This window comes from Podarcis pityusensis, assembly GCF_964106645.2.
Source record: "Podarcis pityusensis genome assembly, chromosome: 4".
NCBI classification, from domain to species: domain Eukaryota; kingdom Metazoa; phylum Chordata; class Lepidosauria; order Squamata; family Lacertidae; genus Podarcis; species Podarcis pityusensis.
The window spans coordinates 1775881-2056737 of NC_138027.1; the positions used below are offsets into that span (position 1 = coordinate 1775881).

A 280857-nucleotide genomic window follows, 5' to 3' on the forward strand; every position below is an offset into this window, starting at 1 on the left:
GCCTTCCTTGCGCCCTCAGGCCATTCGCTGGCCCAGAAAGCTGCCTGCCTCCTTCAGCAAAGGATTTCAAACTGTCCCCGAACAGCCCTGGCCAACTCCCGTGGGGAGGGCGGGGAACAGCTTTGAATGGAGACACAATTGGCAAGCGAAGAGGCACACGCCCCCATGGAAGAGATCCTGACTTCTGATGCAGGAGAAAAGCATCTCTTTGGAAAGATGCTGATTTCTGCTTTGCTTGAACGGGGCAAGCAGGGGAGGGAATCTTTTAAGTTATGGGGCTTTTTCGGGATCTGCGTCATGTCCCTTCCCCTGAAGCAAGGAATGCAAAGATTTCGGGAGGAGCGGACTTTAAATTTGCCTCTTTGCGATGGATTAGTTTTAGAAGTCAGGACTTTGCCTGAAAGAAGATGGAGAGCAACAACCTTGAGGGACTTTTGAGGGATTTTGACTCCCCCTTGGGACTTCCTTATGAGAAATAAAAGCAGTGAAGAAGAAAAGAGGGGTGACAACTGGATCGACTGTCTGCTAGGCAGGAAGATTTATGAGTTTAGGGGGGAGGAAGGAGAGGAGACCAGGATTTTGTGGAGATTAATGTATTTGTTGCTCTATAAGACTCACTTTTTCCCTCCTAAAAAGTAAGGGGAAATGTGTGTGCGTCTTATGGAGTGAATGCAGGCTGCGCAGCTAGCCCAGAAGCCAGAACAGCAAGAGGGATTTCTGCTTTCACTGCGCAGCGATCCCTCTTGCTGTTCTGGCTTCTGAGATTCAGATTTTTTTTTCTTGTTTTCCTCTTCCAAACACTAGGTGCATCTGGTGGTCTGGTGCGTCTTATAGAGCGAAAAATACGGTAATAATAATACTTCCCACATATCTTTGACAATGTCCAAAAGACCTCTTATGTTGCAGCCATAAAGTCATTAGAAAGGACTGAACCCAGGGCGTCTTGTAGTCTGGTGCGTCTTATAGAGCGAAAAATACGGTACATCAGCCCACCTCCTTGGAGCCTGAAGGTGGAAACAAGAACAGCGATAGGGACAGGAGGGACCACATTGTGCAGCATCTTGACGGCTTTTGAGACGCAAAAGAAGAGAAATGGATTCTGCATATTTCTTAATGAGCTGGCTGTATGTAGAATTGAGGATTAAATTTGCTGGAATGTGAAGGGTGGGTGGCACTAGAAGATTGGCAGTGTTACAGGAGGGGATGTATATTACATATTTATACAAAACACCCCTGGGGGTTTCATGTTCACCCTCTGCAGTCCGCGCTAGTGAGGCTGAATTGCTGGTTATGGGGGCCGGAGGTCGGACAGCCGTGTTCAAGGCCAGGTAAGGGAGGAAGGTGTGAATGTTGTCTGGGAGGAAGCAGGGCCTTTCTTAAGCATTGCAAACAGAGTTTCAATCGCTTGGCTCTTGAGGATAATTGAGGCCACTGAGGATAATTAATTGCACTTTCAGATGATGATGAGCTACGGTAGATCTGAAGACTTCTAAAGTGTCCCAAAGTCATACAGCCAGAAAGGTTAAGGTCCCAGGCAGGCATTTATCAGATGATTCTGCGTCCCTTGAAATGTCACCTGAATCAGTCTGGGCAAATACACACAACCAAGTTTTATTGGCATGAGAATAGTTTAACAAACGATTGCAGAATTCTGGGGACTTGAAGTTCTGTAATGTCTGCTGAAAGTTTTTTGGGAAATTCCTAGTGCTCCCTCACAGAACTCCATTTCCCAGAGTTCCTTAAGATTGGGAATGACAAAAGTCAGAGCCTTCTTGGTCAGGCCAAAGGGGACCATTGAGTCCAGGATCCTCTTCTCCCAATGGCCAACTATGGACCCCAATGGGCAAGCAGGATTGGAGCCCCAGAGCCTCTCCCTTGACGCCGTTTCCTGCAAGTGGCATTCAGAAGCATCGCTGCCTCTGATGGTGGAGGGAGAGCAGAGCCAGCCGGACTAGGAGCCATTATAGTTTCTCCTCCATGAATCTGTCTAGTCCGTCTTTCAGGCCTCCCAGGTTGACATCTCATGTCTTTCCACAGGGCGGGAGCCACTGCCAAGAAGGCCCTTTGCCTGGTACACTGTAGCTGAACCGCTGGAGGAGGACATCACTGCCCACGCTGAGTTATGGGGTGGAGATGCTCCTTTGGGGCTTCCAGGTTGGGCAGGAGCTCCTCTTCCCACCTGGATAATAACCATCTGTGCCTCTACCTTTCTCCTTCCTTCCTTCCTTCCTGCCTTCCTTCCTTCCTTCCTTCTCTCCAGCCTGATGATCATCTTCCCCTGGAGCTGGCCTTTATTCCCTCGCTTTGGGAACCTCTCCAGAACCTCCGCCATCAATGGACTTCGATAAGGTCGAGGAGACCTTTTCCGAGCTGCGTGAACTGCTCTGCAACAAGCTCCACATGGACCCCGTCAGCTTCAGGGGGAGGCTGCTCCCCCGCCCCAAGGGGCTGCCTGGGGGGGACTGGGGGGGCTGGAGGGTGCTGTGTGTGTGTGTGTGTGTGTGTGTGTGTGTGTGTCACTCTGGGTGGCTTACAGACATAAAACATGGTAGAACATTAGACATTAGACATTTCCTGTTACAGGGTTGCCTTCAGATTTCAGTTAGTTGTTTATTTCCTTGACATCTGGTGGGAGGGCATTCCACAGGGCGGGTGCCACAACCAAGAAGGCCCTCTGCCTGGTTCCCTGTAGCCTCACCTCTCACACTGAGGGAACTGCCAGAAGGCCCTGGGAGCTGGACTTCAGGGTCTGGGCTAAACAATGGGGGTGGAGACGCTCCTTCAGGTATACTGGACCGAGGCCCTTTAGTGCTTTCAAGGTCAGCACCAACACTTTGAATTGTGCCCGGAAACGTACTGGGAGCCAATGTAGGTCTTTCAGGACCGGTGTTATGTGGTCTTGGCGGCTACTCCCAGTCCCCAGTCTAGCTGCCGCATTCTGGATTAATTGTAGTTTTCGGGTCACCTTCCAATTTAGCCCCACATAGAGTGCATTGCAGTAGTCCAAGCGAGAGATATCCAGAGCATGCACCACTCTGGCAAGACAGTTTGTGGGTAGTGAGGGTTTCATCCTGCAAAGCAAATGGAGCTGGTAGATAGCCGCCCTGGACACAGAATTGACCTGTGCCTCCATGAACAGTTGTGAGTCCAGAATGACTCCCAGCCTGTGCACCTGGTCCTTCAGGGGCACAGTTACCCCGTTTAGGACCAGGGAGTCCTCCACACCTGCCCACCCCCTGTCAGCCCAAAACAGTACTTCTGTCTTGTCAGGATTCAATCTCAATCTGTTGAATCCGTTGTGGGATTTGTTGTGGGGAGAGGGTGACCCACACATGGGCCCCCTGGCAGAAGGTGTCACTCTCTCTTTTCTCTTCCAGCTCCTGGGCGAGGTCCTCATCACCCTCCTGCCCCCCTCCCGCTTGTTTTCTCCTGCTCTGGAGGGCAGGACTCGAACCAATGGCCTTAAGTTACAACAATTAGAGTTCTTCCTGTGGAACAGACTCCCTTGGGAAGTTGTGGACTCTCCTACATTGGAGGTTGGATGGGGAGCTGCCATCCTACGTGCCAACTCCCTGGGGACCTAGTTGCCCAAGCACTCAAAAATCCCCCTTGAATGGGCTGAGCACCCACACATTTCGATGCCAGGGCTATGCACGCTGCAGGGCACTCACAGCCCCAGCCAGCAATAGTGGCGGGACTAAGCTGGCACTCCTGTCTGCCGTGGATGCTTTAGTTGAGATTCCTGCACTGCAGGGGGTTGGACTAGATGGCCCTGGGTGTCCCTTTCAGCTCTTCAATTCCCTGATTCACTTCTTCCATGCTGTGCATCATTTTATAAACTTCCATCATCTTCCTCGCCTTGTCCCTAAACGAAAAAAGTCCCAAAGGCTGCAACTATTTTTAAGAGAGGTGTCACTCCATCTCCTTGGATTGTTTGGGCTGCCCTTTTCAGTGTTGGGATGTGTCCAGGGAGGCGGGGGCATTTGCCAGGCCCCCAGCTGGCTCCAGCCACCAGCCGGCAGCCCGGCGAACTCCGGTTCTCGTAACAGCATCAACCAGCGACTCAAGCCTCAGAAGCCTTTAGAGACTGAGCACGCTCTAATCAGCAGAGTGAATAAATCTTCACAACGGAAGTGGCAGATAGAGACATATGTAAGCATATTTACAGCATTTTATTCAGCAGTAGGACAAAGGAAAAAATATGTCTGCTTCCCTTCGTGTCCAAGCAAACAGCAGTATAGCAAAAGCAATATACAGTGGTACCTCGGGTTAAGAACTTTATTCGTTCCAGAGGTCCGTTCTTAACCTGAAACAGTTCTTAACCTGAAGCACCACTTCAGCTAATGGGGCCTCCCGCTGCTGCCGCCATGCAATTTCTGTTCTCATCCTGAAGCAAAGTTCTTAACCCGAGGTACTATTTCTGGGTTAGCGGAGGCTGTAACCTGAAGCATCTGTAACCCGAGGTAGCACTGTACAACGGAAGTAAAGTAAAGAGACATGTGACATACAACAATCCACACATCTGTTCTAAAGGTGGAATGGAAATATGTCCTAACATTCGGAAACTTTTCCAACTCTGCGATATTCGCCAGACCACCCCTGGGCTTCCCTTTGTTAACGGAGAAATCTGAGGCTCCCTTGGACAAAAAACAAGGACACCCGCCAGGAATAGCAGAGCAAAACAGCAGCCAGTCGGCTTGGTCTTGATTGAAGACTGTCACGACAGGACTCCCACCTGCCACAAGGTGGAACAAGATGGAAGCCCCGAACAAAAGAACCCCCAAACTTTTGTTAGCTGCTAATCCCCATGTTACACCCCCCCCAAACTACATCACTCATACATCACAGTTACATCATGAAAGGTCTGGTGGCAGTAATCTGAGCATCCTGGACCCTGCTCCATGGTTCCCCTTGCCCTCCACCAAACACCCATCAAGTGGAACAAAAGAGATTGTTACATTTCCCTGTTTCCCAGCCAAGTTCATCGCACCCTTTTGTCTTCATCTGGGTTTGTTATTTCTGGAATGGCTACCTCTCTGGCACTCAGGTATCAGGATGCCAGGGATTATCGCTCAGGCAGAGGGGCTGCTGAGTAGCTGAGCTCACATGTCTATATGAATTTCTGAAGTTTTCCCAGTGAGCCAGTAAAGGTAAAGGTAAAGGGACCCCTGACCATTAGGTCCAGTCGTGGCTGACTCTGGGGTTGCAGCGCTCATCTCTCTTTATTGGGCGAGGGAGCCGGCGTACAGCTTCCGGGTCATGTGGCCAGCATGGCTAAGCCACTTCTGGCAAACCAGAGCAGCACATGGAAACGCTGTTTACCTTCCCACCGGAGTGATACCTATTTATCTACGTGCACTTTGACGTATTTTCGTGGGGGATGTAAACACAGGAGCAGTCAATGACAACATTCCTAGAGTGTACATGTTAGAACATGGGGAGGGATGTCTGTCCAGCAAGCAGGTAAACTTCCTGGGGATTTAAATACCTTTAAATACCCGTTTTAAATACCCGTTCCTGGGGACGGACTTCCTCCGCATGTGACCAGAGGTGGGTGTGGCCTCACCTGTGCAGGTAAATGATAAAAGCACAGGGCAGACAGCCATTCTCTCTCTTGCCTCTCTCTGCCATTTTCCTTCGAAGAGGAAACATCTAAGATGCCCTCTTGGCTCTCAGCCAAGAGAGGAGGAAAGGACTATCTTGCTACAAGATAGATTCTGAGTGTATGTTACCTTTTTAAGCCTGTCTGCCTTCTGGGATCACATTGTGAACAGAACGTGAGTGAACTCTTTTATACTTTTATAAAGACTGTGTCGTGTCTTGCATTTTAAGAGGGAACAAAGGGGAAATTACAGCTGCTGTGATGCACCACCCTGAGCGCCTTTCCTCCTCCTCCCTGTTATCTCTGCCCCCAGCGAGGGTGGGGTGGGCATCCTATCAGGTCTCCCAGGGCTTTGGGCGTGGGTGGCTGCCTTCAGCTGCTTCACCCAGATAGGGCCAGGGCCGGGAGGAGAAGGCCTGTGCCACGGCCTTCGAGAAAGCAGTGGCTCAGCCCAGTCACCAAGGCCAAGGAAAGGGGACGCTGCAGGCAGAAGTCCACCCGGTCAGTCCATTGCCAGGATCAGGGAAGGGAAGAGTCACAAAAGTGGATTGAGAGGAAAAAGGGTCGTGGAGTTCGGCCATCGCCTCTGACCATTGGTCATGCTGGCTGCAGCGTTGTCTGCTGGGCCCCAGTCTGGCCTGGTCTGGTCGAGGCTTTAACATATAGAACCACAGAATGGGCAGCCAGAATTTTAGTAGCACGAAAAGCACAACAATACCCAAAACGGAAGATTGGCACATCCTACTGGTAGAATATCTGCAGCTAGCGAAAGGGACAGGAAGAGTAAGAGTCCAACCAAAACAAAAAGTCTATAAGGATCAGAGAATCTTTAAAGAATATTTAGAAAACTATGGAATAAAAGGAAACATCTTGGCAGAGTTAGACTGATCCCTGTATTGTATAAATATAAGTTTGTAGGGAGATAAAAAGAAATTATATAAGAAATATGTAACTGTGTGGTATAAAGGAATGGATAGATAAAGTACAGTGAGATTAATTGGAAGTCAGTTTTAAATTTCTTTTCTGTAAATTTTATAATTGTGTTCAATGCCAGGAGTATATATGATGATAATTATATTAATTTTCTTGTGTCTTATAGTGTGGTGGTTTGTTTGATTTTTCTGTTATTTGTTTGTTTGATTGTATGTTTGTTTACTTGTATGTACGTCTGTTTTTCATAAGTGTATTTATTTTAAATTAATAAAGATATATTAAAAACAACAACTGTAGAATGGCAGTTGGAAGGGACCCCAAGGGTCATCCAGCCCAGCCCGGCCCCCTGAGACAGGAAGTGCAGGAATGTCAGCCTTGGAAGAAGGCACCATCCCAGCAGCAAAGCGGCCTCAGTACGCCAGGCAGCAGCTCAACAGGTGCAGCAGAGAGGCCTGCAGGGTCATTGTGGCCACCCATCCTTTCCTGGTGCCCAGAGGTTGTGGCAGTGCCTCTGCCCACCTGGGCAAGCCATTCCTGGTCGGTCATATGGTCTGCTGCTGAGAGGCCCTGCAGAACCAACACTCCCATTACCTGGCTCACAGCCAGCCTAGGTCACCCAGCAAGGTTCTTTCAGTCCCCCATCCAGATCTGAACCCAGATGGAAAAGGACCCAAATACTCCTCTTGGTCTATATACCCCTTGCCCAGATCTTTATTTGTGAATATTTATTCAGAACCATAGCATTGTAGAATTGGACGGGACCCCAAGGATCATCTATTCCAACCCCCTTGCAAGGCAGGAATCACAGATAAGGAAACCCCATCAGGTGGCCACACGACCTCTGCTTTAAGACCTCCGTTTTCTATTACTGCATTTATAGCCCAGATTTTCCTCCAGGGAGCTCCAGGTGGTGTACAAGGGGGTTCTCCCAGCACCTCATTTAATCCCCTCAACAACCCTGCGAGGCAGGCTAAGCTGAGAGGCAGTGGCTGGCCCCCAGATTCATGGCTGAGCGTGGGATTCAAACTCTGGCCTCTCCCAGGTCATAGTCTGACACTGACCACTATAACACGGCGACATTTCTGCTGTGATATTTGCTGGTTCCACTCAAGCCCCGTCTGAACTGCATGTGTGCAGCACTATCATAGCACTTTGAGCAGTCATGGCACCCCAACCCCCAAAGTATTCAGGGAACTATAGTTTGTACTGGGTGCTGAAAGGATAGACCCCCCATTCCCCTCACAGAGCTACAGTACGCAGAGTGGTTTAACCATCGAGCCCTCTTGACAGGGGGCTCTGGGAACTGTAGCCCTGGGAGGGGGAACTCTCAGCACCCTTAACAAACTACAGTTCCCAAGAGTTTGTGGTGGTGGCTGGGAAGCCACGGCTGTTGAAAGTGGCATGCTACAGCTTCTTTTGAGAAAAGCAATGACAAACCTAGACAGCATCCTAAAAAGCAGAGACATCACCTTGCCAACAAAGGACCGTATAGTAAAAGCTATGGTTTTCCCAGTAGTGATGTATGGAAGTGAGAGCTGGACCATAAAGAGTCATGGAAGGAAGCTTACATTACACTTATATCAAAAACAGAGACTGAAAAGACACAGTTCAAGAACTACCGCCCCATATCACTGCTAAATGTGGATTATAAAATTTTTGCAGATATTCTGGCTAAAAGATTAAAAAAGGTGTTAGTAGAAGAAATTCATAAAGATCAAGCAGGTTTTCTCCCGGGCAGACATTTCTCTGACAATATGAGGAATATAATTAATATTCTAGAAAAACTTCAAGTGAATATCAATACTAAGGCTGTATTGATATTTGTGGACACGGAGAAAGCTTTTGACAACATCTCCTGGAGCTTTATGAAGAAGAATCTACAGGGGATGGGGGTAGGTCAAGGTTTTGAAAATGGTATAGGTGCAATTTATTCAGAACAAAAGGCAAAATTAATTGTGAACAATGTAGTGACAGAAGAGTTTAAGATTGAGAAAGGGACACGACAAGGTTGCCCGATTTCTCCACTGCTCTTTATATCAGTCCTTGAGGTTTTGTTAAACATGATAAGAAAGGACCAAGAGGTCAAAGGTATACAAGTGGGAGCTAAACAGTATAAACTGAAAGCATTTGCTGATGATTTAGTATTGACCTTACAGGAGCCAGAATCCAGTACAAAAAGAGTATTGAAACTGATTCAAGAATTTGGACAAGTAGCAGGTTTTAAGCTGAACAAGACGAAAACTAAGGTCTAGAAAAATTTAACTGTGAACGAGAGAGAGAAGTTTCAGGAAGAGACAGGACTAACACTGGTTAAGAAAGTGAAATATTTAGGGGTTAACATGACTGCCAAAAATGTGAATCTATTTAAGGATAATTATGAAAAATGTTGGATTGAAGTGAAAAAGGATTTAGAAATATGGTCAAATTTGAAGTTATCACTGTTAGGCCGAATTGCTGTGATAAAAATGAATGTGCTAACAAGGATGTTGTTTTTGTTTCAAACATTACAAATTTTGGATAAGATGGATTGTTTCAAGAAGTGGCAGAAAGATATTTCCAGATTTGTTTGGCAGGGCAAGAAGCCTCAAATAAAATTTAAGATATTAACTGGTGCTAAAGAAAGAGGTGGATTTGCCCTGCCAGACTTCAAACTTTATTATGAATCAGCGGCTTTTTGCTGGCTGAGAGAATGGCTGCTTCTTGAAAACACTGACGTGCTGGATTTAGAAGGTTTCAATAATGCATTTGGTTGGCATGCATATTTGTGGTACGATAAGGTAAAAGTACATAAAGCGTTTAAAAATCATATTGTTAGAAAAGCAATGTTTAATGTTTGGATAAGATATAAAGATTTGTTAGAAAAGAAAACCCCAAGATGGTTGTCACCAATGGAAGCGAAGGCACAGAAAAAACTCAATATGGAGGCCAAATGGCCGAAATATTGGGAAATTCTGGATCAAGATGGAGACAGAATAAAATTGCAGAGCTTTGAAAAATTGAAAAACAAAGTGCGAGATTGGCTCCATTATTATCAAATAATGGAGGCATACAATTTGGACAAAAAAGTTGGTTTCCAGGTGGAAAAATCAAAATTGGAAATAGAATTGTTAGATTCCAAAATTAAGAATTTGTCAAAAATGTATAACTTGCTGTTGAAATGGAATACTCAGGATGAAACGGTGAAATCAGCTATGATTAAATGGGCACAAGATGTTGGACATAACATAATGATGGCTGACTGGGAACAGTTATGGACCACAGGTATGAAATTTACGGCATGTAATGCCCTAAGAGAAAACTTAATGAAAATGATTTATAGGTGGTACATGACACCAGTCAAGCTTGCAAAAATTTACCATTTGCCCGACAATAAATGTTGGAAATGTAATGAGACTGAAGGTACATTCTTTCACCTTTGGTGGACATGCCCAAGGATTAAGACATTCTGGGAAATGATTTATAATGAAATGAAAAAGGTATTTAAATATACCTTTCTGAAGAACCAAAGGCCTTTCTCCTGGGCATAGTCGGCCAATTGATGTCAAAGAAGGATAGAACTTTCTTTATGTATGCAACAACTGCAGCAAGGATACTCATCGCAAAATATTGGAAGACACAAGATTTACCCACCTGGGAAGAATGGCAGATGAAGTTGATGGACTATATGGAACTGGCGGAAATGACTGGCAGAATCCGAGACCAGGGAGAAGAGTCGGTGGAAGAAGACTGGAAAAAATTTAAAGACTATTTACAGAAATACTGTAAAATTAATGAATGTTAGAAAAATGTTGGAATGAAGTTATATGCCTTTAGTAGAAACGTTATAAGGAATTAAGTATAAATAGAGTAATAGAGTATTAAAGGAAAAAATAAGGTTAGAATGAGTTAAGATAATTACAGGATAGAAAACAGAGGAAGATGGAAAGGAATTGCTGAAATAATTAACAGAAGTGGAATACGAAAAGGGAGGTGTGAGGAGGTCGTGGAAATAAGTGAATGAAAGATGGGATAATGAAATTGTTTGATTTAGTTTATTGTTTTTGTTTTGTTTTGTTAGTTTAATGTATTGCATTGTATTGTCTTTTTAGTGTTTAAATTTTTGGAAAAGTAATAAATATTATTAAAACAAAACAAAACAAAGGTCCGTATAGTAAGAGCTATGGTTTTCCCAGTAGTCATGTATGGAAGTGAGAGCTGGACCATAAAGAAGGCTGATCGCCGAAGAATGGATGCTTTTGAATTCTGGTGCTGGAGGAGACTCTTGAGAGTCCCATGGACTGCAAGAAGATTAAACCTCTCCATTCTGAAGGAAATCAGCCCTGAGTGCTCACTGGAAGGACAGATCGTGAAGCTGAGGCTCCAATACTTTGGCCACCTCATGAGAAGAGAAGACTCCCTGGAAAAGACCCTGATGTTGGGAAAGACTGAGGGCAGAAGGAGAAGGGGACGACAGAGGACAAGATGGTTGGACAGTGTTCTCGAAGCTACCAGCATGAGTTTGACCAAACTGCGGGAGGCAGTGGAAGACAGGAGGGCTTGGCGTGCTCTGGTCCATGGGGTCACGAAGAGGCGGACACCACTAAATGACTAAACAACAACAACTGCTTTAAATGCCAAGTGCCGGTGGGGGTCTCAGAGAGCCATAGCTGAAGCAGCAACATTTTTTAGCAGTGAGCTGCCAGTCCAGGCCCACCCCAGGAGATGGAGACTGGTGGCTCATACCTAGCTGGAGAGACTGGGGGCTACCATGAGATCATAAGGAGAGGCTGTTAGATCAGGCCAACGGCGGCTCATGTAGTCCAGCACCTGTTCTCACAGAGACCAAATACTCACGAGGAATCGAGGTAGACTGCCTCTAGACTTGAAGGTTCCATAAGAGCATTGGAAAAGCATTGCTGGATCAATGGCTCACCTAGCCCATTCTGGTCTCGCCATGGCTGACCAGGTGCTCATGATGGGGAACCCAAAGTGAGGCCTGAAAACGGGACCCAAGCTGGGAGCGCTCTCCCCGCTTATCTGAGCCCCTGTTGACCGAACGCCCAAAGTCCCCACAATCTGCAGGGCGGTATCTCCCCTCTCGCATCCTCAGCTTGCAGGAGGGCAGAGCCATTATCTTCCTCGCGCACATAAGGAGGCCCAGAGAGGCCAGCTGCCAGGGAGATGGGCTGGGCAGGCAGCCATGGGGAGCTGGGGAGGTGTCCATGCCTATCCGACTTTGAAAAGCTGTCACCACTGGATCAAACCCATCCACTTTGTTGCATTAATTAAACTAGATAGTTTTCGCTGGGTTTTGAATAGACGTGCATTTAATTGTTGCAGTTTTGAACTTCATTGGGTCCTTATCTTCCTGAGTGGGCTGTGCACTCTGCTTTTCTGAATCATGGTTTTGGTAGGGGAGGGGGCACTGGGGAGGGGCTTATCAAGAGGATAGTCTTCTCCCAGCCCCCAAAATATTCCATCAACTTCCCCCAAATTCCTCTTCTGGTACTTTAGGTGTTTACTTCCCTCGCTTGTATTTTCCTACCTTGATATTGCACTCTTTAAATTAAACATTGTTATATCCTTAACATTTTTGTACCATACTTATTTTCAAATTACCTCTTGCACTTTGCTATTTTCCAGTTCTTACGTCTTAATTTCTATGTTTGTTAATTGCAAGTGTTTACTCAAACCCTGCTAGTGAGTCCACTTCTTTACAAGGTTTCTGTAAGTACGACATAAACGGTTCCCAGTCCTTTTTAAAGTCTCTTAAGTTTTCCAGTTAACTTTGCCATTTCAGCACATTCCATGAGTTTTTCTTGCCATTCTTCTTTCGTGGGTACCTTGTCGTCTTTCCATCTTTGGGCTAGTGATATTCTAGTCACTATTGTCACATACACAAATAACTTCTTCTGCTCTTTTGGGAAGTCTTGGCCTGTAATGCCTAGCAAGAAAGCCTCTCGTCTTTTAACAAACGTTATCTTAAACATTTTTTCATTTCATTATAAATCATTTCCCCAAAACTTTTGGTTATTTTACAGTTCCACCACATATGGAAAAATGTCCCTCCACTGTCTTTACACTTCCAATGTAATGGTATCCCTCTGTTTCCAGCAGAAGTCCCAGAGCAAGGCTGGAAGGGGGGGGGGGGCGAACAGGCCGCCCTGATGTGGCCCCTCACCTGGGAGTCCCAGGCTGTTGTAAAAGGTTCAGAAAAGGGTCCCCAAAATGGATCAAGGGGGTGAAGCAACTCCCCTGTGAGGAAAGCTTGCAACGTTTGGTGTTTTCTTTTTTTCTTTTTTATTAAATTCTATTTAACATAATTATTACAAAATACAAGCAAAATACTGCAAATACATACATACATATATATTTCAGATAAGCACACAAATGTAAAAAAAGAACAAAAAAGAAAAAAGGAAGAAAAGAAAAAAGAAAAAATAAGGAGAAGAAGAAGAAGAAGAAAAATTGGAAGAATTTCTTCCAAATTTATTCTACAAATATTTCAGTAATAATTACCAGGACACGGGCTTGCCGATCAGAAGGCCGGCGGTTTGAATCCCTGCGAAGGGGTGAGCTTCCATTGCTCAGTCCCAGCTCCTGCCCACCTAGCAGTTTGAAAACACGTCAAGTGCAAGTAGATAAATAGGTACCGCTCTGGTGGCAAGGTAAATGGCATTTCCGTGCGCTGCTCTGGTTCACCAGAAGCGGCTTAGTCCTGCTGGCCACATGACCCAGCCAATAAAGCGAGACGAGCGCCGCAACCCCAGAGTCGGTCACAACTGGACCTAATGGTCAGGGGTACCTTTACCTTTTATCTCAATAATAAAATTTCATTGACTGACTTCCATCGCTTACACTGCACTTCCTATATACATTTTAAGCAAAGTTGTATCTGTTATTCCGTATTTCCCCCATACAATCTCATACAAATCTTCTAATCAACAAGTTTTCTAGTTTGGGGTTTTCTAGCTCAGAGGCAAGGCGGGCAAGGAGTTTGCGCAGTTCTGCATGGCCTTGGGAAAAGCGAGAGAGGAAAGCCTTCGTCCATCTCTCCCAACGCCAGAACTCAGGGGCCTCCAGTGAAGCTGAGGGTTGGAAGATTCCGGACAGGCGAAAGGAAGGACTCCTTCACAAGACACAGAGTTAATCTGTGGAACTCCCCCCCACAGGAGGCAGTGGTGGCCTCCAACCTGGGTGGCTTTGAAAGAGGATTGGGCAAATTCATGGCGGAGGAGAGAGCTGCCCATGGCTGTGATCTGGGATGGCTGTGCGCTGCCTCCACAGGATGCGGTAGCAATGCTTCTGAAGACCAGCTGCTGGCAGGAGGGGAGAGGGTTGCTCTGGTGCTCAGGTCCCAAGAGAGGCATCTGCCTGTGAGAACAGGATGCTGGACTAGGCGGCCCATTGGCCTGATCCAGCAACCTCTTCTGATGTCCTTGTGTTAGGTAGATAAGACGTAGATAGTCTCTGATTAAAGAGGAGGAAGGGTCTGTAGCCCCAATCTCTCCACTGCTGACACCCCCCTGCTTTGCCCAGAACAGGGGTTGGACTAGACGACCTGGAGAGGTCAAGTTGTATGCAACCTCTCCCAGTGGTGCCAGCCCTCAGCCCTGACCTCCGAGACTCCCAAGGGCTGGGATGAACCTCACCCCACGGAGAGGACCATGGGAGGCCTCCTGTAAGAACTAAGAAGAGCTTGCTGGATCCATCTGGTCCAGGACCCTCTTCTCACAGGGGCCAGCAAGATGCCCATTGTGCAGTCAGAGCAGAGCCATCCTGGCTAGGAGCCACTGATAGCCTGAATCTTGCCCAGTCCTCTGTCAAAGCAATCCAGGTTGGTGGTTGCCTCTCGTGGGAGGGAGTTCTGCAGTTTAACTCTGTGTTGTGCGAAGAAGGACTTTCTTCACCTCTGTCCTGAATCTTCCAACTCTCAGAGGCAGAGAGAGGGAGAGGGAGAGGGAGAGGGAGAGAGGGCAGCTATCTGGGGCCTCCTGCCTGGCCTATGTAGCCCCACCCCAGGGCTGGCTGCCACCCTGCTTTGGCTCGGCCCCACTGAGCCAGACCACCCAACCTCTGGCCAAGTATGGCCCCGCCCATACAAGGAGGAGGAGCCGCAGCTTTGGCCCAGGGTATAAAAGGCTCCAGCCGTGGAAGAGGCTTCAGCTTCGCCCAGAAGGTTTCGCCCAGCAGCCAAGCAAAGTACCTAACCCTCAGCCAGCCACCATGGTGCATTGGGCCACAGAAGAGAGGGAGATCATCACCCAGATCTGGAGCAAAAGCGACGTGGCCGTGATTGGGGCCGAGGCCCTTGGCTGGTAAACCTGCACCCCTCCCCTCCACTCTCCCACTTGGGACAGGGCAGGCGTGTGTTCTTCAGCCAAGATGACCACCTCTCTCTCTCTCTCTCTCTCTCTCTCTCTCTCTCTCTCTCTCTCTTGTTCTCTCTCCTTCTTTCCAGCTTGCTGGTGGTGTACCCCTGGTGCCAGAGGCTCTTTGCTCAGTTTGGCAACCTCTCCAGCCCTGCCGCCATCATGGGCAACCCCAGGGTCAAGGCGCACGGCAAGGTGGTCATGGCCTCCTTCGGAGAAGCCATCAAGAACCTCGATAACATCAAGTCCACTTTTGCCAATCTGAGTGAGCTGCACTGCAACAAGCTCCACGTGGACCCTGAGAACTTCAAGGTGAGGCCCCCATCTCCCCAAAGGGCTGCCCAGAGTGGCGTCTCCGCACAGGGTGGGTGGCAGGGAAGAGGGTGCCTGAGTTCCCCTCTGTGGAGACCAGGAGAAGGGAGCAGGAGGCATGTGGGTGAGGAGATAAGCACCCATCCAGACCACTTGCCGGTATTTCCTGGCCAAGAAGCCGGAGGCCCTCAGGCCACTCCTTAACGTTCAGCAGAGCAGCAAGGAGAATCATAGAACTGCAGAGTTGGGAGGGAAATTGTCTTTGTCAACAAAACTTTTCTGAACTGTCTTTTTCTTTGCAAACTGGCTGCAAAATGTGGAGCCACAGAGCAGAGTGCTTTAGGTGTCGGGTGGAATGACTCTTGGCTTTCCTTCCAACTCTGCAATCCAATGATTCTATCATTCACAGGAGGTCTTTAATCAGAGGGTTGGACGGCTTCTGCCAGGGCTTCTTTAGCAGCAATCCCTGCATTTTGGGTGTGGACTAGATGACCCTTGGAGGCGGCCTTCCAGCTCTACAATTCTAAAGTTCTATGGGTGTTATGCTGGAGATGTAAGAGGGAGGTGGGAACCTTTTATCATACATGGTGGGGATGTAAAATTGTAAGGAAATTTTGGAATGAGGTAGATGTGGAGCTGAAAAAAAATATTCAAGATTTCATTTGCCAAAAAGCCAGAGGCTTTTTCGTTAGGCCTAATATCAAATGATATTCCAAGAGATAAGAAAAAATGTATTCCTTTATGCAACAGCAGCGGCCAGTATACTGATTGCAAAGAACTGGAAGGGGGAGAAAATACCATCATTATTAGAATGGCAAAATAAACTCTATGAGTTTGTGGAAATGGCAAAATTGACGGCAACTATTAGAGGCCATTCAAATCAGAGAATAATTAAAGAGTGGGAGGGAGTGAAGGAATACATGAAAAAATATGGTTCCGGAACTGGAATATTAATGTGCAAAACATGCAGGGGTAAGCAAGGAAATAATAAAAGAATTAATTGAACAATGATTAAATTATAACAACACAACAAGACGGAAGAAGTGAAAATAAAAATAAAAAATTGAGATCACACATGGGTGAAGGGGAACTGGGGGGGGCGCATAGGGGAATTTGAAATATTATTTATAATATGAAAGCTTTAACCTAAAATTTCTAACTGTGTCATATTTGTATACAGCAAAGAGAAGTTTAGAGTAATTAGGTATACTTTAATTTAGTTAATGATGTAATGGGTTTATGTTAGAAAATGAATATGGGTGTTGAATTTGGAAAAGAAAGAAAGAAATCTAAAGTTCTATGGGGGGCTGGTTGTGACTCGGCCCTGCTCAAGCCTGGAACCCTCTGGGCTTCGAGACCCCCACCTCCAGCACCCACGCCCTTTCCAAACCCCGTGGCAGAGCCTGCCCGGCGAAATCCACGCGTGGCACCGTCATGGCAGCCTCTGAGGAATGGTGGGGGGCAGAAGGGGGCGCCCCGCCCGAATCCCGACCCTTTGCCCCCCGGCTGCCTGGCTGTGCCCCCCCCCCCGCTCGGCTCCCTTCCCCTTCGCGGTCTCCACTGAGCGCCTCTCTTCTCTTGCAGCTCTTGATCAACATGCTCCTGATCGTCTTGGCCTCCCACTTCGGGAAGGAGTTCACTCCGACCGCCCACGCCGCCTTCCAGAAGCTCGGCAACGTGGTGTCACACGCTCTGAGCCGCCACTACCACTGAGCGACCCTCGACCAGGGCCAGCTGCCTCGCGGCCGCCCGGTCGCCGACGCCACCAGCACCGCCAGCGCCTTCCCTCGCGGGGAAGCCCCCTGCCAGACCCCCCACGCGGGGCCACTAGCTAATAAACGTCACTCCCTGCAAGACGAGCCGGCTCCTGTGTGTCTTTGTGGGGTGGGGGGGCTTTGTGGGGTGGGGGTGGGAGGACGGGAGAGGTGACCCTTGCAGGACGTAAGAGCCTGCTCTCTCAGTGACCAAACCCAGGAATCTAGGTATCTTTGGACTTGGAGGTTCCATGAGATGCTGCCTGTCATTGAATCCTTGCCAAAAGGCCCCCAAAGGGTTGGAGAGGGGGCTTGTCTTATTGGCTGCTTGCAAGAATCCCCCCCCCCCCCAAAAAATCTGGTTGCACAAGGGAGCTTGATGGAATATAAGCCAGCGTTCTTCGAAGCCCCCCCCCCCCTTAATCCCAAAGTCCCGCACTGCACACTCAACACAATTACACGGGGCGGTGGCATTCCTGAATGGCAGGTCCCACCTCCAGGGAGTTGAGGTTTAAGGACACCCCCCCCCCTATACATTGCAGAGAGAGTTGTAGCCTGGCCAAGTTGAGCTGCCCCATCAGGTGGCCGAGTTCTCCTTCTGGGGTCTCTGCGTGTTTTCCAGCCCTTTGCAGCATCCTTGGGGGGGGGGGGGTGCCCCTCCAGGAAGCCCCAGGATCTACTTGTTGTGCTGTGAGGCCCAGTCCTGGCGTGTGAGGAAGACTACGCAAAGAGAGTCATTAAGAGACAGAGTGGTGTAGTGATTAGGGTGTCGGACTAGTAATAATAATAATAATAATTTATTATTTATACCCCGCCCATCTGTCTGGGTTTCCCCAGCCACTCTGGGCGGCTCCCAATAGAACACTAAAAACAGAATAAAACATTAAAAGCTTCCCTAAACAGGGCTGCCTTCAGATGTCTTCTAAAAGTCAGACAGTTATTTATTTCCTTGACATCTGGTGGGAGGGCGTTCCACAGGGCGGGTGCCACCACCGAGAAGGCCCTCTGCCTGGTTCCCTGTAACTTGGCTTCTTGCAGTGAGGGAACCGCCAGAAGGCCCTCGGAGCTGGACCTCAGTGTCCGGGCAGAACGATGGAGGTGGAGACGCTCCTTCAGGTCTACTGGACTAGGAGCTGGCTTTGAATGCCCACTAGCACAAAGCTCCCTGGATGTGATCTCTGCTGGGGGGGGGGGGGCACAGCCATTGCCTTTCAGCCTCATCTACATCACAGGGCTGTTGTTGTGAGGAGGAGAAGCATCTACACCAGCTTGAGCTGCTTGGAGAGAAAGCTGGGATATATATAAATGTATCAAATGAACTTCTACTCATCCAAGAGGACCAGGTCTCTGGGGGTCTCCCAGCCATGCACCCTCCTCCTCAGTGACGTGGCTGCATTCTCTTGCCCCCCTCACTGGGTGAGACATGTGAACAGCTTTGTGAAATGCTGAGTGTCTGCCGTGCAAACCATAATTCATTGCTAGAGTCTCCTATCCAAAGGACTGAGAGCTAGAGTTCCCCTGAGCATGTGCAGAGTAACTGAGCAGCCGGCTGTGGGTGGAAAGGCTGGGCACCTGTTGCCCTTTTGCAGGACTAAGAGATCTTGTGGGGTGGGGGCCTTGATTCCCTCTCCCATTGCCCCAGAGAAGACCACAAGGAAGAGCAGCAAATACGAAACATTCTTTATTATCAATATTACTATACTGCCCTTCACCAACCCATCTCGGGGAGGTTCACAACATACAAACATGAAGTGCATGATAGAAACAAGAAAAACACGCGCAAACCAATAACCCCCGCTCCCCCACCCCCACCCCCACCCCCATGTTCCACTTGGGGTGGGGCAGCAGGGAGAGAACCAAGCAGGCTGTTTCAGAGATAAAGACCCTTGCGGGCGGATATCTGGCAACATCTGCACCTCACACTCCTCCTGCGTGATTATGATGACCTTGACACAAGGCAATGTGCCTCTCGTGCATGTGCAAGCAGCTCCTGGCTGTGCCAAGGGCTCTCTCACAGAACTGTAGAATGGTAGAGTCACAGCTAAAGAATGCAGGATTCACAGCCAACGAATCCAACCTCTGCTTAAAAACCCCCAGCTCTTTCAACTGCTCCCCTTAGTCTTGGTTTCCAGACTCTCGATCGTCTTGGTCCCCCTCCTCTGCACACCTTCCAACTGGTCAACATCCTTCTTAAATTGTAGTGCCCAGAACTGGATGCAGCATTCCAGGTGTGGTCTGACTGAGGCAGAAGAGAGTGGGACTATGACTTCCCTTCATCTGGATGCTAGACTTCTGTGGATGCAGCCAAGAATAGCATTCCCTTTTTTTGCTGCTGCATCACACTGTTGACTCATGTTGAGCTTGTGCTCCACCAAGACTCCTAGATCCTTTTCACATGTACTGCAGCAATAATAATAATAATAATAATAATAATTTATTATTTATACCCTGCCCACATGGCTGGGTTTCCCCAGCCACTCTGGGAAGCTTTCAACAAAATATTAAAATACAGTAATGCATCAAACATTAAAAGCTTCCCTGAACAGGGCTGCCTTCAGATGTCTTCTAAAAGTTGTTGTTCTCTTTGACATCTGGTGGGAGGGCGTTCCACAGGGCGGGTGCCACTACAGAGAAGGCCCTCTGCCTGGTTCCCTGTAACTTGGCTTCTCGCAGCGAGGCCCTCGGCACTGGACCTCAGTGTCCGGGTAGAATGGTGGGGGTGGAGACGCTCCTTCAGGTATACTGGGCGGAGGCTGTTTAGGGCTTTAAAGGTCAGCACCAACACTTTGAATTGTGCTCGGAAACGTACTGGGAGTAAGCCAGTTCTCCCCCATCCTATATCCGTGCATCTGGTTCTTTCTGCTGAAGTGCAGAACCTGACATTTGATGACGACAAAGCAGACCAGACTCCTTTGACTGGGTGCACTAACGTGGATCTATGCATGGAATCGAAATGTGAGAATTGCCACCCCTGCATTTCTAAGCTTAGGACCAGGTGTCAGTTCTCATACAGCTGCTTCAAAGAAAACTCTGCAGCACTGGGGCTAGAGATCCCTGCCCGTAGGTGTGGTTGTTGTTTTAAAAAGAATCCTGCAAGTTTATTCTTAGCACCCTCTAAACTCTGGGCTCCAGGGTGGTCCCATGTGGGGCAGCAGCAGCAGCAGCAGCAGCCCCAGAGCCCCTGGAGCACCGCCAGGTGAGCCTGTGCATAAGAGCTTCCTCACAGCTGCCCCTTTGGTCTCTCCTGCAGCAGACAAAGAAGGAAGGGCTCAGGACAGGCAGCAGAGACTTTCCCGGCAAAGGTGGAGTGGGGTGCTCAACCTTCCAGGTATGGGAGCGGATGCTGAAGGATAGGATCCTAGAATTGTAGAGTTGGAAGGGAGCCCAAGAGTCATCTAGTCCAACCCCTGCAGTGAGGGAATGAGGAACCCACCACCACCAGACCTGCAGCTGAGTTCCTCCTCTGCCACAATGGGTCTGGCCAGGCCCATGTTCATAGAATCCTAGAGTTGGAAGAGACCACAAGGGCCATCGAGTCCAACCCCCTGCCAAGCAGGAAACACCATCAGAGCACTCCTGACATATGGTTGTCAAGCCTCTGCTTAAAGACCTCCAAAGAAGGAGACTCCACCACACTCCTTGGCAGCAAATTCCACTGTCGAACAGCTCTTACTGTCAGGAAGTTCTTCCTAATGTTTAGGTGGAATCTTCTTTCTTGTAGTTTGGATCCATTGCTCCGTGTCCGCTTCTCTGGAGCAGCAGAAAACAACCTTTCTCCCTCCTCTATGTGACATCATTTTATATATTTGAACATGGCTATCATATCACCCCTTAACCTCCTCTTCTCCAGGCTAAACGTGCCCAGCTCCATGTTGTCGCCAGGGATTCAAATGATGAGAAAGGAGGATCTGAATAAACATCGACTTTCTGGGGATAAGAACCAGAAGGGGTGGGCTCTCCTTCCTTGGAGGTTTCTAAGCAGAGGCTGATGGCTATCCATCCCTTCTATGCTGGGAAAAGAAGAGGCATCTGCCCAAATGATCTCTTCCAAAGATGGTTGCTAGCTGTCCAGTCCCTCAGCTCATCTCTGCTCAGCATCTGGAGGCAGCTGGTGGGTTTCACCCTTGGAAGGGAGCTTCAGTTAAGCTGCTCTTGCAGATTTAGCTGTGCCCCCCCAAAAACCCACGTCTCTCACCTCCAAGAGCCAAGAGAAGGCCGCCTCCTGCCTTTGCTCTCCCTGAGCACTGGCCGACCCAAGCTCTGCTGCTTCTCAAGCCGTGGGGTGGGCTCCCCTCTGGGCTGTGGAGGGAAAGTCCTATGTGGCACAATGGGCCAGAGATCCTGGGTGTTAACCAGAAGGTTGGTGGTTCAAGCCCACCCAGAGACCGCTGTGGGTAGGATTCATGCATTGCAGGGGGTAGGACTAGATGTCCTCTGGAGCCCCCTCCATATGAGGCTGAGGATTCAGAAACAGGCGGTGCCTTTTCCCCTCCTCCCTCCAACCAAGGCTACTGTGCAGATCAGGGTGAGCTGCCCCCCAACCCAGAAATGTGGGTGTGACTGACTGTGCCCCTTTACGGAGCCCCCACAGATGCTGAGAGATGCTGTCTTAGCCTTTGGACAATTTGTGCCTTCAAGGGATGGGGCGTTGCAGTCCTCAGTCAGCTGTGGGTCCTGCATTGCAGGGTCTATATGACTCTTTGCTTCCCTTCCAGCTCTGAAATTCTACCGTTCTAGAATTTCTTCTCCAGCTGTCAGGAGGGCGGGGTGTGTGTGTCGCTGGGTTCTACACTTATCACCTGCAAGCAGCTGCCTGAAGTTCATTGCCCTAATATTTTTATTATTATCAATTCCAAACCAAACCCCTCAACTGCCTCCTGAGGGTGGAATAATCATTTTCTCCTTCCTGAACTGTAGGGAACAGTAGAGGAAGGTGAGTTGTTTGCTTCTCCTTTTTTTTTTTTTTTTTTTGGAATATTTTTTATTAGGAATTTCAACATAGCAATTTATCATCCTCATCCCCCCTCATTTTTCCCTCCCCCTCCCCAAAAAAGAAAAACCCACCCCCCAGACTTCCCTCAGCTCCTCTCTCTGGTTTTCAGCACATGTTATTCTCTGCATATTATAAAATTGTAAAGATTCTTAATTTATCTATCTCTATATTACCAATAAAAAGTTTGTGTATGTTTATTCAAAACCTGCCAAGGAGCCCAGTTCGTTTTGTTGTTTAAGTACAGTGGTACTTTGGGCTACATACACTTCAGGTTACAGACTCCGCTAACCCAGAAAAATTACCTTAGGTTAAGAACTTTGCTTCAGGATGAGAACAGAAATTGTGCTCTGGTGGCACGGCAGCAGCAGGAGGCCCCATTAGCTAGAGTGGTGCTTCAGGTTAAGAACAGACCTCCGGAATGAACTACCGTATTTTTCGCCCTATTACAAATGTTAATTGGAACATTTTCTTCAACTGATTGTATATCATTTAGTTGTTTGCTTCTCCTGACCTGTGGCTAGAATGATCTACGACAGATCAGTAATCAACTCCTCTCCGGCAATGGTGATAGGATTATAGAACAGTAGGGTTGGAAGGGACACCAAGGGTCATTTAGTCTGACCCACTGAGATGCAGGAATCTCAGCTAAAGCATCCATGCTTGATGGCCGTGCAATCTCTGCTCTGCTCAAAACCCTCACCACTGAGCTGTAGTGGCACCCCCACCCCCACCTGTCCACCAGCACCCAGACTTGCCTATTCCCTCCCACTAAATCCACTTTTAAGAAAAAGCAGATCTGTTCGGCTGAGTGGATGTGGCTGGATTTGTCTTCAACCGCCTGCTATCTACTGCCACCTCCTGGCTGATGGACAGAAAAATGCAGGTTTCCAGGTTCACAAGCGCTAGCAGCCCTCTTCAGTTCCACGTCTACCTTTTTGGCGTGAAAACCACTGGGAAATGCTCTGGCTATGTGGTTCAGCTTTACGGTCAAGTCCTAAACACCTTATGCTGTGCTTGGCCAGTGGCCCGTGGAGGCCAGTGTTGTGCTACTTTGGCTAACGGGGTCCCACCTCCCTCTCACACAGAGAGAGAGCACTCTGATAGTAAGAGCCTCTGGACAGTGGAATGGACCTCTGAGGAAGGTCATGGACCAGAGCTGGATTTAGGTTTGATGAGGCCCTAAGCTCCTGAAGGTAATGGGGCCCTTTATATGTCCAGCTGTCCTTTGTCAACAACAAATAGTCACTGTTTTTTGTGTTGAATTTTGAAATTGAAATATTGAAATACTTGATTGTCACTTGTACAACTTGTATACAGTGAGATTACATGAGCACCCCCCACTCAGCTCTCTTAGTCTTAATTGCCCTCATTTACTGACACCCACCCACCAAACCCAAAAGTCAGTTGCCCTGTTGTTATCTTTTCATTCAGCAGCCTAACAGCCCGTGGATAAAAGCTGTTCTTTACCCTGTTGGTGCAACTAACCATGCTTCTATATCTTCTGCCTGAGGGCAGGCGATCAAGAAAGTGCCAGCCAGGGTGTGAATCATCCCTGAGAATTTTCCTCACTCTCCTGAGGCAACGTTCTCCCGCTATTTCATCCAGCGGATTCACGGGACAGCCCATAATATCTTGTGCTGTATTCACCATCCTCTGTAGGCACTTCCTATCAGTTGGTGTCAAACCAGTGTACCACACCGTGATGCAGTATGAAAGGACACTTTATATTGTGGACCAGTAGAAGGAGATCATCAAATGTTGATTGACATCGTTCTTTCGAAATACTCGTATATGCTATATGGTAATCTATGGACCTAATAGTTATCTAAAGCCATTTGCACATGTTGCCCTGCAACCAGCCCATGCAGAATTTAGGCACCCTATATATAGAAAGGAGCAAACCAGTGATATTTGAGGGAGCAGGCTAGCAGGCGGGGGCCATTGCTAACATCAGAGGAGCCTACACAACACAAAACACGGTTGCTGTATGTAGGTTTCATTTTATTTGTTTTTTATCTTATATTTTGGAAATGTACATCCAGTTGTTTTTTTCTTTAATTTTTTTGGGGTCCCTCAAGAGAGTGGGGCTATAGCTATAGCTTGTTTCACTTATATGTAAATCCCACACTGTCGTTCGGTGGAAGTTCTAAAGCAGAGGTTGGGTGGCCGTCCCTCACAGCTTTGGCTGTGATTCCTACATTGCAGTGGGTTGAGTGAGGTGACTCTTGGGAACCTTTCCAACCCTACAATTCTGTGATTCTTTGTCCCTAGTCTATGGTTTTCAATACACTGTCTTTATCTGCTGTAAAAAATTCTTTCCTGTAGCACCTTAAAGACCAACTAAGTTAGTTCTTGGTATAAGCTTTCGTGTGCATGCACACTTCTTCAGATACACTTTCGTGTGCATGCACACGAAAGCTTATACCAAGAACTAACTTAGTTGGTCTTTAAGGTGCTACAGGAAAGAATTTTTTACTTCGACTATGGCAGACCAACACGGCTACCCATCTTTATCTGCTGTGAGAGCTTCTGGTCATTTTCATGCCCCATCTCTAGATTTGGAGCAGAGGAGCATCAGTGTAGCAAACCCCACTGGCGCCTGGGGTGGAGAGATTGCCCACAGTTGTTGAGCTTTTTGGGGGGAGATTGCACAGTGGCTCCAGGGCCCTGTATCCCCCCAGTGCCACCCCTACCACTCAGTGCACCTTCCTTCCTTCCTTCCTTCCTTCCTTCCTTCCTTCCTTCCTTCCTTCCTTCCATCCCTGGATTTCCACTCTGATTTTCTCTTGACTTCCCTTGTCTTTACATTTTAGACCCTTGCAGCAGTTACTCCAGTGTTTCCCACTTGACCTTCTTCTCAGCAGCTCACTGATGGAGTCTTCCCTCTCTCTCCTCTCCTCTCCTGCCATGTGCTTCCCTCTCCCTTGTCCTGTGGCCAGAAGCCTCCTGGTCCTTCTTGTTTCCTTTCCAGGGAAATCCAAAGCCCACGAAGGGGCGCATGGAAGAGCTCAACCTCACCCGCTTCCAGCCTGCCACCTTCCACCTCACCGGCTTCCCAGGCCTGGAGCAGTTCCACATGTGGATTGCCATCCCCTTCTGCTTGCTGTACGCCGCCTCCATCGCTGGCAACTGCACCATCCTCGCCATCGTCAGGAGGGACCAGCGGCTCCACGAGCCCATGTATTTCTTTCTGTGCATGCTATCCTTCAACGATTTGGGGGTTTCCCTCTCCACCCTCCCAACGGTCCTGGCCATCTTCTGCTTTGGCCTCAGTGACGTCCTCTTCGATGCTTGCCTGGCCCAGATGTTCTTCCTCCACTCCTTCTCCTTCATGGAGTCAGGGATCCTGCTAGCCATGTCCTTCGACCGCTTCGTCGCCATCTGCAACCCTCTCCGCTACTCGTCCACCTTGACCAACCCCCGGATTGCCCGGATCGGCTTGGCCATCGTCCTGAAGAGCACCGTCATGCTCTTCCCCTTCCCGTTCCTCATCAAGCGTCTGCCCATTTGCAAGTCCAACGTCCTGTCCCACTCCTACTGCCTCCACCCGGACATGATGCGCCTGGCGTGTGCCGACATCACCGTCAACAACATCTACGGCTTCTTCGCCGTCCTCTTCACCTACGGCCTGGACTCCACCTTCATTGTTCTATCCTACGCCATGATCCTGAAGACCGTCTTGAGCATCGCGTCCCGGGAGCAGCGGCGCAAGGCCCTCAACACCTGCGTCTCGCACATCTGCGCGGTCCTCTCATTCTACGTCCCCATCATCGCCGTCTCCGTCCTGCACAGATTTGGGAAGGGCGCCCCTCCCGTGGTCCACATCATGATGTCCAACGTCTACCTCTTCGTCCCCCCGCTGCTCAACCCCATCATCTACAGCGTCAAAACCAAAGAGATCCGGAAGGGAATTGTCAAGATATTTTCATGAGCGGCAAACGCAAATCGAACAGGCGTGGTGTGGCAAGTCTTAGCGCATCTGTCTAGGACCTGGGAGGGACCAGGGTTCAAATCTCCCCCACTTGGCCACAAAGCTGACCTTTGGGGGTTGGTCACTGCCTCTCTCTCTCTCTCTCTCTCTCTCTCTCTCTCTCTCTCTCTCTCTCTCTTTCTCTCCCTCTCTCCCTTGTTTTAAAATACAATCATACAACAAAGGTAAGTATAACAAAGTTAAGTACAAAAAAAGAAAAAGAAAGAATTTAAGGAGGTGAATAAAAAAGAAAAAGAAATTATAAAGAAAGAACCAAATTTTTATACAACATCATGTCTTATCCAATAAAGTTTTCTGTAAGAAACTTCCAATCGTTCTCATTATACTTTTTCTGTTGCCATGATTTTATCACACAGTTTTGTTTTATATCTTTTTTCATACATTCCGCTAAGATGATTAATCCATTTATTTATTGTACACAAGTATCATTCCAGTTCTGCTAGGATGATATCATTTTTACAGTATAATCTTATATATTCCTTGAATATTTTCCATTCTCCCTATGCTTTCTGGTTTGAGGCCCCCCTGACTTTTCCGGTCAGCTTTGCTAATTGGAGATATTCTATCATAAGCGCTTGCCAATCTGTTACTGTTGGTGCTGTTTCACATTTCCAGCTTCTTGCTACAAGTATTCTTGCTGCCGTGATTGCGTACATGAACAGTGGTCTTGTGTTTTATTATTATTATTAGGAATATTACCAATAGAAATTAAAAAAACAGTCACTGCCTCTCTCAGCCTAACCTCCCTCGCCGGGTTGTTGTGAGAATAAAATAGAATCATAGAATCATAGAATCATAGAGTTGGAAGAGACCACAAGGGCCATCGAGTCCAACCGCCTGCCAAGCAGGAAACACCATCAGAGCACTCCTGACATATGGTTGTCAAGCCTCTGCTTAAAGACCTCAAAAATGGGGAGGGGGAAAACCATGCACACTTCTTTGATCTCCTCGGAGGAAAAGATAGCACATTAATGTAATAAAAAAACAAAATGAATGAATAAATGAATGAGTGTTCACATACTGAGACATAATTGTGAATATTTTTTGGAAGGCTGGATGCTCTCTGGGTGTCCCTGCATCCCTTCCTCTGGCCTCCAGCTCTGTGGCGGAGCATTACAGAAGGTCTTGGGTTCTAATCTTGGCACCTCCAGGCTAGGCTGGAAAGGTGTCTTGGCTGAAACCCCGTAAAGCTTCTCCAGCACTGTGCATGATGGGGCAAAGGTTTTTCTTCCTACACGCCTGGTCTTTAGAGGTATGGCCTCTAAACACAAAGGCTCTGTTTACCTGTGATGCATATTCATTTAGGCAATTTCTATATAGTACTTAATTACAATTGTTTCTTAAGCCAGTCAAGGCTCAGTGCCAGTGGGTGTGATGGTTGGGTCTCTCCCAAAGAAGCGAGACAACTCCAGCAGCAATTACCGTATTTTTCGCTCCATAGGACGCACTTTTTCCCCTCCAAAAATGAAGGGGAAATGTGTGTGCGTCCTATGGGGCGAATGCAGGCTTTCGCTGAAGCCTGGAGAGCGAGAGGCATCGGTGCGCACCGACCCCTCTCGCTCTCCAGGCTTCAGGAAACTATCCGCAAGCCTTGCAAGCCCGGTTGGAGTTCCCGCGGGCTCACAAGGCTTGCAGGCAGCAGCCTGCAGCCCCGGCGAGTGTCCGCAAGCCTTGCGCGCCCGGCAGGAGGTCCCACCGAGCGCGCGAGGCTTGGGTCGGCAGCCTGACGCCCGAAGCACGGGGAGCTCCTGACTTTGAGTGGGGTTCATGACTTTTAGTAGTTCTTTGCAAGAACTGATCACCTGAGCTCAAAAAATGCTGCTGAATTTATCTCTTTGATCCAAAGAAAGAGGATCCAGTTCATACTTAAAGGTGATTTTACATAATCCACATTTCCTGAAACCATACATGGATCAAAACAAAGCTGAAATTTGCAGTTCTCCGGATCTTGAAGTGCAGTTCTCCCCCGCAGTAATAGTCACAAAGATGCGAATTACCGGTAATGAGTAAAGGAATGTAAGAGTATATTATGTTAGTGAAAGCTGCTTTGGAAAAAAAGTGTGTGGATTAGGCAAAGAACATGTGTGTGAGACAAGGTTCACACTGAAGTGCTCATGAACTTTCATTATGATTTTTTAAAAAGGAAACTAATATGGAAATGTGGAGAAGTGAATGTAAGATCGGAAAAAGGAGAAGCAGAGAGAGAGAGAGTAAAATGGGCAGATTTGCCCCTGGCTAATTGTCGCTCCCCCGGAGAGCAGGAGTGTGATGGTCCCCCAGGTCTCATCTGCTGTGAGCTCCCCCAGGGTGAGGCTAAGCAGAGCAACTGCAAAGGGTGGGGCTGCCTCACTGGTCAGAGGCTGGTCTCTCTCAGTCTGTAGAGGCTCCTCCCAGGAAAGGGAGAAAACAGGCCCCATATAAGTGGCTTCTGCCTGGGAGCCTGGCCTTTGCCACCCGCAGACCTGCTGTGTGAAGGAGAGGCTTCTGCAGATTTGGAACAGCAAGGAGCAAAGGGCAGGATCCATGGAGCCCTGCACTGAATGAAGGCCAGAGGTGAGTGGGTGGGAGAGGAGATTTCTGCGAGAGCCAGTGTGGTGTAGTGGTTAAGAGCGGTAGTCTCGTAATCTGGTGAACTGGGTTCGCTTCCCCGCTCCTCCACATGCAGCTGCTGGGTGACCTTGGGCCAGTCACACTTCTTTGAAGTCTCTCAGCCCCACTCACCTCACAGAGTGTTTGTTGTGGGGAAGGAAGGGAAAGGAGATTGTTAGCCGCTTTGAGACTCCTGAAGGGGAGTGAAAGGCGGGATATCAAATCCAAACTCCTCTTCTTCTTCTTCATTGTAGAAGAAGATTTATGCTGTTCCATAACAAAACAAAACAAAAAAGAAATTAGGACTGAAACGATAGGATGACGCATTTTGTGAACATTTTTGCCCCCTTCCATCTTGGCATTTTTATATCTTTCCACTCATTTGTGAAAGGTTGCATAACTGGCAGCACAAGAGTAGAGATTTTCACCTTCCACTCAGCAGAGGTTGCAGTGAGGCATCTGATCAAGGCCTGTATTTTAAAATGAGCTTAAAGATATATTTGCAAATGTTTGTATGTTTCATGTCAGGCAGAAACCAGCTGGCTAAGTACTTTGGCAGTTGTTTATCTTCCTGCTCTCCTGAACAAGCCCCCCCCCCCCCTGATTTATAGCAGTAGCAGGAGACAAGTTTCTCAAAGTTGTAAAAGGGAATTACAGGCTGGGAGCAAATGTTACACTGACCCTAGATATTTCAGAATACAATCAAGCTGCAAAAACACTAATTAAGAGTTGGTAAATAGTAAGATTTACTGTTTAACAGAAAATAGTACCATGTGCCTCCCATCAGACTCTAGCCATATTAAGGGCAATAAATTTTGGGAAGAGCTAATGGGAAAAGCAGCTGGCTGGGAAAGGAGGGTGTAAACTGAAGAGGCTTCTTTTGAAGCTGTTTTTACTGAGTTCCTTTTTTACTTTGCAAAGGCCTTTTCTTCTAAAAAGCTATGTTATGTATGAGATTTGTTGGCTTAATGTAATTATGCAAAGGATTTAGAAAGTAAGAAATGTTAGATTCTTATGTTAAATTCTTATTTCATTGATGGTGTGTGAGAATGTGAACCCAAGATCTCTGTTTAGAAAGAATTTAATACCATGAGCCATTTGTTTTGGAATGCAGGGGCAACAGGGGCAAAAGGTGATCTGGTAATTAAGGTGCCTTGTCGAGGCAAATGTAAGATATATGGCTACTTGTCTGCCATTTATGGATAGAAGGAAATATAGCTCTTTGTCTCCCATAAAAGGTAATAGGAAATGGGTGTATCTTTTATGATTGGTTCTAGCAAACAGCCAATAGGAATTTCAACCAGGCTGATTGGACAGAGGCAGCCAAAGGAGGAGCAAGGGGGCTGGGCTGAGGAAATATAAGTGCTGGCCATCAGGGCTGGAGGGGGCAGAGCTTTGGTAACCATATACCACTGTGCCTATCATTTATTTGTCTGATAAATAAATTATTATTTTAATTTCTCTATTGCTGCGTTGAATATTTCATTCCAGCTAAGCGTTAACCACAAGCAGGGTGCTACAGCGGCAGGGTGGGGGTGGGGCGAGGCGTGAGTCTTTATAGCCATGTATAAAAAATGTCAAAGAGTGGGATTTAAATATTTTTTCACTTGCCCTTTTGTAGTGAAAGTGGAACCTCCCCAAAGTTCTGCACAGCCATAAAGTAAGATCTGATTTGCGGATTCTGAAAGAATAGATCTGTCAACTCCATCAAGATATAAGACCCCAAATCCAAGGTGGTTGGCTGCCATCTGCAGAAAAGTCCCTCCTGCATTCACACACACAAACAAAACAGAACCCAAGAAGTTACAGGACGAAGGAGAAAAGATTGACATTTGTTCCTGTGCCTTCTTTTGTTTTGGGTTCCTTGCTTTGAAACGCAGGCTGGGATATCACACCATGGATTTTAGATACTGACTAGCTGCTCCATAAAAAGGCTGAAATCAGGAAATCCAGCTGCTGTATTAACCATTGCATTTACGTACATGCAGGTTGTGGGAATATTCTTGTTCATGGAACCACTCAGTAACCAAAGCTTCCTCCACCCCATGGTCCACCTTGCTGGCATCCCAGGAGTGTCGGCCAGAAATATTGGTGTCTCCATCTCTTTCTGCTTCATCTATGTTGCTGCTCTTTTGGGGAATAGCGTTGTTCTCCTAGTGATCATGAAGGATCGGAGCCTCCACAAGCCCATGTACCTCTTCCTCTGCATGCTGGCTGTGAGTGAGCTGGGGGTCTCCCTGTCTACCCTTCCTACAGTGCTGAGCACCTTCCTGTTTGATGCTAAAGAGATTGGGCTGGATGCGTGTCTTGGCCAGATGTTCTTCATCCACTGCTTCTCCAGCATGGAGTCAGGGGTCCTCTGGGCGATGGCCCTGGACCGCTTCATAGCCGTTTACAACCCACTGCAATACAACACTGAAATATACTCAGAGTCACAAAGTGATTTCATGCTCTTTATTCAGCTCATAGTGGTGAGGAGGAATGAATGAATGTCCCCTCACAGTATCTGCTTTATATACATTATTTACACAATGGGCTGCACATGCTTGGCTAATTCTGGAATTCTACTGTAAGCCAATCAGGTTGTGGATTCACTTATATCTGGAGCATGATTGGGTGGTTCCTGCCAACCAATCATACTGCTGCATTGTTCTAGGACCAATCAGACTGCTGCAATTTGGATCCTATTGTTCTAGGACCAATCAGACTGCTGCAGTTTGGATCCTATTCAACTCAGTGCATAACAAACACCATCCTGACAAACTTTAGGATTATGTGGATAGGATTAGGGATTGCCATGAGAAGTGGTCTCCTGATGGCCCCACTGCCTGTTCTGCTAAGGAGGCTGCCATTCTGCAGGTCCAATCTGCTCGCTCACCCTTACTGCATGCACCCCGATTTAACCCGGCTTCCATGCGCAGACACAACAGTCAACAGCCAGACTGGCCTGTTTTATGTCATTTCCACATTTGGCCTTGATTCCTTGTGTATCCTCTTGTCCTATGTGATGATTCTCAAGACCGTGCTGAACATAACCTCCCAGAAAGGGCATCTGAAAGCCTTGAACACCTGCGTCTCCCACATCTGTGCTGTTGTGCTCTATTACACTCCCGTGATTGGTTTGGCTATTGCACACAGGTTTGGCAAGCACGATTCTCCAATGCTGCCCTCGGTGATGGCCAACATCTACCTCCTGGTTCCTCCGATTCTGAACCCCATCATCTACAGCATCAAAACCAAAGACATCCGCAAAGCCCTGGGCAGATTTTTGTCTCTACGGAAGTTCTGATCTGGAATGGCAAAGAGCTCAATGTCATCCCCAATAGGGTTTATGGCTTCTCCAGTTCAGTACAGTGGTACCTCGGGTTACATACACTTCAGGTTACATACGCTTCAGGTTACAGACTCCACTAACCCAGAAATAGTGCTTCAGGTTAAGAACTTTGCTTCAGGATGAGAACAGAAATCATGCTCCAGCGGCACGGCAGCAGCAGGAGGCCCCATTAGCTAAAGTGGTGCTTCAGGTTAAGAACAGTTTCAGGTTAAGTATGGACCTCCGGAACGAATTAAGTACTTAACCAGAGGTACCACTGTAGATGAATGAACATTTTGTTGTGCACATTTGCAGAATCTATTGGTATTTCTGGAACACACAAGCACAAGCACACACAGAAGGAGTATCTTCCTTTATCTATGTTTGTACAGGTTTGTTGTCACAGTTTAGTTCTGCATTTTGTTCCTCAGGGGCTGCTGCCTCTAGGAGATTGGATACAGTGTGATGACCATTTGTTGGACTGGAGCTTGGGGGTTTGGGCTCCAGCTCCTGCCCCACACCGTGTTTCCCCTCCCTCCCTCCCTTCTCTTTCCTGGCATTCACCTTCTGGACTGCAAGGTAGGGCAACTGTGTCCCAAGCTTGGTTTCTCTTGGTGCTGCAACCACAACCAAGGGAGAAGAGGTGGAGGAGTTCTCTGTGGGACCCCACTCCCCACTCCACAATCATCCCCACACTGGCCAGCTTGCTCTGCGACATCACAGGCATTTCACATGTAGACAAGATAATAATAATAACAATAATAATTTAATTATTTGCACCCCACCCATCTGACTGGGTTCTTTGCCAATAAATGATAAAGCAGTTTGCAGTCCTTCTTGTTTTAATTGTAACCAAACTCTCAGTTCCCCACAGTTTAAGGCCATATAAGGTTTTACTTGTGAAGTGTTCCTAGGTGGGTGTCCAAATATTCACTGCATGGATTTTGGCCAAAATTCCATCAAGAGAATATTGCTCTGGATGCTTTTGTAATAAGAAGTGGGTTCATTTAGGAGAAGGAGAAGGAGAAGGAGAAGGAGAAGGAGAAGGAGAAGGAGAAGGAGAAGGAGAAGGAGAAGGAGAAGGAGAAGGAGAAGGAGAAGGAGAAGGAGAAGGAGGAGAAGAGGAGTTTGGACTTGACATCCCACCTTTCACTCCCCTTAAGGAGTCTCAAAGCGGCTCACATTCTCCTTTCCCTTCCTCCCCCACAACAAACACTTTGTGAGGTGAGTGGGGCTGAGAGACTTCAGAGAAGTGTGACTGGCCCAAGGTCACCCAGCAGCTGCATGTGGAGGAGCGGGGAAGCGAACCCAGTTGACCAGATTACGAGACTACCGCTCTTAACCACTACACCACACTGGGTCTCTTTAGGGGCTCACTTTAGGGGCTAAGAAATAACAGTTTGGGTAAGCAGACCCTAGAATAAGGCATATCAGTTACTCATCATTACATCAGGGTTGAAGGAATTGGATCTGGTCAGTGGGCTGGATGCTTATCACCCCTCCCAGCTCTGTGGGCCAAGGTTGACAGGTGGGGGCACTAACTGTTACTCACTTGCTGTCCCAATAATATCCGATGACCTATGACACCTACTTTTGCTCACTTATTTTTTTGTTCTTGTTTTATTTCTTTATATCCCACCTTTTCCCCAGACTGAGACTCAAGGCGGCTTACGCAAATTCAGTTGGTAGAGCGCAAGACTCTTAATCTCAGGGACAGGGGTTCAAGCCCCACAGTGGGCAAAATATAGCTGCACATGCTGTAGAGGGAAGAGAAGGGCAGGCAGGGTTCACCCACCTGGGAAGGCAGCGCATCTAGGAGAAGGAAAACTCTGTTCTTAAACCTCTGCTGCCTTGAGGGACATCTTCAGGAGAGGAAAAGGCTCAAGAGTAAACCTCACACGAATCTGGAGTCCCTAAGACAGTTGGGTGGCACCTTGTACTCCTTTTTCCGACAACTCCTGCAGCCAAGCTGGTGCCATCATTTTGCTCTGCTTTCCTTTGGACCACATTAGCAAGTCCGAGGAAGTGAGAGCTGGACCATAAAGAAGGCTGATCGCCAAATAATTGATGCTTTTGAATTATGCTGCTGGAGGAGACTCTTGAGAGTCCCATGGACTGCAAGAAGATCAAACCGATCCATTCTGAAGGAAATCAGCCCTGAGTGCTCACTGGAAGGACAGATCCTGAAGCTGAGGCTCCAAGACTTTGGCCACCTCATGAGAAGAGAAGACTCCCTGGAAAAGACCCTGATGTTGGGAAAGATGGAGGGCGCAAGGAGAAGGGGACGACGGAGGACGAGATGGTTGGACAGTGTTGTCGAAGCTACCAGCATGAGTTAGACTGCGGGAGGCAGTGGAAGACAGGAGTGCCTGGCGTGCTCTGGTCCAGGGGGGCACGAAGAGGCAGACACGACTAAATGACTAAACAACAACAACAACAAGCAAGTCTGAAAAGGTGTTGTCGTCTGGGTAGCTCAGGACCTCCGTACACACTGTCCAGGCTTGCACCCCGAGGAGGTCATTTTGGTGCTGCTAACACAGTGGCTTGCCTTCACCCCATAGGCGCACTCCATTGTCTCTCAAGACAGATGGATGCCAGCAAGTGTATTTCTGGTAATTAATCACCTCACATTACCTCACATTTTTAATTACGAACAGATTATAAATACCTAGAATCCCACTGTTATTCTCTTCTCTTCTTGTCATTCTCCTCCTCTATCGTTTTCTCCCTTGCCACACACAAACACAAAATTGGTCCACACCCTTGGCTGCTGTTTTTGCTGCTGCAGCTGCTGCAACCTGCTCTGTTGAGGAAGGAAGGTGCTCAGCATCAGAAGAGTCTCCTTTGGGTTGGTGCCCCTTGGGGTCTCTGCAAGCTGCTGACAAAGAGTCTCATCTCCTCCTCCTCTAGGGATTCCCAATAAAGCAGCATAAATCTTTCTGCCGCAGAGTCTCTGGCAGAACTGGATCTCTCTCCTAACCACCAGCAGAGACCAAGGAGATTCCATTCAGGTGGGTCTTTTTATTTTCCAGTTTGAAACTTGCTCTTCATCAGAGAAGGTTGCCACAAACTTCCTTCTGGCTTTGGGGATATTGCTCCAAGATTCAATTCCTATAATGGACAGCCTTGTATAGAGTATGCCATAATTGTCAAAGATGGCCATTCTGAAGCAGGTGGAAGATCAAATGTGCCCAAAGTCCTCCATCTCTTAAAAGACATTCTGAAATGTAGAAAATTAGTATGTTGGGGAGAAGGTGTCCTTATAAACCTCCCATGAAGGAGAGTCCACCACCTTTGAGGTCATCCATTCCACAGCTGAACAGCTCTTACCACCAGAAAGTTCTTCTGAAGTATTAGTTTGAATCTCCTTCGTTGTCATTTGAATCCATTGATTCAGGTCCTCCCTTCTGGAGCAGCAGAAACCAAGCTTGCCCCACCTTCCATGTGATGGCTCTTTGGTCTATGGTATTCAACCATAGATGAAAACCCGCTCCTTAATCTCAGGAACCATCCTGCAAGGTTTGGTTAAAATATGTTAAGAGGTGTCCAAATGTAGTGCAAACAAACAAGCATCTTTCCCCCCAAAAGTGCTAGATTTATTGAGTTTTTAAAAAGACAGTTCTTTGTGATGCTTCAATATGAATTGCTGTCACTGTGTGGGTTCTTTAATTATTATTATTTGGGGGGGGGGGTTGTGTGTGTGTGTGACCAAAAGGTGAGCTACCAAATAAATAAGATCAAAATAAATATAGCTCATGAACGGTATGGACATGCCAAAAATGCAGAACCAAAGCACCGAAGGCTCCCATGTAGATCCTGGTGTATTTTTCTTTCCTTATGTCCATCCAGGTGCGGCTGGATGGGAGAACTTGATCACTCACCATGGAGCTGCTCAGTAACCAAAGCTTCCTCCACCCCACAGTCCTTCTCACTGGCATCCCAGGGCTGCAGGCCAGAAATATTGGGGTCTCCATCCCTTTCTGCTTTGCCTATGCGGTTGCTGTCTTGGGGAATGGCGTTGTTCTCCTAGTGATTGTGAAGGATCAGAGCCTCCACAAGCCCATGTATCTCTTCCTCTGCATGCTGGCTGTGAGTGAGCTGGGGGTCTCCCTCTCTACCCTCCCCACAGTGCTGGGCGTCTTCCTGTTTGATGCCAGGGAGATTGGGCTGGATGCGTGCCTCAGCCAGATGTTCTTCATCCACTGCTTCTCCATCATGGATTCAGGGGTCCTCTGGGCGATGGCCCTGGACCGCTTCATAGCCATTTACAACCCTCTGCAATACACCACCATCCTGACAAACCTTAGGATCATTTTGTTGGGATCAGGGATTGCCTTGAGGAGCATTCTCCTGATGACCCCACTGCCTCTACTCCTGAGGAGGTTGCCGTTTTGCAGGTCCAATGTGCTTGCTCATCCTTACTGTCTGCACCCCAATTTAATCCAGCTCCCCTGTGCAGACACAACCATCAATAACCAAACTGGTCTGTTTGTTGTGCTCTCCACATTTGGCCTTGATTCCTTGTGCATCGTCTTGTCCTACGTGATGATCCTCAAGACCGTGCTGAGCATGGCCTCCAAGGAAGGCCGTTTCAAGGCCCTGAACACCTGCGTTTCCCACATCTGTGCTGTCGTGCTCTATTACACCCCAATGATCGGTGTTTCCATGGCGCACAGGTTTGGCAGGCATAATTCTCCAATGCTGCACTCTCTAATGGCCAACATCTATCTCCTGGTTCCTCCCATTCTGAACCCCATCATCTACAGCATCAAAACCAAAGAGATCCGCAAGGCCTTTGGCAGGTTTTTGTCTCAACAGAGACTGATCTGAAGTGTTAAAGTGTGTTGCGATATCCTCAAGAGCATTTATGGCTTCTCAAGCTCAGCAGAGTGAAGTTGAGTGACCATTTTGTTTTCCCTCTTTTCCAAAGTTACTGGCGTTTTTTAAAGCACATCCACACACAGAGTAGATTCGTTACAAGCTCGTATTTCTATTCTTTACTTGTTGTGCATCATGTCATTGTGAAATGGTACTAGAAAGGAGTGTTCTGCGGAGGGTCTGTGCATTGGATCACATGGCCTGACTCTGTGGAAGCATCAGCTTCTGAACATCTACTGAGACCTGCGAGTGTAGGGTGGTATATAAATTTAATAATAATACTTCCCACATATCTTCGACAATGTCCAAAAGACCTCATATGTTGCTGAAACAATTAATAGAAGTGGAATACAAAAAGGGAGGTGAGAGGAGGTCGTGGAAATTAGTGAAAGAAAGATAAGATATTGAAATTGGATTGTGTTTTAAATGGTTTTTGTTTTGTTTTATTAGATGTATGTTAGTGTTTTGCAGTGTGTGTGTTTTTTGTGTGTGTGTGTATTGTATTGTATTGTCGTATGTTTTTTTCTTTTTTGGTTTTTTGTAGTGTTGTGTTTAATTTGTTGGAAAACTAATAAATATTATTATATATAAAAAAAGACCTCTTATGTTGCAGCCATAAAGTCATTAGAAAGGACTGAAGCCAGGGCTCTCTTGGCCTTCCTCTCTGTGGGCAGATAGGAGGTGCTGCAGGTTCTGGTCCCAATCATTGAGATGTGTTGCTAGGTACATCTTCAGAATTTGTTTTTAATTCCCAAAAAATAATCTCTGGGCGAGATGCGATGCTTGTCAATTTCTTCACAGGCCTTGCATTGTCTCTGCATTAAATTAAACTGAGATCTGGGGTAATTATACACTCAGCATCAGGGATTTTAAAATCAAAATTCAAAACTGAGGAGAAGGGCTTCAATATTATCTCCCTTCTTGAACCCGGGCGATGTCTTTGCATCAACAACAAGGCCTCCTTGCACCCCTCTTGCCTGTCCCAAATCTGCCACCCATCTCAGCTCCTCCAGCTTAAGTTTCTGGTGCTCAGTTCCATTTTGGGCTTCTTCCTGCCTTAGCTCGAACTCCCTGGCTTCTCCTTTTCCCTTTCATGAGCCACACACACCAATCCCAGCACTGCTGCTTTTACTTCCAAGAAACCCGTCTCAGAGCCACTTTCCCTTTCTCCCACATCTACTCTGCTCCATCCCACCCAGATGTCTCACCGTTGATACCAGGCGTCCTGCTTCTGCCCAAATATTGTGAACTCAGACTGTGCAGGCAAAGGCAAAAGAACTGGAGGTGGTGGTTGTTGTTATTTGGTTTTAGGAACAAGAATGATGTTCTACAAATAAGTGTATACCAAGTTTTCTCATGTCGTTTGTATATCACAAAAATAGCATAATAAGTGTGAAATTGAAGGTTGTTTTAATTTATTTTTGAAATATTGTGTTTCAATGTTGTAACCTATCCTGGGACCTTAGGAAGAAGGGAGGGTAAACTAATAGACGTAATAAGTTTGTGAGCGCTGACAAGAGGCTCTGTGGGGCTTTGCACAGGAGGTCTGTCAGCAGGGTCTGTCAAGCCTCCTTTTGGCATAGCTGCATCTTTACCTGCCCTGCACCTGATGTCAAACATGGACAGGTGGCTTATTCAGCCTCATGGCCCAACAGGGAGTCTTGGCAAACCCATTTAGGCCCGTGGACCAGAGAATGGCATGAAGTTTTTTGCATGTAACTAAATGTAAAGTGTTGCTGTCAGTTAAGCACTCCACATAACCACTCCTTAAAATGTTTGTAAACCAGGCAATAAAAGGCTGGAATTCCACTGCTTCACTTCTTTTATGGCTTTTCTGCCTGCTTCCCTCTCCTCCAGTCTTGCCACACACAGAAACACACAGAGTTGGTTCGCAGCCTTGACTACTGTTGTTGAGGCCGCAGCTGCTGGCACCTCGTTTGTTGGGGGAAGATGGTGCTCAGCACCCACCCTGCCCACTGCAGAAGATTCTCCTTTGGGTGTCCTCTGGAGTCCCAGAGAGCTGCAGGAGGAAAGTCTCCTCTCCTCCCTCTCCAGGGATTCCCAAGAAAGCAGCATAAATCTTCCTCCAGCTGAACCTCTGGCAGGATTGGATCCGTCTCCTGGACACCAGCAGAGACTCACCAGGTGAGTCCTTTTATATTCCACTTCGGAACTTGGTTCTTCATCAGAGAAGCTTGTCGCAGGTTCCCTTCTGGCTTTAGGGGTAATATCCAGGATGCTGTAATGGAGAGTGTTGCTAAAGTATGGCTATGCTAGAGTAGGCAAGGATTGCTGCCCCAAAGCATTTGAGAGGGCAGGTGGAGGATCAAATGAGTCAGAGGTTCCCTGATATGTGGAAATCTAGCAAGTTGTGGTGAAGGTGCCCTTATCCCTGGCATGCTAGCTTTCCATGGGCAGGTGGTTCTGTTCACCTGCACCAGTGGCCTTAGATGTTCACCTGCTGCCACGGAAAGAGTTCAGGTGGAACCAGGCAAGAAGAGAGGTGAGATGGAGCCAGGTACTCGCTGGATGAATTGGGAAACATGGGAGCCATTGCAAGGCCTGACCAGATCACCCCACTGCTTCCTCTCAAAACTGCAAGGATATTATTATGACGACTTATTTCATATCCACACCGCTTTATACTTTCAGGAAAAGAAAATCTCAAAGTGGTTTACAACCTACATTAAAAGATCAAGTAAAACAACTCAGAATAAAAAGTTACTGAAGAAAGTCAAGAATACATTCAAAGCAACATACTTAACTGGAAACAAAAGTTTTATCTTAAAAAATTCAAAATAGAATGTTGCTAAAGGAAGTAAGACATAGAATGCACATTTAAAAGAGCATCATTAAAGAATATAAAACTGTGTGAAGAAAATAACGACAGTATAAACAGTACAATGAGAATGATTGGAAGACTCTTTTTGTCAGAAGTCTTTTCTATTTGAGTGTTTATTTGGGTATTGGTTGGGAAGATTGGGTTTTTTTGTGCACGTAGATCTGCTTTTTCTTCTTTCTTTTTTCTGTGTTTTCTTCTTTTTCTTCTTCTTGATTGTTTGGTTTTCTTTTTGTGGTGTGAGATTGTAGATTCTTTGTAGATTCTTTGCATGTGTGTGTGATTTAAATTAATAAAGATTATTTTTAAAAAAATAGAAAAGCATAATTAGCAAAAGAATGAAATATTACCATAAGCAAAGGACATACCTGCTGTTGTTGCTGCCCTTCATGCCCAAGGTGGGTGTTGGCTGTGAAAGCTCAGGCTCACTGATATGGATGAACCAAAATGCATTGTTTGGGCATTTTTCTTCTTCACTTTTGTATCAATTGAAGGCATAGCTGTCAACGTTTCCCTTTTTAAAAGGGAAATTCCCTTATACTGAATATGATTCCTCACAAGAAAAGGGAAAGGTTGACAGCTATGATTGAAGGTATTCATCTGTGGATGAACATGCACAAAATCACATGGGGAAAATCGATCTTATGCTCCACCATGCACATTAACACTCTGGTGTATACACAGACTCTGTTAGCTGTCTATTTATTTCCTTGCTTCACTATCATTCTATTTGCATAGAACAGTTTCCCCCGAATCTGGTCCCCCCCCCCAAGATGTTCTGCGCCATCAGTTTCATCAAGGTTGGCAGGGAGATGTCCTTCTTGATGCAGATTCTGTTCCAGATAGCAGAACATGATTCACTGTGGCTGATGGGAGATGTAGTCCAAAGTATCCGGAAGGTGCTGTGGTTTGGAAAGGGTTGCTGGGAATGGTAACACTGCGAGGGCCCAGAATTCTTTGAGGGGAAGAATGTCCTTAAGAGCTATAGTGTTTGTCACAGTTGGGTGCAGCGTGAAGACATTCTCTGTGCAATGTCCCTGATGTCCAGAGCAAGTCCAGAAGGGGATATATAACAGAGCAGTGGATAAATCAGGGCAGTTTTGGAAGGTTTAGTCAATCATTTTGATTTAAAATGGCATCTCTTTGTGACCAAAAGTAGATGAAAACCTCTTCCTTGATCTCAGAAAGCATCCTGCCAACTTTGGTTAGAATAGACAAAGAGCTTTCCAAACAACTTCCCCAAAAATATGGCAGTTTATTGATTGCTTTATATATATAAAAAAGACAGCACATTGTGATTTTTCAGTATTCAAAGGTGTCACCTTGAGGGATCTTTCACCTTTTTGCTCACCAAAAGCTATGCTGCATAATTTAATGAACACAAGCAGATTATAAGTATAGCCTGGGCCGCCAATATAGATGGCATTTGGGAATGCAGAACCAAAACAATTGAAGCTCCCATGTTGATGATGGTGCCTTTTTCTTTACTGATTATGTTGATCCAGGTGCTACTGAATGGGGGAGCCTGACCACTCACCATGGGACCCCAAAATAACCAAAGTGTCTTCCATCCCACATTCGTCCTTACTGGCATCCCAGGATTAGAGAACAGAAATAACTGGGTCTCCTTCTCTTTCTGCTTTGCCTACGTCATTGCTGTCTTGGGGAATGGTGCTGTTCTCCTAGTGATTGTGAAGGATCAGAGCCTCCACAAGCCCATGTACCTCTTCCTCTGCATGCTGGCTGTGAGTGAGCTGGGGGTCTCCCTCTCTACCCTTCCCACAGTGCTGAGCACCTTCCTGTTTGATGCTAAAGAGATTGGGCTGGATGCGTGTCTTGGCCAGATGTTCTTCATCCACTGCTTCTCCTGTATGGACTCAGGGGTCCTCTGGGCGATGGCCCTGGACCGCTTCATAGCCATTTACAACCCTCTGCAATACACCAGCATCCTGACAAGCCTTAGGATCATTTTGTTGGGATCAGGGATTGCCCTGAGGAGTGTTCTCCTAATGGTCCCAATGCCTCTCCTCCTAAGAAGGCTGCCATTTTGCAAGTCTACCACCCTTGCTCACCCTTACTGTCTGCACCCCAATTTGATCCATCTCCCTTGTGCGGACATCATGGTCAACAACCTCTATGGCCTCTTTTTTGTCGTTTCCACATTTGGCCTTGATTCCTTGTGCATCGTCTTGTCCTACATGATGATCCTCAAGACCGTGCTGAGCATGGCCTCCAGGGAAGGCCGTCTCAAGGCCCTGAACACCTGCGTCTCCCACATTTGTGCTGTCGTGCTCTATTACTCTCCGATGATTGGTGTGTCCATGGCACACAGGTTTGGGAAGCACAATTCCCCTATGCTGCCCTCACTGATGGCCAACATCTATCTCCTGGTTCCTCCCATTCTGAACCCCATCATCTACAGCATCAAAACCAAAGAGATCCGCAAAGCCCTGGGCAGGCTTTTTTCTCAGAAGTTCTGATCTGAATTGGCAAAGAGTGTAGCAATGTCCCCAGAGTGTTTGTGGTTTCTCAAGCTCAGCAGAGGAAAATTGAGTGACCATTTGGTTTTATGCATTTACGGAAACCATGGTCATCGTTTAAACCCACAAACAGATGTATATACGGAGACAGGGTAGCTTTTTCATGAGTACCCTATTCTGCCATACATTATAATGCATCATATGATCATGGAATAGCACCATAGGGGAGGAAACTGTGTAGCTCAGGGGTAGAGAATGTTCCAGGTTGAATCCTTGGTATCTCCAGGTGGGGATGGGAGAAACTACTGCCTAGGACTCTTGAGAAATACTGGCAGCCTGGGAGGTGGACCAATAGTCTGACTTTGTATAATGCCATTTCCAATTATCCTATGGACAATGTTTATTAAAAAGAAAAAGAAAATGCCAGGAACGGCCTCCATATCTCATTGAAAATGGAGCATTCCCTCATTTTTTTGTTTAGTCGTGTCCGCCTCTTCGTGACCCCATGGACCAGAGCACGCCAGGCACTCCTGTATTCCACTGCCTCCCGCAGTTTGGTCAAACTCATGTTAGTCGCTTCGAGAACACTGTCCAACCATCTCGCCCTCTGTCGTCCCCTTCTCCTTGTGCCCTCCATCTTTCCCAACATCAGGGTCTTTTCCAGGGAGTCTTCTCTTCTCATGAGGTGGCCAAAGTATTGGAGCCTCAGCTTCAGGATCTGTCCTTCCAGTGCGCACCCAGGGCTGATTTCCTTCAGAATGGATAAGTTTGATCTTCTTGCAGTCCTTTTAACACTATGCTATTTCATGAAATGAGGACGCTTGGTTTCATAACTTGCATTTCTAAACTTCTGTTAAACTGTTAAACTGAGTTATCTCTCCTCAGCTCTGAAAACATATCCAAATGTTTGCTTTCCCCAAATCCAAGAATGTCCCCAACCTGCATCCCTCCCACTCAGGTGTGTTCAATAAACTGTTCTTGGTGTTTGGTTCTTGACTTGGCATCTCCCCAGTCTCTGCAGAAACCGCCAATGATAGAGAATACAGAACACAACAAAGCAGAGAATTCAACAAACATGTTTAGAAAGTTGAGGCGAGTTTTAAGCTGTTTTCGCTTCATTGCTATTTTAACTCTTCAAAAGCCTTACATTATCTATGTTCTTCCTCCGCTATCAGAGAGTGCTGTTGTGGTCCTGCCCTCCTTGTGGGCTTCTCCCAAGAGACACCTGCTTGGCCGGGGTTCAAGACCAGGACTATGAGGCATCTCCTTGGGGGGATTCAGCAGCCAAGCTCCCCTTATGTTCTTATGGGACATCACCCACCAACATGCACAACATGCAAACATTCTTATTTATTTCATTTCATAAAATCTGTAACCACTTGATTGTCAAAAACAACAACCACACCATTTCAGCGTGACTTCCAAAAAGGATTAAACAATAAAATGATCAATAAGAAGAGTGAACAACCATATTGTGGCTAGTAGCCATTATAAACACACATTTATAATGATCTGTGTTGTTGGAGAGATGGTGGCAGCGTTACCCATGTGCTCCTGCCAATTTTCAGCGCTGTGAGCATATTGAAGCCCAAGTCAAACTGGTCTTCAGGCCCATTTCCAGGGGACACCCTACGGACTGTGCATGAACACCGAAGGTTTTTCTCCCTGTCTTGTAAGAGGCAGAACTCTACTGAACAGCAGAGGCTGGGAGTTGCAGGTGGGGGGATGGTTGTTGTGTTGCTCGAATCCTGCTTGCAGGCTTCCCTTTGAGGCCTCTCGGTGGCCACTGGGAGAACAGGAAGCTGGGCTTGATGGGCCCCTGGCCAGATCCAGCATGGGGCATTCTTATGCTCAGATCTCACAGGGCTAACTTCAAAGAGCTGGGAGTCGTACACAAACCCTAGACAGCTTGGGACCAGGACACCTTGCAGCAGGAGCACATTGCTTTATGAGAGAAAACAAAAACCAGGAAACAAAACACAGATGATTTGTGTGTGTGTGTGTGACACTGTCCACAAATTGGCATACCTCTTTGGCATGGGTCTTTCATTTTCTGGAATCTTTGCATACGTGATAAAGTTCCGCCTTTCTCCAGGGAAAGTTTCCTTGGGTTTTACTACCTTTCCTAATTTCAGTTTTGGTGTTAGTTTTTCCATCACAGGTATTTGGCACACTATCTTGTGCTGGGACCCTAGACTGGCTTCCTTGAGGTCCTTCCCAAGGCAGATCTGCATTTTAATTCAAGGTCCAAAAATTCTTTCAAAAGTAGTCATCTGTAGGAAGGGCACCCAGATCATATTTATTGGTCAATGAACCATAAAGTGATGTGCAGTGCCTCTTTATTTATTGCAGTGAGAACACCCAAGTGTGTTCTCTGTTAATGGGACTCCACTGCACCATTTGGTGCCAGAGTGCTATAATATATAAAAGGTAAAGGGATCCCTGACCATTAGGTCCAGTCGTGGCCGACTCTGGGGTTGCGGCGCTCATCTCACTTTATTGGCCGAGGGAGCCAGCGTACAGCTTCCGGGTCATGTGGCCAGCATGACTAAGCCGCTTCTGGTGAACCAGAGCAGTGCACGGAAACACCATTTATCTTCCCACCGGAGTGGTACCTATTTATCTACTTGCACTTTGATGTGCTTTCGAACTGCTAGGTTGGCAGGAGCTGAGACTGAGCAACGGGAGCTCACCCCGTAGCGGGGATTCGAACCGCCGACCTTCTGATCAGCAAGTCCTAGGCTCTGTGGTTTAACCCACAGCGCCACCCAGCTATAATGCATATAAAGCGCTTTATCTTTACAAATGTAGCTGAGTCCAGTTGGGTGTGCATGGGAGCCTAAAGGGTGGCTTTCAACTACATTTTGCACTAGCACTGGTGTAAAGGTATCTCCCCTCTCTACATGCACCCTGGGCTCCCCTCAGATCTGCTCTGGAGGCTTAGGGAGAGACCCAGAACAGATTTAGGGGGTGCACAGGGGGACTTGAGAGGGGCCTCATTCCTTTGCACAAGGTGAACTAGAACTAGAGACAGAAGAGAAATTATGTAATGGAGAAAATACAACCAAAGGATTGCTGCCACTTCACACAGCCTGTGCTTAAAATAGATAGATCAGATGGTAGAACTCTGTGATCTCAACAGTTGCAGCTTCTGGGACCTAGTCTGTCAAGGGAGGCTGGTGCTGAGTTCTGCCCACTGCAGAGCAGCTTCCTTTGAGCTGATGCCCCTGGGGTCCCTGAGAACTGCAGGAGGAAAGCCTTGCATCCTCCCTCATCAGGAAGAGACACAAATATTTCTGCAACTGAGCCTCTGGCAGGTCCCTCTCCTGTCCGCCAGCAGAGAACAAAGTGTTTTTCTCCAGGTGGGTCTTTTAATATTTTTATATAGGTTTTGCTTTTCTGCATCAAGGGCATCATACAAACCATTGTGGTCCAACAACTGAATGATTGGACTTTGATGACGCTTTTGCTTGCCTTTGGTATTCTGCATTAAGCATAATTAAATTTAACTTGGTTGATGTATGGCAATTAAAGGGTGGATATCTGAAGGCTTCTTCTCCTGTGACCTTTAGTCGTTCATCTCCTTCTTGTGGGACATTGGTGCCTTTCACCAGGGCTGCTTCTCGTTCCCTCTCTTCCAAGCTCATCTCCCTTGGTTGCTTGTCTCCCTCTCACCTTCCTTTCTCTCATTCTCCTTGGAACTGCTCTATTATTCTCCTATCTTCTGCAGCTCATGACCCTTTTCCTCTGCTGCTTTTACATGTCCCTTCTTCTTCTCTTGCTCGTCCAACCTTTTCTTCTGCTTCTGAAGAGTTGCTGTGAGGTTTGTTGTCCTCTTTCAGTCCTTCCTGTTGTCATCCTGACCTGGTTCCCTTCTGTCTTCTGGCTACATATGGTTGCTCCTCTTATTGCTTCTCTGCTTTACATATCATTAGCAAGCCTCTTCTGGCTTGTTTGCAAGAGCATCTAAACATGCCACAGTTTCTCCTATTCCCAGGAATGCCATCCCTTGATCCTTCTTCTCCTTCTAATGGTCCAATCTCTGCTGCCTTTTGGTTCTAAACTTCTGGAGCATGTTATCTCTTCTCACTGTTTTTATCCCTTCTGTTTTTGTTCCTTCTGGTTCAGCCAGGGATCACCTACAAGGTGGCTTTTCTCCTTTGCATTCCTCTGATATGGCTTTTGTGGAGATCACTAAGGACCTTCTTCTTGCCAAATCAAAGGACCCATATTCCATCCTTCCTCAAGAATTTGCACACACTGAAAAATCAGTTTTGAAAAATTCAGTCGACCATCTTGGTTTACAATGGCATCCAATTGCATCTTAACTTATAGAAAAACCTGCTCCCTGATCTCAGGAACCATCATGCAAAATATGGTTGAAATCTTCATGTCCAGAGCAGAGCACACAAAGGGATTTTGAAAATATATGCCGGATTATTTATTGAGTTTTTTAAAAAAATATGCTTTGTTATAATGACAGGAATCACCTTGTGGGTTTGCTGACATGTTTCGTGCCCAAAAGGTAGAATACAGAATTTAGAAATAACGACTACCTTCTTGGTAGTTGTGCCTTCCCTGTGTAACGCCCTCCCTGCAGATAACAAGGTGATAAAGAACTACAAAACTTTTAGAAGACATCTGAAGGCAGCCCAGTATCAGGAAGTTTTTAAAGTTTCATATTTTACTATGTTTTATGTATGCTGTAAATTGCCCAGAGTGGCTGCGAAAACCCAGCCAGATGGTTGGGGTCTAAATATTAAAATTATTATGATTTCTATTATTACTACAGATAGGCCAATAATCTGATGTAATTAGTTAACCTTAGAACCAAAGTAGGGAATGGTGTTCATGATAGTGCTTTTTTTCTTTCCTTATGTTCATCCAGGTGCTACTGAATGGGGGAGCCTGATGCCTCACCATGGGACCACAAAATAACCAAAGCATCATCCATCCCACATTCCTCTTCACTGGCATCCCAGGACTGCAGGCCATAAATATTGGGGTCTCGTTTTCCTTCTGCGTCATGTATGCCATTGCTGTCTTGGGGAATGGTGTTGTTCTCCTAGTGATTGTGAAGGATCAGACCTTGCAGAAGCCCATGTATCTCTTCCTCTGCATGCTGGCTGTGAGTGAGCTGGGGGTCTCCCTGTCTACCCTCCCCACAGTGTTGGGCGTCTTCCTGTTTGATGCCAGGGAGATTGGGCTGGATGCGTGCCTCAGCCAGATGTACTTCATCCATTGCTTCTCAGGAATGGACTCAGGGGTCCTCTTGGCGATGGCCCTGGACCGCTTCATAGCCATTTACAACCCTCTGCAATACACCGCCATCCTGACAAACTTTAGGATTATGTTGATAGGCTTAGGGATTGCCATGAGAAGCGTTCTCCTAATGGTCCCAATGCTTCTCCTCCTAAGGAGGCTGCCATTTTGCAAGTCCACCACCCTTGCTCATCCTTACTGTCTGCACCCCAATCTGATCCGGCTCCCTTGTGCAGACACCACCGTCAACAGCTTCTATGGCCTTTTATGTGTACTTTCCACATTTGGCCTTGATTCCTTGTGCATCGTCTTGTCCTATGTGATGATTCTCAAGACCGTGCTGAGCATGGCCTCCAAGGAAGGCCGTCTCAAGGCCCTGAACACCTGCGTCTCCCACATTTGTGCTGTCGTGCTCTATTACACTCCAATGATTGGTTTGTCTATGTCACACAGGTTTGGCAGGCATAATTCTCCAATGCTGAACTCAATGATGGCCAATATCTATCTCCTGGTTCCTCCGATTCTCAACCCCATCATCTACAGCATCAAAACTAAAGAGATCCGCAAAGCCCTGGGCAGGCTTTTTTCTCAGAAGAAGTTCTGATCTGACATGAAGGATCTTGGTGAGGTTTCCAACTATCTTTCTCTGCAGGTCGAGAAGGACCAAGCAGGTAATTTTCTGGTACACCAGACACTGAAAATTGCTGATGTATTAACCAGGTTGAATTTGGTTGATGCAAACCCAGCAGACACACCGATGGTGACAGGTCACCAGGTAGATAGTACTGCTGAAGCGTTTTCTGACACTACACTGTACAGATGCATTCTAGGCAAGCTGAATTTCATTGCTAAATGTTCAAGACCTGACATAGCTGTAAGCACTAACCTGCTCAGCAGACATGCCAACAATCCTACTGTTCAGGATTGGAAAGCTCTGAAGCGCATAGCCCGCTATTTGAAAGGGACTTTGCACTACAGGCTGAGGTTCACTAGTCAGAAGACTGGAGGTCTTGAAATTTTTGCACATGCTAGTTTTGGAAGTGACACCACGGATGGTACAAGCACTTCTGGAGTATGCTACATGTACAACCACTGTCTGTTTGACTGGCTGTGCAAGAAACAGACGACAGTAAGCCTAAGTTCCTGTGAAGCAGAACTCAGTGCTCTGTCATTTTCACTCATGGATTGTGAATGGTTGGTGCAACTGTTTAAGGACATCAGAGTTTCTGTGAAATGTCCTATACAAGTGTATCAAGACAATAGATCCTGTTTGGCTTTGCTGTTGGTTCTTTGCTGAGAGTTGCAAGCAAAGAACCAACTACTTGCAGATAAAGCTACATAGTGCAAGAGAGTGTATTCAGAAAGGACTCATTCAGGTGTCCTACATGCCAGGAAACGAAATTCCTGTAGATCTGTTGTCTAAGGTTGTTAACAGAGAACAACTTAAGGTTTATGTACAGAGGTTGCAATTGGGTTGAACCACAGGTACTACAGGTTACACGAAAAGGGGGAGGATGTTAGGATATAGTTCTGTTCCACCTTAAAAGGGAACAGGCTGTTGTGTGTCACATGCCTGTTTACTTCCAGCTGTCTGCTGGGAACTTCCGTTTTGTATATAGCTTTTGTTCCGGCTGTTTTCCTGGACACAGAGGCAAGCAGTCATGTTTTTCCTTTGTTCTGAACTACATTGAATAAAGCTGTAAATATGCTCTCCTGTCTGCATCTTTCGTTATGGAGACTCTGCTGAAAGGGTGTGCATGGGTCTTGGAATGTCTCTGAGGCTCGTGTCACTAATTGACTGATGCTGTTCCATGGGAGACCAGTGGTCGTCTGGAGACAACTGGGGGCCTGCCTGATGCCTCCGTCTCCCTGGCAGCATCCCAACAGGCAAAGAGTGTTGCAATGTCCCCAGAGTGCTAATGACTTCTCAAGTTCAGAAGAGAGAAATAGGGCGACCATCTGGTTGTACATTTGTACTTTTTAAACACACAAACAGATGCAGACACAGACAGAGTAGGTTCTTCATGAGCTCTCCGTCCTGTCTTCAGTTACGATGCATCAAGTAATGGCAGAATGGTACCATAGAGGAAGATGGTCTGTAGTTTTGGAGGAATTTCAAAGGGGTTTCTGGACTGGAGGTATCCCTCCTAGAAACTCAAGGGGAAAAATATGCAGGCACCAAGAGAAAATACAAATGCACACAGGGAGAGGCAGAAATATAAGGAGGCTTCAGAGAACCACATGTAAACCAATGTTTCTTGTACATTTCCAGATCAAGCACATGATTTCTATTCACTACTTAAAGGATCACAGCAATCTTAGCAGTTGCAACTCAGCGCCATCACCCCAAACCATTCAGAATCATTTAGCTCTTCAGATCAGCTCTCAATGATTATATATAATCTTTTTTCAATGTGGTCTTTTTATTCAGCTGACTAATCTTCCTATTCATTAAATGTCTCCCAATATCCTCTTTCATCTATCTACAAAAAATTCAAGGTGTATCGCAATCACCATGCCTAGCCGGTTCTCTTTTCATGCATACAAAGGGCACCATAGATTCTAAAAGTTTGTTGTTTTCAGTGTTCTGGGAAGAGCTTTCATCACATACAGTACCTGAAGGCAACTGGTTCTGTGTTGTAAAAGGTAGCCAGGTACAGACTTACTCAGTTTAGCTAGGCTCAAAAGAAAATGAAATCATCAAAATGATGCAATTTATGAATTTCTTCTTCTTCTTCTAATTCTCAGTCCAGTGAGCACAGTGAAGTCTCCAGGCCCATTTCCACTGAACACCCTGCTACCTGTTTTCTCACACCTGAATCATGAGGGCTACTGTATGCCCTTAATGCTCTGTCAGAGGCCGTATACTCCTGAATACCTGAGGCTAGGAATTGCAGGTGTGGAGAGTGCAGTTGTTGTGCTCTCTTGGGGGCATCCGCTTGGCCACCATGAGAACAGGAGGACTACTGGCCTGATGCAATGGAGATGTTCTTCTGTTCTTTTCTTACCAGGCAAACTTACCAGGCATTGGTAGTGCTGTACAAACCCTGCACAGCTTGGGACCAGTATACCTAAAAGATTATTTCATCCCATCACAGCACTCTGTAGCTGGAGATACCTTTTCTGTTCCATTTAAAGTCTGAATCGGGCCTTCATTTTGGTGGCCTCTGCTCATTGGAGTGCCTCTTGAGACACACATAACATCTTTATTGTGTGTGTGTGTGTGTGTGTGTGTGTGTGTGTATGTGTGTGTTTGCACCTGTTGAAGACTTTCTTCTTCCAACAAGCCTTCAAGATAGAGATTTTGCTCCCACTCGGTATCTGCATAAGATTTGAAAATCTTTTGGTATATGGAATTATTTTAATTTTATTTAAATACATGTGTGAAATTATTTCAAGATTCTTCATAGGAAGCAATTCATAAACAAAACAGACAAATAAATAAATAAAATCCACATTCCTATTTCTCTTAGTGCTACCATGAATACATCCCAGAGTGCTGCATCTAACTAGACACCTCATGTAAATGATGCTTAAAATATAGAGAGAGATGCTTAAAATATATAGAGTGCAACTTTGTAATCTCATTGTTGCAGCTGCTGTGGCCTAGTTTGTCCATGGGGGAAGGTGCTCACAAACAGATGCAGAGACGAGAGTAGCTTCTCCCTGAGTAGCCCACTTAAATTGTCTTAAATTGTGATGCACCATGTAATGACAGAATAATACCGAAGAGGAGCTCACTCTGTAGCTCACGCTGCTTCCGACCATGGAGGGAAACATTGTTATCAAGGTTATTTGTCATAGCTAGCTCAATAGCACCACACATTCATTCCAATCTATGTTACCAGAGAGAAGATGGTGGCATCGGTCATGCTCCTCTTCCGGTTTTCAGTCTAGCAAGCACAATGAAATCTATGTCCAAGTAGTCTTCAGGTTCATCTTCATCGGAAACCAATCAGTCTGTGCATTCATAGAATCATAGAATTTGGAATTGGAAGGGACCCTGAGGGTCATCAGAACTGGTTATGCTGAATCATGGTGGTTATGCTGTATGGGACGCTGGTGGCGCTGTGGTCTAAACCACTGAGTCTCTTGGGCTCGTCGACTGGAAGGTCAGCATTTCGAATCCACTCAATGGTGGTGAGGTCCTGTTGCTCTGTCCCAGCTCCTGCCAACCTAGCTGTTCGAAAGCACACCAGCACAAGTAGATAAATAGGTACCACTGTGGCAGGAAGGGAAATGGTGTTTCCGGGTGCTCTGGTTTCTGTCACGGTGTCCCGTTGCACCAGAAGCGGTTTAGTTCTGCTGGCCACATGACCTGGAAAGCTGACCACATGACCTGGAAATCTCCCTCGGGCTGAAAGCGAGATGAGTGCCACAACCCCATAGTGACCTTTGACTGGACTTAACTGTCCAGGGGTCCTTTACCTTTACCTTTTACCTCCTATGTCCATTGTCAGAGGCAGTGTGCATCTGAACACCAAAGGCTGGACATTACAGGTGGGGAGAGTGGCTCTTGTGCTCAGGTCCTGCTCATTGGGACATCTGGTTCGGCCCCTGTGAGAGCAGGACGTTGGTCTAGTTGGGCCACTGGCCTGATCCAGTACGGGTTTTCTTATAAACAAACAAACAAAATCAATATTCATATTTCTCTTGATGCAGCCACCAATATAGTATTGCAGCTAATTAGCCACTTCACATAGCCAATGCTTAAAATGTACAGATAAGACAGTGGAACTCAGTAATTGCACCGTTGCAGCTGCTGTGACCTAGTTTGCTGTGGGAGGATGGTGCTCAGCACTAGTTCTGCGCCCTGCAGAAATGTCTCCCTTGGCTTAGTGCCCCTAGGTGTCCCTGCAACCTGCAGGAGGGACATCTCATCTCCTTCTTCTCCAGGGATTCCCAAGAAATCAGCATAAATCTTTACACAGCTGAGCCTCTGACATGACTGGGTCTTTCTCCTGGCCGCCAGTAGAGACTAAAACGCTTCTATCCAGATGGGTCTTTTTATGCTCCAGGTGGAACTTGTTCTTCATCAGAGAAGGTTGCCACAAACTGCCTTCCGGTGTCGGGGATATTGATCCAGGATTCAGGGCTCATCCACTCTGACCAGTGCTTTCTAGACACGGGACAAGCAGAAGTCTAGACGAGCCCAGAATCGCCATAATAGAGAAGCTTGCCGAGGTATGGAATGGGCCTGAATATTCAAGGGCTGTGGCTCTGGAGTGCTTCAAGTGGCTGGTAGGGGGTCAAATGGGCCAGGTGCGCCCACTTTCTTTTAAACAAACTGAATCCTGTGTACCTGCTGCCCCAGCTAGAAATGCTTCTCTCTGGCTTCTCCCAAGATGATGGAGTTCAGGGACAAAGTTCCTCCAAATTCCTCCAGAGCAGAGCAGCTCTTCTGCCTCCTCTTCCAGAGTGGCTTCTGGAATGTCTGTTGGTACCCACTACTTATTGGGATTTTTAAAAGAGGGTGTAATAATAATAATAATAATAATAATAATAATAATAATAATAATTTATTTATACCCCGCCCATCTGGCTGGGTTTCCCCAGCCACTCTGGGCAGCTTCTAACAAACTATTAAAATACATAGTTGGTCTTAAAGGTGCTACTGGAAGGATTTTTTTTATTTTGACTATGGCAGACCAACACGGCTACCTATCTGTAACTTAAAATACATAGTCTGTTAAAACATTAAAGGGCTGCCTTCAGATGTCTTCTAAAAGTCTGGTAGTTGTTTTCCTCTTTGACATCTGGTGGGAGGGTGTTCCACAGGGCAGACGCCACTACAGAGAAGGCCCTCTGCCTGGTTCCCTGTAACTTGGCTTCTCGCGACGAGGGAACCGCCAGAAGGCCCTCGGCGCTGGACCTCAGTGTCCAGGCTGAACGATGGGGGTGGAGATGCTCCTTCAGGTCTACTGGACCGAGGCCATTTAGGGCTTTCAAGGTCAGCACCAACACTTTGAATTGTGCTCGGAAATGTACTGAGTATTGAGATGCTTCAGTATTAGGGCTTACCCAGATTTTATCCAGGCCCAGGTTTTAAAGCTCCATGTCTGAGCAAGGTTTTTTCTTGTGTGTCCTGGCCTCCCCCCCCCCCCAAGAAACACTTGTGTTTCACTGCTGAATCAGAGCAAATGGTTTGCTGTGGGTTTTCCCATTGAAAGCACCAGGACAAAAAACAGCCGCCACCACTTAGAGATGGAGCTTGGAAGATTTGTGCCTGGGAAGCTCAGCACAAAAGGAAGCCAGGATGAGGCCTTAATGCATGCCACCTTGTGGCTTCATTACCTTTTTTGGTTGAACCAAAGGTGGGCTATGGAATTTTAAAAAGAAAACAAATCAATGCAGTGAATGAATGATATAGACATGCCACAAATCTGGCAAAATAAGGAGCTGCAGAATAATAATAATAATAATAATAATAATAATAATAATAATTTATTATTTATACCCCGCCCATCTCACTGGGCTTCCCCAGCCACTCTGGGCACCTTCCAGAAAAATATTAAAATACTGTAATACATCAGAACCTAAGCAACTGAGGCAGTACATGGGAAAAGAATCTAGGAGGTTTAGCAAAACACCAACGTAAAAACGAGTCCACAGTGTGATGCAGCAGCAAAAAAGCGAATGCTATTCTAGGCTGCATCCACAGAAGTCTAGTGTCCAGATCAAGTGAAGTCATAGTCCTGCTCTCTTCTGCCTTGGTCAGACCGCACCTGGAATACTAGGTCCAGTTCTGGGCACCACAATTTAAGAAGGATGTGGGCAGGCTGGAAAGTGAGCAGAGGAGGGTGACCAAGGTGTTCAAGGGTCTGGAGACCAAGTCTTAGGAACAATGGTTGAGGGAGCTGGGTATGTTTAACCTGGGTAAGAAAAGACAGAGGGGTGATATGAGAGACATCTTCAAATACCTGAAGGGCTGCCACATGGAAGATGGAGTTGTTCGAATTCCTGATCTATGATTGAGGTCATGGGATTTTTGTCTATCACATGACGGTGTATCTTTTGACTCCACTGAGTGGGAAGCGACGGAGACAGGATGTTTGTGTTACTGTGTTCCGTGAAGTGGCACTATTGTCCTTTGTTCTTTTTTTCTTTGCTGTCTGATGCTAGAGACAGAGGGAGCCATGTTGCAGTGCTCTGCGTGTGTTTATATGTAAATAAAGTAGATTAGCCAAAATGCTGAGTTGCTGAGGTCTGTCACGTGCATGATGCGCAAACTCTGCGGATCCCTAAGTGTGCCGGTGTCGGTTGGCATTGGTCGCTGTGATGTTCGGGCAGAAAAAGCTTTTGAAGCTCCCAAACAAAAGACCAGGAGAGAGAGAACATGCCAGTCGGGCATGTGTTTCTGCCAGGGTCCTACTCGAGTGTAGGCTGAACTCCTGACAGGAGTAAGCTAGATTTCTGCTGCTCCAGAGAGCACGACCAAAACAAATGGATTCAAATTGCATGGAAGGAGATGCTGAGTAAACAGTGAGAGCTGTTCAGCAGTGGAATGGACTCCCTTGGAAGGTGATGGACTGTTCTTCATTGGAAAGAGAATTTGGATGGCCATCTGTCAGAGATGCCCTAGCTCTGGTGCCTGCTTACAGGGGTTTGGACTAGATGACCCTTGGGGTCCCTTACAACTCTACATATCTATGATTCTATGAAGCTCCCATGTTGCTGATGAGGCCTTTTCCTCCCTTATGTCCATCCAGGTGCTGCTGAATGGGAGAACTTGATCGCTCACGATGGAGCTGCACAGAAACCAAAGCTCCCTCCATTCTACGTTCCTCCTTACGGGCATCCCAGAACTGCAGGCCAGAAATATTGGGGTCTCCATCCCTTTCTGCTTTGCCTATGCGGTTGCTGTCTTGGGGAATAGTGCTGTATTCCTTGTGATCGTGAAGGATCAGACCTTGCATAAGCCCATGTATCTCTTCCTCTGCATGCTGGCTGTGAGTGAGCTGGGGGTCTCCCTCTCTACCCTCCCCACAGTGCTGGGCGTCTTCCTGTTTGATGCCAGGGAGATTGGGCTGGATGCGTGCCTCAGCCAGATGTTCTTCATCCACTGCTTCTCCATCATGGATTCAGGGGTCCTCTGGGCGATGGCCCTGGACCGCTTCATAGCCATTTACAACCCTCTCCAATACACCACCATCCTGACCAACTTCAGGATTGCCATGATAGGCTCAGGGATTGCAGCAAAGAGCATTATCCTGCTGGCCCCACTGCCTCTTCTCCTGAGGAGGCTGCCATTCTGTAGGTCCAATGTGCTTGCTCACCCCTACTGTCTGCACCCCAATTTAATCCGGCTCCCTTGTGCAGACACGGCCGTCAACAGCTTCTATGGGCTCTTTGTCTTGCTCTGTACATTCGGCCTCGATTCCCTGTTCATTGTCCTGTCCTACACAATGATCCTCAAGACCGTGCTGAGCATGGCCTCCAAGGAAGGGCGCCTCAAGGCCCTGAATACCTGCGTCTCCCACATCTGTGCCGTTGTGATCTATTACACCCCAATGATTGGCCTGTCTATGGTGTACCGGTTTGGCAAGCATGCTCCACCTCTGGTTCACTCCCTGATGGCCAACATCTATCTCCTGGTCCCTCCTCTGCTGAACCCCATCATCTACAGCATCAAGACCAAGGAGATCCTCAAGGCATTTGGAAGGGTTCTCCATCGGAAGAAGTTCTGACATGGAATGGCAATGACCTGAACCATGATTTTTATATTTTCTGAGAATCCTCCGGAAAAACAATCTCTCAAAGGACCTGTTGATGGCATTTGACCATTGTACTGTTGAGAGTGTATTAACTTATGTTCTGTGTGTTTGTTTGGGAGCTGCACGGTCAGGGAAAAAGCAATGCTATCCAGGGTTGTAAAGACTGTGGAGAGAATAATTGGGTGCACTCTTCCCACCTTGGATCAAATCTATGCTTCCAGGTGCCACAAGAAAGCTGCAGAGACAGTGCAGTATAGTGCACACCCTGGAAATGATCTCTTTCAGCTTCCGCCTTCTGGAAGAAGGTACAGGGTTATAAAGACTAGGAATAGCCGCCTGAGAAACAGTTTCTACCCAAATGAGATTTTGGTTTTAAATGCATTGTAAGGAGTCTCTGTGGGAGTGTATTGTATTTAAAAATGGGGTATCAGAGTTTTTAGGGGGCTAACCAGGTTGGGATAGCTGGGATAGCAGGCTTATTGGTTTTGAATGTCTTATGTAGATTTCTTTCTTTCTTTCAGTTCCGTTGTTCTGTATGGGACAATGGCAGTAAAGATTATCATATAGTATCGTATCGTATGATGCAGTCACATCCCAGCTTTTTCTCCAGGGAGCTCAAGGTGGTAAACAGGGTTCCCCCTTCCCTTCCTTGCTCATCCATCTTTTCATTGACTACAGAATGCACTCACCTTAGCATGGTGGGACTGATCCATGTGGCAAGTTCATTCATATGCTCCAGCCCTAGTTGGGGGTGGAGTAGTTTGAGACCAGAAATGACAGCCCCAGTTCGTAGAGAAAACTCTGTGGGTGTTTAGTGACTCTTAAATGTTCCTGAGAGACAGCTTTTGGCTATGCTCAGTGCTTTCCCCCCTAAAAACATGTTTAGGGGTACTCTCATTTTCCTACTCTTGTTGAAATTCTGCCCCTCAATGAGGCCAAACATAGATTCACAAAATGTTTAGGGGTATGTGTCCCCCTGAGTCCCCCCAGAAAAAAAGCACTGGCTATGCTTATTAAGATGGGACACGGGTGGTGCTGTGGTCTAAACCACAGAGCCTAGGACTTGCCGATCAGAAGGTCAGCGGTTCGAATCCCCGTGATGGGGTGAGCTCCCGTTGCTCGGTCCCTGCTCCTGCCAACCTAGCAGTTCAAAAGCATGTCAAAGTGCAAGTAGATAAATAGGTACCGCTCTGGCAGAAAGGTAAACGGCTTTTCCGTGTGCTGCTCTGGTTCGCCAGAAGCGGCTTAGTCATGCTGCCCATATGACCCGGAAGCTGTACGCCGGCTCCCTCGGCCAATAAAGCGAGATGAGCGCCGCAACCCCAGAGTCGGTCATGACTGGACCTAATGGGGTCCCTTTACCTTTACCTTCTTTATGCTTATTAAGAAATGACCATGGACTCCATAGGACTGTGCACCCTTTGACATAAGTCATTTTGTTTTGCAAATCAATGCACACATGTATTTTCATTTATTGTTGCAGGGGTGTGTGTTTTTTTGGGGGGGGCAGTCCAGTCTGCATGATACTCTGAGTCCTGTATTCTTCCACATGGGAGCAAATGATCAAGGCTGCTTGTCAAAAGAAAAGGAAAAAATACCCACATCGGTGTGCATCATCATTAATTATAATTAAAATCATTTTATTTATATGCTGCTTATATGCATGATTGCCTTCTTGCATTTCTAGTTCCTATCGCTTTCAGTTAGGTGAAGCCTGCCTGTCTTCCTTCGCTGTCATTCTGCTTAGGTCTCCTTTCAACTCCCCTCCCCACTCCCTCCAGAAGCCTCTTGCCATCTCTCGGAGCCAAGGGTTAGGGGTCCAGTGCAGTCGTCAACCTTTCACCCATCCAGGTGTTCTATTCTTTTCTAAACTGCCAAGACCAGTGGTTGCCAACTGGTGGTCCACGTAACCCACCCGGGGGGGTCTTTGGCACCATTCACATAACAAGAACTACCACCAAGATGTCTACGCTTTCAAAAGCAGGGAGTCCATGGCTTGGCTTTCGAAAGACAGGGGGTCCGCGGTGCTTAGCTAATTGGGAAGTTCATCAGTTTTGTTGATTAATTCAATGAAATGGTTTCAACTGGATTTCGAATAAATGTGCAATTAATTGTCACTGTCCTGAATTTCATTGTGCTTTTGTCTTCCTTGGTGGGTCTTGCAAGCCACTGTTGTGAATGACGCTTTTTACAGGGCAGGGGGCACTGGGGGTGAGTTCATGGAACCAAGGGGATGGCGGCCTGAAAAAGTTTGGGAACTGCTGGTCCAAGAATTTTATTGGCGGGTGGCATATAATGACTAACAGCAACAATGAGGTCATATGAGTACTTCCTTTTCAGACAAATGCTACTTTGAAGTCAGTCAGCTCTTGTTGCACCCAACAGGTGGTACAAGTCCCAGGTGATGGTCCTTTCTTTGTGTGGGTGACTAGACTCTCTCCACCTGAGGCAGGTGTGGATGGTGACCTTTGAAGTGATGTTTTCTTTTCTTTTTTAATGTAATTTTTATTTATTTTCCATTTAATATTATACATTCACATCATCTTTATCCACTATACCACCTTGGCTCTAAGAGCCTATCTACTTCCTTCCCACCCACCTCATGGCTTTCAAAATTAACCTTTATATCATTGCAATTTAAACATTTTCCAATTCTAATTACACTCATTACAGAATATCTCTAAAATTTAAATGAATAGAGAAAGATAGAAATTTCTCATTACAAGTCTTCAGACAACCCTGCTAGTGATCTTAATTGCTTACAATGATCTTTCAAATATCGTATAAATTTAGTCCAATCTTTTTGGAATACTTGGTCGTGCTGGTTTCAGATTTTTCCCATCAGCTTCGCCAGTTCTGCAAAGTCCATCATCTTCCTCTGCCACTCTTCTTTCGTTGGCACTTCTTGTTGTTTCCATTTACGGGCTAAAATAATTCTTGCCACAGTTGTTGCATACATGAATAGTCTTTTATCTTCCCTTGGTGTCTCTTCACCTACTAGACCCAATAGAAAGCTTCTGGTTTTTGAACAAAGTATTTTTAAACATTTTCTTTAACTCATTTTATACCATTTCCAAGAAAGCCTTTACCTCTTTGCAAGTCCACCGCATCTGGTAAAAGATACCTTCCCTTTCTTTACATTTCCAACACTTATTAGTTCTTCTCTTGTACATTTTAGCAAGTTTGGTTGGTGTTAAATATCATCTATACATCATTTTCATAACATTTTCTTTAAGTGCACTGCATGCCTTCCTTCCACAACCTTTCCCAAGATTCTAACTGAATATTATATCCAAAATCTTTAGCCCATTGTGTCATCACCCCTTTGACCTCCTCATCCTTAGCGTGCCATTCCAATAGTAATTTCTACATTTTTGATAATATTTTCCTCTTATCATCCAATAATTCTATCTTGAACTTAGATCTTACTGTATCAAAACCCTTTTTCTTTTTATCCTCCTTAAACACGTCATTTATCTGGTGATGTGGCAACCAATCTCTCAATAGGTCTTTTATTTCTTCGAATGTTTTTAATCTTAACTGACAACCAATCTCGGTCAATAATCCTAATGTTTTCTTCTCCCCCTGGAGCTAGGAGGCCAGATCTCACATAGTAGAGGGAACAACCTCCTGCAAGGTGGCTTCCCCTAGACGAGTGTATCCCAAACTTGGGTCTCCAGCTGTTTTTGGACTACAACTCCCATAATCCCTAGCTAGCAGGACCAGTGGTTGCGGATAATGGGAACTGTAGTCCAAAACAGCTGGAGACCCAGGTTTGGGGAACCCTAGATGTTTGAGAAGACAATTCCCATTATCCCCAGTCAGCACAGCTGCACACTCAGCTTCACACAACATCCTTCAAAACCATCCCATGAGCTGTATGTAAATAAACTATACAAGGCAGAGAGCAAACATTTTATTTATTTAGTTATTAAATTTATAGACCGCCCTTCATCTGAAGATTTCAGTCCGGTTCACCAGACGAAAATATAGGATAAAACCACAAATAAATAGTTGGAACAAAAGGAACACAAGTCAATAACCCCCCTCCCACAATACATTTAAAAGAGCATCAGATGTCAATCAGCCAAAGGCCTGGTTGAAGAGGAACGTTTTTGCCTGGTGCCTAAAGGTGTATAATGAAGGCGCCAGGCGAACCTCCCTGGAGAGACCATTCCATAGATGGGGGGCCACTGCAGAGAAGGCCCCATTCTCATGTTGCCATCCTCTGGACCTCTTGAGGAGGAGCCACACAAAGAAGGGCCTCAGAAGATGATTTCAGGGTCCAGATAGGTTCATATGGAAAGAGGCGGTCCTTGAGGTATTGCAGTCCTGAGCCATTTAAGGATCTATAGGTCAAAACTAGCACTCTGAATTGGGCCCAGTAACTATTTGGAAGCCAGTGCAGTCGGACAAGGATCGGTTTAATATTCTCAAACCGTCCTGCTTGGTGAGCAAACTGGCTGCTGAATTCTGCACCAGCTGAAGTTTCCGAACCATCTTCAGAGGCAGTCCAACACAGAACACATTGCAGTAATCTAACCTTGAGGGTACCAGAGCATAGAACAAACTTAGTTGGTCTTTAAGGTGCTACTGGACATTTTTTTATTTATATAGACTACAGTAATTAGGCTATTCCTGTTCAGATAGGGGTATAGCTGGGCCACCAGCTGAAGCTGATGGAAGGCACTCCAGGCCACTGAGGCCACCTGAGCCTCAAGCAACAGCAAAGGATCCAGGAGGACCACAAAGCTACAAAGCTGCTCCTTCAGGGGCAGCGTAACCCCATCCAGAGCAGGCAACCTCCTGTCAGGAGCTCGTCCTACACTCGAGTAGGACCCTGGCAGAGACACATGCCCGACTGGCATGTTCTCTCCCTCCTGGTCGATCGTTCGGGAGCTTCAAAAGCTTTATTCAGCCTGAACATCACAGCGACCGATGCCAACAGACACCGGCACACTTAGGGCTTTGCAGAGTCTTCACAGCTTGTGTAACAGACCTCAGCAACTCAGCATTTTGGCTAATCTACTTTATTTACACATAAACACACACGGAGCACTGCAACACAGCTCCCTCTCTCTCTAGCATCAGACAGCAAAGAGAGAGAACAAAGGAGAGAGAACAATAATCCCACTTCAGGAAACACAGTAACACAAACATCCTGTCTCCGTCACTTCCCACTCTGTGGAGTCAAAACATATACCGTCATGTAATAGACAACAATCCCATGATTGCAGTCATGGAGCAGGAATTCTAACACCTCCCACCCATCTAGTCTAAGGAAGCACAAACTAACAGTTGCCTTAGTCTTATCTGGATTGAGCTTCAGTTTGTTGGCTCTCATCCAGTCCATTACCGAGGCAAGACAACGGCCCAGCACTTCCACTGCCTCACCTGCAGATGTAAAGGAGAAACAGAGCTGAGTGTCATCACCACGCTGCTGACAATGTACTCCAAACCCCACCCAGCGGTTTCATGTAGATGTTAAATAACATGGGGGATAGGACTGAGCCCTGTGGAACCCCACGTTGACACACAGTCATCAGGGCAGGAAGCAGTTGTTCCCAGAGCCAGGGAATGTGCAGAGAAGCCTCCTCATCAGGCTGTCACAATTCACCACTCAGAGGCAGCAATAAACAGTGACAGCAATACATACAGAGAGCCCCTTCCTGCTATGCCCCATTGGTCAGGGGTGGGGCCCCAGTTTTGGGACTGAGAAACGCCCCCACCCCTTGCAAGAGGAGGCGCCTGGCCGCTTCCCGAATCTGCTTCATTTTAACCCCGTAGACAATGGGGTTGAGCATGGGGGGCACGATGACGTAGAGGTTGGCCAGCAGGATGTGGACGTGGCGAGGGATGTTGTGCCCAAAGCGGTGGGTGAGGAAGGAGAAGAAGGCCGGTGTGTAGAACATCAGGATGACGCAGAGGTGGGAGCCACAGGTGTCCAGGGCTTTGTGGCGAGCATCCTTGGACGGGAGCCGAAAGACGGTCCTGAGGATCAGCGAGTAGGAGATGGCGATGAGGACGGAGTCAACCCCCAGGGTGGACAGAGCTGCTGTCAAGCCATATACCACATTGGGGGTGATGTCTCCACAGGCCAGGCGAGCGACACCCATGTGTTCACAGTAGGTGTGCGGGATGACGTTGTGGCCACAATAGGGCAGCCGGAGCAGGAGGAACACAAGGATGACCACGGCGAAGAAGCCCCGGAGGACACAGACCACCCCGATCCTCCCGATCACCATGCGGGTCAAAATGGCCGCATGCCTCAAGGGGTTGCAGATGGCCACGTAGCGGTCAAAGGCCATGGTCATCAAGATGGCCGACTCCACAGCAGAGGTGAAGTGGATGAAGAAGACCTGGGTGAGGCAGGCGCCAGAGGAGATGGCCCCAGCACCGAACCAGAAGATGCCCATCGCTCTGGGGATGGTGGTGCTGGAGAGGACCACATCGGAGGCAGCCAGCAAGGAAAGGAAGAAATACATGGGCTGGTGGAGAGCAGGCTCTGAGGCGATGGTGGCCACCAGCATGAGGTTGCCCAGCAAGGCCACCAGGTACATCCAGCAGAATGGGATGGAAATCCACACATGGAAGTCCTCCAGTCCTGGGATGCCGGCAAGGAAGAACCAGGGAGGGACGAAGCTGCTGCTGTAGTTGGGGGCAGACATGGCCAAGTGAAGCTCCCTGAGCACTTCATTCATTTGTTTGTTGTGGGTTCGAGCCCCATATTGGGCAAAAGGTTCCTGCATTGCAGGAGCTTGGACCAGGATACCCTCCCGGTCCCTTCCAATGCTACAAGTCAATGGTTCTATGCTTTCAGCATTTTTTACTTATAAACCTCAGTAGGAAGATGGTCCCTGCTGCCTACAATCTGAGAGGCATGGCATGAAAGGCAAACGGATTGGGAAGGAGGAGGCAGAAAGCAAACTATCCACTGTTTGCTCTGCTGCTTTTTGCAGGCGCAAAAGATATCCAAGCTGAAAAGATCTGTGTCTGGGTGCTTTTGTTTCTTTGTATTTTGCTCCAAGCTTTCAGGATGAAAATCTGCTCTTTAGTGCTCAGACAGAGCAAACATCAATTTGCGGATTGCCGTTTGCTCTGATTGAGCTTTAAAGAGCGGGTTTTCATGGGGAAAGCACTGGAGCCAAGACAAAAAAAGGGTGTGTGCTCAGATACAGAGTTTTAAAGTGAGGACCGTGCCTGGAAAGAGCGGAGGAAAGGTAATCGTGGACAAACCCTTAGTTTTGTGGTCCAGTTGGTGGCAATTCAACAGGCCTTGAGGCTGGATCCAAGCACAATGGAAGGACTGTGGCTGCCTTCCCTTCTGCTGGGTGACAGAGGTTGGGAAGAAGGCAGGCTCTCAGCTGGACCTCTATCCAGGTGCGACCTGTTGCTTTCTCTCCCTTGGGTGACTTCAGAAACGGCAGCTGGTAGCTGGAGAGATGGGGGGGGTTCAGGTGCAGGCGTTGGTGTTGACCCTTTTTCACACCTCAAAGGGTGTGAAAGGGACTCTTGTTGCTGCTCCCCTCTTATCAGAACAACTGGACTTTTCGTAGAGATGGAAGGTACCCCCAAGGGTCATCTAGCTCAACCCCCTGCAGTGTAGGAATCTCAACTAAAACATCCAGGACAGATGGCCATCCAACCTCTGCTGACTGAGCTTCTAGAGATGATCCATTCTGGTGATGGTCACTGCCTTGGTGCCCTTGGGGAGGATAAGGAATGTATATAAATGGATGGGTGGAAAAAATGAACAAGGTGGGATGATACAACAACAACAACAACAACAACAACAACAGGAAGCACAGCAAGATTTTTGAATGCTCCACTTGGCCAGGCCAGCAAACAAATGATCTGCCAAGCTGTATGCAACCAACCTAGTCTGGAAATCAAGCTTTATGGTAATGGTTTGGGGGAGTTGGGGGCATTTAGTCTGGAGAAGAGGAGACTGAGATATGTGAACCATCTGAAGGGCTTGTTTTCTCCTGCTCTGGAGGGTAGGACTCAAACCAACTGGCTTCAAGTTACAAGAAAGGAGATTCTGACTAAATACACGGAAGAACTTTCTGATGGTAAGAGCTGTTTGACAGTGGAACGCTCTCCCTCAGGAGGTTGTGGACTCTCCTTCCTTGGAGGTTTTTAAGCATGGCCGTCTGTCATGGATGCTGTAGCTGAGATTTCTAAATTGGAAGGGGTTGCGTTGCAGGTACCTGTGGGAAACCCGCAAACAGGATCTGAGCACAAGAGCCCTCTGTCTAATCCTCTTCTAAGGCCACTCAATTGCTGGCCGTCACGGTTTCCACAGTTTAAGTATTCACAGTTTGAAGACATATCCCCTTCTCTTTTTTGGTCAGCCATAAGAACGTGAGAAGAGCTTGCTGCTGGGTCAGGTCAACAGCCCATCTCATCCATCACCCTGTTCTCACAGTAGCCAACCAGATGCCTGCAAGCAGGATCCAAGCACAACAGTCGTCTCTTCTCTTGTGGCTTCCAGCTACTGGTACCCAGAAGCATCACTGCATCTGAAAGTGGAGAAAAAGGAGGCGCTACAAGCCCTCTGTCCTGCACGGTTGCCACTGCAATAGCTGGCAAGGTCCCTCTCCTTCTCAGAAAGCCAGTGTGGATTTCTGCTTTGGTTGTAACATTTCCCAGTGATCTTTCCTTCCCCGAGAACCACACTAAGATCCCTCCCTACTTCAAAGAAAGCATTCCGCTCTTACTCAGAGGGGCACAGCCCATTTTCTCTCATGTCCTGAAATCCATCTTCATTGCAGGCAACCCCTGATTTTGGGACGGAAAAGTATTTCAGTGAAGGGACAGAACTGCAGCCTGAAGTGGAGTAACATGGGGGAGGAAGCCCAGGTGAAAAGATGCCAAATGAAACTGTAGTATCCTGGGATGAGGGCTGCATTTTCAATATCATTGGGGAGGTGGCCAGGCACCGTCCTCCAGTGCCCCCTGCCAAAAAACCTCGAAGAGGCAATTGTTTGGCTTCTTCAGAATTCTCTTTAGAATTACAGGGTAGGAAGGGACCCCCAAAGACCATCTAATCCCTGCAGTGCAGGAATCACAGCCCAAGAACCCCTGACCATCTAAGGTCGCCCAACCTCTGCTTAAAGATCTCCAAAGAAGGAGAGACTGCCACCTTCTGAGGGAGTGCATTTCTCTTTCAAGCAGCTCTTATCCCCAGAAAGTTCTTCCGTGTGTTTAGTCAGAATCTCCTTTCTTGGCTTGGGCCCTCCCCTCTGGAGCAGCTTGCTCCATCTTCCCTAGGTTAGCCATTCAGTGATTTGAAGATGGTCATCATCTCTCCTCTCAGTCTCCTCTTTCCCCGGCTAAACATACCCAGCTCCTTCAACGATTCCTCACATGGCTTGGTCTTCAGACTCTTGACCATCTTGGTCGCCCTCTTCTGCACATCTTCCAACATGTCCATGTCCTTCCTAAACTGGGGGGGGGGGGTGCCCAGAAGAACTGGACGCAGGACTCCAGGTGGAATCTGACTGGGGATGGGAGATGGTGATATATTTTTTAAAAGTTCTTCCCAGTGTATAAAAAGACTCACCAAGCTCTTTTCTGTATGGAAATACAGAATGTTGTTGGTGAATCAGGAGAGGACTCTGCAGTGTCTCCAGCAGTCTGGCCGTGGCAATTTATGCAGTTTCCTCAGGAATCCCAGGAGGAGGGACAGAGGAGGGTTCAGGTGAGTGGAGATCCCAGGAGGTGCAGCGAATGAATCCCAGGTGTGATGAAGCAGCAGAAGCTGGTGTTGACTCCCCCAACACAGAGACTCTCTCTCTCTCTCTCTCTCTCTCTCTCTCTCTCTCTCTCTCTCTCTGTATGTGTATGTGTGCTGTACTTTTGAAGATCTGATTCTGTTAACAGCAGCAAACTGGAGATGTAAAACCACTACAGGTGTCATTATGGAACTGAGAGCTGTATAACAGCTGGTGCTCTTTATGCTCTGGGGCAGCTAAAGCTTGATTTCCAGACTAGGTTGGTTGCATACAGCTTGGCAGATCATTTGTTTGCTGGCCTGGCCAAGTGGAGCATTCAAAAATCTTGCTGTGCTTCCAGTTGTTGTTGTATCATCCCACCTTTTTCATTTTTCCACCCATCCATTCATATACATTCCTTATCCTCCCCAAGTGCACCAAGGCAGTGGCCATCACCAGAATGGATCATCTCTGGAAGCTCCCCCCCCCCCGTTAGGCAAGGCCTCTGAATCACAAGAACTTAAGAAGGGCCCGCTGGATCAGGCCAATGGCCCATTGAGTCCAGCATCCTGTTCTCATAGTGGCCGACCAGATGCCTGTGGGAAACCCCCCAACAGACATACTCTGCCTCCGAAGGCAATGTTTGTCTGTTACAGGGGTGGTCCTTCAATCTGGCTAACTGGCACACAGTCTGGACAGGTGAGAAGCTGTGACTGTGTTGGGTTGTGGGCATCCCTTAATCCCTGTTGTCAGGCGTGGCCTGCGGGTGTTGGTGTTAGAATTCCTGCTCTATGATTGCAGTCATGGGATTTTTGTCTATCACATGACGATGTATGTTTTGACTCCACAGAGTGGGAAGTGACGGAAACAGGATGTTTGTGTTACTGTGTTCTGTGAAGTGGGACTATTGTCCTTTGTTCTTTTCTCTTTGCTGTATGACGCTAGAGAGAGAGGGAGCCATGGTGCAGTGCTCGTGTGTGTTTATATGTAAATAAAGTAGATTAGCCAAAATGCTGAGTTGCTGAGGTCTGTTACACAAGCTGTGAAGACTCTGGGGATCCCTAAGTGTGCCTGTGTCTGTTAGCATCGGTCTCTGTGATGTTCGGGCAGAAGAAAGCTTTTGAAGCTCCTGAACGAATGACCAGGAGGGAGAGAACATGCCAGTCGGGCATGTGTCTCTGCCAGGGTCCTGCTCGAGTGTAGGATGGGCTCCTAACTGTTGGTGGGTGCCCCTTTGACTTGACGGATTCATCAGGGTGAACATTGGCCAATGGGGTGCCTGGCCAATGCAGCAGGAAGAGAGGAGTCTTAGGAAAACTTGTAGTGTGAACACAGCGTTCAGCTGTTAACTTGGGCAGGCGATGGAGATAGAAATTATCCCCATCTGTTAACGAACTCCTGCCCAACTTAATTTGATTTGGTTACATTGGTTAGTTTTGCAGATCCCAGACCCTATTTTCCAGGGACATCCCTGATTTACAGAAGCCATCCCAGTTTCTGATTTGATCCCAGAATGTCCTGCTTTTCCTTAGGGGCCCCTATTTTCATTGGAGAAATGTTTGAGGGTATGGAGTTATGTGACCTCCAAGCTGTCTAAAGGCACTCCTGTAATAGGGAAGGTTATTTTTTAATGCTTACTGTTTTATTATGTTTTTAGATATGTTGGAAGCTGCCCAGAGTGCTGGGGCAAACCAATAAGATGTGCTGGGTATAAATATTAAAATTATCATTATGGAATGGGCACATGAAGAGTTGTTACAGTTCCACAGAATCCTTTCACAGAGTCTCATATGTAATATTACAGGATAGTGGATCTTATAGCATAGTAATTATAACATAGTTATAGCAAAAGATCCACTATCCTGTAATATTACATGTGAGCCTGTTCTACTGATGAAGCCTAGGATGGGGAAACAAGGCTAATATTCCGGAAATCCTTGTCTTAGACTCTGTGAAAGGATCTGTGGAACTGTAACAACTCTCCATGTGGATTATTGGACTCTATGAACAGACAGGTGGAATGGACACTTATACATGTATGGACCTTATGCATGAACTGACTAGAGAATGAACTGATCCACTGGGTCTTCTGCTTTTTTTGTTGAACTTTATGAAACGTCCGTTGAAATCTACAATTTGATACAACGAATAGTATACCTTATTTATTCAAAAGTACCACTGGTTACATCTTTTTTGTTTATTAAGAGGATATGGAGACCACATTGGCACCTGGGCTTGTTGCAGGGTCTGTCCCCCCATGTTTGTATCTTTGTTATGTGGGCTGCTGTTTCTGGGAAGCAGTTTCGGGGTGGAGGGGCTGCCTGCAGGCAAGCAGGGATAGGACCACCGCACAAGGCATGTGTGTGAGACCCACCATTGCCCAGGATGAACTGCAGAGCAATGGTTGTGACGCTGGAGTGGCTGCAGTTGGCAGGCATCAGGGATAGATGCTTAACATAGCAAACATGGGCATCCAATAAAGAAGATGTGTTTGGATTTGATATCCCACTTTATCACTACCCGAAGGAGTCTCAAAGCGGCTCACAATCTCCTTTCCCTTCCTTCCCCACAACAAACACTCTGTGAGGTGAGTGAGGCTGAGAGACTTCAGAGAAGTGTGACTAACCCAAGGTCACCCAGCAGCTGCATGTGGAGGAGCGGGGACACAAACCCAGTTCACCAGATTACGAGTCCACCACTCTTAACCACTGCACCACACTGGCTAAAGTGGGATGCTGGGAGATTCAGGACAAAATAAAGGTCTTCTTCATGCTGAACTATGGAGCTTGCTGCCACAGGAGGCAGAGATGGGCACCAACCTAGTTGCTTTTCAAATTCATGGAGCAGAGGGCTGTCAATAACTCTGAGTTGGAGGCAACAATTCTCCTGGATGCCAGTTGCTGGAAACCCCAGGCAAGGAGAGGGCTCTTGTGGTCGACTCCTGTTTGTGGGTTTCTTGCAGGTATCTGGCTGGCCACTGTGAGAACAGGATGCTGGACTAGATGGGCCATTGACCTGATCCATAGGGATATAGGAAGTTACTTTATACTGACCCAAACCAGTGGGTCCCTCTAGCTCATTATTGTCTAGAGTGGTGCCTCAGGTTACATATGCTTCAGGTTACATACACTTCAGGTTACAGACTCCGCTAACCCAGAAATAGTACCTCGGGTTAAGAACTTTGCTTCAGGATGAGAACAGAAATCGTGCTCCGGCGGTGCAGCAGCAGCAGGAGGCCCCATTAGCTAAAGTGGTGCTTCAGGTTAAGAACATTTTCAGGTTAAGAATGGACCTCTGGAACGAATTAATTACTTAACCCAAGGTACCACTGTACACCGACTGGCAGCGACTCTCTCCGATTTCATACAGGAGTCTCTCCCAAGCCTACCTGAAGGTGCCGGGCACTGAACCTTGGACCGTCTGCTGGGGCAGATGTTCTATCACTGAGCTACAAACCTTCCCCATAAGCAGAGTTGCCAATAGCTCATCTGGACCAGCATCCTTTTCTCATCCTTTTCTGTGGAAAATAAGCACCACTTTACTGCCTGTGGCACACTCACGTGTGCTCTGACCTGTTGTGCAACTTGAGGATTGACGCCACATGGTTGCCTACAGTCCAAAGTGAAAAAGCAGATTAAGAAGACCAATCTGGTACCCAGGAATTATTTACCCCAAGAGAAAGCGGTGGTGCTCCAAGGAAAGGCCACTCCAGTTTATCAAAAGCCTCTTTCAAGCATAGCTTGGGTCTGCTGGTTCTGCCTTTGATGGAGCATCACAGGAGCCCAGATGGGGGCCCAGACACCTACCTGCGAATCATTGGGGGCTTTTCTTTCTGTGCAGAGGTGCCAACATGAGCGGAACTTGCCCACAGGATATGCCCACCCCCCTTTCATGGGAAGATGTTCAAAGCGCAGACCCTGGTTGGCCTGAGCTCCCCACCCAGTCCTGAGACCCCGCAGAGTGTCTGCACAAGCAGGAAGTTTTGCAGTGTGGAAAAGGCACCAGCAAATTAAGACATCTGAGGGAGCTAAGCTGCTCACTTCAGCAGCTTTGTGTGCCCACCCACACGGCCCCCCAGAGGGATGTGGGCGAGAGGAACTGAAGCCCTTGCCCACTAGGCCCACTGAAACTCTTGGCTCTGGGTATCTTAATGCTCTGTACCAGAAAGATATAAGCCAACCAGAAGGAGAGAGAAAGAGAAGGCCAGGGGCAGCTCCAGAGCTCTGGCTGAGACCAGCACAACAGCTTCCCAGCTGGAGTCCTGAAGTGCTGGAGGACATCCTGGGTCAAGGCAACTCCTCTGCCAAAAATCCCTCCAGCATTGTCAACGAAGTTCCAGCAGGCCAGCAGGAAACCAAGAGGGGCTAAGGGCTCTCTGGACAGCTAGGGAGGACCCAGCTAGGGTGGACTCCTCTGTTCCCCCTTAGGCCAAGGGAGCCAGAAAGGGCCCTGAAGGTGATGACGCAACACACACCTACTTCCTCGGTGGCTTTCAGGCATCTGCTGAGGATGGTTTTTAATGTAAGGTCTTCCTTCCCCGACTCTTATAAGCACCCCTAAGAAAACCCAGCCTGAGTAAAGGAGCACTGAGGCAAGGCCATTGTAATATCCACCATGCTGACTTTAGTGTATCAGGTGACCCTACAAGAGGCAAAGGTAAATCTGTTGCTAGGATGCACGAGAGTTCGTAAGCTTTTCAACCGCTGCACCAATATCTCCATCTGTGTCAATTAAAGCTTGCAGGTTCAGTTCCTGGTTCTGGAAGCCCATCATCTGGAGCTGCTGCAGCTGCATCTGATAGAGGACCACTGGAGCTTGCTGATCCATTTCTTCGTCTTCCTCCTCCTCCTCCTCCTCTCTTCCTCCTCTTCTTCTTCTTCTTCGTCGTCCCCGTCTTCTTTCTTCTGCTTTGGATTCACTGCTTTCTAACTCCAGGCTTTCGTCAGCCGAGATGAGGCTCCCAGCTTCCGAGGACGGGCTCTCTCCCTCGTCAGAGTCTTCCATGCTCTCGGGCTCAACGTCCGGGTCCGTCAAGGCTTGGAGGAAATCTGGCACTTCTCTTGTCAGGATCAGCAGGCTCATCTGCAGCTGGAGGAGAGCCTGGACCGCTCTGGGGTTGGTCAGCAGTGCAGCGGCCTCTGACCTCTCCAGTTTTGCAGGGAGCTGCTGCACCCACCCTTGAGGCAGAGAAGCATCGTTACTCTCGGGGGAGTTGCAATGGCTGAGGAATAACTGGGTAGGCCCATCGGGTTTCGAGAGGGCATTGGACATGTTCTGCATGAACTCCAGGTTCTCTGTGAGTTGGTGAACCATGTTCTGGATGCTTTCGGACTTGCTCAGCTCAGGCCGGACTCCCGGGCCTAAAGCAAGCAGGATGTAGCCCTGACCAGGATCATTATTGGTACCATTGAGGTCACCGTTGCAGAAATTGTCGCCACCACTGTTGTTGGACTGAGGAGCCCAGGGATTGGGCAGGGGCTCTCTATTTTCTGTCCGGGCCAGAGGGCTGATCCCCCCAGAAGGGGGCTTGTTCTCTGATGGGGCAAACGTGTTGCCCTGGAACTGGGCTTGGACTGCGTTCAGCATGGGGGCCTCTATGTCGTTGTAGAGCTGCTGCAAGGCACTGTACCCACCTGGGATGCTTTCGAGGTTGCTCAGGGCTCGGTCGTGGTTCCTGATGATCTCGTCCATCACCGCCGGGCTGGTGGCCACGTCGATCATCTCCCGCAGGAACTCGGAGTTGTTGAGGATATGGTTGATCTCAGGGTTCTGCTCAGCCAGCTGCTGCATCTGCGGGACGGACATGATCATCTGCCTGACCTGCTCAGTGTCACCAAAGAGGTTCTGCACAAAAGGGTGCTGCATCACCTCGCTGATGAGCTCCTGCCGGGTCATGTCCTGTTCGTGGGCCTCGCCCACAATGTCAGACACGTCCATGGAGCTCAGGCCCAGAACGTTCATGCCGGTGACGCCAACGAGGAAGCCCAAGAGAAGCGGGTTGTTGTTCAAGGTGGAGGCATCCAGGTTCAGAGTGACCATCTGAAGCAAGAGGTTCTCCATGGTCTGCGCCACCAGCTTGTGGCATGAAGCCATCAGCTCTTCCGGCTGGTTGCTCCACTCGGACAGGTCAAGGCTGTGCTCCGAGGAGGCCTCGCTGGAGAGCAACATGCTTGTGGGTGGCACGGGCAGGAAGGCAGTGGGACCGGTGTTTCCCGGGGAGGGCACAGGGTTCCCCGACAGCCTCCTCTGCGACTTGATGAAGAGGTGCACCTTGGACCCACTGACAATCTTGTGCTGTGCCAGAGTGTCCTGGTCCTTGAGGATCTCGCCGGCAAAGATCAGCGACAGCTGCTCCAGGGGCATCTTGAAGCGCTCAGAGATGAGCTTTTTGAAGTCCTGCACCAGGGTGCTCTCAGCCACCTCAAAGTGCTCCTTGCGCTTGAGGGTCTTGACGGTCACCTTGATGACGCGGGTGCCGGCGGCAGCCCCGTGGGGCTTCTTGCTCTCGGACATGGCTGCTGAGGAGCAGAGGTTCAGGGAGAAGGAGGAAAGCGGGACGTCGTCTTTTCCTTCCGGTGTGGCGGCGATGCTGCTGCTGCTGCTGCCGCCGCCACTTGTTCCCGTAGAGGACACGAGAGGTGGGAAGGGGCCAGTGGTCTGCTGCTGCCCCCCTTTGTCTCAACACTAGCCAAGGCCAGAGCGCACATAACAGCGAGATGTTGCCTTCCTTTTCCGCTTGCTCACAACCTGGCAGGCACCTTCATTTTCCTCTTCTCCCCTCTGCTGCTGCCAGAAGACATGGCCTCTCTGTGAAGCTGCCTGGACTGTGAGGTCACCGCTGACCTCACAGAGAACCAGGAGGGGAGGCCCTGGTGGGCAAGGCCTCCATGGGGGCCCCCCTCCCCAATAAAGGGGAGTGCAGTGGTGCACTTAACTGGAGTGACTCGGGGGAAGAGTGTGCTTTCGTTGCTAAATTCTTTCTTTTAAAAAAAATATTGGGAATTTTATTTACAACATAACATAGACCCCCCACCCCCCAATACAGAAATCCACCCTCATTAAACGTGAACATAACATACAATAAGCATAACATACAACAATACAAAGAACCAAATAAAATACTTCCTTTATACTGTATCTGGCCTCTTTATTCTTATAAGCTGTTTCCTTTATGAATAATTATTAAGATTTTTCTAATTATAACTTAAATCTTCACAAAGTCTTCTGCAGAAACAAGTCCAGGTATGTATTTTAGGGCACTGCTCTGTGAAGTGTTCTCTGCATTTCCCCCATGCTTTTTGAAACCCTTGTCTAGTGTGATCTCTAAGTGCCTCTGTTAATCTAGCCAGTTCAATATACTCGTAACAGTTTGTCTTGCCATTCCTTCCGTTGCTAAATTCAACCTGGATGTTGGAAGATTCAGGACAGATAAAGAAAGTCCTTCTTCACGCAGCACAGATTTAAACTGTGGAACTCATTGCCACAGGTGGCAGTGCCAGCCACCAACCTGGATGGCTTTAAAAGAGGATTAAATGAATTCATGGAGGAGTTGAGGGCTATCAGTAGTGACCAGCCAAGATGGCTGTGCTCTGTCCTCCACATTTGAAGGCAGAAGTGTTTCTGGATCCCAGTTGCTGGAAGCCACAGAAGGGGAGAGTGTTGCTGCTCTTGTGCTGGAGTTTTGCTTGCAGGTTTTCCATGGGGCTCTGGGCGGTCACTGTGAGAATGGGATGCTTTGAGGACGCTGTGAGAAGAGCAGCCCTCCTCTTCTGTTCTTGGGAATTTGCTTATTAGGCCAGGCAACCTCTGCTAGGCTTGTTGGATTGCTTGCTTTTACTTACATTCCGCCTGGGCTTTGGCTTGGAATCAATTTGATTCCGTCCCCCTCTTTCTTTTTTACTTTCTCCTCTGTTTTGGAACTCCTATTTGGGGACTTCCCTGGCTTTTTTCTGGCCCATGTAGGACCAGTCTGGATAGTTAGCCTTGGTGAAGACTCGACGTTTTTATCCCCCCAAAAGTTTTTGATTGAGTTTCCACTGAAATGAGGCTTCATTTTAATGTTTTAATGTTGTATTTTAATCTTGTTTTTTAAGCTGTATTTCATTCGATTGTTTTTATATTTGGTGTTAACCACCCTGAGCCCAGTCTTGGCTGGGGAGGGCGGGGTATAAATAAAATTTATTGTTATTATTATTACATGCCGCTTTCCCACGATGTGTTGTGCCCAAAGGGGCTGAAAGAAAGCACCCCTAACATCAAAATAGAGAACACTGGGAATACAAACGTACGAAATGCAGAACATGCCAGTAAGTTCAAAATAACAAAAGTCAACCATTTAGCAAACACAGAATAAATTCAATTAAAACAAAAAAAAACCCTAACCCATTAGGCTTAAGGACACAAATACAAAGTGAAAATGTAAATGAACCAACAATAAAGTTTCTGGTATTGGCCTTGCTGCTCTGCAAGGAGCCTGGCTTAAATGCAGTTCAGAGGGGAGGGCATGCAGCTGGCTCCCATGTCTTTACTCCAGAGGAGGCTGGCAGCAGCAAAAGGTCAATGTGGGGGAGGACAACGATGGTCCGTGTCTGCTTCAGCCTCCTCAAAGTACCAGCTGCTGGTGCAGGTTTAATTGCACTTCCCTCCTCCTCGTTCTGTTGAAGGGGGGGCACTGGATATCTGCCCCCAAAGTCCCACCCTATTGGCACCAAGTGGCTGATGATTTAATACATTTACACACAACTTTTCAATAAGAAGCCTTCCCAAAGAGGTTAGCAAGCTACACACCAGCAATGGTCTCTGCAGATCTTGCATTTCAGAGATACCACAATGTCACATTCAGGGATCCCCTTCTTTCTTTGATTTCCAGGAAGGAGAGCCAGCATAGTGTGGTGGTTAAGAGCAATGGACTCGTAATCTGGTGAACTGGGTTTGCTTCCCCGCTCCTCCACATGCAGCTGCTGGGTGACCTTGGGCTAGTCACACTTCTTGGGCTTTCCAACGGGGGCATTGGGTTGGCCAGTGTGAAAACAGAACACCAAGCTAGATGAACCCTCTTTGGCCTGATCCAGCAAGCTTTGGCCTCTTGCATGATCAACAGCAGTGGGATTTACACCTAGGAAAGGTCAAGACTCCCAATAGTTTGGAAGTCAGTTCTAATGGAAGTGTCAGGGTTGGTTAGCACCAGGAGCCAACTGTCCGCAAGAAGTCCTGGAGAAGATAGGCATTTATTTATTTATTTATTCATTCATACATACATTACATACATACATACATACATACACACATACATACATACATACCCCGCCCATCTGGCTGGGTTTCCCCAGCCACTCTGGGCAGCTTTCAACAGAACTTTAAAAACAGAATACAAGCTCAAAAGCATGTCAAAGTGCAAGTAGATAAATAGGTACTGCTCTGGCAGGAAGGTAAACAGCGTTTCCGTGCGCTGCTCTGTTTCACCAGAAGCGGCTTAGTCCTGCTGGCCACATGACCCGGAAGCTGTACGCTGGCTCCCTCAGCCAATAAAGCGAGATGAGCGTCGCAACCCCAGAGTTGGCCACGACTGGACCTAACAGTCAGGGGCACCTTTACCTTCTCCACAGCAGCCTTGCAGAGCAGGCCTGGAACACAGGGAAACCCACAAGCGATGATGTGAGGATGAGTGGGTGGTTTGGCTCCAATGTGGACCTGGTTCTAGCATAAGGTTGTCTAGGCAGCAGCCAACTTCATCTGAAGCACAGAACACCTGGATGTCCAGAAGGAAGATGGGAACCATGTTGAAATAAACCAGCCAGGCTGCTTCCACAGACAGCACATTTATTGTAGCATAGCCACCCCTTTGCTTGTTTGCTTTTTCTGTGGCATCTGCACAGCATCAGGAACAAAACATCCTCCTCTTAGGTTTTCCCTTTTTGGCTTCCATTCCCTCTATAACTCAGAAGATCCACCTTTTAAAGGTGCAATGTTTCAGAGAGTGGATGGCCCATGGCATTGCTTTTTAGCCTGTTAATAACTATATAGTCATTTCCCAAATTGGTCTCTGTGTTTCCCTCTTCATGGCCTGCCTCTCCTCTGTAGGAATTGGCTCTGTCACCCCAACTCTTCCCTTTCCAAATATCATTGTGACCATATCACTCCTTCCTCCTTTGCTCCCTCACTCCTAAATTGTCGGCAAGTGGGGGCACAGCCATGACCGAGAGTGCAATGGCGAGGGAGGGTGTGCTTAACCCTTTCTCCTCTCAGGAGAACCAGGGTGGTGCAGTGGTTAGAGTGCTGGTCTAGGACCTGGGAGAGCAGCGTTCAAATCCCCCCACTCTGCCACGAACTTCACCGGGAGGTGAGAGCCGCTGCCTCTCAGCCTAACCTACCTCACAAGCTTGTTGTGGGGATTAAATGAAGAAGAAGAAGAAGAAGAAGAAGAAGAAGAAGAAGAAGAAGAAGAAGAAGAAGAAGAAGAATAGAATCATAGAGTTGGAAGAGACCACAAGGGCCATCGAATCCAACCCCCTGCCAAGCAGGAAACACCATCAGAGCACTCCTGACATATGGTTGTCAAGCCTCTGCTTAAAGACCTCCAAAGAAGGAGACTCCACCACACTCCTTGGCAGCAAATTCCACTGAAGAAGAAGAAGAAGAGGAGGAGGAGGAGGAGGAGGAGGTTTGGATTTGATATCCCGCTTTATCACTACCCGAAGGTGTTTCTGTGCACTGCTCTGGTTCCCCGGAAGCGGTTTAGTCATGCCGGCCACATGACCCAGAAGCTGTCTGTGGACAAATGCTGGCTCCCTCGGCTTATAGAGTCAGATGAGCGCGCAACCCCAGAGTCGTCCACGACTGGACCTCATGGTCAGGGGTACCTTTACCTTTAAGGAGTCTCAAAACGGCTCACAATCATAACATAATGATGGCTGACTGGGAACAGTTATGGACCACAGGTATGAAGTTTACGGCATGCAATGCCTTAAGAGAGAATATTATGAAAATGATATACAGGTGGTACATGACCCCAGTCAAGCTTGCAAAAATCTATCACTTGCCCGACAATAAATGTTGGAAATGTAAAGAAACTGAAGGTACCTTCTTTCACCTTTGGTGGACGTGCCCAAGAATTAAGGCTTTCTGGGAAATGATCTATAATGAAATGAAAAAGGTATTTAAATATACCTTCCTGAAGAAACCAGAGGCCTTTCTTCTGGGCATTGTCGGCCAATTGGTGCCAAAGAAGGACAGAACTTTTTTTATGTATGCTACAACAGCAGCAAGAATACTCATTGCAAAGTATTGGAAGACGCAAGATCTACCCACCTTGGAAGAATGGCAGATGAAGGTGATGGACTATATGGAATTGGCAGAAATGACTGGCAGAATCCAAGACCAGGGAGAAGAGTCGGTGGAAGAAGATTGGAAGAAATTCAAAGACTATCTACAGAAATACTGCAAAATTAATGAATGTTAGAATGATGTTGGATAGAAATTAAGTGGTTTCCAGCTGTAATGCTTTAAGGGAATATGAAAAAAGGGTTATTAATAGGTAAAAATCTAACGTTATTACTTTTAAGACCAAAGATTAGGATAAATAAAGAGGGTAAGGATTGGCTGAACCAACAAATTGAAGTGGAATACAAAAAAGGGAGGTATGAGGAGGTCCGGGAAACAAGCTAAAGAAAAATAAGCAATGGAAAATTTGTGTGTTTTTAACCATTTTTATTTTGTATTCTTTTTTTTTCTTCACTTTTATTGTAATACTTTAAAAAATCTTAATAAATATCTTATAAAAAAAACAACAAAGCAGCTCACAATCTCCTTTCCCTTCCTCCCCCACCACAAACACTCTGTGAAGTGAGTGAGGCTGAGAGACTTCAGAGAAGTGTGACTGGCCCAAGGTCACCCAGCAGCTGCATGTGGAGGAGCGGGGAAGCGAACCTGGTTCCCCAGATTACGAGTCCACCACTCTTAACTGGGAGAACCATGTGCACCACCTTGAATTCTGCAGAGAAAAAAGATGGGATGCAAATGCAGCAAATTAATTGATTAATGGTTCCAAATAAAATAAAAAAATAGGAGAGCAGTGAGACTGTTGGCTTTTGTTTATTACATTGCGTGGACATTAAAGTCAACCCATTTCAGAAGCCCCAGCCTACCAGAGGAGACCTTTTCATCGCCCTCACAGTCAGAACAGCCTCCGGTGGCCCCTCAACTGTTCAGCAAGAAGGCGACCCCTTCCCTCCAAGCCTCCTGCTCTTGTCCGTGGGCAAAGGGTCTGTCTGGGCTTTGTGGTGGCGCAGCAAGTTTATTATTGGGAGGGAGAAGATTTGAAGCTTGTCCAGGAGTTGGGTGGTCTTATTCAGAAGCGGCCGACCCCGGGCAGGGGTAGCCATTGACCCAGGGGCTCACCCCCGTGGAGTAGCCTCTCAAGCGCAGCATGAACCAGGGAACCAGCACAGGCGCCTCGGCCATCAGCGCCTGGAGCCCTTGTTCCATCTGCACCCAGGCCTGGATGGCTTTGGGGTTGGACATGGCGGCCACCATCTCTGGGCTCTGCATCTGCTGGGAGAAGTGGAGGACCTGCTGCTGCGCCTGCTCCTGTTGGGCCACCGGAGGCCCTTCTGCGGCCCGCAGGGCACTCTGCATGAGGGAGAAGATCATGCGCTTGGTGTAAGCGTTGCAGAGGTTGACAATCAGCTTCGGGATCTCGCTGGCGTCTGGTGGTGGGAGGCTGCCCAGGCCAAACGCCCCAGCCCCGGACGTGGGCGGCAGGTTAGGCATGGAGGAGCTTTGCCCTGGAGGGGGAGCCAGGCTGCTGAAGGCACTGCTCTCCTCACTGCAGGTGCTGTGGGTGCTGTGGGAGCTGTGGCAAAGGGGCAGAGAGCCCACACGCTCCAGGCTCTCCAGCTGGGACCCCTGGCTCCTCCCCAGGGTGGAGGCGAAGAGCTCCTGGATGGCGTTCAGCCCTGGTTCTGGTAGCTCACTGTTCAGCTGCCTCAGGGGGTTGTCCCCTCCAGGGATGCCGTGGAGGCTGATCAAGGCTTGGTCTGGAGCCTTCAGGTCCTGGAACATCTCTGGGTTCTTTGCCAGGTCCACAATCTCCCTCATCTTGTCCAGGATCACCCTCATGATGTCCATATTGTTGAGTATGTGTCTGATGGCTGGGACTTGCTGAGCCAGCTGCTGGATCTCTGGATTGGCCAGGATCATTTGCCGGACCTTCTCGATGATCATCTCTGAGGTGGGCACCAGCTGCCACTCGGAGCTGGAGGGGGCTGCCTCAGGGGACCCCCAGGAGCCCTGCAGGCTACCCCCAGATGGTGTCAGGGCAGGTGGCATAGTCCCGGGAACATAGGGAGACTGAGGAGGGTCTTCCAGGTCCCTTTTGAGAGTCCTGATCACCAGGTGTACAGTCATCCCATCCGTGATCCCGCAGTGGCGGAGCGTGTCCTTGTCCTTCAGGATCCTCCCAAAGTAGACCAGCACCAGCTGGCTGGTGTCGCAGGAGAAGTGCTTGGCAAGCTCCTCCTTGAACTGCTGGATGGTGCTGAGCTCTGGGAGCAGGAACTGGGCGCTGCTCTTGGGGGACTTTGCCGTGATGCAGATGAAGTTGGGGTTGGAGGCGAGGATGGGGCAGGCCTCTGGGGGCCCTTCCGGGTCTTTGTCCATGGTTTCCATGATGCACGGAGGAGGAAGAGGAGGAGGAAGAGGGGCTTGCATGGGAGAAGAGGGGCAGAGGCGTCTCGCTAGGCAGAGAAGGTGCCAGGGGAAGGACGGCGCTGCTTAAGTCACCTGGAGGACTGCGCTATGACAGCCGCTGCGGTTGTGGTCCTTTAGGAGAGCAGCTGGCTGCCCCATACACTGGCGCTGGGGTATGGCAAGCCTGATGGCGCTCCCTCCCTGGACCTTCTTCTCTCCCCTCCCTCCCTCCCTCCCTCCCTCCTCCTGAGCGAAGGAGCTGCTCTCCACAAGGCAGGCACATCAAGGAGTGGGGGGGGGGTCACTGTGACATCGCCAGTGATGTCAGCAATGATGTCGCCGCCACCCGCAAAGCTCTTGGTAGCTGGCAGAAGGAGCCTCCAGGAGGAATTGCAGCCCTCAGGTCCCCTCTGGAAGGGACAGGGCTTCTGCTCTGAGGCAAGGCCACCCGAGGCCAGGTCCTAGAGTTACCACTTCATAGAATTGAAGAGTTGGAAGGGATCCCCCAAGGTCCTCTATTCTGACCCCCTGCAATGCAGGAATCACAGCTAAGGAATCTCTGACAGATGGCCATCCAACCTCTGCTTATAGACCTCTAAGGAAGGAGAGTCTGCCGCCTTCTGGATGAGTCTGTTCCATAGCTGTCAACTTTTTCCTTTTTTTAAGGGAAATTCCCTTATTCCGAATAGGATTCCTCGCAAGAAAAGGGAAAAGTTGACAGCTATGGTCTGTTCCACCGTCCAGCGGTTCAAGTAACCTGGTGGGGAGCTTTTATCCTCCTAGGCTTTTCAGAAACTCATTTTTTTCATGCATTTCAGCTTAAAAAACAGCAGCCCTCTTTTACTCTCCCCTTTGGATTTTAAAGCTTTTCATACTGATTTCTTTTTTTAAAAAAAGAAGAATACTTTATTTAGAATTCAACAATAATAAAGGGAAAAACCACAGTAGTTGTTACATCAATTCATTACAATTAACCTGATTTTAACAATATACAAATAGTAATAGAAAAATTACACAACATCACTTTTAACTTACTGAAGTTTTCATATTACACTTTTTTCTCTTTTTCTCTTTCTTAACAAATCAAAAAGAGAAAGGCTAAAAAAGGAGGCACAAAAAAAGAAAAGAGAAAAGGAAGAAGAAAAGGGGAAGGGGGGAAGGGAAAAAAGAAGAAGGAAACAAAACAAAACAAAATAAATATATTTGACTTCCGAGTAGACTCATTGTATTATTATTTCTACTATTTTTTCACACACAGTTCCAATATGATAGAATACTTTATAGTGATTTTATGCTGCTCTATGATAGCATTATATCGGTCATGCTTGGTGTGGATTGTTTTAGGGTTAGAATTTGAATATTGCATTTCTATTGATTCCCCCCCCCCCCCCAGACAATGGGTGGTGATAACATTCCAAAGACGGAGGGATAGTGAGCTAGATAAACAGAATACATTTCTCTCCTTTTCCAAACCGTTTCCTGTGCCTGAGGAGCCGCAGAAAAGATTCCTGCATTGCAGGGGGTTGGAATAGACAACGCTTGTGGTCCCTTCCAACTCTACAATTCTATGGTTCCATGAGTTCCCTCATCCTAAACAATCCTTACCTTTCCATCCTCTGGACAAGACCTTCCTCACTGCACTGCACCAAATATATTACTGGCACAAAATAAATGTTACATCTCTCTCTCTCTCTCTCTCCCTCTCTCTCTCTCTCTCTCTCTCTCTATATATATATATAACACACACACACCCCACTTCTTCTTCTTCTTCTTCTTCTTCTTCTTCTTCCTCTTCCTCTTCCTCTTCCTCTTCCTCTTCCTCTTCTTCTTTGGCGGCCCCTCGTAGCCAAGTTAAAACATGGTTTTAACAATGAGTCTGTAAGTGTCTGTGGAGGCCAATTCTGGATCCACATGTCCTTCCACAGGGGGGACATTGGTTTCTGGGTGGGAGTTGATCCCGGTGAGGGTTTGGCAAGCGTGCCTTCCTCTTAGCCAGTGTGGTGTCGTGGTTAAGAGCGGTAGTCTCATAATCTGGGGAACCAGGTTCGCGTCTCCGCTCCTCCACATGCAGCTGCTGGGTGACCTTGGGCCAGTCACACTTCTCTGAAGTCTCTCAGCCCCACTCACCTCACAGACTGTTTGTTGTGGGGGAGGAAGGGAAAGGAGAATGTTAGCCGCTTTGAGACTCCCGAAGGGGAGTGAAAGGCGGGATATCAAATCCAAACTCTTCTTCGTCTTCTTAGCACATTTCTCCCTTGTGTCCTGTGTTTGAGCATCTTCAAAGTCCATGGCACCTTTGGTCAAGGCTGTTTTCCAACTGGAGCGCTCACAGGCCCGTGTTTCCCAGTTGTCAGTGTTTATATTACATTTTTTTTAGATTTGCCTTGAGGCAGTCTTTAAACCTCTTTTGTTGACCACCAGCATTACGCTTTCTGCTTTTAAGTTCGGAATAGAGTAGCTGCTTTGGAAGACGATCATCAGGCATCTGCACTTGCTGGATCATCACCTTGTCGTGGTGAGTGGGCTTGCATGTTCCTATGACCCTTGTGAGCGAAGCCATTGGGAATCTCGTACTCCTAGCAGGGTCACCCAAGGTGGTAAGGTCAAAGAGAAGGAGCTAGACAAAGAATGATCCAAGAAGTCCTCAAAGGCAGAACAGGTGGATGATAACAAGTGGTATGTTACAATGGCTGTGAAGGCGGATGAAGGCTGCAGCAGATAGGAATCTACTGGTTTGTCGTGACTACTTCATACCATCGGAAAAGAGCCCTACTGTGAAGACTGTGCGTTGGTCAGCGTGCACTGATCTACACACATAAAACAAATTCACGCACAGGCGTCTTCCAAAACACACACACACCTAGCAGCTCATCTGTACAATTCTTGATGCATTCTGCAGAAGGCACATGCAGAAGACGACGGTAGGGGCAATCTTTTCTGGAAGATATTTGTATTTCGAGGAGTTTAGTGATCTGACATGGTCGTCTCTTCCTGCCTCTCTTTACCTCCCCTCTCTGTCTCTTGTTCTGCTCTTTGATGGCTGAGAATAGCCTTTTAATGCCCTGGTTTGTGGAAGGAAGTAATAGTGTTGGGCACCTTCCTTCTTTGAAGTGAGACATTGGAGAGGTGGCTAGTTAAGGAATCATCTGCGCTAGCTAGTCGGGCAAGGCACGTAGGCTAACAAGTTAGCTATCTGTAAATCAAATGGTTTGGGGGCATAGCTCTCAGAAGCTCATGCAACCTGAGGCCACCTGGGGTCCCTTCATCACTTCTTGAGGGCTTCCCAGTGGCAGATTGAAGTGCTTCCTTGGTAATGTATATAATGCTTATTGTTTAGAATAAAATCTTTAATCTTCTCACTTGTGCTTGTATTGCTTCTGAATCTCATCAAAAGAACCATCTGCATTTGGCAAGACAACAGCCTAGCTCAGGGTGCTGAACTCAGCACTGCTATGGTTACTCTTGGTATATTAAAAAATGTAGATGAATACATCAGATGGAAACGTCTCTCTCTTCATTCTAGGGATCGCCCTCCATCCCTTCAACTTTCTTTGTCAGTGAATGGGGAGCTGCTTTTAGGTAACTGGTCTGTTGAAACATTGGTGGAACAAGCTGGTGACTCTCCGCAGGATCTCCTTGGTCTTCACCCCATAAACAATGGGGTTCAGCATGGGAGGGATGAGGACATACAAGTTGGCCAGTAGGATGTGAACATAGCCTGGGATGTGGTGGCCAAAGCGATGGGCAAAGAAGGAGAAGAATGCAGGTGTGTAGAACATGAGGATGACGCAGAGGTGGGAGCCGCAGGTGCTGAGTGCCTTCAGGCGAGCGTCTTTGGAGGAGAGCCGAAACACAGCCCTCAGGATCAGACCGTATGATGCTGCTATCAGCAAGGTGTCCACGCCGATGGCCAAGATAGCCACCATGAAGCCATACCAGATGTTGACCGTGATGTCGGAGCAAGCCAGCCGGGCGATGCCCATGTGCTCGCAGTACGTGTGGGGAAGGATGTTGCGTTGGCAGAATGTCAAGCGCTTGACGAGGAAGATGACCGGGAAAATCACGCAGAAGCTTCTGACCATGGCAGCCAGCCCAATTCTCCGAATGATTGAATTGGTCAGCAAGGTGGTGTAGCGCAGCGGGTCACAGATGGCGATGTAGCGGTCGAAGGCCATGGCCATGAGGATGGCCGACTCGGCAATGAAGATGCTGTGGATGAAGAACATTTGGGCTAGGCAACCTTCGAAGGAGATCTCCCCGGCCTTGAACCAGAAGATGGCCAGCATTTTGGGAGCGGTGGAGGTGGACAGAAGCAAGTCAGTGACAGCCAGCATGGAGAGGAAGAAGTACATGGGCTGGTGGAGGCTGCGTTCTGTGAAGATGATGAACAACAGAGTGCTATTCCCCACCAGAGCCACAATGTACATCAGGCAGAAGGGGATGGAGATCCAGATGTGAAAGGCCTCCATCCCTGGGATGCCAGTCAAGATGTAGGTGGTGGGGGGCAAGGAGCTGTGGTTGGCTGGCAACATCTGGGGCCTTGGAAGGACTTCCTGGTAGCTGTGGTGGATGTAATCAGGAATCCGTTCCCTCTCCAGCAGGCGCTGGATGGAAGACAGTTCACAGGGAAGAAAATCTACTGGGATCCAGAACAAATCCTGAGGAAGATGAGGCAAGCATGTCTTCTGCTGCTCCAAAGGGGAGGACCCAAACTGATGGATTCAAACCACAAGAAAGGAGATTCTGATAAGCATTAGAAATAATTTTCTGAGGCCAAGAGCTGTTCGACAGATGCCCTCGGTGGACTCTCTTTCATAGGAGATTTTTTAAACAAAGTTGGGTATTCTTTTGTATTGTGCTTCCTGCATTTACGAAGACAGCAGAGTCAACACAGAGTTAAGCCAGAATGTGGAAACCCTGCAGCCGCGTAGTGGGTCTGTCTGGGGGGTCTCCTCTCCCGCCCACCCTGAACAAGGAAGCTTTGTGTGTGCTAACAAATAATAAATAAATAAATAATACACACGTCTAGAGAACTCATTCAGCTGTCAAACCTCTCCTTCCTTCCTTCCCTCCCTCTGGCATTCATCTTCTGTTAATCTGACTTTAGCAGGAATGGCACAGCAGACACACAAAGGTGTACGAAAACACTTCTGTGTTTCTTTGAAGCAATGCCAGGTTGCAAGCAATAGGTTGCAAGTTTAATGCATATACCTCTTTAATTCCCCCATAATTTCCATCTGACATTGGACTTCCCTTCTGTGGTTCCCCGTATTTTCTAATATTGCTGCATATGATAACTTATTCTGCACCCTGTCCTCACCATACTATTCCAAAAGTCATCATTTACTGCTGCTCCTTATTCAAATCCTACTTGTGTTTACAATAGCTTTTTAAACATTCTGCAAATGGTTTCCAGTCCTCCTTAAAACCTGCCTTTTCTGGATCTCTAATTTCACTGGGCAGCAATGTCAAGGGCCCTGCCAGATAAGTCCTTCCTAGTCCAAGCTGCCCCTCCTAACCCCTTCAGCACCCCCGTCTAACAGATTTGAACCACACCTGCCCCGGATATTTTGCCCAGCTCCTCCTTGGAAGGCAGCAGCAAGAAACGGCTTTGTGCAAAGTTCTCACCTGCCTTTAGCCCCAGCAAGCAGAGAAGCTCAGAGATGGGATTTGGGTCCCCCCGGCAGCAGCAGAGACAGGCATTTGAAGGAGGCTGGGTCCAAGGAGCTGAGGGACTTGGTCTGCCTCGTGTCTGCTTGGGAGTCCTGAGGGGGATTTGGAGGCAGGTGCTGGTGGAGGAGAAGGGACCTCCTGGGACCCATTTTTCTCAGGGTCAGGGGGGATTTTCAAAAGGCAAGGAGAGCATAACGCTTAGTTTGCTCTGGGAGGCTAAACGATCTTTTCTTTTGTTGCACAGTAAAGTACTTGCATTGTAGTCAGGTCCCAGTCCCACCTGCGCCTTGGGTTCAAGAGAGCCTGGGATTCCCCCAGACATCCTCAGTGGGCATGTTTCCCTACACACAAACTCTGTGGCCCAAGAACCCCACCCCTGACTCAGCGGGGTTCACAGCTAGCCGTGGATTTGAACCAGGATATTGCCCCATTTGCAGAGAATCAGAGACTCAACTTGTAGAGTTGGGAGGGACCCCTAGAGTCATCAAGTCCAACCCCCTGCAATGCCGGAATCCCAATTAGAGCATCCATGACAGACGGCCACCCAACCTCTGCTTGAAGACCTCCAAGGAAGGAGAGCCCACCACCTCCCCAGGGAGACTGTCTCACTGTGGAACAGCTCTTACTGTCAGAAAGGTCTTCCTCATGTTTCTTCGGAACCTTCTTTGTTGTAATTTGAATCCATCGGTTCAAGCTTGCTCCACCTGCCATGTGAAAGCCCTTCAGCCTACAGTGGTGCCTCAGGTTACAGATGCTTCAGGTTACAGACACTTCAGGTTACAGACTCTGCTAACCCAGAAATAGTACCTCAGGTTAAGTACTTTGCTTCAGGATGAGAACGGAAATCGCACGGCGGCAGCGGGAGGCCCCATTAGCTAAAGTGGTACCTCAGGCTAAGAACAGTTTCAGGTTAAGAACGGACCTCCAGAAAGAATTAAGTTCTTAACTGAAGGTACCACTGTATTTGAAGATGGCTATCACGTCAATTCGCTGTCTTTCCTTCTCCATCTCCATCCTTTGTCTCAAAGTGTCCACCTCGATCTCCAGAGCAGCCTTGAAGCCATAGGGATTCCCAGCTCCTAGGAGCTGAAGCACTTTCGTCCCCGGGGGTTTTTTGGCCGCCAAGAAAAGGCTGCTGGACTTGATGGTCCCCTCTCTGGCCTGGCCCAGCAGGTGCTTTTTAAGTTCTTTTGGTTGGTTTAATGGTTTATTTCATTTCAAAAAAATATATACACTGCTTGGTTGTTGTTGTTGTTTTTAAACCCACCCTCAAAGCATTTTACAAACCCACCCTCAAAGCATTTTACAAAAAGATGAAACAAGAAAATCAAGAACAAATTGCAGCCATACCATATCCCCCAACATTCCTCGGATGAAAATAGGGACATTTCTCACACATACCCCCCAAATGACTTTCATTGATGTCCCATTTTTGTGACCCCCCCCCCAAGCATTTCCTATCTGGAGGACGCTTGCAAGCATTCCCTCCCCCCACAAACAGGACACCCTCCACCGTCCTGAGAAAACCTACTGATCCCGATTTTATTCTTCAGTAGATTTACAAAAAGAAAAAGACACACAGATAAATAAATTTAGATGTGGACACACAAATCATTTCTTTTTTTAAAAAAAAAGTCAAGACTCCTTGTGCTCCACTTCCCATTTCTTTACCCCCAGGGCGGCTCTGCCCTCTGCCTGTGCACCCCAGAGCTGGCGCGCCATGCAGGTGGGGCCTTGGCAGTGGTGGCCTCTCTTCATCCTCACCCACTCTTCAGCAGCTGCCATGAGCTGCCCAAGGGAGGAGAGGCCACAGAGAGACAACGGGATGCTCCCTCGCCACCACTCAGGGCAAACGCCAGCTCACCCCAAGCTGGGTGGTGCCAGCACTGGCAGGGGGAATAGGGACATTCTGGGATCCAATCAGAAGCTGGGGTGACTTCTGTATACCTGAAGGAGTGTCTCCACCCCCATCGTTCAACCCAGACACTGAGATCCAGCTCTGAGGGCCTTCTGGCGGTTCCCTCACTGTGAGAAGTGAGGTTACAGGGAACCAGACAGAGGGCCTTCTCGGTGGTGGCGCCCTCCCTGTGGAACGCCCTCCCATCAGATGTGAAGGAAATAAGCAGCTATCTTATCTTTAAAAGACATCTGAAGGCAGCCCTGTTCAGGGAAGTTTTAAATATTTAATGCTGTGTTGTTTTTAACACTCGATTGGGAGCCGCCCAGAGTGGCTGGGGAAACTCAGTGGCTGGGCAGGGTATACATAAATTATTATTATTAGTAGTAGTAGTAGTAATTCCATGACTGTCCCTGGGAAATCGGGGTGCTTGGAGGGTACGCCTACCAACAGAGGAGCCAACAGAGGAGACTTTTTGAAAGATTTAAAGCCTTTTATTCACAAACCATGTAATCCACGCCTTTGCAGAGCTCCAGCATCGGCACAGCAGCTGCAGGAGTCCAGCCTCGGCTCAGCTTCCGCCCTCTTCCACCTCAGAGTTTGTACGTCCGCTTCTGCTTGGAAGACGGCTGCGCGGACGAGCCCCGCAGGCGGCTGGTGGTCTTCACGCCAGCTAAGAAGTCAGCGCCCACCAGAGTCTCCAAGATCTGCTGGGCAGTGACATCCTGGCGTCCCACCCTCGAGACGGGGGGCACGACATCGCAGAGGGAAGTGATGGAGTGCGCCCTCCGCGCGGGCCGCTCAGATCTGCCTCGCCTCTCTGTTCCCGGCTCGTCTGTGGCGAGTGCCTGCAGCCTCTGCTGGATTTCTACCAGCCCCTGGATCTCCTTGGGGCTCCAGTTGGCCAACAGGATGTCTGTGTTTTGAATCTGCTGAAGGAGGTCTGGGACCTGCGGGGCCGCCTGCCCCCGGGGGCTCCTGGACACGGAGGTGTTCCTGCGGACCATCTTGGCCACCACCTCCGGGGTGTGGCTGCTCCTGGAGGGGCTGCTAGATGCGAGGTTCTGCATCAGATGCTTTATGATTTGGTGGAGGAGGTTCTTCACAGCTGCCGAGGCGAGTTGTCCTGTCTCTCCCCTGAAGGCGCCGCTTTCTCCGTTGCTCTGATCGTTGCAATTGGGTGCCGGGTTCTGGGCGCCAGGCTTTGGAGGCCAAGTTCTGGGAGAAGGCAGCCTCTCCCGGGCCCTCTCAAGCCTTTCACCGTGGTCAAAGATGGGTGGGTGGCCCCCCAGGGATCCTGGCGAGGGGCTTGCCCCACACCGCTTTGGAGTGGCCTTCTGCCCTAGTCCTCTTTGTGCCTCGGGGAACACACCCTGAAGGACACTGTTGTTGTCTCCACCAGGGACGCTTCCAGGGCAAGTGGTGGCCTGGGGAGGTGATTTGATGAACTCCTTCACGACCGCTGGGTTCCTTGCCAGTTCCACCACCAACCTCATTCCTTCTGGGGAGCTGAAGACGTGGCTGATCTCAGGGGCTTTCTGCATCACCTGCCGCACCTGTGGGTTGCTGGTGACCAGCTCCTTCATCAGGTCAGGGCTGGAGAGCTTGCTCTGGATGAAGGGGTTCTCCAGCAGTTGCACCATCATGTCTGGGTTGGACATGAGCTGGCTCTGGAACTCTGAAAAGTTGGCTGTGTTGAGGCCCAGGCTGGCGGTCAGCTCCCGGAGGCCATCGCTGGCAAAAGCGTCTCCCCGAGGAGGTTTCTGATCTGGGGCAGTGCTGGTAGGGCTGGCGGAAGCCTGTCGGGACAGGCGCCCCCGGGGAGACCGGACGACCACGTAGACTGTTGCGTCGTAGTCTAGGTGGATGCCGTGCTGGCCAAGGGTCTTGTGGTCTTTCAAGATCCTTCCGACATACACCAGCACAACTTGGTCAGGAGAAGAGGAGAAGTGCCTGGCGACGTGTTCTTTGAATTCTCGGACCAACATCTCCCTGTGGACCAGAAACTCTTCCTTCTGCCACGGAGTCTTCACGATGATCCGAACAACTTGGGGCTCAGTGGCTCTGAGGTCAACCCCCGGGATTCTCTGGCTTTCGACCATAATGCTGCCAAGATTTGAGAGCAAGAAGCAAAGACCAAAGTCAGGCTTGGCTTCTCATCGCACTCCAAAGTGGTCCTGCCTTCTTTCCTCTGTCACCACGCAAGCTGTGGGGTCCCTCTTCTTGACACCCCCTCCCTCCCCCAGCCCAGAGGCCCTACACAACCTTCTGGTGTGGAACCCGTGATTTGTGATGTCAGCGCTGAGGTCGCCGGATGCAACTGCCCTTGGCCCAGTGACCCAAGAGGGACTCTGTAGCCCAACCCAGCCCAGAATTCCTCCTCGCCCCCCCCATATAATTTTAATTGGAGTTTTAACATTCCTTATTTTCCTTCTGTAAATCATTCCTTTTCTTACAATGCTACAGTTTACAGAAGGAAAATAAGGAAGAGCAGTGAGAGAAAGATGATACAGAGAAGGGCCACCAAGATGATCGAAGGTCTGGAGACCAAGCCTTGTGAGGGAGCAGGTTTAGCCTGGAGAAGAGGAGGCTGAGAAGGGATATGAGAGACATCTTAAAATATCTTAAGGGCTGTCACATGGAGGAGGGAGGAAGCTTGTTTTCTCCTGCTCTAGAGGGTAGGACTGGAACCAACAGATTCAAGAAAGGAGATTCTGACTAAACTTGAGGAAGAACTTTCCAACAGTTAGAGCTGGGGAAAGGACTCCCTTGGGAAGTTACGGACTCTCCTTCCTTGGAGGTTTTGAAGCAGAGGTTGGATGGCCACAGTCATTTATTGTGATTCCTGCACTGCAGGAGGTTGGACTAGATGACATTTGGTGCATCTTCCAACCCTACATTTCTATGATTTTATGCAGCGTCAGTGCAGACATGGGGTATGACATGCAGCATGAGTGCAGCAGGGTACTTTTGAGGGTGAGCAAATATTCCTACATATTTGGAAAAGAAAATACTGCAGCAACTGCCAGTATGCTGAACACAAGGGGGATGAAACAGAAATGTCAACCCTAATTCCCTCGCTTTCTTATCATGTGGACACCATATGGACAGAGATGCAAAGGGCTTAGGACTGCAATACCCCCAAGGACCACCTCTCCCCACAAGAACTGACCTGGACCCCGTGATCATCAGCTGAGACTCTTCCTCATGCGCTTCCCCCGCAAGAGGCCCAGAGGGTGGCAACACGAGAACGGGGCCTTTTCTGCAGTGGCTCCCCACTTGTGGAATGCTCTCCCCAGGGAGGCTCACTTGGTGCCTTTGTTACATATCTTTAGGTGCCAGGAGAAAACCAGGCCTTGGGCTCATTAACATTCTATGGCCTTTTACGTGTGTTTGTGGGAGAGGGTTGTTGGTTTGTGTTTGTTTTATTATGTATTTTGTCTTCTCGTTTTCTATTTTTATGCTGTGATCCTTCCTGTGATCTTTGGAGGAAAGACGGCATACAAATTTAATGATTAAATAGAATAAAACACAAGAAAAACAAATAAAATAAAAGAACATGGGTGTGTTGCATCTTATTGGTTATATTTTCATGTAGCCCACACTTTAGCATAAGCTGAAGGGCCCATTTATCCATTTGACCCAAGTCCAGAATTCTCCCCTCGCATTCCCCAAAGTTTCCCACCACATCCAAAATGACAGTTGTGAAGAACGTCTTGAAACCAAAACCAAAGCCAACCTGCTGCTGTTGAATGCACTGCCAGGGTCCTTTTCAGAGTTAGCAATGGACATACTCAACTGTTACAACCGGAGTTTCCCTTTTGCAAAGCACCCTTCACAGGAAATACTCCCTGGGATTATTTGGGGGGGAGTCATGTGCTTTCAATATGCGCTGAATGTGCTTTGAATGTAGAGTGTGGGTCCACCCAGAAAATCACCCGGCTACCGATTCGACATTAGAAGCTGCCTTCTCTTGAGTCACCACGCGGGTGGTGCTGTGGGGTTAAACCACAGAGCCTAGGACAGGGGTCAGCAAACGTTTTCAGCAGGGGGCCGGACCACTGTCCCTCAGACCTTGTGGGGGGGCCAGACTATTTCTTTGGGGGGGGGATGAACGAATTCCTATGCCCCACAAATAACCCAGAGATACATTTTAAATAAAAGCACACATTCCACTCATGTAAAAACACGCTGATTCCCAGACCGTCCGCGGACCGGATTCAGAAGACGATTGGGCCAGATCCGGCCCCTGGGCCTTAGTTTGCCTACCCATGGCCTAGGACTTGCTGATCAGAAGGTCGGCGGTTCGAATCCCCGTGGCGGGGTGAGCTCCTGTTGCTTGGTCCCTGCTCCTGCCCACCTAGCAGTTCGAAAACATGTCAAAGTGCAAGTAGGTAAATAGGTACCGCTCCGCCGGGAAGGTAAACAGCGTTTCCGTGTGCTGCTCTGGTTCGCCAGAAGCAGCTTAGTCCTGCTGGCCACATGACCCGGAAGCTGTGCGCCGGCTCCCTCGGCCAGTAAAGCGAGATGAGCGCTGCAACCCCAGAGTCGGCCACGACTGGACCTAATGGTCCCTTTACCTTTACCTTCTCTTGAGTCAAACCATTGTTCCACAGAGCTTAGGGTTGTTCCTTCTGCTGCACCAACTGGAAGTGGCTGTCATGGGTTTCAGCCTGCAGGTGCCCTTGGGAACTGAAATTGGGACCGTCATATATATATATATATATATATATATATATATATATATATATATAATATTTTTATTAAATTTTCATCAAAAATAACAAAAACAAAACAAAAACACACAATAAGCAACACAATAACAACCACAAAGAAAATTGTACACAAAAACAATGTCAAATCCATAAAATGGGATTCTGTGAACCCTGTGACTCCCCCCGCCCCCGTTCCTTAAGTGTTCTACATTCCAAGCAGGTGCTCTACCACTTAACAACGATGCTTCCCAGTTCCAACGGGGCTTTCAGTATCGCCGGCTCAGGGCTGTGTCACATTCTGTTCTCACAGTGGCTGACCAGATGTCCTAATGAGAAGTCATCAAGCAGGATCTGAGCACAGAGACCCTGTGGTTTCTAGCAACCAGTATTCAGAAGCATTGGTGCCTCTGATTGTGCAAGCAGAGCAGAGCCATTGATGATCTCCTCCATGAATTTGTTTAATCCTCTTATAGGTTGGTGGTCATCACCTTGTAGGTGTGAGTTCCATAGTTTAACTCTGCGTGGAAAAGTCATTTCTTTTATCTGCCACGAATCTTCCAGCATTCAGCTTTATTAGATCTCCCTCGTGTTAGGTGAGGGGGAGAAAAACGTTTCTCTATCCATTTTCTCCATGCCACATATAATTTTATCATGGCACCTCTTCGTTTTCGTAAACTAAAAAGTCACAAAAGTTGCTACATTTCCGTGTTGGGGAATCATTTCACCCCTTGATCATTTCGGTTGCCCTTTTCTGAACTTTTCCCAGCTCTATGAAACTGAGAGCAGAGAGCCAGGTAAGAATTGCACCTTAGCTTCCTGCTCACCCAGTTTCTCAGCAGCCCACCTTCCTTCTGTCATGAAGGAGGGTCTCCATATCTCAGGCAACCTTCTGCAAAGGTTCAGGGGGGCTGATGCACCAAGCGCTGCCTTCTAGCAGCACCTCCACCTCCCTGTCCGCGAGAACACGTGGGTGACTCGCTCCCGTATCTGCCTCGTTCTCACCCCATAGACGATGGGGTTGAGCATGGGGGGCACGATGACGTAGAGGTTGGCCAGCAGGATGTGGATGCAGCTGGGGATGTTGTGGCCAAAGCGGTGGGTGAGGAAGGAGAAGAAGGCAGGCATGTAGAACATCAGGATGATGCAGATGTGGGAGCCGCAGGTGCGGAGAGCCTTGAGGCGGGCCTCCTTGGAGGAGAGCTGGAAGACGGCCCTGAGGATCAAGCCATATGACAAGGCAATGAGCACCACGTCCACCCCTGAGGACAGGAGGGTCGTCGTGAAGCCGTACCAGATGTTGATGGTGATGTCTCCACAGGCCAGGCGGGCAATGCCCATGTGTTCGCAGTAGGTGTGCTGCATGGTGCTGTGGCCACAGTAGGGCAGCCTCTTGAGGAGGAAGATGGGTGGGGACATGATGCACAGCCCCCTGACCACGGCCGCCAGGGCCACCTTCCCAATCACCGATGGGGTCAGGATGGCCATGTAGCGCAGCGGGTCACAGATGGCGACGTAGCGGTCAAAGGCCATGGCCAGCAGGATGGTGGACTCCGCGATGAAGCTGAAGTGGGTGAAGAACATCTGGGCAATGCAGGCGTCGAAGGAGATCTTCCTGGAGCCGAACCAGAAGATGGCCAACATCTCAGGCACAGTGACCGTGGACAGCAGGAGGTCCGACACAGAGAGCATGGCCAGGAAGAGGCACATGGGCTGGCGAAGGCTGTGGTCCGTGGCAATGAGGAAGAGGAGGAACGAGTTCCCCAGGAGGGCCACGACGTACATGAGGCAGAAGGGGACAGAAATCCACACGTGGGATGCCTCCATGCCAGGGATGCCGGTCAGGACAAATGTGACGGGGTCAAAGCTGCTGTCATTGAGAGCAGCCATGATGACGGAAGGCGAAAGGTCTTCTCCACTGGTGTCTCCTGCTCCTAGGGAGAGAGAAAGATGACAAAATCAATAGCCCGCAGGACCACATCAAGGAAGTAATAGCACCACTGGACTGTAAGCAGGAACAGAGGGAAGGAGAAGCAGCACCTTGAAGGGGTGTGTGTGTGTGTGTGTGTGTGTGTGTGTGTAATGCAAATCTTTAAATCTGTGTTAAATTTGAATGAATTTGTTGTGAATTTCTTAACAAAACTGGAAAACTAATAAAAATTATTTGGTAAAAGAAAAAGGTAACAGCACTCCTGTATTCTGCCTTGGTGAGTCCCCACCTGGACTCTGGTGTCCGGTTCTGGGCACCCCAGTTTCAGAAGGATATTTTCAAGCTGTGCAGAGGAGGGCAACCAGATGATCCAAGGTCTGGAGACCAAGCCTTATGAGGAACGGTTCAGGGAGTTGGAGATGTTTAGCCTGGAAAAAAAGGAGACTGAAAGGTGATAAGAAAGCCATCTTCAAATATCTGAAGGACTATCACATGGAAGATGGAGCAAGCTTGGCTTTTTGCTGTTTTGGAGGGCAGGACTCAAACTAATGGATCCAAATGACAAGAAAGGAGATTCTGGCTCAACATTTGGAAGAACTTTTTGACTGTAAAAGCCTTTTGGCGGTGGAATGGGCTCCCTTGGGAGGTTGTGGACTCTCATTCTTTGGTGGCTTTTAAGGTCCGTAATACTTAAAGCTCTGGTTTTCCCAGTACTGATGTATGGAAGTGAGAGCTGGACCCTAAAGAAGGCTGATCGCTGAAGAATTGATGCTTTTGAATTATGGTGCTGGAAGAGACTCTTGAGAGTACCATGGACTGCAAGAAGATCAAACCTATCCATTCTTAAGGAAATCAGCCCTGAGTACTCACTGGAAGGACAGATCCTGAAGCTGAGGCTCCAATACTTTGGCCACCTCATGAGAAGAGAAGACTCCCTGGAAAAGACCCTGATGTTGGGAAAGATGGAGGGCACAAGGAGAAGGGGATGACAGAGGACGAGATGGTGGGACCAGCATGAGTCTGACCAAACTGCGGGAGGCAGTGGAAGACAGAAGTGCCTGGCATGCTCTGGTCCATGGGGTCACGAAGAGTCGGACACGGCTAAACCACTAAACAACAACAACAAAGCAGAGGTTGGATGGTCACCCTCATTGCAGGGGGTCAGACTAAATGACCCTTGGTGTCCCTTTCAACCCTGCAATTCTATGATTCTGTTATTTTGTTTCAGCAAGCCGAATTGGTACATCTGTGGAAAGCCAGTATGAAGAGTTCCCTGATCCTGATTGTCCAGAGCTACAACAAGGGTTTGTTTGATAGCTGCCAGCGTTGGTCTCGCCTTTGACCTTTTCACACCTCTGGGCTCTCTTGATGCTTGGCACTTCCCCATCTGCTGCTTCTGGCCCCAGTGATAGACACAGACACAGCCTGTTGTTACAGCAGGAGGCAGAGGCAGCCTTTGGGGAAGCCTTTTGGAAGGGAAGGAGGGAGGGAGGGATGTCCAGAAATTAGAAACACAAGACGCATTTAGGTGTTCAGTTCCCTGCACAGCTTTTAAAAATGATTAACGAAATAATTATTTGGGTGCCCCAGGCTGTTCTAGACGTGTCCTGGAAACAGGGCAAAGGAACAAGTTCTGCACTCCCTGCCCACTTATCCCCAGCCGCTGAGACACACAAAGAATAAATCCTAGGAGCATTATAAGCCTCCCTGGGGGCCCCATGTTGTTGTCTTGGCCTGCTTCTCTGTGCGGCATCTAGCTGGGTCTCTTTGGCCTGTTTCAGCTGCCGGAGGTTCTCATGCAAGTAAGGGAAACTCTGCTTTCTCGCTGAATTCAGCCAGGCTTGAGTCCAGTCCTTCACTCTACCCAGTGCCAGAAGGTGGCTTTGAATAGGTCTCCCCGTAGCTCAAGAAGAATCCCATAATTGCACGTGACAAACAATGATATTTCATGGTCCTACTATCCATTCCCAGGGCCACACATGGAGCGGTCTCACAGAAGTCCGTTCCTGCCCTGAGTGTCCTCATCAGTTGGCAGCAGAGCCACGACGGGAAGGATCCTGGTGCCTCTGCACTGTCATTGCTCGGTGGGTGACCTTCGCAGCCAAGTGGGGATCTGAACCCTGGGGTCCCAGGTCCCTGTCTCTCAGGGCCAAGCATTGTCTGCTCCCCATCTCGGGCCAGTCATCCTGCCTCCACCAAACATAGGAATGTAGGAAGCTGACTGATACGGAGCCAGCCTCTTGGTCCATCTAGCTCAGGGGAGTCCAGCACACAGCCCAAGGGTCATAGGCGGCCCTCAAGGCCTTTCCGTGGCCCTCAACAACATTTGGTGCCTTTCCCAAACTGGTATGCAAGGCACTGGGCTTTGGGAAGGAAATATGAGAGCTCTGCCAGCGTCCTGGGACCTCCACTATGCCTGACAGAAAAACTGAGCCACATCCCTTCCCTTGCAGGGTTGCAGTGAGGATAGAACAAGCCTGAGGGGCAGCTGTTTAAGCACCTTGGGTTTTCTGGGCATGAAAGCAAAGCAACAAGCAGGACTTACTTTCAGGGTGGCTGCTCTTGAGTTCTCAGGGACTCTCCTTCGTGAGTGAAGGCCAGCTGGCTCGCCTTGAGCAGCAGGAGGTGAGGAAAATGCCTTTGCTAGGAAGAGAATGGGCTGGGGAAGGAAGTGGCACTGGTAGCAATGCTTCCGGACTGGGAATTCCAGCAAGGGGGGGGCGTGCTATGGGGAGCTCCCAGCTGCAGTGGGGCATCCAGGCTCCGAATTAAAGATTAACAGGACCTGTCTGAGCTCTTTCCTTCCTGCCTGCTCCTTTGGCATTTGCATGCCAAGGGATGGGAGTCCTCTGCAGTGCCATGGAAACCTCTGCCCGCCCACCCCCACCCTCGCCTTTCCCTGTCCGTGCCAGTCCCCTCTCCCTAAGACTGCCAGCAGAGCCCTTTGCGATGGAGGGAGAGAGGAGAACCATCTGCTGCCGAGGACTGGCGAAAGAGGCGCAGCCTGCTTAGCAACTGGGAAAGGGAGTGCCGGGTGAAGGGGACGTCCAGGCAGGATACCTACATAAGAACCTAGGAGGAACCTAGGAGGCCAATGGTTCATCTAGTTCCAGTGCTCTGTTCTCAAAGTAACCAGGGTTGTCCCATCCCCCCCACTGGAACTCAGTTCAGGCCCCTTTCAAGTGGGTGCCATTGCCATTATAAGAGAACAAGGGAGAAGTTCATGGTGAGTTCCGGCAGCTTTTTTTCTGGAAAAATTCCACAGGCAGTAACCAACAAGTTGCCCCCAGTGGGAAGCCCTCAGGCAGGATTCAAGAGATCTCTCCCTTTCTGCGTTTTCCAGCAACTGCCCTTCAGAAGCATCGCTGCCTTCAACCATCAATAGCCCTTTCCACCTCCATGAATTTTGAAATGTGGTTGTGAAGAAGAGCAGAGGTCGGGGAGAGAGAGAGAGAGAGAGAGAGAGAGAGAGAGCGCAGGGAGAGTTATTGGCACGGGGTGATGGCAGGGTCATGCACTGCCTTTGAGGGGTGCTGAGTCCCTGCAGGTCCTGAATTTTCTGGGAGGTGCCCCTTCATCATTGCCCAGGGAGCTTCTCTTGAGTGCCACCTGTGTCTGCAGAACAGACACCATTCTGAGCGTAGGTCAGCAAACCTTTTCAGCAGGGGGCCGGTCCACTGTCCCTCAGACCTTGTGGGGGGGCAGACTATATTTTGGGGGAGGGGGAATGAACGAATTCCTATGCCCCACAAATAACCCAGAGGTGCATTTTAAATAAAAGCACACATTCTACTCATGTAAAAACACGCTGGTTCCTGGACCATGCAAGGGCCGGATTCAGAAGGCAATTGGGCTGGATCCGGCCCCCGGGCCTTAGTTTGCCTACCCATGGCGTAGGATATGCAGTGTGGCAAACAGAGCTATTAGAAAAATGATCTCATAAGACCAAGGGGACAAGAGGACAAAAGGACGACGACCATTTTCATGCTATTGGGCATGATTTTATTGTACAAATGAATAATGAAGCACACAGATGCGCCTTCAGCATATAATATGGTCTGGCTTGTATGAATGTGTCTTATCATCATCATAATTTTTGACCCATTACAATCTGACTCCTTCAGAGAAACAGTTAGTAATGAAATAGCTGCAATAATAAGAGAAAACCAGTGGGTTATAATTTATCCAATTCAGATCTGAAGCGGGTTTCATGTATATGCAAAAATTCGTTTATGATGTCTCATTATCCTGCATTTTGTTGATTTTTTAATGTTGATATTAGTTATAGCTTTTGCATTTTAAGCTGTCTTTCTATTGACAATTCCACCAAAAATTCAGCAAAAAACCCAACTGTAATAAAAAGGATGTGGTGGTTTGATACTGCAGATTGAGCTCCATCCCAATTAAATTTCATTTCATTTATTTTATAAAATTTACACAGTGCTTGATTGTAAACAACAACTACAGGCAAAAATAAAATAAAATAACTAAACACGTGCCTGGAATCCTCAGCGCCACTTCCCAGGCCGCCAGAGCAGCTGAACCAGGCACTCACGGATCTGCTTGGTTTTCACCCCATAGACAATGGGGTTCAGCATAGGGGGCACAGTGACAAAGACGTTGGCCAGCAGGATGTGAGCAGGGCGAGGGATGCTGTTGGCTGCAAACCTGTACGCGAAGATGGAGAAGAAGGCTGGGACATAAAACATCAGGATGACGCAGACATGGGAGCCACAGGTCCCCAGGGCTTTGGCCCGGGCGTCTCTGGACGGGAGGCGGAAGACGGCACGGAGGATCAAAGCGTACGAAACGGCGATCAAAACTGTGTCGACCCCCGTGGTCAAGAGAGCCACAGTCAGTCCATACCAGATGTTGAGCGTGATATCGGCGCAGGCCAGCCTAACGATGCCCATGTGCTCACAGAAGGTGTGGGAAATGACGTTGCAGCCGCAGAAGGGCAGCCGCAGTAGGAGGAAGGTCAAGGAGGCCATCAGGCAGAAGGCCCTCACCACTGCAGCCACCAAGATCCTCACAATCCACGAGGGTGTCAGCACAGTGGTGTAGCGTAGCGGGTCGCAGATGGCAACGTAACGGTCATACGCCATCGCCAGGAGAATGGCCGACTCGGCTACAAAAAGGAAGTGGATGATGAACATCTGGGTGACGCAGGACCCAAAGGCGATCTCCCGGGCGTGGAACCAGAAGATGCTGAGGGTCTTGGGCATGGTGGTGGTGCACAGTGTCACGTCGGCCACGGCCAGCATGGCCAGGAAGAGGAACATGGGCTCGTGGAGGCTGCGCTCCTTGGCGATGATGAAGAGGAGGAGGCCGTTGCCCAGGAGAGCGAGGAGATACATGAAGCAGAAGGGAATGGAGATCCACATCTGAGATTCCTCCAGGCCTTCCACGCCAACCAGGATGCACTTGGCGATGGTGAAGCTGGAGCGATTGACAGCTGCCATGGCAGGGAGACGTTTCTCTCTTGATGGCCCTGTGAAAATGGAAGGAAGTGCAAGCATCAGCCAGGTGAGCAGCCATTGGCTCCCCCTGCCCAGCAGCATCCAGCGCATGATCTGTAGACACACATTCACACATTCTGCATCCACCCAGGTCCTCCCACCATTGAGCTGTGAGTCGGCTGAGGTACATTGGGAGGTCTGAGGCAGAGGAGACTTCAGAATGCCCCCTTGCTCAACCTTCCATTAGCTGCCATGTGTGGGATGTGACATAAGCAGTCAAATGCAACATTTCCTGTTTGCCCAGAGTGGACTTACAGGGGGGATGTTGCTCCAGCCAGGGGCACTTCCTGTTACACCTGGTCTGGAGCATCCTTCCTTTGCATGTGGCCAGGTAGGTGGACGTGACCCTTCCAGACCCCACAAACTTCAATCATGTTGCCTCTTCCTCATATTTGCTCTAAACTAAAAAGTCCCAAATCCTCCTGCAACCTTTCCAAATATGGGAAGTTATTGCCGCGTCTCTCGGATCCTTTTCTTCACCCCTTTCTGGACCTTTTCCAACTTTGCAACCTCATTCTCAAGGGGAGGCGTCCAGATCTGTACACCCTACGGCATTGCAAAGTAAATTCATAAAATGGCATTACAATAGCGTCCCCTTTATTTCCCACCCCTTTCCTAATTAATCCTGGCATGGGCTGCGGAGCTCATACCTTTGATCCAGTCACTCTGTTTGGATAAGAAACAGATGAGAAGTGCACTTACGGCAAGTGCAGAAACCAAAGAAAAACAATATAAACTCTACCAGTTCCTTGGTGCAGATGACCTAGTGAGTTGACCCAGGAAAGCTCTGGGTGGGGCTACCTTTGAAGGTGACCCGGAAACTACAACTAATCCAGAATGCGGCAGCTAGACTGGTGACTGGGAGCGGCCGCCGAGACCACATAACACTGGTCTTGAAAGACCTACATTGGCTCCCAATACGTTTCCAAGCACAATTCAAAGTATTGGTGCTGACCTTTCAAGCCCTAAATGGCCTCAGTCCAGTAGACCTGAAGGAGCATCTCCACCCCCATTGTTCTACCCGGACACTGAGGTCCAGCTCCAAGGGCCTTCTGGCAGTTCCCTCGCTGTGAGAAGCCAAGTTACAGGGAACCAGGCAGAGGGCCTTCTCGGTGGTGGTGCCCGCCCTGTGGAATGCCCTCCCACCAGATGTCAAGGCAATAAACAACTACTTTACTTTTAAAAGACAACTGAAAGCGGCCCTGTTTAGGGAAGCTTTTAATGTCTGATGCTGTATTGTTTTTAGTATTCGGTTGGAAGCTGCCCAGAGTGGCTGGGGAAACCCAGCGGGGTATTATTGTTGTTGTTATTATTATTATTATTATTATTATTATTATTATTATTATTATATAAGAGGAATCTGCTGGATCACCTTGTCCAGCCTCCTGTTCTCACAGTGGCCAACCAGATACCCCAATGGGGAAGCAGGACCTGAGCACAAGAACAGCTCTCCCTTCCTGGGGTTTCCAGCAACTGGCACTCAGGAGCGTTGCTGCTTCTGAGGGTGCCTAAGAGCCATTTATAGCCCTCACTTCCTCCATGAATTTGCCTAATCTTCTTTTAAGGCCATCTAGGCAGGAGGCCATCACTACCTCTTGTGAGAGGGAGATAAGAAGGAATTTCTCTTATCTGTCCTGAATCCTCACCATCTTCTATCCTGCCAATGCCCGTCCTCTGGGAGTGTTTGCCTGCTTGCTCTTGCCAGGCGGTTCTGTCATTCCCCTTACCTCAGTCACCCAAAAGGTCATGCAACGTCTTCCTGCTTTTAGCAAGCATAAGGCAATCAACAGTCCGATCCGGGACTTTGCAGCCCTGATGGAAGATGGACCTCAAAGCGGCTTCTCCAGAGCACTTCATAAGAAGGCAGCCACTAATGGTCAGCAAACGGGGGAAATTTATATGTCTTCTTCCTCCTCCCTACCTCAGAGTCCCAGGAGAGGACCTGCAGACAGCAGAAGTCCAGAGGGAGAGAGTCGGTTGCAGTAAATGAAAGGGCAGGGACATCATTTATCCCGAGAGCTTCAGGGCTGAGCAGGGATTTCAGTAGCAACTCCTATGTTCAAAAGCAACAGAGCATCCCCCAAAGAGGTCCCTACTCACTCTCCCCAGTTCTGCAAGTGAAGTCCAGAGCTACAGAACTGCTAGGTTCAGTTATTTTCTTATTGCACACTAACACTTCTCTGCTTTAAGGGGGGGGGGGGATGAGCCAAGGTTCAGCTCCAGTTTCTGCTGCTTTCAAAACTGTGAGGAATACCAAGTTAAGGGTCAGAATTCAATCACGCACCAAGACCTCACACCCTCCCTCTTGGCCAGGTTTAGTAAAGGTAAAGGTACCCTGACCATTAGGTCCAGTCGTGGCCGACTCTGGGGTTACGGCGCTCATCTCGCTTTACTGGCCGAGGGAGCCGGCGTACAGCTTCCGGGTCATGTGGCCAGCAGGCCTAAGCCACTTCTGGCAAACCAGAGCAGTGCACAGAAATGCCATTTACCTTCCCGCCAGAGTGGTACTTATTTATCTACTTGCACTTGCCGTGCTTTCAAACTGCTAGGTTGGCAGGAGCAGGGACCGAGCAACGGGAGCTCACTCCGCCACGGAGATTCGAACCCTGACCTTCTGATTAGCAAGTCCTAGGCTTTGTGGTTTAACCCACAGCGGCACCCGCGTCCCTTGGCCAGGTTTGGGTTGTAGCAATTCCTTCTGGGAGACAGAGCGCCTTGTATACACTAGCTGGATCAGGACATTTTATTGCCCCCGCTGGCCATCTTAGATGGGCCCAGGTTGGCGTGGGGCATCTGAACCTGGGAAAGCCAAGTCTTTCCTGGTGGGGGGCCCAGAATGTCACCTCCTAAGCAAAGGGCAGGACAGAAGGACCTTGCCTGCTTTTCCACCATCTCCCAGCTTCCATGGACTTGCATTCTTGCCAATCTGGCACTCCCCAATACTCTCCTATCTTTTGGAGCTGCCACATTAAAGCTTGCTTTGTAGCCCAACAGCTTGCAAATTTGTCACACATTCTGCCACATGCGCACACCTGAGATGTGGCCAAATCTCCTTCCCACTTGATAGAACGATGCAGTTGCCCAAACTACAGGAGAACAGGAGGGCGGCCCTTGGGCAGAGTGCTGGAACCAGTTAGATCCTGTCAGATCTGGATGGTGGCATTGGTAGTGTACATAATTCCATGTGTCAATTTATGGCTATCAATAAAATTTTGGACCCATCTACCACCTGCTAGCTTCACAACCTGAAGTGTTGACATAAGCACTATCTCAACAAGGAAACACTATTTATTGATTAGGGACAATCCCAGAAATGACTATAAATTAGTGGTTTGGTCTCCAGTTCCACAAGACAACATCGGCGGACTGTGGAGAAGATGGGTGGGCCAACTTCAAGGTCCCTGCTCTTCCTCCTCATCCATGGCATCTGTGTGGCCAGCATGAGCACCACCATGAGCATTACCACAGAAAGTGAGGTAAGGAGAGGATCCCATGGGTCATGGCAACAGGGACAAGGGGAGAGAGGAGACACAATAGCCAGAAAACAGGAAGGAGGCTGGAGACACAGACCTGCTTGCTCTGTGCTGGAGCCAAAGCTGTGACTGATGGGGAGCAAGATCCGTTGAGGTGTTAATGCTGAGATCCCCCCCCCCATCTTATACTCAGGTTGTATGCATGTTTAAATAAAACCCTATTTCCTAAAGACACCACTGTCTCCACTGACCATTCTAAGGAGACCGAATTTAGCTAAGCAACTGGAACCCCCTGGAGTCTTTCACTGCTCAGAGGTGCTGTCTAAAAATAAACTAGAAGGTCTTAAAGCATCTAAGATTCTAAAACAAAAACCCTGCATGAACATGCAAGGTTTAAAAAGAAACCTGCAGTCCAGTAAGAAGTTCTTAGGAAGCCCTTGCTCACATCCTACTTTGGAAAAAGACACTGGGTGGTAGTCAACTAAAGGAATGCATGAGCAGAACTTCTCCCACTTGCACATTGGGACTTCCTCCCCTATTCTCTCCCCATGGGTGCCCCACATCATCCCCAGATATGCTCTGGAGTGTTGAAGGAACGCCCAGAACAGATTTAGGGGGTGCAGAGGGGGAGGGAAGAGGAGAAGTCCCATTGTACAGCAGCAGATGTTCTCAATGCCACATTGACTACCTTCCGTCATGTGTCATCATCACTGCCTTGCCACCCTGATCCATCCTCTGGCAATCTCCTGATTAGACTACCGCGATGTGCTGTGCATGGGCTTCCCTTTGAAGACTGCTCAGAAACTTGAAATAACTTCCCATGTGGTGTTTGTGTTTTCCTCTGGTAGACAATGGTTACAGAAGCCCCATTTCAGAGCGTCTTTTCCCGACTGCCCAGCTGGAAAGCGACATCTACCACAGCCTCCCAGGTAGGAAACAATCTTGCTGTTCAATGGCGATGTGCACAGAAAGATGGGTTGACGCTGAGGAGGTTCTGCCTTGAACTCTCATGAGAGTCAAGCGGAATCAGAAGCCATGGGCAGATAATTTTGGAAACGGTGAGCGGGGAACGAGAACGCCTGTCTTTCACAGGTTGAATAGCATTGGTGGAATCAAGAAAAAAACACTCTTGGTACTTCTGTGCAAACAAACCACCTCGGTTTCGCTTTGGGACAGCAAAAGCCACAGGTTGCTGGGAATCACAGGTGTGGGGAAACCTCTGCTTGTAGACTACCTGTTGGGGCACCTGGTTGGCCACTGGGAGAAGAACAGGGTGCTGTGCTCAGGGGGCCAAATGCCCTAGTCCAGCTGCAAAACTCCTTGGGTGTTCTTACCCTTGCCCTCCTTGCTCTTGCAGCTGGTCTCACGTGTCAATGGCTCTGTGGACGATCGCGGGATATGCCAATGCTCCGTGTTCCTGCCAGAAGACGCTTTCCCTGCCCAGCAGGTGGAGGCCCTTGAAAAGCTGGCGGGGTCGCTCTCGGAGAGGTTCAACAAGGAGCTTTCCAAGGTAAAGGAGGACTTGATTTTAGGAATGCAGGCCTTGGGCCTTCTTAACCACTAAATGCCAAGAAATTGGTATTCCATTCCCAATGAAATGTAGGAGGATGCAGTGCCGTGTATATGATCAACACATTGTATCTTGAGCCCTGCATTGCAGGGGGTTGGGCTAGATGACCCTTGGGGTTCCTTCCAACTCTACAATTATATGATTCTATGATTAGCTAATAAAGCAAAACCTGCCGCTGGGCATGACTTGCAGTTCTTTTCTCATATTCATATTTCCTGAGTTAATGTATCATTTGTTCATTCCTTGCCCATTCCTGCCCCCAGATCTGCCCCAAACAAGACCATATTCTAGGGATGAAATAAGTTATGCAAGTCAGCTAAAGGCAAAGGGACCCCTGACCATTAGGTCCAGTCGTGGCTGACTCTGGGGTTGCGGCGCTCATCTCACTTTACTGGCCGAGGGAGCCAGCGTACAGCTTCCGGGTCATGTGGCCAGCATGACTAAGCCACTTCTGGCGAACCAGAGCAGCGCACGGAAATGCCATTTACCTTCCCCCCGGAGCGGTACCTATTGATCTACTTGCACTGCGTGCTTTCGAACTGCTAGGTTGGCAGGAGTTGGGACTGAACAATGGGAGCTCACCCCATCATGGGAATTCAAACAGCCGACCTTCTGATCGGCAAGTCCTAGGCTCTGTGGTTTAACCCACAGCGCCACCTGCGTCCCTAATTATGCAAGTCAAATAGTTGGTTATTAAGATTAAGACAGCTTTGCTGGAGTAGTTGTCACTCAAAACAAGACTGAATAGGCCAACTCTACGATCCCACCAGGACCCCTCTTTCTTTTGGAGAAACATCTGCCTCTTTCTGGAAGCAGGCCTCTCTTCTCCTCTCCTTCCAAATTTCCTCCATCCTCACCTTGACCACTTACTTTCATGACTTTTTACCTTATCTAGTTTGCCAGTCGTGCTTAGCCTTGAACACCAGAGCAAAAGCAGCTCCCCTCATGTGAAATCTTGAGAAAAGAAGGAGAGAGGTGCTCCAGTTTAAGAGTGGGAGGAGAACATGAATGGGCCAGTTCAGTAAAGGGGCGCTCATCAGTTCCTTCCCTTCTCTCCCTGCCTGGCTTCTCCTCCTCCCTCTTCCTGTAGGTGACCGAGTATATGAAGATTGTGGATGTCTATGGCCATAAGCTCTTCAACCTCACGCAACGGGTGGAGGAGATGCACAAGAGCCAAACCTCCTACACGGAGCTGGATTTCGAGGTCCTGAAGCTGGAGATCCAGGAGATGGAGAGTCTAGTGGTTCAGTTGAAGGCCTCCATGGGAGAGAGCAATGTGGTGGTCCAACAGCTCTATGTGGAGGTGAGGCTGGATCAGACAGACAGACAGACAGACAGATGGATAGGTTTTATCTTTTGGGAAATATAAAAGACCCAAATAGAGCATAGAAATGTTTTAAATAAAATAAAAAGGCACATATTAGAAAGGCAGAAGGACATCAGTGTGCCTGCATTAATTCAGGTTGTCCCTGAGTTGACAAAGGGGGTTGCCAGTGGGGAATGGCCAGGAGACGGAGACAGGAGTTGCAGCCCAACAATATCAGGAGGGCAACATGTTGGTCACCAGATCTGTATCCTTCCTTTTCTCTTCAGATTAAGAACATGAGCCTGATGGTGGCTCATCTGGAGAATCTGGACAAGAACAATGTCCTGGCCATCCGACGGGAGATCCTGGCCCTGAAGCAACGGCTGAAGGAATGTGAAGAGCCAGGCTCTGGTCAACTGGTTCCACCAGGTCAGCAGGGCTTCTAAGACAGTCTGTGGGAGACAGTGGAGGCCCTCAGCACTGCTTGGGACTTTGGGGTGGGGGAAGCCTGGGGATTGGAGCACATTCATTGGTCTCGTATGGCTGGTTTCTAGCTGCTTCCACAGTTCTTGGGTCATTGCATACCTAACTAAATCCTCCCCACGCCCCACCATAAACCATGGGTGAAGATCCTCTTCACAATTTCCTGGAATTTGCAAAGTGACAAAGTGTGCGTTGAACGAGCAGCTAATGGGAAGACATGCAAACCAGGGCAAATGATCCTGCACCATAAATAGGTTGTTTGAAGTTCTACATGGAGGAAACATAATGTATGTGTCTGCAAGGATCTGGGCCTGTCATAGGGCATGATGGGCTTCCTTCATGGAGTGGAAAGAAGAGAGTCAGCATGAAGTGGGGGAAAAGGTGAAGGAAGTATGGGATGTTTGAGGTTTTTGACCAGTAATGCTGCCTTTCCTGTAAAGCGAGTTTCTTTTGGTTCCTTATTAAATGACTTGCAATGACTTTGTCATTCCTATAAAAGCTGTTAAGCTCTGAATGGCAGTAGAAACACCCTTTCCATCAGCTCAGAAGATTGCCTAGCTGGTGGGGTTTTCTCCAGCTCAATTGCATTGACTTAATCAGAAGAGTCTTGAAAACAGACTTCTTAAACCCAAGCAGACTTTTACCCTAAACCACAATGTGAAGGCTTAATGTTTCTCTCACCATGTTCATGTCTCCCAGTAGTTTCAAATCATCTTCTCTTTCTCTGTTTGGTTCTAGGCTTCTGCAACCACAGTGGCCTTGTGAACATCAGCAAGCCACACCTCCACAGCTGGAACTGGAGAGGGTCTGGCTACCGGTATGGTGTCTGGGGCAAAGGCTACTCTCCAGGCAGCCCTACAAGTGAAGCCTATTGGGTGGCCCCAATGTATGATGAAAGGAACATGCAGACAATTGATCTTTACTCATCCTATGAAAACCTATTATTTTATGCACCATCTAAGAGACTTAGTCTATCTGGGCAAGGAAGTGGAGCAACAGTATACAAGAATTTCCTGTACTTTAATTACTACAACACCAATCAGATGTATAAATTAGAATTGACCTCTAACACTGTGGTTTTGAAAAGCACGATCACAGGGGCTGCCTACAACAACCGCTTTTCCTATGCAGGGACGGCTTGGCAAGATATAGACTTGGTTGTGGATGAAAGTGGGTTGTGGGCCATTTATTCCACAGAGGCAAACACAGGGAACATCGTGATTAGCAAAATAAACGAGGACACCCTCCAGATGCAGAAGACCTGGTTCACACGGCAGTACAAGCCATCTGTGACAAGTGCCTTCATCATCTGCGGAGTCCTGTACGTCACTCGGTCTCTGAACACACATCAAGAGGAGATCTTCTATACATTTGACACAAACACGGGGAAGGAGGGCCGGATTAGCATAGTGCTGGAGAAGCCTTTTGGTACAGTGCGGGGGGTTGACTACCACCCAACAGACCGCAAACTGTATCTGTACAATGATGGCTTCTTGGTTTCTTACAACCTGGTGTTCCAGCTAGCCTCTCCATGAAAGAAACACTACAGTTCTATGATTCTTAACTTCCTTTTCTTTGCAATCTTCTCTGCTGACCAATCATGTCCATGATTACAATTAAAAAAACAATCTAACAAGTGAAATGTGGATGTAAAATTGGATCAAATAAAAGTCCATTGTAACTGCAAAGATTAATGGTGTGTGTGTCCTTCAGGCATTGCAATCATTGGGTCAACGAGTGTCAGTGTAGGCTGAGTCAAAAGTAAGTCCCGCTGAGTACACTGCGGTTTATTCCCAGGTATGTGGATTGAGGATGGCAGCCTAGTTACATCTTACTAGCTTGAGCAGAATCTTAGGTTTCAGAGCATGTACAGAGTTCCATGCAACACAAAGGTATTGAGAGAGACAGCATCTTTCTGGAAGAAAAGGTCCACGATTAAAGCCTCACAGATTTATGGGAATATGAGACTAGATGAATCTGGCCTTTTTACCAAGATAGACTGTGGTTTTGTCCAATGGTGAGTTACACCTGATTTCTGATGTAAACAGTCTTTGCAGCCATGCTAAGAGGCTACCTCCACTTTCCTAACGACACTGCAATTATGTTTGAAAGGTGGACAGTTAGCATTTGTGAGCAAAAAGTGGGGAAGCATATCTAGAAACAAAACATTGAACAGCTATCTATTTGTGGTTTATGGCAGCGGTGTGTAAATCCCAGGTGCTCTAGGTGGCAGTCTTCAGCTACATTTGAATACATGGGTTTGTCATAGGAACCCTCTACCACCATCAGAATTCCCTACTCTCAGGTGGGGTGTGTGAGAGTTATGAGACCCAAGAGAGATGGGAGAGATAAGAAGCCAGCTGGACGAGGAGGCAGGAGGAATCCAGGGCTAGCGAAGGAGAGTGAGACACCTCAGGGGAAAAGCTTGAGAGCTGGCAGAAATGGGGGTGAGAGGTGAGGGCAGAAGAGATGGAGGGTGATTGGGGAGGAAGGGTGGAAAGGGCGGACAGGGACACGGAAGAGAGAAGGGGGGGAGGGTGGCAGTAAAGGAACTGCAGCCCATAAAGCATCATCTAAGGAAATGGTTTGGCAGGCTCTGTCTCGAAGGCTAAGTAGCAAAGCAGGATAGTGACCCTGGATCACAGAATTGTAGAGTTGGAAGGCACCCCAAGGGTCATGTAGTCCAACCCCTACAATGCCGGAATCTCAGCTGAAACATCCATGATAGATGGCCATCAAACCTCTGCTTAAAATCCTGCAAGAAAGGAGAGTCCACCATCTTCTGGTGGAGATCGTTCTACTGTCCAACAGCTCCTCTTACCCTCAGAAAGCTCTTCCTGATGTTTAGTTGGGATTTCCTTTCTTGCAATTTGAAGCCACTGGTTTGAGTCCTTCCCTCCAGAGCAGCAGAAAACAAGTCTTGCTCTACCTTCCATGTGACAGCCCTTGAGATATTTGAAGGTGGACATCAGAGCAGTTGTAGTTCTTGGGATGCCCATATTATATGCCTGCCCAGATGAATGACCGCCTGGGGTTCCTTGAGTTCTGCCATGGGCAAAAGGTAGGTGTAAATGTAATAACATATTAATTGCTGCATTGAATCACAGTTATAATTCTGCTTCTGGGTGATAAGCAACCGCTCATCAGCCCTGGTGTGGAAAGGGCTTGCCTAAGCAGAAGTATCAACTTTGTAGCCGGTCATCATAAATCTTCTATTGCAACAAGACAATGGGTGGGGAAGCTGCTATGGCCTGGCCCTGGGAGACCCATCCTTCACAGGGTGTGGCAGCCTTTTCAGAAAATGGATCTTGTCTCTTGAGCCCTTTTAACTAAACGTGCTGAGGCTGAAGCTAGGAACTTCTGCTCCTCCACCCAAATGTAAGGTAAAGGGACTCCTGACCATTAGGCCCAGTCGTGGCCGACTCTGGGGTTGCGGCGCTCATCTCGCTTTATTGGCCGAGGGAGCCGGCGTACACTTCCGGGTCATGTGGCCAGCATGACGAAGCCACTTCTGGCGAACCAGAGCAGTGCACAGAAACCCCATTTACCTTCCCACCAGAGCGGTACCTATTTATCTACTTGCACTTTGATGTGCTTTTGAATTGCTAGGTTGGCAGGAGCTGGGATGGAGCAATGGGAGCTCACCCTGTTGCGGGGATTTGAACCGCCAACCTTACGATCGGCAAGTCCTAGGCTCTGTGGTTTAGACCACAGCGCCACCCGCGTCCAAATGTAGTCCTACCCAAATAAACTGCCTTGCAGGGGGTCTTTTAAACAGAAAGGCAGGAAACAAACTACTGTGGAGGCTGCAGTGACAGAGCCCTGCAAAGCTGATGCAAGGATCGGCAGCACTGCTGTCCGCTAAAGGAGTACCCCTTTGCCCCCCATAGGCTCTGCTTGTCCATCAATACAAGCCCACACTCTTGTCTGAAACCCAAGTAAAACCAGTAGCACTCTGGCCCCCTGGGCATCACCCCACTTGGAGAACTAGGGAGAGTGAGTAGCGCATCCCTGGCTGAAATCCCAGCTCAGCCCTGAGGTTCTCCCTTTTCACTTATGATAACCGACTTTATTCCTCTGGAGTCTAATTGGCTCCCCTCCTGGGACTCTGAGGTAGGGAAGAGGAGGACACATAAACTTCCACTGTTTGCTGCTCTGGCTAATGCTTCCTATGGCTTCTTCTGAGGTGGTCTGGAGAAGCCACTTGGTGGTCCACCTTGGGTCTAATAACTCAGATTTTTCACTAGTTTGACAGGACAGCAATGTCCCAGTTCTGACTGTATATTGCCTTAGGATTGCCAAAAATGGATAAACAGCACATACCTGACTGCAGGAAAGGAAATGTCATGTAGTCCCTGACTGGTCGTTTCTACCAGGGAGAGCTTCGTGGTCTGAAGATCAGCACCAGAACTGGACTGAGGGCAGAGGAGGTGGTTCCCCTGCACACGGCGCTGATCCGAGGAGGGGCAAAATTGAGAAGACCCACCACTGAGTGGATTCATTTTGGGGCGCCAAATATTGGCCTCACTCAGAGTGCCATACTACCAAAGATTACCCAAGTCCACCCCTGACCAGCACAAAGAAGGAAAGAGACCCACAGCTGGGTCTTGGTGAGTTGTTTGCTCTCCATGTCTGGGTTCCCAGCTAGAACAGGAATACCTGAATGGCTGGGGGGGGGGGCAGCAGTAGAGCCTGCGAGGAAAGCAGGGGGCAAGGAGGGGCATAAAAGCAGAGGGTGGGGTAGAGGAGGGATGGGGCCCAGAAAACCCAACACTGTCATATTTGTTTTCAAAAGAGGAAGCTTCCTATAAGTGAAGAGATTGCTAAAAAGGAAGCTGGGGAATGGGGCGGGAGAAGACAGAGTACTGAATCAATGTTGGAACTGCTGGCCAGGAAATCTGTCAAGCAGCTTGTGGAACTAGACAGAAGAAGTCAGTCTGCCCTAATAAATAAAAATTAAAAAATTGTCCAGTAGCACCTTAGAGCAGTGGCGTAGCGTGGGGGGTGCAGGAGGGGCCGGCCGCACCGGGCGCAACATCTGGGGTTAGGGCAAATCCACGGGTTAGGGGGCGCAAATCCACAGGTTAGGGGGCGCAAATCCACGGGTTAGGGGGCACAAATTACTTGCCTTGCCCCGGGTGCTGACAACCCACGCTACGCCGCTGCCTTAGAGACCAACTAAGTAGTTCTGGGTACAGTGGTACCTCAGGTTACATACGCTTCAGGTTACAGACTCCGCTAACCCAGAAATAGTACCTCAGGTTAAGAACTTTGCTTCAGAACGAGAACAGAAATTCTCATTCAGGATGAGAACAGAAATCGTGCTCTGGTGGCGCAGCAGGAGGCCCCATTAGCTAAAGTGGTGCTTCAGAACGGACCTCCGGAATGAATTAAGTACTTAACCCGAGGTACCACTATATAAGCTTTCGTGTGCATGCACACTTCTTATACCCATAGCTTATACCCAGAACTACTTAGTATTCTCTAAGGTGCTTCTGGACAATTTTTTAATTTTTTAATTTATTTCGACTGCATCAGACCAACACGGCTACCTATCTGAGTCTGCCCTAAGTATGGAAGGGAAAGTGAGCCCTGATTTGTAGGTGCACATTTTATGTGCCCCCTAAATTTGATGAAGGGGAGTAGCCAGCAGCCCAGCTGAGGATTCAGGAACCAACCGGTCATTGGAAGCTCTTTCTAATCTGACGTTCTTATGAGGCATGGCAATCGGATGGGATCAGCTTTTTCTAAGGGCACCCTAGGAAAATGCCCTCCCTAGAGTAACCTCAGCATGGCGCTTTGCAGTTTAATGGGGCTGTTCTCCAGTCATCTCTGCTCCAATAAATCTTGGCAGAATCACAGCTTGACACTGGGAGGAGTTGGGTGGGAGCAGGTGTGTGATTGTGTGTGTGATTGTAAATGTGTGTCCACAGAGCATCCACTAGCTTCTTCCTGGATGGAGGAAGCCAGTGGCTGCTAACTGGGCTGGCCCTGGCAATTCCTCCCGTTTTCACAGGGGTGCCAAGAGAGAAGCTTCCCCACACCTTGGTGGCTGCCAATCGCTCCAGCTTCACCATCACCAAGCGCCTCTTTCGTTCCTCTAAGCCGGCTGGAAGATTTTGAGAAGTCATGTCTGCCATGTCCCCTTCCAATCACACAGGCACCAGCCCTTCTTTCTTTATCCTGGTGGGCATCCCAGGCAAAGAGGATCTCCACCTCTGGATCTCCATCCCCTTCTTCCTGATGTACCTGGTGGCCCTTTCAGGGAATTCTGGCCTCCTCTTGATCATCGCCACTGAGCGCAGCCTCCACCAGCCCATGTACCTCTTCCTTTCCCTTCTGGCGGGTGCCGATCTCATGCTCACCACCACTACGGTGCCCAAAATGCTCGACATCTTCTGGGCGGATGCCGGGGAGATCCCCTTCACCGCCTGCATTGCCCAGACTTCCCTGCTCGTTTTCCTTTTCGTTTCAGAGTCGGCCGTCTTGCTGGCCATGGCATTTGACCGCTATGTTGCCATCTGCAGGCCGCTAAGGTACGCCACGGTATTGACGCCTCGGCTGATGGTCCGGATGGGGGTGGCTGGGGTGGTCCGCAGCTGCTGCACAGCCATCCCCTTTGCCTTCCTCTTGAAGAGGTTGCCATATTGCAAGACGAACGTAATTCCCCACACGTACTGTGAGCACATGGCTGTGGCCGCTCTGTCCTGCGGAGACATCACCGCCAACAACATCTACGGGTTAGCCGTCTCTCTCCTGTCTACGGGGCTGGATGTGGTGCTCATTGCGGTCTCCTACGTCCTGATCCTAAGGTCCATCTTCCGGATGCCGTCTAGAGATGCCCGGGGAAAGGCACTCAGCACCTGTGGCTCCCACGTCTGCGTCATCCTCATGTTCTACACCCCAGCTTACTTCACCATCCTGGCGCACCGCTTTGGCCAGAACATCCCCCGGTACGTCCACATCCTCTTGGCCAACATGTACCTGCTTCTTCCACCCATGTTGAACCCCATCATTTACGGGGTGAAAACCAAGGAGATTCGGGAGCAGGCAGTTCTCCTCTTCTCCCAAATTGGGAAGAGGTGGTGAATGCTGGCTCTTAGCTGAGGGGTGGAACCGGGAACCAACTTCTTGCTGAAGGTTGACCTGAAGTCGGGACTCTTGGCTGCTCCTGTGGGCACATTTGGGAAAATTGCCATGGGCACCACTGTAACTATTATATCTTTGTCCTGTGTGATTCTTAAAGTTCTTTTAATGTTTAAAATATCTTTCAGTAAAAAACCGGAGGCATTCATTTTAGGTTTAATTACAAATGATATTCCCGAAAATCAAAGGAAAGTATTCCTTTATGCAACAACAGCTGCCAGGATGCTTATAGCAAAAAACTGGAAAGGGAGAAAAATTCCATCAGTGAAAGATTGGCAATTTAAATTTTGTGAATACATAAATCTGGCAAGACTCGCAGCATACATAAGGGGATAATCGGACCAGAAATTATTAAAAGAATGGGGTTGTGCTAAAGAGAACAATGAAAAAACATTGTTCTGGAGTTAGTATATTGGTATGTAATGAATGATGCTTTACAGGGTTAAAGAAAAAGAAAAATGGTGTAAAAAAAAAGTACAAAGGTGGAAGTAATCTAATTAGACACAACAATATAGTAAGAGTAAATTTTCTGAGGTCTTTTTTGAGTAAATTTTTTGAGGAAGGAAGTCAATATGTGTTTATGTACGTAATGATACGGTTTTTTTCTGTAGATGTGTGCTTTTTCGTTTTTGTTTAGTTTAGTTTTGTTTCCTTTGGTTTTTGTTTCCTTTTTCTTTTCTGTTGTTTTTTTTTTTGTTGTTTTTTTTTTGTATAGTATTATTTTGGATTCAATGTTTGTAATTTTTGTTATGATTCTGCATTGGGGAAATTTTTTTAAAACAAAGTTCTTTTCTTCATCAATAGTTTTGTTAAGGGTCTCTGAAGAGACTCTGAAGGATTTATACACAGGTAAGTAGCACAGACCTCTCACACATCAAATGGCTGTACATGAACTTTACACAAATGATAAATCTGCTGGCCAAAAGGTCTAAGGAAGTGAAGGATGTGGAAGACTAATGGTAACTTCTGCTGGTGTAGATGTGTTGCAGGTGAAATTAAAGTGGTGGAGCAAGAAATAAAAAGTGTGCCATGATGCAGCAACAAGAAAAGCTAATGCAATTCTGGCTGCATTAACAGAAGTGCAGTGTCCAAGGGAAGTCATAGTGCTGATCTATTCTGTCCTGGTCAAACCCCATCTAGAGTCCTGGGTTCTATTCTGGGCACCCCAGTTGAAGAAGGGTCTTGACAAGCTGGGGGTGTTTAGCCTGGGAAGGAGGAGACTGAGACAGGATCTGAGAGTCATCTTCAAATCTCTCTAGAGCTGCCCCATGGAAGATGGAGCAAGCTTGTTTTCTCCAGTGTGGTGTAGTGGTTAAGAGCGGTAGACTCGTAATCTGGTGAACCGGGTTCGCTTCCCCGCTCCTCCACATGCAGCTGCTGGGTGACCTTGGGCTAGTCACACTTCTCTGAGGTCTCTCAGCCCCACTCACCTCACAGAGGGTTTGTTGTGGGGAAGGAAAGGAAAGGAGAATGTTAGCCGCTTTGAGACTCCTTAGGGTAGTGATAAAGCGGGATGTCAAATCCAAACTCCTCCTCCTCCTCCTCCTCCTTTCTGGTCTGGAGGGTAGGACTCAAACCAATGGCTTCAAGTTACAAGAAAAGTGATTCCAACTAAACATCAAGAAGAACGTCCTGATAGTAAGAGCTGCTCGACAGTGCAAAGGTGGTGGGCTCTCCTTCCTTGGAGGTTCTCCCATCAATTCCACATTCTCGTTGTGTTTCTGAGTGTCCAACCCACATTATTGGAGGTGAGACTGAATAAAATGCTTCCTAGAGAAATCCTTTGGGATCCCTTTCCCAAAATGGAAAACTTTTCACCCAGCTGTCGCCCACAGAGTCAACATTTTCTGCCACCCACCCCCACCACCCTCCGACGACCACCGTCAGTCATGGGGTCACAGAAGTATGGTTTCTAAACTGGCTGGATCTAGAGTCTGGATACATCAAAGAAGCGCTTCAGTTAAAGGTGTTGTAAATTCAAACACTGAAAACAGGTAGAGAAAATCAGGACTCCACTGCACCATCCAGTGGCACAGTGTTATATTGCACATACAATGCATATCAATCACTTTTTCTTTGCCCATGTAATGATGATGATAATAATAATAATAATTTATTATTTATGTTGGGATACTGCCAGGGAGACAAAGTCCATCATGGCCCCATGTCGCCTCCGGACGTCCATCGATCTCCCGTAGACACGCAGTATCAGCAATTAGCGACACGAGCTCCAGAAATAGCTTGCCACATTCCAGGGCTGATGCACGCTCTTATCAGCAGATAATGCACAGCGAAAGATGCCCAAAGGAGAGCATTATTTATAAGTTTATTCTGCGTTAGTCAGAACAGAGAAAAACATGACTGCCTGCTTCAGTGTTTCAGGCACCGAGAGAGAAAAATGAAAGCAATAGAAAACATAAACATCCTGTGAACAGGAAATGCGCGGACTCTGTGACTCACAAAGCCTGCTCCCTTTTAAGGTGGAACGGAAATATCCTAATATCCTCCCCCTTTCCGTGTAACCTGTAGTACCTGTGGTTCAACCCAATTGCAACCTTTGTACGTAAACCTTAAGTTGTTCTCTGTTAACAACCTTAGACAACAGATCAGCAGGAATTTCATTTCCTGGCATGTAGGACACCTGAATGAGTCCTTTCTGAATGCACTCTCTTGCACGATGTAGCTTAATCTGCAAGTACTTGGTTCTTTGCTTGCAACTCTTTGAGTTCAGCAAAGCCAAACAGGATCTATTGTCTTGATACACTTGTATAGGACATTTCACAGAAACTCTGATGTCCTTAAACAGTTGCATCAACCATTCACAATCCATGAGTGAAAATGACAGAGCATTGAGTTCTGCTTCACAGGAACTTAGACTCACTGTCATCTACTTCTTGCACAACCAGTCAAACAGCCAGTGGTTGTACATGTAGCATACTCCAGAAGTGCTTGTACCATCTGTGGTGTCACTTCCAAAACTTGCATCTGCAAAGATTTCAAGACCTCCAGTCTTCTGACTGGTGAACCTCAGCCTGTAGTGCAAAGTCCCTTTCAAATAGCGGGCTATGCGCTTCAGAGCTTTCCAATCCTGAACAGTAGGATTGTTAGCATGTCTGCTAAGCAGGTTAGTGCTTACAGCTATGTCAGATCTTGAGCATCTAGCAATGAAATTCAACTTGCCTAGAATGCATCTGTACAGCGTAGTGTCAGAAAATGCTTCAGCAGTACTATCTACAGTGGTACCTCGCAAGACGAATGCCTCGCAAGACAAAAAAACTCGCTAGACGAAAGGGTTTTTTTGTTTTTTGAGCTGCTTCATGAGACGATTTTCCCTATGGGCTTGCTTCGCAAGACGGAAACGTCTTGCAAGTTTGTTTCCTTTTTCTTAACACCGTTAATACAGTTGCGACTTGACTTCGAGGAGCAGCTCATAGAACACGGTGTGGTAGCCTTTTTTGAGGTTTTTAAAGACTTTGGTGATTTTTGAAGCTTTTCCAAAACTTTCCCGACACCGTGCTTCGCAAGACGAAAAGAATCGCAAGACGACAAAACTAGCGGAACGAATTAATTTCGTCTTGCGAGGCACCACTGTACCTGGTAACCTGTCACCATTGGTGTGTCTGCTGGGTTTGCATCAACCAAATTCAACCTGTTTAATATATCAGCAATTTTCTGTGTTTGGTGTACCAGAAAATTACCTGCTTGGTCCCTCTCCACCTGCAGAGAAAGATAGTTGGATACCTCACCAAGATCCTTCATGTCAAAGTGCTCCTTCAGCTGAGCTAGGATGCTTTGGTACAAAGCCTGATTCTTCCAAAACATCAGAAGATCATCAACAAAACATAAACAATACAGTTTGTTTTGCCCCTCCTCCTTGACAAACACACACTGATCAGCTTTGCCCTGGTGAAAACCTAGAGAAAGCAACGTCTCAGTAAGTTTCGTGTTCCAACACCTGGCACTCTGCTTGAGACCATATAAGGATTTCCGCAGTTTACAGACCATTCCCTTCTGTATCTGCATTCCATCAGGTGGAAGCATATACAGCTCCGCCCCCAAAATCCCGTACAAAAAAGCTGTATTAATGTCATGATGGGAAACATGCAGTTTCTCCTCCGCAGCAATCTTGAGCATCAGCCGAATGCTCTCATATTTGACGGTGGATGAGTAGGTCTCGTGGTAATCCTGTCCTGGTACCTGTGAAAAACCTCTGGCAACCAATCTGGCTTTGTGTCTGACTACCTTGCCATTCTGGTCTGTCTTGGCCTTGAAGACCCATTTGCTGCCAACCAGTCTCATTCCTGGGACTACCGGTACCAGCTTCCAAGTTTGGTTCCTATTCAAGGAATCAACTTCAGCCTTCATGGCGTTAAACCAAGGCTCAGCATCTTTAGAGCTTAACTCCTGAACCTGTTTGAAGCTTGAAGGTTCCCACACCTTCTCTGAGCTACTAAGAACAGCTTTTGCCGTCTTAACAAACTCATCAGCAAATCTCTTTGGAGGTTTGCCCTTCGTGGCTCTCTCAGATCTGCGTACTAGACGCAAGTCTTCTGGACTCATCTCCTCCTTCTTAGGAGAAAAGTGACCAATGGTGAACAGTGGTTCTTCCAGTTCATTGTCAGACGCATCAGATGGTCTGACTGAGGCCTTTGCGCTCTTGTAGTCTGCTGTGTCATCACTGTCGCTGACATCAGCAGCAGCGCCACCCACTGAGCTGGAATCCGAACTCTGATCATCATCATCATCATCCTCAGCTTCCTCAGCATAATCTGCTTTTTTCACATCACCTTCATCTTCCTCTGGGTAACTCTGGAAAATTCCCACATTCCCCCCCCACACACACTTAGGATTGTACTCAACACTCCTTGTGAACTTAATGGACTTAGAGTCAGTCATCCATACCCTGTATGCACCTTTTTCATACCCCATGAACAAACCATGTGCCCCACGCTTCCCAAGCTTGTTGCTTTGTGGGGTGTGTACCCACATGTCAGAACCAAAGATTCTCATGTGCTTGACGTAAGGTTTCTTATCAAACATCTTCTCATAGGGAGTACAACCAATAGGTGATGACAATCTGCGATTATAAGTATAAACAAAAGTCGACAGAGCCTCCCCCCAAAACTTTTCAGGGAGAATGGCATCATGCAACAAGGTTTTCAGGCCTTGAAGCAAAGTTTGATTTGCTCACTCTGCAAGCCCATTCATCCATGGCGATCTAGGCATTGACAAGTCATGCTGGATTCCCTTCTCAGTCAGGAAAGCTTCAAACTGCTGAGAAGTGAATTCCCCGCCCCGATCAGTAAAGAGACAGCCGATACATTTACCCTGAACATTCTCCAACCAAGCACAGAATGCCTTGAACCTAGGAAACGCTTGCGATTTCTGCTCGAGCATAAACACATGAATGTACCTGGAAAAAGAATCAATTAGAACCATGAAGTACCTTGCTCCACCCAAAGAGGGTGCAAGTGGACTAACCAGGTCTGCGTGGACTAGCTGGTAGGGTTTGCAAGCCTGCCTGCTAGACTCCTTGCCTTTTGGAGCAACCTTCACCTTGTTCTCTGCACAAGATACACATTTCATGTGATACCTACAGGGTTTGATGTTAAAACCCTGAACCAACTCAAGCATCTTGGCCAGTGCCTGCCAAGAGAGGTGACAAAATCTTCTGTGTGCATCATGAATGCATCCTGCATGAAGAACTTTGTTAGTTTGTGCAACACAACAAGATTCAACATTAGACATAGCAATAGCTTTGTCATCATAAGTTATACAGAACAAACCATCTATAAACTTTGCATGCAAAATGTCCTCTTTGCCTTTTCTGATGATACAGACGCTCCTCTTGAAGGAAATCTCAAAGCCACGCCCAGTCAGCTGTGGGACACTGAGCAAATTGTCTGCAGCACCTGGAACATAAAGTACACCTTTGATGGTTGTGTGCAGACTTGCCAGTTTCGCAGTCCCTTCTCCTGCAATTCGTAACGTCTTTCCGTCAGCCAGGTGGATCTCTCCATCTTGAGGCTTGAAGGAGATAAAAAGATGCTTATCTTTTGCGAGATGGAGGGTGCATCCTGAATCCACAATAAATCTGGCCTTGGCCTTTGGACCAGCTTTTGCAGCAAGCAAAACCTTGTTTTTCACCGGCATGGGCTTTTGCTGCTTGCCCCCCTGCTCCTGGCCATCAGACTTGCCTTTAGCCTTTGGTGAAGCTGTGCCAGCAAACAAAGCCTTGTTTTCCACTGGCGTGGGCTGTTCACCCTCCCTCTGCTTCTGGCCATCTGCAGGCATCTGTCTCTGTTTACTTCTGGCCTTCTGGTATCTGTGAGGATGACCTTGGCTCCCATGAGAAACAGAGCTCCCAGCTGCCGACTCCTTGGCTCCCCCTGGAGGCTGGAATGCTGCCCGGGATGACATCACACTCAGCTCCCCCTGCAGCTTGCAACCGGTGCCCTCAGCATCCCTGCATTCACTCGCATTCTGGGAAACAGCCAGGACCTCCGATGCAGTCAAACTCTGGGCTGGGATGATTGGCAGATGGGCTACTTTCAAAGCATTCCACATCTGACGTGCTGTAGTGTTGCCAGCTAGCGTTTTAATTTCCTCCAGAGAGACGGATAAGACTATTACGTCTACGGCCTTTAAATCTTGGGCCTTCCATCTATCTGTCAGAGGAACTGGAGGGGCCTCACACACAGTATTCCACACTCCAAACTGTCATAGTAAACTCTCACACCACACAGCCCAGGTCTTGTAATTGTGGCCATTTAGCTTTGGGCACTCAGCAGCCTCACAAGCTTGGAAAAACTCCATTCCAGCTCTTTACTTGAGCCGTGAGTCCTTTTCACTTCAGAGACTTCTTATCTTGACAGCTCATTAATCACGAATTCTGTTTGGCTTGACTCCCAGGCCAGTTAAGCCAGCCGGACATCAAAGTCTCTTGCCGCGGCAACGAAAAGCCTCACTTTCGCTTTCCCCCCACATACCTCTCTCGCAGTCTTACTCTCCTGTAAGTGCTGTGAATCTGGGCCTGAAACCTGTTGTTGGGATACTGCCAGGGAGACAAAGTCCATCATGGCCCCACGTCGCCTCCGGACGTCCATCGATCTCCCGTAGACACGCAGTATCAGCAATTAGCGACACAAGCTCCAGAAATAGCTTGCCACATTCCAGGGCTGATGTACGCTCTTATCAGCAGATAATGCACAGCGAAAGATGCACGCAGGAAAGCTTAATTTATTAGTTTATTCTGCGTTAGTCAGAACAGAGAAAAACATGACTGCCTGCTTCAGTGTTTCAGGCAGCGAGAGAGAGAGAAACGAAAGCAACAGAAAACATAAACATCCTGTGAACAGGAAATGCGCAGACTCTGTGACTCACAAAGCCTGCTCCCTTTTAAGGTGGAACGGAAATATCCTAACACTCCCCTGTATGAATTCTTTGATGTTTAGTGAGATCGAAGCTGCTACTGAAGCTCTTTCCACATTCAATGCACTGATAGGGTTTCTCCCCTGTATGAAGTCTTTGATGGGAAGTGAGATTGGAGCTCTGCCTGAAGCTCTTGCCACATTCCACACACTGATAGGGTTTCTCCCCTGTATGAATTCTTTGATGTTTAGTGAGATTGGAGCTTATACTGAATCTCTTTCCACATTCCACACACTGATATTGTTTCTCCCCTGAATGAATTCTTTGATGGGAAGTGAGATGGGAGCTCATACTGAAGCTCTTTCCACATTCCACACACTGATAGGGTTTCTCCCCTGTATGAATTCTCTGATGGGAAGTGAGATGGGAGCTCATACTGAAGCTCTTTCCACATTCCACACACTGATAGGGTTTCTCTCCTGTATGAATTATTTGATGGGAAGTGAGAGAGGAGCTCTGAATGAAGCTCTTTCCACATTCCATACACTGATAGGGCTTCTCCCCTGTATGAATTCTTTGATGTTTAGTGAGATCGGAGCTCATACTGAAGCTCTTTCCACATTCCATGCACCGATAGGGTTTCTCCCCTGTATGAATTATTTGATGGGAAGTGAGATGGGAGCTCATACTGAAGCTCTTTCCACATTCCATGCACCGATAGGGTTTCTCCCCTGTATGAATTCTTTGATGTTTAGTGAGATCGGCGCTTCTACTGAAGCTCTTTCCACATTCCATGCACCGATAGGGTTTCTCCCCTGTATGAATTCTTTGATGTTTAGTGAGATTGTAGCTCATACTGAAGCTCTTTCCACATTCCATACACTGATAGGGTTTCTCCCCTGTATGAATTCTTTGATGGGAAGTGAGAACGGAGCTTCTACTGAAGCTCTTTCCACATTCCACACACTGATAGGGTTTCTCCCCTGAATGAATTCTTTGATGGGAAGTGAGATGGGAGCTCATACTGAAGCTCTTTCCACATTCAATGCACTGATAGGGTTTCTTTCCAATGAGATTTCGTTGATGGGAACTGGAATGGGAGCTCTGACTGCAGCTCTTTCCACACTCCAAATTTTTACGTGCCTTCTCCACTCTGCAGATTGTGTTGTGGTCACCTTTGTTCTTGATTTCCAATTTATCACAATCAGCAATGGAGAGAAAAAGGGATTAGAGCCTCAGGAACAAATGGAGCCCCCAGTTAGGAAATAATGTGCCACTATTATTTATAATGGTGCTAGAAGTCCTTTTAAATTCGATTAGACAAAATGGAAGAATAAAAGGAGTGCTAATTGGTCAAAATGAATATAAAATCAAAGCGTTTGCAGATTATTTGGTAATAACGATAGAAGATCCATTAAGTACTGCAAAAGAAGTATTGGAGGAAATCGAACAATTTGGAGGAGTGGCAGGGTTTATACTAAATAAGAGGAAAACGAAAATGATCGTGAAAAAAATGGACCAAAGTGTAATAGAAATAATGCAACAGCAAACAGAGATAGAGGTGGTTAAAAAGGTGAAATATTTAGGAATATGGTTGACCTCTAAAAATATAGACCTATTTAAGAACAACTATAAACCGGTGTGGAATGGAATAAGAAAGGACTTGGAGGTGTGGGGAAGAATGAAACTGTCCTTCTGGGGCAGAATATCTACAATTAAGATGAATGTGCTTCCAAGGATGTTATTCTTATTTCAGGCTATCCCCATAATTAAGGGGAACAGGTTTTTTAAAGAGTGGCAAAGAGTGATTTCAAGATATATCTGGCAGGGCAAAAAGCCGAGAATTCAATTTAAGTTACTAACAGATGTGAGAGAAAGAGGCTTTGCCCTGCCAGACTTGAAATTATATTATGAGGCATCATGCCTTTGCTGGTTGAAAGAATGGATAAAATTAGAAAATAAGGAACTGTTAGACTTAGAGGGGTTTGATAACAGATTTGGATGGCATGCATACTTATGGTGTGAGAAGAAGAAAATCCATAAAGGTTTTGAGAACCACATCTTCTGAGGTCCTTTAATTGAAGTTTGGGATAGGTACAAAAACCTATTAGAACCTAGAGTACCACACTGGTTATCTCCATTAGAAGTTATGAGTGTAAGGAAAATTAATATGAGAGGCAATTGGATCACATATGGCCAATTGATATTTAAAGAAGGAGGAAAATGGAAAATGAAACCATACGAACAAGTTAAAGAACATGTATATGACTGGTTGCATTATTTTCAAATAAATGGAATGTTTAGGAAAGACATTAAAAATGTGGTTATGCAGACAAAGATTCAAAATTTCAGATAGAAATAATAAATAATGATTCTAAAATTTTATCTAAAATGTATAAGCTGTTGTTAGAATGGAATTCGAAGGATGAGGAAGTTAAGTCGGTAATGATACATTGGGCCAGAGACTTTGGTTACAATATACAATTTGAAGACTGGGAAAGATTATGGAAGGAGAATTTAAAATTTACAGCATGTATGAAATTAAAAGAAAATGTTATGAAAATGTTTTATAGATGGTATATAACACCGGTAAAACTAGCGAAAATGTATAAGACATGTAATAAGTGTTGGAAATGTAAAGATAAAGAAGGTTCTTTTTACCATATGTGGTGGGAATGTAAGAAAGTGAAAGGCTTCTGGGAAATGATATATAATGAATTGAAGAAGATATTAAAATACACATTTATAAAGAAACCAGAGGCCTTTCTGTTAGGGATTTTAGGAAATGAGATAAAGAGAAAGGACTGTAAACTTTTTCAATATGCAGTTACAGCGGCAAGAGTGTTACTGGCTCAGAAATGGAAACAACAGGAAATACCGATGATGGAAGAATGGAGAATGAAGCTGTTAGACTATGCTGAGTTGGACAAATTGACTGGGAAGATCATATATTTAAGAGACCAAAAGTTCATCAAGGACTGGGGAAAATTTGCGGAATACCTGGAAAGTATAAGTGAGGGACAGATAACGCTAGAGGGATTTAAAGAAGCACTGTGAAATTTGAGAAGTATTGTTAAAAGGGAATTGTCAGGGAACTGCCATCAGTGCTGGAGGGAGAGAGCAAGCTCCAGAGGGATCCCAGAGAGCGTCCCGGGATTGGGAGAGGCAGCCCATCTTCTGGGGAAAGGAATCAGCTTAGCTCCAGTGGAGAAGGGGGGCAGATGGGGGAATCTGAGAGGGGGTCACATGACTCCTTGCTGGGCACCAGTGGGGGGAGGAAGGGTCCTCCGCTGCCTACGCCCTCCTTGCACAGAAGGCTTCCACGCAGGGAGAGTAGGAGGAGACTGGGCGTGAAGGAACTTCTTTGTTGGAAGAAGTTTAAGAAACGCCCACTGACGGATTCTGCCAGCGATTGAGACAGCCACGGGTGAGTGGCTGTCCGGACAGGAAAGGTTGACTTAGGCAACCCAGCCAGGTGTTGGCACCGGCTTACGCACGAGCAACCCCTAGAACCATTACAGCAATCCGTCAGTCCCTGACGTTGCTTGTGCGCAGTCCCGGAGAGGCAGCACGATGAGCCACACAGAGCCGGCCGGAAGAACAGAGCAAGAAGCCTTGGTGCGAGGTCTGGTCGAGAGGAACTGAGACCTGGAGGCGCATGTAGCTACCCTGACGGTGCGGCTGGAGGAGAGACGGGCTCAGGATGCACAGGTCAGAGCCACCCCGATAGGGATGAAGGTTCAGGGGCTAGTACACAAATTTGGTGGAAAGCCCCAGGACTACAATGCCTTCTAAATGGAAATCCAGTACGCTTTGGAACTGCAGAAAGATGACTTTTCCGATGACGGGGAGAGGGTGGCTTACATTGTGGGACATCTGCAGGATGGGGCGCGTGAATGGATCAGGCCCCTAATGGCGACGCAGAATGATGCATTGAAAGATCTCAAGAAATTCTACCAGGCGATGGACGCAATGTTCTCCAGCGAGGTCGAGCAAAGCGTGACACGACGGGAACTGATGGGGTGCAAGCAGGGGAGCATATACATGAAAAGGAGATACAGGCTAACATCAGAATTTCAGAGAGTCCTTTGACAAATACAGGAGAGACTTAGATTCCAACTGCTGAAAGGCACATACGGTATTCTGTTAGAATGAGAGACGAAAGATGAAGAGGAGAAATCAGTTATGATTAAATGGGCACAAGATATAGGTCATAATATTATTGTGGAAGATTGGGAAAGGTTATGGAAAACTGATTTAAAATTCACAGATTGTTCCTTGCTGAAAGAAAATTATATGAAGATGATGTATAGATGGTATATGACACCAGTGCAGTTAGGAAGAATGAACAAAACCAGCTCAAATATGTTTTGGAAGTGTAAAGAAAGAGACGGGACTTTTTACCATATGTGGTAGGATTGTAATGAAATCAAAAAGTTTTGGGAAATGATATATAATGAGTTGAAGAAAATGTTCCAATTAACATTTGTTTAAAAACCTGAAGCATTCTTGTTAGGGATTGTAGGAAAAGACCTGCCAAGGAAACTGAAAAATATCTTTATGTATGCGACAACGACGGCAAGAGTCTTAACAGCACAAGGATGGAAGAATGAGGAAATCCCGACTAAAGAACTATGGCCAGAGAAATTGATGGAAATAACAGAATTGGCAAAATTGACACACAAACTACGTGACAAGGATAACTGTGATTTTAAAGATGAATGGGAACCCTTTACAAAGTACTTACAGAAGCAACAAAATGAACTGGATTCCTTGGCAGGTTTTGAATAAACATTTACAAACTTTTTATTGATAACATTTAGATAGATAAATTAAGGATCTGTACAGTTTTGTAACATGCAGAAAATAACATATGTTGATAAACCAGAGAGAGGAGCTGAGGGAAGTCGGGGGGGGAGGGGAGGGGAGGGGGGTCAGGTTTTTTGGAGAGGGGAAAAATAAGGGGGGAATTTAAGGATGATATGTTTTTGGATAAAATATGTTGTAATTACTAATAAAAATATTTTAAAATAACATTTTGAAAGTGTGGGGGGGGGGTTTACAATCAAGCAGTGTATACATTTTATGATAATTACAATACAACATAACATCATATAACATAAGCAGGAGTTATAAAAAAAATTAATTAAATAGCGCACTGTCTTTCAGGTTGTGTCTTCCTGGAGTTCCACACCTCTGCTGGGTGGAGAGGAAATGGTCTCTCCTCCTTCATCTCAGCTCCACAGCAGTTCTCTCAAAAGGACTTGGCACTCCAGAATGCGGAACTCAGAACCCTTTATAACATAGAAACACAATCAAACAAGGAACTTATAGTGCTGGGGAAATAATAATAATAATAATAATAATAATAATAATAATTCAATTTACATACCACCCTATATCAGAATATCCCAGGGCGGTGTACAACATTAAAAGCACAATACAGAACAACAATGATAAAGACATACTTTTTTTATATATATAAAATATTTATTGAAATTTTCAAAGTGTTACAACATAAAATAAAAGCAGAAGAAAATGCAAAATAAAAATAGTTAACAAAGTAGAGAAAGGAAAAAAAACAAACCCCTTCCAACCATACGAATACAAATTCAAAAATAAGAAAAAAGACACACACACACAAAAACAAAAATACAATTTAAGAACATTTAAAAACAAATTCATTATTCTTGAATCCTCAACTGTCATTACCTTCTTTCTTTGACCTCCTCCTCCTCCCTTTCTTTGTATCCTAGTTATTAATTATCCCAGCAAATCCTTTCCATATTTCATAATATTCTGTCATTACATTACCCTAAACAGTTTTAATCTTATCTTTCTATAAGAAAATAAACCTTAAAGCTTAAAACTTAAATCTTATCCTTACCAACTTCTCATAACCATAATATTCTTTCATAATTCTTTAAACATCTTTACTAAAGCCGAGTAATTTCATTCCAACATTTTTCTGACATTCATCAATTCATCAACATTCATCAATTCATCAACAGTTCTAATGGTAGAAAAAAGAAATACAAACAGATCCAATCTTCATCCAACGTCCCTTCCTCCTGGTTCCGGGTTTTGTCAGTCCTTATTATCCCATCGATCTGGCCCATTAACCTGGCAACCTTATATCCGAGGCCCTCAAGTCTCTTCCATGTCCCTTTCGCAGCTCTTCTTCATATTTGTAACTGTATTTTCCCTTGTCTCCTGCTCGTGGTAACTCCAGCTTGGCAATATTTTTAACTCTTCTCGACAGATCAGCCCCTTTTCCATATTCAGCACTAAATTCCATATGGTATTTAAAAGCATGTTTCAAAGACCCTCCAAAATTAAGAGCCCACACCATCCCAAACATCTCACGGCCCATTGCCAGATTTGAAAAGTCCACACATCCCAGCATAGGGGGGTCAATCCAGGCCCCCATTTCCAAGCCAAACCAAACTTTTTCTTTCCAAATCTGGCTTTTTCCAAGTTCATTTGTCAAATCCGAAAACTCATATTCCTGTTGGGCCTGTTCTGTCAGGACACACTCCTGATTTAATTCCTGGGTGGGCTCCACATATTTTCCCACTGTCTGTTCAAAATTTCACACTGCCTGTTCAAAATTTCTAGTCGAAGTCATCATCAAATTCACCTTCTCATGTAACTGTTCCAGTAGGGCATTTGTTTTGTAGAAAGCACACAACAAAGCTTCTGAATACATTGTCCTGCAAGGTCAAATGCCTATTCCCACGATTGTAATCTGTAAACAGCTGCCGGCTCCCTGGAGTTGGTTACAGTTTCACAGTCTCCCTCTAGGGGGAAAACTTCTATTTGATCTTGCAACAAAGTTTCCCTTTTTGAGATACTTTGTCAATATTTGTTCCTTTGAAATGCGAAGGGAAACAGTGGAATCACTATGTTTCTTTTCTTTTAGCTATCTGTCAAAATCGTTTGTCTCTGGTCAATGAACTTCAAACGTCAGTCCTGACACCCCGCTCCAGGATCAGGACGGAGGAAAGTTGCTTTACTTTAAACTCACTTTAAACAGTCCAAAAAAGATCCCCCTTCTTCTCCTGCTGTCGAAGGGGGGTTCCACAATTTTAAATGATGAAATCCAATCCTTTAAAAGCGATTTTCTGAGCTCTAGTTTATGTTGTCTTTGCGTTATTCTGTCTACAGAAGAACGGAAGGCTGACGTCCTGTTTAGACCTTCCCGTTCCGTACCAAATTGAAATAGATTTTTAAGATCCAATTCCTTTCTGCACGCAAGTCCTTATTTAAGGTCCAGTTGTTCAAAGTTTAAGTACTCACGGGTGCTTATTTTAGAGTCCAAATTGTCCCAGGAAAAAGGCAGCGCTCTCCGGCAACGGCTATGCGGCTTCGCTCCACGGAAATAGCAGTTGACTCACAGCACCGCGCCACTTCCCCCTCTTCACTTCAGAGCCCGTTAGTGGGTTCCTTAGCGAGTTGGGGGGTGCTAAAGGTGCCCGCTGAGTCCCATGGATTTTTCAAAGGGTCCCCGCTTCGCCGTAGCGGAGAAGACCCGTTTCCCGCGGAGCTAGTCCCTCCAGTTCAGAGGGAGTCCGCCATTGCCGATGGCGCCACCCCGGAAGTCCTCAACAATGATAAAAACATACTAAAAAGCATCCTGTGAGACAGCCGAGTAATGCAGCACTCCTTCTAAAACTTGAGGGGAGACTCACTGCTCACCTGCTTTTACGGCCACTATGGGGCTGTGGTGATTCATCCAAGGGAGGCTCCTCTGCTGGCCCTCCGAAGATTCTGACATAGTCCATTCTTTCTCCTGTCACACACAGCCAAAGAATATGAAGAGAGTTGTCCTCCCAAACTCTGCCTACACTCCAACATGTTGCAGAGGGAAATTGGGACCTGCGACTTTTGGGGCCACGCTCCTGAATGAGTCCCGTAAATCACACGAGAGCAAGGACCCCCCAAAATGTGCGTCTTTTGGGTCCACAGTTTCACGGGAGCCAAAAGAGGACATCCTGGGAGCCAGTCAGAAGCCAGGGTGGCTTCTGGAATTGCAGGACGTCCCACTCAAAGCAGGACAGTTGACAGGTATGTGAAAACTGCCAAAGATGGAGACTCCACAACCCATAGTGCAGGCACCCCCAAACTCGGCCCTCCAGATGTTTTGGGACTACAACTCCCTTCATCCCTAGCTAACAGGACCAGTGGTCAGGGATGATGGGAATTGTAGTCGCAAAACATCTGGAGGGCCGAGTTTGGGGATGCCATAGTCAATATGGCTGCCTTTCCCACTGGCTGAGATGGTTCTGCCCATTTCATCTGCTTAGCCAATCCAGATATTCAGGGCCAACAGGTCCCACCCCTGCCTCCAGCAACTCTCTCCCATGGGAATGGCTTGGCCAGAAGGTGGCTCCTGTTGTCACTTGTCTCCCCTTCTTCTGTCTGTGAGAATCCAGGGAACGGGAAGGGGAAAGAAACCAAGCTAGAAGATGATCACAGGTTGTTGGGGTTTTTTTGGGGGGGGGGCTTGTTAACAATCCTGTGCGGCACCTTGAAGGCTCTCCGATTCTGACTCCAGTCCTACCTGGGAGCCACTTCCTTTGTGGGATTTATCAGCCCCTCTGAGGTCCCCCCAGGGCGCCTGCTCAGCTGAGAGGAGGGTGTCATAGCAAAGGTAGCAAATCAGCTGCTGCTCCGCCCCTTGAGGGATTCCCCGCCTCACTTAATTGGCCAAATATTCCAAAAGGGCATCACCCGCCACTATATAAACCCTCTCACCCCCGGCAGCAGCAATGAGGTGGTACAGCGTTCAGGTGCTAAGAGTGTGTCCCTGCTTTGGGAGGGGGAACACAGCCCCCCAGCAAAGTTTGGAGGACGAGCCAAGAGGTATAGCCGGACATTGGAAGGCAAACTGTTGCAGGAATTTATGTATAGTTTTTTTTGGGGGGGGGGTTGCCCCTGCAGTAGATATCATGCACATGCAGCCCACTACCAAAATCAGCACCATCGCTTTTGTGACTTGTCCCCACAAAACACTTCATCACAGTTTATTCCTATCTGCTCAAAGGGCCTCTGCTGCACAATACCAAATGTAAGAATTCACTGATAAAGGTATCTATGTACTGGCTCACTGGGGAAACTTCAGAAATTCATATAGACATGTGAGCTCAGCTACTCAGCAGCCCCTCTGCCTGAGTGATAACCCCTGGCATCCTGATACCTGAGTGCCAGACAGGTAGCCATTCCAGAAATAACAAACACAGATGGAGACAAAATCTGCCTGGATGGAGACCTGAGAGCCACCTCTCAATATCTGGAGGGCTGACCCATGGAAGAGGGAGCCAGCTTGTTTTCTCCTGCCCTAGAGGGGAGCACCCAGAATAAGGGACCCAGAGGACCAGAAAGCAGTTTCTGCTGCCTAAACAGCAGGAAGAACATTCTGACGGGAAGAGCAGCAGAATCCCTTGGGAGATGGCGGACTCTCCTTCCTTGGAGGTTTTTAAGCAGAGGTTGGACGCTTTGGCTGAGATTCCTGCCTTGCAGGGGGGTTGGAATAGATGACCCTTAAGGCTCCCTCCCATTCTAGGATGAGGTTCCTTGCTTCCTGCAAACCCCTTTTCCCTGCAACCTCTTCCTCCAGTTTCTGGCCAAGGGAGGGAGCAGATCACAGACCAACCAAGAGCGTCCGCTCAAAATGAGCATCTCTGGGATTGTGCAATGCAGGAGAGAAAAGGCAGAGAGGACTGAGCAGGGTGGACTCGGCTTTGCAAGGGTTAAAGGGAACTGAGCTGCATTCCTAGAGAGGACAGGAAGTAAGGGGGGCCAGGTCCTCCAGAGGAAAAGCCCCTCCCTCCCCTTCCTGCAAACGGGGGCGGGGTTGCTTTCTGCTATTGCAAATCCTGCCTTGTTCTCTTCCACGGGGACCTGGTGAGTCTCTTCCTCCCTCCCCCCCCCCCCGAGGGTGCAGTGGGGAGAAGGTGGGGGTCCCAGGGCTGCAGCAGGTGAGGGTGGCTGATGGGGGGGGGAGCCCCAGGGAGCAGGGGGTCCTGCCAGGGAGGGGTGAGGTCGCAGGAACTGTCTCCTTCCTTTAGATCTTTGGGGGGGGAGGGGAGGAGATTCCCGCCCCCCCTTCCAGAAGAAAAATTATTCAGAGCCCCCTGGGAAATCTAGCAGATAGAAATCTAGCTTCTTTAAATAAGGCTATCAGTAGGACTTCTGCTGTGTGTGACACGGGTCAGCGTCATTGCACAACAGAGGAAACAGTTTGAATGGTTGCTCCCAAACCTCTTCCTTTGTTTCTCTCCTTTCTTTCTGCTTCTACCGCCCCCTTATTGGCAGAGGAGGCCAGCCAAGCAGATCAAGCCAAGCTTTATGGGGAGCTGGGTATGTTTAGTTGGAGAGGAGGAGACAGAGAGGAGATAGGAGAGCAATGTCACCTGGGGGGAGGATTCCAACCAATGGCTTCAAGCTACAAGAAAGGAGATTCGGACTCAACACTCCTAGTCATTTTTCACGAGGCACCAATGACTCGCTTGTCAATCAGTTCTGATTTCATGCATTGACTGGAAGGAAGGAGCAACCAGGCTGAGTCCCCTCGCATTAATCTCTTCGCTTGCCTCCACATTTCCACAATCTCCCTTCTAGAGGCCTACATCCTCCCTCCTCCTCCTCCTCCTCCTCCTCCTCCTCCTCCTTTTTAGAAAGATAGCTCAGAGTCTGGGCTGTGGTGCAGTCCTACCCTGGTTCCCTCCAAGACTCATCCATGCTTGCTCAGGGAACCTTTTTCTTCTCCTGATATTGTACAACTTTCGTAACAGAACAATGTATTTGCTTTGTAAGATTTCCTAAAGCTTTTCACTACGACAGACAGAACTTGGCAGAAGACCAAAGGGTTCCTTCCGATCTCTCAGAGGCTTCCTGACAGCACAGATGGATGAGCAAGACTCAGCTAGTCCTGGAGCAGGAAGGGACCATGCCAGCCAAACTGGGAGCAGTGGGGGATTCTGGGAAAACTCTGTGCAGAAGAAATTGGGTGAGGAGGACACCCTCCACTCAGAGGTGCAGAGCCAGCAGTTGAGGCGGTTCTGCTTCCAGGAGGCCGAAGGACCCCAAGAGGTTTGCAGCCGACTCTACCACCTTGACCGTCAGTGGCTGAAGCCAGAAAGGCACACGAAAGCTGAGATGCTGGACCTGGTGATCTTGGAGCAGTTCCTGGCTGTCCTTCCCCTGGAGATGGAGAGCTGGGTGAGGGACTGTGGAGCGGAGACCAGTTCCCAGGCGGTGTCCCTGGCCAAAAGTTTCCTCCTGAGTCAGGCAGAGGAGAGGAAGCAGGCAGAGAGAAAGCAGGTGAGAGGGACTTTCCTCTGGATACTCCCAAGGGGCTCCAAACAGGATGGAGAACATCCAAAAATGGCCTGCTGATGGCCCATCCTTTTTTGGGGAATGAGATCTAACACCCTTAAAGTATCTGTCTGTGTCGTTCTCTTTCTAATATTTCTCACCTTTCATTTACTGTTTTGAATTCATATTGTTCTTTCAGAAAAGGGATCATTTTGCAGAAATGGACCTGGATTCCTGTGAGGCAGAGAGGCCTCCGCTGGACACCAGAGAGAGGCCACTGGGTAAGGAGGAAGGTGGTTTTTCTTTGTTTGGTCTCATTCTGTTGGTTTTCAAACTTATCTGAGGGTTTTTTTCATCTTGGTTTTTTTGGGGGGTGGCGGTTGGAACAAAGGTTCAGAGGAGGGGAGACGTATTTCTGCACACCTAACATGAAATGGGCACAAACCTTCAACTGCACTCAGCAGGTAAGTCCTTCTCAAAGCCCATCTGTAGTTAGAGATGTCCTGTTTCCTCTGTGAGAGAAGCAGGCCCTCCTGGCATCCTGCTTACCTTTTTTTCTTTTGCAGGTGAAAGAATGAAGCCAGCAAGACCTCCTGATCCATCTTTTCATGGGGGCAGAAGGGAAGCAGTGGCTGTGGAACCAGATCAGGTATGGGGAAGCTATCCTGTGGGGACAGAGGCCGAGGGATGGAGCAATGTCATGGACTGGTTGGGCACAGAGGAATGGTGGGAGGAAGCAGCCAGGGAACCAGGAAGGGAATACTGCTCTGAGCCCAAGGAGTGAAGGTGGAGGAAGGATTGGCGGTCAGAGGGAGAAGCCTGGGAAGAGGAGGTGTCAGAAGCTGAAGGGGCAACAGGGCTTAGTGAGCTGGGAGACTCTGTGGCAGAATGCAGTGCAGAATCAGAGGCAGAAATGGAAGGAGGCGAGTGGGAGGAGGAAGGTTGAGAGGTAGAGGTGAGTCAGGAGAAGGGGGAGCCACCGGGGGCTCCCTCTCCTTCTGCCAGAAGCCACCCTCCCTGCTTGTCTCTCAGAGCCAAGAGAGGTCTAACATGGAGGAGCAAAGGCAGGCTGCACACTGGCGCACTGTTCAGTCGCTTGCCAGAAACCCCAGAGAGGAGGGGACTTGGAAAGCTGTGGGGAGCCGGGGTCTTCATTCTCAGCAACTGCTTTTGTGGAGGAACAGGCTCAGGGAATGAGCTGCTGTTCTCAAGAGGCCCGAAACTCAGCCAAGTCTGTGAATCATAGAATCATAGAGTTGGAATAGTCCACAAGGGCCATCGAGTCCAACCCCCTGCCAAGCAGGAAACACCATCAGAGCACTCCTGACATATGGTTGTCAAGCCTCTGCTTAAAGAGCTCCAAAGAAGGAGACTCCACCACACTCCTTGGCAGCAAATTCCACTGTCGAACAGCTCTTACTGTCAGGAAGTTCTTCCTAATGTTTAGGTGGAATCTTCTTTCTTGCAGTTTGGATCCATTGCTCCGTGTCCGCTTCTCTGGAGCAGCAGAAAACAACCTTTCTCCCTCCTCTATGTGACATCCTTTTATATATTTGAACATGGCTATCATATCACCCCTTAACCTCCTCTTCTCCAGGCTAAACATGCCCAGCTCCCTTAGCCGTTCCTCATAAGGCATCGTTTCCAGGCCTTTGACCATTTTGGTTGCCCTCCTCTGGACACGTTCCAGTTTGTCAGTGTCCTTCTTGAACTGTGGTGCCCAGAACTGGACACAGTACTCCAGGTGAGGTCTGATCAGAGCAGAATACAGTGGCACTATTACTTCCCTTGATCTAGATGCTATACTCCTATTGATGCAGCCCAGAGTTGCATTGGCTTTTTTAGCTGCCGCGTCACACTGTTGGCTCATGTCAAGTTTGTGGTCAACCAAGACTCCTAGATCCTTTTCACATGTACTGCTCTCAAGCCAGGTGTCACCCATCTTGTATTTGTGCCTCTCATTTTTTTTTGCCCAAGTGCAATACTTTACATTTCTCCCTGTTAAAATTCATCTTCTTTGTTTTGGCCCAGTTCTCTAATCTGTCAAGGTCGTTTTGAAGTGTGATCCTGTCCTCTGGGGTGTTAGCCACCCCTCCCAGTTTGGTGTCATCTGCAAATTTGATCAGGATGCCCTTGAGTCCATCATCCAAGTCGTTGATAAAGATGTTGAATAAGACCAGGCCCAAGACAGAACCCTGTGGCACTCCACTAGTCACTCTTCTCCAGGATGAAGAGGAACCATTGATGAGCACCCTTTGGGTTTGGTCAGTCAGCCAGTTACAAATCCACTGAGTGATAGCATAGTCAAGACCACATTTTACCAGCTTCTTTACAAGAATGTCATGGGGCACCTTGTCAAATGCCTTGCTGAAATCAAGGTAGGTTACATCCACTGTGTTCCCTTCATCTACCAGGCTTGTAATTCTGTCAAAAAAACGAGATCAGGTTAGTCTGACATGACTTATTTTTCAGAAATCCATGCTGACTATTGGTGATCACAGCATTCCTTTCTAGGTGCTCACAGACTGTTTGCTTAATGCTCTGCTCCAGAATCTTCCCTGGTATTGATGTCAGACTGACTGGGCGGTAATTATTTGGGTCCTCTCTTTTCCCCTTTTTGAAAATAGGGACAACATTTGCCCTCCTCCAGTCTGCCGGGACTTCGCCTGTTCTCCAGGAATTCTCAAGGATGACTGCCAGTGGTTCTGAGATCACATCTGCCAGTTCTTTTAATACTCTTGGATGCAGTTCATCTGGCCCTGGAGACTTGAATACATCTAAACTAGCCAAGTATTCTTGTACTATCTCCTTAGTTATTCTGGGCTGTGTTTCCTCTGCTGAATCATTTGCTCCAAATTCTTCAGGTCGGGCGTTGTTTTCTTTATCGGAGAAGACTGAGGCAAAGAAGGCACTGAGCATTTCAGCCCTTTCTGTGTCCCCTGTTTGCATTTCACCATCTTCTCCTCTGAGTGACCCCACTGTTTCTTTGTTCTTCCTTTTGCTACGAACATACCCATAAAAGCCCTTTTTGTTGCTTTTAACCTCTCTAGCAAGCCTGAGTTCATTCTGTGCTTTAGCTTTTCTGACTTTGTGTCTACACGTGCTGGCTATTTGTTTGAATTCCTCTTTGGTGGTTTCCCCCCTTTTCCATTTTTTGTACACATCCTTTTTTAATCTTAACTCAGTTAAAAGTTCTTTAGATAGCCACCCTGGCTTCTTTAGGCACCTTCCATGTTTCCGTCTCATTGGTATTGCCTGAAGTTGTGCTTTTACTATCTCCCTCTTAACAAACTCCCAGCCATCATGAACTCCCTTTCCTTTTAGTATTACTGTCCATGGGATCTCACCCAGCACTTCCCTAAGTTTTATGAAGTCGGCTTTCTTAAAGTCAAGAAATTGAGTCCTAGTATGCTTGGCTGCTCCTTTCCGCTGTATAGTAAACTTCAGAAGAACATGATCACTCGCGCCTAATGATCCTTCCACTTCTACCCCACTAACCAGGTCATCCACATTGGTTAGGACCAGATCTAAAATGGCTGTTCCTCTTGTTGCTTCTCCCACTTTCTGGACAATGAAGTTGTCTGCAAGGCCAGTGAGGAATCTGTTTGACCTTATGCTCTTGGCTGAACACCGTGCTCTTGCTGATAAAGAGTGAACTCCAGCTGTGAACTGTGGGATTTCCTGCGGAGATAACTCTGTGACTCCAGCCTTCTGGATGTTGCCAGTAGGATTCATCTGTAGTTGCTGTTTTCATGGAATCCTACAGTTGAAAGGGACCCAAAGGGTCATCAAGTCCAACCCCCTTCACTACAGGAAACTCAGCTAGATCATCCAAGACAGATGCCATCCAGACTAGGCTTCTTTTATTTCTATATTCATCACTGAATGCTAAAATAGGCTTCTAAGCAGCGGACAGACGATAACAAATAATGTCCAGGATTCACCTAGCCAGCCCCATCCGCTGAAAAATGGGGCCTGCCCCCCATTCCTCCCCCTCTCCATGCCCCCATGAACCCCTTGAATTTGGCTCTAGGGCATTGGGAGGGAACCTCCCCAGAACAACTCACGAGGAGAGGAGAAAGTGGATCCTTCCATCGGGGAAATTGGAATGCTTGCGTAGGCAGAATAACGTAAACATAAGCTGGAGTACCACCCATTTGCAAAAAGACGAATACCCACACTTAAAATGCAGAATAAAAGATTCAATTAAAGCGTTAAAATAGGTACACATAATAAAAATGTGCAGCAAAGCAATCCTATTGAAATAACACAGCAATTAACAGGAAGGAAATAACAGAGCATTGTGTAGCAGATCATATTTCTGCTGTCTCAGAGGAGGACATTTCCCTTTTTCTTTTAGGGTCCAGTGTGCTTTGAAGATGTCGCTGTTCGTTTCACGGACGAGGAGTGGGAGTTGCTGGATCCTGACCAGAGAGCTCTGCATAAGGACGTAATGGAGGAGAATTGGGGGATCGTGGCCTCTCTTGGTAAGCCTCCGTGTGGGATCTTCCTATCAGCCAGGAAATTCAAAAAATACCTCTATGTGACAAACCTCATATATTTTCTCAGCGCCCCCTACGACACCTGGGAACCTTACACCCCCACAATAAATAGTAAATTACAGTTTTTTCTGTGAACAATCTTCCTCCAGTTCTGCCTCCTTCTACCACTATTGGCCTGGTCTGAACTGCCCAGGCATCTTAAATGTCAGCTTCAGAATTGTTAGGAAAGATAAGTAGCTTCTGTCAGGTTTTCTGTTGTTGTTTTTTGTTTGTTTGTTTGTTTTTGCTGCTGTCAGTCTTGGGTTGGCCAGAGAGATGACTGACATTGGAGATGGAGGGGATGCCATGACTGGGCCAAACAACATCTGCCCCAGAGAAGAGCCAGGCTTATTGAATCTCAGGTAGCACTAGCAGTGATAATAATAATAGTAATAATAATAATTTTTATTTATACCCTGACCATCTGGCTGGGTTGCCCCAGCCAATCTGGGAAGCTTCCAAAACATATACAGTGGTACCTCTGGTTGTGAATGGGATCCGTTCCGGAGGTCCGGCCAGATCCCGAGGTTTTCGCAACCCTTGGATCACTGCGCATGGATTTGCCGCTTTCATAAGCTGATATTTATGTAACCCGAGGTGCTACTGTATAAACTAGAAACAGTAATAATAACAACAATCTAATCCAATGGGAGAAGTACAAAAATTTTACAAAAAGGACAAAATTTTTAAAATGAGTAACTTACTTCAAACAAAGCAAGATTCAACCAACGATTAGAATCCAATAATAAATACATTGGTTTATTACAAATAACAAAGGTAATGAACACTGCCTTCTCTACAACAAATTTAATGAGTATTATTCCCTAACTGGGGGCTCCATTTGTTCCTGAGGCTCTAATCCCTTTTTCTCTAAATTGCAGATTGTGATGAATTGGAAATCAAGAACAAAGGTGACCACAACACAATCTGCAGAGTGGAGAAGGCACGTAAAAATTTGGAATGTGGAAAAAGCTGCAGTCAGAGCTCCCATTCCAGTTCCCATCAACGAAATCTCATTGGAAAGAAACCCTATCAGTGCATTGAATGTGGAAAGAGCGTCAGTAGCAGCTCCGATCTCACTAAACATCAAAGAATTCATACAGGGGAGAAACCCTATCAGTGTGTGGAATGTGGAAAGAGCTTCAGTAGAAGCTCCGACCTCACTAAACATCAAAGAATTCATACAGGGGAGAAACCCTATCAGTGTGTGGAATGTGGAAAGAGCTTCAGTCAGAGCTCCTCTCTCACTTCCCATCAAAGAATTCATACAGGGGAGAAACCCTATCAGTGTGTGGAATGTGGAAAGAGCTTCAGTAGAAGCGCCGATCTCACTAAACATCAAAGAATTCATACAGGGGAGAAACCCTATCGGTGCATGGAATGTGGAAAGAGCTTCAGGCAGAGCTCCAATCTCACTTCCCATCAAAGAATTCATACATGGGAGAAACCCTATCAGTGTGTGGAATGTGGAAAGAGCTTCAGTTCGAGCTCCGATCTCGCTAGTCATCAGAGAATTCATACAGGGGAGAAACCCTATCAGTGCGTGGAATGTGGAAAGAGCTTCAGTACAAGATCCAATCTTACTTCCCATCAAAGAATTCATACGGGGGAGAAACCCTTTCAGTGTGTGGAATGTGGAAAGAGCTTCAGTCATAGCCAAAATCTCACTTCCCATCAAAGAATTCATACAGGGGAGAAACCCTATCAGTGTGTGGAATGTGGAAAGAGCTTCACTGAAAGCTCCTCTCTCACTTCCCATCACAGAATTCATACAGGGGAGAAACCCTATCAGTGTGTGGAATGTGGAAAGAGCTTCACATGTAGCTCCTCTCTCACTTCCCATCACAGAAATCATACAGAGGAGAAACCCTATCAGTGTGTGGAATGTGGAAAGATCTTCAGTAAGAGCTCCTCTCTCACTTATCATAAGAGAATTCATACGGGGGAGAAACCCTATCAGTGTGTGGAATGTGGAAAGAGCTTTAGTCAGAGCTCCAATCTCACTTCCCATCAAAGAATTCATACGGGGGAGAAACCCTATCAGTGCGTGGAATGTGGAAAGAGTTTCAGTCAGAGAGGCCATCTGAATATCCATCAAAGAATTCATACAGGGGAGAATCACGGAATTGTAGAATTTTTGAGCTTGAAGTGATCCCTGGTGCAATCTATTTCACCCCATGTGATGCAGGCATAGCAAGTAAAGCATCCATGACAGATGACCATCCAACTTCATTTGAAAACCTCAAAGAATGGAAATTCCAACACTCCCAAGGGAGTCCAATCCATTAATAGCTCTTGCTGTCAAAAAGTTCTTCCGCATGTTTAGTCAGTCTTTTTTTGAAAAAACAAAACTTGAAGGCATTGGTTTGTGTCCTACCCTGTGGAGCAGGCGTCCTATTGGGAAGACCCAGTTCTCTGAGTGCATGTTCTGAAAGTTGGGCAATAGGGGCAGTGCAGGATTCCTTTTGGTGTACCGACCTCCCCACTGCACCAAGGATTCCCTGCCTGAGCTGCTCCAGGTCATGGCAGATGTTCTCCTGGAGACACCTAGTTTGGTTTTCCTAGGGGATTTTTTTTTCTTTTTTACTGATAAATTTTTATTGGTATTATACATATAGACATATAAACTTATACAAAGTCCAATACTTAAATTACACATAATATATTCATTCCATAAATCATAAATACATTTATTTTAGGCTCTGCCAAGCCTTGAACTTCCTTCCACTCCTTTGGTAAGTATCAAATAGACTTTATATTCACGTATTTTATCTCTTTTACATAATAACCTTTTACTGTTAGAGTTATTCCAATCCCGCCAGTGTCGTTTAAAGTTTAGTCCCAATATATATCCAATATTTAATCCAATTATCATGAAATTTCTGTTCATCTTGATCTCTTATTCTTCCTCTTATTCTAGCGAGCTCGGCATAATTTGTTAATTTAATCTGCCAATCACTTATATTAGGTATGGCGTCCGTTTTCCAATTTTGTGCTAACATGATTCTTGCGGCTGTTGTGGCATATAAAAATAGTACCTTATCTTCTTTTTTGATTTCTTTACCTGTCATTCCTAGCAGAAAGGCTTCGGGTTTTTTGGGAAACGTGTATTTAAAATTTTTTTTAAGCTCGTTATAAATCGATTCCCAAAAGCCTTTCACTTTGCTGCATAACCACCACATATGGTAGAAGTCACCATCTACTTCTCCACATTTCCAACATCTTTTGTTCTTTAACCTATAGATCTTAGCCAGTTTCACTGGTGTGAGGTACCACCTAAATATCATTTTCCACATATTTTCCCTTAATGCCATACATGCCGTGAACTTCATGTTAGTATTCCATAATTCTAGCCATCTCTCAAAATCGATGTTATAGCCGATGTCTATTGCCCACTTAGTCATAACCTCCTTCACCTCCTCGTCTTTTGTATACCACTCCAATAAAATATCGTAAATTCTAGACAGTATTTTGTTCTTTCCTTCAACAACTTCCACATTGAATTTGGATTTGTTATCTTCAAATCCTATTTTCTTTTTATCTTCTTTTAACAGGTCATTTACCTGGTGGTATTGCAACCACCCAGTAAATGAGTTTTTAATCTCTTCATAGGGTCTAAGTTTTATACCTTGATCCGTTTTCCTAGTCAGTTCTTCATAGGTAGGATTCTTCCCTTCCCTATTAACTTTTTTGACCGTTAACACCTCTGTTGGTGAAATCCACCAGGGTGTCTTCCTTTCCAATAGGTTTTTATTTCTTTCCCATACTTGGAATATTGGCCCTCTAAAAATATGGTTTAAAAAGCCTCTATGTACTTTCACCTTTTCATACCACAGGTACGAGTGCCACCCGTACCTGTTATCGAAGCCTTCAAGATCCAAGATGTCTCTGTTTTCTAGCGTTATCCAGTCTTTCAACCACGATAAACACGCCGCCTCATAGTATAAACATAAGTCCGGAAGGGAGAAACCCCCTCTTTCTTTTTTATCTACCAGTATTTTCATTTTTATTCGCGGTCTTTTTCCCTGCCAGATGTATCTCGCCAAGGCTCTTTGCCATTCTTTACATTGCTTTAAACCTTTAAGTACCGGGATGGTTTGAAATAAAAATAACATTCTAGGCAAAACGTTCATTTTAATAACCGCTATCCTCCCCAAAAAAGATAATCTCATTCTCTCCCAGATTTCTAAGTCTTTCTTAATGTTCTTCCAGGTGACCTCATAGTTATCCTTATATAGATTGATGTTCTTAGCCGTAATCCAGACTCCAAGGTACTTCACCTTCTTTGCCGTCATAATTCCGGTTTTTTGTTCTAGGTCTACTATATCTTCTTTAGATACATTTTTAGTCAGTATTTTAGTCTTATTCTTATTGACCTTAAAGCCTGCCACAGCACCAAACTCTTCAATTTTTTGTAGGGCTTCTTTTACACTGTGCTTTGGATCTTCTAATGTTAGAGCAATGTCATCCGCAAAAGCTTTAATTTTGTGTTCCTTAGTTCCTACCCTGACTCCTTTAACCTCTGCTGTATCCCTCAGCCTCTTAGTAAGTACTTCCAATACTAAGATAAATAATAGGGGGGACAGAGGGCAGCCTTGCCTCGTCCCTTTAGAAATATCAAAAAAATCTGATGTAGTATTATTTATTATAAGTTTTGCCTTTTGCTCATGATAGATAGCCTCTATACCTTTTCTGAATCTTTCTCCCATCCCCATCCTTTTCAAATTTTCCATCAGAAAGCGCCAAGAGACATTATCGAATGCCTTCTCCGCATCGATAAATATCAAGGCCGCCTGTTTATCTATTCTAGTTTCCAGGTATTCAATAATATCTATCACATTTCTTACGTTATCCTTTAGTTGTCTTCCTGGTAGGAAGCCCGTTTGATCTTTATAAATTCTATTTTTTAATACCCTTTTTAGTCTTTCTGCCATTATATCCGCAAACAGTTTATAATCGTTATTCAATAACGAAATCGGCCTATAGTTCTTCACCTCTAAGGCATCCACATCTTTTTTAGGTATTAAAGTAATATATGCTTCCTTCCAGGTATTCGGAATCCTTCCCTCTTTTAAAATATTATTCATCACTTCACATAGAATTGGGCATAATTGCTCACTTAATGTTTTATAGTACTTGGCTGGTAGGCCATCCGGCCCCGGCGCTTTCCCAATTTTCATCTTTTTTATTGCCTTCCTTATCTCATCTTCTGTAATCCTCTGGTCTAATAACTCTTTCTCTTCTATGGCAATCTGTTGTAAATGGTGATCTTCCAGGTATCGGTCTATTTCATAATCTATTTCCTTTCCTCTTTTATACAATTCCTTATAATACGTCTGAAATATCCTTTTTATTTCTTTTGGCTCTTCCACTATCCTTTCTCCATCCCTTATCTTGCAGATCGTATTTTGTTTTTTCCTTTCTCTTATTTGCCACGCCAAGAATTTTCCTATTTTATTAGCTGATTCAAAGTTCTTTTGTTTCATCATTTTAATTTTCCACTCAATTTCCTGGTTAACTATCATAGAAAATTGGGCTTGTAATATTTTTAAATTTTGCTTTATTGTCTCGTCACCTGGTTTAGTAGCTAGTTGTCTTTCATTCTCCATAAGCTGTGTTAGAATCTCTTCTTTTTTTCTCTCTTTTTCTTTTCTTAAATGGCTGTTTTTCTGAATTAGGAAGCCCCTCATAACGGCTTTTCCTGCATCCCAGACCGTTTCTATAGCTGTTTCTTTGTGTAAGTTCCACTTGAAGTATTCTTCGATTGTTTCTTTCGCCTCCCTTACTATCTTTTGATTATTAAATATACCTTCATTCATTCTCCATCTAAATACTCTGGTATCTTTACCCTTTATCTCCATAAATACCGGATTATGGTCAGATATAGTTTGTGAGAGTATTTCAGATGTAGCTAAGTTCTGTGTCAGCTCCTTCGAGATCCAAATATTATCTATTCTCCCCCAACTCTGATTTGGGTTTGAGAAAAAGGTATATTGTTTTATAGTGGGGTTTTTAAATCTCCAGGCATCAATTAGTCCCATATTATCAACCAAATCGAAAAACGTTCGAGGTAGCTTGCCTTCCTTTGTCTCTTGCTTTTTTGTTGACCTATCCAAATTTGGTGACACCACTCCGTTAAAATCGCCCATCAATATCATTTTTTGATCGATCCATTCTAATAACTTATTACCTAATTCTAAGAAGAAAGCCGATTTTTTATCGTTAGGTGCGTATATTCCGGCGACAATTATTTTTATTCCTTGGAATACAACCTGTACTACTATCATTCTCCCTTGCTCGTCTTTATACAGTATTTTTGGGTCGAATTTTTCCTTTATATATAGTACCACACCTCTTTTCTTAACCTTGTCCGATGCCACAAAATCCAACCCTAGTTTCTTATTATTCAGAATTCTCTTATGTTTTCTTATTACATGAGTCTCTTGTAGACAGATTATGTCAAGGTTCTTTTTTAATAAAATATGTGTAATCTGGTTCCTTTTATTTTTATTGTTAAGTCCGTTCACGTTCCAAGACAGTATTTTTAAAGCCATCTATTATGTACAATTAGTAAATTATCAAATCTGGCTTAAAGCTGCTGTTCTTTGTCTTCTTTCTCTTCCTCTTCCCTCGCTTCTGTTAAGTTTATCTCTCTCTCTTCCTCTTCACTCCCCCCGCCCCCGCCCCCCTCCCCTGGCCGCTCCCCTCCCTCCCCCCACCCCGCAACCCTTCCAAGTTCCTTCTCGTATCTTCTTGCAAATTTTTCAAGTTCTGAAGGGCTGGACAGTTTGAATCTTTTATCCTTAAAGTAAAATGAAATTCCTTCCGGAAACTCCCATCTATATAGGATCCCATTTTTCTTCAGTTGGTTAGTTACCGTATTTTTTGCACCATAACACTCACTTTTTTCCTCCTAGAAAGTAAGGGGAAATGTCTGTGCGTGTTATGGAGCGAAGGCCTGCGGGTGGCGGGGGGGATCTGCTGCAGTCGTGAGCAGAGGATCCATGGTTCCCCTTCCTTCCCTCCTCCATGGTTACAAAGCATGGATCCACATGGATCCTCAGGATTTTTGCATTGGGCTACTCCAAACTCACTGTCAGATCACATGTCTGTGGCCACAGCATGAACCACAAAAATCATATATCCACTATTTCGTTTAGAATATTTTTTTTCTTGTTTTCCTCCTCTAAAAACTACGTGCGTGTTATGGTCTGGTGCGTGTTATAGAGCGAAAAATACGGTAATTTTTTATACACATCCCTCCTTCGAAGAAATCTCGAAGGGATCTCTTTAAATACAATAATTGGGTTTCCTTCAATATATAACCTTTTACTATAATTCTGTTTCAATACTTCGTTCCTCATATCCAACGAGTTAAACATGGCTATTACATCTCCTGGCAATTTTTTCCCCCTAGCTTTAGCCGATTTTGTTTTTATCCGAAATATATTTGCTAGGGAGAAGCTTATCTCTTCCTCCTTCCTATCTAACCAAATTGCCAACTCTTTCACCATTTTAGATCTTATATTCTCGTTTGGGTCCTCTGGGATCCCTCTAAATTTTAAATTTAGTTGGTTCTGTCTCATCTGAGTCATAGCCATACTGTCCAGCAATTCTTCCTGTACCTTACCTATCTCCTTAACTTCTATTTTAATTCTGTCCAAATCCTTCTTACTATCTTTTGTATCCTTTTGCACCCTTTTCATAGAATCCTCAAGTACTTTGGCTCTTACCGATAGGTCTTTGACTTTTCCTGTCAGTTCTCCCACCACCCCCTCTAATCTCTTATCTAATGTATCCTGCACTTCCAATAGCTTTTTCTCTATATATTGCTCATTATGTTTAAATTCTTTCCTTATTTCAGCCATCAAACTATCTTAGTCCTTGATCTCTTTTCCCTCCTTCCCATCTTCTTGTCTAGATGGCCTCCTTTCTGCTGGCGTTCCCACCGCCTTTTTCATTTTGTATGTCAACTTAAGTTAACTAATTATTAAAGACTTTTCCCCCCGTAAGACACTGAAGAGAGCTGCTGGCCTGTTCCTCTCATTAATTTCTTCCAATGCAGTTTCCTTTGATCCCACACGATGGCGCCTTGTTGACCTTCCAAGTCTTAGTTCTCTTCTCTTCAGTAGAGTTCATCAACTGAATGTCTCCTTCTGCACAAGGCCAAGCAGCTAATCTTGTGCAATATTAGCAATCACACAATTAGGGGGAACCAAATATACAAAGATGCACTGAATACCAACCAAAGCAAAAACAACAAAGAGGAATAAAAAGAAAGCAGCTAAAAAAACCGAAGAAGGAAAACCAATAAAAAGGAGAACCAAAGAGAAAAGAACAAAAAAGAAAAACAAAAAAAAGAGAACAAAGCAGTTACAAATAGGGAAAGCCAGCGTCTCAAAAGATACCCTAGGGACGTACAATAGAGAGGGTTAAAGGAAGGGTTAAAGGGAAATAAAGGGTGGGTGGGGAGGTGAGGAAGAAGTAACCGCCAAAGATACACGGGCGGGTAGGTGAAGTCACGTAATCGCGTAGTGGCTCTCTGGAACTCTGGAAGAATTGTGAGGTGAGTCTCGATCCGGGAGCGGACCCAGGAGAGCAAGGCGGGACCGAATGGAGAGACACTCCGCGATGAAAAGGATTCCGTAAATAGCAGAGGGTCCTGGCAAATTGTCTTATTGAATTTCTTTTCTTGCCAAAGAGTTCTTAATCTTTTCCCGCTGCATTAATAGTCCAGCCTTCTCCTACTTAAATATTGGAGTATGTCTCTTTAAAACGGGTGGAGACTGGGAGGAAAATGGTGGTGCAAAGACCCAGTAAGTTTTTACTTTACTTTAGTTTACTTTCTCCAAGCCATTCACTTTTTCTCCAAAACCTCGCCGGAAGAACACTGCCTTTCCGCGTCTCCCCTCCTCCTATTATCAGTCTGATTTTCAATCGGTTAACTGGGCTAAATATGTACCAGACTCTCCCCTTTGTTCAAACGTGGATGAGAGGAGTAGAAATCGTTGTTTAAGTAATACTTAAATCAGTCTCCGCTCAAATACACCAGGCATAGAATTGGGTGTAAAAAACCCACCAATATATCTCAAGCCGGTCGCTGGCACAACACTATCTGACCAGATAAAACAGACAAATTCCTTTCACTTCTCTCTTATCTCTAGTCCATTAAAATATTTTCAATGTTACTTTGCCTCAGATTCCTTGTATTTTATACTTTGTATCTGAGGTCTCTCCTCTACGCCCACTTAGCAGCAGCTTTTCATGCTTTCTTTCTCTCGCAGTCTTCCGCCATACTCCCTTTTACTCTTACCGCCAGTAGTGGATTCCTTCTCCTTCACCCCACACAAATCTTTTTCCGCTGGGTTCTTTAGTTAAGCTTTCTGTCTGTTATCAGCTTATTTACTTTAGCTGTTTCCCAGCTTTTTGGCTGTTGTCGGAGGTTCACCGCTTTTCACGCGGAGCCTGAGGCTTCACAACACGGGGTCTGTTGCTTCCCCTTCATGCTGCAGCTCCAGCCCTGTAAAACGCCAACAACACAGGCGAGCACAAGCAGCGTCGCAGGGTACTCTGTCCCCCAGAATAATCCTCCTGAGGTTTTGGGGTTCACGGAGCCTTCGTGACCCCTCTAGAACACCATGTTGTTCGAGACCCCCCCGAAGGGCAGCCTCGCGCTCCTTCCCGTGGCCGCGGTGTCCCGGAAGCTCACCAGCTATGCTTTCTTGCTTGCTCCACAATGGCAGCCATCTTGGGTGTGGTTTTCCTAGGGGATTTTAACATCCACGCCGACATGACCTTACAAGGGGCCCCTTGGGACTTTGTGGAAAGCATGGCCTCCATGGGGCTGTCCCTGAATATGTTTGGCCCAACTCATAGCCGTGGACATACCTTAGACCTGGTGTTCACCTCTATGGATGTTGGTGATCTGACACTAAGTAAAAGCGAAACTAAAGAAGTGCCATGATCAGATCACTTCCTGGTGCAACTGGACTTCTCCGTGAACCTTCCCCTCTGCAGGAAGGTGGGACCGATTCAGATGGTCCGCCCCTTAATGGATCCAAATGGTTTCCAGAGAGCGGTAGGGGATGTTTTATCCCATGTTGATGGCCTTTCAGCTGATTCCTGGTGGCCCGCTGAAATGTGGAGTTAACGACGACTAGAGCGCCGGTGGCAGATAACCCATTCTGAAGCTGACCGGATACGTGTTAGAGCTCAATGTCGAGCCTACCAAGTGGTGATAGCGATGGCGAAGACTTTTACTATGTCTGGGGTAGCAGAGTCTGTAGCCTGAAGCGTATGTAACCTGAAGCGTTTGTAACCCAAGGTACCACTGTAGTACCTTGTTTAATCCTGTGACATTTAGCTGAAGTAATAAGTTAAAGTCTACCTGACAGAGGCCTTCCAGAATCCGATTCAGAGCCAAATTTGGAGACATATGTCACACAGACAATTTCAGAATGGCTGGGAGAAAGCAAAGATTGGTTGGATGGGCTTTCAGAGTGCTGTTTCAGAATTAAATTGAGTGAAAATTGAGAACGGAGGCAGCCAGGAGATGTTTTATTAACACTAGTAACAAAAAGAGTGAGGGATGCAATCCTTCAGAACAGTTTTTGAAAAAAATCATGTGGTTGCCGAACAGAAAGTAGATATCTTTAGAGAGATTCCACTGAAATTGAGACTTAGAAGAACCAAATATAGATATTTAACAATAGCACTCAGAAGAGCTGACATCAGATATAAATGGGAATTCCCAGAGGGCATTTGCTTTACATACATGAAAAGGAGATACAGGCTAACATCAGAATTTCAGAGAATCCTTTGACAAATACAGGAGACACTTAGATTCCAACTGCTGAAAGGCACATACGGTATTCTGTTAGAATGGGAGACGAAAGAGTGTGTTTGTGTGTTTTTACAATCAAGCAATGTATACATTTTATGAAAATTACAATACATTATAACATCATATAACATAAGCAGGAGTTATAAAAAAAATTAATTAAATAGTGCACTGTCTTTCAGGTTGTGTCTTCCTGGATTTCCACACCTCTGCTGGGTGGAGAGGAAATGGTCTCTCCTCCATCTCAGCTCCACAGCAGTTCTCTCAAAAGGACTTGGCACTCCAGAATGCGGAACTCAGAGCCCTTTATAACATAAAAACAAGGAACTTATAGTGCTGTGGAAGTAGTAGTAATAGTAGTAGTATTAGTATTTATTCAATTTATATACCAACCTTTATCAGAATATCCCAGGGCGGTGTACAACATTAAAAGCACAATACAGAACAACAATGATAAAGACATACTAAAAAGCATCCTGTGAGACAGCCGAGTAATGCAGCACTCCTTCTAAAACTTGAGGGAGACTCACTGCTCACCTGCTTTTACGGCCACTATGGGGCTGTGGTGATTCATCCAAGGGAGGCTCCTCTGCTGGCCCCCCGAAGATTCTGACATCGTCCACTCTTTCTCCTGTCACCCACAGCCATAGAATATGAAGAGAGTGGTCCTCCCAAACTCTGCCTACCCTCCAACATGTTGCAGAGGGAAATTGGGACCTGCGACTTTTGGGGCCACGCTCCTGAATGAGTCCCGTAAATCACGCGAGAGCAAGGACCCCCCAAAATGGGCGACTTTTGGGGCCACAGTTTCACGGGAGCCAAAAGAGGACATCCTGGCAGCCAATCAGAAGCCAGGGTGGCTTCTGGAATTGCAGGACGTCCCACTCAAAGCAGGACAGTTGACAGGTATGTGAAGACAGCCAAAGATGCAGAGTCCACAACCCATAGTGCAGGCACCCCCAAACTCGGCCCTCCAGATGTTTTGGGACTACAACTGCCTTCATCCCTAGCTAACAGGACCAGTGGTCAGGAATGATGGGAATTGTAGTCGCAAAACATCTGGAGGGCCGAGTTTGCCTATGCCTGCCATAGTCGATATGGCTGCCTTCCCACTGGATGAGATGCTTCTATCCATTTCATCTGCTTAGCCAATCCAGATATTCAGGGCCAACAGGTCCCACCCCTGCCTCCAGCAATCTCTTTTGTTACACTCAATGGGTGTTTGGTGGAGGGCAAGGGGAACCATGGGGCAGGGTCCAGGATGCTCAGATTCCTGCCACCAGACCTCCCCTCTGAGGTCCCCCCAGGGCACCTGCTCAGCTGAGAGGAGGGTGTCATAGCACAGGTAGCAAATCAGCTGCTGCTCCGCCCCTTGAGGGATTCCCCGCCTCACTTAATTTGCCAAATATTCCAAAAGGGCATCACCCGCCACTATATAAACCCTCTCACCCCCGGCAGCAGCAATGAGGTGGTACAGCGTTCAGGTGCTAAGAGTGTGTCCCTGCTTTGGGAGGGGGAACACAGCCCCCCAGCAAAGTTTGGAGGATGAGCCAAGAGGTATAGCCGGACATTGGAAGGCAAAATGTTGCAGGAATTTATGTATAGGTTTTTTTTTTGGGGGGGGGGGTTGCCACTGCAGCAGATATCACGCACATGCAGCCCACTACCAAAATCAGCACCATCACTTTTGTGACGTTTGTGACTTGTCCCCACAAAACACTTCATCACAGTTTATTTCTATTCAAAGGGCCTCTGCTGCACAATACCAAATGTAAGAATTCACTGATAAATGTATCTATGTACTGGCTCACTGGGAAAACTTCAGAAATTAATCTAGACCTGTGAGCTCAGCTACTCAGCAGCCTCTCCGCCTGAGTGATAATTCCTGGCATCCTGATACCTGAGTGCCAGACAGGTAGCCATTCCAGAAATAACAAACCCAGACGAAGACAAAAGAGTGTAATTGACTTCGCTGGGAAACAGGGAAATGTAAATATCTATTTTGTTACACTCCATGTGTGTTTGGTGGAGGGCAAGGAGAACCATGGGGTGGGGTCCATGATGCTCAGATTACTGCCACCAGACTTCCCCTTACCATGATGTATGAGTGATGTAGTTTGGGGGGTGTAACATGGGGATTAGCAGCTAATAAATTTTTGGGTTCTCTTTTGTTTGGGGCTTCCATCTTGTTCCACCTGGTGTCAGGTGGGAGTCCTGCCATGACAGTCTTCAAGAAAGACCAAGCCAACTGGCTGCTGTTTTGCTCTGCTATTCCTGGCTGGTGTCCTTGTTTTTTGTCCAAGGGAGCCCTCAGATTTCTCCGTTCACAAAACATGCCCAAAGCCTTCAAAATGTGCACTTTCCTGCATTTTGCAGCTCAGCAATGTGTAGTCCCAGGAGAAGCAGGAACAGCGTGTCTTCCTGTTCCTCCCTCAGCTGAGACCTGCCTGGATGGAGACCTGAGAGCCTTCTTCCTTAGAAGTTTTTAAGCAGAGATTGGATGCTTTGGCTGAGATTCCTTCCTTGCAGGGGGTTTGAATAGATGACCCTTAGGGCTCCCTCCCATTCTAGGATGAGGTTCCTTGCTTCCTGCAACCCCCTTTTCCCTGCAACCTCTTCCTCCAGTTTCTGGCCAAGGGAGGGAGCGGATCACAGACCAATCAAGAGCGTCCCCTCAAAATGAGCATCTCTGGGATTCTGCAATGCAGGAGAGAAAAGGCAGAGAGGACTGAGCAGGGTGGACTCGGCTTTGCAAGGGTTAAAGGGAACTGAGCTGCATTCCTAGAGAGGACAGGAAGCAAGGGGGGCCAGGTCCTCCAGAGGAAAAGCCCCTCCCTCCCCTTCCTGCAAACGGGGGCGGGGGTGCTTTCTGCTATTGCAAATCCTGCCTTGCTCTCTTCCACGGGGACCTGGTGAGTCTCTTCCTCCTCCCCCCCCCCCGAGGGTGCAGTGGGGAGAAGGTGGGGGTCCCGGGGATGCAGCAGGGGAGGGTGGCGCATGTGGGGGGGGGGAGCCCCAGGGAGCAGGGGGTCCTGCCAGGGAGGGGCGAGGTCGCAGGAACTGTCTCCTTCCTTTAGATCTTTGGGGGGGGGGGAGGGGAGGAGATTCCCGCCCCCCTTCTAGAAGAAAAAATATTCAGAGCCCCCTGGGAAATCTAGCAGATAGAAATCTAGCTTCTGTAAAGAAGCTTATGCGTACGACTTCTGCTGTGTGTGACACGGGTCAGCGTCATTGCACAACATAGGAAACGCGTATTAATGGTTGCTCCCAAACCTCTTCCTTTGTTTCTCTCCTTTCTTTCTCCTTATTGGCAGAGGAGGCCAGCCAAGCAGATCAAGCCAAGCTTTATGGGGAGCTGGGTATGTTTAGTTGGAGAGGAGGAGACAGAGAGGAGATGGGAGAGCCATGTCAGATTAGATAATTTATTACGGTCAGAGACCAGCTTATAAAACACACTTGGGAGTACAGTCACAGAAGCAAAACAGGCAATTTATGTACGACAACAAATTTAAAAACAAAGGACACCAACACACTACTATCCCAGGGAGTTGACTCAGAGTCACCCATGAAACTGAGTTTGGGGATTTTCATGACGGTCTATTTTGAGTTGGGAGATGGTCTGCGCCTACAGATCTGTACACAGAATCTGGCGACCATCCAGGTCATCTTCTGATCTTTGCCTAACAGGAAAAGGTCTAATTTTTGCTTTTGCAGGAGGTCAGCGAGCCTCACCAGCAGGGGATCAATGGTCTTACTACGTGTCTCTTCGTAAAAGGGACGTCTAAAGAACAAGTGTTTTGGCTTCCTATCTCTCCCAATGGACAGGTGAAAAGTCTCTGAGCATACGGGGCTTTTCTAGAGGCTCCATCCAGGACCAGTGAGGGAAGAGCCGAGCTTCTGGCGAGTGTAAAGGCCCTTCTTGCATTTCTAGATGCGAGAAAGAAGAGATATTCTGCCGGTGCAGCTATATATTTCTCGATTTCTCCAATTTTATGGTTGGGGCACCTTGTGCAGTCCTGTTGTCTCTCGGTGTCATCATTATCAACCTTTTATTCGACCGTCAGTCAGAAAAAAGTACATTTGTCAATACACAGTTAAAACATCCAGGAAGATTTTAGAACTTAGCCAACACTAAAATGGACTAAACAGATAGCCCCATATCAATACAGTCAATTATAGTCTTGCGACGCTTAAAAGCTAAAAAAAGAAATTTGGCCACCAAGGAAGGTATAGCTCTAGTGACGTTGTTCAGCAAGTGTAAAACCTGGTTTTCTCCGGATAGGAAGCTAAATTGACATAGGAGTGGGTCTATAAAATTTTGCCTAAGCTCTGCATAAGAAGAGCAAGTCAAGAGAATGTGTTTGGTGGACTCAACCACACCCATGGCACAATGACAGGTTCTCTGGGCGTATGGTACTCCCCTGTACCTTCCCCACAGTATCGCAGAGTCAAGGACATTTAATCTAGCCGCTGTAAGAAGTCTACGGTATACCACATAGTGGATTTCTGCAAGGTAGGGGGCTGGTATGGTCCGATAAATCTGGTCCCCTAGGAACATCCCTGGTTTTACCTGGGATATGTCCTCTTGTCTGGCAATGTCGCTCAGTCTCCGGGAGATCACAGCTCTAGCTTGATTGTACGACATAGACTCAAAGTAAAGAAGAGACAATCCGCAGGATTGAACCTCGTTAGTGACCTCCCTTTCCCATGATGATTGGAAATCGTCCCTCAATATCAAGGGGGCAATACCCACTGGTTTAAAACAAAGCTTGAGCCATAGCCAGAGCTTCGTCTTCAAGGCCACATACCGTAGAGCTTGCCAGCCGACCTCTAATCTCATAACTGCACCCGCTACCGAGGGGGAATCCTAAGGATGACTCTAAGGAATCGCGTTTGGATAGAATCCAGTTTCAAAAAATCCCTACGGGAGCCTAAAGAGATGCCCACCAAAAGAAGGGGGAGGACTTTCATTTGAAAGAGTCTCAAAGCTATCTTCACTGATTGAGCCTGATTCTTAGCATATAGAGATCTAATCTGGATGGCTGCTTTAGATGCGTTAGTTGTTATATAGTCTCTATGGGCCAGAAAAGACCTATTTGACCGTATTACTTGTCCCAGATATTTAAAGCAGTTAACCTGCTCTAGGGGGATCCCATTCATTGACCATCGATGGAGTCTCGGTCGGGCAGAGAGGACCATGATCTTGGTCTTAGCATAGTTGGGTTGGAGCTCATGCTGATCACAGTATTCATGTAGAGCTTGCAACATTCTCCTCAGTCCAATAGGGGATCTGGCAAGCAGTGCGGCGTCATCCACATACAGAAGAACATTCAGAGATCGGCCTGCTAATTTGGGGGGGTGGAAAGCATCATTGGCCATGTGAGTCACCAGTGAGTTAATGTAAAAATTAAACAGTGCTGGGGCCAATAGACAACCCTGTCTTACCCCTCTAGTGGTGGTAACAGGGTTGGAGGCTAGGCCTTTATTGTCTAGCCTGATTCTCAGAAAGATGTTTGTGTGGAGGCTGATAATCAGATGAAGGAGACAACGATCGATCTTTGTAGCAGCCAGTTTTGTCCATAGCTGCTTTCTAGAGATTCGATCAAATGCCTGCTTAAGGTCAATAAAAGCCACATGAAGAACCTTTGGGGCTTTGCCGGCATACTTTTCCGCCAGGTGATTCAAGGTTAATATTTGGTCTGTGGTAGATCTTCCAGGGCGGAAACCCGCCTGTTCATCGGCAATGATATTGTCGTCCTCCATCCATTTCAATAGTTTGTTTAGCAGGTACCCCGAGTAAATCTTCCCAATGACATTTAGCAAGCTGATTGGCCTAAAGTTGCTCGGCTCTGTACGTGGTCCTTTCTTATGTATTAATACGATCAACGCAGAGCTCCAGCTTGAGGGAAATTTTGCTGTTTTGTTTATATGCGTGTAAAGTGCTGCTAAAAGTGGGATCCACCAATCTTTATTTGCTTTGATGGCATCAATGGATATAAGGTCATCACTGGGGGCCTTGCCTGCTTTAAATCGATCTATGAGAGTTTCAACTTCAGGGCATGTAACTGGATCCCAATCGGGCAGTGCTTCCGGCTCCACCGTATCTCCGCAGGCATCGTGAGCTGCATACAGATCGGCGAAGTAGCTTTCCCAAGTGTCCGCTGAGATGTGGGGTTCTATTCTTGCAAGCGGCCTACCCAGGTATCTGGAAATTAACTGCCAAAAAGAGGCTGGATTTCTATTCTCTGCAGCTATCAAAAGGTTGTTCCAATTGTTTCTTTCTGCCTCGAGCTTCTTTTCCTTTAGTAGGGCTTTATAACTTCTCCTGAGGGTGATAAGACGGTTATTTGGCATGGGGTCATTTGATGCTCTGTATGCCAACCATTCATTATACAGATGATTCTTGAAGTTTTTGCATTCCTCATCGAACCATTTTTTGTGGAAAAACTGTTTACCATGCTTTGTGGGGGACCGAGCTAGTGTTGGTTTTAGAAGTTCTGCTAAATCGTCATACATTGGTAGAGGCTCATCCGCCTGCATAAGGGAAGCCCTTTTTATTTGGAGCTGATCAGACCAGAGAAGTTCGTTCAACTGCTGGGCCGAATTGGAGGTCCATTTAAGGGCTGTAGGTCTTATCTCCAGATGATCATTTGATAGGTGCACAAAGGAGTGCCTATCAAGTTCGTCAGCCAGAGTCAAGGAAATTTCTAGAGGGAAGTGATCACTCTCCAATCTTGAAGCCACCTTAAAGCTGGATATTTTGGGGGTAAGGTCAGGAGATATCCATACAAAATCAATAGTGGATGCACGTGAACCTGACCAATAGGTGAATTCGGCAGGGTAGTCCGAGCTGACTGCCCCATTTAGCAGAAGGAAATTGAGGGCCAGCAAGGTTTGCCTGCATTTGAAACCTGCGTAAGTGGCTATGTTATCTTTGAATTTCCTTGGTAAAAGATCTGTAGTCATAAGAGGTGAAGAAGGGTACTTGCTAAATTTAGAGAATAAGACTTGGTCAGTGTGTGACAGGCGTCCATTAAAATCTCCCGCCAACGGAGAAAGAAGAGATATTCTGCCGGTGCGGCTATATATTTCTCGATTTCTCCAATTTTATGGTCGGGGCACCTTGCGCAGTCCTGTTGTCTCTCGGTGTCTAATATTCTTTGCCTGACCGTGGCTTTGGCCTGGCCCAAGCCCAGACTTAGAAGGGTTTGAGGGGCAAAACCCAGTTTCTGGAGGGTGTTCAGAACTGCAGTCTGCCAGCCTGACTGGAATTGGTCACAGAGGGTCAGTGGGGCTATTCCTCGGGGGAGCAGATTCAATGTCAGCCATTTGTAGATTGATATTAGGCAGATGCTAGCCTCCACTCTCATCATCCCCGTTTCCAATCTAACCCATGCATTTGAGACACATCTGGGCACTTGGAGGAGAGCTCTAAGAAGTCTAGATTGAACTCTCTCAAGGGGGGAGAAAGCCGAGGAAGGCGGGCGCAAAAAGGAACCATAAAGGAGTTGTGCCAAAGTTTTGGCCTTGTATAGTTTTAGAGCTGCGGGAACGGAGAAGCCCCCTTGTGCTCTGAAAAATTTAAGGATACAATTTGCGGGTTTTTCCGCTGAACTCCCGATGGAGTTTATGTGTAGTTTGTTGGCTCCTGAGGCCTGTACCACCATTCCTAGATACTTGTAGTTTGTGACTAGTTCTAATTTATGGCCTTGGAGTTCCCAGCTTTTAAGCTTTGGTTTTGCCCCAAAAGTGAGTATCTTGGTCTTTTGATAGTTGATTTTGAGACATTCAAATTCACAGTTTGCTGCGAGCTTTCTTAGTGCTCTTTTGAGTCCAATTGGGGTTCTAGATAAAATTACTGCATCATTGGCATATAGCAGGACCAAAATATGCCGATTTGCGAGCTTCGGAGGGTGGAGTTCGGAGTCATGGAGTGCAGATACTAAATTATTTAGATAGAAATTGAATAGTAGAGGGGCCAATAGCACCCTTGCCTGACTCCTTTAGAGGTTTTAATAGGGTCCGTTAGGTGTCCTAGGCGGCTACACCTGACTCTAAGAGCCGTGTTTGCGCGCAGTGCCTGAATTAAGAGCAGAAGCTCTTAATTCTATGTAGGTACCCTGTAGTCTGTCCCAGAGTCTGGTTCTGGAGACTGTATCAAAGGCTGCTTTTAGATCAACAAAGGCAGTGTATAGTGAGGCCGGCCGTTAGGAGAGCCATGTCACCTGGGCGCAGGATTCCAACCAATGTCTTCAAGCTACAAGAAAGGAGATTCAGATTCAACACACGTAGTCATTTTTCACTAGGAACCAATGACTCCCTTGTCAATCAGTTCTGACTTCATGCATTGACTGGAAGGAAGGAGCAACCAGGCTGAGTCCCCTCCATTAATCTCTTCGCTTGCCTCCACATTTCCACAATCTCCCTTCTAAAGGCCTACATCCTCCCTCCTCCTCCTCCTCCTCCTCCTCCTCCTGCTTTTTAGAAAGATAGCTCAGAGTCTGGGCTGTGGTGCAGTCCTACCCTGGTTCCCAGCAAGACTCATCCATGCTTGCTCAGGGAAACTTTTTCTTCTCCTGATACTGTACAACTTTTGTAACAGAACAATGTATTTGCTTTGTAGGATTTGCTAGAGCTTCTCATTCAGACAGACAGAACTTGGCAGAAGACCAAAGGGTTCCTTCCCATCTCTCAGAGGCTTCCTGAGAGCACAGATGGATGAGCGAGACACAGCTGGCCCTGGAACAGAAAGAGGCCATGCCATCCAAACTGGGAGCAGTGGGGGATTCTGGGAAAACTCTGGGCAGAAGATCCTGGGTGAGGAGGACACCCTCCGCTCAGAGGTGCAGAGCCAGCAGTTGAGGCAGTTCTGCTTCCAGGAGGCCAAAGGACCCCGAGAGGTTTGCAGCCGACTCTACCACCTTGATCATCAGTGGCTGAAGCCGGAAAGGCACACGAAAGCTGAGATGCTGGACCTGGTGAACTTGGAGCAGTTCCTGGCTGTCCTTCCACCAGAGATGGAGAGCTGGGTGAGGGACTGTGGAGCGGAGACCAGTTCCGAGGCGGTGGCCCTGGCCGAAGGTTTCCTCCTGAGTCAGGCAGAGGAGAGAGAGGAGGCAGAGAGAAAGCAGGTGAGAGAGACTTTCCTCTGGATACTCCCAAGGGGCTCCAAACAGGATGGAGAACATCCAGAAAAAGTCTGCTGATGGCCCATCCGTTTTCGGGGAATGAAATCTAACACCCTTAAAGTATCTGTCTTTGCGTTCTCTTTCTAATATTTCTCACCTTTCATTTACTGTTTTGAATTCTTGTTGTTCTTTCAGAAAAGGGATCATTTTGCAGAAATGGACCTGGATTCCTGTGAGGCAGAGAGGCCTCCGTTGGACACCAGAGAGAGGCCCCTGGGTAAGGAGGAAGGTGGCTCTTCTCCATTTGGTCTTGTTCTGTTGGTTTTCCAACTCATCTCAGGGTTCTTTTCATCTTGGTTTTTTTTTTTGAGGGGTGCTGGTTGGGAACAAGGGTTCAGAGGAGGGGAGATGTATTTCTGCACACCTAACATGAAATGGGCACAAACCTTCAACTGCACTCAGCAGGTAAGGCTTTCTCAAAGCCCATCTGTAGTTAGAGATGTCCTGTTTCCACTGTGAGAGAAGCAGGCACTCCTAGCATCCTGATTACCTTTTTTTCTTTTGCAGGTGAAAGAATGATGCCGACAAGACCTCCTGATCCATCTTTTCATGGGGGCAGAAGGGAAGCAGTGGCTGTGGAACCAGATCAGGTCAGGGGAAGCTGCCTTGTGGGGTCAGAGGCCGAGGGATGGAGCAATGTCATGGACTGTTTGGGCACAGAGGAATGGTGGGAGGAAGCAGCCAGGGAACCAGGAAGAGAAGATGGCTCTGAGCCCAAGGAGTGAAGGTGGAGGAAGGATTGGCGGTCAGAGGGAGAAGCTTGGTAAGAGGAGGTGTCAGAAGCTGAAGGGGTAACAGGGCTTAGTGAGCTGGGAGACTCTGAGGCAGAATGCAGTGCAGAATCAAAGGCAGAAGAAGAAGGAGGCGAGTGGGAGGAGGGAGGTCGAGAGGCAGAGGTGAGTCAGGAGAAGGAGGAGCCACCGGGTGCTCCCTCTCCTTCTGCCAGAATCCACCCTCCCTGCTTGTCTCTCAGAGCCAAGAGAGGTCTAAAATGGAGGAGTAAAGGCAGGCTGCACACTGGTGCACTGTTCAATCGCTTGCCAGAAACCCCAGAGAGGAGGGGACTTGGAAAGCTGTGGGGAGCCGGGGGCCTTCACTCTCAGCAACTGCTTTTGTGGATGAAGAGGCTCAGGGAATGAGCTGCTGTTTTCATTAAGCCCGAAACTCAGCCAAGTATGTGAACATCGTGTTCTTGCTGATAAAGAGTAAACTCCAGCTGTGAACTGTGGGATTTCCTGCCCAGATAACTCTGTGACACCAGGCTTCTGAATGTTGACAGTAGGATTCATCTGTAGTTGCAGTTTTCATGGAATCCTAGAGTTGAAAGGGACCCCGAGGGTCATCAAGTCCCACCCCCTGCATTGCACGATTCTCAGCTAGATAATCCAAGACAGATGGCCATCCAAACTAGGCTTCTTGTATTTCTATATTCATCACTGAATGCTAAAATAGGCTTCTAAGCAGCGGACAGACGAGTACAAATAATTTCCAGGATTCACCTAGCCAGCCCTATCTGCTGTAAAATGGGGCCTGCCACCCACTCCTCCCCCTTTCCATGCCCCCATGAACCCCCTGAATTTGGCTCTAGGGCATTGGAAGGGAACCTCCCCAGAACAACTCACGAGGAGAGGAGAAAGTGGATCCTTCCATCGGGGAAACTGGAATGCTTGCGTAGGCAGAAAAACGTAAACATAAGCTGGAGTACCACCTATTTGCAAAAAGACGAATACCCACACTTAAAATGCAGAATAAAAGAATTCAATTAAAGCGTTAAAATAGGTACCCATAATAAAAATGTGCAGCAAAGCAATCCAATAATAATAATAATAATAATAATAATAATAATAATAATTTATTATTTATACCCCGCCCATCTGGCTGGGCCTCCCCAGCCACTCTGGGCGGCTTCCATAAAAACCAAAAATACAGTAAAATATCATACGTTAAAAACTTCCCTGAACAGGGCTGCCTTAAGATGTCTTCTGAATGTCAGGTAGTTGTTTATCGCTTTGACATCTGCTGGAAGGGCGTTCCACAGGGCGGGCGCCACTACCGAGAAGGCCCTCTGCCTGGTTCCCTGTAGCTTTGCTTCTTGCAATGAGGGAACCGCCAGAAGGCCCTCGGCACTGGACCTCAGCGTCCGGGCAGAATGATGGGGGTGGAGACGCTCCTTCAGGTATACTGGAAGGGATCCAAATGGTCCGCTTCTTCCAGGCGTGCCTGGAGTTGTTCGGCAACCACTCGCTCAATCACCTTGCCCAGGAATGGAAGATTTGAGACTGGGCGATAGTTGGCCATCGTGGCCGCATCTAAAGATGGTTTTTTAATAAGCGGTTTAATAACCGCCTCTTTCAGCGGGTCTGGGAAGGCTCCCTCATGGAGGGAAGCATTCACCACCCCACGAAGCCCATCGCCCAGTCCTTCCCGGCTAGCTTTTATAAGCCAGGATGGGCAAGGATCCAGGAGACAGGTGGTTGGTTTCACTCGTCCAAGCAGCCTGTCCACATCCTCGGAGGTAACAGATTGAAACTGATCCCACTCAACTTGACTAGACAGAACTCTAGCACTCTCCCGCCCCGGTCCTGCTCCCACGGTGGAGTCTACTTCTTCCCGAATCTGAGCGATTTTATCTGTAAAAAACTTTGCAAAATCATTGCAGGAGACCATGTGGCCCGTACTGGGCCCCGATGTTGCAGGTGGTTCCGCTAAATTGTGAACCACCTGAAAAAGTCTCCTGCTGCTGTTTTCTGCAGATGCAATAGAGCGACTTGGTAGGCTCGACGTTGAGCTCTAACCTGTGTCCGGTCAGATTCGGAATGAGTTATCCGCCACCGGCGCTCTAGCCGTCTCAACGATTGTTTCATTGCCCTCAGATCCGTGGAAAACCACAGTGCTGTCCGGGCTCCATGCAATCGGAGAGGGCGCTTCGGAGCCAAACAGTCAATAGCCCTGGTTAACTCCACATTCCAGCGGGCCACCAGGGAATCAGCTGAAAGGCCATCAACATGGGATAAAGCATCCCCTACCACTCTCTGGAAACCATTTGGATCCATTAAGTGGCGGGGGCGGACCATCCGAATTGGTCCCACCTCCCTGCAGAGGGGATGGGTCGCAGAGAAGTCCAGTTGCACCAGGAAGTGATCTGACCATGGCACTTCTTTCGTTTCGCTTTTACTTAGTGTCAGATCACCAACATCCATAGAGGTAAACACCAGGTCCAAGGCATGTCCACGGCTATGGGTTGGGCCAGACTTATTCAGGGACAGCCCCATGGAGGCCATGCTTTCCACGAAGTCCCGAGCGGCCCCTTGTAAGGTCGTGTCAGCATGGATGTTAAAATCCCCTAGGACGACCAAGCTAGGTGTCTCCAGGAGAACATCCGCCACGACCTGAAGCAGCTCGGGCAGGGAATCCTTGGTGCAGCGGGGAGGTCGGTACACCAAAAGGAATCCTGTACTGCCCCTATTGCCCAACTTCCAGAACATGCACTCAGAAAACTGGGTCTTCCCAATAGGACGCCTGGTGCAAACTAATGACTTCCTAAAAATCACAGCAACCCCCCCCTCCCCGCCCACATGACCTGGGTTGCTGTGCGTAAGAGAAACCTGGTGGACAAGCAGCGGCAAGGACAGGCCCATCTACTTCATCCAACCAAGTTTCTGTTACACATGCCAGGTCAAGTCCTCCATCCACGATCACGTCATGGATGGCAGTGGTCTTATGAATCATTGACCTGGCATTGCACAGCAGCACCTTCAGGTCATGTGGGTATCCCTTGCTGATTCTAGTATCCATCCGGTCAGGACCAGACCTGGAGGCAGGAATAGTCCTCAGACAACGACTAAACCTGCCTCCTCTGTAATGACATGGTCTAGTCTTAGCGTAACTCCTCCTCCTACCCGTGATCACTGAGATCAGTTGTCCCAGTGCATCCCCCCCTGTGGAACATGCCCCAGCCATTTTGTGGGCTGGGGCCCACTCCCCGGCAGCCCTGACCCCTCCCCCTAAGAACAAAATAACACCTTAAACAAACAAAACCAACAAAACAATACAAACAAAAAAAATGTAAAAATTACAAAAAACATCAAAATAAAAAATAATAATAATTCCCCAAACCCAACCAAACATCCATCCCACCCCCACCCCCCACATACCAAAAATCCAAAGAAAAATTTTAAAAACATTAAAAAAACACTCTGTGCCCCTCCGGCAGTAACAACTGTCCTAGTGAGGCCTGTCAGGCCCTGCCCTGGGCCAGGTGGTAAGTGGCAGGAAGGAGCAGGGCCCTCAGGCACTCACTCAGGGGAGTCTTCCTGGGCAGCAAGCAGCAAGCAGCACGCAGTCCTTATGAGGCTTCAGGCCCCGCCCCAGGCCAGATGGTAAGTGGCAAGAGCAGGGCCCTCAAGCACTCACTCAGGGGAGTCCTCCTGGTCCTCCTGGAAATAACACAGCAATTAACAGGAAAGAAATAACAGAGCATTGTGTAGCAGATCATATTTCTGCTGTCTCAGAGGAGGACATTTCCCTTTTTCTTTTAGGGTCCAGTGTGCTTTGAAGATGTCGCTGTTCGTTTCACGGACGAGAAGTGGGAGTTGCTGGATCCTGACCAGAGAGCTCTGCATAAGGAAGTCATGGAGGAGAATTGGGGGATCGTGGCCTCTCTTGGTAAGCCTCTTTGTGGGATCGTCCTATCTGCCAGGAAATTCAAAAAATACATCTATGTGACAAACCTCATATATTTTCACAGCGCCCCCCTACAACACCTGGGAACCTAACACCCCCACAAGAAATAGTAAATTACAGTTTTTTCTGTGAACAATCTTCCTCCAGTTCTGCCTCCTTCTACCACAGTTGGGCTGATCTGAACTGCCCAGGCATCTTAAATGTCAGCTTCAGAGTTGTTAGAATAGATAAGTAGCTTCTGTAAGGTTTTCTGTTATTGTTTTTGCTGCTGTCAGTCTTGGGTTGGCCAGAGAGATGACTGACATTGGAGATGGAGGAGATGCCATGACTGGGCCAAACAACATCTGCCCCAGAGAAGAGCCAGGCTGATTGAATCTCAGATAGTACTAGCAGTGATAATAATAGTAGTAATAATAATTTTTATAAAAAAAATCCTTCCAGTAGCACCTTAAAGACCAACTGTTAGTTCTTGGTATGAGCTTTCGTGTGCATGCACACTTCTTCAGATAATTTTTATGTATACCCTTACCATCTCGTTGGGTTGCCCCAGCCAATCTGGGAAGCTTCCAACACATATACAGTCGTATTTCTGGTTGCGAATGGGATCCGTCCCGGAGATCCGGCCAGATCCCGAGGTTTTCGCAACCCAAGGATCACTGCGCATGGATTTGCCGCTTTCATAAGCTGATGTTTATATAACCCGAGGGTTACGTAACCCGAGGTGCTACTGTATAAACATAAAACAGTAATAATAACAACAATCTAATCCAATGAAAAAAGTACAAAAATTTTACAAAAAGTACAAAAATTTTAAAATGAGTAACTTACTTCAAACAAAGCAACATTCAACCAATGATTAGAATCCAATAATAAATACATTGGTTTATTGCAAATAACAAAGGTAATGAACACTGCCTTCTCTACAACAAATTTAATGAGTATTATTTCCTAACTGGGGGCTCCATTTGTTCCTGAGGCTCTAATCCCTTTTTCTCTCCATTGCAGATTGTGATGAATTGGACATCAAGAACAAAGGTGAGCACAACACAATCTGCAGAGTGGAGAAGGCACGTAAAAAATTGGAATGTGGAAAGAGCTGCGGTCAGAGCTCCCAATCCAGTTCCCATCAACGAAATCTCATTGGAAAGAAACCCTATCAGTGCATTGAATGTGGAAAGAGCTTCAGTCAGAGCTTCTCTCTCACTTCCCATCAAATAATTCATACAGGGGAGAAACCCTATCGGTGCATGGAATGTGGAAAGAGCTTCAGTAGAAGCGCCGATCTCACTAAACATCAAAGAATTCATACGGGGGAGAAACCCTATCAATGTGTGGAATGTGGAAAGAGCTTCAGTATGAGCTCCGATCTCACTAAACACCAAAGAATTCATACAGGGGAGAAACCCTATCGGTGCATGGAATGTGGAAAGAGCTTCAGTAGCAACTCAAATCTCACAAAACATCAAAGAATTCATACAGGGGAGAAACCCTATCAGTGTGTGGAATGTGGAAAGAGCTTCAGTCACAGCCACGGTCTCACTTCCCATCACAGAATTCATACAGGGGAGAAACCCTATCAGTGTGTGGAATGTGGAAAGAGCTTCAGTATGAGCTACAATCTCACTAAACATCAAAGAATTCATACAGGGGAGAAACCCTATCAGTGTAGGGAATGTGGAAAGAGCTTCAGTATGAGCTGCAATCTCACTTCCCATCAAATAATTCATACAGGGCAGAAACCCTATCGGTGCATGGAATGTGGAAAGAGCTTCAGTCGAAGCGCCGATCTCACTAAACATCAAAGAATTCATACAGGGGAGAAACCCTATCAGTGTGTGGAATGTGGAAAGAGCTTCAGTATGAGCTCCGATCTCACTAAACACCAAAGAATTCATACAGGGGAGAAACCCTATCGGTGCATGGAATGTGGAAAGAGCTTCAGTATGAGCTCCCATCTCACTTCCCATCAAAGAATTCATACAGGGGAGAAACCCTATCAGTGCATGGAATGTGGAAAGAGCTTCAGTATGAGCTCCTGTCTCACTTCCCATCAGATAATTCATACAGGGGAGAAACCCTATCAGTGTGTGGAATGTGGAAAGAGCTTCAGTAGAAGCTCCGATCTCACTAAACATCAAAGAATTCATACAGGGGAGAAACCCTATCGGTGCATGGAATGTGGAAAGAGCTTTAGTAGAAGCGCCGATCTCACTAAACATCAAAGAATTCATACAGGGGAGAAACCCTATCAGTGTGTGGAATGTGGAAAGAGTTTCAGTATGAGCTCCGATCTCACTAAACATCAAAGAATTCATACAGGGGAGAAACCCTATCAGTGCATGGAATGTGGAAAGAGCTTCAGCCAGAGCTCCAATCTCACTTCCCATCAAAGAATTCATACAGGGTAGAAGCCCTATCAGTGTGTGGAATGTGGAAAGAGCTTCAGTGGCAGCTTTGATCTCACTAAGCATCAAAGAATTCATACAGGGGAGAAACCCTATCAGTGTGTGGAATGTGGAAAGAGCTTCAATCAAAAGTCCTTTCTCACTTACCATCAAAGAATTCATAGCTCGAAGAAGGCTTTTGGTAGTTTGCCCTCCCTTACTTCCTGTTTTCTTATTGATCTATCCTAGTTTGGGAAAACCACTCCATTAAAGTCCCCCATCAATATCAATTGTTGATCCATCCATTCTAACAGTTTGTTACCTAATTCAGAATAAAATGCTGACTTTTTGTCATTTGGTGCATATATCCCCACCACATTTATCTTTTCTCCTTGATGGGTGATCTGTACTACTATCGTTCTCCCCTCTTCGTCTTTATATAATAGTTTTGGATCAAGTTTTTCTTTTATATATAATACCACTCCTCTTTTTTTGACATTATCTGATGCTACAAAGTCCAACCCTAATTTCTTATTACTTAAAATTCTTTTGTGTTTTCTTGTTACATGAGTTTCTTGTAGACAGATTTTTAAAAAAAAAAAAAAAATTATTGCTTTTCTCAGATACAGAAATGAAGTCAGATATATGAAAGAAATAACAGTAATAAGAAAAAAGAAAAAGAGAAAGAACTCCATCTTTCCAAGACATTTTTTCATCACCAACCGGACTTCCCCACGTCCCCCTCACCCTGCATTCTTTATAATAAAAATACCAACAAATTATTACCTTGTTTCATGCATTCCTTTGTACTTTCAAATAGTTATGTTTTAGGTTTAAAATACTTATTGTCAATTTACTTTTACCTTAATATAAATGTAATGTCATTTTAAACCTTAGTCCCTTCATAATTATAACTTAATTTCCCATATCACCGAATCTTGTTGCTGAAGCTAGATTTTCCAAATCATGCAAATTCTTAACATTCATATAACTTATAATATTTTTGTAGATAGTCTTTAAATTTTTTCCAGTCCTCTTCCATTATTTCTTCTCCCAAATCTCGGATTCTGCCGGTCATTTCAGCCAATTCCATGTAGTCCATCAACTGCGTCTGCCACTCTTCCAGTGTGGGCAAATCTTGTGTCTTCCAGTGTTTTGCAATAAGTATTCTTGCTGCTGTTGTTGCATACATAAAAAAAGTTCTGTCCTTCTTTAACACCTTCTGGCCAACAATGCCCAGGAGAAAGGCCTCTGGTTTCTTGGGAAAGGTGTACTTAAACACACTTTTTTAACTCATTATAAATCATTTCCCAGAAGACCTTCACTTTTGGGCAAGTCCACCAGAGGTGAAAGAATGTCCCTTCAGCCTCCTTGCATTTCCAACATTTATTATCAGAAAAATGATATATCTTAGCAAGCTTGACTGGGGTCATGTACCACCTGTATATCATTTTCATAATATTCTCTTTCAGGGCATTACATGCCGTGAATTTCATACCAGTGGTCCATAACCTTTCCCAGTCTTCAAACATAATGTTGTACCCAATGTCCTGAGCCCATTTTATCATGGCTGATTTGACTGTCTCATCCTGAGTGTTCCATTTAAGCAGCAAGTTATACATTCTCGAAAGTACCTTGGTCTTTGGTTCTAACAATTCTGTCTCTAGTTTCGATTTTTCCACCTGGAAACCTGTTTTTTTGTCCAACTTAAAAACCTCTTGGATTTGAGCATAGTGAAACCAATTTTGCTCCTTATTCTTTAATTTTTCATAACTCTGCAGCCTCCAATTTTCTCCAACTTTTTCTATGATTTCCCCATATTTCGGCCAACCAACCTCCATATTGGGTTTTTTCCAGGCCTTGGCCTCTGCTGGTGATAGCCACCTCGGGGTCTTACCTTCTAATAAGTCTTTGTATTTTGTCCAGACCATAAATATTGATTTTCTGACAATATGATTTTTGAACATTTTATGAACCTTTGCCTTGTCGTACCACAAATATGCATGCCAACCAAAAGCATTGTCAAACCCTTCCAGATCTAGGACATCAGTGTTCTCAAGAAGTAACCAATCCTTCATCCAGCAGAAGGCCGCAGCTTCATAATATAATCTCAGGTCCGGCAGGGCAAACCCCCCTCTTTCTTTCGAATCAGTTAGTATTTTAAACTTTATCCGGGGCTTTTTGCCCTGCCAAACAAACTTGGATATATCCTTCTGCCACTTTCCAAAACATTCCACTCTGTCCACAATCTGTAGGGTTTGAAACAGAAATAACATTTTCGGCAATACATTCATTTTTATAGCTGCAATTCTACCCAACAAGGAAAGTTTCAGTCTTGACCAAATTTCCAAATCTTTTTTGATTTCCGACCAACATTTTTCATAATTGTCTTTAAATAAATTCAAATTTTTAGCAGACAAGTGAACCCCTAGGTATTTCACTTTTTTTACCACACTTAATTCTGTCTCTTTCTGAAACCCATCTGTTTCTGAAGATGTCAAGTTTTTTCCCAAAACCTTGGTTTTTTGCTTATTCAACTTAAATCCCGCCACCCGACCAAACTCATGAATCAATTCTAAAACTCTTTTTGTACTAGATTCTGGCTCCTGTAATGTTAAAACCAAGTCATCTGCAAAAGCTTTCAGTTTATATTGTTTCACTCCGACCTGTATTCCTTGTACCAACCGGTCCTCCCTAATCATGTTCAAAAGCACCTCCAGGACTGAAATAAATAAAAGGGGGGATAGGGGGCACCCCTGTCGTGTTCCTTTTTCAATTTTCAACTCTTCTGACACCACATTGTTCACTATCAATTTAGCTTTTTGCTCTGAATAAATTGCTTCTATACCATTTTCAAACCCCCGTCCCACTCCCATCCCTTCCAAATTTTTCTTCATAAACTTCCAAGAAATATTGTCAAAGGCCTTCTCCGCGTCAATGAAAATTAACACTGCCTTAGTGTTAATATTAGTTTGTAAAAGTTCCAAAATGTCAATAATGTTCCTCGTATTATCAAACAAATGTCTGCCTGGGAGAAAGCCTGCCTGGTCCTTGTGAATTATTTCATTTAACACTTTTTTAAATCTACTTGCCAAAATATCTGCAAAAATTTTGTAATCCACATTTAAGAGTGAGATGGGACGGTAGTTCTTAAGTTGAGTCTTTTCAGTTTCCAGTTTAGGTATCAATGTGATGAAAGCTTCTTTCCACGTTTCCGGTGCCCTCTTCCCCTCCATAATCTGATTACAAACCTCCATTAGTGGTTGTATCAAATAGTCTTTTAATGTCTTATAGTACTTGGAGGTAAGTCCATCTGGGCCTGGAGATTTGCCAAGTTGCATATTCTGAATGGCATCCTCAATTTCCTGTTGTGTTATTCTGTGATTCAAGATTGCTGTCTTTTCCTGAGATAATTTTGAGAGTCCATTAGTTTTTAAAAATTGGTCTATCTCAGTCACTTCCTGAGGCCCTTGCGTATAAAGTTTTTTGAAGTATCTCTGGAAGCACTTTCTAATTTCCTCTGGTTTCTGGATGTTTCTCCCTTCCACCTCTAGATTGGTAACAAAGTTCAATTTTTGTCTTTTTTTCAACTGCCATGCTAGCAGTTTCCCACACATTCGCTGATTCAAATGATCTTTGTTTCATTTGTTTAATTTTCCATTCCACTTCTTGATTTATCAATTTCGCATACTGTGCTTGATGAAACTTAATTTCTCTTAAGATCTCTTTAGATTTTGGTTTTAGTCTCAGTTTTTTCTCACCGTCTCTTATCTTCTCTAATATCTTATCCTTTTTTCCATTCCAGAGCTTTTTCTTAATTGTGTTCTGTTGTATCAGAAACCCTCTCATTACTGCCTTGCTTGCGTCCCAGATTGTTCTCTTTTCCATCAAAGTGTTCAGGTTAATTTCAAAGTAGTCTTTTAAAGTTTTTTGGGCCTTCTTTACAATCTTGTAGACAGATTATGTCAAGGTTCTTTTTGAGCAATACATGAACAATTTGGTTCCTTTTATTTTTATTGTTAAGCCCGTTCACATTCCACGAGATAATTTTTAAAGTCATTTTTAATGTACAATCAGTAAGTGGTTGAATCTAAGTTAGATCTGCTGTTCCTTGTTATCTGTCTCTTCCTCTTCTTTTCCTTCGTCTAGATTTTCCTCCCCTTCTCCCTCTCTACTTCCTTCACCTCCGCCCCTCTCTTCCCCCATCTGCTCCCCTTCTTGTTCCCGCCATCCCAACCTTCCCAGTTCCTTCTCATATCTTCTTGCAACTATCCAGAGGGCTGGATAGTTTGAATCTTTTTTCCTTGAAATAGAATGAAATCCCTTTCGGGAACTCCCATCTATATTGGATCCCGTTCTTCTTCAGTTGGTTAGTTAGATTTTTATAAATATCTCTCTTACGAAGAAATCTCGAAGGAATCTCTTTAAATATAATAATTGGCTTTCCTTCAGTACATAGTTTTTGATTATAGTTTAGCTTTAGTATTTCATTTCTTATGTCCAGGGAGTTAAACATGACCAGGACATCTCCTGGCAATTTCTTCCCTCTGATTTTGGCTAATTTTGTTTTTATCCGAAAGATATTTACAACTGAGTATCCTATGTCTTCTTCCTTCATATCTAACCAAACTGCCAATTCTCTAACCAATTTAGATCATATATTTTCATTTGGTTCCTCAGGGATCCCCCTAAATTTCAGGTTTGATTGCTTCTGTCTCATTTGAGTCATCGCCACACTATCTAACAGTGTTTGGCAAATATGTAAAGGAGACAAAACACGTAACTTCAGAAATTATCTGATACTTACCAATGAAGTAAAGGGAAGTCCGAGGCTCGGCGGAGCCCAAAATAACTGTGTATTATATATATGATTTTTGTAACAGCTATGTTATATGTAACTTATGTAATCTAGACGGTATATATGTATAATTAATGGAAAACCAATAAAAATTTATATGCAAAAAAAAAAAGGTATGTTTTATCCCATGTTGATGGCCTTTCAGCTGATTCCTGGTGGCCCGCTGAAATGTGGAGTTAACCAGGGCTATTGACTGTTTGGCTCCGAAGCGCCCTCTTCAGTTGCATGGAGCCCAGACAGCCCTGTGGTTTTCTTCGGAGCTGAGGGTGATGAAACAATCGTGAGACGGCTAGAGCGCCGGTGGTGGATAACCCATTCTGAAGCTGACCGGATACGGGTTAGAGCTCAATGTCGAGCCTACCAAGTGGAGATAGCGATGGCGAAGAAGACTTTCTTCACCGCCTCTATTACATCTGCGGAAAACAGCAGCAGGAGACTCTTTCAGGTGGTTCACAATTTAGCAGAACCACCTGCTCCATTAGGGCCCAGTACAGGCCACATGATCTCCTGCAATGATTTTGCAAAGTTTTCTGCAGACAAAGTCGCTCCGATTCGAGAAGACGTAGACTCCACCGTGGGAGCAGGGCGGGAGAGTGCTACAGTCCTGTCTAGTCAAGTTGTGTGGGATCAATTTCAATCTGTTACCCCCGAGGATGTGGACAGGCTGCTTGGACGAGTGAAACCAACCACCTGTCTCCTTGATCCTTGTCCATCCTGGCTTATAAAAGCTAGCCAAGAAGGGATGGGCGATGGGCATCATGGGGTGGTGAATGCTTCCCTCCGTAAGGGAGCCTTCCCGGACCCATCTTTAGATGTGGCCACGATGGCCAATTATCACCCAGTCTCAAATCCTCCATTCTTGGGCAAGGTGATTGAGTTAGTGGTTGCTGAACAACTCCAGGCACGCCTGGAGGAAGCGGACCATTTGAATCCCTTCCAGATGGGATTCAGGCCTCAACATGGGACTTGCAACTGCCTTGGTTGCACTGGTTGATGATCTCTGGCGGGCTAGGGATAAAGATGAGAGCTGTTTCCTAGTTCTGCTGGATCTCTGAGCGGCGTTTGATACCATTGACCATAACATCCTTCTGGACCATTTTGAAGGGCTGGAAGCTGGGGGCACTGTCATACAGTGGTTCCGCTCCTTCCCCCTGGGCTGTGTTCAGCCTGGGAGTCATTTTGGACTCACAGCTTTCCATGGAGGCACAGGTCAAATCTGTGTCCAGGGCAGCTGTTTCCCAGCTCCATCTGGTACGCAGGCTGAGACCCTATCTGCCTGTGGACTGCCTCGCCAGATTGGTGCATGCTCTGCTCATCTCCCGCTTGGACTGCTGCAATGCGCTCTACATGGGGCTACCTTTGAAGTTTTACCCAGACACTGAGGTCCAGCACGAGGGCCTTCTGGAGGTTACCTCACTGCGAGAAGCTAAATTACAAGGAACCAGCCAGAGGGCCTTCTCGGTAGTGGCGCCCTCCCTGTGGAACGCCCTCCCACCTATCTCCCATTCCCACCACCCTTCTGAGTAATACCCCTCCCTACCTTCTCACTATATAGAAGGATCTGGCAACTTCTGTTTCAGTGTATCTGAAGAAGTGTGCATGCACACGAAAGCTCATACCTAGAACTAACTCAGTTGGTCTTTAAGGTGCTACTGGAAGAAATTTTTTTATTTTGACTATGGCAGACCAACACGGCTACCTATCTGTAAAGAACTATGGCAAGAGAAATTGATGGAAATCACAGAATTGGCAAAATTGACACACAAACTACGTGACAAGGATAACTGTGATTTTAAAGATGAATGGGAACCCTTTACAAAGTACTTACAGAAGCAACAAAATGAACTGGACTCCTTGGCAGGTTTTGAATAAACATTTACAAACTTTTTATTAATAACATTTAGATAGATAAATTAAGCATCTGTACAGTTTTGTAACATGCAGCCCCTCTGCCTGAGGGATAATCCCTGGCATCTTGATACCTGAGTGCCAGACAGGTAGCCATTCCAGAAATAACAAACCCAGCCGAAGGCAAAAGGGTCAGGTTACATTCCATGGGTGTTTGATGGAAGGCAAGGAGAACCATGGGTCAGTGTCCAGGATGCTCAGATTACTGCCACCAGACCTCCCCTTTCATGATGTATGAGTGATGTAGTTTGGGGGGTCTAACATGGGGATTAGCAGCTAATAAAAGTTTGGGTTCTCTTTTGTTTGGGGCTTCCATCTTGTCCCACCTGGTGTCAGGTGGGAGTCCTGTCACGACAGTCTTCAAGAAAGACCAAGCCTACTGGCTGCTCTTTTGCTCTGCTATTCCTGGCTGGTGTCCTTGTTTTTTGTCCAAGGGAGCCCTCAGATTTCTCCATTAACAAAACGTACCCAAAGCCTTCAAAATGTGCACTTTCCTGCATTTTGCAGCTCAGTAATGTGTAGTCCCAGGAGAGGCAGGAACAGCGTGTCTTTCTGTTCCTCCCTCAGCTGAGACCTGCCTGGATGGAGACCTGAGAGCCACCTCTCAATATCTGGAGGGCGGACCCATGGAAGAGGGAGCCAGCTTGTTTTCTCCTGCCCTAGAGGGGAGCACCCAGAATAAAGGACCCAGAGGACCAGAAAGCAGTTTCTGCTGCCTAAACAGCAGGAAGAACATTCTGACGGGAAGAGCAGCAGAATCCCTTGGGAGATGGCGGACTCTCCTTCCTTGGAGGTTTTTAAGCAGAGGTTGGACGCTTTGGCTGAGATTCCTTCCTTGCAGGGGGGCTGGAATAGATGACCCTTAGGGCTCCCTCCCATTCTAGGATGAGGTTCCTTGCTTCCTGCAAACCCCTTTTCCCTGCAACCTCTTCCTCCAGTTTCTGGCCAAGGGAGGGAGCGGATCACAGACCAACCAAGAGCAAAAATAAAATAAGCATCTCTGGGATTGTGAGAAGAGGGAAAAAAACGCATACAGGGTTGAAGAGGGTGTACCCGGATTTGCAAGGGTTAAAGGGAACTGATCTGCATTCCTAGAGAGGACAGCTTTTGTAAATCCGGCCTTGCTCTCTTCCACGGGGATCTGGTGAGTCTCTTCTTCCTCCCCCCGAGGGTGCAGTGGGGAGAAGGTGGGGGTCCCAGGGCTGCAGCAGGGGAGGGTGGCGCATGTGGGGAGGGCAGACCCCGGGAGCAGGGGGTCCTGCCAAGGAGGGACGGGGTTGCGCGAGGTTTGCAACTACAGTACTGTATGTCCTGCATTTCTATACAGACGCTGCTTATCCCTTTGGGAAGGGCAATCCTCTCCTGGGATCTGGTGAGTCTCTTCCTCCCTCCCCCCCCCCCGAGGGTGCAGTGGGGAGAAGGTGGGGGTCCCCGGGATGCAGCAGGGGAGGGTGGCTGATGGGGGGGGAGCCCCGGGAGCAGGGGGTCCAGCCAGGGAGGGGCGAGGTCGCAGGAACTGTCTCCTTCCTTTAGATCTTTGGGGGGGGGGAGGGGAGGAGATTCCCGCCCCCCTTCTAGAAGAAAAAATATTCAGAGCCCCCTGGGAAATCTAGCAGATAGAAATCTAGCTTCTTTAAATAACCTTATCAGTAAGACTTCTGCTGTGTGTGACACGGGTCAGCGTCATTGCACAACAGAGGAAACATGCATGAATGGTTGCTCCCAAACCTCTTCCTTTGTTTCTCTCCTTTCTTTCTGCTTCTACCTCCCCCTTATTGGCAGAGGAGGCCAGCCAAGCAGATCAAGCCAAGCTTTATGGGGAGCTGGGTATGTTTAGTTGGAGAGGAGGAGACAGAGAGGAGATGGGAGAGCCATCTCACCTGGGGGGAGGATTCCAACCAATGGCTTCAAGCTACAAGAAAGGAGATTCGGACTCAACACACCTAGTCATTTTTCACGAGGCACCAATGACTCGCTTGTCAATCAGTTCTGACTTCATGCATTGACTGGAAGGAAGGAGCAACCAGGCTGAGTCCCCTCCATTAATCTCTTCGCTTGCCTCCACATTTCCACAATCTCCCTTCTAGAGGCCTACATCTCCTCCTCCTCCTCCTCCTCCCCCTCCTCCTCCTTTTTAGAAAGATAGCTCAGAGTCTGGGCTGTGGTGCAGTCCTACCCTGGTTCCCTCCAAGACTCATCCATGCTTGCTCAGGGAACCTTTTTCTTCTCCTGATATTGTACAACTTTCGTAACAGAACAATGTATTTGCTTTGTAAGATTTCCTAAAGCTTTTCACTACGACAGACAGAACTTGGCAGAAGACCAAAGGGTTCCTTCCGATCTCTCAGAGGCTTCCTGACAGCACAGATGGATGAGCAAGACTCAGCTAGTCCTGGAGCAGGAAGGGACCATGCCAGCCAAATTGGGAGCAGTGGGGGATTCTGGGAAAACTCTGTGCAGAAGATCCTGGGTGAGGAGGACACCCTCCACTCAGAGGTGCAGAGCCAGCAGTTGAGGCAGTTCTGCTTCCAGGAGGCCGAAGGACCCCGAGAGGTTTGCAGCCGACTCTACCACCTTGACCGTCAGTGGCTGAAGCCAGAAAGGCACACGAAAGCTGAGATGCTGGACCTGGTGATCTTGGAGCAGTTCCTGGCTGTCCTTCCCCTGGAGATGGAGAGCTGGGTGAGGGACTGTGGAGCGGAGACCAGTTCCCAGGCGGTGTCCCTGGCCGAAAGTTTCCTCCTGAGTCAGGCAGAGGAGAGGAAGCAGGCAGAGAGAAAGCAGGTGAGAGGGACTTTCCTCTGGATACTCCCAAGGGGCTCCAAACAGGATGGAGAACATCCAAAAATGGTCTGCTGATGGCCCATCCTTTTTTGGGGAATGAGATCTAACACCCTTAAAGTATCTGTCTGTGTCGTTCTCTTTCTAATATTTCTCACCTTTCATTTACTGTTTTGAATTCATATTGTTCTTTCAGAAAAGGGATCATTTTGCAGAAATGGACCTGGATTCCTGTGAGGCAGAGAGGCCTCCGTTGGACACCAGAGAGAGGCCACTGGGTAAGGAGGAAGGTGGTTTTTCTTTGTTTGGTCTCATTCTGTTGGTTTTCAAACTTATCTGAGGGTTTTTTTCATCTTGGTTTTTTTGGGGGGTGGCGGTTGGAACAAAGGTTCAGAGGAGGGGAGACGTATTTCTGCACACCTAACATGAAATGGGCACAAACCTTCAACTGCACTCAGCAGGTAAGTCCTTCTCAAAGCCCATCTGTAGTTAGAGATGTCCTGTTTCCTCTGTGAGAGAAGCAGGCACTCCTGGCATCCTGCTTACCTTTTTTTCTTTTGCAGGTGAAAGAATGAAGCCAGCAAGACCTCCTGATCCATCTTTTCATGGGGGCAGAAGGGAAGCAGTGGCTGTGGAACCAGATCAGGTATGGGGAAGCTATCCTGTGGGGACAGAGGCCGAGGGATGGAGCAATGTCATGGACTGGTTGGGCACAGAGGAATGGTGGGAGGAAGCAGCCAGGGAACCAGGAAGGGAATATTGCTCTGAGCCCAAGGAGTGAAGGTGGAGGAAGGATTGGCGGTCAGAGGGAGAAGCCTGGGAAGAGGAGGTGTCAGAAGCTGAAGGGGCAACAGGGCTTAGTGAGCTGGGAGACTCTGTGGCAGAATGCAGTGCAGAATCAGAGGCAGAAATGGAAGGAGGCGAGTGGGAGGAGGAAGGTTGAGAGGCAGAGGTGAGTCAGGAGAAGGGGGAGCCACCGGGGGCTCCCTCTCCTTCTGCCAGAAGCCACCCTCCCTGCTTGTCTCTCAGAGCCAAGAGAGGTCTAACATGGAGGAGCAAAGGCAGGCTGCACACTGGCGCACTGTTCAGTCGCTTGCCAGAAACCCCAGAGAGGAGGGGACTTGGAAAGCTGTGGGGAGCCGGGGTCTTCATTCTCAGCAACTGCTTTTGTGGAGGAACAGGCTCAGGGAATGAGCTGCTGTTCTCAAGAGGCCCGAAACTCAGCCAAGTCTGTGAATCATAGAATCATAGAGTTGGAATAGTCCACAAGGGCCATCGAGTCCAACCCCCTGCCAAGCAGGAAACACCATCAGAGCACTCCTGACATATGGTTGTCAAGCCTCTGCTTAAAGAGCTCCAAAGAAGGAGACTCCACCACACTCCTTGGCAGCAAATTCCACTGTCGAACAGCTCTTACTGTCAGGAAGTTCTTCCTAATGTTTAGGTGGAATCTTCTTTCTTGCAGTTTGGATCCATTGCTCCGTGTCCGCTTCTCTGGAGCAGCAGAAAACAACCTTTCTCCCTCCTCTATGTGACATCCTTTTATATATTTGAACATGGCTATCATATCACCCCTTAACCTCCTCTTCTCCAGGCTAAACATGCCCAGCTCCCTTAGCCGTTCCTCATAAGGCATCGTTTCCAGGCCTTTGACCATTTTGGTTGCCCTCCTCTGGACACGTTCCAGTTTGTCAGTGTCCTTCTTGAACTGTGGTGCCCAGAACTGGACACAGTACTCCAGGTGAGGTCTGATCAGAGCAGAATACAGTGGCACTATTACTTCCCTTGATCTAGATGCTATACTCCTATTGATGCAGCCCAGAGTTGCATTGGCTTTTTTAGCTGCCGCGTCACACTGTTGGCTCATGTCAAGTTTGTGGTCAACCAAGACTCCTAGATCCTTTTCACATGTACTGCTCTCAAGCCAGGTGTCACCCATCTTGTATTTGTGCCTCTCATTTTTTTTTGCCCAAGTGCAATACTTTACATTTCTCCCTGTTAAAATTCATCTTGTTTGTTTTGGCCCAGTTCTCTAATCTGTCAAGGTCGTTTTGAAGTGTGATCCTGTCCTCTGGGGTGTTAGCCACCCCTCCCAGTTTGGTGTCATCTGCAAATTTGATCAGGATGCCCTTGAGTCCATCATCCAAGTCGTTGATAAAGATGTTGAATAAGACCGGGCCCAAGACAGAACCCTGTGGCACTCCACTAGTCACTCTTCTCCAGGATGAAGAGGAACCATTGATGAGCACCCTTTGGGTTTGGTCAGTCAGCCAGTTACAAATCCACTGAGTGATAGCATAGTCAAGACCACATTTTACCAGCTTCTTTACAAGAATATCATGGGGCACCTTGTCAAATGCCTTGCTGAAATCAAGGTAGGCTACATCCACTGCGTTCCCTTCATCTACCAGGCTTGTAATTCTGTCAAAAAAACGAGATCAGGTTAGTCTGACATGACTTATTTTTCAGAAATCCATGCTGACTATTGGTGATCACAGCATTCCTTTCTAGGTGCTCACAGACTGTTTGCTTAATGATCTGCTCCAGAATCTTCCCTGGTATTGATGTCAGACTGACTGGGCGGTAATTATTTGGGTCCTCTCTTTTCCCCTTTTTGAAAATAGGGACAACATTTGCCCTCCTCCAGTCTGCCGGGACTTCGCCTGTTCTCCAGGAATTCTCAAGGATGACTGCCAGTGGTTCTGAGATCACATCTGCCAGTTCTTTTAATACTCTTGGATGCAGTTCATCTGGCCCTGGAGACTTGAATACATCTAAACTAGCCAAGTATTCTTGTACTATCTCCTTAGTTATTCTGGGCTGTGTTTCCTCTGCTGAATCATTTGCTCCAAATTCTTCAGGTCGGGCATTGTTTTCTTTATCGGAGAAGACTGAGGCAAAGAAGGCACTGAGCATTTCAGCCCTTTCTGTGTCCCCTGTTTGCATTTCACCATCTTCTCCTCTGAGTGACCCCACTGTTTCTTTGTTCTTCCTTTTGCTACGAACATACCCATAAAAGCCCTTTTTGTTGCTTTTAACCTCTCTAGCAAGCCTGAGTTCATTCTGTGCTTTAGCTTTTCTGACTTTGTGTCTACACGTGCTGGCTATTTGTTTGAATTCCTCTTTGGTGGTTTCCCCCCTTTTCCATTTTTTGTACACATCCTTTTTTAATCTTAACTCAGTTAAAAGTTCTTTAGATAGCCACCCTGGCTTCTTTAGGCACCTTCCATGTTTCCGTCTCATTGGTATTGCCTGAAGTTGTGCTTTTACTATCTCCCTCTTAACAAACTCCCAGCCATCATGAACTCCCTTTCCTTTTAGTATTACTGTCCATGGGATCTCACCCAGCACTTCCCTAAGTTTTATGAAGTCGGCTTTCTTAAAGTCAAGAAATTGAGTCCTAGTATGCTTGGCTGCTCCTTTCCGCTGTATAGTAAACTTCAGAAGAACATGATCACTCGCGCCTAATGATCCTTCCACTTCTACCCCACTAACCAGGTCATCCACATTGGTTAGGACCAGATCTAAAATGGCTGTTCCTCTTGTTGCTTCTCCCACTTTCTGGACAATGAAGTTGTCTGCAAGGCCAGTGAGGAATCTGTTTGACCTTATGCTCTTGGCTGAACACCGTGCTCTTGCTGATAAAGAGTGAACTCCAGCTGTGAACTGTGGGATTTCCTGCGCAGATAACTCTGTGACTCCAGCCTTCTGAATGTTGCCAGTAGGATTCATCTGTAGTTGCTGTTTTCATGGAATCCTACAGTTGAAAGGGACCCAAAGGGTCATCAAGTCCAACCCCCTTCACTACAGGAAACTCAGCTAGATCATCCAAGACAGATGCCATCCAGACTAGGCTTCTTTTATTTCTATATTCATCACTGAATGCTAAAATAGGCTTCTAAGCAGCGGACAGACGATAACAAATAATGTCCAGGATTCACCTAGCCAGCCCCATCCACTGAAAAATGGGGCCTGCCCCCCATTCCTCCCCCTCTCCATGCCCCCATGAACCCCTTGAATTTGGCTCTAGGGCATTGGGAGGGAACCTCCCCAGAACAACTCACGAGGAGAGGAGAAAGTGGATCCTTCCATCGGGGAAACTGGAATGCTTGCGTAGGCAGAATAACGTAAACATAAGCTGGAGTACCACCCATTTGCAAAAAGACGAATACCCACACTTAAAATGCAGAATAAAAGATTCAATTAAAGCGTTAAAATAGGTACACATAATAAAAATGTGCAGCAAAGCAATCCTATTGAAATAACACAGCAATTAACAGGAAGGAAATAACAGAGCATTGTGTAGCAGATCATATTTCTGCTGTCTCAGAGGAGGACATTTCCCTTTTTCTTTTAGGGTCCAGTGTGCTTTGAAGATGTCGCTGTTCGTTTCACGGACGAGGAGTGGGAGTTGCTGGATCCTGACCAGAGAGCTCTGCATAAGGACGTAATGGAGGAGAATTGGGGGATCGTGGCCTCTCTTGGTAAGCCTCTTTGTGGGATCTTCCTATCTGCCAGGAAATTCAAAAAATACCTCTATGTGACAAACCTCATATATTTTCTCAGCGCCCCCTACGACACCTGGGAACCTTACACCCCCACAATAAATAGTAAATTACAGTTTTTTCTGTGAACAATCTTCCTCCAGTTCTGCCTCCTTCTACCACTATTGGCCTGGTCTGAACTGCCGAGGCATCTTAAATGTCAGCTTCAGAATTGTTAGGAAAGATAAGTAGCTTCTGTCAGGTTTTCTGTTGTTGTTTTTGCTGCTGTCAGTCTTGGGTTGGCCAGAGAGATGACTGACATTGGAGATGGAGGGGATGCCATGACTGGGCCAAACAACATCTGCCCCAGAGAAGAGCCAGGCTTATTGAATCTCAGGTAGCACTAGCAGTGATAATAATAATAGTAATAATAATAATTTTTATTTATACCCTGACCATCTGGCTGGGTTGCCCCAGCCAATCTGGGAAGCTTCCAAAACATATACAGTGGTACCTCTGGTTGTGAATGGGATCCGTTCCGGAGGTCCGGCCAGATCCCGAGGTTTTCGCAACCCTTGGATCACTGCGCATGGATTTGCCGCTTTCATAAGCTGATATTTATGTAACCCGAGGTGCTACTGTATAAACTAGAAACAGTAATAATAACAACAATCTAATCCAATGGGAGAAGTACAAAAATTTTACAAAAAGGACAAAATTTTTAAAATGAGTAACTTACTTCAAACAAAGCAACATTCAACCAACGATTAGAATCCAATAATAAATACATTGGTTTATTACAAATAACAAAGGTAATGAACACTGCCTTCTCTACAACAAATTTAATGAGTATTATTCCCTAACTGGGGGCTCCATTTGTTCCTGAGGCTCTAATCCCTTTTTCTCTAAATTGCAGATTGTGATGAATTGGAAATCAAGAACAAAGGTGACCACAACAAAATCTGCAGAGTGGAGAAGGCACGTAAAAATTTGGAATGTGGAAAAAGCTGCAGTCAGAGCTCCCATTCCAGTTCCCATCAACGAAATCTCATTGGAAAGAAACCCTATCAGTGCATTGAATGTGGAAAGAGCGTCAGTAGCAGCTCCAATCTCACTAAACATCAAAGAATTCATACAGGGGAGAAACCCTATCAGTGTGTGGAATGTGGAAAGAGCTTCAGTAGAAGCTCCGACCTCACTAAACATCAAAGAATTCATACAGGGGAGAAACCCTATCAGTGTGTGGAATGTGGAAAGAGCTTCAGTCAGAGCTACTCTCTCACTTCCCATCAAAGAATTCATACAGGGGAGAAACCCTATCAGTGTGTGGAATGTGGAAAGAGCTTCAGAATGAGCTCCAATCTCATTTCCCATCAGATAATTCATACAGGGGAGAAACCCTATCAGTGTGTGGAATGTGGAAAGAGCTTCAGTACAAGATCCAGTCTCACTTCCCATCAAAGAATTCATACAGGGGAGAAACCCTATCGGTGCATGGAATGTGGAAAGAGCTTTAGTGGAAGCGCCGATCTCACTAAACATCAAAGAATTCATACAGGGGAGAAACCCTATCAGTGCGTGGAATGTGGAAAGAGCTTCAGTACAAGATCCAGTCTCACTTCCCATCAAAGAATTCATACGGGGGAGAAACCCTTTCAGTGTGTGGAATGTGGAAAGAGCTTCAGTCATAGCCAAAATCTCACTTCCCATCAAAGAATTCATACAGGGGAGAAACCCTATCAGTGTGTGGAATGTGGAAAGAGCTTCACTGAAAGCTCCTCTCTCACTTACCATCACAGAATTCATACAGGGGAGAAACCCTATCAGTGTGTGGAATGTGGAAAGAGCTTCACACGTAGCTCCTCTCTCACTTCCCATCACAGAAATCATACAAAGGAGAAACCCTATCAGTGTGTGGAATGTGGAAAGAGCTTTAGTCAGAGCTCCAATCTCACTTCCCATCAAAGAATTCATACGGGGGAGAAACCCTATCAGTGCGTGGAATGTGGAAAGAGTTTCAGTCAGAGAGGCCATCTGAGTATCCATCAAAGAATTCATACAGGGGAGAATCACGGAATTGTAGAATTTTTGAGCTTGAAGTGATCCCTGGTGCAATCTATTTCACCCCATGTGATGCAGGCATAGCAAGTAAAGCATCCATGACAGATGACCATCCAACTTCATTTGAAAACCTCAAAGAATGGAAATTCCAGCACTCCCAAGGGAGTCCAATCCATTAATAGCTCTTGCTGTCAAAAAGTTCTTCCGCATGTTTAGTCAGTCTTTTTTTGAAAAAACAAAACTTGAAGGCATTGGTTTGTGTCCTACCCTGTGGATCAGGCGTCCTATTGGGAAGACCCAGTTCTCTGAGTGCATGTTCTGAAAGTTGGGCAATAGGGGCAGTACAGGATTCCTTTTGGTGTACCGACCTCCCCACTGCACCAAGGATTCCCTGCCTGAGCTGCTCCAGGTCATGGCAGATGTTCTCCTGGAGACACCTAGTTTGGTTTTCCTAGGGGATTTTTTTTTCTTTTTTACTGATAAATTTTTATTGGTATTATACATATAGACATATAAACTTATACAAAGTCCAATACTTAAATTACACATAATATATTCATTCCATAAATCATAAATACATTTATTTTAGGCTCTGCCAAGCCTTGAACTTCCTTCCACTCCTTTGGTAAGTATCAAATAGACTTTATATTCACGTATTTTATCTCTTTTACATAATAACCTTTTACTGTTAGAGTTATTCCAATCCCGCCAGTGTCGTTTAAAGTTTAGTCCCAATATATATCCAATATTTAATCCAATTATCATGAAATTTCTGTTCATCTTGATCTCTTATTCTTCCTGTTATTCTAGCGAGCTCGGCATAATTTGTTAATTTAATCTGCCAATCACTTATATTAGGTATGGCGTCCGTTTTCCAATTTTGTGCTAACATGATTCTTGCGGCTGTTGTGGCATATAAAAATAGTACCTTATCTTCTTTTTTGATTTCTTTACCTGTCATTCCTAGCAGAAAGGCTTCGGGTTTTTTGGGAAACGTGTATTTAAAATTTTTTTTAAGCTCGTTATAAATCGATTCCCAAAAGCCTTTCACTTTGCTGCATAACCACCACATATGGTAGAAGTCACCATCTACTTCTCCACATTTCCAACATCTTTTGTTCTTTAACCTATAGATCTTAGCCAGTTTCACTGGTGTGAGGTACCACCTAAATATCATTTTCCACATATTTTCCCTTAATGCCATACATGCCGTGAACTTCATGTTAGTATTCCATAATTCTAGCCATCTCTCAAAATCGATGTTATAGCCGATGTCTATTGCCCACTTAGTCATAACCTCCTTCACCTCCTCGTCTTTTGTATACCACTCCAATAAAATATCGTAAATTCTAGACAGTATTTTGTTCTTTCCTTCAACAACTTCCACATTGAATTTGGATTTGTTATCTTCAAATCCTATTTTCTTTTTATCTTCTTTTAACAGGTCATTTACCTGGTGGTATTGCAACCACCCAGTAAATGAGTTTTTAATCTCTTCATAGGGTCTAAGTTTTATACCTTGATCCGTTTTCCTAGTCAGTTCTTCATAGGTAGGATTCTTCCCTTCCCTATTAACTTTTTTGACCGTTAACACCTCTGTTGGTGAAATCCACCAGGGTGTCTTCCTTTCCAATAGGTTTTTATTTCTTTCCCATACTTGGAATATTGGCCCTCTAAAAATATGGTTTAAAAAGCCTCTATGTACTTTCACCTTTTCATACCACAGGTACGAGTGCCACCCGTACCTGTTATCGAAGCCTTCAAGATCCAAGATGTCTCTGTTTTCTAGCGTTATCCAGTCTTTCAACCACGATAAACACGCCGCCTCATAGTATAAACATAAGTCCGGAAGGGAGAAACCCCCTCTTTCTTTTTTATCTACCAGTATTTTCATTTTTATTTGCGGTCTTTTTCCCTGCCAGATGTATCTCGCCAAGGCTCTTTGCCATTCTTTACATTGCTTTAAACCTTTAAGTACCGGGATGGTTTGAAATAAAAATAACATTCTAGGCAAAACGTTCATTTTAATAACCGCTATCCTCCCCAAAAAAGATAATCTCATTCTCTCCCAGATTTCTAAGTCTTTCTTAATGTTCTTCCAGGTGACCTCATAGTTATCCTTATATAGATTGATGTTCTTAGCCGTAATCCAGACTCCAAGGTACTTCACCTTCTTTGCCGTCATAATTCCGGTTTTTTGTTCTAGGTCTACTATATCTTCTTTAGATACATTTTTAGTCAGTATTTTAGTCTTATTCTTATTGACCTTAAAGCCTGCCACAGCACCAAACTCTTCAATTTTTTGTAGGGCTTCTTTTACACTGTGCTTTGGATCTTCTAATGTTAGAGCAATGTCATCCGCAAAAGCTTTAATTTTGTGTTCCTTAGTTCCTACCCTGACTCCTTTAACCTCTGCTGTATCCCTCAGCCTCTTAGTAAGTACTTCCAATACTAAGATAAATAATAGGGGGGACAGAGGGCAGCCTTGCCTCGTCCCTTTAGAAATATCAAAAAAATCTGATGTAGTATTATTTATTATAAGTTTTGCCTTTTGCTCATGATAGATAGCCTCTATACCTTTTCTGAATCTTTCTCCCATCCCCATCCTTTTCAAATTTTCCATCAGAAAGCGCCAAGAGACATTATCGAATGCCTTCTCCGCATCGATAAATATCAAGGCCGCCTGTTTATCTATTCTAGTTTCCAGGTATTCAATAATATCTATCACATTTCTTACGTTATCCTTTAGTTGTCTTCCTGGTAGGAAGCCCGTTTGATCTTTATAAATTCTATTTTTTAATACCCTTTTTAGTCTTTCTGCCATTATATCCGCAAACAGTTTATAATCGTTATTCAATAACGAAATCGGCCTATAGTTCTTCACCTCTAAGGCATCCACATCTTTTTTAGGTATTAAAGTAATATATGCTTCCTTCCAGGTATTCGGAATCCTTCCCTCTTTTAAAATATTATTCATCACTTCACATAGAATTGGGCATAATTGCTCACTTAATGTTTTATAGTACTTGGCTGGTAGGCCATCCGGCCCCGGCGCTTTCCCAATTTTCATCTTTTTTATTGCCTTCCTTATCTCATCTTCTGTAATCCTCTGGTCTAATAACTCTTTCTCTTCTATGGCAATCTGTTGTAAATGGTGATCTTCCAGGTATCGGTCTATTTCATAATCTATTTCCTTTCCTCTTTTATACAATTCCTTATAATACGTCTGAAATATCCTTTTTATTTCTTTTGGCTCTTCCACTATCCTTTCTCCATCCCTTATCTTGCAGATCGTATTTTGTTTTTTCCTTTCTCTTATTTGCCACGCCAAGAATTTTCCTATTTTATTAACTGATTCAAAGTTCTTTTGTTTCATCATTTTAATTTTCCACTCAATTTCCTGGTTAACTATCATAGAAAATTGGGCTTGTAATATTTTTAAATTTTGCTTTATTGTCTCGTCACCTGGTTTAGTAGCTAGTTGTCTTTCATTCTCCATAAGCTGTGTTAGAATCTCTTCTTTTTTTCTCTCTTTTTCTTTTCTTAAATGGCTGTTTTTCTGAATTAGGAAGCCCCTCATAACGGCTTTTCCTGCATCCCAGACCGTTTCTATAGCTGTTTCTTTGTGTAAGTTCCACTTGAAGTATTCTTCGATTGTTTCTTTCGCCTCCCTTACTATCTTTTGATTATTAAATATACCTTCATTCATTCTCCATCTAAATACTCTGGTATCTTTACCCTTTATCTCCATAAATACCGGATTATGGTCAGATATAGTTTGTGGGAGTATTTCAGATGTAGCTAAGTTCTGTGTCAGCTCCTTCGAGATCCAAATATTATCTATTCTCCCCCAACTCTGATTTGGGTTTGAGAAAAAGGTATATTGTTTTATAGTGGGGTTTTTAAATCTCCAGGCATCAATTAGTCCCATATTATCAACCAAATCGAAAAACGTTCGAGGTAGCTTGCCTTCCTTTGTCTCTTGCTTTTTTGTTGACCTATCCAAATTTGGTGACACCACTCCGTTAAAATCGCCCATCAATATCATTTTTTGATCGATCCATTCTAATAACTTATTACCTAATTCTAAGAAGAAAGCCGATTTTTTATCGTTAGGTGCGTATATTCCGGCGACAATTATTTTTATTCCTTGGAATACAACCTGTACTACTATCATTCTCCCTTGCTCGTCTTTATACAGTATTTTTGGGTCGAATTTTTCCTTTATATATAGTACCACACCTCTTTTCTTAACCTTGTCCGATGCCACAAAATCCAACCCTAGTTTCTTATTATTCAGAATTCTCTTATGTTTTCTTATCACATGAGTCTCTTGTAGACAGATTATGTCAAGGTTCTTTTTTAATAAAATATGTGTAATCTGGTTCCTTTTATTTTTATTGTTAAGTCCGTTCACGTTCCAAGACAGTATTTTTAAAGCCATCTATTATGTACAATTAGTAAATTATCAAATCTGGCTTAAAGCTGCTGTTCTTTGTCTTCTTTCTCTTCCTCTTCCCTCGCTTCTGTTAAGTTTATCTCTCTCTCTTCCTCTTCACTCCCCCCGCCCCCGCCCCCCTCCCCTGGCCGCTCCCCTCCCTCCCCCCACCCCGCAACCCTTCCAAGTTCCTTCTCGTATCTTCTTGCAAATTTTTCAAGTTCTGAAGGGCTGGACAGTTTGAATCTTTTATCCTTAAAGTAAAATGAAATTCCTTCCGGAAACTCCCATCTATATAGGATCCCATTTTTCTTCAGTTGGTTAGTTAATTTTTTATACACATCCCTCCTTCGAAGAAATCTCGAAGGGATCTCTTTAAATACAATAATTGGGTTTCCTTCAATATATAACCTTTTACTATAATTCTGTTTCAATACTTCGTTCCTCATATCCAACGAGTTAAACATGGCTATTACATCTCCTGGCAATTTTTTCCCCCTAGCTTTAGCCGATTTTGTTTTTATCCGAAATATATTTGCTAGGGAGAAGCTTATCTCTTCCTCCTTCCTATCTAACCAAATTGCCAACTCTTTCACCATTTTAGATCTTATATTCTCGTTTGGGTCCTCTGGGATCCCTCTAAATTTTAAATTTAGTTGGTTCTGTCTCATCTGAGTCATAGCCATACTGTCCAGCAATTCTTCCTGTACCTTACCTATCTCCTTAACTTCTATTTTAATTCTGTCCAAATCCTTCTTACTATCTTTTGTATCCTTTTGCACCCTTTTCATAGAATCCTCAAGTACTTTGGCTCTTACCGATAGGTCTTTGACTTTTCCTGTCAGTTCTCCCACCACCCCCTCTAATCTCTTATCTAATGTATCCTGCACTTCCAATAGCTTTTTCTCTATATATTGCTCATTATGTTTAAATTCTTTCCTTATTTCAGCCATCAAACTATCGTAGTCCTTGATCTCTTTTCCCTCCTTCCCATCTTCTTGTCTAGATGGCCTCCTTTCTGCTGGCGTTCCCACCGCCTTTTTCATTTTGTATGTCAACTTAAGTTAACTAATTATTAAAGACTTTCCCCCCCGTAAGACACTGAAGAGAGCTGCTGGCCTGTTCCTCTCATTAATTTCTTCCAATGCAGTTTCCTTTGATCCCACACGATGGCGCCTTGTTGACCTTCCAAGTCTTAGTTCTCTTCTCTTCAGTAGAGTTCATCAACTGAATGTCTCCTTCTGCACAAGGCCAAGCAGCTAATCTTGTGCAATATTAGCAATCACACAATTAGGGGGAACCAAATATACAAAGATACACTGAATACCAACCAAAGCAAAAACAACAAAGAGGAATAAAAAGAAAGCAGCTAAAAAAACCGAAGAAGGAAAACCAATAAAAAGGAGAACCAAAGAGAAAAGAACAAAAAAGAAAAACAAAAAAAAGAGAACAAAGCAGTTACAAATAGGGAAAGCCAGCGTCTCAAAAGATACCCTAGGGACGTACAATAGAGAGGGTTAAAGGAAGGGTTAAAGGGAAATAAAGGGTGGGTGGGGAGGTGAGGAAGAAGTAACCGCCAAAGATACACGGGCGGGTAGGTGAAGTCACGTAATCGCGTAGTGGCTCTCTGGAACTCTGGAAGAATTGTGAGGTGAGTCTCGATCCGGGAGCGGACCCAGGAGAGCAAGGCGGGACCGAATGAAGAGACACTCCGCGATGAAAAGGATTCCGTAAATAGCAGAGGGTCCTGGCAAATTGTCTTATTGAATTTCTTTTCTTGCCAAAGAGTTCTTAATCTTTTCCCGCTGCATTAATAGTCCAGCCTTCTCCTACTTAAATATTGGAGTATGTCTCTTTAAAACGGGTGGCGACTGGGAGGAAAATGGTGGTGCAAAGACCCAGTAAGTTTTTACTTTACTTTAGTTTACTTTCTCCAAGCCATTCACTTTTTCTCCAAAACCTCGCCGGAAGAACACTGCCTTTCCGCGTCTCCCCTCCTCCTATTATCAGTCTGATTTTCAATCGGTTAACTGGGCTAAATATGTACCAGACTCTCCCCTTTGTTCAAACGTGGAGGATGAGAGGAGTAGAAATCGTTGTTTAAGTAATACTTAAATCAGTCTCCGCTCAAATACACCAGGCATAGAATTGGGTGTAAAAAACCCACCAATATATCTCAAGCCGGTCGCTGGCACAACACTATCTGACCAGATAAAACAGACAAATTCCTTTCACTTCTCTCTTATCTCTAGTCCATTAAAATATTTTCAATGTTATGTTGCCTCAGATTCCTTGTATTTTATACTTTGTATCTGAGGTCTCTCCTCTACGCCCACTTAGCAGCAGCTTTTCATGCTTTCTTTCTCTCTCAGTCTTCCGCCATACTCCCTTTTACTCTTACCGCCAGTAGTGGATTCCTTCTCCTTCACCCCACACAAATCTTTTTCCGCTGGGTTCTTTAGTTAAGCTTTCTGTCTGTTATCAGCTTATTTACTTTAGCTGTTTCCCAGCTTTTTGGCTGTTGTCGGAGGTTCACCGCTTTTCACGCGGAGCCTGAGGCTTCACAACACGGGGTCTGTTGCTTCCCCTTCATGCTGCAGCTCCAGCCCTGTAAAACGCCAACAACACAGGCGAGCACAAGCAGCGTCGCAGGGTACTCTGTCCCCCAGAATAATCCTCCTGAGGTTTTGGGGTTCACGGAGCCTTCGTGACCCCTCTAGAACACCATGTTGTTCGAGACCCCCCCGAAGGGCAGCCTCGTGCTCCTTCCCGTGGCCGCGGTGTCCCGGAAGCTCACCAGCTATGCTTTCTTGCTTGCTCCACAATGGCAGCCATCTTGGGTGTGGTTTTCCTAGGGGATTTTAACATCCACGCCGACATGACCTTACAAGGGGCCCCTTGGGACTTTGTGGAAAGCATGGCCTCCATGGGGCTGTCCCTGAATATGTTTGGCCCAACTCATAGCCGTGGACATACCTTAGACCTGGTGTTCACCTCTATGGATGTTGGTGATCTGACACTAAGTAAAAGCGAAACTAAAGAAGTGCCATGGTCAGATCACTTCCTGGTGCAACTGGACTTCTCCGTGAACCTTCCCCTCTGCAGGAAGGTGGGACCGATTCAGATGGATCCAAATGGTTTCCAGAGAGCGGTAGGGGATGTTTTATCCCATGTTGATGGCCTTTCAGCTGATTCCTGGTGGCCCGCTGAAATGTGGAGTTAACGACGACTAGAGCGCCGGTGGCAGATAACCCATTCTGAAGCTGACCGGATACGTGTTAGAGCTCAATGTCGAGCCTACCAAGTGGTGATAGTGACGGCGAAGACTTTTACTATGTCTGGGGTAGCAGAGTCTGTAGCCTGAAGCGTATGTAACCTGAAGCGTTTGTAACCCAAGGTACCACTGTAGTACCTTGTTTAATCCTGTGACATTTAGCTGAAGTAATAAGTTAAAGTCTACCTGACAGAGGCCTTCCAGAATCCGATTCAGAGCCAAATTTGGAGACATATGTCACACAGACAATTTCAGAATGGCTGGGAGAAAGCAAAGATTGGTTGGATGGGCTTTCAGAGTGCTGTTTCAGAATTAAATTGAGTGAAAATTGAGAACGGAGGCAGCCAGGAGATGTTTTATTAACACTAGTAACAAAAAGAGTGAGGGATGCAATCCTTCAGAACAGTTTTTGAAAAAAATCATGTGGTTGCCGAACAGAAAGTAGATATCTTTAGAGAGATTCCACTGAAATTGAGACTTAGAAGAACCAAATATAGATATTTAACAATAGCACTCAGAAGAGCTGACATCAGATATAAATGGGAATTCCCAGAGGGCATTTGCTTTACATACATGAAAAGGAGATACAGGCTAACATCAGAATTTCAGAGAATCCTTTGACAAATACAGGAGACACTTAGATTCCAACTGCTGAAAGGCACATACGGTATTCTGTTAGAATGGGAGACGAAAGAGTGTGTTTGTGTGTTTTTACAATCAAGCAATGTTTACATTTTATGAAAATTACAATACATCATAACACCATATAAGCAGGAGTTATAAAAAATAATAATTAAATAGCGCACTGTCTTTCAGGTTGTGTCTTCCTGGAGTTCCACACCTCTGCTGGGTGGAGAGGAAACGGTCTCTCCTCCTTCATCTCAGCTCCACAGCAGTTCTCTCAAAAAGACTTGGCACTCCAGAATGCGGAACTCAGAGCCCTTTATAACATAAAAACAAGGAACTTATAGTGCTTTGGAAGTAGTAGTAATAGTAGTAGTATTAGTAGTATTTATTCAATTTATATACCAACCTTTATCAGAATATCCCAGGGCAGTGTACAACATTAAAAGCACAATACAGAACAACAATGATAAAGACATACTAAAAAGCATCCTGTGAGACAGCCGAGTAATGCAGCACTCCTTCTAAAACTTGAGGGAGACTCACTGCTCACCTGCTTTTACGGCCACTATGGGGCTGTGGTGATTCATCCAAGGGAGGCTCCTCTGCTGGCCCCCCCGAAGATTCTGACATCGTCCACTCTTTCTCCTGTCACCCACAGCCATAGAATATGAAGAGAGTGGTCCTCCCAAACTCTGCCTACCCTCCAACATGTTGCAGAGGGAAATTGGGACCTGCGACTTTTGGGGCCACGCTCCTGAATGAGTCCCGTAAATCACGCGAGAGCAAGGACCCCCAAAAATGGGCGACTTTTGGGGCCACAGTTTCACGGGAGCCAAAAGAGGACATCCTGGGAGCCAATCAGAAGCCAGGGTGGCTTCTGGAATTGCAGGACGTCCCACTCAAAGCAGGACAGTTGACAGGTATGTGAAGACCGCCAAAGATGCAGAGTCCACAACCCATAGTGCAGGCACCCCCAAACTCGGCCCTCCAGATGTTTTGGGACTACAACTGCCTTCATCCCTAGCTAACAGGACCAGTGGTCAGGAATGATGGGAATTGTAGTCGCAAAACATCTGGAGGGCCGAGTTTGCCTATGCCTGCCATAGTCGATATGGCTGCCTTCCCACTGGATGAGATGCTTCTATCCATTTCATCTGCTTAGCCAATCCAGATATTCAGGGCCAACAGGTCCCACCCCTGCCTCCAGCAATCTCTTTTGTTACACTCAATGGGTGTTTGGTGGAGGGCAAGGGGAACCATGGGGCAGGGTCCAGGATGCTCAGATTCCTGCCACCAGACCTCCCCTCTGAGGTCCCCCCAGGGCACCTGCTCAGCTGAGAGGAGGGTGTCATAGCACAGGTAGCAAATCAGCTGCTGCTCCGCCCCTTGAGGGATTCCCCGCCTCACTTAATTTGCCAAATATTCCAAAAGGGCATCACCCGCCACTATATAAACCCTCTCACCCCCGGCAGCAGCAATGAGGTGGTACAGCGTTCAGGTGCTAAGAGTGTGTCCCTGCTTTGGGAGGGGGAACACAGCCCCCCAGCAAAGTTTGGAGGATGAGCCAAGAGGTATAGCCGGACATTGGAAGGCAAAATGTTGCAGGAATTTATGTATAGTTTTTTTGGGGGGGGGGGGTTGCCACTGCAGCAGATATCACGCACATGCAGCCCACTACCAAAATCAGCACCATCACTTTTGTGACGTTTGTGACTTGTCCCCACAAAACACTTCATCACAGTTTCTTCCTATCTGGTCAAAGGGCCTCTGCTGCACAATACCAAATGTAAGAATTCACTGATAAAGGTATCTATGTACTGGCTCACTGGGAAAACTTCAGAAATTCATCTAGACCTGTGAGCTCAGCTACTCAGCAGCCTCTCCGCCTGAGTGATAATTCCTGGCATCCTGATACCTGAGTGCCAGACAGGTAGCCATTCCAGAAATAACAAACCCAGACGAAGACAAAAGAGTGTAATTGACTTCGCTGGGAAACAGGGAAATGTAAATATCTATTTAGTTACACTCCATGTGTGTTTGGTGGAGGGCAAGGAGAACCATGGGGTGGGGTCCATGATGCTCAGATTACTGCCACCAGACTTCCCCTTACCATGATGTATGAGTGATGTAGTTTGGGGGGTGTAACATGGGGATTAGCAGCTAATAAATTTTTGGGTTCTCTTTTGTTTGGGGCTTCCATCTTGTTCCACCTGGTGTCAGGTGGGAGTCCTGCCATGACAGTCTTCAAGAAAGACCAAGCCAACTGGCTGCTGTTTTGCTCTGCTATTCCTGGCTGGTGTCCTTGTTTTTTGTCCAAGGGAACCCTCAGATTTCTCCATTAACAAAACGTGCCCAAAGCCTTCAAAATGTGCACTTTCCTGCATTTTGCAGCTCAGCAATGTGTAGTCCCAGGAGAAGCAGGAACAGCGTGTCTTCCTGTTCCTCCCTCAGCTGAGACCTGCCTGGATGGAGACCTGAGAGCCTTCTTCCTTAGAGGTTTTTAAGCAGAGATTGGATGCTTTGGCTGAGATTCCTTCCTTGCAGGGGGTTGGAATAGATGACCCTTAGGGCTCCCTCCCATTCTAGGATGAGGTTCCTTGCTTCCTGCAACCCCCTTTTCCCTGCAACCTCTTCCTCCAGTTTCTGGCCAAGGGAGGGAGCGGATCACAGACCAATCAAGAGCGTCCCCTCAAAATGAGCATCTCTGGGATTGTGCAATGCAGGAGAGAAAAGGCAGAGAGGACTGAGCAGGGTGGACTCGGCTTTGCAAGGGTTAAAGGGAACTGAGCTGCATTCCTAGAGAGGACAGGAAGCAAGGGGGGCCAGGTCCTCCAGAGGAAAAGCCCCTCCCTCCCCTTCCTGCAAGGGGGGGCGGGGTTGCTTTCCTCTGCTGCAAATGCTGCCTTGCTCTCTTCCACGGGGATCTGGTGAGTCTCTTCTTCCTCCCCCCGAGGGTGCAGTGGGGAGAAGGTGGGGGTCCCAGGGCTGCAGCAGGGGAGGGTGGCGCATGTGGGGGGGGGGAGCCCCGGGAGCAGGGGGTCCTGCCGAGGAGGGACGGGGTTGCGCGAGGTTTGCAACTACAATGCTGTATGTCTTGCATTTGTATAAAGACGCTGCATATCCCTTTGGGAAGGGCAATCCTCTCCTGGGATCTGGTGAGTCTCCTCTCTCTCCCCTCAGAGGGTGCAGTGGGAAGAAGGTGGGGGTCCCGGGCATGCAGCAGGGGAGGGTGGCTGATGGGGGGGGGAAGCCCCAGGGAGCAGGGGGTCCAGCCAGGGAGGGGCGAGGTCGCAGGAACTGTCTCCTTCCTTTAGATCTTTGGGGGGGGGAGGGGAGGAGATTCCCGCCCCCCTTCTAGAAGAAAAAATATTCAGAGCCCCCTGGGAAATCTAGCAGATAGAAATCTAGCTTCTTTAAATAACCTTATCAGTAAGACTTCTGCTGTGTGTGACACGGGTCAGCGTCATTGCACAACAGAGGAAACGCGTATTAATGGTTGCTCCCAAACCTCTTCGTTCGTTTCCCTCCTTTCTTTCTGCTTCTACCGCCCCCTTATTGGCAGAGGAGGCCAGCCAAGCAGATCAAGCCAAGCTTTATGAGGATCTGGGTATGTTTAGTTGGAGAGGAGGAGACAGAGAGGAGATAGGAGAGCAATGTCACCTGGGGGGAGGATTCCAACCAATGGCTTCAAGCTACAAGAAAGGAGATTCGGACTCAACACACCTAGTCATTTTTCACGAGGCACCAATGACTCGCTTGTCAATCAGTTCTGACTTCATGCATTGACTGGAAGGAAGGAGCAACCAGGCTGAGTCCCCTCCATTAATCTCTTCGCTTGCCTCCACATTTCCACAATCTCCCTTCTAGAGGCCTACATCCTCCCTCCTCCTCCTCCTCCTCCTCCTTTTTAGAAAGATAGCTCAGAGTCTTGGCTGTGGTGCAGTCCTACCCTGGTTCCCAGCAAGACTCATCCATGCTTGCTCAGGGAACCTTTTTCTTCTCCCGATATTGTACAGCTTTTGTAACAGAACAATGTATTTGCTTTGTAGGATTTGCTAGAGCTTCTCATTCAGACAGACAGAACTTGGCAGAAAACCAAAGGGTTCCTTCCGATCTCTCAGAGGCTTCCTGACAGCACAGATGGATGAGCAAGACTCAGCTAGTCCTGGAGCAGGAAGGGACCATGCCAGCCAAACTGGGAGCAGTGGGGGATTCTGGGAAAACTCCGTGCAGAAGATCCTGGGTGAGGAGGACACCCTCCACTCAGAGGTGCAGAGCCAGCAGTTGAGGCGGTTCTGCTTCCAGGAGGCCGAAGGACCCCGAGAGGTTTGCAGCCGACTCTACCACCTTGACCGTCAGTGGCTGAAGCCAGAAAGGCACACGAAAGCTGAGATGCTGGACCTGGTGATCTTGGAGCAGTTCCTGGCTGTCCTTCCACCAGAGATGGAGAGCTGGGTGAGGGACTGTGGAGCGGAGACCAGTTCCCAGGCGGTGTCCCTGGCCGAAAGTTTCCTCCTGAGTCAGGCAGAGGAGAGGAAGCAGGCAGAGAGAAAGCAGGTGAGAGGGACTTTCCTCTGGATACTCCCAAGGGGCTCCAAACAGGATGGAGAACATCCAAAAATGGTCTGCTGATGGCCCATCCTTTTTCGGGGAATGAGATCTAACACCCTTAAAGTATCTGTCTGTGTCGTTCTCTTTCTAATATTTCTCACCTTTCATTTACTGTTTTGAATTCATATTGTTCTTTCAGAAAAGGGATCATTTTGCAGAAATGGACCTGTATTCCTATGAGGCAGAGAGGCCTCCGTTGGACACCAGAGAGAGGCCACTGGGTAAGGAGGAAGGTGGTTTTTCTTTGTTTGGTCTCATTCTGTTGGTTTTCAAACTTATCTGAGGTTTTTTTTCATCTTGGTTTTTTTGGGGGGTGGGGGTTGGGAACAAGGGTTCAGAGGAGGGGAGACGTATTTCTGCACACCTAACATGAAATGGGCACAAACCTTCAACTGCACTCAGCAAGAAAAGCTTTCTCAAAGCCCATCTGTAGTTAGAGATGTCCTGTTTCCTCTGTGAGAGAAGCAGGCCCTCCTGGCATCCTGCTTACCTTTTTTTCTTTTGCAGGTGAAAGAATGAAGCCAGCAAGACCTCCTGATCCATCTTTTCATGGGGGCAGAAGGGAAGCAGTGGCTGTGGAACCAGATCAGGTATGGGGAAGCTATCCTGTGGGGACAGAGGCCGAGGGATGGAGCAATGTCATGGACTGGTTGGGCACAGAGGAATGGTGGGAGGAAGCAGCCAGGGAACCAGGAAGGGAATATTGCTCTGAGCCCAAGGAGTGAAGGTGGAGGAAGGATTGGCGGTCAGAGGGAGAAGCCTGGGAAGAGGAGGTGTCAGAAGCTGAAGGGGCAACAGGGCTTAGTGAGCTGGGAGACTCTGTGGCAGAATGCAGTGCAGAATCAGAGGCAGAAATGGAAGGAGGCGAGTGGGAGGAGGAAGGTTGAGAGGCAGAGGTGAGTCAGGAGAAGGGGGAGCCACCGGGGGCTCCCTCTCCTTCTGCCAGAAGCCACCCTCCCTGCTTGTCTCTCAGAGCCAAGAGAGGTCTAACATGGAGGAGCAAAGGCAGGCTGCACACTGGCGCACTGTTCAGTCGCTTGCCAGAAACCCCAGAGAGGAGGGGACTTGGAAAGCTGTGGGGAGCCGGGGTCTTCATTCTCAGCAACTGCTTTTGTGGAGGAACAGGCTCAGGGAATGAGCTGCTGTTCTCAAGAGGCCCGAAACTCAGCCAAGTCTGTGAATCATAGAATCATAGAGTTGGAATAGACCACAAGGGCCATCGAGTCCAACCCCCTGCCAAGCAGGAAACACCATCAGAGCACTCCTGACATATGGTTGTCAAGCCTCTGCTTAAAGAGCTCCAAAGAAGGAGACTCCACCACACTCCTTGGCAGCAAATTCCACTGTCGAACAGCTCTTACTGTCAGGAAGTTCTTCCTAATGTTTAGGTGGAATCTTCTTTCTTGCAGTTTGGATCCATTGCTCCATGTCCACTTCTCTGGAGCAGCAGAAAACAACCTTTCTCCCTCCTCTATGTGACATCCTTTTATATATTTGAACATGGCTATCATATCACCCCTTAACCTCCTCTTCTCCAGGCTAAACATGCCCAGCTCCCTTAGCCGTTCCTCATAAGGCATCGTTTCCAGGCCTTTGACCATTTTGGTTGCCCTCCTCTGGACATGTTCCAGTTTGTCAGTGTCCTTCTTGAACTGTGGTGCCCAGAACTGGACACAGTACTCCAGGTGAGGTCTGATCAGAGCAGAATACAGTGGCACTATTACTTCCCTTGATCTAGATGCTGTACTCCTATTGATGCAGCCCAGAGTTGCATTGGCTTTTTTAGCTGCCGCGTCACACTGTTGGCTCATGTCAAGTTTGTGGTCAACCAAGACTCCTAGATCCTTTTCACATGTACTGCTCTCAAGCCAGGTGTCACCCATCTTGTATTTGTGCCTCTCATTTTTTTTTGCCGAAGTGCAATACTTTACATTTCTCCCTGTTAAAATTCATCTTGTTTGTTTTGGCCCAGTTCTCTAATCTGTCAAGGTCGTTTTGAAGTGTGATCCTGTCCTCTGGGGTGTTAGCCACCCCTACCAGTTTGGTGTCATCTGCAAATTTGATCAGGATGCCCTTGAGTCCATCATCCAAGTCGTTGATAAAGATGTTGAATAAGACCGGGCCCAAGACAGAACCCTGTGGCACTCCACTAGTCACTCTTCTCCAGGATGAAGAGGAACCATTGATGAGCACCCTTTGGGTTCGGTCAGTCAGCCAGTTACAAATCCACTGAGTGATAGCATAGTCAAGACCACATTTTACCAGCTTCTTTACAAGAATATCATGGGGCACCTTGTCAAATGCCTTGCTGAAATCAAGGTAGGTTACATCCACTGTGTTCCCTTCATCTACCAGGCTTGTAATTCTGTCAAAAAAACGAGATCAGGTTAGTCTGACATGACTTATTTTTCAGAAATCCATGCTGACTATTGGTGATCACAGCATTCCTTTCTAGGTGCTCACAGACTGTTTGCTTAATGATCTGCTCCAGAATCTTCCCTGGTATTGATGTCAGACTGACTGGGCGGTAATTATTTGGGTCCTCTCTTTTCCCCTTTTTGAAAATAGGGACAACATTTGCCTTCCTCCAGTCTGCCGGGACTTCGCCTGTTCTCCAGGAATTCTCAAAGATGACTGCCAGTGGTTCTGAGATCACATCTGCCAGTTCTTTTAATACTCTTGGATGCAGTTCATCTGGCCCTGGAGACTTGAATACATCTAAACTAGCCAAGTTTTCTTGTACTATCTCCTTAGTTATTCTGGGCTGTGTTTCCTCTGCTGAATCATTTGCTCCAAATTCTTCAGGTCGGGCATTGTTTTCTTTATCGGAGAAGACTGAGGCAAAGAAGGCACTGAGCATTTCAGCCCTTTCTGTGTCCCCTGTTGCATTTCACCATCTTCTCCTCTGAGTGACCCCACTGTTTCTTTGTTCTTCCTTTTGCTACGAACATACCCATAAAAGCCCTTTTTGTTGCTTTTAACCTCTCTAGCAAGCCTGAGTTCATTCTGTGCTTTAGCTTTTCTGACTTTGTGTCTACACGTGCTGGCTATTTGTTTGAATTCCTCTTTGGTGGTTTCCCCCCTTTTCCATTTTTTGTACACATCCTTTTTTAATCTTAACTCAGTTAAAAGTTCTTTAGATAGCCACCCTGGCTTCTTTAGGCACCTTCCATGTTTCCGTCTCATTGGTATTGCCTGAAGTTGTGCTTTTACTATCTCCCTCTTAACAAACTCCCAGCCATCATGAACTCCCTTTCCTTTTAGTATTACTGTCCATGGGATCTCACCCAGCACTTCCCTAAGTTTTATGAAGTCGGCTTTCTTAAAGTCAAGAAATTGAGTCCTAGTATGCTTGGCTGCTCCTTTCCGCTGTATAGTAAACTTCAGAAGAGCATGATCACTCGCGCCTAATGATCCTTCCACTTCTACCCCACTAACCAGGTCATCCACATTGGTTAGGACCAGATCTAAAATGGCTGTTCCTCTTGTTGCTTCTCCCACTTTCTGGACAATGAAGTTGTCTGCAAGGCCAGTGAGGAATCTGTTTGACCTTATGCTCTTGGCTGAACACCGTGCTCTTGCTGATAAAGAGTGAACTCCAGCTGTGAACTGTGGGATTTCCTGCGCAGATAACTCTGTGACTCCAGCCTTCTGAATGTTGCCAGTAGGATTCATCTGTAGTTGCTGTTTTCATGGAATCCTACAGTTGAAAGGGACCCAAAGGGTCATCAAGTCCAACCCCCTTCACTACAGGAAACTCAGCTAGATCATCCAAGACAGATGCCATCCAGACTAGGCTTCTTTTATTTCTATATTCATCACTGAATGCTAAAATAGGCTTCTAAGCAGCGGACAGACGATAACAAATAATGTCCAGGATTCACCTAGCCAGCCCCATCCGCTGCAAAATGGGGCCTGCCCCCCACTCCTCCCCCTCTCCATGCCCCCATGAACCCCTTGAATCTGGCTCTAGGGCATTGGGAGGGAACCTCCCCAGAACAACTCACGAGGAGAGGAGAAAGTGGATCCTTCCATCGGGGAAACTGGAATGCTTGCGTAGGCAGAATAACGCAAACATAAGCTGGAGTACCACCTATTTGCAAAAAGACGAATACCCACACTTAAAATGCAGAATAAAAGATTCAATTAAAGCGTTAAAATAGGTACACATAATAAAAATGTGCAGCAAAGCAATCCTATTGAAATAACACAGCAATTAACAGGAAGGAAATAACAGAGCATTGTGTAGCAGAGCATATTTCTGCTGTCTCAGAAGAGGACATTTCCCTTTTTCTCTTAGGGTCCAGTGTGCTTTGAAGATGTCGCTGTTCGTTTCACGGACGAGGAGTGGGAGTTGCTGGATCCTGACCAGAGAGCTCTGCATAAGGACTTAATGGAGGAGAATTGGGGGATCGTGGCCTCTCTTGGTAAGCCTCCGTGTGGGATCTTCCTATCTGCCAGGAAATTCAAAAAATACCTCTATGTGACAAACCTCATATATTTTCTCAGCGCCCCCTACGACACCTGGGAACCTTACACCCCCACAATAAATAGTAAATTACAGTTTTTTCTGTGAACAATCTTCCTCCAGTTCTGCCTCCTTCTACCACTATTGGCCTGGTCTGAACTGCCGAGGCATCTTAAATGTCAGCTTCAGAATTGTTAGGAAAGATAAGTAGCTTCTGTCAGGTTTTCTGTTGTTGTTTTTTGTTTGCTTGTTTGTTTTTGCTGCTGTCAGTCTTGGGTTGGCCAGAGAGATGACTGACATTGGAGATGGAGGGGATGCCATGACTGGGCGAAACAACATCTGCCCCAGAGAAGAGCCAGGCTTATTGAATCTCAGGTAGCACTAGCAGTGATAATAATAATAGTAATAATAATAATTTTTATTTATACCCTGACCATCTGGCTGGGTTGCCTCAGCCAACCTGGGAAGCTTCCAAAACATATACAGTGGTACCTCTGGTTGTGAATGGGATCCGTTCCGGAGGTCTGGCCAGATCCCGAGGTTTTCGCAACCCTTGGATCACTGCGCATGGATTTGCCGCTTTCATAAGCTGATATTTATGTAACCCGAGGTGCTACTGTATAAACTAGAAACAGTAATAATAACAACAATCTAATCCAATGGGAGAAGTACAAAAATTTTACAAAAAGGACAAAATTTTTAAAATGAGTAACTTACTTCAAACAAAGCAACATTCAACCAACGATTAGAATCCAATAATAAATACATTGGTTTATTACAAATAACAAAGGTAATGAACACTGCCTTCTCTACAACAAATTTAATGAGTATTATTCCCTAACTGGGGGCTCCATTTGTTCCTGAGGCTCTAATCCCTTTTTCTCTAAATTGCAGATTGTGATGAATTGGAAATCAAGAACAAAGGTGACCACAACACAATCTGCAGAGTGGAGAAGGCACGTAAAAAATTGGAATGTGGAAAGAGCTGCAGTCAGAGCTCCCATTCCAGTTCCCATCAACGAAATCTCATTGGAAAGAAACCCTATCAGTGCATTGAATGTGGAAAGAGCGTCAGTAGCAGCTCCGATCTCACTAAACATCAAAGAATTCATACAGGGGAGAAACCCTATCAGTGTGTGGAATGTGGAAAGAGCTTCACTGAAAGCTCCTCTCTCATTTCCCATCAAAGAATTCATACAGGGGAGAAACCCTATCAGTGTGTGGAATGTGGAAAGAGCTTCAGTCAGAGCTCCTCTCTCACTTCCCATCAAAGAATTCATACAGGGGAGAAACCCTATCAGTGTGTGGAATGTGGAAAGAGCTTCAGTAGAAGCGCCGATCTCACTAAACATCAAAGAATTCATACAGGGGAGAAACCCTATCGGTGCATGGAATGTGGAAAGAGCTTCAGGCAGAGCTCCAATCTCACTTCCCATCAAAGAATTCATACATGGGAGAAACCCTATCAGTGTGTGGAATGTGGAAAGAGCTTCAGCATGAGCTCCGATCTCGCTAGGCATCAGAGAATTCATACAGGGGAGAAACCCTATCAGTGCGTGGAATGTGGAAAGAGCTTCAGTAGAAGATCCAATCTCACTTCCCATCAAAGAATTCATACGGGGGAGAAACCCTTTCAGTGTGTGGAATGTGGAAAGAGCTTCAGTCATAGCCAAAATCTCACTTCCCATCAAAGAATTCATACAGGGGAGAAACCCTATCAGTGTGTGGAATGTGGAAAGAGCTTCACTGAAAGCTCCTCTCTCACTTCCCATCACAGAATTCATACAGGGGAGAAACCCTATCAGTGTGTGGAATGTGGAAAGAGCTTCACATGTAGCTCCTCTCTCACTTCCCATCACAGAAATCATACAGAGGAGAAACCCTATCAGTGTGTGGAATGTGGAAAGAGCTTCAGTAAGAGCTCCTCTCTCACTTATCATAAGAGAATTCATACGGGGGAGAAACCCTATCAGTGTGTGGAATGTGGAAAGAGCTTCAGTCATAGCCACAATCTCACTTCCCATCAAAGAATTCATACTGGGGAGAAACCCTATCAGTGTGTGGAATGTGGAAATTGCTTCACTGAAAGCTCCTCTCTCACTTCCCATCAAAGAATTCATACAGGGGAGAAACCCTATCAGTGTGTGGAATGTGGAAAGAGCTTTAGACAGAGCTCCAATCTCACTTCCCATCAAAGAATTCATACGGGGGAGAAACCCTATCAGTGCGTGCAATGTGGAAAGAGTTTCAGCCAGAGAGGCCATCTGAGTATCCATCAAAGAATTCATACAGGGGAGAATCACGGAATTGTAGAATTTTTGAGCTTGAAGTGATCCCTGGTGCAATCTATTTCACCCCATGTGATGCAGGCATAGCAAGTAAAGCATCCATGACAGATGACCATCCAACTTCATTTGAAAACCTCAAAGAATGGAAATTCCAGCACTCCCAAGGGAGTCCAATCCATTAATAGCTCTTGCTGTCAAAAAGTTCTTCCGCATGTTTAGTCAGTCTTTTTTTGAAAAAACAAAACTTGAAGGCATTGGTTTGTGTCCTACCCTGTGGAGCAGGCGTCCTATTGGGAAGACCCAGTTCTCTGAGTGCATGTTCTGGAAGTTGGGCAATAGGGGCAGTACAGGATTCCTTTTGGTGTACCGACCTCCCCACTGCACCAAGGATTCCCTGCCTGAGCTGCTCCAGGTCATGGGAGATGTTCTCCTGGAGACACCTAGTTTGGTTTTCCTAGGGGATTTTAACATCCACGCCGACATGACCTTACAAGGGGCCGCTTGGGACTTTGTGGAAAGCATGGCCTCCATGGGGCTGTCCCTGAATATGTTTGGCCCAACTCATAGCCGTGGACATACCTTAGACCTGGTGTTCACCTCTATGGATGTTGGTGATCTGACACTAAGTAAAAGCGAAACTAAAGAAGTGCCATGGTCAGATCACTTCCTGGTGCAACTGGACTTCTCCGTGAACCTTCCCCTCTGCAGGAAGGTGGGACCGATTCAGATGGTCCGCCCCTTAATGGATCCAAATGGTTTCCAGAGAGCGGTAGGGGATGTTTTATCCCATGTTGATGGCCTTTCAGCTGATTCCTGGTGGCCCGCTGAAATGTGGAGTTAACGACGACTAGAGCGCCGGTGGCGGATAACCCATTCTGAAGCTGACCGGATACGGGTTAGAGCTCAATGTCGAGCCTACCAAGTGGTGATAGCGACGGCGAAGACTTTTACTATGTCTGGGGTAGCAGAGTCTGTAGCCTGAAGCGTATGTAACCTGAAGCGTTTGTAACCCAAGGTACCACTGTAGTACCTTGTTTAATCCTGTGACATTTAGCTGAAGTAATAAGTTAAAGTCTACCTGACAGAGGCCTTCCAGAATCCGATTCAGAGCCAAATTTGGAGACATATGTCACACAGACAATTTCAGAATGGCTGGGAGAAAGCAAAGATTGGTTGGATGGGCTTTCAGAGAGCTGTTTCAGAATTAAATTGAGTGAAAATTGAGAATGGAGGCAGCCAGGAGATGTTTTATTAACACTAGTAACAAAAAGAGTGAGGGATGCAATCCTTCAGAACAGTTTTTGAAAAAAATCATGTGGTTGCCGAACAGAAAGTAAATATCTTTAGAGAGATTCCACTGAAATTGAGACTTAGAAGAACCAAATATAGATATTTAACAATAGCACTCAGAAGAGCTGACATCAGATATAAATGGGAATTCCCAGAGGGCATTTCCTTTACATACATGAAAAGGAGATACAGGCTAACATCAGAATTTCAGAGAATCCTTTGACAAATACAGGAGAGACTTAGATTCCAACTGCTGAAAGGCACATGCGGTATTCTGTTAGAATGGGGGACGAAAGAGTGTGTTTGTGTGTTTTTACAATCAAGCAATGTATACATTTTATGAAAATTACAATACATTATAACATCATATAACATAAGCAGGAGTTATAAAAAAAATTAATTAAATAGCGCACTGTCTTTCAGGTTGTGTCTTCCTGGAGTTCCACACCTCTGCTGGGTGGAGAGGAAATGGTCTCTCCTCCATCTCAGCTCCACAGCAGTTCTCTCAAAAGGACTTGGCACTCCAGAATGCGGAACTCAGAGCCCTTTATAACATAAAAACAAGGAACTTATAGTGCTTTGGAAGTAGTAGTAATAGTAGTAGTATTAGTAGTATTTATTCAATTTATATAACAACCTTTATCAGAATATCCCAAGGCAGTGTACAACATTAAAAGCACAATACAGAACAACAATGATAAAGACATACTAAAAAGCATCCTGTGAGACAGCCGAGTAATGCAGCACTCCTTCTAAAACTTGAGGGAGACTCACTGCTCACCTGCTTTTACGGCCACTATGGGGCTGTGGTGATTCATCCAAGGGAGGCTCCTCTGCTGGCCCCCCGAAGATTCTGACATCGTCCACTCTTTCTCCTGTCACCCACAGCCATAGAATATGAAGAGAGTGGTCCTCCCAAACTCTGCCTACCCTCCAACATGTTGCAGAGGGAAATTGGGACCTGCGACTTTTGGGGCCACGCTCCTGAATGAGTCCCGTAAATCACGCGAGAGCAAGGACCCCCAAAAATGGGCGACTTTTGGGGCCACAGTTTCACGGGAGCCAAAAGAGGACATCCTGGGAGCCAATCAGAAGCCAGGGTGGCTTCTGGAATTGCAGGACGTCCCACTCAAAGCAGGACAGTTGACAGGTATGTGAAGACCGCCAAAGATGCAGAGTCCACAACCCATAGTGCAGGCACCCCCAAACTCGGCCCTCCAGATGTTTTGGGACTACAACTGCCTTCATCCCTAGCTAACAGGACCAGTGGTCAGGAATGATGGGAATTGTAGTCGCAAAACATCTGGAGGGCCGAGTTTGCCTATGCCTGCCATAGTCGATATGGCTGCCTTTTCCACTGGCTGAGATGCTTCTATCCATTTCATCTGCTTAGCCAATCCAGATATTCAGGGCCAACAGATCCCACCCCTGCCTCCAGCAATCTCTTTTGTTACACTCAATGGGTGTTTGGTGGAGGGCAAGGGGAACCATGGGGCAGGGTCCAGGATGCTCAGATTCCTGCCACCAGACCTCCCCTTTGAGGTCCCCCCAGGGCACCTGCTCAGCTGAGAGGAGGGTGTCATAGCACAGGTAGCAAATCAGCTGCTGCTCCGTCCCTTGAGGGATTCCCCGCCTCACTTAATTGGCCAAATATTCCAAAAGGGCATCACCCGCCACTATATAAACCCTCTCACCCCCCGGCAGCAGCAATGAGGTGGTACAGCGTTCAGGTGCTACGAGTGTGTCCCTGCTTTGGGAGGGGGAACACAAACCCCCAGCAAAGTTTGGAGGATGAGCCAAGAGGTATAGCCGGACATTGGAAGGCAAAATGTTGCAGGAATTTATGTATAGTTTTTTTTGGGGGGGGGTTGCCCCTGCAGCAGATATCATGCACATGCAGCCCGCTACCAAAATCAGCACCATCACTTTTGTGACGTTTGTGACTTGTCCCCACAAAACACTTCATCACAGTTTCTTCCTATCTGCTCAAAGGGCCTCTGCTGCACAATACCAAATGTAAGAATTCACTGATAAAGGTATCTATGTACTGGCTCACTGGGAAAACTTCAGAAATTCATCTAGACGTGAGCTCAGCTACTCAGCAGCCCCTCTGCCTGAGTGATAACCCCTGGCATCCTGAAACCTGAGTGCTGGACAGGTTGCCATTCCCAAAATAACAAACCCAGACGAAGACAACAGGGTGTGATTGACTTCGCTGGGAAACAGGGAAATGTAAATATCTATTTTGTTACACTCCATGTGTGTTTGGTGGAGGGCAAGGAGAACCATGGGGTGGGGTCCATGATGCTCAGATTACTGCCACCAGACTTCCCCTTACCATGATGTATGAGTGATGTAGTTTGGGGGGTGTAACATGGGGATTAGCAGCTAATAAATTTTTGGGTTCTCTTTTGTTTGGGGCTTCCATCTTGTTCCACCTGGTGTCAGGTGGGAGTCCTGCCATGACAGTCTTCAAGAAAGACCAAGCCAACTGGCTGCTGTTTTGCTCTGCTATTCCTGGCTGGTGTCCTTGTTTTTTGTCCAAGGGAACCCTCAGATTTCTCCATTAACAAAACGTACCCAAAGCCTTCAAAATGTGCCCTTTCCTGCATTTTGCAGCTCAGCAATGTGTAGTCCCAGGAGAGGCAGGCACAGCGTGTCTTCCTGTTCCTCCCTCAATTGAGATCTGGCTGGATGGAGACCTGAGAGCCTTCTTCCTTAGAGGTTTTTAAGCAGAGATTGGATGCTTTGGCTGAGATTCCTTCCTTGCAGGGGGTTGGAATAGATGACCCTTAGGGCTCCCTCCCATTCTAGGATGAGGTTCCTTGCTTCCTGCAACCCCCTTTCCCCTGCAACCTCTTCCTCCAGTTTCTGGCCAAGGGAGGGAGCAGATCACAGACCAACCAAGAGCGTCCCCTCAAAATGAGCATCTCTGGGATTGTGCAATGCAGGAGAGAAAAGGCAGAGAGGACTGAGCAGGGTGGACTCGGCTTTGCAAGGGTCCTCCAGAGGAAAAAATCCTCCCTCCCCTTCCTGCAAACGGGGGCGGGGGTGCTTTCTGCTATTGTAAATCCTGCCTTGTTCTCTTCCACGGGGACCTGGTGAGTCTCTTCCTCCTCCCCCCCCCCCAGGGTGCAGTGGGGAGAAGGTGGGGGTCCCAGGGAGGCAGGGGAGGGTGGCTCATGTGGGGGGGGGAGACTCTGGGATCAGGGGTTCCTGCCAGGGAGGGGTGAGGTTGCAGGAACTGTCTCTTTCCTTTAGATCTTTGTGGGGGGGGAGGGGAGGAGGTTACCGCCCCCCTTCCAGAAGAAAAATTATTCAGAGCCCCCTGGGAAATCTAGCAGATAGAAATCTAGCTTCTTTAAATAAGGCTATCAGTAGGACTTCTGTTGTGTGTGACACGGGTCAGCGTCATTGCACAACAGAGGAAACAGTTTGAATGGTTGCTCCCAAACCTCTTCCTTTGTTTCTCTTCTTTCTTTCTGCTTCTACCGCCCCCTTATTGGCAGAGGAGGCCAGCCAAGCAGATCAAGCCAAGCTTTATGGGGAGCTGGGTATGTTTAGTTGGAGAGGAGGAGACAGAGAGGAGATGGGAGAGCCATCTCACCTGGGGGTAGGATTCCAACCAATGGCTTCAAGCTACAAGAAAGCAGATTCGGACTCAACACACCTAGTCATTTTTCAGGAGGCACCAATGACTCGCTTGTCAATCAGTTCTGACCTCATGCATTGACTGGAAGGCAGGAGCAACCAGGCTGAGTCCCCTCGCATTAATCTCTTCGCTTGCCTCCAGAATTCCACAATCTCCCTTCTAGAGGCCTACATCTCCTCCTCCTCCTCCTCCTCCTCCTCCTCCCCCTCCTCCTCCTTTTTAGAAAGATAGCTCATGGTTTGGGCTGTGGTGCAGTCCAGCCCTGGTTCCCAGCAAGACTCATCCATGCTTGCTCAGGGAACCTTTTTTTTTCTCCTGATATTGTACAACTTTTGTAACAGAACAATGTATTTGCTTTGTAGGATTTGCTAGAGCTTCTCATTCAGACAGACAGAACTTGGCAGAAGACCAAAGGGTTCCTTCCGATCTCTCAGAGGCTTCCTGACAGCACAGATGGATGAGCAAGACTCAGCTGGCCCTGAAGCAGGAAGAGGCCATACAATCCAAACTGGGAGCAGTGGGGGATTCTGGGAAAACTCTGTGCAGAAGATCCTGGGTGAGGAGGACACCCTCCGCTCAGAGGTGCAGAGCCAGCAGTTGAGGCAGTTCTGCTGCCCGGAGACCAAAGGACCCCGAGAGGTTTGCAGCCGACTCTACCACCTTTGCCATCTGTGGCTGAAGCCAGAAAGGCACACGAAAGCTGAGATGCTGGACCTGGTGATTTTGGAACAGTTCCTGGCTGTCCTTCCACCAGAGATGGAGAGCTGGGTGAGGGACTGTGGAGCGGAGACCAGTTCCCAGGCGGTGGCCCTGGCCGAAGGTTTCCTCCTGAGTCAGGCAGAGGAGAGAAAGCAGGTAAGAGAGACTTTCCTCTGGATACTCCCAAGGGGCTCCAAACAGGACAGAGAACATCCAACAATGGTCTGCTTGTGGCCCATCCTTTGTCTGGGAATGAGATCTAACACCCTTAAAGATTCTGTCTGTGTCATTCTCTTTCTAACATTTCTCACCATTCATTTACAGTTTTGAATCCTTGTTGTTCTTTCAGAAAAGGGATTGTTTTGCAGAAATGGACCTGGATTCCTGTGAGGCAGAGAGGCCTCCGTTGGACACCAGAGAGAGGACACTGGGTAAGGAGGGTGGCGGCTTTTCTCCATTTGGTCTTGTTTTGTTGGTTTTCCAACTCATCTGAGGGAGACGTATTTCTGCACACCTAACATGAAATGGGCACAAACCTTCAACTGCACTCAGCAGGTAAGGCTTTCTCAAAGGCCCATCTGTAGTTAGAGATGTCCTGTTTCCTCTGTGAGAGAAGCAGGCCCTCCTGGCGTTCCTGCTTACCTTTTTTTCTTTTGCAGGTGAAAGAATGAAGCCAGCAAGACCTCCTGATCCATCTTTTCATGGGGGCAGAAGGGAAGCAGTGGCTGTGGAACCAGATCAGGTCAGGGGAAGCTGCCTTGTGGGGACAGAGGCCGAGGGATGGAGTATTGTCATGGACTGGTTGGGCACAGAGGAATGGTGGGAGGAAGCAGCCGGGGAACCAGGAAGGGAGGACGTCTCAGAGCCCAAGGAGTGAAGGTGGAGGAAGCCTGGGAAGAGGAGGTGTCAGAAGCTGAAGGGGCAACAGGGCTTAGTGAGCTGGGAGACTCTGTGGCAGAATGGAGTGCAGAATCAGAGGCAGAAGAGGAAGGAGGCGAGTGGGAGGAGGGAGGTTGAGAGGCAGAGTGAGTCAGGAGAAGGAGGAGCCACCGGGGGCTCCCTCTCCTTCTGCCAGAAGCCACCCTTCCTGCTTGTCTCTCAGAACCAAGAGAGGTCTAAAATGGAGGAGTAAAGGCAGGCTGCACACTGGCGCATTGTTGGATCGCTTGCCAGAAACCACAGAGAGGAGGGGACTTGGAAAGCTGTGGGGAGCCGGGGGCCTTCACTCTCAACAACTGCTTTTGTGGAGGAAGAGGCTCAGGGAATGAGCTGCTGTTCTCATGAGGCCTGAAACTCAGCCAAGTCTGTGAACATCGTGCTCTTGCTGATAAAGAGTAAACTCCAGCTGTGAAGTGTGGGATTTCCTGCCCATATAACTCTATGACTCCAGCCTTCTGAATGTTTCCAGTAGGATTCATCTGTAGTTGCAGTTTTCATAGAATCCTAGAGTTGAAAGGGACCCCAAGGGTCATCAAGTCCAACCCCCTGCATTGCAGGAATCTCAGCTAGATCATCAAAGACAGATGCCATCCAGACTAGGCTTCTTGTATTTCTATATTCATCAATGAATGCTAAAATAGGCTTCTAAGCAGCGGACAGACGATAACAAATAGTGGCCAGGATTCACCTAGCCAGCCCCATCCGCTGCTAAATGGGGCCTGCCCCCCATTCCTCCCCCTCTCCATGCCCCCATGAACCCCTTGAATTTGGCTCTAGGGCATTGGGAGGGAACCTCTCCAGAACAACTCACGAGGAGAGGAGAAAGTGGATCCTTCCATCGGGGAAACTGGAATGCTTGCGTAGGCAGAAAAACGTAAACATAAGCTGGAGTACCACCTATTTGCACAAAGACGAATACCCACAGTTAAAATGCAGAATAAAAGAATTCAATTAAAGTGTTAAAATAGGTACCCATAATTAAAATGTGCAGCAAAGCAATCCTATTGAAATAACACAGCAATTAACAGGAAGGAAATAACAGAGCATTGTGTAGCAGATCATATTTCTGCTGTCTCAGAGGAGGACATTTCCCTTTTTCTTTTAGGGTCCAGTGTGCTTTGAAGATGTCGCTGTTTGTTTCACGGACGAGGAGTGGGAGTTGCTGGATCCTGACCAGAGAACTCTGCATAAGGACGTCATGGAGGAGAATTGGGGGATCGTGGCCTCTCTTGGTAAGGCTCCCTATGGGATCGTCCTATCTGCCAGGAAATTCAAAAAATACCTCTGTGACAAACCTCGTATATTTTCACAGCACCCCCTACAAAACCTGGGAACCTTACACCCCCACAAGAAATAGTAAATTACAGTTTTTTCTGTGAACAATCTTCCTCCAGTTCTGCCTCCCTCTACCACAGTAGGGCTGATCTGAAGTGCCCAGGCATCTTAAATGTCAGCTTCAGAGTTGTTAGGAAAGATAAGTAGCTTCTGTCAGGATTTCTGTTTTTGTTTTTGCTGCTGTCAGTCTTGGGTTGACCAAAGAGACGACTGACACTGGAGATGGAGGGGATGCCATGACTGGGCCAAACAACATCTGCCCCAGAGAAGAGCCAGGCTGATTGAATCTCAGGTAGTAGTAGCAGTGATAATAATAGCAATGGCTGATTAGAGCATGTCCAGACGAGGTGCGGGCTCCCCTGGGGGATATCATCAATTTGTCCCTTGGCACCGGGATATTCCCAGGGGAACTGAAGGAGGCAGTGGTGCACCCGCTCTTAAAGAAAACATCATTAGATCCCTTAGATCTATCCAATTACCGCCCGGTTTCGAATCTTCCATTCCTGGGTAAGGTGATTGAGAGAGCAGTTGCTGAACACCTTGGCAGGTTTCTGGATGAAACATCGGCTCTGGATCCATTCCAGTCTGGCTTCCACGCTGGTCATGGGACCGAGACGGCTCTGGTCGCCCTAACAGATGATCTCCGCAGGCAGCTGGATCGAGGCGGGTTGGGGCTGCTGATTCTTCTAGACCTGTCAGCAGCCTTCGACATGGTCGATCACGAACTCCTGGACCACCGCCTTGCCGATGTGGGAATCCAGTCCTTCAATGGCTGCACTCTTTTCTCTCTGGTTGGGGACAGAGGGTGGCGCTTGGGGGGGAATTGTCATCGCGCCACTCCTTGGTGTGTGGAGTGCCTCAGGGTGCGATACTCTCCCCGATGCTTTTTAACATCTTTATGCGCCCCCTCGCCCAACTTGTCCGGAGTTTTGGGCTGGGTTGCCATCAGTATGCCGATGACACCCAACTCTATCTGTTGATGGATGGCCATCCTGACTCGGCCCCAGACACACTGACCAGATGTCTGGAAGCTGTGGCTGGATGGTTACGTGGGAGGCGGTTGAAGTTAAATCCTTCTAAGACAGAGGTCCTCTGGCTGGGACGGGACGATATGGGATTGAGGGGGCAACTCCCATCTCTTGCGGGGGTGCAATTAGTGCCAGCACCGTCCATTAAGAGTTTGGGTGTAATCTTCGACACCTCCCTTTCCATGGAGGCGCAGATTGCAGCTATAACAAAGGCGGCATTTTTCCATCTCCGCCAAGCTAAGCAGTTGGCTCCTTACCTCTCTCGCCCTGACCTAGCCACTGTGATCCACGCGACGGTCACCTCCAGACTGGATTATTGTAACTCGCTGTACGTGGGACTGCCCTTGAGACTGACCCAGAAACTCCAGCGGGTGCAGAATGCCGCGGCGAGACTCCTTATGGGGTCTTTGCTGCGAGATCACATTCATCCAGTACTATACCAGCTGCACTGGCTCCCGGTGGAGTACAGGATCAGGTTTAAGGTGCTGGTTTTGACCTTTAAAGCTCTATATGGCCTAGGACCCTTGTACCTACGGGACCGCCTCTCCTGGTATGCCCCACAGAGGAACCTACGGTCTGCAAATAAAAACATCCTGAAGGTCCCAGGCCACAGAGAGGTTAGGCTGGCCTCAACTAGAGCCAGGGCTTTCTCGGCTGCGGCTCCAATCTGGTGGAACGCTCTGTCATAAGAGACTAGGGCCCTGCGGGACCTGACATCTTTCCACAGGGCCTGCAAGACAGAGTTGTTCCACCAGGCTTTGGGTCAGGGCGCAGCCTGACTCCCTCCTCTGGCAACCTGCACAGAATTTTGCTTAACGGTTGCCATCAATTTGATTTTAATTAATTTATATAATGAAATGTTTTTAGAATGTTGAATTATTTGATTGTTTGATTATTTGATTGTTGTTAGCCGCCCTGAGCCTGGCTTCGGCTGGGGAGGGCGGGATATAAATAAAATTTATTATTATTATTATTATTATTATTATTATTAATTTTTATTTATACCCTGACCATCTGGTTGGGCTGCCCCAGCCAATCTGGGAAGCTTCCAACACATATACAGTCGTACTTCTGGTTGCGAATGGGATCCATTCCGGAGGTCCGGCCAGATAACGAGGTTTTCGCAACCCAAGGATCACTGTTCTGCACATGCGCATGGATTTGTCACTTTCATAAGCTGAAGTTTATATAACCTCAGGGTTATGTAACCCGAGGTGCTACTGTAAAAACATGAAACAGTAATAATAACAAGCAATCTAATCCACTGCAAAAAGTACAAAAATTTTACAAAAGTACAAAATTTTTAAAATGAGTAACTTACTTCAAACAAAGCAACATTCAACCAACGATTAGAATCCAGTAAGAAATACATCGGTTTATTACAAATAACAAAGGTAATGAACACTACTTTCTCTACAACAAATTTAATGAGTATTGTTCCCTAACTGGGGGCTCCATTTGTTCCTGAGGCTCTAATCCCTTTTTCTCTCCATTGCAGATTGTGATGAAATGAAAATCAAGAACAAAGGTGACCACAACACAATCTCCAGAGTGGAGAAGGCACATAAAAATTTGGAATGTGGAAAGAGCTGCAGTCAGAGCTCCCATTCCAGTTCCCATCAACGAAATCTCATTGGAAAGAAACCCTATCAGTGCATGGAATGTGGAAAGATATTCAGTATGAGATCCTCTCTCTCTTTCCATCAAAGAATTCATACAGGGGAGAAACCCTATCAGTGTATGGAATGTGGAAAGAGCTTCAGTAGAAGCTCCGACCTCACTAAACATCAAAGAATTCATACAGGGGAGAAACCCTATCAGTGTGGGGAATGTGGAAAGAGCTTCAGTCACAGCCACAATCTCACTTCCCATCAAAGAATTCATACAGGGGAGAAACCCTATCAGTGTGTGGAATGTGGAAAGAGCTTCAGTAGAAGCTTTGATCTCACTAAACATCAAAGAATTCATACAGGGGAGAAACCCTATCAGTGTGGGGAATGTGGCAAAAGCTTCAGGCAGAGCTCCAATCTCACTTCCCATCAAAGAATTCATACATGGGAGAAACCCTATCAGTGTATGGAATGTGGAAAGAGCTTCAGTATGAGCTCCAGTCTCACTTCCCATCAAAGAATTCATACAGGGGAGAAACCCTATCAGTGTGTGGAATGGGGAAAGAGCTTCAGTAGCAGCTTAGATTGCACTTCCCATCAAAGAATTCACACAGGGGAGAAACCCTATCAGTGCATGGAATGTGGAAAGAGCTTCAGTAGAAGCTCCGATCTCACTAAACATCAAAGAATTCATACAGGGGAGAAACCATATAGATGCTTTGAATGTGGAAAGAGCTTTAGTAAGAGCTGCACTCTCACTTCCCATCAAAGAATTCATACAGGGGAGAAACCCTATCAGTGTGTGGAATGTGGAAAGAGTTTCAGTCGGAACTCCTCTCTCACTTCCCATCAAAGAATTCATACAGGGGAGAAACCCTATCAGTGCGTGGAATGTGGAAAGAGTTTCCGCCAGAGAGGCCATCTGAATACCCATCAAAAAATTCATACAAGGGAGAATCACGGAATTGTAGAACCTTCGAGCTTGAAGTGATCCCTGGTGCAATCTATTCCACCCATGTGATGCAGGAATAGCAAGTAAAGCATCTGTGAAAGATGACCATCTAACTTCATTTGAAAACCTCAAAGAATGGAAATTCCAGCACTCCCAAGGGAGTACTATCCACTAACAGCTCTTGCTGTCAAAAGGTTCTTCTGCATGTTTAGTCAGCCTTTTTTTATAAAAAAAAAACACTTGAAGGCATTGGTTTGTATCCTACCCTGTGGAGCAGGCGTCCTATTGGGAAGACCCAGTTCTCTGAGTGCATGTTCTGGAAGTTGGGCAATAGGGGCAGTACAGGATTCCTTTTGGTGTACCGACCTCCCCACTGCACCAAGGATTCCCTGCCCGAGCTGCTCCAGGTCGTGGTGGATGTTCTCCTGGAGACACCTAATTTGGTTGTCCTAGGGGATTTTAACATCCACACCGACACGACCTTACAAGGGGCCGCTTGGGACTTCGTGGAAAGCATGGCCTCCATGGGGCTGTCCCTGAATATGTTTGGCCCAACTCATAGTCACGGACATGCCTTAGACCTGGTGTTCATCTCTATGGATATTGGTGATCTGACACTAAGTAAAAGCGAAACTAAAGAATTGCCATGGTCAGATCACTTCCTGGTGCAACTGGACTTCTCCGTGAACCTTCCCCTCTGCAGGGAGGTGGGACCGATTCAGATGATCCGCCCCTTAATGGATCAAAATGGTTTCCAGAGAGCGGTAGGGGATGTTTCCTCCCATATTGATGACCTTTCAGCTGATTCCTGGTGGCCTGCTGAAATGTGGAGTTAACCAGGGCTATTGACTGTTTGGCTCCGAAGCGCCGTCTCCGATTGCATGGAGCCCGGACAGCCCCGTGGTTTTCCACGGATCGGAGGGCAATGAAACAATCGCTGAGATGGCTAGAGCGCCGGTGGCGGATAACCCATTCTGAATCTGAGCGGACACGGGCTAGAGCTCAATGTCGAGCCTACCAAGTGCTGATAGTGACGGCAAAGAAGACTTTCTTCACTGCCTCTATTACATCTGTGGAAAACAGCAGCAGGAGACTCTTTCAGGTGGTTCACAATTTAGCAGAACCACCTGCTCCATTAGGGCCCAGTAGCCCAGTACAGGCCACATGATCTCCTGCAATGATTTTGCAAAGTTTTTTGCAGACAAAGTCGCTCCAGTTCGAGAAGACGTAGACTCCACCGTGGAAGCAGGGCGTGAGAGTGCTAAAGTCCTGTCTAGTCAAGTTGTGTGGGATCGATTCCAATCTGTTACCCCCGAGGATGTGGACAGGCTGCTTGGACGAGTGAAACCAACCACTTGTCTCCTTGATCCTTGTCCATCCTGGCTTATAAAAGCTGGCCAGGAAGGACTGAGCGATGGGCTTCATGGGGTGGTGAATGCTTCCCTCCGTGAGGGAGCTTTCCCAGACCCATATTTAGATACGGCCACGATGGCCAAGTATGGCCCAGTCTCAAATCTTCCATTCTTGGGCAAGGTGATTGAGCGAGTGGTTGCTGAACAACTCCAGGCACGCCTGGAGGAAGCGACTTGAGGGGCTGGAAGGTGGGGGCACTGTCATACAGTGTTTCCGCTCCTTCCCCCTGGGCTGTGTTCAGAAAGTGGTGGGGGGGATGAGTGTTCAGAACCCTGGGCTCTCACTTGTGGGGTGCCTCAGGGATCCATCCTCTCCCCCATGCTTTTCAACATCTACATGCAGCCGCTGGGAGAGATCATCAGGGGGTTTGGACTTGGTGTTCATCAGTATGCGGATGATACCCAGCTCTACCTCTCTTTCAAATCAGAACCAGTGAAGGCGGTGAAGGTCCTGTGTGAGTGTCTGGAGGTGGTTGGAGGATGGATGGCAGCTAACAGATTGAGGTTGAATCCTGACAAGACAGAAGTACTGTTTTGGGGGACAGGAGGGGGCAGGTATGGAGGACTCCCTGGTCCTGAATGGGGTAACTGTGCCCCTGAAGGACCAGGTGCGCAGCCTGGGAGTCATTTTGGACTCACAGCGGTCCATGGAGGCACAGGTCAAATCTGTGTCCAGGGCAGCTGTTTCCCAGCTCCATCTGGTACGCAGGCTGAGACCCTATCTGCCTGCGGACTGCCTCGCCAGATTGGTGCATGCTCTGCTCATCTCCCGCTTGGACTGCTGCAATGCGCTCTACATGGGGCTACCTTTGAAGTTCTACCCAGAGACTGAGGTCCAGCACCGAGGGCCTTCTGGAGGTTACCTCACTGCGAGAAGCTAAGTTACAGGGAACCAGCCAGACGGCCTTCTCAGTAGTGGCGCCCTCCCTGTGGAATGCCCTCCCACCAGATGTCAAAGAGAACAACAACTACCAGACTTTTAGAAGACATCTGAAGGCAGCCCTGTTTAGGGAAGCTTTTAATTCTTGATGTATTAGTATTTTAATATTTTATTTGAAGCCGCCCAGAGTGGCTGGGGAAGCCCAGCCAGATGGGCGAGGTATAAATAATAAATATTAATAATAATTATCATTTTATTTTCTTTCTCCTGTAGAAACCTATGTTATCCATCATTTGAGAACCACGATATTGTTCTCCCTTTGCTCTTCTTTCATTTTTATCACAGTCTTTGAACTCTAATACTTTGAAGGAGCGAGGTTTTAATTTCATGAAGTGAGGCAGCTCATCCTCTATTAACAGTCGTAGCTGAGATTGGAAGTCCATGTTGAGGGTCTGGAGAGAGTATTCAGACGGGAATTAATCTGGAAGGAGAAGCTGTGGGAAGACTCTTCTTCTGGGGTCTCCTTCCATTCGGGAGGGGAGAGATTTTCTAGGAATAGGAGATTTCTGAGTCAGTAAAAAGGACACAGATGATCCCCTGGGTCTGGCATACAAAGGAAAATACCTCGGGAGTGGGACTGCTAAGAGAGAGGGGAACCGAGGAAAAGTGGCCCCTCGCTCACAGACCAAAGTATGAAGCCATGAAGGAAGCTGGGCTGTCCTGTCATAACTAAGTGAGGGAATGAGAGAGAAGCAGCAGAAACAGAGTTCAGCCTTTTAGCATTTATTCTGGATACCTGAAGTGTAACAACTGATAATGAGAGGCGGGAGTTTAAGAGAAGCTGTGTCTGTACAGTGGTAGCTCGGGTTAAGTACTTAATTTGTTCTGGAGGTCTGTTCTTAACCGGAAACTGTTCTTAACCTGAAGCACCACTTTAGCAAATGGGGCCGCCGGAGCACATTTCTGTTCTCATCCTGAAGCAAAGTTCTTAACCCAAGGTACTATTTCTGGGTTAGCGGAGTCTGTAGCCTGAAGTGTATGTAACCTGAAGCGTTTGTAACGCAAGGTACCACTGTAGCACCTTGTTTAATCCTGTGACATCTAGCTTAAGTAATAAGTTAACGTCTACGTGACAGAGGCCTTCCAGAATCCGATTCAGAGCCAAATTTGGAGAGATATGTCACACAGACAATTTCAGAATGGATGGGAGAAAGCAAAGATTGGTTGGATGGGCTTTCAGAGAGCTGTTTCAGAATTAGATCGCGTGAAAATTGAGAACGGAGGCAGCCAGGAGATGTTTTATTAACACTAGTAACAAAAAGAGTGAAGGACGCAATCCTTCAGAACAGTTTTTGAAAAAAATCATGTGGTTGCCGGACACAAAGTAGATATCTTTAGAGAGATTCCACTGAAATTGAGACTTAGAAGAACCAAATATAGATATTTAACAATAGCACTCAGAAGAGCTGACATCAGATATAAATGGGAATTCCCAGAGGGCATTTTCTTCACATACATGAAAAGGAAATACAGGCTAACATCAGAATTTCAGAGAGTCCTTTGACAAATACAGGAGAGACTTCGATTCCAACTGCTGAAAGGCACATGCGGTATTCTGTTAGAATGGGAGACGAAAGAGTGTGTTTGTGTGTTCTTACAATCAAGCAATGTATACATTTTATGAAAATTACAATACATCATAACATCATATAAGCAGGAGTTATAAAAAAAATTAATTAAATAGCGCACTGTCTTTCAGGTTGTGTCTTCCTGGAGTTCCACACCTCTGCTGGGTGGAGAGGAAATGGTCTCTCCTCCTTCATCTCAGCTCCACAGCAGTTCTCTCAAAAAGACTTGGCACTCCAGAATGCGGGGAAATAATAATAATAATAATAATAATAATAATAATAGTAGTTGTAGTAGTAGTAGTAGTAGTATTTATTCAACTTATATACCACCCTATATCAGAATATCCCAGGGCGGTGTACAACATTAAAAGCACAATACAGAACAACAATGATAAAGCCATAGTAAAAAGCATCCTGTGAGACAGCCGAGTAATGCAGAACTCCTTCTAAAACTTGAGGGGAGACTCACTGCTCACCTGCTTTTACGGCCACTATGGGGCTGTGGTGATTCATCCAAGGGAGGCTCCTCTGCTGGCCCCCCGAAGATTCTGACATCGTCCACTCTTTCTCCTGTCACCCACAGCCATAGAATATGAAGAGAGTGGTCCTCCCAAACTCTGCCTACACTCCAACATGTTGCAGAGGGAAATTGGGACCTGCGACTTTTGGGGCCACGCTCCTGAATGAGTCCCGTAAATCACGCGAGAGCAAGGACCCCCCAAAATGGGCGACTTTTGGGGCCACAGTTTCACGGGAGCCAAAAGAGGACATCCTGGGAGCCAATCAGAAGCCAGGGTGGCTTCTGGAATTGCAGGACATCCCACTCAAAGCAGGACAGTTGACAGGTATGTGAAGACTGCCAAAGATGGAGAGTCCACAACCCATAGTGCAGTAACCCCCAAACTCGGCCCTCCAGATGTTTTGGGACTACAACTCCCTTCATCCCTAGCTAACAGGACCAGTGGTCAGGAATGAAGGGAATTGTAGTCGCAAAACATCTGGAGGGCCGAGTTTGCCTATGCCTGCCATAGTCGATATGGCTGCCTTTCCCACTGGCTGAGATGCCTCTACCCATTTCATCTGCTTAGCCAATCCAGATATTCAGGGCCAACAGGTCCCACCCCTGCCTCCAGCAATCTCTTTTGTTACACTCAATGGGTGTTTGGTGGAGGGCAAGGGGAACCATGGGGCAGGGTCCAGGATGCTCAGATTCCTGCCACCAGACCTCCCCTCTGAGGTCCCCCCAGGGCGCCTGCTCAGCTGAGAGGAGGGTGTCATAGCACAGGTAGCAAATCAGCTGCTGCTCCGTCCCTTGAGGGATTCCCCGCCTCACTTAATTGGCCAAATATTCCAAAAGGGCATCACCCGCCACTATATAAACCCTCTCACCCCCGGCAGCAGCAATGAGGTGGTACAGCGTTCAGGTGCTAAGAGTCTGTCCCTGCTTTGGGAGGGGGAACACAGCCCCCCAGCAAAGTTTGGAGGATGAGCCAAGAGGTATAGCCGGACAGTGGAAGGCAAAATGTTGCAGGAATTTATGTATAGTTTTTTTTGGGGGGGGGGGGTTGCCCCTGCAGCAGATATCATGCACATGCAGCCCACTACCAAAATCAGCACCATCACTTTTGTGACGTTTGTGACTTGTCCCCACAAAACACTTCATCACAGTTTCTTCCTATCTGGTCAAAGGGCCTCTGCTGCACAATACCAAATGTAAGAATTCACTGATAAAGGTATCTATGTACTGGCTCACTGGGAAAACTTCAGAAATTCATCTAGACATGTGAGCTCAGCTATTCAGCAGCCCCTCTGCCTGAGTGATAATTTCTTGCATCCTGATACCTAAGTGCCAGACAGGCAGCCATTCCAGAAATAACAAACCCAGATGGAGACAAAAGGGTGTGATTGACTTGGCTGGGAAACAGGGAAATGTAAATATCTATTTTGTTACACTCCATGTGTGTTTGGTGGAGGGCAAGGAGAACCATGGGGTGGGGTCCATGATGCTCAGATTACTGCCACCAGACATCCCCTTACCATGATGTATGAGTGATGTAGTTTGGGGGGTGTAACATGGGGATTAGCAGCTAATAAAAGTTTGGGTTCTCTTTTGTTTGGGGCTTCCATCTTGTTCCACCTGGTGTCAGGTGGGAGTCCTGCCATGACAGTCTTCAAGAAAGACCAAGCCAACTGGCTGCTGTTTTGCTCTGCTATTCCTGGCTGGTGTCCTTGTTTTTTGTCCAAGGGAGCCCTCAGATTTCTCCGTTCACAAAACATGCCCAAAGCCTTCAAAATGTGCACTTTCCTGCATTTTTCAGCTCAGCAATGTGTAGTCCCAGGAGAGGCAGGCACAGCGTGTCTTCCTGTTCCTCCCTCAATTGAGATCTGGCTGGATGGAGACCTGAGAGCCACCTCTCAATATCTGGAGGGCTGAACCATGGAAGAGGGAACCAGCTTGTTTTCTCCTGCCCTAGAGGGGAGCACCCAGAATAAGGGACCCAGAGGACCAGAAAGCAGTTTCTGCTGCCTAAACAGCAGGAAGAACATTCTGACGGGAAGAGCAGCAGAATCCCTTGGGAGATGGCGGACTCTCCTTCCTTGGAGGTTTTTAAGCAGAGGTTGGACGCTTTGGCTGAGATTCCTTCCTTGCAGGGGGTTGGAATAGATGACCCTTAGGGCTCCCTCCCATTCTAGGATGAGGTTCCTTGCTTCCTGCAACCCCCTTTTCCCTGCAACCTCTTCCTCCAGTTTCTGGCCAAGGGAGGGAGCAGATCACAGACCAACCAAGAGCGTCCGCTCAAAATGAGCATCTCTGGGATTCTGCAATGCAGGAGAGAAAAGGCAGAGAGGACTGAGCAGGGTGGACTCGGCTTTGCAAGGGTTAAAGGGAACTGAGCTGCATTCCTAGAGAGGACAGGAAGTAAGGGGGGGCCAGGTCCTCCAGAGGAAAAGCCCCTCCCTCCCCTTCCTGCAAACGGGGGCGGGGGTGCTTTCTGCTATTGCAAATCCTGCCTTGCTCTCTTCCACGGGGACCTGGTGAGTCTCTTCTTCCTCCCCCCGAGGGTGCAGTGGGGAGAAGGTGGGGGTCCCAGGGCTGCAGCAGGGGAGGGTGGCGCATGTGGGGGGGGGGGAGCCCCGGGAGCAGGGGGTCCTGCCGAGGAGGGACGGGGTTGCGCGAGGTTTGCAACTACAATGCTGTATGTCTTGCATTTGTATAAAGACGCTGCTTATCCCTTTGGGAAGGGCAATCCTCTCCTGGGATCTGGTGAGTCTCCTCTCTCTCCCCTCAGAGGGTGCAGTGGGAAGAAGGTGGGGGTCCCGGGGATGCAGCAGGGGAGGGTGGCTGATGGGGGGGGGAAGCCCCAGGGAGCAGGGGGTCCAGCCAGGGAGGGGCGAGGTCGCAGGAACTGTCTCCTTCCTTTAGATCTTTGGGGGGGGGAGGGGAGGAGATTCCCGCCCCCCTTCTAGAAGAAAAATTATTCAGAGCCCCCTGGGAAATCTAGCAGATAGAAATCTAGCTTCTGTAAAGAAGCTTATGCGTAGGACTTCTGCTGTGTGTGACACGGGTCAGCGTCATTGCACAACATAGGAAACATGCGTGAATGGTTGCTCCCAAACCTCTTCGTTCGTTTCCCTCCTTTCTTTCTGCTTCTACCGCCCCCTTATTGGCAGAGGAGGCCAGCCAAGCAGATCAAGCCGAGGAGCTGGGTATGTTTAGTTGGAGAGGAGGAGACAGAGAGGAGATGGGAGAGCCGTGTCAGATTAGATAATTTATTACGGTCAGAGACCAGCTTATAAAACACACTTGGGAGTACAGTCACAGAAGTAAAACAGGCAATTTATGTACGACAACAAATTTAAAAACAAAGGACACCAACACACTACTATCCCAGGGAGTTGACTCAGAGTCACCCATGAAACTGAGTTTGGGGATTTTCATGACAGACTATTTTGAGTTGGGAGATGGTCTGCGCCTACAGATCTGTACACAGAATCTGGCGACCATCCAGGTCATCTTCTGATCTTTGCCTAACAGGAAAAGGTCTAATTTTTGCTTTTGCAGGAGGTCAGCGAGCCTCACCACCAGGGGATCAATGGTCTTACTACGTGTCTCTTCGTAAAAGGGACGTCTAAAGAACAAGTGTTTTGGCTTCCTATCTCTCCCAATGGACAGGTGAAAAGTCTCTGAGCATACGCAACTTTTCTAGAAGCTCCATCCAGGACCAGCGAGGGAAGAGCCGAGCTTCTGGCGAGTGTAAAGGCCCTTCTTGTATTTCTAGATGCGAGGAAGAAGAGATATTCTGCCGGTGCGGCTATATATTTCTCGATTTCTCCAATTTTATGGTCGGAGCACCTTGCGCAGTCCTGTTCTCTCTCGGTATCTAATATTCTTTGCCTGACTGTGGCTTTTGCCTGGCCCAAGCCCAGACTTAGAAGGGCTTGAGGGGCAAAACCCAGTTTCCGGAGGGTGTTCAGGACTGCAGTCTGCCAGCCCGACTGGAATTGGTCACAGAGGATCAATGGGGCTATCCCTCTGGGGATCAGATACAATGTCAACCATTTGTAGATTGATGTTAGGCAGATGCTAGCCTCCACTCTCATCATCCCCGTTTCTAATCTAACCCATGCGTTTGAGACACATCTGGGCACTTGGAGGAGAGCTCTAAGAAGTCTAGATTGAACTCTCTCAAGGGGGGAGAAAGCCGAGGAACGCGGGCGCAAAAAGGAACCATAAAGGAGTTGTGCCAAAGTTTTGGCCTTGTATAGTTTTAGAGCTGCGGGAACAAAGAAGCCCCCTTGTGCTCTGAAAAATTTAAGGATACAATTTGCGGGTTTTTCCGCTGAACTCCCGATGGAGTTTATGTGTAGTTTGTTGGCTCCTGAGGCCTATACCACCATTCCTAGATACGTATAGGTTGTGACTTGTTCTAATTTATGGCCTTGGAGTTCCCAGCTTTTAAGCTTTGGTTTTTCCCCAAAAGCGAGTATCTTGGTCTTTTGATAGTTGATTTTGAGACATTCAAATTCACAGTATGCTGCGAGCTTTCTTAGTGCTCTTTTGAGTCCAATGGGGGTTCTAGATAGAATTACTGCATCGTTGGCATATAGCAGGACCGAAATATGCCGATTTGCGAGCTTTGGAGGGTGGAGTTCGGAGTCATGGAGTGCAGATACTAAATTATTTAGATAGAAATTGAATAGTAGAGGGGCCAATAGGCACCCTTGCCTGACTCCTTTAGAGGTTTTAATAGGGTCCGTTAGGTGTCCTAGGCGGCTACACCTGACTCTAAGAGCCGTGTTTGCGTGCAGTGCCTGAATTAAGAGCAGAAGCTCTTAATTCTATGTAGGTACCCTGTAGTCTGTCCCAGAGTCTGGTTCTGGAGACTGTATCAAAGGCTGCTTTTAGATCAACGAAGGCAGTGTACAGTGAGGCCTGCCTTTAGGAGAGCCATGTCACCTGGGCGCAGGATTCCAACCAATGGCTTCAAGCTACAAGAAAGGAGATTCGGACTCAACACACCTAGTCATTTTTCACTAGGAACCAATGACTCCCTTGTCAATCAGTTCTGACTTCATGCATTGACTGGAAGGCAGGAGCAACCAGGCTGAGTCGCCTCGGATTAATCTCTTCGCTTGCCTCCACATTTCCACAATCTCCCTTCGAGAGGCCTACATCATCTCCTCCTCCTCCTCCTCCTCCTCCTTTTTAGAAAGATAGCTCAGAGTCTGGGCTGTGGTGCAGTCCTACCCTGGTTCCCAGGAAGACTCATCCATGCTTGCTCAGGGAAACTTTTTCTTCTCCTGATATTGTACAACTTTTGTAACAGAACAATGTATTTGCTTTGTAGGATTCAGACAGACAGAACTTGGCAGAAGACCAAAGTGTTCCTTCCAATCTCCCCGAGGCTTCCTGAGAGCACAGATGGATGAGCGAGACACAGCTGGCCCTAGAGCAGGAAGAGGCCATGTCATCCAAACTGGGAGCAGTGGGGGATTCTGGGAAAACTCTGTGCAGAAGATCCTGGGTGAGGAGGACACCCTCCGCTCAGAGGTGCAGAGCCAGCAGTTGAGGCAGTTCTGCTTCCAGGAGGCCAAGGGACCCCGAGAGGTTTGCAGCCGACTCTACCACTTTTGCCACCAGTGGCTGAAGCCGGAAAGGCACACGAAAGCTGAGATGCTGGACCTGGTGATCTTGGAGCAGTTCCTGGCTGTCCTTCCACTGGACATGGAGAGCTGGGTGAGGAACTGTGGAGCAGAGACCAGTTCCCAGGCGGTGGCCCTGGCCGAAGGTTTCCTCCTGAGTCAGGCAGAGGAGAGGAAGCAGGCAGAGAGAAAGCAGGTGAGAGAGACTTTCCTCTGGATACTCCCAAGGGGCTCCAAACAGGATGGAGAACATCCAAAAATGGTCTGCTGATGGCCCATCCTTTGTCTGGGAATGAGATCTAACACCCTTAAAGATTCTGTCTCTGTCATTCTCTTTCTAACATTTCTCACCATTCATTTACAGTTTTGAATCCTTGTTGTTCTTTCAGAAAAGGGATCATTTTGGAGAAATGGACCTGGATTCCTGTGAGGCAGAGAGGCCTCCGTTGGACACCAGAGAGAGGCCCCTGGGTAAGGAGGAAGGTGGCTTTTCTCCATTTGGTCTTGTTCTGTTGGTTTTCCAACTCATCTGATGGTTCTTTTCATCTTGGTTTTTTTTTTTTTTTTTTTTTGAGGGGTGGGGGTTGGGAACAAGGGTTCAGAGGAGGGGAGACGTATTTCTGCACACCTAACATGAAATGGGCACAAACCTTCAACTGCACTCAGCAGGTAGGCTTTCTCAAAGCCCCATCTGTAGTTAGAGATGTCCTGTTTCCTCTGTGAGAGAAGCAGGCACTCCTAGCATCCTGCTTACCTTTTTTTCTTTTGCAGGTGAAAGAATGAAGCCAGCAAGACCTCCTGATCCATCTTTTCATGGGGGCAGAAGGGAAGCAGTGGCTGTGGAACCAGATCAGGTATGGGGAAGCTGCCTTGTGGGGTCAGAGGCCGAGGGATGGAGCAATGTCATGAACTGGTTGGGCACAGAGGAATGGTGGGAGGAAGCAGCCAGGGAACCAGGAAGGGAATATTGCTCTGAGCCCAAAGAGTGAAGGTGGAGGAAGGATTGGCGGTCAGAGGGAGAAGCCTGGGAAGAGGAGGTGTCAGAAGCTGAAGGGGCAACAGGGCTTAGTGAGCTGGGAGACTCTGTGGCAGAATGCAGTGCAGAATCAGAGGCAGAAGAAGAAGGAGGCAAGTGGGAGAGGAAGATTGAGAGGCAGAGGTGAGTCAGGTGAAGGGGGAGCCACCGGGTGCTCCCTCTCCTTCTGCCAGAATCCACCCTCCCTGCTTGTCTCTCAGAGCCAAGAGAGGTCTAATATGGAGGAGTAAAGGCAGGCTGCACACTGGCGCACTGTTCAATTGCTTGCCAGAAACCCCAGAGAGGAGGGGACTTGGAAAGCTGTGGGGAGCCGGGGGCCTTCACTCTCAGCAACTGCTTTTGTGGAGGAAGAGGCTCAGGGAATGAGCTGCTGTTTTCATGAAGCCCGAAACTCAGCCAAGTATGTGAACATCGTGCTCTTGCTGATAAAGAGTAAACTCCAGCTGTGAACTGTGGGATTTCCTGCCCAGATAACTCTGTCATACCAGCCTTCTGAATGTTGCCAGTAGGATTCATCTGTAGTTGCAGTTTTCATGGAATCCTAGAGTTGAAAGGGACCCCAAGGGTCATCAAGTCCAACCCCCTGCATTGCAGGAATATCAGCTAGATCATCCAAGACAGATGCCATCCAGACTAGGCTTCTTGTATTTCTATATTCATCAATGAATGCTAAAATAGGCTTCTAAGCAGCGGACAGACGAGAACAATTTCCAAGATTCACCTAGCCAGCCCTATCCACTGCAAAATGGGGCCTGCCCCCCACTCCTCCCCCTCTCCATGCCCCTATGAACCCCTTGAATTTGGCTCTAGGGCATTGGGAGGGAACCTCCCCAGAACAACTCACGAGGAGAGGAGAAAGTGGTTCCTTCCATCGGGGAAACTGGAATGCTTGCGTAGGCAGAAAAACGTAAACATAAGCTGGAGTACCACCTATTTGCACAAAGACGAATACCCACAGTTAAAATGCAGAATAAAAGAATTCAATTAAAGTGTTAAAATAGGTACCCATAATTAAAATGTGCAGCAAAGCAATCCTATTGAAATAACACAGCAATTAACAGGAAGGAAATAACAGAGCATTGTGTAGCAGATCATATTTCTGCTGTCTCAGAGGAGGACATTTCCCTTTTTCTTTTAGGGTCCAGTGTGCTTTGAAGATGTCGCTGTTTGTTTCACGGACGACGAGTGGGAGTTGCTGGATCCTGACCAGAGAGCTCTGCATAAGGACGTCATGGAGGAGAATTGGGGGATCGTGGCCTCTCTTGGTAAGGCTCCCTATGGGATCGTCCTATCTGCCAGGAAATTCAAAAAATACCTCTGTGACAAACCTCGTATATTTTCACAGCACCCCCTACAAAACCTGGGAACCTTACACCCCCACAAGAAATAGTAAATTACAGTTTTTTCTGTGAACAATCTTCCTCCAGTTCTGCCTCCCTCTACCACAGTAGGGCTGATCTGAAGTGCCCAGGCATCTTAAATGTCAGCTTCAGAGTTGTTAGGAAAGATAAGTAGCTTCTGTCAGGATTTCTGTTTTTGTTTTTGCTGCTGTCAGTCTTGGGTTGACCAAAGAGACGACTGACACTGGAGATGGAGGGGATGCCATGACTGGGCCAAACAACATCTGCCCCAGAGAAGAGCCAGGCTGATTGAATCTCAGGTAGTAGTAGCAGTGATAATAATAGCAATGGCTGATTAGAGCATGTCCAGACGAGGCGCGGGCTCCCCTGGGGGATATCATCAATTTGTCCCTTGGCACCGGGATATTCCCAGGGGAACTGAAGGAGGCAGTGGTGCACCCGCTCTTAAAGAAAACATCATTAGATCCCTTAGATCTATCCAATTACCGCCCGGTTTCGAATCTTCCATTCCTGGGTAAGGTGATTGAGAGAGCGGTTGCTGAACAGCTTGTCAGGTTTCTGGATGAAACATCGGCTCTGGATCCATTCCAGTCTGGCTTCCACGCTGGTCATGGGACCGAGACGGCTCTGGTCGCCCTAACAGATGATCTCCGCAGGCAGCTGGATCGAGGCGGGTTGGGGCTGCTGATTCTTCTAGACCTGTCAGCAGCCTTCGACATGGTCGATCACGAACTCCTGGACCACCGCCTTGCCGATGTGGGAATCCAGTCCTTCAATGGCTGCACTCTTTTCTCTCTGGTTGGGGACAGAGGGTGGCGCTTGGGGGGGGAATTGTCATCGCGCCACTCCTTGGTGTGTGGAGTGCCTCAGGGTGCGATACTCTCCCCGATGCTTTTTAACATCTTTATGCGCCCCCTCGCCCAACTTGTCCGGAGTTTTGGGCTGGGTTGCCATCAGTATGCCGATGACACCCAACTCTATCTGTTGATGGATGGCCATCCTGACTCGGCCCCAGACACACTGACCAGATGTCTGGAAGCTGTGGCTGGATGGTTACGTGGGAGGCGGTTGAAGTTAAATCCTTCTAAGACAGAGGTCCTCTGGCTGGGACGGGACGATATGGGATTGAGGGGGCAACTCCCATCTCTTGCGGGGGTGCAATTAGTGCCAGCACCGTCCATTAAGAGTTTGGGTGTAATCTTCGACACCTCCCTTTCCATGGAGGCGCAGATTGCAGCTATAACAAAGGCGGCATTTTTCCATCTCCGCCAAGCTAAGCAGTTGGCTCCTTACCTCTCTCGCCCTGACCTAGCCACTGTGATCCACGCGACGGTCACCTCCAGACTGGATTATTGTAACTCGCTGTACGTGGGACTGCCCTTGAGACTGACCCAGAAACTCCAGCGGGTGCAGAATGCCGCGGCGAGACTCCTTATGGGGTCTTTGCTGCGAGATCACATTCATCCAGTACTATACCAGCTGCACTGGCTCCCGGTGGAGTACAGGATCAGGTTTAAGGTGCTGGTTTTGACCTTTAAAGCTCTATATGGCCTAGGACCCTTGTACCTACGGGACCGCCTCTCCTGGTATGCCCCACAGAGGAACCTACGGTCTGCAAATAAAAACATCCTGAAGGTCCCAGGCCACAGAGAGGTTAGGCTGGCCTCAACTAGAGCCAGGGCTTTCTCGGCTGCGGCTCCAATCTGGTGGAACGCTCTGTCATAAGAGACTAGGGCCGTGCGGGACCTGACATCTTTCCACAGGGCCTGCAAGACAGAGTTGTTCCACCAGGCTTTGGGTCAGGGCGCAGCCTGACTCCCTCCTCTGGCAACCTGCACAGAATTTTGCTTAACGGTTGCCATCAATTTGATTTTAATTAATTTTTATAATGAAATGTTTTTAGAATGTTAGATTATTTGATTGTTTGATTATTTGATTGTTGTTAGCCGCCCTGAGCCTGGCTTCGGCTGGGGAGGGCGGGATATAAATAAAATTTATTATTATTATTATTATTATTATTATTATTATTAATTTTTATTTATACCCTGACCATCTGGTTGGGTTGCCCCAGCCAATCTGGGAAGCTTCCAACACATATACAGTCGTACTTCTGGTTGCGAATGGGATCCATTCCGGAGGTCCGGCCAGATAACGAGGTTTTCGCAACCCAAGGATCACTGTTCTGCACATGCGCATGGATTTGTCACTTTCATAAGCTGAAGTTTATATAACCTGAGGGTTATGTAACCCGAGGTGCTACTGTAAAAACATGAAACAGTAATAATAACAAGCAATCTAATCCACTGCAAAAAGTACAAAAATTTTACAAAAGTACAAAATTTTTAAAATGAGTAACTTACTTCAAACAAAGCAACATTCAACCAACGATTAGAATCCAGTAAGAAATACATCGGTTTATTACAAATAACAAAGGTAATGAACACTACTTTCTCTACAACAAATTTAATGAGTATTGTTCCCTAACTGGGGGCTCCATTTGTTCCTGAGGCTCTAATCCCTTTTTCTCTCCATTGCAGATTGTGATGAATTGAAAATCAAGAACAAAGGTGACCACAACACAATCTCCAGAGTGGAGAAGGCACATAAAAATTTGGAATGTGGAAAGAGCTGCAGTCAGAGCTCCCATTCCAGTTCCCATCAACGAAATCTCATTGGAAAGAAACCCTATCAGTGCATGGAATGTGGAAAGATATTCAGTATGAGATCCTCTCTCACTTTCCATCAAAGAATTCATACAGGGGAGAAACCCTATCAGTGTATGGAATGTGGAAAGAGCTTCAGTAGAAGCTCCGACCTCACTAAACATCAAAGAATTCATACAGGGGAGAAACCATATAGATGCTTTGAATGTGGAAAGAGCTTTAGTAAGAGCTGCACTCTCACTTCCCATCAAAGAATTCATACAGGGGAGAAACCCTATCAGTGTGTGGAATGTGGAAAGAGTTTCAGTCGGAACTCCTCTCTCACTTCCCATCAAAGAATTCATACAGGGGAGAAACCCTATCAGTGTGGGGAATGTGGCAAAAGCTTCAGGCAGAGCTCCAATCTCACTTCCCATCAAAGAATTCATACATGGGAGAAACCCTATCAGTGTATGGAATGTGGAAAGAGCTTCAGTATGAGCTCCAGTCTCACTTCCCATCAAAGAATTCATACAGGGGAGAAACCCTATCAGTGTGTGGAATGGGGAAAGAGCTTCAGTAGCAGCTTAGATTGCACTTCCCATCAAAGAATTCACACAGGGGAGAAACCCTATCAGTGCATGGAATGTGGAAAGAGCTTCAGTAGAAGCTCCGATCTCACTAAACATCAAAGAATTCATACAGGGGAGAAACCATATAGATGCTTTGAATGTGGAAAGAGCTTTAGTAAGAGCTGCACTCTCACTTCCCATCAAAGAATTCATACAGGGGAGAAACCCTATCAGTGTGTGGAATGTGGAAAGAGTTTCAGTCGGAACTCCTCTCTCACTTCCCATCAAAGAATTCATACAGGGGAGAAACCCTATCAGTGCGTGGAATGTGGAAAGAGTTTCCGCCAGAGAGGCCATCTGAATACCCATCAAAAAATTCATACAAGGGAGAATCACGGAATTGTAGAACTTTCGAGCTTGAAGTGATCCCTGGTGCAATCTATTCCACCCATGTGATGCAGGAATAGCAAGTAAAGCATCTGTGAAAGATGACCATCTAACTTCATTTGAAAACCTCAAAGAATGGAAATTCCAGCACTCCCAAGGGAGTACTATCCACTAACAGCTCTTGCTGTCAAAAGGTTCTTCTGCATGTTTAGTCAGCCTTTTTTTACAAAAAAAAAACACTTGAAGGCATTGGTTTGTATCCTACCCTGTGGAGCAGGCGTCCTATTGGGAAGACCCAGTTCTCTGAGTGCATGTTCTGGAAGTTGGGCAATAGGGGCAGTACAGGATTCCTTTTGGTGTACCGACCTCCCCACTGCACCAAGGATTCCCTGCCCGAGCTGCTCCAGGTCGTGGTGGATGTTCTCCTGGAGACACCTAATTTGGTTGTCCTAGGGGATTTTAACATCCACACCGACACGACCTTACAAGGGGCCGCTTGGGACTTCGTGGAAAGCATGGCCTCCATGGGGCTGTCCCTGAATATGTTTGGCCCAACTCATAGTCACGGACATGCCTTAGACCTGGTGTTCATCTCTATGGATATTGGTGATCTGACACTAAGTAAAAGCGAAACTAAAGAATTGCCATGGTCAGATCACTTCCTGGTGCAACTGGACTTCTCCGTGAACCTTCCCCTCTGCAGGGAGGTGGGACCGATTCAGATGATCCGCCCCTTAATGGATCAAAATGGTTTCCAGAGAGCGGTAGGGGATGTTTCCTCCCATATTGATGACCTTTCAGCTGATTCCTGGTGGCCTGCTGAAATGTGGAGTTAACCAGGGCTATTGACTGTTTGGCTCCGAAGCGCCGTCTCCGATTGCATGGAGCCCGGACAGCCCCGTGGTTTTCCACGGATCGGAGGGCAATGAAACAATCGCTGAGATGGCTAGAGCGCCGGTGGCGGATAACCCATTCTGAATCTGAGCGGACACGGGCTAGAGCTCAATGTCGAGCCTACCAAGTGCTGATAGTGACGGCAAAGAAGACTTTCTTCACTGCCTCTATTACATCTGTAGAAAACAGCAGCAGGAGACTCTTTCAGGTGGTTCACAATTTAGCAGAACCACCTGCTCCATTAGGGCCCAGTAGCCCAGTACAGGCCACATGATCTCCTGCAATGATTTTGCAAAGTTTTTTGCAGACAAAGTCGCTCCAGTTCGAGAAGACGTAGACTCCACCGTGGAAGCAGGGCGTGAGAGTGCTAAAGTCCTGTCTAGTCAAGTTGTGTGGGATCGATTCCAATCTGTTACCCCCGAGGATGTGGACAGGCTGCTTGGACGAGTGAAACCAACCACTTGTCTCCTTGATCCTTGTCCATCCTGGCTTATAAAAGCTGGCCAGGAAGGACTGAGCGATGGGCTTCATGGGGTGGTGAATGCTTCCCTCCGTGAGGGAGCTTTCCCAGACCCATATTTAGATACGGCCACGATGGCCAAGTATGGCCCAGTCTCAAATCTTCCATTCTTGGGCAAGGTGATTGAGCGAGTGGTTGCTGAACAACTCCAGGCACGCCTGGAGGAAGCGACTTGAGGGGCTGGAAGGTGGGGGCACTGTCATACAGTGTTTCCGCTCCTTCCCCCTGGGCTGTGTTCAGAAAGTGGTGGGGGGGATGAGTGTTCAGAACCCTGGGCTCTCACTTGTGGGGTGCCTCAGGGATCCATCCTCTCCCCCATGCTTTTCAACATCTACATGCAGCCGCTGGGAGAGATCATCAGGGGGTTTGGACTTGGTGTTCATCAGTATGCGGATGATACCCAGCTCTACCTCTCTTTCAAATCAGAACCAGTGAAGGCGGTGAAGGTCCTGTGTGAGTGTCTGGAGGTGGTTGGAGGATGGATGGCAGCTAACAGATTGAGGTTGAATCCTGACAAGACAGAAGTACTGTTTTGGGGGACAGGAGGGGGCAGGTATGGAGGACTCCCTGGTCCTGAATGGGGTAACTGTGCCCCTGAAGGACCAGGTGCGCAGCCTGGGAGTCATTTTGGACTCACAGCGGTCCATGGAGGCACAGGTCAAATCTGTGTCCAGGGCAGCTGTTTCCCAGCTCCATCTGGTACGCAGGCTGAGACCCTATCTGCCTGCGGACTGCCTCGCCAGATTGGTGCATGCTCTGCTCATCTCCCGCTTGGACTGCTGCAATGCGCTCTACATGGGGCTACCTTTGAAGTTCTACCCAGAGACTGAGGTCCAGCACCGAGGGCCTTCTGGAGGTTACCTCACTGCGAGAAGCTAAGTTACAGGGAACCAGCCAGACGGCCTTCTCACTAGTGGCACCCTCCCTGTGGAATGCCCTCCCACCAGATGTCAAAGAGAACAACAACTACCAGACTTTTAGAAGACATCTGAAGGCAGCCCTGTTTAGGGAAGCTTTTAATTCTTGATGTATTAGTATTTTAATATTTTATTTGAAGCCGCCCAGAGTGGCTGGGGAAGCCCAGCCAGATGGGCGAGGTATAAATAATAAATATTAATAATAATTATCATTTTATTTTCTTTCTCATGTAGAAACCTATGTTATCCATCATTTGAGAACCACGATATTGTTCTCCCTTTGCTCTTCTTTCATTTTTATCACAGTCTTTGAACTCTAATACTTTGAAGGAGCGAGGTTTTAATTTCATGAAGTGAGGCAGCTCATCCTCTATTAACAGTCGTAGCTGAGATTGGAAGTCCATGTTGAGGGTCTGGAGAGAGTATTCAGACGGGAATTAATCTGGAAGGAGAAGCTGTGGGAAGACTCTTCTTCTGGGGTCTCCTTCCATTCGGGAGGGGAGAGATTTTCTAGGAATAGGAGATTTCTGAGTCAGTAAAAAGGACACAGATGATCCCTTGGGTCTGGCATACAAAGGAAAATACCTCGGGAGTGGGACTGCTAAGAGAGAGGGGAACCGAGGAAAAGTGGCCCCTCGCTCACAGACCAAAGTATGAAGCCATGAAGGAAACTGGGCTGTCCTGTCATAACTAAGTGAGGGAATGAGAGAGAAGCAGCAGAAACAGAGTTCAGCCTTTTAGCATTTATTCTGGATACCTGAAGTGTAACAACTGATAATGAGAGGCGGGAGTTTAAGAGAAGCTGTGTCTGTACAGTGGTAGCTCGGGTTAAGTACTTAATTTGTTCTGGAGGTCTGTTCTTAACCGGAAACTGTTCTTAACCTGAAGCACCACTTTAGCAAATGGGGCCGCCGGAGCACGATTTCTGTTCTCATCCTGAAGCAAAGTTCTTAACCCAAGGTACTATTTCTGGGTTAGCGGAGTCTGTAGCCTGAAGTGTATGTAACCTGAAGCGTTTGTAACGCAAGGTACCACTGTAGCACCTTGTTTAATCCTGTGACATCTAGCTTAAGTAATAAGTTAACGTCTACGTGACAGAGGCCTTCCAGAATCCGATTCAGAGCCAAATTTGGAGAGATATGTCACACAGACAATTTCAGAATGGATGGGAGAAAGCAAAGATTGGTTGGATGGGCTTTCAGAGAGCTGTTTCAGAATTAGATCGCGTGAAAATTGAGAACGGAGGCAGCCAGGAGATGTTTTATTAACACTAGTAACAAAAAGAGTGAAGGACGCAATCCTTCAGAACAGTTTTTGAAAAAAATCATGTGGTTGCCGGACACAAAGTAGATATCTTTAGAGAGATTCCACTGAAATTGAGACTTAGAAGAACCAAATATAGATATTTAACAATAGCACTCAGAAGAGCTGACATCAGATATAAATGGGAATTCCCAGAGGGCATTTTCTTCACATACATGAAAAGGAAATACAGGCTAACATCAGAATTTCAGAGAGTCCTTTGACAAATACAGGAGAGACTTCGATTCCAACTGCTGAAAGGCACATACGGTATTCTGTTAGAATGGGAGACGAAAGAGTGTGTTTGTGTGTTCTTACAATCAAGCAATGTATACATTTTATGAAAATTACAATACATCATAACATCATATAAGCAGGAGTTATAAAAAAAATTAATTAAATAGCGCACTGTCTTTCAGGTTGTGTCTTCCTGGAGTTCCACACCTCTGCTGGGTGGAGAGGAAATGGTCTCTCCTCCATCTCAGCTCCACAGCAGTTCTCTCAAAAGGACTTGGCACTCCAGAATGCGGAACTCAGAGCCCTTTATAACATAAAAACAAGGAACTTATAGTGCTTTGGAAGTAGTAGTAATAGTAGTAGTATTAGTAGTATTTATTCAATTTATATAACAACCTTTATCAGAATATCCCAAGGCAGTGTACAACATTAAAAGCACAATACAGAACAACAATGATAAAGCCATAGTAAAAAGCATCCTGTGAGACAGCCGAGTAATGCAGCACTCCTTCTAAAACTTGAGGGGAGACTCACTGCTCACCTGCTTTTACGGCCACTATGGGGCTGTGGTGATTCATCCAAGGGAGGCTCCTCTGCTGGCCCCCCGAAGATTCTGACATCGTCCACTCTTTCTCCTGTCACCCACAGCCATAGAATATGAAGAGAGTGGTCCTCCCAAACTCTGCCTGCCCTCCAACATGTTGCAGAGGGAAATTGGGACCTGTGACTTTTGGGGCCACGCTCCTGAAAGAGTCCCATAAATCACGCGAGAGCAAGGACCCCCAAAAATGGGCGACTTTTGGGGCCACAGTTTCACGGGAGCCAAAAGAGGACATCCTGGGAGCCAATCAGAAGCCAGGGTGGCTTCTGGAATTGCAGGACATCCCACTCAAAGCAGGACAGTTGACAGGTATGTGAAGACTGCCAAAGATGGAGAGTCCACAACCCATAGTGCAGTAACCCCCAAACTCGGCCCTCCAGATGTTTTGGGACTACAACTCCCTTCATCCCTAGCTAACAGGACCAGTGGTCAGGAATGAAGGGAATTGTAGTCGCAAAACATCTGGAGGGCCGAGTTTGCCTATGCCTGCCATAGTCGATATGGCTGCCTTTCCCACTGGCTGAGATGCCTCTACCCATTTCATCTGCTTAGCCAATCCAGATATTCAGGGCCAACAGGTCCCACCCCTGCCTCCAGCAATCTCTTTTGTTATACTCAATGGGTGTTTGGTGGAGGGCAAGGGGAACCATGGGGCAGGGTCCAGGATGCTCAGATTCCTGCCACCAGACCTCCCCTCTGAGGTCCCCCCAGGGCGCCTGCTCAGCTGAGAGGAGGGTGTCATAGCACAGGTAGCAAATCAGCTGCTGCTCCGCCCCTTGAGGGATTCCCCGCCTCACTTAATTTGCCAAATATTCCAAAAGGGCATCACCCGCCACTATATAAACCCTCTCACCCCCGGCAGCAGCAATGAGGTGATACAGCGTTCAGGTGCTAAGAGTCTGTCCCTGCTTTGGGAGGGGGAACACAGCCCCCCAGCAAAGTTTGGAGGATGAGCCAAGAGGTATAGCCGGACAGTGGAAGGCAAAATGTTGCAGGAATTTATGTATAGTTTTTTTTTTGGGGGGGGGGGTTGCCCCTGCAGCAGATATCATGCACATGCAGCCCACTACCAAAATCAGCACCATCACTTTTGTGACGTTTGTGACTTGTCCCCACAAAACACTTCATCACAGTTTCTTCCTATCTGGTCAAAGGGCCTCTGCTGCACAATACCAAATGTAAGAATTCACTGATAAAGGTATCTATGTACTGGCTCACTGGGAAAACTTCAGAAATTCATCTAGACATGTGAGCTCAGCTATTCAGCAGCCCCTCTGCCTGAGTGATAATTTCTTGCATCCTGATACCTAAGTGCCAGACAGGCAGCCATTCCAGAAATAACAAACCCAGATGGAGACAAAAGGGTGTGATTGACTTGGCTGGGAAACAGGGAAATGTAAATATCTATTTTGTTACACTCCATGTGTGTTTGGTGGAGGGCAAGGAGAACCATGGGGCAGGGCCCATGATGCTCAGATTACTGCCACCAGACATCCCCTTACCATGATGTATGAGTGATGTAGTTTGGGGGGTGTAACATGGGGATTAGCAGCTAATAAAAGTTTGGGTTCTCTTTTGTTTGGGGCTTCCATCTTGTTCCACCTGGTGTCAGGTGGGAGTCCTGCCATGACAGTCTTCAAGAAAGACCAAGCCAACTGGCTGCTGTTTTGCTCTGGTATTCCTGGCTGGTGTCCTTGTTTTTTGTCCAAGGGAACCCTCAGATTTCTCCATTAACAAAACGTATCCAAAGCCTTCAAAATGTGCACTTTCCTGCATTTTGCAACTGTCGCCGGAAATCACCCCCCCCCCCGCGAGAGCACCTGTAAGTACACCCTTGATATAACCTTAACCGGCAGAATTACCCTATGGCACCAAGGCAACCCCTCTACTCATCCCAACCTGCTGTCTGCATGGAAACGTGTGATGAACTTGCCTGACTCCTGGGACCCCTCCCCGATTTCCCAGTGTTTCTTCCACACTGGACGTATAGACTCGTGCCTGCAGGGGCTGTTCTGGATTTGCGGCCACCGCGGCTATGTATGGGCCAGCCCCCACTCCCGTGGCACCTGTTATCTTGGACTAATTTTACCAGGGGTCCGGGTTACTCAAGAGCTTCCCCCCGGAAGGAGACGCAATAAGAGAGCGAAAGACTTGTCAGAGCTCTCCGATGTGGCAGCCAATGGGGAAACTTACGGCCGGGCCCTCTTCCCCGCGTATGGAGCCGGCTCCAACCACGTCGATATCCTCAAACTGACCGACATTCTGTTAAACTTTATGGAAGAATCCAATGCGGCTACCCAATCTATCTTAACAGAGTTAACAGAGGTCAGGCAGAATTCGATTCAGAACCGCCTTGCTTTGGACTACGTTCTCGCCTCGACTGGAGGGGTTTGTGCCCTCATAGGAACCGAGTGCTGCACGCACGTCTCTGACCAGACCTTGAACATCACGGGTCATCTCAATAATATTCATAAACTGACCGATGAACTTAGAAATATCCAACATGAGGGCCTGTCGGATACTCAATTTTGGAGCTGGCTACCTGGATCTGCTTGGATAAAACAACTTTTAGGAAACGGCCTCTTAATATTGGTCACTGTTGCCATCGGCATTGCCTTCTTCTGCTGCGCAATCCACTGCTTCCCGATGTGCTGTCAAACTTGCGGCTCTTGCCTTCCTACCCTTCGCCCGCGATCGACCACCACCTATAGACCACCGACGGCAGGATTCCAGTCAACCCCCATCGAAATGGGACCCTTGAAAGACTTCCGGACTCTGGACCCTAGGTATGACATGTCAAACTTGTATTGATTTATGCGGAGAGAAGGATTGCGCAGTCTCCCTACCTTCGCAATCTTATCTCCGAAGGGGGGAACTGTCGCCGGAAATCACCCCCCCTTCCACTAACACGTGTATTACACAAGCACCACACTCACACCTACACGCATCTCCCCTTCTTGACCCTAGAGATGTCCCTTTAGAGGGCCATCCCTTAAAAGCCTTCCGTAAATAAGGAAGCGCTAACTTGACAGCTTCCCGCTATAGCGCTCCACATCGCCCTATCTTTATTGCGAGTAGACCGGCCGACCGAACTCTGGGTCAATCGGCGGCCGCCTCAGCCAATCAACGTTACCGAACAGCGCCCCTTGTGGCGGCCACGCAGGTACTGCAGGCTACCGGCGCTTTTCTCCCCTTGCTTTGACAGCTCTCAATACAAAGTTTCCGAGTTCAATTGACCGTGACTGATCTAATCAAAATGTAGCAAGCTGCTTCCTGAAGGCGAAAGTGCTTTGAACTTCAAGGACAGTATTCTTCATAAATTCACTAAAAATCAGCCGTACCTCGGATTCTCACCGGACTACTTTTATTCTGCTGCATATTGCAAGGACTATCAAAGGGGGGTGGTCTGATATCAAGCGGCCATAATCCTTTCACCGAGCAGTCACGTACTCTCCGTTCCCTCCAAGTAGACGTGACAATCTTGATAACCCTCGCTGATGGGCTCAGACAGAAGGCTATCAGGGATACAATGGACTGCATATCTTAGTGTATTCTATGCGGACCCTCACAAAGAACTGTGGCCGGATTCCCCTCAGGGGGCAGGAAACTTCGCCCTTCGCCTTTGTTTTCGTACATGACTCATGTGGGGAGGGGAGAGGAGGCTCCGGCCAGGTGTCAGGACGCTCGGATTACCTGTGCAGCCCCTCCCCGACTCCTCCTATTTTTAATATAATCATGATGTAAATATGATGTAATTCTAAGGGTGTAGCTTAGGGGATTAGCAACTAATAAAAGTTAGGGTCTCCCATTGTTCGGGGCTTCCATTTTGCTTCACCTTGTGGGCGGTGGGAGTCCTGTCGCGACAGTCCTTTTTCTAAATAAAGACCGAGCCTACTGGCTGCTGTTTTGCTCTGAATTGCTCTGGTTGGTGTCTTCATTTGCCCAAGAGAACCCTCGGATTTTCCGGTAACACAGCTCAGCAATGTGTAGTCCCAGGAGAAGCAGGCACAGCGTGCCTTCCTGTTCCTCCCTCAGCTGAGACCTGCCTGGATGAAGACCTGAGAGCCTTCTTCCTTAGAGGTTTTTAAGCAGAGATTGGATCCTTTGGCTGAGATTCCTGCCTTGCAGGGGGGTTGGAATAGATGACCCTTAGGGCTCCCTCCAATTCTAGGATGAGGTTCCTTGCTTCCTGCAACCCCCTTTTCCCTGCAACCTCTTCCTCCAGTTTCTGGCCAAGGGAGGGAGCAGATCACAGACCAACCAAGAGCGTCCCCTCAAAATGAGCATCTCTGGGATTGTGCAATGCAGGAGAGAAAAGGCAGAGAGGACTGAGCAGGGTGGACTCGGCTTTGCAAGGGTTAAAGGGAACTGAGCTGCATTCCTAGAGAGGACAGGAAGTAAGGGGGGGCCAGGTCCTCCAGAGGAAAAGCCCCTCCCTCCCCTTCCTGCAAACGGGGGCGGGGGTGCTTTCTGCTATTGCAAATCCTGCCTTGTTCTCTTCCACGGGGACCTGGTGAGTCTCTTCCTCCTCCCCCCCCCCCAGGGCGCAGTGGGGAGAAGGTGGGGGTCCCGGGGATGCAGCAGGGGAGGGTGGCTCATGTGTGTGGGGGGGGAGCCCCGGGAGCAGGGGGTCCTGCCAGGGAGGGGCGAGGTCGCAGGAACTGTCTCCTTCCTTTAGATCTTTGGGGGGGGGGAGGGGAGGAGATTCCCGCCCCCCTTCTAGAAGAAAAAATATTCAGAGCCCCCTGGGAAATCTAGCAGATAGAAATCTAGCTTCTGTAAAGAAGCTTATGCGTACGACTTCTGCTGTGTGTGACACGGGTCAGCGTCATTGCACAACATAGGAAACGTGTGAATGGTTGCTCCCAAACCTCTTCGTTCGTTTCCCTCCTTTCTTTCTGCTTCTACCGCCCCCTTATTGGCAGAGGAGGCCAGCCAAGCAGATCAAGCCGAGGAGCTGGGTATGTTTAGTTGGAGAGGAGGAGACAGAGAGGAGATGGGAGAGCCGTGTCAGATTAGATAATTTATTACGGTCAGAGACCAGCTTATAAAACACACTTGGGAGTACAGTCACAGAAGTAAAACAGGCAATTTATGTACAACAACAAATTTAAAAACAAAGGACACCAACAAACTATCCCAGGGAGTTGACTCAGAGTCACCCATGAAACTGAGTTTGGGGATTTTCATGACGGTCTATTTTGAGTTGGGAGATGGTCTGCGCCTACAGATCTGTACACAGAATCTGGCGACCATCCAGGTCATCTTCTGATCTTTGCCTAACAGGAAAAGGTCTAATTTTTGCTTTTGCGGGAGGTCAGCGAGCCTCACCAGCAGGGGATCAATGGTCTTACTACGTGTCTCTTCGTAAAAGGGACGTCTAAAGAACAAGTGTTTTGGCTTCCTATCTCTCCCAATGGACAGGTGAAAAGTCTCTGAGCATACGGGGCTTTTCTAGAGGCTCCATCCAGGACCAGTGAGGGAAGAGCCGAGCTTCTGGCGAGTGTAAAGGCCCTTCTTGCATTTCTAGATGCGAGAAAGAAGAGATATTCTGCCGGTGCAGCTATATATTTCTCGATTTCTCCAATTTTATGGTTGGGGCACCTTGTGCAGTCCTGTTGTCTCTCGGTGTCATCATTATCAACCTTTTATTCGACCGTCAGTCAGAAAAAAGTACATTTGTCAATACACAGTTAAAACATCCAGGAAGATTTTAGAACTTAGCCAACACTAAAATGGACTAAACAGATAGCCCCATATCAATACAGTCAATTATAGTCTTGCGACGCTTAAAAGCTAAAAAAAGAAATTTGGCCACCAAGGAAGGTATAGCTCTAGTGACGTTGTTCAGCAAGTGTAAAACCTGGTTTTCTCCGGATAGGAAGCTAAATTGACATAGGAGTGGGTCTATAAAATTTTGCCTAAGCTCTGCATAAGAAGAGCAAGTCAAGAGAATGTGTTTGGTGGACTCAACCACACCCATGGCACAATGACAGGTTCTCTGGGCGTATGGTACTCCCCTGTACCTTCCCCACAGTATCGCAGAGTCAAGGACATTTAATCTAGCCGCTGTAAGAAGTCTACGGTATACCACATAGTGGATTTCTGCAAGGTAGGGGGCTGGTATGGTCCGATAAATCTGGTCCCCTAGGAACATCCCTGGTTTTACCTGGGATATGTCCTCTTGTCTGGCAATGTCGCTCAGTCTCCGGGAGATCACAGCTCTAGCTTGATTGTACGACATAGACTCAAAGTAAAGAAGAGACAATCCGCAGGATTGAACCTCGTTAGTGACCTCCCTTTCCCATGATGATTGGAAATCGTCCCTCAATATCAAGGGGGCAATACCCACTGGTTTAAAACAAAGCTTGAGCCATAGCCAGAGCTTCGTCTTCAAGGCCACATACCGTAGAGCTTGCCAGCCGACCTCTAATCTCATAACTGCACCCGCTACCGAGGGGGAATCCTAAGGATGACTCTAAGGAATCGCGTTTGGATAGAATCCAGTTTCAAAAAATCCCTACGGGAGCCTAAAGAGATGCCCACCAAAAGAAGGGGGAGGACTTTCATTTGAAAGAGTCTCAAAGCTATCTTCACTGATTGAGCCTGATTCTTAGCATATAGAGATCTAATCTGGATGGCTGCTTTAGATGCGTTAGTTGTTATATAGTCTCTATGGGCCAGAAAAGACCTATTTGACCGTATTACTTGTCCCAGATATTTAAAGCAGTTAACCTGCTCTAGGGGGATCCCGTTCATTGACCATCGATGGAGTCTCGGTCGGGCAGAGAGGACCATGATCTTGGTCTTAGCATAGTTGGGTTGGAGCTCATGCTGATCACAGTATTCATGTAGAGCTTGCAACATTCTCCTCAGTCCAATAGGGGATCTGGCAAGCAGTGCGGCGTCATCCACATACAGAAGAACATTCAGAGATCGGCCTGCTAATTTGGGGGGGTGGAAAGCATCATTGGCCATGTGAGTCACCAGTGAGTTAATGTAAAAATTAAACAGTGCTGGGGCCAATAGACAACCCTGTCTTACCCCTCTAGTGGTGGTAACAGGGTTGGAGGCTAGGCCTTTATTGTCTAGCCTGATTCTCAGAAAGATGTTTGTGTGGAGGCTGATAATCAGATGAAGGAGACAACGATCGATCTTTGTAGCAGCCAGTTTTGTCCATAGCTGCTTTCTAGAGATTCGATCAAATGCCTGCTTAAGGTCAATAAAAGCCACATGAAGAACCTTTGGGGCTTTGCCGGCATACTTTTCCGCCAGGTGATTCAAGGTTAATATTTGGTCTGTGGTAGATCTTCCAGGGCGGAAACCCGCCTGTTCATCGGCAATGATATTGTCGTCCTCCATCCATTTCAATAGTTTGTTTAGCAGGTACCCCGAGTAAATCTTCCCAATGACATTTAGCAAGCTGATTGGCCTAAAGTTGCTCGGCTCTGTACGTGGTCCTTTCTTATGTATTAATACGATCAACGCAGAGCTCCAGCTTGAGGGAAATTTTGCTGTTTTGTTTATATGCGTGTAAAGTGCTGCTAAAAGTGGGATCCACCAATCTTTATTTGCTTTGATGGCATCAATGGATATAAGGTCATCACTGGGGGCCTTGCCTGCTTTAAATCGATCTATGAGAGTTTCAACTTCAGGGCATGTAACTGGATCCCAATCGGGCAGTGCTTCCGGCTCCACCGTATCTCCGCAGGCATCGTGAGCTGCATACAGATCGGCGAAGTAGCTTTCCCAAGTGTCCGCTGAGATGTGGGGTTCTATTCTTGCAAGCGGCCTACCCAGGTATCTGGAAATTAACTGCCAAAAAGAGGCTGGATTTCTATTCTCTGCAGCTATCAAAAGGTTGTTCCAATTGTTTCTTTCTGCCTCGAGCTTCTTTTCCTTTAGTAGGGCTTTATAACTTCTCCTGAGGGTGATAAGACGGTTATTTGGCATGGGGTCATTTGATGCTCTGTATGCCAACCATTCATTATACAGATGATTCTTGAAGTTTTTGCATTCCTCATCGAACCATTTTTTGTGGAAAAACTGTTTACCATGCTTTGTGGGGGACCGAGCTAGTGTTGGTTTTAGAAGTTCTGCTAAATCGTCATACATTGGTAGAGGCTCATCCGCCTGCATAAGGGAAGCCCTTTTTATTTGGAGCTGATCAGACCAGAGAAGTTCGTTCAACTGCTGGGCTGAATTGGAGGTCCATTTAAGGGCTGTAGGTCTTATCTCCAGATGATCATTTGATAGGTGCACAAAGGAGTGCCTATCAAGTTCGTCAGCCAGAGTCAAGGAAATTTCTAGAGGGAAGTGATCACTCTCCAATCTTGAAGCCACCTTAAAGCTGGATATTTTGGGGGTAAGGTCAGGAGATATCCATACAAAATCAATAGTGGATGCACGTGAACCTGACCAATAGGTGAATTCGGCAGGGTAGTCCGAGCTGACTGCCCCATTTAGCAGAAGGAAATTGAGGGCCAGCAAGGTTTGCCTGCATTTGAAACCTGCGTAAGTGGCTATGTTATCTTTGAATTTCCTTGGTAAAAGATCTGTAGTCATAAGAGGTGAAGAAGGGTACTTGCTAAATTTAGAGAATAAGACTTGGTCAGTGTGTGACAGGCGTCCATTAAAATCTCCCGCCAACGGAGAAAGAAGAGATATTCTGCCGGTGCGGCTATATATTTCTCGATTTCTCCAATTTTATGGTCGGGGCACCTTGCGCAGTCCTGTTGTCTCTCGGTGTCTAATATTCTTTGCCTGACCGTGGCTTTGGCCTGGCCCAAGCCCAGACTTAGAAGGGTTTGAGGGGCAAAACCCAGTTTCTGGAGGGTGTTCAGAACTGCAGTCTGCCAGCCTGACTGGAATTGGTCACAGAGGGTCAGTGGGGCTATTCCTCGGGGGAGCAGATTCAATGTCAGCCATTTGTAGATTGATATTAGGCAGATGCTAGCCTCCACTCTCATCATCCCCGTTTCCAATCTAACCCATGCATTTGAGACACATCTGGGCACTTGGAGGAGAGCTCTAAGAAGTCTAGATTGAACTCTCTCAAGGGGGGAGAAAGCCGAGGAAGGCGGGCGCAAAAAGGAACCATAAAGGAGTTGTGCCAAAGTTTTGGCCTTGTATAGTTTTAGAGCTGCGGGAACGGAGAAGCCCCCTTGTGCTCTGAAAAATTTAAGGATACAATTTGCGGGTTTTTCCGCTGAACTCCCGATGGAGTTTATGTGTAGTTTGTTGGCTCCTGAGGCCTGTACCACCATTCCTAGATACTTGTAGTTTGTGACTAGTTCTAATTTATGGCCTTGGAGTTCCCAGCTTTTAAGCTTTGGTTTTGCCCCAAAAGTGAGTATCTTGGTCTTTTGATAGTTGATTTTGAGACATTCAAATTCACAGTTTGCTGCGAGCTTTCTTAGTGCTCTTTTGAGTCCAATTGGGGTTCTAGATAAAATTACTGCATCATCGGCATATAGCAGGACCAAAATATGCCGATTTGCGAGCTTCGGAGGGTGGAGTTCTGAGTCATGGAGTGCAGATACTAAATTATTTAGATAGAAATTGAATAGTAGAGGGGCCAATAGCACCCTTGCCTGACTCCTTTAGAGGTTTTAATAGGGTCCGTTAGGTGTCCTAGGCGGCTACACCTGACTCTAAGAGCCGTGTTTGCGCGCAGTGCCTGAATTAAGAGCAGAAGCTCTTAATTCTATGTAGGTACCCTGTAGTCTGTCCCAGAGTCTGGTTCTGGAGACTGTATCAAAGGCTGCTTTTAGATCAACAAAGGCAGTGTATAGTGAGGCCGGCCGTTAGGAGAGCCATGTCACCTGGGCGCAGGATTCCAACCAATGTCTTCAAGCTACAAGAAAGGAGATTCAGATTCAACACACGTAGTCATTTTTCACTAGGAACCAATGACTCCCTTGTCAATCAGTTCTGACTTCATGCATTGACTGGAAGGAAGGAGCAACCAGGCTGATTCGCCTCGCATTAATCTCTTCGCTTGCCTCCACATTTCCACAATCTCCCTTCTAGAGGCCTACATCTCCTCCTCCTCTTTTTTAGAAAGATAGCTCAGAGTCTGGGCTGTGGTGCAATCCTACCCTGGTTCCCAGCAAGACTCATCCATGCTTGCTCAGGGAAACTTTTTCTTCTCCTGATACTGTACAACCTTTGTAACAGAACAATGTATTTGCTTTGTAGGATTTGCTAGAGCTTCTCATTCAGACAGACAGAACTTGGCAGAAGACCAAAGGGTTCCTTCCCATCTCTCAGAGGCTTCCTGAGAGCACAGATGGATGAGCGAGACACAGCTGGCCCTGGAACAGAAAGAGGCCATGCCATCCAAACTGGGAGCAGTGGGGGATTCTGGGAAAACTCTGGGCAGAAGATCCTGGGTGAGGAGGACACCCTCCGCTCAGAGGTGCAGAGCCAGCAGTTGAGGCAGTTCTGCTTCCAGGAGGCCAAAGGACCCCGAGAGGTTTGCAGCCGACTCTACCACCTTGATCATCAGTGGCTGAAGCCGGAAAGGCACACGAAAGCTGAGATGCTGGACCTGGTGAACTTGGAGCAGTTCCTGGCTGTCCTTCCACCGGAGATGGAGAGCTGGGTGAGGGAATGCGGAGCGGAGACCAGTTCCCAGGCGGTGGCCCTGGCCGAAGGTTTCCTCCTGAGTCAGGCAGAGGAGAGAGAGGAGGCAGAGAGAAAGCAGGTGAGAGAGACTTTCCTCTGGATACTCCCAAGGGGCTCCAAACAGGATGGAGAACATCCAGAAAAGGTCTGCTGATGGCCCATCCGTTTTCGGGGAATGAAATCTAACACCCTTAAAGTATCTGTCTTTGCGTTCTCTTTCTAATATTTCTCACCTTTCATTTACTGTTTTGAATTCTTGTTGTTCTTTCAGAAAAGGGATCATTTTGCAGAAATGGACCTGGATTCCTGTGAGGGAGAGAGGCCTCCGTTGGACACCAGAGAGAGGCCCCTGGGTAAGGAGGAAGGTGGCTCTTCTCCATTTGGTCTTGTTCTGTTGGTTTTCCAACTCATCTGAGGGTTCTTTTCATCTTGGTTTTTTTTTTGAGGGGTGCTGGTTGGGAACAAGGGTTCAGAGGAGGGGAGATGTATTTCTGCATACCTAACATGAAATGGGCACAAACCTTCAACTGCACTCAGCAGGTAAGGCTTTCTCAAAGCCCATCTGTAGTTAGAGATGTCCTGTTTCCACTGTGAGAGAAGCAGGCACTCCTAGCATCCTGATTACCTTTTTTTCTTTTGCAGGTGAAAGAATGATGCCGACAAGACCTCCTGATCCATCTTTTCATGGGGGCAGAAGGGAAGCAGTGGCTGTGGAACCAGATCAGGTCAGGGGAAGCTGCCTTGTGGGGTCAGAGGCCGAGGGATGGAGCAATGTCATGGACTGTTTGGGCACAGAGGAATGGTGGGAGGAAGCAGCCAGGGAACCAGGAAGGGAATATTGCTCTGAGCCCAAGGAGTGAAGGCGGAGGAAGGATTGGCGGTCAGAGGGAGAAGCCTGGGAAGAGGAGGTGTCAGAAGCTGAAGGGGTAACACGGCTTAGTGAGCTGGGAGACTCTGAGGCAGAATGCAGTGCAGAATCAAAGGCAGAAGAAGAAGGAGGCGAGTGGGAGGAGGGAGGTCGAGAGGCAGAGGTGAGTCAGGAGAAGGAGGAGCCACCGGGGGCTCCCTCTCCTTCTGCCAGAATCCACCCTCCCTGCTTGTCTCTCAGAGCCAAGAGAGGTCTAAAATGGAGGAGCAAAGGCAGGCTGCACACTGGTGCACTGTTCAATCGCTTGCCAGAAAACCCAGAGAGGAGGGGACTTGGAAAGCTGTGGGGAGCCGGGGGCCTTCACTCTCAGCAACTGCTTTTGTGGACGAAGAGACTCAGGGAATGAGCTGCTGTTTTCATTAAGCCCGAAACTCAGCCAAGTATGTGAACATCGTGTTCTTGCTGATAAAGAGTAAACTCCAGCTGTGAACTGTGGGATTTCCTGCCCAGATAACTCTGTGACACCAGGCTTCTGAATGTTGACAGTAGGATTCATCTGTAGTTGCAGTTTTCATGGAATCCTAGAGTTGAAAGGGACCCCAAGGGTCATCAAGTCCCACCCCCTGCATTGCACGATTCTCAGCTAGATAATCCAAGACAGATGGCCATCCAAACTAGGCTTCTTGTATTTCTATATTCATCACTGAATGCTAAAATAGGCTTCTAAGCAGCGGACAGACGAGTACAAATAATTTCCAGGATTCACCTAGCCAGCCCTATCTGCTGTAAAATGGGGCCTGCCACCCACTCCTCCCCCTTTCCATGCCCCCATGAACCCCCTGAATTTGGCTCTAGGGCATTGCAAGGGAACCTCCCCAGAACAACTCACGAGGAGAGGAGAAAGTGGATCCTTCCATCGGGGAAACTGGAATGCTTGCGTAGGCAGAAAAACGTAAACATAAGCTGGAGTACCACCTATTTGCAAAAAGACGAATACCCACACTTAAAATGCAGAATAAAAGAATTCAATTAAAGCGTTAAAATAGGTACCCATAATAAAAATGTGCAGCAAAGCAATCCAATAATAATAATAATAATAATAATAATAATAATAATAATTTATTATTTATACCCCGCCCATCTGGCTGGGCCTCCCCAGCCACTCTGGGCGGCTTCCATAAAAACCAAAAATACAGTAAAATATCATACGTTAAAAACTTCCCTGAACAGGGCTGCCTTAAGATGTCTTCTGAATGTCAGGTAGTTGTTTATCGCTTTGACATCTGCTGGAAGGGCGTTCCACAGGGCGGGCGCCACTACCGAGAAGGCCCTCTGCCTGGTTCCCTGTAGCTTTGCTTCTTGCAATGAGGGAACCGCCAGAAGGCCCTCGGCGCTGGACCTCAGCGTCCGGGCAGAATGATGGGGGTGGAGACGCTCCTTCAGGTATACTGGAAGGGATCCAAATGGTCCGCTTCTTCCAGGCGTGCCTGGAGTTGTTCGGCAACCACTCGCTCAATCACCTTGCCCAGGAATGGAAGATTTGAGACTGGGCGATAGTTGGCCATCGTGGCCGCATCTAAAGATGGTTTTTTAATAAGCGGTTTAATAACCGCCTCTTTCAGCGGGTCTGGGAAGGCTCCCTCATGGAGGGAAGCATTCACCACCCCACGAAGCCCATCGCCCAGTCCTTCCCGGCTAGCTTTTATAAGCCAGGATGGGCAAGGATCCAGGAGACAGGTGGTTGGTTTCACTCGTCCAAGCAGCCTGTCCACATCCTCGGAGGTAACAGATTGAAACTGATCCCACTCAACTTGACTAGACAGAACTCTAGCACTCTCCCGCCCCGGTCCTGCTCCCACGGTGGAGTCTACTTCTTCCCGAATCTGAGCGATTTTATCTGTAAAAAACTTTGCAAAATCATTGCAGGAGACCATGTGGCCCGTACTGGGCCCCGATGTTGCAGGTGGTTCCGCTAAATTGTGAACCACCTGAAAAAGTCTCCTGCTGCTGTTTTCTGCAGATGCAATAGAGCGACTTGGTAGGCTCGACGTTGAGCTCTAACCTGTGTCCGGTCAGATTCGGAATGAGTTATCCGCCACCGGCGCTCTAGCCGTCTCAACGATTGTTTCATTGCCCTCAGATCCGTGGAAAACCACAGTGCTGTCCGGGCTCCATGCAATCGGAGAGGGCGCTTCGGAGCCAAACAGTCAATAGCCCTGGTTAACTCCACATTCCAGCGGGCCACCAGGGAATCAGCTGAAAGGCCATCAACATGGGATAAAGCATCCCCTACCACTCTCTGGAAACCATTTGGATCCATTAAGTGGCAGGGGCAGACCATCCGAATTGGTCCCACCTCCCTGCAGAGGGGATGGGTCGCAGAGAAGTCCAGTTGCACCAGGAAGTGATCTGACCATGGCACTTCTTTCGTTTCGCTTTTACTTAGTGTCAGATCACCAACATCCATAGAGGTAAACACCAGGTCCAAGGCATGTCCACGGCTATGGGTTGGGCCAGACTTATTCAGGGACAGCCCCATGGAGGCCATGCTTTCCACGAAGTCCCGAGCGGCCCCTTGTAAGGTCGTGTCAGCATGGATGTTAAAATCCCCTAGGACGACCAAGCTAGGTGTCTCCAGGAGAACATCCGCCACGACCTGAAGCAGCTCGGGCAGGGAATCCTTGGTGCAGCGGGGAGGTCGGTACACCAAAAGGAATCCTGTACTGCCCCTATTGCCCAACTTCCAGAACATGCACTCATAAAACTGGGTCTTCCCAATAGGACGCCTGGTGCAAACTAATGACTTCCTAAAAATCACAGCAACCCCCCCTCCCCGCCCACATGACCTGGGTTGCTGTGCGTAAGAGAAACCTGGTGGACAAGCAGCGGCAAGGACAGGCCCATCTACTTCATCCAACCAAGTTTCTGTTACACATGCCAGGTCAAGTCCTCCATCCACGATCACGTCATGGATGGCAGTGCTCTTATGAATCATTGACCTGGCATTGCACAGCAGCACCTTCAGGTCATGTGGGTATCCCTTGCTGATTCTAGTATCCATCCGGTCAGGACCAGACCTGGAGGCAGGAATAGTCCTCAGACAACGACTAAACCTGCCTCCTCTGTAATGACATGGTCTAGTCTTAGCGTAACTCCTCCTCCTACCCGTGATCACTGAGATCAGTTGTCCCAGTGCATCCCCCCCTGTGGAACATGCCCCAGCCATTTTGTGGGCTGGGGCCCACTCCCCGGCAGCCCTGACCCCTCCCCCTAAGAACAAAATAACACCTTAAACAAACAAAACCAACAAAACAATACAAACAAAAAAAAGTAAAAATTACAAAAAACATCAAAATAAAAAATAATAATAATTCCCCAAACCCAACCAAACATCCATCCCACCCCCACCCCCCACATACCAAAAATCCAAAGAAAAATTTTAAAAACATTAAAAAAACACTCTGTGCCCCTCCGGCAGTAACAACTGTCCTAGTGAGGCCTGTCAGGCCCTGCCCTGGGCCAGGTGGTAAGTGGCAGGAAGGAGCAGGGCCCTCAGGCACTCACTCAGGGGAGTCTTCCTGGGCAGCAAGCAGCAAGCAGCACGCAGTCCTTATGAGGCTTCAGGCCCCGCCCCAGGCCAGATGGTAAGTGGCAAGAGCAGGGCCCTCAAGCACTCACTCAGGGGAGTCCTCCTGGTCCTCCTGGAAATAACACAGCAATTAACAGGAAGGAAATAACAGAGCATTGTGTAGCAGATCATATTTCTGCTGTCTCAGAGGAGGACATTTCCCTTTTTCTTTTAGGGTCCAGTGTGCTTTGAAGATGTCGCTGTTCGTTTCACGGACGAGAAGTGGGAGTTGCTGGATCCTGACCAGAGAGCTCTGCATAAGGAAGTCATGGAGGAGAATTGGGGGATCGTGGCCTCTCTTGGTAAGCCTCTTTGTGGGATCGTCCTATCTGCCAGGAAATTCAAAAAATACATCTATGTGACAAACCTCATATATTTTCACAGCGCCCCCTACAACACCTGGGAACCTAATACCCCCACAAGAAATAGTAGATTACAGTTTTTTCTGTGAACAATCTTCCTCCAGTTCTGCCTCCTTCTACCACAGTTGGGCTGATCTGAACTGCCCAGGCATCTTAAATGTCAGCTTCAGAGTTGTTAGAATAGATAAGTAGCTTCTGTAAGGTTTTCTGTTATTGTTTTTGCTGCTGTCAGTCTTGGGTTGGCCAGAGAGATGACTGACATTGGAGATGGAGGGGATGCCATGACTGGGCCAAACAACATCTGCCCCAGAGAAGAGCCAGGCTGATTGAATCTCAGATAGTACTAGCAGTGATAATAATAGTAGTAATAATAATTTTTATAAAAAAAATCCTTCCAGTAGCACCTTAAAGACCAACTAAGTTAGTTCTTGGTATGAGCTTTCGTGTGCATGCACACTTCTTCAGATAATTTTTATGTATACCCTTACCATCTCGTTGGGTTGCCCCAGCCAATCTGGGAAGCTTCCAACACATATACAGTCGTATTTCTGGTTGCGAATGGGATCCGTCCCGGAGATCCGGCCAGATCCCGAGGTTTTCGCAACCCAAGGATCACTGCGCATGGATTTGCCGCTTTCATAAGCTGATGTTTATATAACCCGAGGGTTACGTAACCCGAGGTGCTACTGTATAAACATAAAACAGTAATAATAACAACAATCTAATCCAATGAAAAAAGTACAAAAATTTTACAAAAAGTACAAAATTTTTAAAATGAGTAACTTACTTCAAACAAAGCAACATTCAACCAATGATTAGAATCCAATAATAAATACATTGGTTTATTGCAAATAACAAAGGTAATGAACACTGCCTTCTCTACAACAAATTTAATGAGTATTATTTCCTAACTGGGGGCTCCATTTGTTCCTGAGGCTCTAATCCCTTTTTCTCTCCATTGCAGATTGTGATGAATTGGACATCAAGAACAAAGGTGAGCACAACACAATCTGCAGAGTGGAGAAGGCACGTAAAAAATTGGAATGTGGAAAGAGCTGCGGTCAGAGCTCCCAATCCAGTTCCCATCAACGAAATCTCATTGGAAAGAAACCCTATCAGTGCATTGAATGTGGAAAGAGCTTCAGTCAGAGCTTCTCTCTCACTTCCCATCAAATAATTCATACAGGGGAGAAACCCTATCGGTGCATGGAATGTGGAAAGAGCTTCAGTAGAAGCGCCGATCTCACTAAACATCAAAGAATTCATACGGGGGAGAAACCCTATCAGTGTGTGGAATGTGGAAAGAGCTTCAGTATGAGCTCCGATCTCACTAAACACCAAAGAATTCATACAGGGGAGAAACCCTATCGGTGCATGGAATGTGGAAAGAGCTTCAGTAGCAACTCAAATCTCACAAAACATCAAAGAATTCATACAGGGGAGAAACCCTATCAGTGTGTGGAATGTGGAAAGAGCTTCAGTCACAGCCACGGTCTCACTTCCCATCACAGAATTCATACAGGGGAGAAACCCTATCAGTGTGTGGAATGTGGAAAGAGCTTCAGTATGAGCTACAATCTCACTAAACATCAAAGAATTCATACAGGGGAGAAACCCTATCAGTGTAGGGAATGTGGAAAGAGCTTCAGTATGAGCTGCAATCTCACTTCCCATCAAATAATTCATACAGGGCAGAAACCCTATCGGTGCATGGAATGTGGAAAGAGCTTCAGTCGAAGCGCCGATCTCACTAAACATCAAAGAATTCATACAGGGGAGAAACCCTATCAGTGTGTGGAATGTGGAAAGAGCTTCAGTATGAGCTCCGATCTCACTAAACACCAAAGAATTCATACAGGGGAGAAACCCTATCGGTGCATGGAATGTGGAAAGAGCTTCAGTATGAGCTCCCATCTCACTTCCCATCAAAGAATTCATACAGGGGAGAAACCCTATCAGTGCATGGAATGTGGAAAGAGCTTCAGTATGAGCTCCTGTCTCACTTCCCATCAGATAATTCATACAGGGGAGAAACCCTTTCAGTGTGTGGAATGTGGAAAGAGCTTCAGTAGAAGCTCCGATCTCACTAAACATCAAAGAATTCATACAGGGGAGAAACCCTATCGGTGCATGGAATGTGGAAAGAGCTTTAGTAGAAGCGCCGATCTCACTAAACATCAAAGAATTCATACAGGGGAGAAACCCTATCAGTGTGTGGAATGTGGAAAGAGTTTCAGTATGAGCTCCGATCTCACTAAACATCAAAGAATTCATACAGGGGAGAAACCCTATCAGTGCATGGAATGTGGAAAGAGCTTCAGCCAGAGCTCCAATCTCACTTCCCATCAAAGAATTCATACAGGGTAGAAGCCCTATCAGTGTGTGGAATGTGGAAAGAGCTTCAGTGGCAGCTTTGATCTCACTAAGCATCAAAGAATTCATACAGGGGAGAAACCCTATCAGTGTGTGGAATGTGGAAAGAGCTTCAATCAAAAGTCCTTTCTCACTTACCATCAAAGAATTCATAGCTCGAAGAAGGCTTTTGGTAGTTTGCCCTCCCTTACTTCCTGTTTTCTTATTGATCTATCCTAGTTTGGGAAAACCACTCCATTAAAGTCCCCCATCAATATCAATTGTTGATCCATCCATTCTAACAGTTTGTTACCTAATTCAGAATAAAATGCTGACTTTTTGTCATTTGGTGCATATATCCCCACCACATTTATCTTTTCTCCTTGATGGGTGATCTGTACTACTATCGTTCTCCCCTCTTCGTCTTTATATAATAGTTTTGGATCAAGTTTTTCTTTTATATATAATACCACTCCTCTTTTTTTGACATTATCTGATGCTACAAAGTCCAACCCTAATTTCTTATTACTTAAAATTCTTTTGTCTTTTCTTGTTACATGAGTTTCTTGTAGACAGATTTAAAAAAAAATAAAAAAAAAAATTATTGCTTTTCTCAGATACAGAAATGAAGTCAGATATATGAAAGAAATAACAGTAATAAGAAAAAAGAAAAAGAGAAAGAACTCCATCTTTCCAAATAAAAAAATTCCTTCCTGTAGCACCTTAAAGACCAACTAAGTTAGTTCTTGGTATAAGCTTTCGTGTGCATGCACACTTTTTCAGATACACTGAAACAGAAGTTCCATCTTTCCAAGACATTTTTTCATCACCAACCGGACTTCCCCACGTCCCCCTCACCCTGCATTCTTTATAATAAAAATACCAACAAATTATTACCTTGTTTCATGCATTCCTTTGTACTTTCAAATAGTTATGTTTTAGGTTTAAAATACTTATTGTCAATTTACTTTTACCTTAATATAAATGTAATGTCATTTTAAACCTTAGTCCCTTCATAATTATAACTTAATTTCCCATATCACCGAATCTTGTTGCTGAAGCTAGTTTTTCCAAATCATGCAAATTCTTAACATTCATATAACTTATAATATTTTTGTAGATAGTCTTTAAATTTTTTCCAGTCCTCTTCCATTATTTCTTCTCCCAAATCTCGGATTCTGCCGGTCATTTCAGCCAATTCCATGTAGTCCATCAAGTGCGTCTGCCACTCTTCCAGTGTGGGCAAATCTTGTGTCTTCCAGTGTTTTGCAATAAGTATTCTTGCTGCTGTTGTTGCATACATAAAAAAAGTTCTGTCCTTCCTTAACACCTTCTGGCCAACAATGCCCAGGAGAAAGGCCTCTGGTTTCTTGGGAAAGGTGTACTTAAACACCTTTTTTAACTCATTATAAATCATTTCCCAGAAGACCTTCACTTTTGGGCAAGTCCACCAGAGGTGAAAGAATGTCCCTTCAGCCTCCTTGCATTTCCAACATTTATTATCAGACAAATGATATATCTTAGCAAGCTTGACTGGGGTCATGTACCACCTGTATATCATTTTCATAATATTCTCTTTCAGGGCATTACATGCCGTGAATTTCATACCAGTGGTCCATAACCTTTCCCAGTCTTCAAACATAATGTTGTACCCAATGTCCTGAGCCCATTTTATCATGGCTGATTTGACTGTCTCATCCTGAGTGTTCCATTTAAGCAGCAAGTTATACATTCTCGAAAGTACCTTGGTCTTTGGTTCTAACAATTCTGTCTCTAGTTTCGATTTTTCCACCTGGAAACCTGTTTTTTTGTCCAACTTAAAAACCTCTTGGATTTGAGCATAGTGAAACCAATTTTGCACCTTATTCTTTAATTTTTCATAACTCTGCAGCCTCCAATTTTCTCCAACTTTTTCTATGATTTCCCCATATTTCAGCCAACCAACCTCCATATTGGGTTTTTTCCAGGCCTTGGCCTCTGCTGGTGATAGCCACCTCGGGGTCTTACCTTCTAATAAGTCTTTGTATTTTGTCCAGACCATAAATATTGATTTTCTGACAATATGATTTTTGAACATTTTATGAACCTTTGCCTTGTCGTACCACAAATATGCATGCCAACCAAAAGCATTGTCAAACCCTTCCAGATCTAGGACATCAGTGTTCTCAAGAAGTAACCAATCCTTCATCCAGCAGAAGGCCGCAGCTTCATAATATAATCTCAGGTCCGGCAGGGCAAACCCCCCTCTTTCTTTCGAATCAGTTAGTATTTTAAACTTTATCCGGGGCTTTTTGCCCTGCCAAACAAACTTGGATATATCCTTCTGCCACTTTCCAAAACATTCCACTCTGTCCACAATCTGTAGGGTTTGAAACAGAAATAACATTTTCGGCAATACATTCATTTTTATAGCTGCAATTCTACCCAACAAGGAAAGTTTCAGTCTTGACCAAATTTCCAAATCTTTTTTGATTTCCGACCAACATTTTTCATAATTGTCTTTAAATAAATTCAAATTTTTAGCAGACAAGTGAACCCCTAGGTATTTCACTTTTTTTACCACACTTAATTCTGTCTCTTTCTGAAACCCATCTGTTTCTGAAGATGTCAAGTTTTTTCCCAAAACCTTGGTTTTTTGCTTATTCAACTTAAATCCCGCCACCCGACCAAACTCATGAATCAATTCTAAAACTCTTTTTGTACTAGATTCTGGCTCCTGTAATGTTAAAACCAAGTCATCTGCAAAAGCTTTCAGTTTATATTGTTTCACTCCGACCTGTATTCCTTGTACCAACCGGTCCTCCCTAATCATGTTCAAAAGCACCTCCAGGACTGAAATAAATAAAAGAGGGGATAGGGGGCACCCCTGTCGTGTTCCTTTTTCAATTTTCAACTCTTCTGACACCACATTGTTCACTATCAATTTAGCTTTTTGCTCTGAATAAATTGCTTCTATACCATTTTCAAACCCCCGTCCCACTCCCATCCCTTCCAAATTTTTCTTCATAAACTTCCAAGAAATATTGTCAAAGGCCTTCTCCGCGTCAATGAAAATTAACACTGCCTTAGTGTTAATATTAGTTTGTAAAAGTTCCAAAATGTCAATAATGTTCCTGGTATTATCAAACAAATGTCTGCCTGGGAGAAAGCCTGCCTGGTCCTTGTGAATTATTTCATTTAACACTTTTTTAAATCTACTTGCCAAAATATCTGCAAAAATTTTGTAATCCACATTTAAGAGTGAGATGGGACGGTAGTTCTTAAGTTGAGTCTTTTCAGTTTCCAGTTTAGGTATCAATGTGATGAAAGCTTCTTTCCACGTTTCCGGTGCCCTCTTCCCCTCCATAATCTGATTACAAACCTCCATTAGTGGTTGTATCAAATAGTCTTTTAATGTCTTATAGTACTTGGAGGTAAGTCCATCTGGGCCTGGAGATTTGCCAAGTTGCATATTCTGAATGGCATCCTCAATTTCCTGTTGTGTTATTCTGTGATTCAAGATTGCTGTCTTTTCCTGAGATAATTTTGAGAGTCCATTAGTTTTTAAAAATTGGTCTATCTCAGTCACTTCCTGAGGCCCTTGCGTATAAAGTTTTTTGAAGTATCTCTGGAAGCACTTTCTAATTTCCTCTGGTTTCTGGATGTTTCTCCCTTCCACCTCTAGATTGGTAACAAAGTTCAATTTTTGTCTTTTTTTCAACTGCCATGCTAGCAGTTTCCCACACTTATTCGCTGATTCAAATGATCTTTGTTTCATTTGTTTAATTTTCCATTCCACTTCTTGATTTATCAATTTCGCATACTGTGCTTGATGAAACTTAATTTCTCTTAAGATCTCTTTAGATTTTGGTTTTAGTCTCAGTTTTTTCTCACCGTCTCTTCTCTAATATCTTATCCTTTTTTCCATTCCAGAGCTTTTTCTTAATTGTGTTCTGTTGTATCAGAAACCCTCTCATTACTGCCTTGCTTGCGTCCCAGATTGTTCTCTTTTCCACCAAAGTGTTCAGGTTAATTTCAAAGTAGTCTTTTAAAGTTTTTTGGGCCTTCTTTACAATCTTGTAGACAGATTATGTCAAGGTTCTTTTTGAGCAATACATGAACAATTTGGTTCCTTTTATTTTTATTGTTAAGCCCGTTCACATTCCACGAGATAATTTTTAAAGTCATTTTTAATGTACAATCAGTAAGTGGTTGAATCTAAGTTAGATCTGCTGTTCCTTGTTATCTGTCTCTTCCTCTTCTTTTCCTTCGTCTAGATTTTCCTCCCCTTCTCCCTCTCTACTTCCTTCACCTCCGCCCCTCTCTTCCCCCATCTGCTCCCCTTCTTGTTCCCGCCATCCCAACCTTCCCAGTTCCTTCTCATATCTTCTTGCAACTATCCAGAGGGCTGGATAGTTTGAATCTTTTTTCCTTGAAATAGAATGAAATCCCTTCTGGGAACTCCCATCTATATTGGATCCCGTTCTTCTTCAGTTGGTTAGTTAGATTTTTATAAATATCTCTCTTACGAAGAAATCTCGAAGGAATCTCTTTAAATATAATAATTGGCTTTCCTTCAGTACATAGTTTTTGATTATAGTTTAGCTTTAGTATTTCATTTCTTATGTCCAGGGAGTTAAACATGACCAGGACATCTCCTGGCAATTTCTTCCCTCTGATTTTGGCTAATTTTGTTTTTATCCGAAAGATATTTACAACTGAGTATCCTATGTCTTCTTCCTTCATATCTAACCAAACTGCCAATTCTCTAACCAATTTAGATCATATATTTTCATTTGGTTCCTCAGGGATCCCCCTAAATTTCAGGTTTGATTGCTTCTGTCTCATTTGAGTCATCGCCACACTATCTAACAGTGTTTGGCAAATATGTAAAGGAGACAAAACACGTAACTTCAGAAATTATCTGATACTTACCAATGAAGTAAAGGGAAGTCCGAGGCTCGGCGGAGCCCAAAATAACTGTGTATTATATATATGATTTTTGTAACAGCTATGTTATATGTAACTTATGTAATCTAGACGGTATATATGTATAATTAATGGAAAACCAATAAAAATTTATATGCAAAAAAAAAAAGGTATGTTTTATCCCATGTTGATGGCCTTTCAGCTGATTCCTGGTGGCCCGCTGAAATGTGGAGTTAACCAGGGCTATTGACTGTTTGGCTCCGAAGCGCCCTCTTCAGTTGCATGGAGCCCAGACAGCCCTGTGGTTTTCTTCGGAGCTGAGGGTGATGAAACAATCGCTGAGACGGCTAGAGGGCCGGTGGCGGATAACCCATTCTGAAGTTGACCGGATACGGGTTAGAGGTCAATGTCGAGCCTACCAAGTGGAGATAGCGATGGCGAAGAAGACTTTCTTCACCGCCTCTATTACATCTGCGGAAAACAGCAGCAGGAGACTCTTTCAGGTGGTTCACAATTTAGCAGAACGACCTGCTCCATTAGGGCCCAGTACAGGCCACATGATCTCCTGCAATGATTTTGCAAAGTTTTCTGCAGACAAAGTCGCTCCGATTCGAGAAGACGTAGACTCCACCGTGGGAGCAGGGCGGGAGAGTGCTACAGTCCTGTCTAGTCAAGTTGTGTGGGATCAATTTCAATCTGTTACCCCCGAGGATGTGGACAGGCTGCTTGGACGAGTGAAACCAACCACTTGTCTCCTTGATCCTTGTCCATCCTGGCTTATAAAAGCTAGCCAAGAAGGGATGGGCGATGGGCATCATGGGGTGGTGAATGCTTCCCTCCGTAAGGGAGCCTTCCCGGACCCATCTTTAGATGTGGCCACGATGGCCAATTATCACCCAGTCTCAAATCCTCCATTCTTGGGCAAGGTGATTGAGTTAGTGGTTGCTGAACAACTCCAGGCACGCCTGGAGGAAGCGGACCATTTGAATCCCTTCCAGACGGGATTCAGGCCTCAACATGGGACTTGCAACTGCCTTGGTTGCACTGGTTGATGATCTCTGGCGGGCTAGGGATAAAGATGAGAGCTGTTTCCTAGTTCTGCTGGATCTCTGAGCGGCGTTTGATACCATTGACCATAACATCCTTCTGGACCGTTTTGAAGGGCTGGAAGCTGGGGGCACTGTCATACAGTGGTTCCGCTCCTCCCCCCTGGGCTGTGTTCAGCCTGGGAGTCATTTTGGACTCACAGCTTTCCATGGAGGCACAGGTCAAATCTGTGTCCAGGGCAGCTGTTTCCCAGCTCCATCTGGTACGCAGGCTGAGACCCTATCTGCCTGTGGACTGCCTCGCCAGATTGGTGCATGCTCTGCTCATCTCCCGCTTGGACTGCTGCAATGCGCTCTACATGGGGCTACCTTTGAAGTTTTACCCAGACACTGAGGTCCAGCACGAGGGCCTTCTGGAGGTTACCTCACTGCGAGAAGCTAAATTACAAGGAACCAGCCAGAGGGCCTTCTCGGTAGTGGCGCCCTCCCTGTGGAACGCCCTCCCACCTATCTCCCATTCCCACCACCCTTCTGAGTAATACCCCTCCCTACCTTCTCACTATATAGAAGGATCTGGCAACTTCTGTTTCAGTGTATCTGAAGAAGTGTGCATGCACACGAAAGCTCATACCTAGAACTAACTCAGTTGGTCTTTAAGGTGCTACTGGAAGAAATTTTTTTATTTTGACTATGGCAGACCAACACGGCTACCTATCTGTAAAGAACTATGGCAAGAGAAATTGATGGAAATCACAGAATTGGCAAAATTGACACACAAACTACGTGACAAGGATAACTGTGATTTTAAAGATGAATGGGAACCCTTTACAAAGTACTTACAGAAGCAACAAAATGAACTGGACTCCTTGGCAGGTTTTGAATAAACATTTACAAACTTTTTATTAATAACATTTAGATAGATAAATTAAGCATCTGTACAGTTTTGTAACATGCAGCCCCTCTGCCTGAGGGATAATCCCTGGCATCTTGATACCTGAGTGCCAGACAGGTAGCCATTCCAGAAATAACAAACCCAGCCGAAGGCAAAAGGGTCAGGTTACATTCCATGGGTGTTTGATGGAAGGCAAGGAGAACCATGGGTCAGTGTCCAGGATGCTCAGATTACTGCCACCAGACCTCCCCTTTCATGATGTATGAGTGATGTAGTTTGGGGGGTCTAACATGGGGATTAGCAGCTAATAAAAGTTTGGGTTCTCTTTTGTTTGGGGCTTCCATCTTGTCCCACCTGGTGTCAGGTGGGAGTCCTGTCACGACAGTCTTCAAGAAAGACCAAGCCTACTGGCTGCTCTTTTGCTCTGCTATTCCTGGCTGGTGTCCTTGTTTTTTGTCCAAGGGAGCCCTCAGATTTCTCCATTAACAAAACGTACCCAAAGCCTTCAAAATGTGCACTTTCCTGCATTTTGCAGCTCAGTAATGTGTAGTCCCAGGAGAGGCAGGAACAGCGTGTCTTTCTGTTCCTCCCTCAGCTGAGACCTGCCTGGATGGAGACCTGAGAGCCACCTCTCAATATCTGGAGGGCGGACCCATGGAAGAGGGAGCCAGCTTGTTTTCTCCTGCCCTAGAGGGGAGCACCCAGAATAAAGGACCCAGAGGACCAGAAAGCAGTTTCTGCTGCCTAAACAGCAGGAAGAACATTCTGACGGGAAGAGCAGCAGAATCCCTTGGGAGATGGCGGACTCTCCTTCCTTGGAGGTTTTTAAGCAGAGGTTGGACGCTTTGGCTGAGATTCCTTCCTTGCAGGGGGGCTGGAATAGATGACCCTTAGGGCTCCCTCCCATTCTAGGATGAGGTTCCTTGCTTCCTGCAAACCCCTTTTCCCTGCAACCTCTTCCTCCAGTTTCTGGCCAAGGGAGGGAGCGGATCACAGACCAACCAAGAGCAAAAATAAAATAAGCATCTCTGGGATTGTGAGAAGAGGAAAAAAAACGCATACAGGGTTGAAGAGGGTGTACCCGGATTTGCAAGGGTTAAAGGGAACTGATCTGCATTCCTAGAGAGGACAGCTTTTGTAAATCCGGCCTTGCTCTCTTCCACGGGGATCTGGTGAGTCTCTTCTTCCTCCCCCCGAGGGTGCAGTGGGGAGAAGGTGGGGGTCCCAGGGCTGCAGCAGGGGAGGGTGGCGCATGTGGGGAGGGCAGACCCCGGGAGCAGGGGGTCCTGCCAGGGAGGGACGGGGTTGCGCGAGGTTTGCAACTACAGTACTGTATGTCCTGCATTTCTATACAGACGCTGCTTATCCCTTTGGGAAGGGCAATCCTCTCCTGGAATCTGGTGAGTCTCTTCCTCCCCCCCCCCCCCGAGGGTGCAGTGGGAAGAAGGTGGGGGTCCCCGGGATGCAGCAGGGGAGGGTGGCTGATGGGGGGGGGAGCCCCAGGAAGCAGGGGGTCCAGCCAGGGAGGGGCGAGGTCGCAGGAACTGTCTCCTTCCTTTAGATCTTTGGGGGGGGGAGGGGAGGAGATTCCCGCCCCCCTTCTAGAAGAAAAAATATTCAGAGCCCCCTGGGAAATCTAGCAGATAGAAATCTAGCTTCTTTAAATAACCTTATCAGTAGGACTTCTGCTGTGTGTGACACGGGTCAGCGTCATTGCACAACAGAGGAAACATGTGTGAATGGTTGCTCCCAAACCTCTTCCTTTGTTTCTCTCCTTTCTTTCTGCTTCTACCGCCCCCTTATTGGCAGAGGAGGCCAGCCAAGCAGATCAAGCCAAGCTTTATGGGGAGCTGGGTATGTTTAGTTGGAGAGGAGGAGACAGAGAGGAGATGGGAGAGCCATCTCACCTGGGGGGAGGATTCCAACCAATGGCTTCAAGCTACAAGAAAGGAGATTCGGACTCAACGCACCTAGTCATTTTTCACGAGGCACCAATGACTCGCTTGTCAATCAGTTCTGACTTCATGCATAGACTGGAAGGAAGGAGCAACCAGGCTGAGTCCCCTCGCATTAATCTCTTCGCTTGCCTCCACATTTCCACAATCTCCCTTCTAGAGGCCTACATCTCCTCCTCCTCCTCCTCCTCCTCCTCCTCCTCCCCCTCCTCCTCCTTTTTAGAAAGATAGCTCAGAGTCTGGGCTGTGGTGCAGTCCTACCCTGGTTCCCTCCAAGACTCATCCATGCTTGCTCAGGGAACCTTTTTCTTCTCCTGATATTGTACAACTTTCGTAACAGAACAATGTATTTGCTTTGTAAGATTTCCTAAAGCTTTTCACTACGACAGACAGAACTTGGCAGAAGACCAAAGGGTTCCTTCCGATCTCTCAGAGGCTTCCTGACAGCACAGATGGATGAGCAAGACTCAGCTAGTCCTGGAGCAGGAAGGGACCATGCCAGCCAAATTGGGAGCAGTGGGGGATTCTGGGAAAACTCTGTGCAGAAGATCCTGGGTGAGGAGGACACCCTCCACTCAGAGGTGCAGAGCCAGCAGTTGAGGCAGTTCTGCTTCCAGGAGGCCGAAGGACCCCGAGAGGTTTGCAGCCGACTCTACCACCTTGACCGTCAGTGGCTGAAGCCAGAAAGGCACACGAAAGCTGAGATGCTGGACCTGGTGATCTTGGAGCAGTTCCTGGCTGTCCTTCCCCTGGAGATGGAGAGCTGGGTGAGGGACTGTGGAGCGGAGACCAGTTCCCAGGCGGTGTCCCTGGCCGAAAGTTTCCTCCTGAGTCAGGCAGAGGAGAGGAAGCAGGCAGAGAGAAAGCAGGTGAGAGGGACTTTCCTCTGGATACTCCCAAGGGGCTCCAAACAGGATGGGGAACATCCAAAAATGGTCTGCTGATGGCCCATCCTTTTTTGGGGAATGAGATCTAACACCCTTAAAGTATCTGTCTGTGTCGTTCTCTTTCTAATATTTCTCACCTTTCATTTACTGTTTTGAATTCATATTGTTCTTTCAGAAAAGGGATCATTTTGCAGAAATGGACCTGGATTCCTGTGAGGCAGAGAGGCCTCCGTTGGACACCAGAGAGAGGCCACTGGGTAAGGAGGAAGGTGGTTTTTCTTTGTTTGGTCTCATTCTGTTGGTTTTCAAACTTATCTGAGGGTTTTTTTCATCTTGGTTTTTTGGGGGGGTGGCGGTTGGAACAAAGGTTCAGAGGAGGGGAGACATATTTCTGCACACCTAACATGAAATGGGCACAAACCTTCAACTGCACTCAGCAGGTAAGTCCTTCTCAAAGCCCATCTGTAGTTAGAGATGTCCTGTTTCCTCTGTGAGAGAAGCAGGCACTCCTGGCATCCTGCTTACCTTTTTTTCTTTTGCAGGTGAAAGAATGAAGCCAGCAAGACCTCCTGATCCATCTTTTCATGGGGGCAGAAGGGAAGCAGTGGCTGTGGAACCAGATCAGGTATGGGGAAGCTATCCTGTGGGGACAGAGGCCGAGGGATGGAGCAATGTCATGGACTGGTTGGGCACAGAGGAATGGTGGGAGGAAGCAGCCAGGGAACCAGGAAGGGAATATTGCTCTGAGCCCAAGGAGTGAAGGTGGAGGAAGGATTGGCGGTCAGAGGGAGAAGCCTGGGAAGAGGAGGTGTCAGAAGCTGAAGGGGCAACAGGGCTTAGTGAGCTGGGAGACTCTGTGGCAGAATGCAGTGCAGAATCAGAGGCAGAAATGGAAGGAGGCGAGTGGGAGGAGGAAGGTTGAGAGGCAGAGGTGAGTCAGGAGAAGGGGGAGCCACCGGGGGCTCCCTCTCCTTCTGCCAGAAGCCACCCTCCCTGCTTGTCTCTCAGAGCCAAGAGAGGTCTAACATGGAGGAGCAAAGGCAGGCTGCACACTGGCGCACTGTTCAGTCGCTTGCCAGAAACCCCAGAGAGGAGGGGACTTGGAAAGCTGTGGGGAGCCGGGGTCTTCATTCTCAGCAACTGCTTTTGTGGAGGAACAGGCTCAGGGAATGAGCTGCTGTTCTCAAGAGGCCCGAAACTCAGCCAAGTCTGTGAATCATAGAATCATAGAGTTGGAATAGTCCACAAGGGCCATCGAGTCCAACCCCCTGCCAAGCAGGAAACACCATCAGAGCACTCCTGACATATGGTTGTCAAGCCTCTGCTTAAAGAGCTCCAAAGAAGGAGACTCCACCACACTCCTTGGCAGCAAATTCCACTGTCGAACAGCTCTTACTGTCAGGAAGTTCTTCCTAATGTTTAGGTGGAATCTTCTTTCTTGTAGTTTGGATCCATTGCTCCGTGTCCGCTTCTCTGGAGCAGCAGAAAACAACCTTTCTCCCTCCTCTATGTGACATCCTTTTATATATTTGAACATGGCTATCATATCTAGTTCTCTAATCTGTCAAGGTCGTTTTGAAGTGTGATCCTGTCCTCTGGGGTGTTAGCCACCCCTCCCAGTTTGGTGTCATCTGCAAATTTGATCAGGATGCCCTTGAGTCCATCATCCAAGTCGTTGATAAAGATGTTGAATAAGACCGGGCCCAAGACAGAACCCTGTGGCACTCCACTAGTCACTCTTCTCCAGGATGAAGAGGAACCATTGATGAGCACCCTTTGGGTTTGGTCAGTCAGCCAGTTACAAATCCACTGAGTGATAGCATAGTCAAGACCACATTTTACCAGCTTCTTTACAAGAATATCATGGGGCACCTTGTCAAATGCCTTGCTGAAATCAAGGTAGGTTACATCCACTGTGTTCCCTTCATCTACCAGGCTTGTAATTCTGTCAAAAAAACGAGATCAGGTTAGTCTGACATGACTTATTTTTCAGAAATCCATGCTGACTATTGGTGATCACAGCATTCCTTTCTAGGTGCTCACAGACTGTTTGCTTAATGATCTGCTCCAGAATCTTCCCTGGTATTGATGTCAGACTGACTGGGCGGTAATTATTTGGGTCCTCTCTTTTCCCCTTTTTGAAAATAGGGACAACATTTGCCCTCCTCCAGTCTGCCGGGACTTCGCCTGTTCTCCAGGAATTCTCAAGGATGACTGCCAGTGGTTCTGAGATCACATCTGCCAGTTCTTTTAATACTCTTGGATGCAGTTCATCTGGCCCTGGAGACTTGAATACATCTAAACTAGCCAAGTATTCTTGTACTATCTCCTTAGTTATTCTGGGCTGTGTTTCCTCTGCTGAATCATTTGCTCCAAATTCTTCAGGTCGGGCATTGTTTTCTTTATCGGAGAAGACTGAGGCAAAGAAGGCACTGAGCATTTCAGCCCTTTCTGTGTCCCCTGTTTGCATTTCACCATCTTCTCCTCTGAGTGACCCCACTGTTTCTTTGTTCTTCCTTTTGCTACGAACATACCCATAAAAGCCCTTTTTGTTGCTTTTAACCTCTCTAGCAAGCCTGAGTTCATTCTGTGCTTTAGCTTTTCTGACTTTGTGTCTACACGTGCTGGCTATTTGTTTGAATTCCTCTTTGGTGGTTTCCCCCCTTTTCCATTTTTTGTACACATCCTTTTTTAATCTTAACTCAGTTAAAAGTTCTTTAGATAGCCACCCTGGCTTCTTTAGGCACCTTCCATGTTTCCGTCTCATTGGTATTGCCTGAAGTTGTGCTTTTACTATCTCCCTCTTAACAAACTCCCAGCCATCATGAACTCCCTTTCCTTTTAGTATTACTGTCCATGGGATCTCACCCAGCACTTCCCTAAGTTTTATGAAGTCGGCTTTCTTAAAGTCAAGAAATTGAGTCCTAGTATGCTTGGCTGCTCCTTTCCGCTGTATAGTAAACTTCAGAAGAGCATGATCACTCGCGCCTAATGATCCTTCCACTTCTACCCCACTAACCAGGTCATCCACATTGGTTAGGACCAGATCTAAAATGGCTGTTCCTCTTGTTGCTTCTCCCACTTTCTGGACAATGAAGTTGTCTGCAAGGCCAGTGAGGAATCTGTTTGACCTTATGCTCTTGGCTGAACACCGTGCTCTTGCTGATAAAGAGTGAACTCCAGCTGTGAACTGTGGGATTTCCTGCGCAGATAACTCTGTGACTCCAGCCTTCTGAATGTTGCCAGTAGGATTCATCTGTAGTTGCTGTTTTCATGGAATCCTACAGTTGAAAGGGACCCAAAGGGTCATCAAGTCCAACCCCCTTCACTACAGGAAACTCAGCTAGATCATCCAAGACAGATGCCATCCAGACTAGGCTTCTTTTATTTCTATATTCATCACTGAATGCTAAAATAGGCTTCTAAGCAGCGGACAGACGATAACAAATAATGTCCAGGATTCACCTAGCCAGCCCCATCCGCTGCAAAATGGGGCCTGCCCCCCACTCCTCCCCCTCTCCATGCCCCCATGAACCCCTTGAATCTGGCTCTAGGGCATTGGGAGGGAACCTCCCCAGAACAACTCACGAGGAGAGGAGAAAGTGGATCCTTCCATCGGGGAAACTGGAATGCTTGCGTAGGCAGAATAACGCAAACATAAGCTGGAGTACCACCTATTTGCAAAAAGACGAATACCCACACTTAAAATGCAGAATAAAAGATTCAATTAAAGCGTTAAAATAGGTACACATAATAAAAATGTGCAGCAAAGCAATCCTATTGAAATAACACAGCAATTAACAGGAAGGAAATAACAGAGCATTGTGTAGCAGATCATATTTCTGCTGTCTCAGAAGAGGACATTTCCCTTTTTCTTTTAGGGTCCAGTGTGCTTTGAAGATGTCGCTGTTCGTTTCACGGACGAGGAGTGGGAGTTGCTGGATCCTGACCAGAGAGCTCTGCATAAGGACTTAATGGAGGAGAATTGGGGGATCGTGGCCTCTCTTGGTAAGCCTCCGTGTGGGATCTTCCTATCTGCCAGGAAATTCAAAAAATACCTCTATGTGACAAACCTCATATATTTTCTCAGCGCCCCCTACGACACCTGGGAACCTTACACCCCCACAATAAATAGTAAATTACAGTTTTTTCTGTGAACAATCTTCCTCCAGTTCTGCCTCCTTCTACCACTATTGGCCTGGTCTGAACTGCCGAGGCATCTTAAATGTCAGCTTCAGAATTGTTAGGAAAGATAAGTAGCTTCTGTCAGGTTTTCTGTTGTTGTTTTTTGTTTGCTTGTTTGTTTTTGCTGCTGTCAGTCTTGGGTTGGCCAGAGAGATGACTGACATTGGAGATGGAGGGGATGCCATGACTGGGCGAAACAACATCTGCCCCAGAGAAGAGCCAGGCTTATTGAATCTCAGGTAGCACTAGCAGTGATAATAATAATAGTAATAATAATAATTTTTATTTATACCCTGACCATCTGGCTGGGTTGCCTCAGCCAACCTGGGAAGCTTCCAAAACATATACAGTGGTACCTCTGGTTGTGAATGGGATCCGTTCCGGAGGTCCGGCCAGATCCCGAGGTTTTCGCAACCCTTGGATCACTGCGCATGGATTTGCCGCTTTCATAAGCTGATATTTATGTAACCCGAGGTGCTACTGTATAAACTAGAAACAGTAATAATAACAACAATCTAATCCAATGGGAGAAGTACAAAAATTTTACAAAAAGGACAAAATTTTTAAAATGAGTAACTTACTTCAAACAAAGCAACATTCAACCAACGATTAGAATCCAATAATAAATACATTGGTTTATTACAAATAACAAAGGTAATGAACACTGCCTTCTCTACAACAAATTTAATGAGTATTATTCCCTAACTGGGGGCTCCATTTGTTCCTGAGGCTCTAATCCCTTTTTCTCTAAATTGCAGATTGTGATGAATTGGAAATCAAGAACAAAGGTGACCACAACACAATCTGCAGAGTGGAGAAGGCACGTAAAAAATTGGAATGTGGAAAGAGCTGCAGTCAGAGCTCCCATTCCAGTTCCCATCAACGAAATCTCATTGGAAAGAAACCCTATCAGTGCATTGAATGTGGAAAGAGCGTCAGTAGCAGCTCCGATCTCACTAAACATCAAAGAATTCATACAGGGGAGAAACCCTATCAGTGTGTGGAATGTGGAAAGAGCTTCACTGAAAGCTCCTCTCTCATTTCCCATCAAAGAATTCATACAGGGGAGAAACCCTATCAGTGTGTGGAATGTGGAAAGAGCTTCAGTCAGAGCTCCTCTCTCACTTCCCATCAAAGAATTCATACAGGGGAGAAACCCTATCAGTGTGTGGAATGTGGAAAGAGCTTCAGTAGAAGCGCCGATCTCACTAAACATCAAAGAATTCATACAGGGGAGAAACCCTATCGGTGCATGGAATGTGGAAAGAGCTTCAGGCAGAGCTCCAATCTCACTTCCCATCAAAGAATTCATACATGGGAGAAACCCTATCAGTGTGTGGAATGTGGAAAGAGCTTCAGCATGAGCTCCGATCTCGCTAGGCATCAGAGAATTCATACAGGGGAGAAACCCTATCAGTGCGTGGAATGTGGAAAGAGCTTCAGTAGAAGATCCAATCTCACTTCCCATCAAAGAATTCATACGGGGGAGAAACCCTTTCAGTGTGTGGAATGTGGAAAGAGCTTCAGTCATAGCCAAAATCTCACTTCCCATCAAAGAATTCATACAGGGGAGAAACCCTATCAGTGTGTGGAATGTGGAAAGAGCTTCACTGAAAGCTCCTCTCTCACTTCCCATCACAGAATTCATACAGGGGAGAAACCCTATCAGTGTGTGGAATGTGGAAAGAGCTTCACATGTAGCTCCTCTCTCACTTCCCATCACAGAAATCATACAGAGGAGAAACCCTATCAGTGTGTGGAATGTGGAAAGAGCTTCAGTAAGAGCTCCTCTCTCACTTATCATAAGAGAATTCATACGGGGGAGAAACCCTATCAGTGTGTGGAATGTGGAAAGAGCTTCAGTCATAGCCACAATCTCACTTCCCATCAAAGAATTCATACTGGGGAGAAACCCTATCAGTGTGTGGAATGTGGAAATTGCTTCACTGAAAGCTCCTCTCTCACTTCCCATCAAAGAATTCATACAGGGGAGAAACCCTATCAGTGTGTGGAATGTGGAAAGAGCTTTAGACAGAGCTCCAATCTCACTTCCCATCAAAGAATTCATACGGGGGAGAAACCCTATCAGTGCGTGCAATGTGGAAAGAGTTTCAGCCAGAGAGGCCATCTGAGTATCCATCAAAGAATTCATACAGGGGAGAATCACGGAATTGTAGAATTTTTGAGCTTGAAGTGATCCCTGGTGCAATCTATTTCACCCCATGTGATGCAGGCATAGCAAGTAAAGCATCCATGACAGATGACCATCCAACTTCATTTGAAAACCTCAAAGAATGGAAATTCCAGCACTCCCAAGGGAGTCCAATCCATTAATAGCTCTTGCTGTCAAAAAGTTCTTCCGCATGTTTAGTCAGTCTTTTTTTGAAAAAACAAAACTTGAAGGCATTGGTTTGTGTCCTACCCTGTGGAGCAGGCGTCCTATTGGGAAGACCCAGTTCTCTGAGTGCATGTTCTGAAAGTTGGGCAATAGGGGCAGTACAGGATTCCTTTTGGTGTACCGACCTCCCCACTGCACCAAGGATTCCCTGCCTGAGCTGCTCCAGGTCATGGGAGATGTTCTCCTGGAGACACCTAGTTTGGTTTTCCTAGGGGATTTTAACATCCACGCCGACATGACCTTACAAGGGGCCGCTTGGGACTTTGTGGAAAGCATGGCCTCCATGGGGCTGTCCCTGAATATGTTTGGCCCAACTCATAGCCGTGGACATACCTTAGACCTGGTGTTCACCTCTATGGATGTTGGTGATCTGACACTAAGTAAAAGCGAAACTAAAGAAGTGCCATGGTCAGATCACTTCCTGGTGCAACTGGACTTCTCCGTGAACCTTCCCCTCTGCAGGAAGGTGGGACCGATTCAGATGGTCCGCCCCTTAATGGATCCAAATGGTTTCCAGAGAGCGGTAGGGGATGTTTTATCCCATGTTGAAGGCCTTTCAGCTGATTCCTGGTGGCCCGCTGAAATGTGGAGTTAACGACTAGAGCGCCGGTGGCGGATAACCCATTCTGAAGCTGACCGGATACGGGTTAGAGCTCAATGTCGAGCCTACCAAGTGGTGATAGCGACGGCGAAGACTTTTACTATGTCTGGGGTAGCAGAGTCTGTAGCCTGAAGCGTATGTAACCTGAAGCGTTTGTAACCCAAGGTACCACTGTAGTACCTTGTTTAATCCTGTGACATTTAGCTGAAGTAATAAGTTAAAGTCTACCTGACAGAGGCCTTCCAGAATCCGATTCAGAGCCAAATTTGGAGACATATGTCACACAGACAATTTCAGAATGGCTGGGAGAAAGCAAAGATTGGTTGGATGGGCTTTCAGAGAGCTGTTTCAGAATTAAATTGAGTGAAAATTGAGAATGGAGGCAGCCAGGAGATGTTTTATTAACACTAGTAACAAAAAGAGTGAGGGATGCAATCCTTCAGAACAGTTTTTGAAAAAAATCATGTGGTTGCCGAACAGAAAGTAAATATCTTTAGAGAGATTCCACTGAAATTGAGACTTAGAAGAACCAAATATAGATATTTAACAATAGCACTCAGAAGAGCTGACATCAGATATAAATGGGAATTCCCAGAGGGCATTTCCTTTACATACATGAAAAGGAGATACAGGCTAACATCAGAATTTCAGAGAATCCTTTGACAAATACAGGAGAGACTTAGATTCCAACTGCTGAAAGGCACATGCGGTATTCTGTTAGAATGGGGGACGAAAGAGTGTGTTTGTGTGTTTTTACAATCAAGCAATGTATACATTTTATGAAAATTACAATACATTATAACATCATATAACATAAGCAGGAGTTATAAAAAAAATTAATTAAATAGCGCACTGTCTTTCAGGTTGTGTCTTCCTGGAGTTCCACACCTCTGCTGGGTGGAGAGGAAACGGTCTCTCCTCCTTCATCTCAGCTCCACAGCAGTTCTCTCAAAAGGACTTGGCACTCCAGAATGCGGAACTCAGAGCCCTTTATAACATAAAAACAAGGAACTTATAGTGCTTTGGAAGTAGTAGTAATAGTAGTAGTATTAGTAGTATTTATTCAATTTATATAACAACCTTTATCAGAATATCCCAAGACAGTGTACAACATTAAAAGCACAATACAGAACAACAATGATAAAGACATACTAAAAAGCATCCTGTGAGACAGCCGAGTAATGCAGCACTCCTTCTAAAACTTGAGGGAGACTCACTGCTCACCTGCTTTTACGGCCACTATGGGGCTGTGGTGATTCATCCAAGGGAGGCTCCTCTGCTGGCCCCCCGAAGATTCTGACATCGTCCACTCTTTCTCCTGTCACCCACAGCCATAGAATATGAAGAGAGTGGTCCTCCCAAACTCTGCCTACCCTCCAACATGTTGCAGAGGGAAATTGGGACCTGCGACTTTTGGGGCCACGCTCCTGAATGAGTCCCGTAAATCACGCGAGAGCAAGGACCCCCAAAAATGGGCGACTTTTGGGGCCACAGTTTCACGGGAGCCAAAAGAGGACATCCTGGGAGCCAATCAGAAGCCAGGGTGGCTTCTGGAATTGCAGGACGTCCCACTCAAAGCAGGACAGTTGACAGGTATGTGAAGACCGCCAAAGATGCAGAGTCCACAACCCATAGTGCAGGCACCCCCAAACTCGGCCCTCCAGATGTTTTGGGACTACAACTGCCTTCATCCCTAGCTAACAGGACCAGTGGTCAGGAATGATGGGAATTGTAGTCGCAAAACATCTGGAGGGCCGAGTTTGCCTATGCCTGCCATAGTCGATATGGCTGCCTTTTCCACTGGCTGAGATGCTTCTATCCATTTCATCTGCTTAGCCAATCCAGATATTCAGGGCCAACAGATCCCACCCCTGCCTCCAGCAATCTCTTTTGTTACACTCAATGGGTGTTTGGTGGAGGGCAAGGGGAACCATGGGGCAGGGTCCAGGATGCTCAGATTCCTGCCACCAGACCTCCCCTTTGAGGTCCCCCCAGGGCACCTGCTCAGCTGAGAGGAGGGTGTCATAGCACAGGTAGCAAATCAGCTGCTGCTCCGTCCCTTGAGGGATTCCCCGCCTCACTTAATTGGCCAAATATTCCAAAAGGGCATCACCCGCCACTATATAAACCCTCTCACCCCCCGGCAGCAGCAATGAGGTGGTACAGCGTTCAGGTGCTACGAGTGTGTCCCTGCTTTGGGAGGGGGAACACAAACCCCCAGCAAAGTTTGGAGGATGAGCCAAGAGGTATAGCCGGACATTGGAAGGCAAAATGTTGCAGGAATTTATGTATAGTTTTTTTTGGGGGGGGGGTTGCCCCTGCAGCAGATATCATGCACATGCAGCCCACTACCAAAATCAGCACCATCACTTTTGTGACGTTTGTGACTTGTCCCCACAAAACACTTCATCACAGTTTCTTCCTATCTGGTCAAAGGGCCTCTGCTGCACAATACCAAATGTAAGAATTCACTGATAAAGGTATCTATGTACTGGCTCACTGGGAAAACTTCAGAAATTCATCTAGACGTGAGCTCAGCTACTCAGCAGCCCCTCTGCCTGAGTGATAACCCCTGGCATCCTGAAACCTGAGTGCTGGACAGGTTGCCATTCCCAAAATAACAAACCCAGACGAAGACAAAAGGGTGTGATTGACTTCGCTGGGAAACAGGGAAATGTAAATATCTATTTTGTTACACTCCATGTGTGTTTGGTGGAGGGCAAGGAGAACCATGGGGTGGGGTCCATGATGCTCAGATTACTGCCACCAGACTTCCCCTTACCATGATGTATGAGTGATGTAGTTTGGGGGGTGTAACATGGGGATTAGCAGCTAATAAATTTTTGGGTTCTCTTTTGTTTGGGGCTTCCATCTTGTTCCACCTGGTGTCAGGTGGGAGTCCTGCCATGACAGTCTTCAAGAAAGACCAAGCCAACTGGCTGCTGTTTTGCTCTGGTATTCCTGGCTGGTGTCCTTGTTTTTTGTCCAAGGGAACCCTCAGATTTCTCCATTAACAAAACGTACCCAAAGCCTTCAAAATGTGCACTTTCCTGCATTTTTCAGCTCAGCAATGTGTAGTCCCAGGAGAGGCAGGCACAGCGTGTCTTCCTGTTCCTCCCTCAATTGAGATCTGGCTGGATGGAGACCTGAGAGCCACCTCTCAATATCTGGAGGGCTGAACCATGGAAGAGGGAGCCAGCTTGTTTTCTCCTGCCCTAGAGGGGAGCACCCAGAATAAGGGACCCAGAGGACCAGAAAGCAGTTTCTGCTGCCTAAACAGCAGGAAGAACATTCTGACGGGAAGAGCAGCAGAATCCCTTGGGAGATGGCGGACTCTCCTTCCTTGGAGGTTTTTAAGCAGAGGTTGGATGCTTTGGCTGAGATTCCTTCCTTGCAGGGGGTTGGAATAGATGACCCTTAGGGCTCCCTCCCATTCTAGGATGAGGTTCCTTGCTTCCTGCAACCCCCTTTTCCCTGCAACCTCTTCCTCCAGTTTCTGGCCAAGGGAGGGAGCAGATCACAGACCAACCAAGAGCGTCCGCTCAAAATGAGCATCTCTGGGATTCTGCAATGCAGGAGAGAAAAGGCAGAGAGGACTGAGCAGGGTGGACTCGGCTTTGCAAGGGTTAAAGGGAACTGAGCTGCATTCCTAGAGAGGACAAGAAGTAAAGGGGGGCCAGGTCCTCCAGAGGAAAAAATCCTCCCTCCCCTTCCTGCAAACGGGGGCGGGGGTGCTTTCTGCTATTGTAAATCCTGCCTTGTTCTCTTCCACGGGGACCTGGTGAGTCTCTTCCTCCTCCCCCCCCCCCAGGGTGCAGTGGGGAGAAGGTGGGGGTCCCAGGGAGGCAGGGGAGGGTGGCTCATGTGGGGGGGGGGAGACTCTGGGATCAGGGGTTCCTGCCAGGGAGGGGTGAGGTCGCAGGAACTGTCTCCTTCCTTTAGATCTTTGGGGGGGGAGGGGAGGAGGTTCCCGCCCCCCTTCTAGAAGAAAAATTATTCAGAGCCCCCTGGGAAATCTAGCAGATAGAAATCTAGCTTCTTTAAATAACCTTATCAGTAGGACTTCTGCTGTGTGTGACACGGGTCAGCGTCATTGCACAACAGAGGAAACGTGTATGAATGGTTGCTCCCTGTTGGAATTCTGCCTGGGTCAGAGGAATGTGCCACTGCGTAGGCACCGGCAGATATTCCTGTCGACCTCCCCTGCGTCTCCACTCTGCTGATAAGCAGGCGAGGTCCGGCGATTCTTCTCAGATGTATGAGAGGAACACACCGTTCTTCCTCTCTCCCCTTTGGTGTCCCCAGGGAGGGGAAAGAAGCAGACAGAAAACTATTTACATCATTTATTTCTGCCTCTTACATCAGTACAGAGAATCATGTCTGCACTCAACAACAGCAAGAAGAAACTCCTCCCAAGTACATCCAGTACGGGTCATATGACACACACACACTGAGCTAACATCCGGTGCTCAGTACAGAATGGACTGCCCCTTTGTTCCCATGGCAACAGTCACAAACATCCTGTCTGGCTTTCCAGCCACAAGCAGCTGGCTGAGCTGCTAGAGCCTTTGCTTGCTGCAGCATTGGTGCTTTATGGTAACATACTCCCCCTAAAGTATCAATGTGTGCTGCGAGCAAAGCGTCATCCAGAGAAGAAAACAAACAGTTGTTATATTTATAACATTCCCCTGTTGTTTCAGTTCCACCCTTGGAACTACCCGCCACTGGTTTAACCAATGTACCTCTCTGGTTGTGTGACTTCGCATTACCTCGGTTAACAACTCTCTGTTGTGCCTTTGTCTCTGACTCAGACACAGCTTCAATCTTTCCTTGGTCGTTTACAATAGCAACATATGCAAGGTTAGCAAACTCCTTTGAATACCTCTTGGGTGGTACACCCTTCGTTGCTCTCTCAGACCTACGTAAGAGTTGCTGCTCTTCTCTGCTTTCTGGTTCAGCCTCTGAACTCTCTGGAGAACCAGTACTAAGCTTAATCAATGGTTCATCCTCCTCTTCTGAGGGTCTAGTCATTATGTGAGATTTCCTCTCAATGACTGTGACAACTGAGCTGTCTGAGCTATCGCTGTCATCATCAGTACTACTGAACTCAATAAGATCAAACTCATCATCATCATCATCATCAGAATCCTCTGTGGGAAATGCGTGAACAATCAACCTCTCCTGTTCAGGAGCACTCTCTAGAAACCTTGTGAGAATCACCTGACCGGATTCAGACAAAATTACTCTGTAGAGACCTTTTTCATAACCCACAAAAATGCCTCTGGCATTCTTTACACCACCTGGAGCTTCTGTTCTCACATGAGACCCGAAAACCTTAAAATAGGCAACAGAAGGTTTTCTATTGAACAGCTTCTCAAAAGGAGAACATCCCAACTCTGTTGAGACCTTTCTCAACCACACATGAAGATAGGACGCTAGCGATTCGGCCCAATATTCATGTGGCAAATGTGAACTCAGCAATTGCGCATTCATCCCCTTTTGCAATTCTTTGTTCACCCTAACAGAGACCCCCCTGTTCCACGCTTCTTGCGAAACTGCAACTTTGTGGTCTATCCCTTTTCCATCCAGGAACTTCTGAAACTTCTGTAACAGAAAAACTTGCTTCTCATCTGTGAAAAGACAATCAATGTTAGCATCATGCATACTTTTAACCTTGTCACAAAACTCCTGAAACTTTTCTAAAGTTTCTTGTGGTTTCTCCATCATATAAACCCAAGAATAATTAGTGAAACAATCCACACACAAAAGGTAAAATCGTGCACCGCCTCTAGATGGTTCTAGAGGACCAATCACATCAGCATACACCCGCTGAAATGCTCTGTCGACCTTCTTGGTCTTAGTCACCTTCCTGGTGCTCACACTGGTCACACCTGCAAGAGAGATTTCGTTAGAAACAGAGGAATTACATTTCATGTAATCACTTTGATCAAAAGTCAACAAATACAGTCCATCTTTCTCTTTGGCAGTAAGAAACAGTTCTCCATCTTTGTAGATCTTGCAGCTTTTAGCATCATAGGACAGTTTCAGTCCTTTCTTTGCAATCTGCGACACGCTCAGCAGATTAAATCTCAGTTCTGGAACCAGGTAAACATCATTTATAGTCAAGTTCAGACTCTCAAGATACACAGTCCCAATTCCAGTCGCTTCCAACTCCTGACCGTTGGCCTGTTTCACAGTGAAGCTTTGCTTCTTCAACGTCGAAAATAGTCCTCTGTGCGGGCACAAATGTTTTGTACAGCCCGTGTCGATTATGAATGCGTTCCCAACATCTGGCGTGGTTCCTTTCGCCATCATAGCCTTTGCAGGTTTCACCTGGCACTTGGAACGGCTTTTGCCTGACGCCTGAGGCTTCGTAGAGCTGCTCTTTGCTCCTCTTGACTGGCGCGGCTTCTTACAGTTTCGCTGTAGATGCCCAGTCTGTCCACAATTGTAGCATCGGACAGCACTCAATGCTACACCATGCTCTCCAGTAGCATCAGCAGTGGGGAAATTAGAACTCTGTTCTTCCCTCCCCCTGTCTTTTTCTTCCAGTGCAGCAAGTCTGTCGTGTTCATTCAGGACCACAGCACAAACTCTCTCCGCGGTCAGCTGCGCGGCCGGTAGGGAACCAAGCTGACTGGCAACAACCTTGTAGGTGCGGCTAAGGCTGTTTATCATCATGAAGCAAAACACTTCCTCCTGAAGACGGAAATTGCGTTCCACCATCTGTTGACGCAGAAACTTCATTTCTGTCAGGTGTGCTTGAACATCTCCATCAGGCGCAAGTCTCAGATTGGTCAATTTCTCAAAATACAGCAACGCTGAAGAACCAGCATCTCTCTGATGCGTTGTACGCAGCGTGTCCCATACCTCTTTCGCATTTTCTAAATGCTGAACATGCACCAACTGATCATCTGAGACACACAGAATTATAGCAGTCCTGGCCCTTACATTCTGTGACTCCCAACCTCTGGTTGGTGCTGCAGGGATGGGATTTTCAATTACATCAAAAAGCCTCTGATTCTGCAGCAGGGCCTTCATCTTTACAGACCAAGATGAATAATTGTCATTGGATAAGGGAGGTGGGCAAGGCAAACCTCCCCCTTTCTTGGCATCCATCTTGAAGCCAAGCCTCCAGCTTCAAACAAGCTGTAAAATCCAACAGCTGTTTTTTCCTTTCTCACGCAGCAAAACTGCAAGTTGTTTGTGCTTTTTGCACCTGGCAGCTAAACTCAGGCTGCTATTGAAAAGTCCCTTCGAAGAGCTCGTAAACCTTGTAGCCAAAACATTCTCTGATTTTGTTTCGCTTTCCCAGGCTTACACTCAGAGTCCAGCCCCTTTGCCAGTAACTTTCCAGGACCGTTACCTAGCAACAATGCATTTCAATAAGACATCTTATCTACCACAAAAATTTGTGGAATGCAGGCTTCAGCCTTCAAGCTGCAGGCCTCTTCTCCCGGAGCTCTTGTTTTCTTTGAAACGCAGCTCCGTGAACCAGGGAATTAATCTTCCTGCGTTCACACTTTTAGCCCGAAATGCAGCATACCTTGAACTTTGTTGCTCTGGAAAACACCTCTTCTTTCCATCAGCTGTCTGTGGAGCCGCTGGCTTCTTTCAGACGCTTCTCTTCCTCCTTGGAGCAGAGGAGGACAATCCACCAGCCTCTTATGCAGATGTCCGATGAATCGCAACCTCATCGTTCGTTTCCCTCCTTTCTTTCTGCTTCTACCGCCCCCTTATTGGCAGAGGAGGCCAGCCAAGCAGATCAAGCCAAGCTTTATGAGGAGCTGGGTATGTTTAGTTGGAGAGGAGGAGACAGAGAGGAGATAGGAGAGCAATGTCACCTGGGGGGAGGATTCCAACCAATGGCTTCAAGCTACAAGAAAGGAGATTCGGACTCAACACACCTAGTCATTTTTCACGAGGCACCAATGACTCGCTTGTCAATCAGTTCTGACTTCATGCATTGACTGGAAGGAAGGAGCAACCAGGCTGAGTCCCCTCCATTAATCTCTTCGCTTGCCTCCACATTTCCACAATCTCCCTTCTAGAGGCCTACATCTCCTCCTCCTCCTCCTCCTCCCCCTCCTCCTCCTTTTTAGAAAGATAGCTCAGAGTCTGGGCTGTGGTGCAGTCCTACCCTGGTTCCCAGTCATCCATGCTTGCTCAGGGAACCTTTTTTTTCCTCCTGATATTGTACAACTTTTGTAACAGAACAATGTATTTGCTTTGTAGGATTTGCTAGAGCTTCTCATTCAGACAGACAGAACTTGGCAGAAGACCAAAGGGTTCCTTCCGATCTCTCAGAGGCTTCCTGACAGCACAGATGGATGAGCAAGACTCAGCTGGCCCCGAAGCAGGAAGAGGCCATACAATCCAAACTGGGAGCAGTGGGGGATTCTGGGAAAACTCTGTGCAGAAGATCCTGGGTGAGGAGGACACCCTCCGCTCAGAGGTGCAGAGCCAGCAGTTGAGGCAGTTCTGCTGCCCGGAGACCAAAGGACCCCGAGAGGTTTGCAGCCGACTCTACCACCTTTGCCATCTGTGGCTGAAGCCAGAAAGGCACACGAAAGCTGAGATGCTGGACCTGGTGATTTTGGAACAGTTCCTGGCTGTCCTTCCACCAGAGATGGAGAGCTGGGTGAGGGACTGTGGAGCGGAGACCAGTTCCCAGGCGGTGGCCCTGGCCGAAGGTTTCCTCCTGAGTCAGGCAGAGGAGAGAAAGCAGGTAAGAGAGACTTTCCTCTGGATACTCCCAAGGGGCTCCAAACAGGACAGAGAACATCCAACAATGGTCTGCTTGTGGCCCATCCTTTGTCTGGGAATGAGATCTAACACCCTTAAAGATTCTGTCTGTGTCATTCTCTTTCTAACATTTCTCACCATTCATTTACAGTTTTGAATCCTTGTTGTTCTTTCAGAAAAGGGATTGTTTTGCAGAAATGGACCTGGATTCCTGTGAGGCAGAGAGGCCTCCGTTGGACACCAGAGAGAGGACACTGGGTAAGGAGGGTGGCGGCTTTTCTCCATTTGGTCTTGTTTTGTTGGTTTTCCAACTCATCTGAGGGAGACGTATTTCTGCACACCTAACATGAAATGGGCACAAACCTTCAACTGCACTCAGCAGGTAAGGCTTTCTCAAAGGCCCATCTGTAGTTAGAGATGTCCTGTTTCCTCTGTGAGAGAAGCAGGCCCTCCTGGTGTTCCTGCTTACCTTTTTTTCTTTTGCAGGTGAAAGAATGAAGCCAGCAAGACCTCCTGATCCATCTTTTCATGGGGGCAGAAGGGAAGCAGTGGCTGTGGAACCAGATCAGGTCAGGGGAAGCTGCCTTGTGGGGACAGAGGCCGAGGGATGGAGTATTGTCATGGACTGGTTGGGCACAGAGGAATGGTGGGAGGAAGCAGCCGGGGAACCAGGAAGGGAGGACGTCTCAGAGCCCAAGGAGTGAAGGTGGAGGAAGCCTGGGAAGAGGAGGTGTCAGAAGCTGAAGGGGCAACAGGGCTTAGTGAGCTGGGAGACTCTGTGGCAGAATGGAGTGCAGAATCAGAGGCAGAAGAGGAAGGAGGCGAGTGGGAGGAGGGAGGTTGAGAGGCAGAGTGAGTCAGGAGAAGGAGGAGCCACCGGGGGCTCCCTCTCCTTCTGCCAGAAGCCACCCTTCCTGCTTGTCTCTCAGAGCCAAGAGAGGTCTAAAATGGAGGAGTAAAGGCAGGCTGCACACTGGCGCATTGTTGGATCGCTTGCCAGAAACCACAGAGAGGAGGGGACTTGGAAAGCTGTGGGGAGCCGGGGGCCTTCACTCTCAACAACTGCTTTTGTGGAGGAAGAGGCTCAGGGAATGAGCTGCTGTTCTCATGAGGCCTGAAACTCAGCCAAGTCTGTGAACATCGTGCTCTTGCTGATAAAGAGTAAACTCCAGCTGTGAAGTGTGGGATTTCCTGCCCATATAACTCTATGACTCCAGCCTTCTGAATGTTTCCAGTAGGATTCATCTGTAGTTGCAGTTTTCATAGAATCCTAGAGTTGAAAGGGACCCCAAGGGTCATCAAGTCCAACCCCCTGCATTGCAGGAATCTCAGCTAGATCATCCAAGACAGATGCCATCCAGACTAGGCTTCTTGTATTTCTATATTCATCACTGAATGCTAAAATAGGCTTCTAAGCAGCGGACAGACGATAACAAATAGTGGCCAGGATTCACCTAGCCAGCCCCATCCGCTGCTAAATGGGGCCTGCCCCCCATTCCTCCCCCTCTCCATGCCCCCATGAACCCCTTGAATTTGGCTCTAGGGCATTGGGAGGGAACCTCTCCAGAACAACTCACGAGGAGAGGAGAAAGTGGATCCTTCCATCGGGGAAACTGGAATGCTTGCGTAGGCAGAATAACGTAAACATAAGCTGGAGTACCACCTATTTGCACAAAGACGAATACCCACAGTTAAAATGCAGAATAAAAGCATTCAATTAAAGTGTTAAAATAGGTACCCATAATTAAAATGTGGTGCAAAGCAATCCTATTGAAATAACACAGCAATTAACAGGAAGGAAATAACAGAGCATTGTGTAGCAGATTATATTTCTGCTGTCTCAGAGGAGGACATTTCCCTTTTTCTTTTAGGGTCCAGTGTGCTTTGAAGATGTCGCTGTTCGTTTCACGGACGAGGAGTGGGAGTTGCTGGATCCTGACCAGAGAACTCTGCATAAGGACGTCATGGAGGAGAATTGGGGGATCGTGGCCTCTCTTGGTAAGGCTCCCTATGGGATCGTCCTATCTGCCAGGAAATTCAAAAAATACCTCTGTGACAAACCTCATATATTTTCACAGCACCCCCTACAAAGCCTGGGAACCTAACACCCCCACAAGAAATAGTAAATTACAGTTTTTTCTGTGAACAATCTTCCTCCAGTTCTGCCTCCCTCTACTACAGTAGGGCTGATCTGAACTGCCCAGGCATCTTAAATGTCAGCTTCAGAGTTGTTAGGAAAGATAAGTAGCTTCTGTCAGGATTTCTGTTTTTGTTTTTGCTGCTGTCAGCCTTGGGTTGACCAAAGAGACGACTGACACTGGAGATGGAGGGGATGCCATGACTGGGCCAAACAACATCTCCCCCAGAGAAGAGCCAGGCTGATTGAATCTCAGGTAGTAGTAGCAGTGATAATAATAGCAATGGCTGATTAGAGCGTGTCCAGACGAGGTGCGGGCTCCCCTGGGGGGTATCATCAATTTGTCCCTTGGCACCAGGATATTCCCAGGGGAACTGAAGGAGGCAGTGGTGCACCCGCTCTTAAAGAAAACATCATTAGATCCTTTAGATCTATCCAATTACCGCCCGGTTTCGAATCTTCCATTCCTGGGTAAGGTGATTGAGAGAGCGGTTGCTGAACAGCTTGGCAGGTTTCTGGATGAAACATCGGCTCTGGATCCATTCCAGTCCGGCTTCCACGCTGGTCATGGGACCGAGACGGCTCTGGTCGCCCTAACAGATGATCTCCGCAGGCAGCTGGATCGAGGCGGGTCGGGGCTGCTGATTCTTCTAGACCTGTCAGCAGCCTTCGACATGGTCGATCACGAACTCCTGGACCACCGCCTTGCCGATGTGGGGATTCAGTCCTTCAATGGCTGCACTCTTTTCTCTCTGGTTGGGGACAGAGGGTGGCGCTTGGGGGGGAATTGTCATCGCGCCACTCCTTGGTGTGTGGAGTGCCTCAGGGTGCGATACTCTCCCCGATGCTTTTTAACATCTTTATGCGCCCCCTCGCCCAGCTTGTCCGGAGTTTTGGGCTGGGTTGCCATCAGTATGCCGATGACACCCAACTCTATCTGTTGATGGATGGCCATCCTGACTCGGCCCCAGACACACTGACCAGATGTCTGGAAGCTGTGGCTGGATGGTTATGTGGGAGCCGGTTGAAGTTAAATCCTTCGAAGACAGAGGTCCTCTGGCTGGGACGGGACGATATGGGATTGAGGGGGCAACTCCCATCTCTTGCGGGGGCGCAATTAGTGCCAGCACCGTCTGTTAAGAGTTTGGATGTAATCTTTGATACCTCCCTCTCTATGGAGGTGCAGATTACAGCTATAACAAAGGCGGCATTTTTTTCATCTCCGCCAAGCTAAGCAGTTGGCCCCTTATCTCTCTCGCCCTGACCTAGCCACTGTGATCCATGCGATGGTCACCTCCAGACTGGATTACTGTAACTCGCTCTATTTGGGGCTGCCCTTGAGACTGACCCAGAAACTCCAGCGGGTGCAGAATGCCGCGGCGAGACTCCTTATGGGGTCTTTGCTGCGAGATCACATTCATCCGGTACTATACCAGCTGCACTGGCTCCCGGTGGAGTACAGGATCAGGTTTAAGGTGCTGGTTTTAACCTTTAAAGCCCTATACGGCCTAGGGAGACTTCCGGGTTGGTGCCTCCGGTAATGGCGGAATTCCTCTGATCGGGAGTAATTTGCCCCGTGGGAATTTGGGTCTGGCCGCCACGGCGAAGGTGGAGACCCGCAAAAAATCACAGGCGGGAGAAGCCTGTGAGCGTGGGATTCGGCGGGCACCTTTTGCGCCTCCCCTACTCGCGGGGAAACCCGGTTTCGTGGATCCGGAGCGAAGTGGGGTGAGCGGCGCGGTGCTTCGAATCGTCTGCTTCTTCCACGGAGTGAAGCCGCATAGCTGTTGCCGGAGAGCACTGACTTTTTCCTGTGGACAATTTGACTCCAAAGTAATTACCCGTGAGTAGAGCTGAAGCGGGAGAATTGGATTTTAAACGTTTAATTTGGCATCGAAACGGGGAGGTTCAATACAGGAAGTCCGCCTTCCCTATTTGTAAGTAGACTGAGGCAAGGAGGCTGCAAGCTGAAGTCTTGGAAAGCCTTCTGTAAAAGACTAAATTTCCATCGGTAAAGCGCATAAAACCCCCCCTTGGAGGCAGGAGAAGAGGGGGGGGAGTTGCGGACTGAGTATGCCTGCAGGAGAGAGTGAAGAGAGTTAAAATACCGCCGCTCTGACCCTGGAAACGGGCTGCTAGCAGGACTGACGTTTTGGAATGTTCATTGACAGCACTTAGAACGTTCCTTGACAGCTAGCAAAATAAGAGAAATACATTGTTTCTACTGTCTCCGGCTGCTTCTAAAAAGGAGTAAAAAGTAACTGAAAACTGAAACTAACTTTGGATTGTATGAGTTGCGTTTAAAGGGGACATTATTGACTATTATAAATAGAAACTGTTTCCCCCTAGCGGAAATCTCTGAAATTGGTTGCTTTATAAGAGCTGGGCTAGGGGAATTTCCAGCTGCAAGATAAAAAATTGTGAGACTCTGGGATTGACCTTGAATCTCTTAAGTGTTATGGCAAATGGAAAGGAAAAAACAGACGAAATGTCGACAGAAGAGGCCTTAGTGGTCGCATTAGTGAAAATAAACGATTCGCTGGAACAGCTTCACAAGAAAACAGACGTGATAAATGTGAAAGTGGATGCTGCAAATATTAAAATCAACTTAATTGTAGAAAGTTTAAATAATCTGGGACAAAAGGTGAACACCAATACAGAAACCATCCAGAAATTGATACAGGAATCTACTTTGATACGGCAAACTGCGGATGAAGTCAGGGAGAAAACCCTTGTTGCTGAATGTAAAGCAATACAACTGGAGAGAGAGAGAGTCCCATCCATTCAAAGGCAACTCGATGAACATAAGCTGACATTTGTTATGATGGAACTTAAAGAAAAACAGACGAATTTGAGGACCAGAGCCCTACCTGAATTGGGAAAGGAAAGCTTGACAGAGTTTCAGGAGGAGACAGGACTAACATCGGTTGAGAAAGAGAGGTATTTGGGGGTCAGTATGACCGCCAAAAATGTGAATCTATTTAAGGATAACTGTGAAGGACGTTGGATTGAAGAGAAGGGGGATTGGGAAATATGGACAAATCTGAAGTTGTTATTGTTGGGCCGAGTTGTTGTGGTGGGGATGAGGGTTGCTGTGTTGCCCGGGATGTTGCTTTTGTTTCAAACAGTGCAAGTTTTGGATGGGATGGATTGTTTCAGGAGGTGGCAGAGGGATGTTTCTAGATTTGTTTGGCAGGGCAGGAAGCCTCGAGTAAAATTTAAGATATTGACGGATGCGAAAGAAGGAGGTGGACCTGCCCTGCCAGACCCCTAAACTTTGTTGTGAACCATCTGCTTTTTGCTGGCTGAGAAAATGGCTGCTTCTTGAAAGCACTGAAGTGTTGGATAATGGCAGATGAAGTTGATGGACTATATGGAATTGGCGGAAAAGACTGGCAAGATCCGAGACCAGGGAGAAGAGTCGGTGGAAGAAGACTGGGAAAAGTTTAAAGACTATTTATAGAAATATTGTAAAATTAATGAATGTTAGAAGAATGTTGGAATGAAGTTATATGGCTTTAGTAGAAATGTTATAAGGAATTAAGTATAGATTAATAGAGTATTAAAGGAAAAATAAGGTTAAAATGTGTTAAGATAATTATAGGATAGAAAACGGGAAGATGGAAAGGAATTGCTGAAATAATTAATAGAAGTGGAATACAAAAAGGGAGGTGTAAGGAGGCCGTGGAAATATGTGAAAGAAAGATAAGATATTGAAAATTTTTTTTTATGTGTTTTTAAATTGTTTTTGTTTTGTCTTGTTAGTTTAATGTTTTAGTGTTATGTAGTGTTTTTGTATTGTAATGTACTATTTTTTTCTTTGTTTTTTTTTGTAAGTGTCTAAATTGTTGTAAAAGTAATAAATATTATTTTAAAAAATAAATAAATAAAGCCCTATACGGCCTAGGACCCTCGTACCTACGGGACCGCCTCTCCTGGTATGCCCCACAGAGGAACCTATGGTCTGCAAATAAAAACAT

The 280857-nt window shown here is 47.0% G+C and overlaps 21 protein-coding genes across 25 annotated transcripts; 14 read left to right on the top strand and 7 right to left on the bottom strand.

Annotated features, from left to right (window-relative positions):
• The first annotated feature begins 14669 nt into the window (after window positions 1-14669).
• Window positions 14670-17054, top strand: LOC308475376 (hemoglobin subunit beta-2-like). Its single transcript, XM_081002495.1, has 3 exons — window positions 14670-14832; window positions 14976-15198; window positions 16783-17054. Exons 1-3 carry the CDS (start codon window positions 14741-14743, stop codon window positions 16909-16911), a joined length of 444 nt encoding a protein of 147 aa, XP_080858621.1. The 5' UTR covers window positions 14670-14740; the 3' UTR covers window positions 16912-17054.
• A 4767-nt stretch (window positions 17055-21821) lies between these two features.
• Window positions 21822-26029, top strand: LOC308475305 (olfactory receptor 51I1-like). 2 transcript variants are annotated; one of them, XM_081002375.1, is made up of 3 exons: window positions 21827-21885; window positions 23056-23138; window positions 24917-26029. In XM_081002375.1, exon 3 carries the CDS (start codon window positions 24944-24946, stop codon window positions 25874-25876), a length of 933 nt encoding a protein of 310 aa, XP_080858501.1. In that variant the 5' UTR covers window positions 21827-21885; window positions 23056-23138; window positions 24917-24943; the 3' UTR covers window positions 25877-26029. The 2 variants fall into 2 exon arrangements, with proteins under 2 accessions (XP_080858502.1, XP_080858501.1); XM_081002376.1 differs by lacking the exon at window positions 23056-23138 and having other exon boundaries at window positions 21822-21885; window positions 24885-26029.
• A 4505-nt stretch (window positions 26030-30534) lies between these two features.
• Window positions 30535-31814, top strand: LOC308476315 (olfactory receptor 51I2-like; the record flags this gene model as incomplete). The annotated part of the gene is made up of 2 exons (XM_081003854.1): window positions 30535-30930; window positions 31263-31814. 2 exons carry the CDS (start codon window positions 30535-30537, stop codon window positions 31812-31814), a joined length of 948 nt encoding a protein of 315 aa, XP_080859980.1.
• A 3906-nt stretch (window positions 31815-35720) lies between these two features.
• LOC308475298 (olfactory receptor 51I2-like) lies at window positions 35721-36668 on the top strand (the record flags this gene model as incomplete). Its single annotated transcript, XM_081002367.1, has 1 exon — window positions 35721-36668. One exon carries the CDS (start codon window positions 35721-35723, stop codon window positions 36666-36668), a length of 948 nt encoding a protein of 315 aa, XP_080858493.1.
• Window positions 36669-41093: 4425 nt separating this feature from the next.
• LOC308476316 (olfactory receptor 51I2-like) lies at window positions 41094-42035 on the top strand (the record flags this gene model as incomplete). The annotated part of the gene is made up of 1 exon (XM_081003855.1): window positions 41094-42035. One exon carries the CDS (start codon window positions 41094-41096, stop codon window positions 42033-42035), a length of 942 nt encoding a protein of 313 aa, XP_080859981.1.
• Window positions 42036-46956: 4921 nt separating this feature from the next.
• Window positions 46957-47901, top strand: LOC308475300 (olfactory receptor 51G2-like; the record flags this gene model as incomplete). The annotated part of the gene is made up of 1 exon (XM_081002369.1): window positions 46957-47901. One exon carries the CDS (start codon window positions 46957-46959, stop codon window positions 47899-47901), a length of 945 nt encoding a protein of 314 aa, XP_080858495.1.
• Window positions 47902-55039: 7138 nt separating this feature from the next.
• On the top strand, window positions 55040-55984 carry LOC308475301 (olfactory receptor 51I2-like; the record flags this gene model as incomplete). Its single annotated transcript, XM_081002370.1, has 1 exon — window positions 55040-55984. One exon carries the CDS (start codon window positions 55040-55042, stop codon window positions 55982-55984), a length of 945 nt encoding a protein of 314 aa, XP_080858496.1.
• A 5699-nt stretch (window positions 55985-61683) lies between these two features.
• Window positions 61684-62679, bottom strand: LOC308476317 (olfactory receptor 52D1-like; the record flags this gene model as incomplete). Its single annotated transcript, XM_081003856.1, has 1 exon — window positions 61684-62679. The coding sequence occupies one exon, from the start codon at window positions 62677-62679 to the stop codon at window positions 61684-61686; it is 996 nt and encodes a 331-aa protein (XP_080859982.1).
• Window positions 62680-70327: 7648 nt separating this feature from the next.
• On the bottom strand, window positions 70328-72555 carry LOC308475166 (ubiquilin-1-like). Its single transcript, XM_081002138.1, has one exon. It carries the CDS (start codon window positions 72238-72240, stop codon window positions 70396-70398), a length of 1845 nt encoding a protein of 614 aa, XP_080858264.1. The 5' UTR covers window positions 72241-72555; the 3' UTR covers window positions 70328-70395.
• A 5246-nt stretch (window positions 72556-77801) lies between these two features.
• LOC308475215 (ubiquilin-1-like) lies at window positions 77802-79633 on the bottom strand. The gene has a single exon (XM_081002225.1). It carries the CDS (start codon window positions 79432-79434, stop codon window positions 78070-78072), a length of 1365 nt encoding a protein of 454 aa, XP_080858351.1. The 5' UTR covers window positions 79435-79633; the 3' UTR covers window positions 77802-78069.
• Window positions 79634-82988: 3355 nt separating this feature from the next.
• On the bottom strand, window positions 82989-84058 carry LOC308476318 (olfactory receptor 52B2-like; the record flags this gene model as incomplete). The annotated part of the gene is made up of 1 exon (XM_081003857.1): window positions 82989-84058. The coding sequence occupies exon 1, from the start codon at window positions 83943-83945 to the stop codon at window positions 82989-82991; it is 957 nt and encodes a 318-aa protein (XP_080859983.1). The 5' UTR covers window positions 83946-84058.
• A 3397-nt stretch (window positions 84059-87455) lies between these two features.
• Window positions 87456-89253, bottom strand: LOC308475193 (ubiquilin-1-like). Its single transcript, XM_081002195.1, has one exon. It carries the CDS (start codon window positions 89083-89085, stop codon window positions 87577-87579), a length of 1509 nt encoding a protein of 502 aa, XP_080858321.1. The 5' UTR covers window positions 89086-89253; the 3' UTR covers window positions 87456-87576.
• Window positions 89254-91885: 2632 nt separating this feature from the next.
• On the bottom strand, window positions 91886-96243 carry LOC308475292 (olfactory receptor 52B2-like). Its single transcript, XM_081002357.1, has 2 exons — window positions 96171-96243; window positions 91886-93629 (listed from the first exon to the last, which is right to left on the bottom strand). Exon 2 carries the CDS (start codon window positions 93583-93585, stop codon window positions 92629-92631), a length of 957 nt encoding a protein of 318 aa, XP_080858483.1. The 5' UTR covers window positions 93586-93629; window positions 96171-96243; the 3' UTR covers window positions 91886-92628.
• Window positions 96244-97917: 1674 nt separating this feature from the next.
• Window positions 97918-99110, bottom strand: LOC308475295 (olfactory receptor 52B2-like). The gene has a single exon (XM_081002363.1). The coding sequence runs from the start codon at window positions 99085-99087 to the stop codon at window positions 98134-98136; it is 954 nt and encodes a 317-aa protein (XP_080858489.1). The 5' UTR covers window positions 99088-99110; the 3' UTR covers window positions 97918-98133.
• A 3390-nt stretch (window positions 99111-102500) lies between these two features.
• Window positions 102501-107649, top strand: LOC308475195 (olfactomedin-4-like). The gene is made up of 6 exons (XM_081002199.1): window positions 102501-102620; window positions 103466-103546; window positions 103975-104127; window positions 105278-105490; window positions 105781-105922; window positions 106715-107649. The coding sequence occupies exons 1-6, from the start codon at window positions 102522-102524 to the stop codon at window positions 107509-107511; spliced, it is 1485 nt and encodes a 494-aa protein (XP_080858325.1). The 5' UTR covers window positions 102501-102521; the 3' UTR covers window positions 107512-107649.
• Window positions 107650-112105: 4456 nt separating this feature from the next.
• Window positions 112106-113204, top strand: LOC308475287 (olfactory receptor 52Z1P-like; the record flags this gene model as incomplete). The annotated part of the gene is made up of 1 exon (XM_081002347.1): window positions 112106-113204. The coding sequence occupies one exon, from the start codon at window positions 112106-112108 to the stop codon at window positions 113063-113065; it is 960 nt and encodes a 319-aa protein (XP_080858473.1). The 3' UTR covers window positions 113066-113204.
• A 15546-nt stretch (window positions 113205-128750) lies between these two features.
• LOC308475137 (uncharacterized protein) lies at window positions 128751-164033 on the top strand. 3 transcript variants are annotated; one of them, XM_081002083.1, is made up of 6 exons: window positions 128751-130399; window positions 155817-156324; window positions 156517-156598; window positions 156889-156971; window positions 160920-161046; window positions 162070-164033. In XM_081002083.1, the coding sequence occupies exons 2-6, from the start codon at window positions 155908-155910 to the stop codon at window positions 163470-163472; spliced, it is 2112 nt and encodes a 703-aa protein (XP_080858209.1). In that variant the 5' UTR covers window positions 128751-130399; window positions 155817-155907; the 3' UTR covers window positions 163473-164033. The 3 variants fall into 3 exon arrangements, with proteins under 3 accessions (XP_080858209.1, XP_080858210.1, XP_080858211.1); XM_081002084.1 differs by lacking the exon at window positions 128751-130399 and adding an exon at window positions 150068-150105; XM_081002085.1 differs by lacking the exon at window positions 128751-130399 and adding an exon at window positions 150261-151151.
• Window positions 131402-138904, top strand: LOC308476345 (uncharacterized protein; the record flags this gene model as incomplete). Its single annotated transcript, XM_081003887.1, has 5 exons — window positions 131402-131818; window positions 132012-132093; window positions 132379-132461; window positions 136173-136299; window positions 137235-138904. The coding sequence occupies 5 exons, from the start codon at window positions 131402-131404 to the stop codon at window positions 138503-138505; spliced, it is 1980 nt and encodes a 659-aa protein (XP_080860013.1). The 3' UTR covers window positions 138506-138904.
• Window positions 164034-172644: 8611 nt separating the features above from the next.
• Window positions 172645-179806, top strand: LOC308475179 (uncharacterized protein). Its single transcript, XM_081002166.1, has 5 exons — window positions 172645-172998; window positions 173192-173273; window positions 173559-173641; window positions 177353-177479; window positions 178396-179806. The coding sequence occupies exons 1-5, from the start codon at window positions 172834-172836 to the stop codon at window positions 179580-179582; spliced, it is 1644 nt and encodes a 547-aa protein (XP_080858292.1). The 5' UTR covers window positions 172645-172833; the 3' UTR covers window positions 179583-179806.
• A 10628-nt stretch (window positions 179807-190434) lies between these two features.
• On the top strand, window positions 190435-249138 carry LOC308475107 (uncharacterized protein; the record flags this gene model as incomplete). 2 transcript variants are annotated; one of them, XM_081002018.1, is made up of 7 exons in its annotated part: window positions 190435-190806; window positions 217892-217936; window positions 220521-221011; window positions 221205-221286; window positions 221587-221669; window positions 222990-223116; window positions 247736-249138. In XM_081002018.1, the coding sequence occupies exons 1-7, from the start codon at window positions 190776-190778 to the stop codon at window positions 249136-249138; spliced, it is 2262 nt and encodes a 753-aa protein (XP_080858144.1). In that variant the 5' UTR covers window positions 190435-190775. The 2 variants fall into 2 exon arrangements, with proteins under 2 accessions (XP_080858144.1, XP_080858145.1); XM_081002019.1 differs by lacking the exons at window positions 220521-221011; window positions 221205-221286; window positions 221587-221669; window positions 222990-223116 and adding exons at window positions 241485-241992; window positions 242185-242266; window positions 242556-242638; window positions 246585-246711 and having other exon boundaries at window positions 190451-190806.
• On the top strand, window positions 193003-213291 carry LOC308475180 (uncharacterized protein). Its single transcript, XM_081002167.1, has 4 exons — window positions 193003-193080; window positions 196791-196917; window positions 197853-199857; window positions 211943-213291. The coding sequence occupies exons 1-3, from the start codon at window positions 193006-193008 to the stop codon at window positions 199289-199291; spliced, it is 1641 nt and encodes a 546-aa protein (XP_080858293.1). The 5' UTR covers window positions 193003-193005; the 3' UTR covers window positions 199292-199857; window positions 211943-213291.
• Window positions 249139-280857: the final 31719 nt, after the last annotated feature.

Coding starts and splice junctions, on each gene's coding strand:
- LOC308475376 (XM_081002495.1), top strand. CDS start 14,741: ATGGTGCATTGGGCCACAGAAGAGAGGGAGATCATCACCCAGATCTGG. Junction 14,833..14,975: donor GGGGCCGAGGCCCTTGGCTG/GTAAACCTGCAC, acceptor CCTTCTTTCCAG/CTTGCTGGTGGTGTACCCCT. Junction 15,199..16,782: donor TGGACCCTGAGAACTTCAAG/GTGAGGCCCCCA, acceptor CTTCTCTTGCAG/CTCTTGATCAACATGCTCCT.
- LOC308475305 (XM_081002376.1), top strand. CDS start 24,944: ATGGAAGAGCTCAACCTCACCCGCTTCCAGCCTGCCACCTTCCACCTC.
- LOC308475166 (XM_081002138.1), bottom strand. CDS start 72,240: ATGTCCGAGAGCAAGAAGCCCCACGGGGCTGCCGCCGGCACCCGCGTC.
- LOC308475215 (XM_081002225.1), bottom strand. CDS start 79,434: ATGCAAGCCCCTCTTCCTCCTCCTCTTCCTCCTCCGTGCATCATGGAA.
- LOC308475193 (XM_081002195.1), bottom strand. CDS start 89,085: ATGGTCGAAAGCCAGAGAATCCCGGGGGTTGACCTCAGAGCCACTGAG.
- LOC308475292 (XM_081002357.1), bottom strand. CDS start 93,585: ATGGCTGCTCTCAATGACAGCAGCTTTGACCCCGTCACATTTGTCCTG.
- LOC308475295 (XM_081002363.1), bottom strand. CDS start 99,087: ATGGCAGCTGTCAATCGCTCCAGCTTCACCATCGCCAAGTGCATCCTG.
- LOC308475195 (XM_081002199.1), top strand. CDS start 102,522: ATGGGTGGGCCAACTTCAAGGTCCCTGCTCTTCCTCCTCATCCATGGC. Junction 103,547..103,974: donor CATCTACCACAGCCTCCCAG/GTAGGAAACAAT, acceptor TTGCTCTTGCAG/CTGGTCTCACGTGTCAATGG. Junction 105,923..106,714: donor TGGTCAACTGGTTCCACCAG/GTCAGCAGGGCT, acceptor GTTTGGTTCTAG/GCTTCTGCAACCACAGTGGC.
- LOC308475137 (XM_081002083.1), top strand. CDS start 155,908: ATGGATGAGCGAGACACAGCTGGCCCTGGAACAGAAAGAGGCCATGCC. Junction 156,599..156,888: donor CACCAGAGAGAGGCCCCTGG/GTAAGGAGGAAG, acceptor TTTCTTTTGCAG/GTGAAAGAATGATGCCGACA. Junction 161,047..162,069: donor GGGGATCGTGGCCTCTCTTG/GTAAGCCTCTTT, acceptor TCTCCATTGCAG/ATTGTGATGAATTGGACATC.
- LOC308475179 (XM_081002166.1), top strand. CDS start 172,834: ATGCTGGACCTGGTGATCTTGGAGCAGTTCCTGGCTGTCCTTCCCCTG. Junction 173,642..177,352: donor TGGCTGTGGAACCAGATCAG/GTATGGGGAAGC, acceptor TTTTTCTTTTAG/GGTCCAGTGTGCTTTGAAGA. Junction 177,480..178,395: donor GGGGATCGTGGCCTCTCTTG/GTAAGCCTCTTT, acceptor TCTAAATTGCAG/ATTGTGATGAATTGGAAATC.
- LOC308475180 (XM_081002167.1), top strand. CDS start 193,006: ATGAAGCCAGCAAGACCTCCTGATCCATCTTTTCATGGGGGCAGAAGG. Junction 193,081..196,790: donor TGGCTGTGGAACCAGATCAG/GTATGGGGAAGC, acceptor TTTTTCTCTTAG/GGTCCAGTGTGCTTTGAAGA. Junction 196,918..197,852: donor GGGGATCGTGGCCTCTCTTG/GTAAGCCTCCGT, acceptor TCTAAATTGCAG/ATTGTGATGAATTGGAAATC.